The sequence below is a fragment of the Drosophila persimilis genome, unplaced genomic scaffold (assembly GCF_003286085.1).
Source record: "Drosophila persimilis strain 14011-0111.01,24,50 unplaced genomic scaffold, DperRS2 tig00000631-arrow-arrow-pilon, whole genome shotgun sequence".
Lineage (NCBI taxonomy): Eukaryota > Metazoa > Arthropoda > Insecta > Diptera > Drosophilidae > Drosophila > Drosophila persimilis.
In genome coordinates this window covers 1,120,102-1,408,459 of record NW_020825327.1, presented here as the reverse complement: position 1 = coordinate 1,408,459, position 288,358 = coordinate 1,120,102, and the positions used below count along the sequence as shown (strand labels likewise).

The 288,358-nt window shown below is 44.4% G+C and overlaps 3 protein-coding genes across 3 annotated transcripts; 2 read left to right on the top strand and 1 right to left on the bottom strand.

Moving 5' to 3' along the window:
* Positions 1 to 130,577: 130,577 nt before the first annotated feature.
* On the bottom strand, positions 130,578 to 164,898 carry LOC6603502 (clathrin heavy chain). Its single transcript, XM_002028445.2, has 6 exons — positions 164,798 to 164,898; positions 150,405 to 150,612; positions 146,041 to 150,342; positions 145,816 to 145,982; positions 131,016 to 131,102; positions 130,578 to 130,956 (listed from the first exon to the last, which is right to left on the bottom strand). Exons 1-6 carry the CDS (start codon positions 164,837 to 164,839, stop codon positions 130,720 to 130,722), a joined length of 5,043 nt encoding a protein of 1,680 aa, XP_002028481.1. The 5' UTR covers positions 164,840 to 164,898; the 3' UTR covers positions 130,578 to 130,719.
* Positions 164,899 to 166,463: 1,565 nt separating this feature from the next.
* Positions 166,464 to 258,496, top strand: LOC6604248 (protein tramtrack, beta isoform; the record flags this gene model as incomplete). Its single annotated transcript, XM_026990944.1, has 3 exons — positions 166,464 to 166,658; positions 186,587 to 187,486; positions 258,220 to 258,496. Coding segments are annotated over exons 2-3 (1,101 nt in total), but the record flags the coding sequence as incomplete, so codon positions are not given.
* Positions 258,491 to 259,462, top strand: LOC6604475. Its single transcript, XM_026990945.1, has 2 exons — positions 258,491 to 258,638; positions 258,699 to 259,462. Exons 1-2 carry the CDS (start codon positions 258,518 to 258,520, stop codon positions 258,878 to 258,880), a joined length of 303 nt encoding a protein of 100 aa, XP_026846746.1. The 5' UTR covers positions 258,491 to 258,517; the 3' UTR covers positions 258,881 to 259,462.
* Positions 259,463 to 288,358: the final 28,896 nt, after the last annotated feature.

Genomic DNA, 288,358 nt, shown 5'->3' with positions numbered 1-288,358 from the left:
GCGACCACGACAGGACAATGGTGGAGGTGAACCTCAGGAATGTCACTGATACTCCTGCAGATAAACCTCCACCATTGTAAGGCAGCATGCGCTGCTCTCCTGCTCCACCTAGCCAAGGGTGGAGCCGACATAGTCCTCATTCAGGAGCCCTGGATCCTCTGAAACAGGGTCTCTGGTCTGAGGACTCCTGACTATAAGCTATACGTAGCTGACTCCGCAGGTAAAACTCGCACCTGCACCCTTGCAAAAAGAGATTTGCACTTATTTTTGCTCCCAAATTTCAGCAATGAAGACCAAACAGCAGTGAGCCTCGAAGGCCAGGGGTGCTCACTGAGAATCTGCTCCACGTACATGGGTCACGACCAACCAGACCCCCCTCCACAGGCGCTCAGGGCGCTAATCACAGACTGCGAGGCCAAGGACACCGGCCTAATCGTAGGGTGGGACGCCAACGCACATCACTGCCAGTGGGGAAGCACTGACACCAACGAAAGGGGTGAGTACCTTTTCAACTATTTACTGACCACTCAGATGGTCCTTTTAAATAGGGGGAGTGATCCCACCTTCATTATTAAAAACCGCAAGGAGGTCCTGGACCTCACACTTGCCTCTCATGAGTTACACGGGAACATCGTATCCTGGAGGGTCCTGGAAGAGCACTCCTTCTCGGACCACAGGTACGTGGAAACCGTATTCTCTTTTTCACTACCGAGACCAGCTCAATTTCGGAACCTTAGGCGGACAAACTGGGCTCGGTACTCAGACCATCTCTGTCGTGTTCTCCCTAAGACTCCACCTGAGGAGGAGATCTCCAGGGAAGCCACGACTCATCTTGTTAAACTATTTACCGACGCCTGCAATGAGGCGCTCGATAAATCCTGCCCCTCTAGCAAGAGCAGAGGCCGGAAGAAACCTGAATGGTGGAATCCGAAACTGAGGGAACTCCGGAAAGCCTCCCGAAGACTCTTCAATAAAGCTAAGGCCGAAAACGCTGAGCAGAACTGGGCCGATTACAAGGCCAGTCTGTCAGTTTACAATAAAGAACTGAGGAAAGCCAAACGCGCCTCATGGCGTAAGTTCTGTAGCGACATTGAGAATAACTCGGAAGCCTCGCGCTTGCGCAAAGTTCTCTCGAAGACTACACCCACTCTGGGCTACCTGAAGAACGCCGACCAATCATGGACAACGTCCAGCAATGAGTCGCTAAATCTTCTCCTTAACACCCACTTTCCCGGCTGCGATGAAAACAGACCACACTACATCGCGGCTCCCTCCGTTGCCTCAAGTGATATCATGAACCTGCTAAGCCAGGAGAACATTTCCTGGGCAATAAAAAGCTTCAAACCATACAAATCCGCGGGACCAGATGGCATCATCCCTGCCCAACTGATTCACGCTGGACAAAAAGGCACTAATTGGCTCAAAAGGATATACGAGGGAATCTTCTCCCATGGATATATCCCGGAAACCTGGCTTCATACCAAAGTCGTCTTCATCCCCAAGGCAGGCAAGCCCTCGCACACTGCCCCCAAAGATTTCAGACCCATAAGTCTATCGTCCTTCCTTCTGAAGACGATGGAACGGCTTTTGGGGATGCATCTCACGGTAAATATTCCGCCTAGTCTATTCTCAGACTCCCAGCATGCCTATCGGAAAGGAAGATCCACCGAAACGGCCCTACACACGATCACATCGATCATAGAAGCGTCCCTCAACTCTAAGGAGTACACCCTGGTAGCCTTCCTCGACATAGAAGGAGCCTTTAAAAAAACATCCTCCCGACCGCCATCATGGGCGCACTGACGGACCAGGGGGTTGACTCCCGGACGGTGAGCCTGATCGATCAGATGCTACAATGCAGGACGGTTGAGGCATCAATGGGGACGTCAACGTCCACCAGATTTGTCAGTAGAGGCACCCCGCAGGGCGGAGTCCTCTCGCCCCTCCTATGGAACGTGGCAGTGAACGAACTGCTGCGGGAGATAGAGGGGGGTGGCTGCCGCGTGGTGGCGTATGCGGACGATGTGGCTATAGCATTCTCGGGTAAATTCCCGCAGACGCTGTGTGAGTGCCTGACAAGCACTCTCATGAAGATGTCAAAATGGGCAGACAAATGCGGGTTAGGCGTCAACCCGTCTAAAACGGAACTGGTGCTCTTCACTAGGAAGTACAAAGTCCCGGCACTGATTCCCCCAAGACTATGTGGGGAAGCGCTAATCTTCAGTAACAACGCCAAGTATCTTGGTCTAATCCTCGATAGAAAGCTCGATTGGAAATTAAGCATAGAGGATAGAGTAAAGAAGGCCACAGTAGCCCTTTATACTTGCAGGAAAGCCATCGGACTAAGATGGGGAATATATAGTTCGGTGGCTTTACACCACCATCATACGACCGATCATGCTCTATGGAGCGGTAGTATGGTGGCCAGCCTTAGACAAAAGGACATGCCTCAACAAACTCAGCAGAGTTCTGCTGGCACTCTGGCAGAGCTATGCATAACTGGCGGGCTACGCACTACTCCAGGGGAAGCCCTGGATACTGTGCTGGACCTCCTCCCCATAGATCTCATGGGAAAGAAAGTGACAACACTTTCCGCACTCAGAATGAGAGAAGCCAGACTGTGGAAAGCGTCCGCGGTTGGGCACTCGGGAATCCTGACGAGACACCCGCAATTACCAGAGAGGACAGATTATTGTGTCCCTAGTGATCACCTCTCGACGCCTTTCCAGGTATCAATCCCACTTAGGGAGGACTGGGAGATGGGCGAACCAGGCTCCCGGACCACTGCAGTGTGTTCCAAGCGGAGGTTGTAGCCATCAAGGAGGCCATTTCCATCGTCTCCAAACTACTTCTAGACACGCACTTAGTGTGCGTTTTCTCGGACAGCCAAGCAGCTATTAAAGCTCTAGGCTCAATATCGTCGAACTCAGCGACTGTAAATGACTGCCGCAGGTCTCTGCACGAGATCGCAGAGCAGTTAGATCTCTTCCTTATATGGGTCCCCGGCCACAGGGACATCGAGGGGAACGACGCCGCCGACGAGCTAGCCAGGCAGGGTACTACGATTCCTCTCCTATCGGAGAGGGAGCAAGTAGCGATGCCCTTGGCTACGTGCAGGCTCCTAACGCACGAATTGTTCGAGCAAAATGCCAATAGGAGATGGCAGCAAACCGTTTCCTGTAAAGTCTCAAGATTGATATGGCCATATCGATCGAAGAAGCGCTCAGCAGAGCTGTATAAACTCAGCAGAGCACAGTTCTCTGCAGTTACTAGAGCCATTACGGGACACTGGCAGATCGGCACTCATGCCTCTAGACTGTCAATCCCTCATAACGACTTCTGCAGGAGTTGTCGCGACGAGGAGGAGGAGGAATCGGTCCCCCACTTCTTCTGCCACTGCCCGGCCCTTGGAAATCGTCGTCTTCGTTTTCTCGGGGCTGCTTTCCTCACAGACATTTCGGACCTGTCCGAAATCAAACCGGGGACCTTGTCCAGATTCATCCAAGCCTCCGGATGGGACTGCCCTTAATTTGCAACAGCCTGTTTCTCCACGGTTTCTAGGCACTGGGAAGGGGCACACGCCCATGCGGCACCACAACGGACCTTCTACAGGTCCAAGTGAGCTTGGGAGGGTTTCATCACTCTCCCAGGCTACCGCCTGAACCTAACCTAACCTAATGCCTCGAAATGCAAAGTTATGACATTTTATCGTTCTAGCCCTTTGTTGGCTCCCTACACCCTATTTGGTGGTTCTCTTGAGAGAATTACCCTGGTGGATGATCTGGGTGTTATATTAGACCCCAAGTTAAAGTTTTCCGAACACATTTCTACCATGGTAAATAAGGCCATGGGTGTGCTTGGGTTTATAAAGAGGTGGTCAAAGGAATTTGACGACCCCTATATAACAAAGACTCTCTATACCTCGCTTGTTCGTCCGATCTTAGAATACGGCTCCTGTGTATGGTGCCCTCAGTACAAAGTACACCAAGACCGTATAGAATCAGTACTAGTATTAGTATTAGTATTAGTATTAGTAAAACTTCCATCCTTAGTTAAGCCTAGGAAAATGCTTGGTGTGATATTTATGCACAACTTGATCAGGGGTGACATAGACAGCCCTGATCTGTTGAGCCGCATAAACTTCACGATTCCTATTAGACTGACTAGAAATTTTATACCGTTCTTCCTTCCACTTTGTAGATCGAATTATTCCTTGCATGAACCGTTTAGGGTCTTATGCTCGGATTATAATTCCCTCTACCATATTATATCCTCCACTAATTCTCTTCCTCTTATTAAATTATTAATCCTTACACACCTTTCTATTAATTAGTAACTGTAGTGGTATTTGTATTTTGATTGCATGCTTAGTTTCTTAGTAAGTTTAGTGCTAATTTTCCTCGAATGTTAGTCTAATATCTATCTTTCTTGCATGTTCGCGTTTGGTTCGGCTACGCACCGCGCATCATGCGGCAGCGCCCCTCGGTCGGTTGGGCGGGAGGAGGGCTGCGTTTTGCCTGGGATCCGCGCGTAACAGCCTTCTGCTGGTTTCACACGGGCCACTTGACGGTGCAGTAACTGCATCGCCTCTTGAAAGATGCAGTCATTGCATGTCAACGTCCAAGATAAGCGTTTCGAGTCTGCACTCGAGCTCCGTCAATACCAGCGGAATATCCCCCGCTTCTAAACGGTCCGCTAATAAATGAATGCCTTTGATCCGGCAACTGCGCTTTTTCTTCAGCTCTTCAAGGACGATATTGTTGGCTTTTGAGGTCATATTGATTCTCAATACAAGCAGACATAACGAAAACGAGAAAGGGGGAAGGGGTGACAGCGATTGCAGTTAAATGAGTTACATATATGTGTTGCGTCCAAGATGGTTAGGTGTATGTATATGTATTAATATATGTATATGTATGCTCAACTCTAACTACAGCATCCAAATCTAGCTCTACTAAGTCATACGTATGTGCCAAGAATTGAAAGCGAGGTGCAATTGTTTCAGCACAAGACAATAATTGCGAGTTTTTTAATCTTTGCGTCCTCACTCGAGCTTTCAATTTTTTGCACAGATACCTCTTTATCAGATCGGAAAATCCAGATGCTGTACTCTCCTCTTCTGGTGCTGGATGCTCCCACTTGGCTCTCCTTTGGTATATGTATTTATGTAGCTGCAGACAGGGTATTGCACGACCGACGCGGTTATTTTCAGTTTGTTTGCTGTTTTCTTGCACACACGTCGCGGTCAATTTGGCAATTTAGATTTGGGCATAATTACATATGTACATATGTAGGTTGATAAATTGTATTTATTTTTCACTCGTGTCACTGTCACTTTTGCCTTCCACTTTTAATTAATACTTTTAATTTGCGAGTCCACCCGGGGGCGCCATGAAATTATAGAATAGTTTTTATAAATATGAAATACCGATAACTTTGGGTGGCTACGAATTAATGTATTTAACGACGAAAAACTAATAAGTGCGTGCGTTCGTTTTCAATATACTCTTTCGACCCCTATATTCAAACAATTTCTTTTAAGCCTATCGTACCTACGGTGGCAAAGCGGGGCGAATTCGCCAAGAGCGAGAGAGCGAGCTTTTATTGCGCTCCCGCTTTGCCCTAGCCTAACTTACACTAGACTTCATCAAATTCGATCCTAATCTTATTCTAATCTTATCACCGCGCGTCATGCGGCATCGCCCCTCGGTCGGTTGGGCGGGAGGAGGTCTGCGTTTTGCCTGGGATCCGCGCGTAACAGCCTTCTGCTGGTGTCACACGGTGCAGTAACTGCATCGCCTCTTGAAAGATGCAGTCATTGCATGTCAACGTCCAAATAATACAAATTATAAGCCAAATGGCGCTACAAGCCCTGAGCTTCGTGTTTGAATTCTTCCAACTCCACCTCCGTCCGCTACACCTTCCGTAGGAAAAAAATAGTTTCTCCCAGTACGGTAAAGATTTGATATATAGATCGGATCGTCCATCACCTGGTGGCGGTGTCCTGATTGCTGTCCACTCTGACATAACTTGTCAATTCTTTTCTTTGGAAGCGCACAACAATATTGAAATAATAGTAGATCAACTATGGCTCTGCTCGATAAATCTATATATATCGTGCTCTTACATCCCTCTTACATTACCCCCGGCTAATGCTGCTGTAGTGTATAATGTAGAGTGTTCTGCCTGGAGTGATTCTACGATTACTCTAGCCTGGATAAAGAATGGAGACAATAAAGACAAGTTCATCAGGCGTCGAACTGACGAAGTAAGAAACATTAAAGACATTAAAAGGGGACATGTTAAAACTGAAGACAATCCAGCAGATGTAGCATCAAGGGGCATTAGTGCAGATAAGCTAAATCCAAGGAACAGTGGCCAAAAGAGGAAATTTAAGAAAAATTAGTTGTTGGCACAACAATTGTAATAGCAAAAAAGAACATTTTTTTTAAATTACTACAAAAGTATTCGTGTAAATTAAATAACTGCGGTAGCGGATTGTGTTTTTAAAAAGTTTTTATTTTACTTCGAACTTTACTGATATAGATTTAAGTAGAGGGTCACAAAGGAATTCCGGGCAAAGGGATTGTGCGATCTTAATTTTTAGCTAGACTTTGCGGTGTCGCTGCTGGAGCAAGACTGACTTGAACTTTCTGATCTTTTTTCGTTGATCCCTTTCGGGAATAGTTTTTCTATAAACATTTCAATTGATTTCGCCATCCCGAGTATTGGATTTCGTCATCCAAAGAGAGAACTGTAAAAGGCCTAAAGTGCAGGATCTGCAGAAAGCCGGGAGTGAGATTGTTTATGAGAAGCCGGCTGTGGGCAAACATTGGTTTTCCATTTAGGCGAGTGTCAAAGATTGGGATTGCGGCGGGAGCCCTTGAGATTGTATATCTTAGAAATCAATTAGGCGGAGGCCCAAGATTGAAATTGTTTTCGTTTTGGAAAGCCAAAGATTGTTTACAACTCGTATAAGAGCTCAATAGAATTGGGTACGTTAACTTGTATACATAAACTAGAAAGTGTCATTACATTGTATGTAATCAAAACCAAAAAGAAAGAATTTCCCCCATATTTGACTGTGAAGGAGATTAAGAGCGTCAAAGTATTAATAGTAAAGCAACAAGCTATCCAATTCAGTTCCGAAATAGCTAGAATAATTAATAAAAAGGAAATATAAACAAAAAATAAAATTAAGTTTAAATCTGTTTTTAGATAAAGATGGATTGTTACGAGTTGGAGGTAGATTGCAAAGCTCCAACGCGGAATTTGAAGTTAAACATCCCTTGATAGATAAATGTCAATTGACGTCTTTACTTATCAAGAATGCACATACAGAAACACTGCACCGTTGTCTCTGAGATTTTTAGATGCCCCAGATTTTCGTCCTTTGCGGGGACGGAAGTGAGTGTAGCGAAATTTTGAAAGAAACTTGTCAAGGTCCGATATCACAGGAGTGTGGGTACCGAATTTGGTTGCACTAGCTTTTATAGTCTCTGAGATCTTGGAACTCACATTTTGCAATAGGCAAAGCCGACCAGAGACAGATCGAGAGACGTATTACTAAATGATAGCGAGGATGGGTGTGCGGACGTTCTACGCTTACTGTTTACGAAGCAGTAAAACTGTTTAGGGTCCTGAGAAAAACGTATCCTGCATCGATATAGGTAGTTTTTATAGCATTGTGCATTAATAACTGAAAAGTTTGACCGAGCTGTTACATAGCGAGAGTGAGAAGTAGGAGAGCCCACTTCTTGAAATTTTTTATAAAGTCTTGATTTCAAGTTTTTTAGGCTGGATAACTCTTTGGTAAACCAAGGGGGTTTTCCAGATCTAATCGGACAAGAAAGCGGGACACAAGAATCAAAAAATGTGCCAAGAGCATTTAAAAAAATGTTTGTGCCTTTTATGACATCAGTGCACAAGTACAAAGCGGACCAATCAAAATCCCTAATGAGTTTATTAAGCTTTAGCAAACTCGGCTTTACGAAAGCAATGGACACGTTCAGGTAGCCTACTCGACCGATCCAATACAGTTGGTCCTATATCTAGCGACACCTCGAAAGTAGGGTGGTAGGCGTCTTCAGGTATAGTGATCGGAAGGGCTCGGGTTAACAAGATCGACCCAAGGAATTTCTCACATGGTTGACTTGAGACTGGGACAGGTCAAGCAAGCCGTCAACAAAGTCATATCGTGACATGGGCACTAGGATACTAGACTCGTTTACCGAAGACCAAACAGTTCCTGGCAAGTTGAAGTCACCAAGAACTATCATACGATCTTTATCAGATAGCGAGGAAGAAACAGCGGTTAAAGCGGACAAGTGCTGCTCATAAATTGAAATATCCGAAGAAGGTGGGATATACGAGCAAGTAATGAATATAGCGAAAGCGGGAAGTATCAGTTTTACACACAGGAATTCCAGTTCCTGTTGAACTTGGACTGTGAAGTGTTCTGACGTGAAGTAAGAGTCCACTGCAATTAGAACCCCTCCTGCACGTCGAGACGAACGGTCCTTTCTAAAAGTTGTGTACCGACCTGCTAAAACCTCGGAACTAACAATGTCCGGCTGTAACCAGGTTTCAGTAAACACAATAACGTGGGAATCAAATGCAGCACTATCCCGGAAAAGAATGCTGAGCTTACTACGCTCACTAGGTTACTAAAAGAGAGGTTAGTTTTTTGGAAAGGTGGAAGCAAGAAGTTAAGGGAAGTTAAGGAAGAGGAAGTTGAGGTTGAGGATGGCACACTGGAAGGATTTGGAAGGGATATGGGGGGCCTATTCTTCTTCTTAGCCTTAAACTCCTTCACCACCAAATGCTCCGGCCAAAATTTGGCGGAGCAAATGGTGTCAAAGTGAGTTGAGGAGATGCTTATCTTAAACGAGGCTATCTCCCTGGCATAAGAGAAGTTAAATTTCTCCACCTTTAAGCCCACGGCTTTTATTTTGCTTTGAATAAAAGCAATTACATCATTAGATGTGATGTCAGGGGCCAGCCGTGAAACAAAAACTTGTCGTTTTGGTGGGACTCCCACCAGTGGTTTAGTCACCACAGGTCTAGTACCTGTGGTGGCAATATCCGGAGGTCCGGAACGTCTATTTACTGGTGGGATCGGGATAGACGGGACAACTAGCGAACTTGCGGACACCACGGACACGGACGCTGCAGACGTACTTGGCTGTACATTCTCCGAGGCGATGAATTCGGCTACCGAATCTGCATCGCCAGCAGCTGTCGTTGCCTTTGGAGTGGCAAACGAGATCAACTGCTGCACACTTGGAGTGGTCGGAGTCAGTTTTTCGGCGGCGCACGGCTGAGTGACGGTTGGCACTTGCAGATCCCGCGGAGTGACCTTTTTTGAAACCAACGGTCAGCTCCTTAAAGCCACTCCGCGTCTGCCTCATGAAAGATACCATGTCTTTCTCCACCGCACGGCATGCCTCGCAACTGTAATGCAAGCCATTACGTTTGGCTATAGCATCACTCACGAGGCCGGAAAATCCAGCGCATTTTGCGTGCACTTCGCTGTCGCAGAGCCAGCAGGGGACATTCGGCTGATCGTGGGTGATCTACTTCTTACATGTTTTTTTGGCACAGACCACAGCGTATTCCATTTTATTATTATTTATTTACAATTACTTGCAAAACAAACTGGTATCAGTCCAATGACACAATTACAATTTACAATTATTTGCAAAACAAATTGGTATCAGTCCAATGTGCCAGACAACGATCAAAGCGGAATTGGTAAAAAAAAAGAGAGCAGAGTGGAGAGCGGTTATAGCGAGAGCTACTAAACAGAGAGCGCTATTGCTCAGAAAGTTTAAAGAGCGAGAGAGAAAGAACAGTTATTGAAGTTGAGGTGATAGCGAGAGAGTGATAAAACAACAAAAGCTACCAGACGAGAGCGGACTGCAATGCAATGTAATGCGTACTCACTCACTGCAACAACACAAACACAAGCACAAGCCGACGCCGAAAAATAAAAAGTTAAATAATCTTTTAACACAAATGAAAAGGCATGCACTTGCGTAATAGAATAGGTTTCCAGATTGTTGTCTGGTTAGGAAGTATAATTAGAATTTAGTTAGGAAAACACCGGCTGTTTATTCAAAGCAAAAGGAAAAAATGCGGAGCGCAAAACAAAAACACGTCTGATCACTACGAAAGAGAACGAGGTTTTTTTTTTATGCGTAGCATTGACACGGCACGCGAACTTCAAGAGAAGATTGAAGATATAGCCACTGACGATGAATTTGGAGTCGAGTTGGAAGAACTCTCAATTGTCACAAAGGCAAAATTAATGTCTCTCATTTGCGACTTGAAGACAGCTGATGAGACAAAACCTGCAGTACCAGCTTATGGTGGCCCAACTCGTGCTCGCCCTCCGAAGTTAGCACTGCCGCAGTACAGCGGCAACTTTTCGGACTTTAAAAACTTCATAGGTTTATTTGAGACTCTGGTTCACAATGACGAAAGCATTCCAATTATCGAAAAGTTCAACCATTTGCTTTCGTGTCTCTCTGGTGAAGCGTTGGGAACAGTTAGGGCTTTCCAAGTAACCGAGACCAACTATGAGAAAGCAATGGCTAGCTTAAAACGGGTCTACGATAATGATTGTCTGATCTTAAAAATCACATTTATGCCCTATTTAGTCTTCCCAAAATGACCCAGCAATCAGCATCGTCCTTAAGGAACCTTATCGATACCGCCTCATCCATATATGGTTCATTGTTGTCGATAGGCGATGATAAAAGGATCTCGAATGCGATGATTATTCATCTCGTCTTAAGCAGAGTCGATCCGGTGACCAAAGAGAAATGGGAAGAACAGCTCGATTATGAGAAGCTGCCACTTTGGGCTCACTGTGAAAAGTTGCTTAATCGCAGACATCAGCATCTTTCCGCTGAAAATACGGACAAACCAAAGCAGGAGCAGAAAGCTGTGCCAAGCAAGATGCATAATCGGAGCTCATTCGCGTGTTCTACCGCGAATACCAAAAACAATGCAGCTACTGCAATGCGAAAGGCCATTTGTTGACAGATTGCAGTCCATTTGGTCGGCTAGCAGCAATGTAACTGTTCGAATTCGCAAAAACTGCATCCCTGTGCATCAATTGTCTGCAACAAGGCCACTCTGTAGTACGATGCAAAGCTAAGAACTGTCGAGTGTGTGGCTGCTCACACCATACCTTATTGCATAGGTACACAGTAGCGAATAAAAGTCTGGCGTTACCATCACCCCCAGCGAATTCTTCTCCTCCTCCCAATCAGAATCAACCTTCCACTTCGCATGGTCTCCATGTGACAGCTATGGATAGAGTTATTCTGGCTACGTCGATCGTAAGCGTCCGAACAAATAATGGTGAACATGTTTTGGCCCGAGCTCTGCTTGACTCGGGGTCTCAAACCAATTTTATAACTGAGGACTTATCACAGCGCTTACAGATCCGTAGGAAGGAGTCGTGTATCAACTTGCTTGGTATTGGTGAATCCAATTCACAAGTCAAGAAAAAGATACATACGGTCGTGAAGTCGCGAATTACTGGTAGTGAGTTTTCGGTCGATTTCTGGATGTTAAGGTCCATTTCGGGGTACACCCTGATCAAACACTTAACTTGAGTGACTAGAAAATCCCGAAGAACTTACCACTTGCAGACCCATATTTCTTCAAGCCACAGAAGATAGATATGTTGATAGGTGCAGAAACATTTTTCGAACTTTTATCTGTTGGTCAAATTAGACAAGGTTCTGACTATCCAACCCTGCAGAAAACGCTTCTCGGCTGGATTGTGTCGGGCAGCTACACTCCAAAGGGGACTGCCACCCAAGAAGAGAGGAATTGTTTGAGTTGTCGAGAAGAGTCAGTGATACACATCGACAACACATTACAAAAGTTTTGGTCACTGGAAGAATTGCCGTCTTCTATCGCTTTTATCGCTTGAAAAAGATTGTCTCGTGACCCCGAGTTAAAGAAAATGTACTTGGAGTTCATGGAAGAGTACCTCTCCTTGGGTCACATGTCTACCACAGACAACAAAATCCCTAAAACTCCACATTATTTAATTCCACATCAGTGTGTGTTGAGGCCCCAAAGCACGTCGACCAAGCTCCGTGTCGTTTTCGATGCGTCTTGTAAAACGTCCTCTCAGGTGGCCTTAAACGACATCTTGATGGTCGGTCCTACGATACAGGATGAGCTGTATCCGACTTTGCTCCGATTCAGACTAAACAGGTACGCCTTGACAGCTGATGTCAAGAAGACGTATCGCCAAGTCTGGGTCGCTGATGCGGATAGACAATTCCAGCTCATAGTGTGGAGAAGAGACCCGTCTGAGTCCTTGAGAATATACCAGCTCAACACCGTAACATATAGGACTGGACCAGCCCCATTTTTGGCTATTCGGTGTTTGAAGAGGTTGAGTGAGTCTGCAAAACTCTCATTCCCTAAAGCTGCTGAAGTTATTGACTCCGACTTCTATATCGATGACATGTTGACTGGTGCTGGTTGCGTGGAGGAGCTAAAGACAATTAAGTCTGATGTGGCTCAGGTTCTTCAAACTGCTGGGTTTGAATTGACTAAATGGTTTTCGAACTCACCTGAGGTCACCGCATCCGAGAGCACAGTTACCATACCTCGATTTGTTCATACTGATCCCATGTCACCGATTCAAGTTCATGCCTTTGCCGACGCATCCATGAGAGCTTATGGAGCCTGCGTCTATATCCGTAGAAAGACTGCACAAGGTTTCGAGGTCTCCTTGTTGACTGCAAAGTCGAAAGTAGCGCCGCTCAAGACGAAAACGCCTTGGGAGCGTGCCGCTTGAGTTATGTGCCGCTCACCTTCTTGCAGACCTTTGTCACCGAATAAAATCGGTATTCAAGGTTCCAATTGAAAAAATAATATACTGGCCAGATTCAGAAGCTACTCTTCATTGGATCCGATCCCACCCTTCGTCGTTGTCAACATTCGTTGCGAACCGAGTGAAGCTACGTGGCGGCATGTGCCAACAAAACAGAACCAAGCAGACATAGTTTTGAGAGTTTGTGACGTAGAGGAAATCGTGCAGTCAATCTGGTTTGGTGGACCAGCGTTCCTAAAGTTTGAAGAAGAGAGCTGGCCCAGAAATCCACACTTCGAGCTTTCCGAAGAAGAGCTACAAATGGAAAGTCGGAAGAAATCGGTCGAACTGACTGTCGCGGCCAAGCCAAATTATTTAGTGGATTTAATCGAGGGATACTCGTCACACCTCAAACTGCTAAGAGTGTTCGTTTTCGTGTTCCGCTTCATCCGAAAATGCAAAGACAAAAGTCTCAACTTTGAGAAAATTCCGTCATCCGTAGAATACGACGAGGCGTTTCTAAAAATAGTCGAAATAACGCAGAAAAATAAGTCTCAAGAAGATATTGAAAGGGTTCATAAAGGCACCAAGTTAGGCCCCAGTCTTCAGCGTTTGAATCCCTTCATCCATGAAGAGGCTGGGACTTGGTGCTCTTTTTCGTTGTTGCGAGTTGGGGGGCGACTAGTTAACGCTCCTATGTCATATAATGCCAAGTTTCCTTTGTTATTGACAAAACGCTCGTAGTTTGTGCAGATATACGTTCGCCATCTGCATCAAACGAATTTTCATACCAGCCCACGAGCACTCGTGAGTATCCTTAGACAGCGTATTTGGATAGTGAACGCTCAGGCGGGATGGGGAACTTACCCGCAGACCGGCTCCGTGCTCTCCGCCGATTTTCAGTATGTGGCGTTGATTTTTGTGGCCCAGTCTATACGACTCTGAAAATTCGTGGCCGCCTTATAAGTCCTACATAGCGTTATTTGTCTGTTTTGCGTCCAAGGCGGTTCATTTAGAAATTGTCTCCGAATTGATGACTAATTCCTTCTTGTTAGAATTCCAAAGGTTCGTCGGTCGTCGAGGATGACCGCAACACGTGAACAGCGACAACGCGACAAATTTCATCGGAGCAAGTCGCCAGTTCAGCGAGCTGCGGAGGAAGATAGAAGCGGAAGCGGACGCGATACGCGAATTTGCGTCAAGAAGCGGGTGCGAGTTTGCCTTATATAGTTTGGCATATAGCTTTATCCTTCTTTGCCTTTGTCGACTCTGTCAAAACTGTAAGATTTTTGAAATAAGACTCCATCGCTAAAAACTTATCCTTGAGCATTTTGAATCCTGAGTTGAAGGAAGCGACTTCATTATGAGTCAGTCTCATCAAATCCCGCATGTCGTTCCTAATAGCCCTGCAGTTTCAACAAGTCCAGTTGTTAAGACTTTTAAAGAAAAGTCTAGACATCGGCCAGTTGAGTTGTAAATTTAAACTAAATTTTATTCTTATTAAATTAACAATTATCTTTTAATTCCAGAGGGATTTATAATTATGGCATATAACCCTAAAAGGTTCATGTTCGGAATAATTAGACCTACATAAGGGTAAGCAGATTGGCCTAATAGTAGGCCAGATGGGTCTAGAAGGGACGGCCAAGTCGATCTGACCCAAGAGAGTTTGGGAGTCAACAATCCTGAGAAGGAGCTTGTGCACGAACATTACGCCACTGCATATTTTGCGATGGTGCAACGACCGCAGGTCAATTAAATTTAACTAAGACCGGTAGGGTGGCAAGATTCTACCCGAGTCCAAGTTTAAGTTACAATGGCTAAAAATTCAAAATTGCTTTTTTCACGGATTCAATAACAACCTGCTGTTATTTATACTGCGGTCTCCACACACAGGAACAATACTCTAATATCGGACGTACTAACGAGATATACAGTTGTTTCGTCACGTACGGGTCGTCAAACTCCTTGGACCAACGCTTGATGAACGCTAAAACACCCTTAGCTTTATTTACTGTTGCAGCTATATGGCTGTTAAAACACATCTTATGATCAAAAAGGACTGCGAGGTCATTTGAACTCGAAATTCGCTCGAGGACATGATTTCCTAGAACATATGAGACGAAATGTGGAGCGCGACAGTAAAATGTCATAAGTTTGCATTTAGAAAGGTCAGAAAAAGAAGATTAGTTGAACACCACAAATGTAGTTCACTAAGATCCAGTTGAAAATCCAGTTAAGATCCAGAAGACAGATTTAAACATCATCAGCATACATTAGTGTGTTTTTTTTTTTTATCTTGGACGTTGACATGCAATGACTGCATCTTGCAAGAGGCGATGCAATTACTGCACCGTCAAGTGGCCCGTCTGAAACCAGCAGAAGGCTGTTACGCGAGCATGCAGGAAAGATAGCCATTAGACTAATATTCGAAGAAAATTAGCACTAAAATTACTAAGAGAACTAGGCTAGGAAAGATAGCTATTACACTAATATTCAAAGAAAATTAGCACTAAAATTACTAAGAGAACTAGGCATTCAAAATACAAATACCACTACAATTACTAATTACTAGAAAGGTGTGTAAAGATTAGTAATTTAATAAGAGGAAGTTAGTGGTGGATATAATATGGAAGACGGAATTATAATCCAAGAATAAGACCCTAAACGGTTAATGCAAGAAATAATTTGATATACAAAGTGGAAGGAACAACGGTGTAAAATTTCTAGTAAGTCTAATAGGAATCGTGAAGATTGTGCGGCTCAACAGATCAGGGCTGTCTATGTCATCCCTGATCAAGTTGTGCATAAAAATCACACCAAGCATTTTCCTAGGCTTAACTAAGGATGGAAGCTTTACTAATAGCAGTCTACTAGAGTAAGATGGGAGTCTTACACCCGCATCCCAGTTAAGACCCCGCAGAGCAAAGAGTAAAAAGTTTTTCTGTACTGATTCTATACGGTCCTGGTGTACTTTGTACTGAGGGCACCATACACAGGAGCCGTATTCTAAGATCGGACGAACAAGCGAGGTATAGAGAGTCTTTGTTATATAGGGGCCGTCAAATTCCTTTGACCACCTCTTTATAAACCCAAGCACGCCCATAGCCTTATTAACCATGGTAGAAATGTGTTCGGAAAACTTTAACTTGGGGTCTAACATAACACCCAGATCATCCACTAGGGTAATTCTCTCAAGAGAACCACAAAATAGGGTGTAGGGAGCATTTCGAGGCATCAAGGTGTAACAAGTTTGCACAACTCCATGACAGAAAGTTATTGAGATCGGATTACAAGCGAGAATGAAATGAAATGTCCTTATACTGGACACAGAGTTTAACATCATCCACAAACATAAGTACTCCAGAGTATGTTAATACCAAAGGCAGGTCATTAATAAAGAGAGTGAAGAGTAAGGTGTTGAAGAATAACCATCTCTAGCAATGCACGCATGTATTGATAGACATATGAATATGTAGTCGTATGAGTGAGAGACGTAACGTTCTCTTATCTCCCTTTTCGTTTTCCCTTTTTTCGGTCTCTATCTGCCTGCGAGCCGAGCATTTTTTTTGTTGGTCACAAATAAACCTTACATATGAATGGTTGCGTTTTTACTTTTCGGTACAAGAACTTCCCTTGCAAGGGCAGCGAAATTCTGTCCAACAGGTTATGGGCCCAGGTTCGGATTTTGTAAATTAAAAAGTAAAGTGATTGTTTTAGTTATGAACTATTAACATCGGTGTGACTCAGAGACTAAACGATAATCAGCAATGAGCGGGATGTATCAAATAGACAAGTTAGAGGAGGGAAATTATGACTCCCGGTGTATTCAAATGCGGTCTGTGTTGGTGCAAGCTGAATTGTGGAGTGTGGCATCTGGTGACCTGCTACCAACGAATGTTCCCGAAGGTGTGAATTAGCAGGCCAAGGATGAAAAGGCGCTGGCCATGATCACATTGAGTGTGAAAACTTCACAGTTGGGATACATTAAAAATTGCAGTAAGTCGTCCGAAGCATGGAACAAATTAAAAAGTGTTCATCAACCAAGTGGACCTGTACGAAAGGTTCAACTGTACAAGAAATTGCTAAGCAAGCGCATGGACCAAAGGCAAAGCATTTCAAGCTACATTAATGAGTTCGTGGATATTCTTGGCCTAGGGTCAGTAGGAATCGAGCTAAATGATGAGCTGCGCTCAATTGTTTTGTTGTCAAGCCTTCCAGAACAATTCGAAAATTTCGTTTTCGCCATAGAGACGCGCGACAGTCTGCCGACTTTCGATGTTCTATGCGTAAAATTGAATGTTATATTTGTTATATTGACGACTTCGGAAGTAATTGACTATACGCATACTGACTATCTATTGCTCAAAGACGACAGAGACGTTTACACTTATGAAACATACGCTGAACTTTTCCATATTACTAATTTGAGTTTTTATAGAGAGATAATTGATAAAGAATCCAAATATGTCAACAAATCAATTAATTCAGACGATGAGTGGGAAATATCAATGGACTTAAGTCTATTAAAATTAATGATTTCAGAATTAGTTCCAAAACCGAATGAAAGGGGAATTAATGATTTAGGTACCATTTGGAAATGGATAGCAGGCAGCCCTGATCATGACGACTTTTTGAAAATACAAAATAAAGTAAATGAATTAACTGAAAATAATAATAAACAATTTGTAATAAATTCCAAATTTTTCAAAGAAATTGAATTGCTATCAAATTCATTAAAAAATGTCATCTTCAATGAAGAAACGATACTGAGAAAGCATCGTTTAAAATTAATAACTTTTGACCTACTAAATTTAGTTGATACCATAACCCTCTTAAAAGTAAACATTTTCAATACAAAAATTTTAAATAAAAACGAAATAGAGGACATTTATAAGCATGAAAAACATCCTGTTGAACTGTCTGATCTGCTGGACATTGCAACGGTTAAAATAATTCGAAATGCAGATTTAATAATCATTTACATAAAATATCCTCAAATTAAAGATATTTGCAAATTTTACCATGCAAGAGCCATCTCACAAAATGATGGAATGTTAGTTATAAGTGAAAAAGTTTGTGAATGTAAGGAGAAATACTATTTAATGAATAATTTTAAAAGTGAAACTTTTAACAATTACGCACAAATAAATTTAAAGAAGACCTGTTTCACCAATTTACTTAATGGCTTTAAAGCCAACTGCACTAAAAAAAGGGAAAAAAAACAAAGAAATAGACATCATTCAGGATGGTGCCATATTTGTTTCAGGCAAAAATATCGTAGACAATACTACTTTGTTAGGATCGTATCTCCTTATATTCAACAACACAATTGTAATAAATAATATAACCCACATAAATGATAAGGGTAAAATTCTAAGATATATATCGCATCATAGATATAGCGATTTTGAATTAGTTGATTATATACAATCGAATGATAAGCAATTTTCTTTTGATAATGTTAATATTTTAAATCCCCTTATAACATAATACGGCCTTACCATTAACAACATTATTTTTAATCATTTTGATATTGATAATGTTATTTTACTTCGGCTATAAATTAACCAAATTTGTACTTATTAAATCAATAAGGATACCGTCAGAAGAAATAGTGGAAAGCAACATTCAAATACTGTCAGAAGAAATTAGAGCTCTATCAGAACTTCAAAATGTATCGGGACGAAGCATTTAAGAATGGGGGGAGTTAACGTACCCAATTGTATTGAGCTCTTATACGAGTTGTAAACAATCTTTGGCTTTCCAAAACGAAAACAATTTCAATCTTGGGCCTCCGCCTAATTGATTTCTAAGATATACAATCTCAAGGGCTCCCGCCGCAATCCCAATCCTTGACACTCGCCTAAATGGAAAACCAATGTTTGCCCACAGCCGGCTTCTCATAAACAATCTCACTCCCGGCTTTCTGCAGATCCTGCACTTTAGGCCTTTTACAGTTCTCTCTTTGGATGACGAAATCCAATACTCGGGATGGCGAAATCAATTGAAATGTTTATAGAAAAACTATTCCCGAAAGGGATCAACGAAAAAAGATCAGAAAGTTCAAGTCAGTCTTGATCCAGCAGCGACACCGCAAAGTCTAGCTAAAAATTAAGATCGCGCAATCCCTTTGCCCGGAATTCCTTTGTGACCCTCTACTTAAATCTATATCAGTAAAGTTCGAAGTAAAATAAAAACTTTTTAAAAACACAATCCGCTACCGCAGTTATTTAATTTACACGAATACTTTTGTAGTAATTTAAAAAAAATGTTCTTTTTTGCTATTACAATTGTTGTGCCAACAACTAATTTTTCTTAAATTTCCTCTTTTGGCCACTGTTCCTTGGATTTAGCTTATCTGCACTAATGCCCCTTGATGCTACATCTGCTGGATTGTCTTCAGTTTTAACATGTCCCCTTTTAATGTCTTTAATGTTTCTTACTTCGTCAGTTCGACGCCTGATGAACTTGTCTTTATTGTCTCCATTCTTTATCCAGGCTAGAGTAATCGTAGAATCACTCCATGCAGAACACTCTACATTATACACTACAGCAGCATTAGCCGGGGGTAATGTAAGAGGGATGTAAGAGCACGATATATATAGATTTATCGAGCAGAGCCATAGTTGATCTACTATTATTTCAATATTGTTGTGCGCTTCCAAAGAAAAGAATTGACAAGTTATGTCAGAGTGGACAGCAATCAGGACACCGCCACCAGGTGATGGACGATCCGATCTATATATCAAATCTTTACCGTACTGGGAGAAACTATTTTTTTCCTACGGAAGGTGTAGCGGACGGAGGTGGAGTTGGAAGAATTCAAACACGAAGCTCAGGGCTTGTAGCGCCATTTGGCTTATAATTTGTATTATTTGGACGTTGACATGCAATGACTGCATCTTTCAAGAGGCGATGCAGTTACTGCACCGTGTGACACCAGCAGAAGGCTGTTACGCGCGGATCCCAGGCAAAACGCAGACCTCCTCCCGCCCAACCGACCGAGGGGCGATGCCGCATGACGCGCGGTGATAAGATTAGAATAAGATTAGGATCGAATTTGATGAAGTCTAGTGTAAGTTAGGCTAGGGCAAAGCGGGAGCGCAATAAAAGCTCGCTCTCTCGCTCTTGGCGAATTCGCCCCGCTTTGCCACCGTAGGTACGATAGGCTTAAAAGAAATTGTTTGAATATAGGGGTCGAAAGAGTATATTGAAAACGAACGCACGCACTTATTAGTTTTTCGTCGTTAAATACATTAATTCGTAGCCACCCAAAGTTATCGGTATTTCATATTTATAAAAACTATTCTATAATTTCATGGCGCCCCCGGGTGGACTCGCAAATTAAAAGTATTAATTAAAAGTGGAAGGCAAAAGTGACAGTGACACGAGTGAAAAATAAATACAATTTATCAACCTACATATGTACATATGTAATTATGCCCAAATCTAAATTGCCAAATTGACCGCGACGTGTGTGCAAGAAAACAGCAAACAAACTGAAAATAACCGCGTCGGTCGTGCAATACCCTGTCTGCAGCTACATAAATACATATACCAAAGGAGAGCCAAGTGGGAGCATCCAGCACCAGAAGAGGAGAGTACAGCATCTGGATTTTCCGATCTGATAAAGAGGTATCTGTGCAAAAAATTGAAAGCTCGAGTGAGGACGCAAAGATTAAAAAACTCGCAATTATTGTCTTGTGCTGAAACAATTGCACCTCGCTTTCAATTCTTGGCACATACGTATGACTTAGTAGAGCTAGATTTGGATGCTGTAGTTAGAGTTGAGCATACATATACATATATTAATACATATACATACACCTAACCATCTTGGACGCAACACATATATGTAACTCATTTAACTGCAATCGCTGTCACCCCTTCCCCCTTTCTCGTTTTCGTTATGTCTGCTTGTATTGAGAATCAATATGACCTCAAAAGCCAACAATATCGTCCTTGAAGAGCTGAAGAAAAAGCGCAGTTGCCGGATCAAAGGCATTCATTTATTAGCGGACCGTTTAGAAGCGGGGGATATTCCGCTGGTATTGACGGAGCTCGAGTGCAGACTCGAAACGCTTATCTTGGACGTTGACATGCAATGACTGCATCTTTCAAGAGGCGATGCAGTTACTGCACCGTCAAGTGGCCCGTGTGAAACCAGCAGAAGGCTGTTACGCGCGGATCCCAGGCAAAACGCAGCCCTCCTCCCGCCCAACCGACCGAGGGGCGCTGCCGCATGATGCGCGGTGCGTAGCCGAACCAAACGCGAACATGCAAGAAAGATAGATATTAGACTAACATTCGAGGAAAATTAGCACTAAACTTACTAAGAAACTAAGCATGCAATCAAAATACAAATACCACTACAGTTACTAATTAATAGAAAGGTGTGTAAGGATTAATAATTTAATAAGAGGAAGAGAATTAGTGGAGGATATAATATGGTAGAGGGAATTATAATCCGAGCATAAGACCCTAAACGGTTCATGCAAGGAATAATTCGATCTACAAAGTGGAAGGAAGAACGGTATAAAATTTCTAGTCAGTCTAATAGGAATCGTGAAGTTTATGCGGCTCAACAGATCAGGGCTGTCTATGTCACCCCTGATCAAGTTGTGCATAAATATCACACCAAGCATTTTCCTAGGCTTAACTAAGGATGGAAGTTTTACTAATACTAATACTAATACTAATACTAGTACTGATTCTATACGGTCTTGGTGTACTTTGTACTGAGGGCACCATACACAGGAGCCGTATTCTAAGATCGGACGAACAAGCGAGGTATAGAGAGTCTTTGTTATATAGGGGTCGTCAAATTCCTTTGACCACCTCTTTATAAACCCAAGCACACCCATGGCCTTATTTACCATGGTAGAAATGTGTTCGGAAAACTTTAACTTGGGGTCTAATATAACACCCAGATCATCCACCAGGGTAATTCTCTCAAGAGAACCACCAAATAGGGTGTAGGGAGCCAACAAAGGGCTAGAACGATAAAATGTCATAACTTTGCATTTCGAGGCATTAGGTTAGGTTAGGTTCAGGCGGTAGCCTGGGAGAGTGATGAAACCCTCCCAAGCTCACTTGGACCTGTAGAAGGTCCGTTGTGGTGCCGCATGGGCGTGTGCCCCTTCCCAGTGCCTAGAAACCGTGGAGAAACAGGCTGTTGCAAATTAAGGGCAGTCCCATCCGGAGGCTTGGATGAATCTGGACAAGGTCCCCGGTTTGATTTCGGACAGGTCCGAAATGTCTGTGAGGAAAGCAGCCCCGAGAAAACGAAGACGACGATTTCCAAGGGCCGGGCAGTGGCAGAAGAAGTGGGGGACCGATTCCTCCTCCTCCTCGTCGCGACAACTCCTGCAGAAGTCGTTATGAGGGATTGACAGTCTAGAGGCATGAGTGCCGATCTGCCAGTGTCCCGTAATGGCTCTAGTAACTGCAGAGAACTGTGCTCTGCTGAGTTTATACAGCTCTGCTGAGCGCTTCTTCGATCGATATGGCCATATCAATCTTGAGACTTTACAGGAAACGGTTTGCTGCCATCTCCTATTGGCATTTTGCTCGAACAATTCGTGCGTTAGGAGCCTGCACGTAGCCAAGGGCATCGCTACTTGCTCCCTCTCCGATAGGAGAGGAATCGTAGTACCCTGCCTGGCTAGCTCGTCGGCGGCGTCGTTCCCCTCGATGTCCCTGTGGCCGGGGACCCATATAAGGAAGAGATCTAACTGCTCTGCGATCTCGTGCAGAGACCTGCGGCAGTCATTTACAGTCGCTGAGTTCGACGATATTGAGCCTAGAGCTTTAATAGCTGCTTGGCTGTCCGAGAAAACGCACACTAAGTGCGTGTCTAGAAGTAGTTTGGAGACGATGGAAATGGCCTCCTTGATGGCTACAACCTCCGCTTGGAACACACTGCAGTGGTCCGGGAGCCTGGTTCGCCCATCTCCCAGTCCTCCCTAAGTGGGATTGATACCTGGAAAGGCGTCGAGAGGTGATCACTAGGGACACAATAATCTGTCCTCTCTGGTAATTGCGGGTGTCTCGTCAGGATTCCCGAGTGCCCAACCGCGGACGCTTTCCACAGTCTGGCTTCTCTCATTCTGAGTGCGGAAAGTGTTGTCACTTTCTTTCCCATGAGATCTATGGGGAGGAGGTCCAGCACAGTATCCAGGGCTTCCCCTGGAGTAGTGCGTAGCCCGCCAGTTATGCATAGCTCTGCCAGAGTGCCAGCAGAACTCTGCTGAGTTTGTTGAGGCATGTCCTTTTGTCTAAGGCTGGCCACCATACTACCGCTCCATAGAGCATGATCGGTCGTATGATGGTGGTGTAAAGCCACCGAACTATATATTCCCCATCTTAGTCCGATGGCTTTCCTGCAAGTATAAAGGGCTACTGTGGCCTTCTTTACTCTATCCTCTATGCTTAATTTCCAATCGAGCTTTCTATCGAGGATTAGACCAAGATACTTGGCGTTGTTACTGAAGATTAGCGCTTCCCCACATAGTCTTGGGGGAATCAGTGCCGGGACTTTGTACTTCCTAGTGAAGAGCACCAGTTCCGTTTTAGACGGGTTGACGCCTAACCCGCATTTGTCTGCCCATTTTGACATCTTCATGAGAGTGCTTGTCAGGCACTCACACAGCGTCTGCGGGAATTTACCCGAGAATGCTATAGCCACATCGTCCGCATACGCCACCACGCGGCAGCCACCCCCCTCTATCTCCCGCAGCAGTTCGTTCACTGCCACGTTCCATAGGAGGGGCGAGAGGACTCCGCCCTGCGGGGTGCCTCTACTGACAAATCTGGTGGACGTTGACGTCCCCATTGATGCCTCAACCGTCCTGCATTGTAGCATCTGATCGATCAGGCTCACCGTCCGGGAGTCAACCCCCTGGTCCGTCAGTGCGCCCATGATGGCGGTCGGGAGGATGTTTTTTTAAAGGCTCCTTCTATGTCGAGGAAGGCTACCAGGGTGTACTCCTTAGAGTTGAGGGACGCTTCTATGATCGATGTGATCGTGTGTAGGGCCGTTTCGGTGGATCTTCCTTTCCGATAGGCATGCTGGGAGTCTGAGAATAGACTAGGCGGAATATTTACCGTGAGATGCATCCCCAAAAGCCGTTCCATCGTCTTCAGAAGGAAGGACGATAGACTTATGGGTCTGAAATCTTTGGGGGCAGTGTGCGAGGGCTTGCCTGCCTTGGGGATGAAGACGACTTTGGTATGAAGCCAGGTTTCCGGGATATATCCATGGGAGAAGATTCCCTCGTATATCCTTTTGAGCCAATTAGTGCCTTTTTGTCCAGCGTGAATCAGTTGGGCAGGGATGATGCCATCTGGTCCCGCGGATTTGTATGGTTTGAAGCTTTTTATTGCCCAGGAAATGTTCTCCTGGCTTAGCAGGTTCATGATATCACTTGAGGCAACGGAGGGAGCCGCGATGTAGTGTGGTCTGTTTTCATCGCAGCCGGGAAAGTGGGTGTTAAGGAGAAGATTTAGCGACTCATTGCTGGACGTTGTCCATGATTGGTCGGCGTTCTTCAGGTAGCCCAGAGTGGGTGTAGTCTTCGAGAGAACTTTGCGCAAGCGCGAGGCTTCCGAGTTATTCTCAATGTCGCTACAGAACTTACGCCATGAGGCGCGTTTGGCTTTCCTCAGTTCTTTATTGTAAACTGACAGACTGGCCTTGTAATCGGCCCAGTTCTGCTCAGCGTTTTCGGCCTTAGCTTTATTGAAGAGTCTTCGGGAGGCTTTCCGGAGTTCCCTCAGTTTCGGATTCCACCATTCAGGTTTCTTCCGGCCTCTGCTCTTGCTAGAGGGGCAGGATTTATCGAGCGCCTCATTGCAGGCGTCGGTAAATAGTTTAACAAGATGAGTCGTGGCTTCCCTGGAGATCTCCTCCTCAGGTGGAGTCTTAGGGAGAACACGACAGAGATGGTCTGAGTACCGAGCCCAGTTTGTCCGCCTAAGGTTCCGAAATTGAGCTGGTCTCGGTAGTGAAAAAGAGAATACGGTTTCCACGTACCTGTGGTCCGAGAAGGAGTGCTCTTCCAGGACCCTCCAGGATACGATGTTCCCGTGTAACTCATGAGAGGCAAGTGTGAGGTCCAGGACCTCCTTGCGGTTTTTAATAATGAAGGTGGGATCACTCCCCCTATTTAAAAGGACCATCTGAGTGGTCAGTAAATAGTTGAAAAGGTACTCACCCCTTTCGTTGGTGTCAGTGCTTCCCCACTGGCAGTGATGTGCGTTGGCGTCCCACCCTACGATTAGGCCGGTGTCCTTGGCCTCGCAGTCTGTGATTAGCGCCCTGAGCGCCTGTGGAGGGGGGTCTGGTTGGTCGTGACCCATGTACGTGGAGCAGATTCTCAGTGAGCACCCCTGGCCTTCGAGGCTCACTGCTGTTTGGTCTTCATTGCTGAAATTTGGGAGCAAAAATAAGTGCAAATCTCTTTTTGCAAGGGTGCAGGTGCGAGTTTTACCTGCGGAGTCAGCTACGTATAGCTTATAGTCAGGAGTCCTCAGACCAGAGACCCTGTTTCAGAGGATCCAGGGCTCCTGAATGAGGACTATGTCGGCTCCACCCTTGGCTAGGTGGAGCAGGAGAGCAGCGCATGCTGCCTTACAATGGTGGAGGTTTATCTGCAGGAGTATCAGTGACATTCCTGAGGTTCACCTCCACCATTGTCCTGTCGTGGTCGCTCTCCGAAGAGTCCAACTCCTCCGCGACCCCGATGTGTTTGAGATCCCTAGTGAGATCGCTCACGTCTGACACGTAACCATCTAAGATGTCATCCGACACCACTGATGCCACGTCTGACACCGCAGGCTTGATCTCCATACTAGGGATCTCCGGGGGCTCCAGGTCTGGCTCGACCGTCGGCTGCATGCCTTTGGAGTCGGACTTGTACGGTACTACGACTACCTTCTTGTAGCCGTAGTCCACAGCGCCCTCCGTGTCGTGGAGAAGTCTGACCGACTCCTCGTTCAGGACGAGGATGATTTGGCGCCTCTGCCCGTTGCTCTCCTCTACTTTGGCCACCTTCCAATCGGCAGTGGGAAGGTGGGGGTTGCAGACCTGCAGAATCCGGAGAATCTTATCCGGCTCTGCAGGCTTCGCCGAGACCCACGCTCTGGCCCTCGGCTTGCTGGGGATGTCCTCCCACTTCACGACCTCCAGCTGGGCTTCTGGGTAGACCTCCTTGAGCGACGCTACCGCCTTCGCGTAGAGGGCCGCCGAGCGAGCATCTTGGCAGGCGATGGCTTTCACCCTGCCTTGGTGCCACCCGGCGTCCTCACACTTGGGCGGTGGTCCTCCATTCTCCTCCAACTCCTGGAGGAAACGGTCTTGGAGCTCGTTTTCCACGAGGTGCCACTTGTCCCTAGGGATCTGCCCGTCTTTAGAGCCCCTGTGTAGGACTCCAATCAGGGTTTTTCCCCTCGCCACCTCGGCAAACGAGCGGTTGCTCAGTGTCTTTGTCCTCTTGGCCTGTTGGACTTGTGTGGCGGTGTCCTCCGCCGAGCGTTGCCGCTTGCTTGGGGCCTTGGCTGTGGCCTTGCCAGCTTTGGCTGGCTGGTAGTCGGGCAGGACTGTCTTGGCCCATCGCCGCGATTCGATTCGCTGGGCAGACGCCAGGAACACCGGGTCGTCGTTGCCCAGGATGAAGGCCGCACGTCTTTTATCCTGAAACTTGGGCCTATCTTTCGAGGCAGAGGCGCCGCCTGCCGGGGTTGTCAAGGGGTTCCCGGTACCAAGGGGTCCGCCAGCCGCGATATCGCTCTGCATGGTCGCCCCCCCGGTAACCGGGTCGCCCTTGGGGCCCCCCGACGTGGATTGGCCCGATTGGCTTTTCGGTCCTCTCCTCACAGCGCCTGCTGCCTCGAGACGGTGGACCGACTTAGTCTCCTTCCCCGTCTTTTTGGGCACTGGTTTCCCAGATGCGTTTGTAGAGTGATGGTCTTTTCCCTCCGGCACTTTAGGAGGAGTGCCGTGCTCCTTTGCGGTGTTTTTTGTTTTAATATTTAAATTTGGCATATTTGATCCCACGAGTAGGCGGGAAGGGGTTAGTCGCCCGGGGCATAGCCCGCGTGCCCCGGGAAGCCTTATTAAAACTGGAGGTCGGCAGGTATCCAGAGTCCGCATATAAGCGACCGAGCACCCCCTCGGCCATGCATCCCTCGGCATATGACAGTGTCACCTTGGATTGGGGTTATTTCACTGAGAGTTTTCTTCTCTCCGCCCAACTACAATTAGCCAGCATCCTGGCAGAGACATGACCGTACCAGGACCTGTTTCCAGCCGCCCTCACGGGGAGAGTATAGTCGCACTTCCGCCGGTGTGTACAGTTACGGCGGGTGCCGGTTCGCTCGTGCCCACTTGTATCCTATGACAGCACAGTCGCCTTGGATCCAGGGCAAGCCATGAACCCGAGGCACCTGTGCCCCTTTCCGAGTCTACAGTTGTGACGAGCCGACCCGACATCCGTTTATCCCCCTATAGCACCCGACGGCTGACGGCCCGGCATTAATGTGTAACAAGTTTGCACAACACCATGACTGAAAGCTATTGAGATCGGATTGCAAGCGAGAATGAAATGTCCTTGTACTGGACACAGAGTTTAACATCATCCGCATACAGAAGTACTCCAGAGTATGCTAATACTGAAGGCAAGTCATTAATAAAGAGTGTGAAGAGTAAGGGGCCTAGATGGCTGCCCTGTGGTACTCCCGAAGAAACCTTTACTGGTAAACAGAGGGAGTTTTTGAAGAGGACTCTTTGAGACCTAGAACAAAGATAGCTAGAAATCCATCTCAGGAGGATGGGCGGAAACCCTAAAAGGTCAAGTTTATGTGCTAAAAGGGAATGGTTTACAGAGTCGAATGCTTTACTAAAGTCGGTGTAAATAACATCCGTCTGTAAGTTACCTTGAAAGCCTTTAATAATGAAAGAGGTAAACTCTAACAAGTTCGTGGTGGTTGATCGCCGCCTTATAAATCCATGCTGAGTTGGAGATATAAGTGACTTGCAGAGATGTTGCAAGTGCGGAGTTAAAACCTTCTCAAGCAATTTGGGAATAGCGGATAACTTTGCTATACCTCTATAATTTTTTGCATCAGACTTTCTACCTTTTTTATGGAGAGGAATTATAAACGATTCCTTCCAGATTGGGGGGAAGCAAGAGGAATCAATGGACAGGGTGAATAGTTTAAGCAATGGTCCACACAGAGCCTCGGCGCAGTACCTGAGTACACAACCTAGAACCCCGTCTGGACCCGGTGAAAACACCGGCTTAACTAGTCGAAGATCTTGAAGTAGGGAATATTCATTTAACAAGGGACTGAAAATGCCGTTCGACCCCGGTAATCCGTATGGGTACGGTTGACCAGAGTAGCGTTCCTCAGAATAGGTGGTTTGGAAAAACTGGGCAAAAAGATCGGCAATTGCCTGATCATTATTTGCCGACGTATTACAAAATGATAGCGAGGATGGGTGTGCGGACGTTCTACGCTTACTGTTTACGAAGCAGTAAAACTGTTTAGGGTCCTGAGAAAAACGTATCCTGCATCGATATAGGTAGTTCTTATAGCATTGAGCATTAAGAACTGAAAAGTTTGACCGAGCTATTACATAGCGAGAGTGAGAAGTAGGAGAACCCATTTCTTAAAAATTTTTATAAAGTCTTGATTTTAAGTTTTTTAGACTGGATAACTCTTTGGTAAACCAAGGGGGTTTTCCAGATCTAATCGGACAAGAAAGCGGGACACAAGAATCAAAAAATGTGCCAAGAGCATTGTAAAAAATGGTTGTGCCTTTTGTGACATCAGTGCACAAGTACAAAGCGGACCAATCAAAATCCCAAATGAAGTTATTAAGCTTCGCAAGCTCGGCTTTATGAAAGCAGCGGACACGTTCAGGTAGTCTACTCGACCGATCCCATACAGTTGGTCCTATATCTAGCGACACTTCGAAAGTAGGATGGTAGGCGTCTTCAGGTATAGAGAGCGGAAGGGCTCGGGTTAACAACACTAAGGTCGGATCCGATACAAAGCACAGATCAAGCAATCGACCCAAGGAATTTTTCACGTGGTTGACTTGAGACTGGGACAGGTCAAGCAAGCCGTCAACAAAGTCATGTCGTAACATGGGCACTAGGTTACTAGACTCGTTTACCGAAGACCAAACAGTTCCTGGCAAGTTGAAATCACCAAGAACTATCATATGATCTTTATCTGATAGCGAGGAAGAAACAGCAGTTAAAGGGGACAAATGCTGCTCATAAATAGAGATATCCGAAGAAGGTGGGATATACGAGCAAGTAATGAATATAGTGAAAGCGGGAAGAATCAGTTTTACACACAGGAATTCCAGTTCCGGTTGAACCTGGACTGTGAAGAGTTCCGACGTGAAGCTAGAGTCCACTGCAATCAGAACCCCTCCTGCACGTCGACACGAACGATCCTTTTTAAAAGTTGTGTACCTGCCAAAACCTCGGAACTAGGAATGTCCGGCTTTAACCAGGTTTCAGTAAACACAATAACGTGGGAAGCAAGTGCAACACTATCCCGGAAAAGAATGCTGAGCTTACTACGTAAGCCTCTAACATTCTGATAGTTTAATAAAAGCTTGCGGACACCACGGGCACGGACGCTACAGACGTACTTGGCTGCACGTTCTCCGAGGAGATGAATTCGGCTACCGAATCTGCATCGCCAGCAGCCGTCGTTGCCCTTGGAGTGGCAAAAAAAAAATCAGCTGCTGCACACTTTGAGTGGTCGGAGTCAGTTTTTCGGCGGCGCACGGCTGAGTGACGGTTGGCACTTTGTGATGGACCTATTTCAGGCTGAGGTAAGCTCAGTCCCGTCCAGGGGTCAATCCACAAGAAATTTGTAGAAATAGATGGAACTTCAAGAGAGACGTCGGGGGTGGCCTATCGTAGAGTAGATGGATCGGGGCTTGGGCGGGCGTCGCTAGCGTTGTGTATCGAATGGTGTATGTGGACGTGGAGTGGGGTAGAGTCGGTGCCTCGGCTGATTGGGGTGAACTTACGCAATCGGGCGTTTTTACTTTGCAAATTTGACACTTTATTGTATTTCTGCGTCTGTACTCCGGGCCGGGTCTCTGCGTAAGTTGCTTTCGGGTTTTCAGTCGGCGTCTATTTATACGCCAATGGGCGCTGTGTCAGCGGGTTCAGAAGTGCACTTCCGCGTCGGGGTGCACTTTGCCGTTCTGGCGATCGTGGGTTGGCCTGGTTCTGTCTCTTCGCGTTTTTGGCGAGCTGGCGGGTTTGCCGTTGGGTGCTTGTCGTGGGCTTCCGCGGTGTCATCGTTTTGTAGCCGATGAACCCGGAAGACTGCGCCTGGCCGGTTGCTTGGTCTGGAGTGGGGGAAGTCCGCGTGACCTGGTGTGTTTGGTCAGCGTTATGAAGACGGCGCGTGTCAATCGGTGGCTATGTGTGGAGGGGGGGTGTTCGTGTAGTAAATAATGCATGCGTTCAATTTACGTTGGGTGAGGTGCTGCAATTTAGTAGCAGGTTTTATGTTTTTTGGGCGTTGGGAGAGACGTTGTAGCGAACCCTTTTGGGTTCGTTACACCCTCCCCTTTCTTCCCCGACGAGAGTCACGAAGACCCGTGCGTGGGGCGTGCGGCGGTGGGTCCGATACCGTTGCTCGAACCACTAGCTGTCGAATAGGGTTCGACCTTGCGGCTCCAGTCGCCGCAGTACTTCTTGGACCAACGGTGTCGGTAGGGTCCGGTTGGCGGAGCAAGCTTTTCTTCTCTCTTCCGTGTTGCACCGGGGGTGCGTTTTGGGGTCGCCGCCGACTTGCGATCATCTCGTCCCTTGCCTCGTTAGCGGGTCTGTTTACTTCGTTGTCAAGGGGTTTGTTGTGCTCGCGTTGTTGTTGGCGTTGCGCCGCCGGTCGGTGTTTCGCTGACGTTGTCTCTCTTGGCCGGGTGCCCCGGGTTCTGCCGACTCTGCGGTGCCGCGGTCGGGTCGTCGGGTTGCTGTTTCAATGGTTTCTTCCGCGATGTCAGCATTCCAGTTTAGGCCCGTGGGCTCGTCGGGCTCGTGGTCGTGGAACTCTCTCAGGTCGTTGATATTCCCGGTCTTCTGTTTCCGGCTTTCGCAATGTTGTAATTTGGCGATGGAAAACTCTTGACTCGGTAGGGGCCGTCGAACTTCGGAGCTAACTTTGCCGCGAAGCCCTCGGCGGCGTTGGAGAGGTGGTGTTGGCGTAGTAGTACCAATGATCCGATGGCGGGGCGCCATAGTCGCCGGCGGAGGTTGTAATGTCTCCCCTGCTCTTGGCTGGCTCTCTGGATGTTGTTTCGGACGGTGGCGAATACTTCTTTTAGTCTCGTCGCTTTGCTGCTGGCCGCCTCTTGTGTACTCCCTGTCCCGGGCGTGACTTCGTCGTAAAGGGTGCCGGGCAGTCGGGGTTCTCTTCCTTGCAGGAGGAAAGCGGGGCTGAATCCGGTCGTCTCGGAGACGCTGGAGTTGATCGCCAATGTCATCTCGGGTAGGAGTTCGTCCCACGTGTTCTGGTGGTCGTCGACGAACTGTGCGATCATCGTTTTCACAGTCCGATTGGCTCTCTCCGTCGGGTTTTCTTGGGGGCAATACGGAGCTGTGTGTTGTAGGTCCACGCCTGCGGTTCGCAGGAATGTTTTAAACGATCGGCTGGTGAACTGGGTTCCGTTGTCGCACACGAATAGTTTCGGCACGCCGAAGCTGCTCAGTATTCGTTCTCTGAAGGCTCGCTCGAGGTTCGCTGTTGTCGCTTTCTTGAGGGGTACCAGTTCGACCCACTTGGAGAAAGTGTCGAAGAAGACCAATAAGATGGTGTTCCCATGCTTGGACCGTGGTAATGGTCCGACGAAATCGGCACACAGGGTGGCGAAGGGTTCTTCGGCTTTGCGTGTGAGCATCCTGCCCACGGTCTTGCGCTGTGTGAACTTGAACTTGAACTTCTGGCAGCTTACGCAGCCCTGCACGTACCGTCGTACGTCTCGGTGTAGTCCTGGCCAGTAATATCGTTGCGTTGTCCTCAGGATGGTTCTCCGGATGCCGAGGTGTCCTGCTGTTGGTTCGTCATGGCATTCGCGGAGTACTCTCGTTCGGCCGTTTTTAGGCACGCATAGTTTCCACGGTATGTGGTCGTCGTCGTCGGCTCCGTGTCCTAGATAGCGGTATAGCTGCCCGTTTTCGTGCGTGTAGTCCGGGTATTTCTGGGGCTCGTCTTGGACTTGCTGGATCCTTTGTTTAAGCCAGGTGCATGCTGTGTTGTCTTCCTCCTCGATGCGGGAGAGGGTCTCCATTGGTTGTCTTGACAGCGCGTCAGCGACTACGTTCTGGTTGCCGGCCCGATAGTGCACGTCGTATTGATATTGCTGCAGTTCGAGCGCCCATCTTGCTACTCTTCCGTAAGGGCTCTCGAGGGTATTCAGCCATTTTAGTGCGAGGTGATCGGTTATAACATCGAATCGGTAGCCTTCGAGATAGAATCGCAGTTTTCAGATTGCCCAGATGACGGCGAGGAACTCCTTGTCGGTGGCCGAGTAGTTTCCCTCTGCATTGTGGAGGCAAACACCTCTACAAATGGCCTTACCCATTAAACCAGCCAGGGCTGAGGAGATTGTTGAAGTCATCAAGTCCCTACCGAGGAAGAAGGCTCCTGGCATTGACAGAGTGTGCAATTCCACACTGAAAGCATTGCCTACTCGGGCGATACTCTACATAGTGCTCATTTTTAACGCCATGTTAAGGATGCAGTTTTTCCCTAAGCAGTGGAATATAGCAACAATCCTGATGATCCATAAGCCTGGAAAACCGGAGGACGACCCTGAGTCGTATCGGCCAATAAGTCTCTTGTCTTCCTTATCGAAGGTCTGGGAAAGGCTTCTTGCCAATCGTCTTGGTGGCATCATCAAGGAATGCGGTATCTTGCCGGATCACCAGTTTGGCTTTCGGGAGGGACACGGCACAGTGGAGCAAGTCCACAGATTGGCAGGACACATCCTACAGGCCTATGATGATCTAGAATACTGCAATGCAGTCTTTATTGATATGCAGCAAGCCTTCGATAGAGTTTGGCATATCGGCCTACTGAGCAAAATTAAAAAACTGTTCCCAGCACCATACTACGGTGTCCTACGATCATACTTGGAAGGACGTCAGTTTATGGTCAGGTTCAGGAACACACATTCAACACCTTGCCAAATGAGAGCTGGAGTTCCACAGGGCAGCGTCCTTGGCCCGCTGCTTTACTCTATCTATACTGCAGATCTACCCTCCCCAAGCGAGCAACATATGGAGGCCCCCCGTAAGGCTCTGCTTGCTACCTACGCGGACGATATAGCACTGCTCTACAGCTCCAAGTGCCGCCTTGAGGCAGCAGATGGTCTCCAAGAGTACCTCTACTCTTTGGCAGCTTGGTGCAAAAGATGGAATTTAAAAGTCAACCCACTGAAGACCACCAATCCATGCTTCACCTTGAAAGCGCTCATAGACCACACCCCACCCATAAAGCTTGAAGGCGTAACTTTGGACCAACCAGAGCAAGCAAAGTATCTCGGTATCACCCTTGATAAGCGTCTTACTTTTGGTCCACACTTGAAAGCTACGGCTCGTAAATGTGGGCAAAGAATGCAGCAATTGCGGTGGCTGATTAACAGAAGAAGCACCATGTCACTGAGAGCCAAAAGAGCAGTTTATGTACACTGTGTAGCCCCGATCTGGCTCTACGGTGTGCAGATTTGGGGTATAGCTGCCAAATCGAACTATAAACGAATACAGGTCTTGCAGAATCGCGCCATGAGGCAAATAACGAACTGCCCTTGGTACGTGCGCGGCTCCACCCTACATCGGGATTTGAATCTGCATACAGTAGAGGAGCAGATTGGAAGGCACACCAGCAGATACAGTGACAGGCTAATTAGACACCATAGTATGCTCGCCAGACGATTACTACCTGCCAGGCCTTTGAGGCGGTTGAAGAGATTGGGTTTTGCCAAAACTATTGGCCAACTCTAAGTTTCCCTCCCAATATTATAATATTACTTTTTTTTTATTATTACTATATACTATACTATATTATATCTCTATAAGTCCTCTTGCATAAAGCAATAGGTTTGGTCTCCTTAATACTATTTACCTGGGTTGTTAAGATACGATATATGCAATGTACGGATTCAACGCTTAATAAAAAAAATTAAAAAAAAAAAAAAAAAATTGTTGAGGCGTTGACTGACGTATGCGATAACCCGCTCTTTCCCTTCGATCTCTTGGGTGAGGACCGCGCCTACTCCAAGGTTGCTTGCGTCCGTCTGCAGGGAAAATTTGACGTTAAAGTCTGGGCAGGCGAGTACCGGTGCGGTTTTGAGCAGTTGTTCATTGGTTGCAACATTGATTGGACTACGGTGGCAAAGTTTGGGACAAATCTGCGGTACCAACCGGCCATGCCTACGCATTGTCGTAGCTCCTTCAGGTTGGACGGCGGCCTCAGATCCTTTACGGCTGCGATTTTGTCGGGGTCCGTGTGGATACCTTCTTCACTGATCATATGGCCCAAGTATTTTATCCGGCGTTGGAAGAAGTCGTGCGAAAACTTCTTTCACGTTGTTCAGGTGCTCCGTGAAGCTTTTCCCGACGATGACGATGTCGTCGAGATATGCGAACGCGAACGGTTCCATGTCCGCGCCGATAACGGCGTCGAGGGTCCGTTGAAACGTGGCTCCCGCGGAATGTAAACCGAAGGGCATTACTTTCCATTGGTATAGCCCTCTGCCGGGTATCGTGAATGCCGTGGCTTCCCGGCTGTCCCGGGCCATTGGTATCTGCCAGTACCCGTTTTTCAGGTCCAGGGTCGTGATGAAAGGGGCATTTCGGAGTCGCTCTAGTATGTAGTTGATCCTGGGTAGCGGGTACGCGTCCGGGATAGAACGCTCGTTGAGCTGCCGATAATCTACACACATGCGCCATCTCCCGTCCTCTTTGCGGACCAGGACGATTGGCGCACTGTGGGGGCTCCGGGATGGTTCGATTAGGTCCTCTGCTATCAGTTGGTCGACCTGTTCATCGATGATCCGCCGCATGGCTGGATTTTTCGGGTAGTACCGCTGTTTTATGGGTCGGTTGTCTCTCATGACGATGGTGTGTTCTGTTAGATCCGTCGTCCCTCGGAGGCCTGCGAGTGTCGGCAGTTCTTCGTCTAGAAATTCCTGTATTCTCGGCGCGATGTCGGGAGGCCATGGGTCGGAGATTCGTTCCGAATCGTCCTCCGGTGGTTCGTCGATTCCAGGGTCGCAAGTGTAGTCGGGGTTCTCGGGGAGGATCGTTGTGTCGAATGCGCTTGGTGGTTCGACTTCGCGAGTGTATTCGCTTATGCCGGCGACGACGGCGGGTGCGTCGCTCAGGTGTGGGGTGCTCGTGCGTGTCCTGGGGGGTGCTTGCGCGACGTTGTACTCAGCGTGATGTACGAACGCGCGGGTCTCGATGCTAGCGTTTGACCAACGGCTAGTTTGGGTGATGAAGGTTACCGACATGGCTCCAGGCGTGGTGCTGGGCCGCATGCCGGCGCCGTACGAGGTGTTGCCCGGGAGGCGTTCCATGATGTCGGTGACGATCGATGGTGTGTCGGCTCCAGGTGCGGCGGGGTTCCGATTGATGCCTCGTGCGGCGGTGATCGCCCCTCCCGGTTCCTGCCTGAGAGGACGCGGGAGTAGCGGGTCGGTCGGTGTCGTCGGGGTAGTTTTCGCGTCGAGGGCGGTGTCGGCGCGTTCGTGGGCCAGGGTGGCGGTCGGAGATAGTACCTCGAGCGCCTGGCTGCCGCGTGGCGGCTGCCGTTGCTGGGGCCGTGTTGTCTTCTGGAGGGGCGTCCTGGGTTCCTTTCCCATCGTTGGTGGAACCGCGTCGGTGCCCTCGGGAGACCGGCTCGCTTTCTTCGTGGCATTGCTTAGTTTTGGGTTTCTCGGAGTGAGCCTGGGGCTGGTTTTGGCCATGGGTTCTGTGTTCCTTGTTCCTTGTGCTCGTGTCTCGTGTCGTGGCGGGGGATTCGTTGGCGGCGGGGGTCTCAAGTCCGTGTCAGCTGGGGACGCAAGTCGTTTCCCGACGGGTCCTGGCGGCAACAGCCCACGGTGCGCGTTCCGCGCTTGCCGCATCCCCAACAGAAGAGGATCGACGGGTTGGTGCAGTCGCGAGATACATGTCCCGCTTCTCCGCAGAGTCGACAGGCTGCGTGCGGGTTGGCGATGGGGGGGGCGATCATTCGATGTGTCGCTTCCTGTGCCGAAGCGCCAGCTTGGTGCGGCTTCCTTGCGGGTTCCGAGGTGTTCCAGTGGGGCTTTCGGAATTGGGCCCGATTCGTCCCGCTTTCGTTGAGGATCGCTGGTACGTTTCGTTCCTGGATGCTCTCGAACTCTGTGGCCAACATCGTTAATTGCGTCAGACTTCTCAGTTCGTGTCTTCGCACGTACAGCTGGTACGACGGGAGGGTGTTGTCATAGATCCGGCTAAGTTCCTTGGCTTCGTCGTACCCGGCGTGGTGCATGAGCAACCGGAGCTCGATGACGAAGTCCTTGAACGGTTCGCCCACCGCTTGGTTGCGGTCCCTGATCTGGTCTTCCAATTGCTCGAAGTACCGGGGAGGCAGGAAAAAGGCTAGGAATTCCTGGCGGAAATCGGCCCATGAGGCGCTCTGGAGTCGGCTGGTGCGGAACCAACGGTTGGCTCGGTCGGTGAGGAGCTCTGCCATGGCTCGCGGCACGTAGTTCATGTCTACCCCGTACGAGAGGGCACGCTCTTCCAGTAGTTCGACGAACGACAGTGGGTCGTCCTGCCCGTCGAACTGGATTCCCCACTTTCGGATCCGTTCCGCCATCTGTGCGGCGTGACTGTAGTAGTGGCCGTCTGTGGGGCCATTTCCTCCTGCTGTCGGCAAGATCCTTCTCATGGGCGAAGGCCTTGGCTCCGGGGGCGGGGGATTCGGTAGATCTTCGGCGGTTATCGATGTCGGTGAGGTGCTGGCTTTGCCTTCCATGATTCCATGGAACTTGTAGGCTTAGTTTGGGGTCCGTCTTCCGCTTCTCTGTTGGTGCTGAGGTGTCGGGCTGGGGCGATCTAGCTCGTCCTGGCGATCTGGCGTACCGCCGCTCGAGCTCCGCCAACCTGACCCAGGCATCGTGTTCGAGGGGCCCGGCGACTAGTTCGGCGAAACTCCTCCGCAAATCTTCCACGTTCCCCTCGCGGCTGAATCCGAATTCTTCCGCGAAGGACTCCAGCTCCTCTCGGCGACGTTTGTGTATCCAGCCGGTACTCACCCCTGGGTTGGCGACGAATTCTCCAGGGTAATACCCGCTGGCCTGTTCCTCTGTGTGGGATTCCATCGCTCCGATCGTTACTTGAGTTGGCTGTTTCGCTGGGCTTGCGCTTTTCCTTCACTAGGGCACTGTGTCGAGCTTCGCGGCTGACGCTTCGAATTTCTTCTCGGGGTGACGGCACTGTTCGCGTTTCTCTGTCGCTGTGTCGCGCTTTCGTCTGCTCGTTGCGCAACTCTCGCCGTTGATATTGCGCGAGGTCGGGGTTTTCTTTGGGTTGTTCTCTTGTGATCTTGCTCTAGTGGCCGTGGGGTTTTATTCCACAAACTATTCAAAAACTCCGTTCTCTTTCGTAGTGATCAGACGTGTTTTTGTTTTGCGCTCCGCATTTTTTCCTTTTGTTTCGAATAAACAGCCGGTGTTTTCCTAACTAAATTCTAATTATACTCCCTAACCAGACAACAATCTGGAAACCAATTCTATTACGCGAGTGCATGCCTTTTGATTTGTGTTAAAATATTATTTAACTTTTTTATTTTTCGGCGTCGGCTTGTGTTGTGTTGTTGCAGTGAGTGAGTATTGCATTGCAGTCCGCTCTCGTCTGGTATCTTTTGTTGTTTTATCACTCTCTCGCTATCACCTCAACTTCAATAACTGTTCTTTCTCTCTCGCTCTTTAAACTTTCTGAGCAATAGCGCTCTCTGTTTAGTAGCTCTCGCTATAACCGCTCTCCACTCTGCTCTCTTTTTTTTTCTTACCAATTCCGCTTTGAGCGTTGTCTGGCACATTGGTCTGATACCAATTTGTTTTGGAAATTTTAATTTTTCTTCGTAAATTTTCTTAAGAAAATATTTAAATAATACAAATGGAATTCGCTGTGGTCTGCGCCAAAAAAACCTGCAAGAAGAAGATCACTCACGATCAGCCGAATGTCCCCTGCTGGCTCTGCGACAGCGTAGTCCACGCAAAATGCGCGGGATTTTCTGGCCTCGTGAGTGATGCTATAGCCAAACGTAATGGCTTGCATTACAGTTGCGAGGCATGCCGTGCGGTGGAGAAGGAAATGGTATCTTTCATGAGGCAGACGCGGAGTGGCTTTAAGGAGCTGACCGTTGGTTTCAAAAACCAATACGATCGGCTCCTAGCCATGGAGGCTCAGTTTAGCGGTTTAAAACTGCTGAATGAGTCTCCGAGGCGCAAAATGCTTGGTGTGATATTTATGCACAACTTGATCAGGGGTGACATAGACAGCCGTGATCTGTTGAGCCGCATAAACTTCACGATTCCTATTAGACTGACTAGAAACTTTATACCGTTGTTCCTTCCACTTTGTAGATCGAATTATTCCTTGCATGAACCGTTTAGGGTCTTATGCTCGGATTATAATTCCCTCTACCATATTATATCCTCCACTAATTCTCTTCCTCTTATTAAATTACTAATCCTTACACACCTTTCTAGTAATTAGTAATTGTAGTGGTATTTGTATTTTGTATTTTATTGCATGCTTAATTTCTTAGTAAGTTTAGTGCTAATTTTCCTCGAATGTTAGTCTAATATCTATCTTTCTTGCATGTTCGCGTTTGGTTCGGCTACGCACCGCGCGTCATGCGGCAGCGCCCCTCGGTCGGTTGGGCGGGAGGAGGGCTGCGTTTTGCCTGGGATCCGCGCGTAACAGCCTTCTGCTGGTGTCACACGGGCCACTTGACGGTGCAGTAATTGCATCGCCTCTTGAAAGATGCAGTCATTGCATGTCAACGTCCAATAAAAAAACCCTCGCTGACGTTCCCTTGGGTCCCTGCTCGGGCGCCACTTGTGATGGACCTATTTCAGGCTGAGGTAAGCTCAGTCCCGTCCAGGGGTCAATCCACAAGAAATTTGTAGAAATAGATGGAACTTCAAGGGAGACGTCGGGGGTGGCCTATCGTAGAGTAGATGGATCGGGGCTTGGGCGGGCGTCGCTAGCGTTGTGTATCGAATGGTGTATGTGGACGTGGAGTGGGGTAGAGTCGGTGCCTCGGCTGATTGGGGTGAACTTACGCAATCGGGCGTTTTTACTTTGCAAATTTGACACTTTATTGTATTTCTGCGTCTGTACTCCGGGCCGGGTCTCTGCGTAAGTTGCTTTCGGGTTTTCAGTCGGCGTCTATTTATACGCCAATGGGCGCTGTGTCAGCGGGTTCAGAAGTGCACTTCCGCGTCGGGGTGCACTTTGCCGTTCTGGCGATCGTGGGTTGGCCTGGTTCTGTCTCTTCGCGTTTTTGGCGAGCTGGCGGGTTTGCCGTTGGGTGCTTGTCGTGGGCTTCCGCGGTGTCATCGTTTTGTAGCCGATGAACCCGGAAGACTACGCCTGGCCGGTTGCTTGGTCTGGAGTGGGGGAAGTCCGCGTGACCTGGTGTGTTTGGTCAGCGTTATGAAGACGGCGCGTGTCAATCGGTGGCTATGTGTGGAGGGGGGGTGTTCGTGTAGTAAATAATGCATGCGTTCAATTTACGTTGGGCGAGGTGCTGCAATTTAGTAGCAGGTTTTATGTTTTATTGGGCGTTGGGAGAGGCGTTGTAGCGAACCCTTTTGGGTTCGTTACAACTTGTAGATCCCGCGGAGTGACCCTTTTACGCCTTGGAGACTTATTCAGCAGTTACAGACTGCCAAATTGAGACTCCATGGCTAGAAGCCGATCGAACTGCTTTTAAAAGCAGGTCTTTTGCTTTTCCGCGTCTATCTCATAAATATGACCATGTCAGTCTCAACCGCACGGCATGCCTGTAATTTTATTTCTGCGCCGAGTTTTATTTAATTCAAAATAATTAGTCGGCCGATTGGGGATATAAAACATTATCCACTGCTCTACAGCTCCAAGTGCCGCCTTGAGGCAGCAGATGGTCTCCAAGAGTACCTCTACTCTTTGGCAGCTTGGTGCAAAAGATGGAATTTAAAAGTCAACCCACTGAAGACCACCAATCCATGCTTCACCTTGAAAGCGCTCATAGACCACACCCCACCCATAAAGCTTGAAGGCGTAACTTTGGACCAACCAGAGCAAGCAAAGTATCTCGGTATCACCCTTGATAAGCGTCTTACTTTTGGTCCACACTTGAAAGCTACGGCTCGAACGATCGAACTATAAACGGATACAGGTCTTGCAGAATCGCGCCATGAGGCAAATAACGAACTGCCCTTGGTACGTGCGCGGCTCCACCCTACATCGGGATTTGAATCTGCATACAGTAGAGGAGCAGATTGGAAGGCACACCAGCAGATACAGTGACAGGCTAATTAGACACCATAGTATGCTCGCCAGACGATTACTACCTGCCAGGCCTTTGAGGCGGTTGAAGAGATTGGGTTTTGCCAAAACTATTGGCCAACTCTAAGTTTCCCTCCCAATATTATAATATTACTTTTTTTTTATTATTACTATATACTATACTATATTATATCTCTATAAGTCCTCTTGCATAAAGCAATAGGTTTGGTCTCCTTAATACTATTTACCTGGGTTGTTAAGATACGATATATGCAATGTACGGATTCAACGCTTAATAAAAAAAATTAAAAAAAAAAAAAAAAAAAAAAAAAAAATTGTTGAGGCGTTGACTGACGTATGCGATAACCCGCTCTTTCCCTTCGATCTCTTGGGTGAGGACCGCGCCTACTCCAAGGTTGCTTGCGTCCGTCTGCAGGGAAAATTTGACGTTAAAGTCTGGGCAGGCGAGTACCGGTGCGGTTTTGAGCAGTTGTTCATTGGTTGCAACATTGGTTGGACTACGGTGGCAAAGTTTGGGACAAATCTGCGGTACCAACCGGCCATGCCTACGCATTGTCGTAGCTCCTTCAGGTTGGACGGCGGCCTCAGATCCTTTACGGCTGCGATTTTGTCGGGGTCCGTGTGGATACCTTCTTCACTGATCATATGGCCCAAGTATTTTATCCGGCGTTGGAAGAAGTCGTGCGAAAACTTCTTTCACGTTGTTCAGGTGCTCCGTGAAGCTTTTCCCGACGATGACGATGTCGTCGAGATATGCGAACGCGAACGGTTCCATGTCCGCGCCGATAACGGCGTCGAGGGTCCGTTGAAACGTGGCTCCCGCGGAATGTAAACCGAAGGGCATTACTTTCCATTGGTATAGCCCTCTGCCGGGTATCGTGAATGCCGTGGCTTCCCGGCTGTCCCGGGCCATTGGTATCTGCCAGTACCCGTTTTTCAGGTCCAGGGTCGTGATGAAAGGGGCATTTCGGAGTCGCTCTAGTATGTAGTTGATCCTGGGTAGCGGGTACGCGTCCGGGATAGAACGCTCGTTGAGCTGCCGATAATCTACACACATGCGCCATCTCCCGTCCTCTTTGCGGACCAGGACGATTGGCGCACTGTGGGGGCTCCGGGATGGTTCGATTAGGTCCTCTGCTATCAGTTGGTCGACCTGTTCATCGATGATCCGCCGCATGGCTGGATTTTTCGGGTAGTACCGCTGTTTTATGGGTCGGTTGTCTCTCATGACGATGGTGTGTTCTGTTAGATCCGTCGTCCCTCGGAGGCCTGCGAGTGTCGGCAGTTCTTCGTCTAGAAATTCCTGTATTCTCGGCGCGATGTCGGGAGGCCATGGGTCGGAGATTCGTTCCGAATCGTCCTCCGGTGGTTCGTCGATTCCAGGGTCGCAAGTGTAGTCGGGGTTCTCGGGGAGGATCGTTGTGTCGAATGCGCTTGGTGGTTCGACTTCGCGAGTGTATTCGCTTATGCCGGCGACGACGGCGGGCGCGTCGCTCAGGTGTGGGGTGCTCGTGCGTGTCCTGGGGGGTGCTTGCGCGACGTTGTACTCAGCGTGATGTACGAACACGCGGGTCTCGATGCTAGCGTTTGACCAACGGCTAGTTTGGGTGATGAAGGTTACCGACATGGCTCCAGGCGTGGTGCTGGGCCGCATGCCGGCGCCGTACGAGGTGTTGCCCGGGAGGCGTTCCATGATGTCGGTGACGATCGATGGTGTGTCGGCTCCAGGTGCGGCGGGGTTCCGATTGATGCCTCGTGCGGCGGTGATCGCCCCTCCCGGTTCCTGCCTGAGAGGACGCGGGAGTAGCGGGTCGGTCGGTGTCGTCGGGGTAGTTTTCGCGTCGAGGGCGGTGTCGGCGCGTTCGTGGGCCAGGGTGGCGGTCGGAGATAGTACCTCGAGCGCCTGGCTGCCGCGTGGCGGCTGCCGTTGCTGGGGCCGTGTTGTCTTCTGGAGGGGCGTCCTGGGTTCCTTTCCCATCGTTGGTGGAACCGCGTCGGTGCCCTCGGGAGACCGGCTCGCTTTCTTCGTGGCATTGCTTAGTTTTGGGTTTCTCGGAGTGAGCCTGGGGCTGGTTGTGGCCATGGGTTCTGTGTTCCTTGTTCCTTGTGCTCGTGTCTCGTGTCGTGGCGGGGGATTCGTTGGCGGCGGGGGTCTCAAGTCCGTGTCAGCTGGGGACGCAAGTCGTTTCCCGACGGGTCCTGGCGGCAACAGCCCACGGTGCGCGTTCCGCGCTTGCCGCATCCCCAACAGAAGAGGATCGACGGGCTGGTGCAGTCGCGAGATACATGTCCCGCTTCTCCGCAGCGTCGACAGGCTGCGTGCGGGTTGGCGATGGGGGGGGCGATCATTCGATGTGTCGCTTCCTGTGCCGAAGCGCCGGCTTGGTGCGGCTTCCTTGCGGGTTCCGAGGTGTTCCAGTGGGGCTTTCGGAATTGGGCCCGATTCTTCCCGCTTTCGTTGAGGATCGCTGGTACGTTTCGTTCCTGGATGCTCTCGAACTCTGTGGCCAACATCGTTAATTGCGTCAGACTTCTCAGTTCGTGTCTTCGCACGTACAGCTGGTACGACGGGAGGGTGTTGTCATAGATCCGGCTAAGTTCCTTGGCTTCGTCGTACCCGGCGTGGTGCATGAGCAACCGGAGCTCGATGACGAAGTCCTTGAACGGTTCGCCCACCGCTTGGTTGCGGTCCCTGATCTGGTCTTCCAATTGCTCGAAGTACCGGGGAGGCAGGAAAAAGGCTAGGAATTCCTGGCGGAAATCGGCCCATGAGGCGCTCTGGAGTCGGCTGGTGCGGAACCAACGGTTGGCTCGGTCGGTGAGGAGCTCTGCCATGGCTCGCGGCACGTAGTTCATGTCTACCCCGTACGAGAGGGCACGCTCTTCCAGTAGTTCGACGAACGACAGTGGGTCGTCCTGCCCGTCGAACTGGATTCCCCACTTTCGGATCCGTTCCGCCATCTGTGCGGCGTGACTGTAGTAGTGGCCGTCTGTAGGGCCATTTCCTCCTGCTGTCGGCAAGATCCTTCTCATGGGCGAAGGCCTTGGCTCCGGGGGCGGGGGATTCGGTAGATCTTCGGCGGTTATCGATGTCGGTGAGGTGCTGGCTTTGCCTTCCATGATTCCATGGAACTTGTAGGCTTAGTTTGGGGTCCGTCTCCCGCTTCTCTGTTGGTGCTGAGGTGTCGGGCTGGGGCGATCTGGCTCGTCCTGGCGATCTGGCGTACCGCCGCTCGAGCTCCGCCAACCTGACCCAGGCATCGTGTTCGAGGGGCCCGGCGACTAGTTCGGCGAAACTCCTCCGCAAATCTTCCACGTTCCCCTCGCGGCTGAATCCGAATTCTTCCGCGAAGGACTCCAGCTCCTCTCGGCGACGTTTGTGTATCCAGCCGGTACTCACCCCTGGGTTGGCGACGAATTCTCCAGGGTAATACCCGCTGGCCTGTTCCTCTGTGTGGGATTCCATCGCTCCGATCGTTACTTGAGTTGGCTGTTTCGCTGGGCTTGCGCTTTTCCTTCACTAGGGCACTGTGTCGAGCTTCGCGGCTGACGCTTCGAATTTCTTCTCGGGGTGACGGCACTGTTCGCGTTTCTCTGTCGCTGTGTCGCGCTTTCGTCTGCTCGTTGCGCAACTCTCGCCGTTGATATTGCGCGAGGTCGGGGTTTTCTTTGGGTTGTTCTCTTGTGATCTTGCTCTAGTGGCCGTGGGGTTTTATTCCACAAACTATTCAAAAACTCCGTTCTCTTTCGTAGTGATCAGACGTGTTTTTGTTTTGCGCTCCGCATTTTTTCCTTTTGTTTCGAATAAACAGCCGGTGTTTTCCTAACTAATTTCTAATTATACTCCCTAACAAGACAACAATCTGGAAACCAATTCTATTACGCGAGTGCATGCCTTTTGATTTGTGTTAAAATATTATTTAACTTTTTTATTTTTCGGCGTCGGCTTGTGTTGTGTTGTTGCAGTGAGTGAGTATTGCATTGCAGTCCGCTCTCGTCTGGTATCTTTTGTTGTTTTATCACTCTCTCGCTATCACCTCAACTTCAATAACTGTTCTTTCTCTCTCGCTCTTTAAACTTTCTGAGCAATAGCGCTCTCTGTTTAGTAGCTCTCGCTATAACCGCTCTCCACTCTGCTCTCTTTTTTTTCTTACCAATTCCGCTTTGAGCGTTGTCTGGCACATTGGTCTGATACCAATTTGTTTTGGAAATTTTAATTTTTCTTCGTAAATTTTCTTAAGAAAATATTTAAATAATACAAATGGAATTCGCTGTGGTCTGCGCCAAAAAAACCTGCAAGAAGCAGATCACTCACGATCAGCCGAATGTCCCCTGCTGGCTCTGCGACAGCGTAGTCCACGCAAAATGCGCGGGATTTTCTGGCCTCGTGAGTGATGCTATAGCCAAACGTAATGGCTTGCATTACAGTTGCGAGGCATGCCGTGCGGTGGAGAAGGAAATGGTATCTTTCATGAGGCAGACGCGGAGTGACTTTAAGGAGCTGACCGTTGGTTTCAAAAACCAATACGATCGGCTCCTAGCCATGGAGGCTCAGTTTAGCGGTTTAAAACTGCTGAATGAGTCTCCGAGGCGCAAAATGCTTGGTGTGATATTTATGCACAACTTGATCAGGGGTGACATAGACAGCCGTGATCTGTTGAGCCGCATAAACTTCACGATTCCTATTAGACTGACTAGAAACTTTATACCGTTGTTCCTTCCACTTTGTAGATCGAATTATTCCTTGCATGAACCGTTTAGGGTCTTATGCTCGGATTATAATTCCCTCTACCATATTATATCCTCCACTAATTCTCTTCCTCTTATTAAATTACTAATCCTTACACACCTTTCTAGTAATTAGTAATTGTAGTGGTATTTGTATTTTGTATTTTATTGCATGCTTAATTTCTTAGTAAGTTTAGTGCTAATTTTCCTCGAATGTTAGTCTAATATCTATCTTTCTTGCATGTTCGCGTTTGGTTCGGCTACGCACCGCGCGCCCCTCGGTCGGTTGGGCGGGAGGAGGGCTGCGTTTTGCCTGGGATCCGCGCGTAACAGCCTTCTGCTGGTGTCACACGGGCCACTTGACGGTGCAGTAATTGCATCGCCTCTTGAAAGATGCAGTCATTGCATGTCAACGTCCAATAAAAAAACCCTCGCTGACGTTCCCTTGGGTCCCTGCTCGGGCGCCACTTGTGATGGACCTATTTCAGGCTGAGGTAAGCTCAGTCCCGTCCAGGGGTCAATCCACAAGAAATTTGTAGAAATAGATGGAACTTCAAGGGAGACGTCGGGGGTGGCCTATCGTAGAGTAGATGGATCGGGGCTTGGGCGGGCGTCGCTAGCGTTGTGTATCGAATGGTGTATGTGGACGTGGAGTGGGGTAGAGTCGGTGCCTCGGCTGATTGGGGTGAACTTACGCAATCGGGCGTTTTTACTTTGCAAATTTGACACTTTATTGTATTTCTGCGTCTGTACTCCGGGCCGGGTCTCTGCGTAAGTTGCTTTCGGGTTTTCAGTCGGCGTCTATTTATACGCCAATGGGCGCTGTGGCAGCGGGTTCAGAAGTGCACTTCCGCGTCGGGGTGCACTTTGCCGTTCTGGCGATCGTGGGTTGGCCTGGTTCTGTCTCTTCGCGTTTTTGGCGAGCTGGCGGGTTTGCCGTTGGGTGCTTGTCGTGGGCTTCCGCGGTGTCATCGTTTTGTAGCCGATGAACCCGGAAGACTACGCCTGGCCGGTTGCTTGGTCTGGAGTGGGGGAAGTCCGCGTGACCTGGTGTGTTTGGTCAGCGTTATGAAGACGGCGCGTGTCAATCGGTGGCTATGTGTGGAGGGGGGGTGTTCGTGTAGTAAATAATGCATGCGTTCAATTTACGTTGGGCGAGGTGCTGCAATTTAGTAGCAGGTTTTATGTTTTATTGGGCGTTGGGAGAGGCGTTGTAGCGAACCCTTTTGGGTTCGTTACAACTTGTAGATCCCGCGGAGTGACCCTTTTACGCCTTGGAGACTTATTCAGCAGTTACAGACTGCCAAATTGAGACTCCATGGCTAGAAGCCGATCGAACTGCTTTTAAAAGCAAAAGACCTTCCGCGTCTATCTCATAAATATGACCATGTCAGTCTCAACCGCACGGCATGCCTGTAATTTTATTTCTGCGCCGAGTTTTATTTAATTCAAAATAATTAGTCGGCCGATTGGGGATATAAAACATTATCCACTGCTCTACAGCTCCAAGTGCCGCCTTGAGGCAGCAGATGGTCTCCAAGAGTACCTCTACTCTTTGGCAGCTTGGTGCAAAAGATGGAATTTAAAAGTCAACCCACTGAAGACCACCAATCCATGCTTCACCTTGAAAGCGCTCATAGACCACACCCCACCCATAAAGCTTGAAGGCGTAACTTTGGACCAACCAGAGCAAGCAAAGTATCTCGGTATCACCCTTGATAAGCGTCTTACTTTTGGTCCACACTTGAAAGCTACGGCTCGTAAATGTGGGCAAAGAATGCAGCAATTGCGGTGGCTGATTAACAGAAGAAGCACCATGTCACTGAGAGCCAAAAGAGCAGTTTATGTACACTGTGTAGCCCCGATCTGGCTCTACGGTGTGCAGATTTGGGGTATAGCTGCCAAATCGAACTATAAACGGATACAGGTCTTGCAGAATCGCGCCATGAGGCAAATAACGAACTGCCCTTGGTACGTGCGCGGCTCCACCCTACATCGGGATTTGAATCTGCATACAGTAGAGGAGCAGATTGGAAGGCACACCAGCAGATACAGTGACAGGCTAATTAGACACCATAGTATGCTCGCCAGACGATTACTACCTGCCAGGCCTTTGAGGCGGTTGAAGAGATTGGGTTTTGCCAAAACTATTGGCCAACTCTAAGTTTCCCTCCCAATATTATAATATTACTTTTTTTTTATTATTACTATATACTATACTATATTATATCTCTATAAGTCCTCTTGCATAAAGCAATAGGTTTGGTCTCCTTAATACTATTTACCTGGGTTGTTAAGATACGATATATGCAATGTACGGATTCAACGCTTAATAAAAAAAATTAAAAAAAAAAAAAAAAAAATAAAAAAATTGTTGAGGCGTTGACTGACGTATGCGATAACCCGCTCTTTCCCTTCGATCTCTTGGGTGAGGACCGCGCCTACTCCAAGGTTGCTTGCGTCCGTCTGCAGGGAAAATTTGACGTTAAAGTCTGGGCAGGCGAGTACCGGTGCGGTTTTGAGCAGTTGTTCATTGGTTGCAACATTGGTTGGACTACGGTGGCAAAGTTTGGGACAAATCTGCGGTACCAACCGGCCATGCCTACGCATTGTCGTAGCTCCTTCAGGTTGGACGGCGGCCTCAGATCCTTTACGGCTGCGATTTTGTCGGGGTCCGTGTGGATACCTTCTTCACTGATCATATGGCCCAAGTATTTTATCCGGCGTTGGAAGAAGTCGTGCGAAAACTTCTTTCACGTTGTTCAGGTGCTCCGTGAAGCTTTTCCCGACGATGACGATGTCGTCGAGATATGCGAACGCGAACGGTTCCATGTCCGCGCCGATAACGGCGTCGAGGGTCCGTTGAAACGTGGCTCCCGCGGAATGTAAACCGAAGGGCATTACTTTCCATTGGTATAGCCCTCTGCCGGGTATCGTGAATGCCGTGGCTTCCCGGCTGTCCCGGGCCATTGGTATCTGCCAGTACCCGTTTTTCAGGTCCAGGGTCGTGATGAAAGGGGCATTTCGGAGTCGCTCTAGTATGTAGTTGATCCTGGGTAGCGGGTACGCGTCCGGGATAGAACGCTCGTTGAGCTGCCGATAATCTACACACATGCGCCATCTCCCGTCCTCTTTGCGGACCAGGACGATTGGCGCACTGTGGGGGCTCCGGGATGGTTCGATTAGGTCCTCTGCTATCAGTTGGTCGACCTGTTCATCGATGATCCGCCGCATGGCTGGATTTTTCGGGTAGTACCGCTGTTTTATGGGTCGGTTGTCTCTCATGACGATGATGTGTTCTGTTAGATCCGTCGTCCCTCGGAGGCCTGCGAGTGTCGGCAGTTCTTCGTCTAGAAATTCCTGTATTCTCGGCGCGATGTCGGGAGGCCATGGGTCGGAGATTCGTTCCGAATCGTCCTCCGGTGGTTCGTCGATTCCAGGGTCGCAAGTGTAGTCGGGGTTCTCGGGGAGGATCGTTGTGTCGAATGCGCTTGGTGGTTCGACTTCGCGAGTGTATTCGCTTATGCCGGCGACGACGGCGGGCGCGTCGCTCAGGTGTGGGGTGCTCGTGCGTGTCCTGGGGGGTGCTTGCGCGACGTTGTACTCAGCGTGATGTACGAACACGCGGGTCTCGATGCTAGCGTTTGACCAACGGCTAGTTTGGGTGATGAAGGTTACCGACATGGCTCCAGGCGTGGTGCTGGGCCGCATGCCGGCGCCGTACGAGGTGTTGCCCGGGAGGCGTTCCATGATGTCGGTGACGATCGATGGTGTGTCGGCTCCAGGTGCGGCGGGGTTCCGATTGATGCCTCGTGCGGCGGTGATCGCCCCTCCCGGTTCCTGCCTGAGAGGACGCGGGAGTAGCGGGTCGGTCGGTGTCGTCGGGGTAGTTTTCGCGTCGAGGGCGGTGTCGGCGCGTTCGTGGGCCAGGGTGGCGGTCGGAGATAGTACCTCGAGCGCCTGGCTGCCGCGTGGCGGCTGCCGTTGCTGGGGCCGGGTTGTCTTCTGGAGGGGCGTCCTGGGTTCCTTTCCCATCGTTGGTGGAACCGCGTCGGTGCCCTCGGGAGACCGGCTCGCTTTCTTCGTGGCATTGCTTAGTTTTGGGTTTCTCGGAGTGAGCCTGGGGCTGGTTGTGGCCATGGGTTCTGTGTTCCTTGTTCCTTGTGCTCGTGTCTCGTGTCGTGGCGGGGGATTCGTTGGCGGCGGGGGTCTCAAGTCCGTGTCAGCTGGGGACGCAAGTCGTTTCCCGACGGGTCCTGGCGGCAACAGCCCACGGTGCGCGTTCCGCGCTTGCCGCATCCCCAACAGAAGAGGATCGACGGGTTGGTGCAGTCGCGAGATACATGTCCCGCTTCTCCGCAGCGTCGACAGGCTGCGTGCGGGTTGGCGATGGGGGGGGCGATCATTCGATGTGTCGCTTCCTGTGCCGAAGCGCCGGCTTGGTGCGGCTTCCTTGCGGGTTCCGAGGTGTTCCAGTGGGGCTTTCGGAATTGGGCCCGATTCTTCCCGCTTTCGTTGAGGATCGCTGGTACGTTTCGTTCCTGGATGCTCTCGAACTCTGTGGCCAACATCGTTAATTGCGTCAGACTTCTCAGTTCGTGTCTTCGCACGTACAGCTGGTACGACGGGAGGGTGTTGTCATAGATCCGGCTAAGTTCCTTGGCTTCGTCGTACCCGGCGTGGTGCATGAGCAACCGGAGCTCGATGACGAAGTCCTTGAACGGTTCGCCCACCGCTTGGTTGCGGTCCCTGATCTGGTCTTCCAATTGCTCGAAGTACCGGGGAGGCAGGAAAAAGGCTAGGAATTCCTGGCGGAAATCGGCCCATGAGGCGCTCTGGAGTCGGCTGGTGCGGAACCAACGGTTGGCTCGGTCGGTGAGGAGCTCTGCCATGGCTCGCGGCACGTAGTTCATGTCTACCCCGTACGAGAGGGCACGCTCTTCCAGTAGTTCGACGAACGACAGTGGGTCGTCCTGCCCGTCGAACTGGATTCCCCACTTTCGGATCCGTTCCGCCATCTGTGCGGCGTGACTGTAGTAGTGGCCGTCTGTGGGGCCATTTCCTCCTGCTGTCGGCAAGATCCTTCTCATGGGCGAAGGCCTTGGCTCCGGGGGCGGGGGATTCGGTAGATCTTCGGCGGTTATCGATGTCGGTGAGGTGCTGGCTTTGCCTTCCATGATTCCATGGAACTTGTAGGCTTAGTTTGGGGTCCGTCTCCCGCTTCTCTGTTGGTGCTGAGGTGTCGGGCTGGGGCGATCTGGCTCGTCCTGGCGATCTGGCGTACCGCCGCTCGAGCTCCGCCAACCTGACCCAGGCATCGTGTTCGAGGGGCCCGGCGACTAGTTCGGCGAAACTCCTCCGCAAATCTTCCACGTTCCCCTCGCGGCTGAATCCGAATTCTTCCGCGAAGGACTCCAGCTCCTCTCGGCGACGTTTGTGTATCCAGCCGGTACTCACCCCTGGGTTGGCGACGAATTCTCCAGGGTAATACCCGCTGGCCTGTTCCTCTGTGTGGGATTCCATCGCTCCGATCGTTACTTGAGTTGGCTGTTTCGCTGGGCTTGCGCTTTTCCTTCACTAGGGCACTGTGTCGAGCTTCGCGGCTGACGCTTCGAATTTCTTCTCGGGGTGACGGCACTGTTCGCGTTTCTCTGTCGCTGTGTCGCGCTTTCGTCTGCTCGTTGCGCAACTCTCGCCGTTGATATTGCGCGAGGTCGGGGTTTTCTTTGGGTTGTTCTCTTGTGATCTTGCTCTAGTGGCCGTGGGGTTTTATTCCACAAACTATTCAAAAACTCCGTTCTCTTTCGTAGTGATCAGACGTGTTTTTGTTTTGCGCTCCGCATTTTTTCCTTTTGTTTCGAATAAACAGCCGGTGTTTTCCTAACTAAATTCTAATTATACTCCCTAACCAGACAACAATCTGGAAACCAATTCTATTACGCGAGTGCATGCCTTTTGATTTGTGTTAAAATATTATTTAACTTTTTTATTTTTCGGCGTCGGCTTGTGTTGTGTTGTTGCAGTGAGTGAGTATTGCATTGCAGTCCGCTCTCGTCTGGTATCTTTTGTTGTTTTATCACTCTCTCGCTATCACCTCAACTTCAATAACTGTTCTTTCTCTCTCGCTCTTTAAACTTTCTGAGCAATAGCGCTCTCTGTTTAGTAGCTCTCGCTATAACCGCTCTCCACTCTGCTCTCTTTTTTTTTCTTACCAATTCTGCTTTGAGCGTTGTCTGGCACATTGGTCTTATACCAATTTGTTTTGGAAATTTTAATTTTTCTTCGTAAATTTTCTTAAGAAAATATTTAAATAATACAAATGGAATTCGCTGTGGTCTGCGCCAAAAAAACCTGCAAGAAGCAGATCACTCACGATCAGCCGAATGTCCCCTGCTGGCTCTGCGACAGCGTAGTCCACGCAAAATGCGCGGGATTTTCTGGCCTCGTGAGTGATGCTATAGCCAAACGTAATGGCTTGCATTACAGTTGCGAGGCATGCCGTGCGGTGGAGAAGGAAATGGTATCTTTCATGAGGCAGACGCGGAGTGACTTTAAGGAGCTGACCGTTGGTTTCAAAAACCAATACGATCGGCTCCTAGCCATGGAGGCTCAGTTTAGCGGTTTAAAACTGCTGAATGAGTCTCCGAGGCGCAAAATGCGCCAGAATGCGCAAAATGCGTATGCTCGCCAGACGATTACTACCTGCCAGGCCTTTGAGGCGGTTGAAGAGATTGGGTTTTGCCAAAACTATTGGCCAACTCTAAGTTTCCCTCCCAATATTATAATATTACTTTTTTTTTATTATTACTATATACTATACTATATTATATCTCTATAAGTCCTCTTGCATAAAGCAATAGGTTTGGTCTCCTTAATACTATTTACCTGGGTTGTTAAGATACGATATATGCAATGTACGGATTCAACGCTTAATAAAAAAAAATTAAAAAAAAAAAAAAAAAAAAAAATTGTTGAGGCGTTGACTGACGTATGCGATAACCCGCTCTTTCCCTTCGATCTCTTGGGTGAGGACCGCGCCTACTCCAAGGTTGCTTGCGTCCGTCTGCAGGGAAAATTTGACGTTAAAGTCTGGGCAGGCGAGTACCGGTGCGGTTTTGAGCAGTTGTTCATTGGTTGCAACATTGGTTGGACTACGGTGGCAAAGTTTGGGACAAATCTGCGGTACCAACCGGCCATGCCTACGCATTGTCGTAGCTCCTTCAGGTTGGACGGCGGCCTCAGATCCTTTACGGCTGCGATTTTGTCGGGGTCCGTGTGGATACCTTCTTCACTGATCATATGGCCCAAGTATTTTATCCGGCGTTGGAAGAAGTCGTGCGAAAACTTCTTTCACGTTGTTCAGGTGCTCCGTGAAGCTTTTCCCGACGATGACGATGTCGTCGAGATATGCGAACGCGAACGGTTCCATGTCCGCGCCGATAACGGCGTCGAGGGTCCGTTGAAACGTGGCTCCCGCGGAATGTAAACCGAAGGGCATTACTTTCCATTGGTATAGCCCTCTGCCGGGTATCGTGAATGCCGTGGCTTCCCGGCTGTCCCGGGCCATTGGTATCTGCCAGTACCCGTTTTTCAGGTCCAGGGTCGTGATGAAAGGGGCATTTCGGAGTCGCTCTAGTATGTAGTTGATCCTGGGTAGCGGGTACGCGTCCGGGATAGAACGCTCGTTGAGCTGCCGATAATCTACACACATGCGCCATCTCCCGTCCTCTTTGCGGACCAGGACGATTGGCGCACTGTGGGGGCTCCGGGATGGTTCGATTAGGTCCTCTGCTATCAGTTGGTCGACCTGTTCATCGATGATCCGCCGCATGGCTGGATTTTTCGGGTAGTACCGCTGTTTTATGGGTCGGTTGTCTCTCATGACGATGGTGTGTTCTGTTAGATCCGTCGTCCCTCGGAGGCCTGCGAGTGTCGGCAGTTCTTCGTCTAGAAATTCCTGTATTCTCGGCGCGATGTCGGGAGGCCATGGGTCGGAGATTCGTTCCGAATCGTCCTCCGGTGGTTCGTCGATTCCAGGGTCGCAAGTGTAGTCGGGGTTCTCGGGGAGGATCGTTGTGTCGAATGCGCTTGGTGGTTCGACTTCGCGAGTGTATTCGCTTATGCCGGCGACGACGGCGGGCGCGTCGCTCAGGTGTGGGGTGCTCGTGCGTGTCCTGGGGGGTGCTTGCGCGACGTTGTACTCAGCGTGATGTACGAACACGCGGGTCTCGATGCTAGCGTTTGACCAACGGCTAGTTTGGGTGATGAAGGTTACCGACATGGCTCCAGGCGTGGTGCTGGGCCGCATGCCGGCGCCGTACGAGGTGTTGCCCGGGAGGCGTTCCATGATGTCGGTGACGATCGATGGTGTGTCGGCTCCAGGTGCGGCGGGGTTCCGATTGATGCCTCGTGCGGCGGTGATCGCCCCTCCCGGTTCCTGCCTGAGAGGACGCGGGAGTAGCGGGTCGGTCGGTGTCGTCGGGGTAGTTTTCGCGTCGAGGGCGGTGTCGGCGCGTTCGTGGGCCAGGGTGGCGGTCGGAGATAGTACCTCGAGCGCCTGGCTGCCGCGTGGCGGCTGCCGTTGCTGGGGCCGGGTTGTCTTCTGGAGGGGCGTCCTGGGTTCCTTTCCCATCGTTGGTGGAACCGCGTCGGTGCCCTCGGGAGACCGGCTCGCTTTCTTCGTGGCATTGCTTAGTTTTGGGTTTCTCGGAGTGAGCCTGGGGCTGGTTGTGGCCATGGGTTCTGTGTTCCTTGTTCCTTGTGCTCGTGTCTCGTGTCGTGGCGGGGGATTCGTTGGCGGCGGGGGTCTCAAGTCCGTGTCAGCTGGGGACGCAAGTCGTTTCCCGACGGGTCCTGGCGGCAACAGCCCACGGTGCGCGTTCCGCGCTTGCCGCATCCCCAACAGAAGAGGATCGACGGGTTGGTGCAGTCGCGAGATACATGTCCCGCTTCTCCGCAGCGTCGACAGGCTGCGTGCGGGTTGGCGATGGGGGGGGCGATCATTCGATGTGTCGCTTCCTGTGCCGAAGCGCCGGCTTGGTGCGGCTTCCTTGCGGGTTCCGAGGTGTTCCAGTGGGGCTTTCGGAATTGGGCCCGATTCTTCCCGCTTTCGTTGAGGATCGCTGGTACGTTTCGTTCCTGGATGCTCTCGAACTCTGTGGCCAACATCGTTAATTGCGTCAGACTTCTCAGTTCGTGTCTTCGCACGTACAGCTGGTACGACGGGAGGGTGTTGTCATAGATCCGGCTAAGTTCCTTGGCTTCGTCGTACCCGGCGTGGTGCATGAGCAACCGGAGCTCGATGACGAAGTCCTTGAACGGTTCGCCCACCGCTTGGTTGCGGTCCCTGATCTGGTCTTCCAATTGCTCGAAGTACCGGGGAGGCAGGAAAAAGGCTAGGAATTCCTGGCGGAAATCGGCCCATGAGGCGCTCTGGAGTCGGCTGGTGCGGAACCAACGGTTGGCTCGGTCGGTGAGGAGCTCTGCCATGGCTCGCGGCACGTAGTTCATGTCTACCCCGTACGAGAGGGCACGCTCTTCCAGTAGTTCGACGAACGACAGTGGGTCGTCCTGCCCGTCGAACTGGATTCCCCACTTTCGGATCCGTTCCGCCATCTGTGCGGCGTGACTGTAGTAGTGGCCGTCTGTGGGGCCATTTCCTCCTGCTGTCGGCAAGATCCTTCTCATGGGCGAAGGCCTTGGCTCCGGGGGCGGGGGATTCGGTAGATCTTCGGCGGTTATCGATGTCGGTGAGGTGCTGGCTTTGCCTTCCATGATTCCATGGAACTTGTAGGCTTAGTTTGGGGTCCGTCTCCCGCTTCTCTGTTGGTGCTGAGGTGTCGGGCTGGGGCGATCTGGCTCGTCCTGGCGATCTGGCGTACCGCCGCTCGAGCTCCGCCAACCTGACCCAGGCATCGTGTTCGAGGGGCCCGGCGACTAGTTCGGCGAAACTCCTCCGCAAATCTTCCACGTTCCCCTCGCGGCTGAATCCGAATTCTTCCGCGAAGGACTCCAGCTCCTCTCGGCGACGTTTGTGTATCCAGCCGGTACTCACCCCTGGGTTGGCGACGAATTCTCCAGGGTAATACCCGCTGGCCTGTTCCTCTGTGTGGGATTCCATCGCTCCGATCGTTACTTGAGTTGGCTGTTTCGCTGGGCTTGCGCTTTTCCTTCACTAGGGCACTGTGTCGAGCTTCGCGGCTGACGCTTCGAATTTCTTCTCGGGGTGACGGCACTGTTCGCGTTTCTCTGTCGCTGTGTCGCGCTTTCGTCTGCTCGTTGCGCAACTCTCGCCGTTGATATTGCGCGAGGTCGGGGTTTTCTTTGGGTTGTTCTCTTGTGATCTTGCTCTAGTGGCCGTGGGGTTTTATTCCACAAACTATTCAAAAACTCCCTTCTCTTTCGTAGTGATCAGACGTGTTTTTGTTTTGCGCTCCGCATTTTTTCCTTTTGTTTCGAATAAACAGCCGGTGTTTTCCTAACTAAATTCTAATTACACTCCCTAACCAGACAACAATCTGGAAACCAATTCTATTACGCGAGTGCATGCCTTTTGATTTGTGTTAAAATATTATTTAACTTTTTTATTTTTCGGCGTCGGCTTGTGTTGTGTTGTTGCAGTGAGTGAGTATTGCATTGCAGTCCGCTCTCGTCTGGTATCTTTTGTTGTTTTATCACTCTCTCGCTATCACCTCAACTTCAATAACTGTTCTTTCTCTCTCGCTCTTTAAACTTTCTGAGCAATAGCGCTCTCTGTTTAGTAGCTCTCGCTATAACCGCTCTCCACTCTGCTCTCTTTTTTTTTCTTACCAATTCTGCTTTGAGCGTTGTCTGGCACATTGGTCTGATACCAATTTGTTTTGGAAATTTTAATTTTTCTTCGTAAATTTTCTTAAGAAAATATTTAAATAATACAAATGGAATTCGCTGTGGTCTGCGCCAAAAAAACCTGCAAGAAGCAGATCACTCACGATCAGCCGAATGTCCCCTGCTGGCTCTGCGACAGCGTAGTCCACGCAAAATGCGCGGGATTTTCTGGCCTCGTGAGTGATGCTATAGCCAAACGTAATGGCTTGCATTACAGTTGCGAGGCATGCCGTGCGGTGGAGAAGGAAATGGTATCTTTCATGAGGCAGACGCGGAGTGACTTTAAGGAGCTGACCGTTGGTTTCAAAAACCAATACGATCGGCTCCTAGCCATGGAGGCTCAGTTTAGCGGTTTAAAACTGCTGAATGAGTCTCCGAGGCGCAAAATGCTTGGTGTGATATTTATGCACAACTTGATCAGGGGTGACATAGACAGCCGTGATCTGTTGAGCCGCATAAACTTCACGATTCCTATTAGACTGACTAGAAACTTTATACCGTTGTTCCTTCCACTTTGTAGATCGAATTATTCCTTGCATGAACCGTTTAGGGTCTTATGCTCGGATTATAATTCCCTCTACCATATTATATCCTCCACTAATTCTCTTCCTCTTATTAAATTACTAATCCTTACACACCTTTCTAGTAATTAGTAATTGTAGTGGTATTTGTATTTTGTATTTTATTGCATGCTTAATTTCTTAGTAAGTTTAGTGCTAATTTTCCTCGAATGTTAGTCTAATATCTATCTTTCTTGCATGTTCGCGTTTGGTTCGGCTACGCACCGCGCGTCATGCGGCAGCGCCCCTCGGTCGGTTGGGCGGGAGGGCTGCGTTTTGCCTGGGATCCGCGCGTAACAGCCTTCTGCTGGTGTCACACGGGCCACTTGACGGTGCAGTAATTGCATCGCCTTTTGAAAGATGCAGTCATTGCATGTCAACGTCCAATAAAAAAACCCTCGCTGACGTTCCCTTGGGTCCCTGCTCGGGCGCCACTTGTGATGGACCTATTTCAGGCTGAGGTAAGCTCAGTCCCGTCCAGGGGTCAATCCACAAGAAATTTGTAGAAATAGATGGAACTTCAAGGGAGACGTCGGGGGTGGCCTATCGTAGAGTAGATGGATCGAATGGTGTATGTGGACGTGGAGTGGGGTAGAGTCGGTGCCTCGGCTGATTGGGGTGAACTTACGCAATCGGGCGTTTTTACTTTGCAAATTTGACACTTTATTGTATTTCTGCGTCTGTACTCCGGGCCGGGTCTCTGCGTAAGTTGCTTTCGGATTTTCAGTCGGCGTCTATTTATACGCCAATGGGCGCTGTGTCAGCGGGTTCAGAAGTGCACTTCCGCGTCGGGGTGCACTTTGCCGTTCTGGCGATCGTGGGTTGGCCTGGTTCTGTCTCTTCGCGTTTTTGGCGAGCTGGCGGGTTTGCCGTTGGGTGCTTGTCGTGGGCTTCCGCGGTGTCATCGTTTTGTAGCCGATGAACCCGGAAGACTACGCCTGGCCGGTTGCTTGGTCTGGAGTGGGGGAAGTCCGCGTGACCTGGTGTGTTTGGTCAGCGTTATGAAGACGGCGCGTGTCAATCGGTGGCTATGTGTGGAGGGGGGGTGTTCGTGTAGTAAATAATGCATGCGTTCAATTTACGTTGGGCGAGGTGCTGCAATTTAGTAGCAGGTTTTATGTTTTATTGGGCGTTGGGAGAGGCGTTGTAGCGAACCCTTTTGGGTTCGTTACAACTTGTAGATCCCGCGGAGTGACCCTTTTACGCCTTGGAGACTTATTCAGCAGTTACAGACTGCCAAATTGAGACTCCATGGCTAGAAGCCGATCGAACTGCTTTTAAAAGCAAAAGACCTTCCGCGTCTATCTCATAAATATGACCATGTCAGTCTCAACCGCACGGCATGCCTGTAATTTTATTTCTGCGCCGAGTTTTATTTAATTCAAAATAATTAGTCGGCCGATTGGGGATATAAAACATTATCCACTGCTCTACAGCTCCAAGTGCCGCCTTGAGGCAGCAGATGGTCTCCAAGAGTACCTCTACTCTTTGGCAGCTTGGTGCAAAAGATGGAATTTAAAAGTCAACCCACTGAAGACCACCAATCCATGCTTCACCTTGAAAGCGCTCATAGACCACACCCCACCCAAAAAGCTTGAAGGCGTAACTTTGGACCAACCAGAGCAAGCAAAGTATCTCGGTATCACCCTTGATAAGCGTCTTACTTTTGGTCCACACTTGAAAGCTACGGCTCGTAAATGTGGGCAAAGAATGCAGCAATTGCGGTGGCTGATTAACAGAAGAAGCACCATGTCACTGAGAGCCAAAAGAGCAGTTTATGTACACTGTGTAGCCCCGATCTGGCTCTACGGTGTGCAGATTTGGGGTATAGCTGCCAAATCGAACTATAAACGGATACAGGTCTTGCAGAATCGCGCCATGGGGCAAATAACGAACTGCCCTTGGTACGTGCGCGGCTCCACCCTACATCGGGATTTGAATCTGCATACAGTAGAGGAGCAGATTGGAAGGCACACCAGCAGATACAGTGACAGGCTAATTAGACACCATAGTATGCTCGCCAGACGATTACTACCTGCCAGGCCTTTGAGGCGGTTGAAGAGATTGGGTTTTGCCAAAACTATTGGCCAACTCTAAGTTTCCCTCCCAATATTATAATATTACTTTTTTTTTATTATTACTATATACTATACTATATTATATCTCTATAAGTCCTCTTGCATAAAGCAATAGGTTTGGTCTCCTTAATACTATTTACCTGGGTTGTTAAGATACGATATATGCAATGTACGGATTCAACGCTTAATAAAAAAAATTAAAAAAAAAAAAAAAAAAAAAAAAAAATTGTTGAGGCGTTGACTGACGTATGCGATAACCCGCTCTTTCCCTTCGATCTCTTGGGTGAGGACCGCGCCTACTCCAAGGTTGCTTGCGTCCGTCTGCAGGGAAAATTTGACGTTAAAGTCTGGGCAGGCGAGTACCGGTGCGGTTTTGAGCAGTTGTTCATTGGTTGCAACATTGGTTGGACTACGGTGGCAAAGTTTGGGACAAATCTGCGGTACCAACCGGCCATGCCTACGCATTGTCGTAGCTCCTTCAGGTTGGACGGCGGCCTCAGATCCTTTACGGCTGCGATTTTGTCGGGGTCCGTGTGGATACCTTCTTCACTGATCATATGGCCCAAGTATTTTATCCGGCGTTGGAAGAAGTCGTGCGAAAACTTCTTTCACGTTGTTCAGGTGCTCCGTGAAGCTTTTCCCGACGATGACGATGTCGTCGAGATATGCGAACGCGAACGGTTCCATGTCCGCGCCGATAACGGCGTCGAGGGTCCGTTGAAACGTGGCTCCCGCGGAATGTAAACCGAAGGGCATTACTTTCCATTGGTATAGCCCTCTGCCGGGTATCGTGAATGCCGTGGCTTCCCGGCTGTCCCGGGCCATTGGTATCTGCCAGTACCCGTTTTTCAGGTCCAGGGTCGTGATGAAAGGGGCATTTCGGAGTCGCTCTAGTATGTAGTTGATCCTGGGTAGCGGGTACGCGTCCGGGATAGAACGCTCGTTGAGCTGCCGATAATCTACACACATGCGCCATCTCCCGTCCTCTTTGCGGACCAGGACGATTGGCGCACTGTGGGGGCTCCGGGATGGTTCGATTAGGTCCTCTGCTATCAGTTGGTCGACCTGTTCATCGATGATCCGCCGCATGGCTGGATTTTTCGGGTAGTACCGCTGTTTTATGGGTCGGTTGTCTCTCATGACGATGGTGTGTTCTGTTAGATCCGTCGTCCCTCGGAGGCCTGCGAGTGTCGGCAGTTCTTCGTCTAGAAATTCCTGTATTCTCGGCGCGATGTCGGGAGGCCATGGGTCGGAGATTCGTTCCGAATCGTCCTCCGGTGGTTCGTCGATTCCAGGGTCGCAAGTGTAGTCGGGGTTCTCGGGGAGGATCGTTGTGTCGAATGCGCTTGGTGGTTCGACTTCGCGAGTGTATTCGCTTATGCCGGCGACGACGGCGGGCGCGTCGCTCAGGTGTGGGGTGCTCGTGCGTGTCCTGGGGGGTGCTTGCGCGACGTTGTACTCAGCGTGATGTACGAACACGCGGGTCTCGATGCTAGCGTTTGACCAACGGCTAGTTTGGGTGATGAAGGTTACCGACATGGCTCCAGGCGTGGTGCTGGGCCGCATGCCGGCGCCGTACGAGGTGTTGCCCGGGAGGCGTTCCATGATGTCGGTGACGATCGATGGTGTGTCGGCTCCAGGTGCGGCGGGGTTCCGATTGATGCCTCGTGCGGCGGTGATCGCCCCTCCCGGTTCCTGCCTGAGAGGACGCGGGAGTAGCGGGTCGGTCGGTGTCGTCGGGGTAGTTTTCGCGTCGAGGGCGGTGTCGGCGCGTTCGTGGGCCAGGGTGGCGGTCGGAGATAGTACCTCGAGCGCCTGGCTGCCGCGTGGCGGCTGCCGTTGCTGGGGCCGGGTTGTCTTCTGGAGGGGCGTCCTGGGTTCCTTTCCCATCGTTGGTGGAACCGCGTCGGTGCCCTCGGGAGACCGGCTCGCTTTCTTCGTGGCATTGCTTAGTTTTGGGTTTCTCGGAGTGAGCCTGGGGCTGGTTGTGGCCATGGGTTCTGTGTTCCTTGTTCCTTGTGCTCGTGTCTCGTGTCGTGGCGGGGGATTCGTTGGCGGCGGGGGTCTCAAGTCCGTGTCAGCTGGGGACGCAAGTCGTTTCCCGACGGGTCCTGGCGGCAACAGCCCACGGTGCGCGTTCCGCGCTTGCCGCATCCCCAACAGAAGAGGATCGACGGGTTGGTGCAGTCGCGAGATACATGTCCCGCTTCTCCGCAGCGTCGACAGGCTGCGTGCGGGTTGGCGATGGGGGGGGCGATCATTCGATGTGTCGCTTCCTGTGCCGAAGCGCCGGCTTGGTGCGGCTTCCTTGCGGGTTCCGAGGTGTTCCAGTGGGGCTTTCGGAATTGGGCCCGATTCTTCCCGCTTTCGTTGAGGATCGCTGGTACGTTTCGTTCCTGGATGCTCTCGAACTCTGTGGCCAACATCGTTAATTGCGTCAGACTTCTCAGTTCGTGTCTTCGCACGTACAGCTGGTACGACGGGAGGGTGTTGTCATAGATCCGGCTAAGTTCCTTGGCTTCGTCGTACCCGGCGTGGTGCATGAGCAACCGGAGCTCGATGACGAAGTCCTTGAACGGTTCGCCCACCGCTTGGTTGCGGTCCCTGATCTGGTCTTCCAATTGCTCGAAGTACCGGGGAGGCAGGAAAAAGGCTAGGAATTCCTGGCGGAAATCGGCCCATGAGGCGCTCTGGAGTCGGCTGGTGCGGAACCAACGGTTGGCTCGGTCGGTGAGGAGCTCTGCCATGGCTCGCGGCACGTAGTTCATGTCTACCCCGTACGAGAGGGCACGCTCTTCCAGTAGTTCGACGAACGACAGTGGGTCGTCCTGCCCGTCGAACTGGATTCCCCACTTTCGGATCCGTTCCGCCATCTGTGCGGCGTGACTGTAGTAGTGGCCGTCTGTGGGGCCATTTCCTCCTGCTGTCGGCAAGATCCTTCTCATGGGCGAAGGCCTTGGCTCCGGGGGCGGGGGATTCGGTAGATCTTCGGCGGTTATCGATGTCGGTGAGGTGCTGGCTTTGCCTTCCATGATTCCATGGAACTTGTAGGCTTAGTTTGGGGTCCGTCTCCCGCTTCTCTGTTGGTGCTGAGGTGTCGGGCTGGGGCGATCTGGCTCGTCCTGGCGATCTGGCGTACCGCCGCTCGAGCTCCGCCAACCTGACCCAGGCATCGTGTTCGAGGGGCCCGGCGACTAGTTCGGCGAAACTCCTCCGCAAATCTTCCACGTTCCCCTCGCGGCTGAATCCGAATTCTTCCGCGAAGGACTCCAGCTCCTCTCGGCGACGTTTGTGTATCCAGCCGGTACTCACCCCTGGGTTGGCGACGAATTCTCCAGGGTAATACCCGCTGGCCTGTTCCTCTGTGTGGGATTCCATCGCTCCGATCGTTACTTGAGTTGGCTGTTTCGCTGGGCTTGCGCTTTTCCTTCACTAGGGCACTGTGTCGAGCTTCGCGGCTGACGCTTCGAATTTCTTCTCGGGGTGACGGCACTGTTCGCGTTTCTCTGTCGCTGTGTCGCGCTTTCGTCTGCTCGTTGCGCAACTCTCGCCGTTGATATTGCGCGAGGTCGGGGTTTTCTTTGGGTTGTTCTCTTGTGATCTTGCTCTAGTGGCCGTGGGGTTTTATTCCACAAACTATTCAAAAACTCCGTTCTCTTTCGTAGTGATCAGACGTGTTTTTGTTTTGCGCTCCGCATTTTTTCCTTTTGTTTCGAATAAACAGCCGGTGTTTTCCTAACTAAATTCTAATTATACTCCCTAACCAGACAACAATCTGGAAACCAATTCTATTACGCGAGTGCATGCCTTTTGATTTGTGTTAAAATATTATTTAACTTTTTTATTTTTCGGCGTCGGCTTGTGTTGTGTTGTTGCAGTGAGTGAGTATTGCATTGCAGTCCGCTCTCGTCTGGTATCTTTTGTTGTTTTATCACTCTCTCGCTATCACCTCAACTTCAATAACTGTTCTTTCTCTCTCGCTCTTTAAACTTTCTGAGCAATAGCGCTCTCTGTTTAGTAGCTCTCGCTATAACCGCTCTCCACTCTGCTCTCTTTTTTTTTCTTACCAATTCTGCTTTGAGCGTTGTCTGGCACATTGGTCTGATACCAATTTGTTTTGGAAATTTTAATTTTTCTTCGTAAATTTTCTTAAGAAAATATTTAAATAATACAAATGGAATTCGCTGTGGTCTGCGCCAAAAAAACCTGCAAGAAGCAGATCACTCACGATCAGCCGAATGTCCCCTGCTGGCTCTGCGACAGCGTAGTCCACGCAAAATGCGCGGGATTTTCTGGCCTCGTGAGTGATGCTATAGCCAAACGTAATGGCTTGCATTACAGTTGCGAGGCATGCCGTGCGGTGGAGAAGGAAATGGTATCTTTCATGAGGCAGACGCGGAGTGACTTTAAGGAGCTGACCGTTGGTTTCAAAAACCAATACGATCGGCTCCTAGCCATGGAGGCTCAGTTTAGCGGTTTAAAACTGCTGAATGAGTCTCCGAGGCGCAAAATGCTTGGTGTGATATTTATGCACAACTTGATCAGGGGTGACATAGACAGCCGTGATCTGTTGAGCCGCATAAACTTCACGATTCCTATTAGACTGACTAGAAACTTTATACCGTTGTTCCTTCCACTTTGTAGATCGAATTATTCCTTGCATGAACCGTTTAGGGTCTTATGCTCGGATTATAATTCCCTCTACCATATTATATCCTCCACTAATTCTCTTCCTCTTATTAAATTACTAATCCTTACACACCTTTCTAGTAATTAGTAATTGTAGTGGTATTTGTATTTTGTATTTTATTGCATGCTTAATTTCTTAGTAAGTTTAGTGCTAATTTTCCTCGAATGTTAGTCTAATATCTATCTTTCTTGCATGTTCGCGTTTGGTTCGGCTACGCACCGCGCGTCATGCGGCAGCGCCCCTCGGTCGGTTGGGCGGGAGGGCTGCGTTTTGCCTGGGATCCGCGCGTAACAGCCTTCTGCTGGTGTCACACGGGCCATAAACTTCACGATTCCTATTAGACTGACTAGAAACTTTATACCGTTGTTCCTTCCACTTTGTAGATCGAATTATTCCTTGCATGAACCGTTTAGGGTCTTATGCTCGGATTATAATTCCCTCTACCATATTATATCCTCCACTAATTCTCTTCCTCTTATTAAATTACTAATCCTTACACACCTTTCTAGTAATTAGTAATTGTAGTGGTATTTGTATTTTGTATTTTATTGCATGCTTAATTTCTTAGTAAGTTTAGTGCTAATTTTCCTCGAATGTTAGTCTAATATCTATCTTTCTTGCATGTTCGCGTTTGGTTCGGCTACGCACCGCGCGTCATGCGGCAGCGCCCCTCGGTCGGTTGGGCGGGAGGAGGGCTGCGTTTTGCCTGGGATCCGCGCGTAACAGCCTTCTGCTGGTGTCACACGGGCCACTTGACGGTGCAGTAATTGCATCGCCTCTTGAAAGATGCAGTCATTGCATGTCAACGTCCAATAAAAAAACCCTCGCTGACGTTCCCTTGGGTCCCTGCTCGGGCGCCACTTGTGATGGACCTATTTCAGGCTGAGGTAAGCTCAGTCCCGTCCAGGGGTCAATCCACAAGAAATTTGTAGAAATAGATGGAACTTCAAGGGAGACGTCGGGGGTGGCCTATCGTAGAGTAGATGGATCGGGGCTTGGGCGGGCGTCGCTAGCGTTGTGTATCGAATGGTGTATGTGGACGTGGAGTGGGGTAGAGTCGGTGCCTCGGCTGATTGGGGTGAACTTACGCAATCGGGCGTTTTTACTTTGCAAATTTGACACTTTATTGTATTTCTGCGTCTGTACTCCGGGCCGGGTCTCTGCGTAAGTTGCTTTCGGGTTTTCAGTCGGCGTCTATTTATACGCCAATGGGCGCTGTGTCAGCGGGTTCAGAAGTGCACTTCCGCGTCGGGGTGCACTTTGCCGTTCTGGCGATCGTGGGTTGGCCTGGTTCTGTCTCTTCGCGTTTTTGGCGAGCTGGCGGGTTTGCCGTTGGGTGCTTGTCGTGGGCTTCCGCGGTGTCATCGTTTTGTAGCCGATGAACCCGGAAGACTGCGCCTGGCCGGTTGCTTGGTCTGGAGTGGGGGAAGTCCGCGTGACCTGGTGTGTTTGGTCAGCGTTATGAAGACGGCGCGTGTCAATCGGTGGCTATGTGTGGAGGGGGGGTGTTCGTGTAGTAAATAATGCATGCGTTCAATTTACGTTGGGCGAGGTGCTGCAATTTAGTAGCAGGTTTTATGTTTTATTGGGCGTTGGGAGAGGCGTTGTAGCGAACCCTTTTGGGTTCGTTACAACTTGTAGATCCCGCGGAGTGACCCTTTTACGCCTTGGAGACTTATTCAGCAGTTACAGACTGCCAAATTGAGACTCCATGGCTAGAAGCCGATCGAACTGCTTTTAAAAGCAAAAGACCTTCCGCGTCTATCTCATAAATATGACCATGTCAGTCTCAACCGCACGGCATGCCTGTAATTTTATTTCTGCGCCGAGTTTTATTTAATTCAAAATAATTAGTCGGCCGATTGGGGATATAAAACATTATCCACTGCTCTACAGCTCCAAGTGCCGCCTTGAGGCAGCAGATGGTCTCCAAGAGTACCTCTACTCTTTGGCAGCTTGGTGCAAAAGATGGAATTTAAAAGTCAACCCACTGAAGACCACCAATCCATGCTTCACCTTGAAAGCGCTCATAGACCACACCCCACCCAAAAAGCTTGAAGGCGTAACTTTGGACCAACCAGAGAAAGCAAATAACGAACTGCCCTTGGTACGTGCGCGGCTCCACCCTACATCGGGATTTGAATCTGCATACAGTAGAGGAGCAGATTGGAAGGCACACCAGCAGATACAGTGACAGGCTAATTAGACACCATAGTATGCTCGCCAGACGATTACTACCTGCCAGGCCTTTGAGGCGGTTGAAGAGATTGGGTTTTGCCAAAACTATTGGCCAACTCTAAGTTTCCCTCCCAATATTATAATATTACTTTTTTTTTATTATTACTATATACTATACTATATTATATCTCTATAAGTCCTCTTGCATAAAGCAATAGGTTTGGTCTCCTTAATACTATTTACCTGGGTTGTTAAGATACGATATATGCAATGTACGGATTCAACGCTTAATAAAAAAAAAAAAAAAAAAAAAAAAAAAATTGTTGAGGCGTCGACTGACGTATGCGATAACCCGCTCTTTCCCTTCGATCTCTTGGGTGAGGACCGCGCCTACTCCAAGGTTGCTTGCGTCCGTCTGCAGGGAAAATTTGACGTTAAAGTCTGGGCAGGCGAGTACCGGTGCGGTTTTGAGCAGTTGTTCATTGGTTGCAACATTGGTTGGACTACGGTGGCAAAGTTTGGGACAAATCTGCGGTACCAACCGGCCATGCCTACGCATTGTCGTAGCTCCTTCAGGTTGGACGGCGGCCTCAGATCCTTTACGGCTGCGATTTTGTCGGGGTCCGTGTGGATACCTTCTTCACTGATCATATGGCCCAAGTATTTTATCCGGCGTTGGAAGAAGTCGTGCGAAAACTTCTTTCACGTTGTTCAGGTGCTCCGTGAAGCTTTTCCCGACGATGACGATGTCGTCGAGATATGCGAACGCGAACGGTTCCATGTCCGCGCCGATAACGGCGTCGAGGGTCCGTTGAAACGTGGCTCCCGCGGAATGTAAACCGAAGGGCATTACTTTCCATTGGTATAGCCCTCTGCCGGGTATCGTGAATGCCGTGGCTTCCCGGCTGTCCCGGGCCATTGGTATCTGCCAGTACCCGTTTTTCAGGTCCAGGGTCGTGATGAAAGGGGCATTTCGGAGTCGCTCTAGTATGTAGTTGATCCTGGGTAGCGGGTACGCGTCCGGGATAGAACGCTCGTTGAGCTGCCGATAATCTACACACATGCGCCATCTCCCGTCCTCTTTGCGGACCAGGACGATTGGCGCACTGTGGGGGCTCCGGGATGGTTCGATTAGGTCCTCTGCTATCAGTTGGTCGACCTGTTCATCGATGATCCGCCGCATGGCTGGATTTTTCGGGTAGTACCGCTGTTTTATGACGCTCTCTCATGACGATGGTGTGTTCTGTTAGATCCGTCGTCCCTCGGAGGCCTGCGAGTGTCGGCAGTTCTTCGTCTAGAAATTCCTGTATTCTCGGCGCGATGTCGGGAGGCCATGGGTCGGAGATTCGTTCCGAATCGTCCTCCGGTGGTTCGTCGATTCCAGGGTCGCAAGTGTAGTCGGGGTTCTCGGGGAGGATCGTTGTGTCGAATGCGCTTGGTGGTTCGACTTCGCGAGTGTATTCGCTTATGCCGGCGACGACGGCGGGTGCGTCGCTCAGGTGTGGGGTGCTCGTGCGTGTCCTGGGGGGTGCTTGCGCGACGTTGTACTCAGCGTGATGTACGAACGCGCGGGTCTCGATGCTAGCGTTTGACCAACGGCTAGTTTGGGTGATGAAGGTTACCGACATGGCTCCAGGCGTGGTGCTGGGCCGCATGCCGGCGCCGTACGAGGTGTTGCCCGGGAGGTGTTCCATGATGTCGGTGACGATCGATGGTGTGTCGGCTCCAGGTGCGGCGGGGTTCCGATTGATGCCTCGTGCGGCGGTGATCGCCCCTCCCGGTTCCTGCCTGAGAGGACGCGGGAGTAGCGGGTCGGTCGGTGTCGTCGGGGTAGTTTTCGCGTCGAGGGCGGTGTCGGCGCGTTCGTGGGCCAGGGTGGCAGTCGGAGATAGTACCTCGAGCGCCTGGCTGCCGCGTGGCGGCTGCCGTTGCTGGGGCCGGGTTGTCTTCTGGAGGGGCGTCCTGGGTTCCTTTCCCATCGTTGGTGGAACCGCGTCGGTGCCCTCGGGAGACCGGCTCGCTTTCTTCGTGGCATTGCTTAGTTTTGGGTTTCTCGGAGTGAGCCTGGGGCTGGTTGTGGCCATGGGTTCTGTGTTCCTTGTTCCTTGTGCTCGTGTCTCGTGTCGTGGCGGGGGATTCGTTGGCGGCGGGGGTCTCAAGTCCGTGTCAGCTGGGGACGCAAGTCGTTTCCCGACGGGTCCTGGCGGCAACAGCCCACGGTGCGCGTTCCGCGCTTGCCGCATCCCCAACAGAAGAGGATCGACGGGTTGGTGCAGTCGCGAGATACATGTCCCGCTTCTCCGCAGCGTCGACAGGCTGCGTGCGGGTTGGCGATGGGGGGGGCGATCATTCGATGTGTCGCTTCCTGTGCCGAAGCGCCGGCTTGGTGCGGCTTCCTTGCGGGTTCCGAGGTGTTCCAGTGGGGCTTTCGGAATTGGGCCCGATTCTTCCCGCTTTCGTTGAGGATCGCTGGTACGTTTCGTTCCTGGATGCTCTCGAACTCTGTGGCCAACATCGTTAATTGCGTCAGACTTCTCAGTTCGTGTCTTCGCACGTACAGCTGGTACGACGGGAGGGTGTTGTCATAGATCCGGCTAAGTTCCTTGGCTTCGTCGTACCCGGCGTGGTGCATGAGCAACCGGAGCTCGATGACGAAGTCCTTGAACGGTTCGCCCACCGCTTGGTTGCGGTCCCTGATCTGGTCTTCCAATTGCTCGAAGTACCGGGGAGGCAGGAAAAAGGCTAGGAATTCCTGGCGGAAATCGGCCCATGAGGCGCTCTGGAGTCGGCTGGTGCGGAACCAACGGTTGGCTCGGTCGGTGAGGAGCTCTGCCATGGCTCGCGGCACGTAGTTCATGTCTACCCCGTACGAGAGGGCACGCTCTTCCAGTAGTTCGACGAACGACAGTGGGTCGTCCTGCCCGTCGAACTGGATTCCCCACTTTCGGATCCGTTCCGCCATCTGTGCGGCGTGACTGTAGTAGTGGCCGTCTGTGGGGCCATTTCCTCCTGCTGTCGGCAAGATCCTTCTCATGGGCGAAGGCCTTGGCTCCGGGGGCGGGGGATTCGGTAGATCTTCGGCGGTTATCGATGTCGGTGAGGTGCTGGCATTGCCTTCCATGATTCCATGGAACTTGTAGGCTTAGTTTGGGGTCCGTCTTCCGCTTCTCTGTTGGTGCTGAGGTGTCGGGCTGGGGCGATCTGGCTCGTCCTGGCGATCTGGCGTACCGCCGCTCGAGCTCCGCCAACCTGACCCAGGCATCGTGTTCGAGGGGCCCGGCGACTAGTTCGGCGAAACTCCTCCGCAAATCTTCCACGTTCCCCTCGCGGCTGAATCCGAATTCTTCCGCGAAGGACTCCAGCTCCTCTCGGCGACGTTTGTGTATCCAGCCGGTACTCACCCCTGGGTTGGCGACGAATTCTCCAGGGTAATACCCGCTGGCCTGTTCCTCTGTGTGGGATTCCATCGCTCCGATCGTTACTTGAGTTGGCTGTTTCGCTGGGCTTGCGCTTTTCCTTCACTAGGGCACTGTGTCGAGCTTCGCGGCTGACGCTTCGAATTTCTTCTCGGGGTGACGGCACTGTTCGCGTTTCTCTGTCGCTGTGTCGCGCTTTCGTCTGCTCGTTGCGCAACTCTCGCCGTTGATATTGCGCGAGGTCGGGGTTTTCTTTGGGTTGTTCTCTTGTGATCTTGCTCTAGTGGCCGTGGGGTTTTATTCCACAAACTATTCAAAAACTCCGTTCTCTTTCGTAGTGATCAGACGTGTTTTTGTTTTGCGCTCCGCATTTTTTCCTTTTGTTTCGAATAAACAGCCGGTGTTTTCCTAACTAAATTCTAATTATACTCCCTAACCAGACAACAATCTGGAAACCAATTCTATTACGCGAGTGCATGCCTTTTGATTTGTGTTAAAATATTATTTAACTTTTTTATTTTTCGGCGTCGGCTTGTGTTGTGTTGTTGCAGTGAGTGAGTATTGCATTGCAGTCCGCTCTCGTCTGGTATCTTTTGTTGTTTTATCACTCTCTCGCTATCACCTCAACTTCAATAACTGTTCTTTCTCTCTCGCTCTTTAAACTTTCTGAGCAATAGCGCTCTCTGTTTAGTAGCTCTCGCTATAACCGCTCTCCACTCTGCTCTCTTTTTTTTTCTTACCAATTCTGCTTTGAGCGTTGTCTGGCACATTGGTCTGATACCAATTTGTTTTGGAAATTTTTATTTTTCTTCGTAAATTTTCTTAAGAAAATATTTAAATAATACAAATGGAATTCGCTGTGGTCTGCGCCAAAAAAACCTGCAAGAAGCAGATCACTCACGATCAGCCGAATGTCCCCTGCTGGCTCTGCGACAGCGTAGTCCACGCAAAATGCGCGGGATTTTCTGGCCTCGTGAGTGATGCTATAGCCAAACGTAATGGCTTGCATTACAGTTGCGAGGCATGCCGTGCGGTGGAGAAGGAAATGGTATCTTTCATGAGGCAGACGCGGAGTGGCTTTAAGGAGCTGACCGTTGGTTTCAAAAACCAATACGATCGGCTCCTAGCCATGGAGGCTCAGTTTAGCGGTTTAAAACTGCTGAATGAGTCTCCGAGGCGCAAAATGCTTGGTGTGATATTTATGCACAACTTGATCAGGGGTGACATAGACAGCCGTGATCTGTTGAGCCGCATAAACTTCACGATTCCTATTAGACTGACTAGAAACTTTATACCGTTGTTCCTTCCACTTTGTAGATCGAATTATTCCTTGCATGAACCGTTTAGGGTCTTATGCTCGGATTATAATTCCCTCTACCATATTATATCCTCCACTAATTCTCTTCCTCTTATTAAATTACTAATCCTTACACACCTTTCTAGTAATTAGTAATTGTAGTGGTATTTGTATTTTGTATTTTATTGCATGCTTAATTTCTTAGTAAGTTTAGTGCTAATTTTCCTCGAATGTTAGTCTAATATCTATCTTTCTTGCATGTTCGCGTTTGGTTCGGCTACGCACCGCGCGTCATGCGGCAGCGCCCCTCGGTCGGTTGGGCGGGAGGAGGGCTGCGTTTTGCCTGGGATCCGCGCGTAACAGCCTTCTGCTGGTGTCACACGGGCCACTTGACGGTGCAGTAATTGCATCGCCTCTTGAAAGATGCAGTCATTGCATGTCAACGTCCAATAAAAAAACCCTCGCTGACGTTCCCTTGGGTCCCTGCTCGGGCGCCACTTGTGATGGACCTATTTCAGGCTGAGGTAAGCTCAGTCCCGTCCAGGGGTCAATCCACAAGAAATTTGTAGAAATAGATGGAACTTCAAGGGAGACGTCGGGGGTGGCCTATCGTAGAGTAGATGGATCGGGGCTTGGGCGGGCGTCGCTAGCGTTGTGTATCGAATGGTGTATGTGGACGTGGAGTGGGGTAGAGTCGGTGCCTCGGCTGATTGGGGTGAACTTACGCAATCGGGCGTTTTTACTTTGCAAATTTGACACTTTATTGTATTTCTGCGTCTGTACTCCGGGCCGGGTCTCTGCGTAAGTTGCTTTCGGGTTTTCAGTCGGCGTCTATTTATACGCCAATGGGCGCTGTGTCAGCGGGTTCAGAAGTGCACTTCCGCGTCGGGGTGCACTTTGCCGTTCTGGCGATCGTGGGTTGGCCTGGTTCTGTCTCTTCGCGTTTTTGGCGAGCTGGCGGGTTTGCCGTTGGGTGCTTGTCGTGGGCTTCCGCGGTGTCATCGTTTTGTAGCCGATGACCCCGGAAGACTACGCCTGGCCGGTTGCTTGGTCTGGAGTGGGGGAAGTCCGCGTGACCTGGTGTGTTTGGTCAGCGTTATGAAGACGGCGCGTGTCAATCGGTGGCTATGTGTGGAGGGGGGGTGTTCGTGTAGTAAATAATGCATGCGTTCAATTTACGTTGGGCGAGGTGCTGCAATTTAGTAGCAGGTTTTATGTTTTATTGGGCGTTGGGAGAGGCGTTGTAGCGAACCCTTTTGGGTTCGTTACAACTTGTAGATCCCGCGGAGTGACCCTTTTACGCCTTGGAGACTTATTCAGCAGTTACAGACTGCCAAATTGAGACTCCATGGCTAGAAGCCGATCGAACTGCTTTTAAAAGCAAAAGACCTTCCGCGTCTATCTCATAAATATGACCATGTCAGTCTCAACCGCACGGCATGCCTGTAATTTTATTTCTGCGCCGAGTTTTATTTAATTCAAAATAATTAGTCGGCCGATTGGGGATATAAGACATTATCCACTGCTCTACAGCTCCAAGTGCCGCCTTGAGGCAGCAGATGGTCTCCAAGAGTACCTCTACTCTTTGGCAGCTTGGTGCAAAAGATGGAATTTAAAAGTCAACCCACTGAAGACCACCAATCCATGCTTCACCTTGAAAGCGCTCATAGACCACACCCCACCCAAAAAGCTTGAAGGCGTAACTTTGGACCAACCAGAGCAAGCAAAGTATCTCGGTATCACCCTTGATAAGCGTCTTACTTTTGGTCCACACTTGAAAGCTACGGCTCGTAAATGTGGGCAAAGAATGCAGCAATTGCGGTGGCTGATTAACAGAAGAAGCACCATGTCACTGAGAGCCAAAAGAGCAGTTTATGTACACTGTGTAGCCCCGATCTGGCTCTACGGTGTGCAGATTTGGGGTATAGCTGCCAAATCGAACTATAAACGGATACAGGTCTTGCAGAATCGCGCCATGGGGCAAATAACGAACTGCCCTTGGTACGTGCGCGGCTCCACCCTACATCGGGATTTGAATCTGCATACAGTAGAGGAGCAGATTGGAAGGCACACCAGCAGATACAGTGACAGGCTAATTAGACACCATAGTATGCTCGCCAGACGATTACTACCTGCCAGGCCTTTGAGGCGGTTGAAGAGATTGGGTTTTGCCAAAACTATTGGCCAACTCTAAGTTTCCCTCCCAATATTATAATATTACTTTTTTTTTATTATTACTATATACTATACTATATTATATCTCTATAAGTCCTCTTGCATAAAGCAATAGGTTTGGTCTCCTTAATACTATTTACCTGGGTTGTTAAGATACGATATATGCAATGTACGGATTCAACGCTTAATAAAAAAAATTAAAAAAAAAAAAAAAAAAAAAAAAAAAAATTGTTGAGGCGTCGACTGACGTATGCGATAACCCGCTCTTTCCCTTCGATCTCTTGGGTGAGGACCGCGCCTACTCCAAGGTTGCTTGCGTCCGTCTGCAGGGAAAATTTGACGTTAAAGTCTGGGCAGGCGAGTACCGGTGCGGTTTTGAGCAGTTGTTCATTGGTTGCAACATTGGTTGGACTACGGTGGCAAAGTTTGGGACAAATCTGCGGTACCAACCGGCCATGCCTACGCATTGTCGTAGCTCCTTCAGGTTGGACGGCGGCCTCAGATCCTTTACGGCTGCGATTTTGTCGGGGTCCGTGTGGATACCTTCTTCACTGATCATATGGCCCAAGTATTTTATCCGGCGTTGGAAGAAGTCGTGCGAAAACTTCTTTCACGTTGTTCAGGTGCTCCGTGAAGCTTTTCCCGACGATGACGATGTCGTCGAGATATGCGAACGCGAACGGTTCCATGTCCGCGCCGATAACGGCGTCGAGGGTCCGTTGAAACGTGGCTCCCGCGGAATGTAAACCGAAGGGCATTACTTTCCATTGGTATAGCCCTCTGCCGGGTATCGTGAATGCCGTGGCTTCCCGGCTGTCCCGGGCCATTGGTATCTGCCAGTACCCGTTTTTCAGGTCCAGGGTCGTGATGAAAGGGGCATTTCGGAGTCGCTCTAGTATGTAGTTGATCCTGGGTAGCGGGTACGCGTCCGGGATAGAACGCTCGTTGAGCTGCCGATAATCTACACACATGCGCCATCTCCCGTCCTCTTTGCGGACCAGGACGATTGGCGCACTGTGGGGGCTCCGGGATGGTTCGATTAGGTCCTCTGCTATCAGTTGGTCGACCTGTTCATCGATGATCCGCCGCATGGCTGGATTTTTCGGGTAGTACAGCTGTTTTATGACGCTCTCTCATGACGATGGTGTGTTCTGTTAGATCCGTCGTCCCTCGGAGGCCTGCGAGTGTCGGCAGTTCTTAGTCTAGAAATTCCTGTATTCTCGGCGCGATGTCGGGAGGCATGGGTCGGAGATTCGTTCCGAATCGTCCTCCGGTGGTTCGTCGATTCCAGGGTCGCAAGTGTAGTCGGGGTTCTCGGGGAGGATCGTTGTGTCGAATGCGCTTGGTGGTTCGACTTCGCGAGTGTATTCGCTTATGCCGGCGACGACGGCGGGTGCGTCGCTCAGGTGTGGGGTGCTCGTGCGTGTCCTGGGGGGTGCTTGCGCGACGTTGTACTCAGCGTGATGTACGAACGCGCGGGTCTCGATGCTAGCGTTTGACCAACGGCTAGTTTGGGTGATGAAGGTTACCGACATGGCTCCAGGCGTGGTGCTGGGCCGCATGCCGGCGCCGTACGAGGTGTTGCCCGGGAGGTGTTCCATGATGTCGGTGACGATCGATGGTGTGTCGGCTCCAGGTGCGGCGGGGTTCCGATTGATGCCTCGTGCGGCGGTGATCGCCCCTCCCGGTGCCTGCCTGAGAGGACGCGGGAGTAGCGGGTCGGTCGGTGTCGTCGGGGTAGTTTTCGCGTCGAGGGCGGTGTCGGCGCGTTCGTGGGCCAGGGTGGCGGTCGGAGATAGTACCTCGAGCGCCTGGCTGCCGCGTGGCGGCTGCCGTTGCTGGGGCCGGGTTGTCTTCTGGAGGGGCGTCCTGGGTTCCTTTCCCATCGTTGGTGGAACCGCGTCGGTGCCCTCGGGAGACCGGCTCGCTTTCTTCGTGGCATTGCTTAGTTTTGGGTTTCTCGGAGTGAGCCTGGGGCTGGTTGTGGCCATGGGTTCTGTGTTCCTTGTTCCTTGTGCTCGTGTCTCGTGTCGTGGCGGGGGATTCGTTGGCGGCGGGGGTCTCAAGTCCGTGTCAGCTGGGGACGCAAGTCGTTTCCCGACGGGTCCTGGCGGCAACAGCCCACGGTGCGCGTTCCGCGCTTGCCGCATCCCCAACAGAAGAGGATCGACGGGTTGGTGCAGTCGCGAGATACATGTCCCGCTTCTCCGCAGCGTCGACAGGCTGCGTGCGGGTTGGCGATGGGGGGGGCGATCATTCGATGTGTCGCTTCCTGTGCCGAAGCGCCGGCTTGGTGCGGCTTCCTTGCGGGTTCCGAGGTGTTCCAGTGGGGCTTTCGGAATTGGGCCCGATTCTTCCCGCTTTCGTTGAGGATCGCTGGTACGTTTCGTTCCTGGATGCTCTCGAACTCTGTGGCCAACATCGTTAATTGCGTCAGACTTCTCAGTTCGTGTCTTCGCACGTACAGCTGGTACGACGGGAGGGTGTTGTCATAGATCCGGCTAAGTTCCTTGGCTTCGTCGTACCCGGCGTGGTGCATGAGCAACCGGAGCTCGATGACGAAGTCCTTGAACGGTTCGCCCACCGCTTGGTTGCGGTCCCTGATCTGGTCTTCCAATTGCTCGAAGTACCGGGGAGGCAGGAAAAAGGCTAGGAATTCCTGGCGGAAATCGGCCCATGAGGCGCTCTGGAGTCGGCTGGTGCGGAACCAACGGTTGGCTCGGTCGGTGAGGAGCTCTGCCATGGCTCGCGGCACGTAGTTCATGTCTACCCCGTACGAGAGGGCACGCTCTTCCAGTAGTTCGACGAACGACAGTGGGTCGTCCTGCCCGTCGAACTGGATTCCCCACTTTCGGATCCGTTCCACCATCTGTGCGGCGTGACTGTAGTAGTGGCCGTCTGTGGGGCCATTTCCTCCTGCTGTCGGCAAGATCCTTCTCATGGGCGAAGGCCTTGGCTCCGGGGGCGGGGGATTCGGTAGATCTTCGGCGGTTATCGATGTCGGTGAGGTGCTGGCTTTGCCTTCCATGATTCCATGGAACTTGTAGGCTTAGTTTGGGGTCCGTCTTCCGCTTCTCTGTTGGTGCTGAGGTGTCGGGCTGGGGCGATCTGGCTCGTCCTGGCGATCTGGCGTACCGCCGCTCGAGCTCCGCCAACCTGACCCAGGCATCGTGTTCGAGGGGCCCGGCGACTAGTTCGGCGAAACTCCTCCGCAAATCTTCCACGTTCCCCTCGCGGCTGAATCCGAATTCTTCCGCGAAGGACTCCAGCTCCTCTCGGCGACGTTTGTGTATCCAGCCGGTACTCACCCCTGGGTTGGCGACGAATTCTCCAGGGTAATACCCGCTGGCCTGTTCCTCTGTGTGGGATTCCATCGCTCCGATCGTTACTTGAGTTGGCTGTTTCGCTGGGCTTGCGCTTTTCCTTCACTAGGGCACTGTGTCGAGCTTCGCGGCTGACGCTTCGAATTTCTTCTCGGGGTGACGGCACTGTTCGCGTTTCTCTGTCGCTGTGTCGCGCTTTCGTCTGCTCGTTGCGCAACTCTCGCCGTTGATATTGCGCGAGGTCGGGGTTTTCTTTGGGTTGTTCTCTTGTGATCTTGCTCTAGTGGCCGTGGGGTTTTATTCCACAAACTATTCAAAAACTCCGTTCTCTTTCGTAGTGATCAGACGTGTTTTTGTTTTGCGCTCCGCATTTTTTCCTTTTGTTTCGAATAAACAGCCGGTGTTTTCCTAACTAAATTCTAATTATACTCCCTAACCAGACAACAATCTGGAAACCAATTCTATTACGCGAGTGCATGCCTTTCGATTTGTGTTAAAATATTATTTAACTTTTTTATTTTTCGGCGTCGGCTTGTGTTGTGTTGTTGCAGTGAGTGAGTATTGCATTGCAGTCCGCTCTCGTCTGGTATCTTTTGTTGTTTTATCACTCTCTCGCTATCACCTCAACTTCAATAACTGTTCTTTCTCTCTCGCTCTTTAAACTTTCTGAGCAATAGCGCTCTCTGTTTAGTAGCTCTCGCTATAACCGCTCTCCACTCTGCTCTCTTTTTTTTTCTTACCAATTCCGCTTTGAGCGTTGTCTGGCACATTGGTCTGATACCAATTTGTTTTGGAAATTTTAATTTTTCTTCGTAAATTTTCTTAAGAAAATATTTAAATAATACAAATGGAATTCGCTGTGGTCTGCGCCAAAAAAACCTGCAAGAAGCAGATCACTCACGATCAGCCGAATGTCCCCTGCTGGCTCTGCGACAGCGTAGTCCACGCAAAATGCGCGGGATTTTCTGGCCTCGTGAGTGATGCTATAGCCAAACGTAATGGCTTGCATTACAGTTGCGAGGCATGCCGTGCGGTGGAGAAGGAAATGGTATCTTTCATGAGGCAGACGCGGAGTGACTTTAAGGAGCTGACCGTTGGTTTCAAAAACCAATACGATCGGCTCCTAGCCATGGAGGCTCAGTTTAGCGGTTTAAAACTGCTGAATGAGTCTCCGAGGCGCAAAATGCTTGGTGTGATATTTATGCACAACTTGATCAGGGGTGACATAGACAGCCGTGATCTGTTGAGCCGCATAAACTTCACGATTCCTATTAGACTGACTAGAAACTTTATACCGTTGTTCCTTCCACTTTGTAGATCGAATTATTCCTTGCATGAACCGTTTAGGGTCTTATGCTCGGATTATAATTCCCTCTACCATATTATATCCTCCACTAATTCTCTTCCTCTTATTAAATTACTAATCCTTACACACCTTTCTAGTAATTAGTAATTGTAGTGGTATTTGTATTTTGTATTTTATTGCATGCTTAATTTCTTAGTAAGTTTAGTGCTAATTTTCCTCGAATGTTAGTCTAATATCTATCTTTCTTGCATGTTCGCGTTTGGTTCGGCTACGCACCGCGCGTCATGCGGCAGCGCCCCTCGGTCGGTTGGGCGGGAGGGCTGCGTTTTGCCTGGGATCCGCGCGTAACAGCCTTCTGCTGGTGTCACACGGGCCACTTGACGGTGCAGTAATTGCATCGCCTTTTGAAAGATGCAGTCATTGCATGTCAACGTCCAATAAAAAAACCCTCGCTGACGTTCCCTTGGGTCCCTGCTCGGGCGCCACTTGTGATGGACCTATTTCAGGCTGAGGTAAGCTCAGTCCCGTCCAGGGGTCAATCCACAAGAAATTTGTAGAAATAGATGGAACTTCAAGGGAGACGTCGGGGGTGGCCTATCGTAGAGTAGATGGATCGGGGCTTGGGCGGGCGTCGCTAGCGTTGTGTATCGAATGGTGTATGTGGACGTGGAGTGGGGTAGAGTCGGTGCCTCGGCTGATTGGGGTGAACTTACGCAATCGGGCGTTTTTACTTTGCAAATTCGACACTTTATTGTATTTCTGCGTCTGTACTCCGGGCCGGGTCTCTGCGTAAGTTGCTTTCGGGTTTTCAGTCGGCGTCTATTTATACGCCAATGGGCGCTGTGTCAGCGGGTTCAGAAGTGCACTTCCGCGTCGGGGTGCACTTTGCCGTTCTGGCGATCGTGGGTTGGCCTGGTTCTGTCTCTTCGCGTTTTTGGCGAGCTGGCGGGTTTGCCGTTGGGTGCTTGTCGTGGGCTTCCGCGGTGTCATCGTTTTGTAGCCGATGAACCCGGAAGACTACGCCTGGCCGGTTGCTTGGTCTGGAGTGGGCGAAGTCCGCGTGACCTGGTGTGTTTGGTCAGCGTTATGAAGACGGCGCGTGTCAATCGGTGGCTATGTGTGGAGGGGGGGTGTTCGTGTAGTAAATAATGCATGCGTTCAATTTACGTTGGGCGAGGTGCTGCAATTTAGTAGCAGGTTTTATGTTTTATTGGGCGTTGGGAGAGGCGTTGTAGCGAACCCTTTTGGGTTCGTTACAACTTGTAGATCCCGCGGAGTGACCCTTTTACGCCTTGGAGACTTATTCAGCAGTTACAGACTGCCAAATTGAGACTCCATGGCTAGAAGCCGATCGAACTGCTTTTAAAAGCAAAAGACCTTCCGCGTCTATCTCATAAATATGACCATGTCAGTCTCAACCGCACGGCATGCCTGTAATTTTATTTCTGCGCCGAGTTTTATTTAATTCAAAATAATTAGTCGGCCGATTGGGGATATAAAACATTATCTCCACATAAAATTTGGTGACCCCGACGTGATCTCTGAGTTGTAGTGTCAATTAATAATCATTCGCGATCGACATTCGTTAGCCTTAACAAATTTTCGGCGGTTAAGCACAATTCGGTGCTAAAACATACTTACATACACCTACATACACGCATTGCTGGCTATTAATTTCTCTGTCGGGACAATTTGGTCAGTGCAGTGCAGCGAACTCACTAATACACACAAGCGGAGTACAAAGCGGAATCGGACAGCTCGCACAGCCGCACAGCTAAAGGCATTAGCTGGAATCCCTTTGCTTTCGGTTCCCACGTTTATACGTATACAGGGTGTCTTTTACGGTCGTGCTGAGTGACTCTTTTAAAACCTCAACATGGCAGCACCTGAGCCTACCAATGTCGCGAACGCAGCAATGCCGAGTGATGTAGATTTCTACAAGCACAAGGCCGAGTCCATCGCGCGCCAACTAAAGGCCATGGACCGCTTTCTCACCAAGGAAGAGCTTGCCGAGTTAGATGAGGCAGAACTTCAAGCTCGCTTGGAGCAAATCGAGCGAATGAATGCGGATTTCGATGCCGCTCAAACGAGCCTTAAAAGGCTGGATTTCCTGCAGTTAGCCCATGATGCCCGACTGGACTTTTCGAATGTTTATGTCAAGGTTAGGTCCAGGTTGTCGCGGGAGTTGATGGCTGCTCACACGGTAAATGTTGCCAATTCAACGGCTCGGCATACTCTCGAGGGGAATTCGTCGTTGTTCGCCTATAATAGTATAGGCCGTTCTCGAATGCCCGAGTTGCAGCTTCAGCGATTCGGTGGGAACTACATGGATTGGCCAGAATTCCACTCGATGTTCTCGACAATGGTGCACAAAGACCATCGTATACCAATCATCGAAAAATTCCAATATCTTCGTGGATGTCTAGATGGTGCTGCGCTGGATACGATTCGTTCCTTGGAACTTTCTGAGCAGAATTACGACAAGGCGTTGAATTTACTAATGTTGCGATTCGATAATAAACTGTTACATTTTCAGGCACACGTCAAGGCTATTTTTGGGCTGCAAGGGGAGGAGAAGGGCTCGGCTATCGGCTTGCGCGCGCTCAGCGATAAAATCAATTCGCACTTGCGTGCACTTCAGATTGGCGACCCCGCAGGAGATTTCCGATGGGTTGTTGATCTTCATCATAGGCACGAAATTGGACCACAAGACCATAGAGAAATGGGAAGAGAACTTGCCGACGTCAGGATTGCCTCGGTGGTCAAGCGTGGCCTCATTCTTGGAAGCAAGATGTCGGATGCTGGAAAATTTGGGATCGGCTATGGTAACAATTCCTAGCCAGCAGGTGAGAGAAAGTAAACCTAGCACCCTAATCACCTCCATTAACGATCATAATAGCTCAACATGCAAGTATTGCAAATCCTCCGATCACTACATATCCCGATGCCAGGCATTTCTAGATCTCCCTGTTTTTTCTCAATACAAGGAGGTGAAGAAGCGCCATTTGTGTCTAAACTGCCTCAACAAAGGCCATTCATTGCAACGCTGCAAGTCAGGGGCATGTAGAAATTGCCAAGCCAAGCATCACACACTGCTCCACATGCAGTCGGGCGCTGACGCTGAGTTGCCGTCGCCGAGCACGGAACCGACCCAGCATGATCCTGCAAGTGCCCTAGTATCAAGCAAATATACCAGCCCTCCCCCCTCGAGTCAGAAATCTCTGCCTAGCCAAAACGTGCTGCTAGCTACCGCAATCGTATATGTCAGGGGCCGTTTTGGATCGCTTATTCCATGTCGTGCCATTTTAGATTCCGCTTCTCAGGTTAACTTTATAACATCGAGTCTCGCCTTCAAATCGCCGGTATTGGAGAGTCAATCAGAGTCTACCATCCAGCAAGGCTGTAGACATCGTCCTGCAATCTCAAGACGAAAGCTATCACGGTTTCCTCTCTGAAATTATCACTGCCTCAATCACAGGAATGCAGCCTAACTTCGGCCTAGACGCAAAGGATTGGCCAATGCCAAATAATCTAAAACTGGCTGATCCTAATTTCGCCAAGCCCCAGCGTGTCGATCTGTTTATAGGTGCTGGTTTGTTCTTCGAATTAATGTGCGTTGGACAGATTCGACTGTCAGACCAATTGCCAACATTGCAGAAGACGAAACTTGGCTGGATAGTGTCAGGAAGTATTAAAAACTCTGAGAAAGCCCGTGCGGCGCTAGCAGCCGTTGAAGATCCCCCTCTTTTCTCCGCTTGCGAGACTAATTTGTGCAATATTGTAAGGCGGTTTTGGGAAGTCGATGGAGATTATTCGCCCTCATCAATTTCGGAGGAAGATGTTCATTGCGAACAGCATTTCGTCACAAACTGCATTCGCCTAGATTCCGGAGCTTACTCCGTGCGTTTGCCAACCAAATTCAATCTAGAGGAATTAGGAGAATCGTATCAGAAGGCGCTACGTAGATTTCTCAATTTGGAGAGGAAGCTAGCAAAAAATGCACAGCTTAAGGCAAAATATATGGAGTTTCTCCAGGAGTATCGTGATTTAGGACACATGTCGCCAGCTTCGCGGCAGTCAGACCTCCCGCAGTACTTCTTGCCTCACCATTGCGTCCACAAGCAGGATAGTACAACCACCAAATTACGCGTAGTGTTCGATGGATCTGCCAAAACAGCGTCTGGAGTATCACTGAATGATGCGCTAATGGCTGGACCCACCATCCAACCTAAAATTCTGATAACTCTGCTTCGTTTCCGCTTTTTTAAAGTCGCCTTGTGTGGCGATATCTGCAAAATGTACCGCTGTGTACGCGTTTCCCATCCCGATACGCACGTGCAGTGCATCCTATGGCGCAATGACCCGAAGGAGGAGATTCAGGTGTTTAAGTTGGCGACTGTTACTTACGGAACCAAACCTGCCGCTTTCTTAGCAATTCGTGCTATGCATCAATTGGCAAATGATGAAGAGTTGCGTTTTCCGCTTGGCGCTGATGTTGTTCGAAGAGATTTCTATGTCGATGATCTCATATCTGGAGGGGACAGCATTGATTCTGTCATCAAGATTCGTCAGCAGGTAAAGAAGCTACTTTCGAAAGGATGTTTTCCCATACGTTAATGGTGTTCCAATGAACCCGCTGCTTTGGAAGGCGTATCGGAGGCGGATCGCAAAAAGTTCCTTACCTTTCATGACGGGACTGAAGTAACCAAGGCGCTTGATCTAGTTTGGGATCCCACCACGGACCATCTTCTGTTCAGCTTCGCTCACGTCGGAATCGCTGCAGGCCCAATATCGAAGCGTTCGGTCCTGTCTACACTAGCTAGGTTCTACGATCCTCTAGGGCTCATCTCTCCCATCATCACAAAAGCTAAAATATTGATGCAGTCGCTATGAAACGAAAGCCTACAGTTGAATTGGGACGAAAGCCTGCCCCAGGATCTACATACGACTTGGATTGAGCTGACTTCGCAGTTGTCGATGGTTGAAAACTTTAAGTTTCCACGTTACGTGCTTCGGCAGCAAGCCAGATTAGAAATGCACGCGTTTTGTGATGCGAGCCAAGCAGCATATGGCGCCTGTGTATACATGCGTTCGGAAGCTCTTGGCATTGTGCAAAGTCATCTCTTATGCTCTAAATCCAGAGTCGCGCCCTTGAAAAGTATGACTATCCCCAAGCTTCAGCAATCCGCTGCCCTCGAATTAGCTGAACTAGTGTCCACCATAGTTAAGGGATTATCAGCTCCATGCCAAATACATTGCTGGTCGGATTCGTCCATAGGCCTTGCCTGGATTCGAGAATCACCATTGAATTTTAATATATTTGTTTCTAATCGAGTTCAGCGGATTCAGGAGCTCACCGCTGGAATGACGTGGCATCACGTGCTCACAAAGTTGAATCCTGCCGACATCATATCACGTGGATCCACGCCCGCTGAACTAATGGATAGCAGCCTTTGGATCTCTGGACCACCATTCTTGCGTCTTGAGAGCTCAGAGTGGCCTGCAGGCTTGCAATTGCCGACCGATGTACCAGAACGTCGTCATGCAACATTGGTTGTTTCAAACGAAAGGGATGTATCGTACGATTGCAAATTTCAAAACTCATTCGGATCCATGCAGCGCGTCTTTGCTTACATATATCGATTCTACATTCTCAAGGACAAAGGCATAGCGCGGTCGAAGGGTCAACTTACCGTAATCGACATCAAAAATGGTACGCATTTGCTCATAAGGGCAATACAGCAGCAACAATTTTCGGAAGAGATAAGGGTCCTCGCCAGCAAACAGGCCCTACCGCCAAAAAGCACGATGGCCTCACTGAATCCATTTCTGGATAGCTTTGGATTGCTGCGGGTTGGAGGCCGCCTTCAAAATGCCCAATTGGACTACGACGCGAAAAACCCGATCCTGCTTCCTAAGGGACATCCTGTCACTGTCTCTATTATTATCTTCTTTCACGAAAGGTTTCTCCACGCAGGAGCTCAAGGATTGCTCGGACTGCTTCCGCAAAAATTCTGGCCTATTGGTGGACGCAAATATGTTGCGGGAATCATTCGCAAATGTGTTAGATGTTTTCGTTTGAAGCCAGTGCTGAGGGAACATATCATGGGAAACTTGCCTGCGGATCGCGTAAGGACTAATCCAGCATTCCACACAACGGGCGTTGATTTTTGCGGACCCTTTTATCACAAGTCGGAAATCAGAAGCAGGCCTCCTATCAAATGTTACATCGCTGTCTTCGTATGCTTTAGCACCAAAGCAACTCATTTAGAAGTCGTTCGGGATCTATCTACAGAATCCTTTCTGGCAACATTAAGGCGTTTTACAAGTCTACGTCCCAAACCTCGAATCATCTGGTCAGACAACGCTACAAATGAGCTACAAAAATGAGCTTTTGGAGCTTTGGCAAATGTTCCTCAGCGATCCTCATACGTCGGCTGTGTCACATCTCTGCGTTTTTAGTGGAATCGATTGGAAATTCATCCCCCCTCGCTCACCTCATTTTGGGGGTTTGTGGGAGGCGGCTGTTAAAGCAGCTAAATATCATTTTCATCGCATCGTCGGGACCTACATTTTTACTTTTGATGAAATTCAGAACTTGGCTTGTGAAATCTCTGCTTTGTTAAATTCCCGTCCGCTTTATGCAATTACAGAAAGTCCCGATAATCTAGATGTGCTTACGCCAAACCACTTTCTCAATGGAGCTCCGAAAGCTGCATTCGACGAGCCAGATGTGACGCATCTCCGGGTCAACCTACTTAGTCGATGGCAGCGGCTGTGTCAAATGAAGCAGGCGTTTTGAAGAAAATGGAGCACGGCGTATCTTTCGATTCTTCAGGAGCGAAGCAAGTGGCGGTCATCGTCTCCAAACATCAAGCTAGGAGCGCTCGTCATGATCAAGGAGGAAACGCTGCCACCATTAAGGTGGCCGCTTGGCCGCATTGAGAGCGTCATCCCAGGAAAAGATGGAACCATCAGAGTAGCCGTCATCCGCACTCAAAGAGGCCTTTTCAAGAGGGCCGTTGGAAAAATAGCGGTTCTGCCCCTTCAGGATGGATCTGTTGAAAGCCTTTGCCTTCCAACGGGGGATGAATGTTCGGAGCAGAACCCAGCCGATTAGTTGCTTGCCAAATAGCACCTAATTCTTGGCCCTCAGCCGCTTATTTTGTTTGTTACTTATGTCTATGTCACTCATTTGCTTGTTAAAGCTTTACGCGTGCTTGCCCTGCTAAACGCACTCTGCCAGCTCGCTCTTCGCTATCTCCGCTTTGCGTCTGCCTACCGCGATCGGAGCGATCGGAGCGGCAATGTAAAGGGCAGGCAAGCCACTCTTGCAATTTGGATGTAACGCATTAAATAACATATCGTAATTTTATTTCTGCGCCGAGATTTATTTAATTCGAAATAATTAGTCGGCCAATTGGGGATAAAAAACATTATCTCCACAGGGATAATACAACAAAAGCTACAAGACGAGAGCGGACTGTAATGCAATGCGTACTCACTGCAACAAGACAACACGACAAGCCGACGCCGAAAAATAAAAAGTTAAATAATGTTTCTACACAAAACAAAAGGCAAAAGGTTTCCAGATTGTAGGCTGGTTAGAAAGTTAATCAAAGTTTATTTACGAAAACATCTGCTGTTTATTCAAAGCAAAAGGAACAAAATGCGGAGCGCAAAACAAAAACGCGTCTGATCACTACGAAAGAGAACGAACTTAATGCCTCGAAATGCAAAGTTCTCTTGTTCTCTTGAGAGAATTACCCTGGTGGATGATCTGGGTGTTATGTTAGACCCCAAGTTAAAGTTTTCCGAACACATTTCTACCATGGTTAATAAGGCCATGGGCGTGCTTGGGTTTATAAAGAGGTGGTCAAAGGAATTTGACGACCCCCATATAACAAAGACTCTCTATACCTCGCTTGCTCGTCCTATCTTAGAATACGGCTGCTGTGTATGGTGCCCTTAGTCCAAAGTACACCAGGACCGTATAGAATCAATCCAGAAAAACTTTTTACTCTTTGCTCTGCGGGGCGTTATTATACTCTAGTATACTGTTATTAGTAAACCTCCCATGCTTATTTAACCGTAAAAAAATACTTGGTGTGATTTTTACGCACAACTTGATCAGGGCTGGCATAGACAGATCAGACGCATATTTTCCTCGCATATTAGTCTAACAGCTATCTTTCCTGCATGCTCGCGTTCGGTTCGGCAACGCGCCGCACGTCATACGAGAGCACCCCACGGTCGGTTATGCAGGAGGGCTACGTTTTGTTGGTAATCCGCGCGTAACAGCCTTCTAACACACGGGCCGTTTGATGGTACAGTAAATTCAACGCCACTTAAAAGATGCAGTCATTGCACATCAACGTCCAGAAATCAAAAAGGGTCTTAATCAGATATTTCAAAACTACCGTTGTATATCTAATTTATCTGCCTTTTCTAATCTCTACGAACAAACTATTACTTTTCAGTTCCAACACTTTTGTAGCTCCCTGTTTTCAGAATCCCAGCACAGATTTGTAAAACGTCGCTCAATTTCGTCTAGCCTCCTCGAATTTTCCACATATGTAACTGCCGGATTTTAAAAAAAGTGTCAAACTGATGTAGTTTAGATTTTAGTAAAGCTTTCGACTCACTTAATCACAATATTCTTATCCACAAAATTTCTTCTTGCTTACTTAGATTTCCGACTCAACTTATTCTCTGGACTAATGCGTACCTTTGCAATCGTTCTCAGCGCGTTTGCAACCAATCTTCTCTTTCTAAACCAGTTTTTGTCTCTTCGGATGTACCTCAAGGTAGCCATCTTGGGCCCTTATTATTTAACCTGTTTATCAATGATCTTCCCCAAGTTTTAACTCATTCCCGAGTCCTAATATATGCTGATAATGTCAAGCTATGTTTTTCTGTTTCAATATCTTTGTACCTAACATATCTTTTATTTCTCATATATCCGCTATTTCGAATAAAGCCAAAGGAGTTGGCTTAATCAAAAGATGGTTTATGGAATTTTCTGACCCTTATACTACTAAAGGCCGTCAGCCATCGGGTGCTACAGGGGGATAAACGGATGGCGGGTCGGCTCGTTCAACTGTAAGCTCGAAGCAACTCCGGTTAGGAATACCCGGTGCGGGTTGCGTCCCACAACCCTAGGACACAGAGGGTTGCGAGCGAACCGTCATCCACCGTAACTATACACTTCGGTGGAAGTGCGACTATACTCTCCCCGTGAGGGCGGCTGGAAACAGGTCCTAGTACGGTCATGTCTCTGCTAGGATGCTGGCGAATGGTAGTCGGGCGGAAAGAAGAAAACTCTCAGTGAAATTACCCCAATCCAAGATGACACTGTCATATGCCGAGGGATGCATGGCCGGGGGGGTGCCCGGTCGCTAATATGCGGACTCTGGATAGCTGCCGACCTCCAGATTAAATCAGGTGCAAGCGGGCTTGGCCTCGGGTGACCAACCCCTTCCCGCCTACTCGTGGGAACAAAATGTTAACTACCAAAAATATCAAAGCAAAAAACACCGCAAAGGAGCTCGGTACTGCTTTTAAAGTACCGGAGGGACAAGACCATCCCTCTACATCAACGCCTAGGAAACCAGGTCCAACGAATATGGGGAAAGAGACTCAGTTGGTCCACCGACCACCGATTGGCCGAAAAGCCAATCGGGTCCTTCCAAGTCGGGTGGCTCCAAGGGCGATTCGGACACCAGGGTGGCTACTAAGCAGAGCGTAATTGCAGCTGGTAAACGCACCGGGATCGAAGAACCTAGGGGAGACCCGGCGGGCAGCGTCTCTGCACCACGGGGAGGAAAGCCGTCGTACTAGGACAGGAGATGAGCGGCTTTCATCCTGTCCAACGAGGACCCGAACTACAGGTCGTCGGCCGAAGGAAAGGAGCAGAGGCTGTGGGCCTCCTCAATCCTACATTTTTCTTTCTATACCAATAAATAATACTGCAACACAGAAATTAAAACGTTATAAAACATACTTTATGAATTCCCTGAAATCTATAGAAGGAGAAAATTTAAATTTAACACTCTTTATCCAGTTGAATGTTTATTTTCAATATTTATTTATATAATATAAATTACATCAAATAATAAGACGAATAAGAAATACATTAATTCATGGAATATACGTATGTTTTATAGTTATACATATTCTTATAGAAATGGAAAACTGAAACAACTAAAAAAAAATTAAAGGAAGTGGAATATTTGTTTATTTTGTTAATGAAATGGTCGTATTTAACATTCTAATGTACATTTTCTTTTCAACAGCTAAAAACTTGAGTGAGATACACCTTGAAAAATACAATGAATTTGTATATAACACAAACAAATTCATCAACTAAAAAAACTTTTTTCGTTGTAAACGAATTACACTTTTTCATAATATGATGATTTATATTAAAATTTGGTTAAGTAAAGGAGAAATTTTTCAAACATGATATAAGAGTGGGCTGTGAAACGTAGTGATAATATATATAGTTATTTAGTATTTATGTATGTCAAATGGCTTATAAGATAACATATAAATTGCAATATTTCTTTCACTTCAGCCAAAGAATCAAAAAAGGTGTGTAATATTTACTCGTAATTTAAAACATACCTTCCCTGAATTTTATTTCATCTTAAATATTACTTTTTTTACATCTTAGTAAGCTTAATAAATTTTATTAATTGGTTACTCGCTCTTGTGTCTGTGTCTTGAATGATTTTAAAAGATAGTTGCTAAAATAATGTTATAGCGAATGAACTATATTTGATATATAATACTTAAACAGCATATTTTGCGGCTCCGATCCTTATTGTTTGAATATAAATGTTGTTTTAAAAATTTAGAGACGCGTTAGACATTTTGTTGTCATAAATAACTTCTGATGTAGGAAGGTAACTAATGAAACAAAGAAAAAGATATGAAATATGTGAAAATATTAAATATTATATTTAAATTTACTGAATAAGCATTATTTGAGAGTAAATTTCAATATTAAACGAGTATGTATGCTCAATATATACTTTATATAAATGTGCTTTAATATAAAGATTCTTAAAGGGATATTAAAATGAAAACAGACATCGTTGGATGTGCTGCCACTTTAGTATTAAACTTTATATATAAGAGAAAGTCTCTCCGTCCGTCTTAATTAGCGCCTCTATCTCAGAGACTATACACAAATTTTGTATGGAGACCCTTATGATATCACACTGCAACAAGTGTATTTCCCCATTTTTTTTACGTCGCCAAAGGGCGAATTTTTAAGATACGAGAAATCCGACAGCGCAGAATTAAAAAAAAAGAATGACCATATCTATCAGATTGCTGATCAAATCAGATTATTATACCATAAACAAAATCATTTGTTACCGTTTCCATGTACTTTCTCTCTCTTACACGTGCTTACTCCTGGCAGCGGGGAGCGATACGTATAAAATATGCACCTAGCCCTCGGTTAACACAAACTGTTTTAGCCCGAACTCGGTCTAACACGATTACAAATTTGTTAAATTCCCCCTTTTAATACAGTGGAAACCTCCTTCTTACACGATTGCAAAGCATCGATATTTTTTTGTCGATTGAGAACTGCTTGAGATTATTTGTATTTGTATCATACGATGTGGTGCGTGTAAAAAAAGGGGAATCCCACATTTGAGCTGTCAGATGTAAAATAGGAAGTGTTCTAGAAGGTCAACAAATCAGGATCTTTGCAGACGCATAAATAAAAAATTAAAGATTTTGTGGTAAGTGAAAAGGTGGAACAACTTGACGAGATCATAAAGTAAATATATAAATTTCAGCTTTTACAGAGGCTGAAAAAAAGAAAAAATCACCTTTAAAACGAAAAGGTTTTTCTATAGAAATAAATATACAAATTCTAAACCGCTTTAAATTGCCCATTATTACGAAAATTGCAAGAAGCCTTGACTTCGAATTTAAAATAAAAAGAAACTGAAATATGTACGTGCAGCAGTATTGGGTCGTGTACATCTACAAAATTTACCAGTAGGGCACGTGCACCTATTTTAGAGAAATTGGAAAGAGCACTAAGCATTTGGGTAGATGATAGCTACAAAAAAAGTCACTTTAAACAAGCGGAGAGCTGCTCAAGCAAAATGGAGAGCCCTCTTCCAGCATAGATTTCGTTGCTAGTAATGGATAGGTCGAGAAATTCAAAAAACAGTTCTCCATTCACAGCATCAAATTAAAAGGCGAAGCGGCATCGGCCTTGAAGAAAGATTCGCTCTGATCCAGATTCAGCAATCTGATAGATATGGTCATTCTCTATAATTGTGTGTTTTTAATTTCTCGTATTTCGTATCTTCAATGTTGTGGATGCCACAGATTTTCGTTCTTTGTGGGGGCGGAAGGAAGTGGGGCGAAATTTGTTATAGTGAGATCTAACAGGATTGGGTAAACCAAATTTGGTTACTCTAGCTTTTATAGTCTCTGAGATCTAGGAACTCACTTTTTGCAATAGGCGAAGCCGACCATGAAACCTGTGTGTTAGAGAGAGACAGAACGAGAGAGAATGAAATTTTTTTCTTGATTCTGGCTATAAAAATAATACGATCAGATTCTGCAGACTAGAAAATATGGTCATTCTCTACGATTGTTCATTTTTGGTTCTCTCGTATCTTTAATATTGAATATGCCACAGATTTTCGTCCTTTGTGGGGGCGGAAGTGGGAGGGACGGAGTTTTGAAGTATACTTGTAAGAGTGACATATCACAAAAGTCTGGATAGAAAATATCGTTTCTCTAGCTTTTATAGTCTTTGACCACTAGGCGCTCATTGGGACGGACAGACGGGCAAACAGTCAGGGCTCTATTGACTCGGCTATTGATGCTGATCACGAATATACATATATACTTTATGGGGTCGGAAACGCTAAATTCTGGACGTGACACTCATCCACTTTCACCACAAATCTAATATACCTCTATACTCATTTTGAATATCGGGTATAAACATGTTGAAAACAGCTTAATAATAAAAGCCACCAAATGAATTTCGAATTTGATATCAATACATACATACATATGTACATTATAACCCCTCTTACTTGGTGACGATTTTGCGTTTTCAACAACTTGAACCTGGTGTTCATAAATAAGAAATATGAAGTAACTTTTTGAATTTTGAAAATATGAATGTTTAATATTTAAGACATATTGTATGTAGTAACCTTTTGGCTAATTTTTTAATGTGTTTGTGAAACTTGAATAAAAACACGAAATATGAAAAATAAAAAAAATTTTATGTTGCCTATTTCGAATTCTAAGAACGTAACCCCCCCCCCGACGTACATGGGGCTTTGAAGAAAAACCCCGGATAGGCCTACTGGCCGAAAAGGTGATCAGTAGGATTTGATCATTTGCTTCATCGAGCCGTCCGAAGCAAATGTGAAAGTTAATCAATGTTTTGATACCGACATAAGAGATGGCGCACACTGCATATTAAAAAATTGTCCCACTAAACTTAGAAAACATTTTTTTTTTATTTTTGTAGCCAAATCTTTTAATATAATTTTAAGCAACGTACATACATATATAAATATGTACATATATATTCAGCTACATTTTCTGCAATTTTTATTCAAATTCATCTTGCCGTTTATACTCAACATGGCCTAGCGGCTTTCCTTTTTGGATTCTAACAATCTTACCTAAGACTATTATATCCCAAAGATTTAAGGAAATCGAAAGACCACTTGGCAATCGCTTTTCGTTTGAAGGAGTCTTGCCCATATTTTGAATAAAAAATAACTATTCTCATTTGTGAAAAAAAGTAGCTCACAAAAAATGGCAGAGAAAACAGTTATTACTGTTGTTAGGTGTTACAGATGCAATAGAAGATTGTAGAGGTAGTGAGAAGATGAGAAGCCAGCGGTTTTTATAATGAAACACTTGAAAAGTTAGAGGAACTAAAAAAGCAATTTGAACCTGCAAATCTGAAGCGAATTGGAGAAATCGAATACGATTACTTTCATTTAAAACAATTTGAACAGATAATGCAAGTGATAGAAAAAATTAAAGTAAAAATCTGTCAAGACATAGCGTCACAAGCAAAATACAATTCAAACAAACAGACCTAGCAGTCCAAAACAAACGAAAACGAGGGGGAACGTTGTGAGTTGCTGCGGACACCGCAACTCTACAGTTATACCCGATACTAAGTTAGTATGGCTCTCCTCCGGCAGACGCCGCTAATATTAAACGACACGACAAAGAGTGCGTGCGAGAGAGACAGAAAATCAGTCTGAGCGTGACGTCGGGCGCTGCGTAGCCACTGAAAATTGATTTGTTCCTTTTGGCTATAAAAATGATCCGATCTGATCCAAATTCAGCAACCGGATAGATATGGTCATTCTCTATGATTCTGCGTTTTTAGTTTTCTCGAATCTGCAATATTGTGGATGCAATGTGTTAGAAAGAGACAGAGCGAGAAAGAGTGAAATTGTTTTCTTGATTCTGGCTATAATAATTATACGATCTAGTTCAGATTTTGCACTCTAGAAGATATAGTCATCTTCTGCGATTCTGCGTTTAGTTTTCTCGTATCGTCGAAATTGTGGATGCCACAGATTTTCGCCCTTTGTGGGGGTGGAAGTGGGCGGGGTTTGAAATAGTTTTGAAATATTTTCTTAGCAGTGACATATCACAGAAGTCTGGATCCAAAACATCATTGCTCTAGCTCTTATAGTCTTTGAGCATTAGGCGCTGAAAGGGACGGACAGACGGACGGACGGACAGACAGACAGGGCTCAATCGACTCGGCTATTGATGCTGATCAAGAATATATATACTTTATGGGGTCGGAAACGATTCCTTCTGGACGTTACACACATCCACTTTTACCACAAATCTAATATACCCCAATACCCATTTTGAGTATCGGGTATAAAAAACATACAACAACAAAACATACAAGTGAAGAAATTATTTTGCGTTCTAACGGAAGCGAAGGGAGATTTATCAAAAGAAAATAGATTGGTTTTCAAGTTAATGGAAGATGAGATACCTTAGTAAAATGGCTACATTTGCACTGCTTTAAATGACTTTTTTTCAACACCTATTTTCTTGATTTATTTTATATTTTCTTATACCCGATACTCACTTCTGTTAGATCTCACTATAAAACGTATATCTCAAAATTTCGCCCCACCCCCTTCCGCCCACACAAAGGACGAAAATCTGTTGCATCCACAATATTGCAGATTCGAGAAAACTAAAAACGCAGAATCATAGAGAATGACCATATCTATCCGGTTGCTGAATTTGGATCAGATCAGATTATTTTTATAGTCAAAGGGAAAAAATCAATTTGCACTGGCTACGCAGCGCCCGACGTCACGCTCAGACTGATTTTCTGTCTCTCTCGCACGCACCCTGTGTCGTTTCGTTTAATATTAGCGCCGTCTGCCGGAGGAGAGCCATACTGACTTAGTATCGGGTATAACTGTAGAGTTGCGGTGTCCGCAGCAACTCACAACGTTCCCCCTCGTTTTATTTGGTTAGCTGTAAATAAGCTCAAAACAAAACGGATGAAAAAATGCAATATACATTTTTTAAATAACAAAAACAAATAGTTTTATATTTTTTACATAGAAAATGGCTATTTCAGCCATATATATTTTTATAGAAAAACACTTCTAAGGAATAAGTTTAAAGGAAAATTAACTCTATTAATAATTATTTGAGTTGCCTTTATACTCCTGAAGCTTTTGCCTACGCAGCATTGAACCCGCCAAGTTTTGTGGAGTTAATAACTCAATATTGTTAAATTCTGCAACGATCGCTTGTTTTAAGTCCTTCAAGTTATCGGTCTGTAATTTACTATTGTAAAGGCATAAACTTTTGCTGCAAGGAAGACCCACTGATACTCAATTGAATTTAACTCTAGACTCATTGCTGCCCACTTTATCAACGATTTATTGTGGGTCTCAAAATAACCTATTGAAGCCCGGAAAACATGAATTGGCGCATTATCCTGCTGAAATGTCCATTGATCACCATGGAAATGCTCAGCAAATTAAAAAAGTTCTTTATCTACCAATTCTATATATGCTTGAGCATTGATCCTGTCGGATATAATACATATTGGAGGCAAAAATGCAAAAGATGTAGGGCATATGATAAGTACAAAGGAATAGGGGAAATGGAGATTGGAATTATTGGAATCACCGCCTTTAATAGGAAATGGCTATCGCCACCGGGACATTAAAGGCAATTGTAGAGCAGACGAGCTCGCTAGATCTGGCACTACAATCCCCCTTCACCAAGATATGGAGAATATTCGTATGCCTATGGCCACCTATAGGCTTATCATAAAAGAGCAATATAAGCGACTAACAGACAATTCGTGGAAATTAGTTTCCCGAAGTCGAATAACTCGGCAAACATGGACGAACATAAATAGACATTGGCTAATAGGCCAATAGACCTAGAATAATAGGCGAATAGAACTAGAATAAGAGACCCACTCACGCTGGGAGCCTCATATAATGACGGCCGTAACTGTAGGGACGAGGAAGAGGAGGAGGCGGTAAAAGTCCTGTTCTGTTCCTGTCCAGCTCTCAGAAGAAGAAGGCTACAACAGTTGTGCTCGCCCTGTATATCTGAAATTTCAGAAATGTCGACAAAATGTCCCAGAAAGATAGAAAACTTTGTAAGAGCATCCGGGTTGGATATCTGCCAGTTCCTACGACGTAAAAAAAGGAAGATCCCACGCGGCCTACATATGTGTGCCGTACTCCAGCAAGGCTGGCAGCTGCCTCTACCTAACCTAACATCACGAGTATAAGAAGCGTCATGATTTCACTACCGAAAATGTATATCAAATAATAAAGAAGCCATTAAATCAATAGAAGCGAATAAAGTAATAAATAAAATAAAAAAGAATTAATAAAAACATTGGGAGTGCAATCAGATTTTAAATGAACGAAGAAAAAGCAGGACAAGTTTTATCAACACAAGCGAAAATGTATGACAATTTCGGATGGCTGTCACTGGTCATAAGAGTAGGGAAATGGGCGATACACAAGCGAAGAAAAGGCAAAATTATAGAAAATATATAGCTAAGCGAGATGAAATGAATACCCCGATTCCCAAGAACAAAAATAAACGGTCACACGGCTTTTCCTTTCATAGTGTCCAGATGTGTTTTTGTTTTACGCCTCGCTTCTTTTCCTCTTAAGTTGCATAAACAGCCGGTTTTTTCAAAACAAAACCTTTAGTAAACTCCTTATTTAATCTATAATCATAAAAGGTGGAGGAGATGTTGGCTACCAAAAGGCAACGCTCGATCGAGAGTGCTGCCAAGGACACTCCGGCGAGCAGGGGCAACGCAGGCCCAAGGTGGCCCCTCAGGCCCCCCAGCCGAAGGCGAGGAAGCCTAGACAGAAGGCCATGAGCGAGGTGTCCAAGAGACATCTCATTGTGGACTTTATCGACCGCAGTGACGAGAATGGGAAGATGACGGCGGCGCAGTCCACGCGCAGCTGGTCGAGTAGCTCTACTCACGAATGGAGTAAGACCCCAGCGCTCCCATGCCCACGTTTGATGGAGGGGGATGGCTGAACGGGGTCAAGATCCTCAAATGTAACGCCGACCCACCGCGACAGTGGCTGGTGCAGAAGGTGCCCCAACTGGAAGCTCTGTGGGAGGGGGCCAAGCTGGAGATGGTAGACAGGGAGTTGATCCCGTCTATACCAAAGGCGAAGGTGCTCTTCCCCATTGCTGTCCAAGGAGAGCGAGACAGAATCCGGATTTGCCAAGGGCAGGCTGGAGAGTTCTAAATGCTGGTAACCAATTACACAACGAGGGGGGTCTGCATGTGATCTTCCAGATCAGCAAGGAGGCGGAGGACCTCCTGTACCTCAAGCTCGGGATGATGGCGTGGGGCGTAGGTAGCGTCTACCTACGGATGAAAAAACGCCACCCCGAGGATAGGTCGAGAAAGAGGTCTGGAGAACATAGTGGAGGCCGTCTATAGTCGCGCTGGACGACTCGGAGGAAGAGGAGGACGGTGACCTGACAATTGTAGTCAACCCGTCGTGTGAGGTTGAGTTAGCCACCCATGACACTAAGTGTGCTGCATCTCAACCTTCATACAATCAAGATAGCGCCGGCGGAGCTCCACATTGCCATGGAGCAAGGGCACGCTGACATTGCTTTAGTCCAGAAGCCGTGGATTGCGTCAGGCAATTCTGTGGCCGGACTAAAGTCCTCAAAATACAACCTTCTCTACTCAACATCGGTAAGCAGGAACAGAACCGCCGTACTCGTACGGAAGGGAATCCATGCTCATCTTATGTCTCATAACAGCACGGTTGACCTGACGGTGATGCTGGAGAGGGAGGAAAAGCCGCTGATGGCAGCTTCCTACTACATGGCACATGACAGGCCCGCAACACCGGAAGAGCTTAGGAGTCTGGTGACAGAAGTCGGCCAAATATCTACCACTTCTTAATGGTGCAGACTTTATGTTATCCACTAACTTAGAAGTAGCAAACGTGGGGGAGGAACACACCTTCGTAGGTCCCACCTCGTCAAACGTGCTAGATCAAAATCTCGTCACGGGTAAGAGTACTTTGGTATCTTTGGTATTCACAGACCATAAGTTCATTCAGTTCAAGTGCGAAATCAAACACTCCTAACAGTCTATAGAATCCCCGGCACACAAACTGGGTAAAGTTTAAAAAGACAGTTACTTCGAAGCTCGCGGAGGATGTAAAGAAATCCTTAGAGATCCTATTCAAGGATTTACTGGATGCCTACCACGTATCGTGCAACCCCTCAAAAACAAAGAAGAGGTCCAAGCCACTCTAGTGGAACCGAGATCTTTCTCTCCAAAAGAACAACCTCAAGCGAGCGAAGAGATCGTCAATGAGGAATACAAAATACTACTTAGGAGCTACAAGAAGGAAATACGCAAGACACAATGAAACTCGTGGAGGAACTTCTGCTCCGACATTGAGAAAGTTCCTGAAACCGCTAGGCTCCGGAAGCTGCTTTCAAAGCAGCCCACATAGTCCACATAGCACATAGTAAATTAAAACTAAATAACGGACAGTGGACAGAGGGCAGTAAAGAAGCCCTAAAAGCACTAATGGAGACGCATTTCCCTGGATGCACCGAGGTCACCGACGCCAAAGAGCATCAGGACCTAGCAACCAAGGAACAACACCCCCAACAGATCTTCGCGGGCATAAAAACACCAAGACTGGACGGGATATTCCCAGTCATAACGCAATTGACCAAAGAGGTTATCGCCCTATGGCTCTCAGCAATATACTCAGATGTCTAAGTACGGGCTATATCCCTATCCAATGGAGAACCTCGAGAGTTGTCTTCCTCCCAAAAGGCAGGAAAGTGCAGCCACGTGAGTCCCTACGATTACAGACCGATAAGCATTACCTCCTTTCTGCTAAAAACACTCGAAAAGCTGTTGGATTTACACATCAGGAATGAGGAAGGGGGACTGATGTCAACAAAACAACAAGCCTACACCAAAAAGAAATCGGCGGGGACGGCACTATACTCGTTAGTAGCCACAATCGAGAACGCAAGGATCAACCTTTGGATCAAGAACATCCTAAGTTGTAGACACACGGCACAGGAACTGCTGGCCTATGCTTAAAACACCTCGATTCTCGGGGACTTTAAAACCACATAAACACTGCCGCGATGGTTCATACCCCGCTGAATTCGCCCCGCTGTGGCACCGTAGGTTGGCTAGACTAAGAGATGAAGTTGTAAGAAAAATAGAACATTCGTTGTAATTGGATAAGATCAAGCGCACCCAGTATTCCTTTTGTCTCGCCCCATAAATAGAAAATTACAGCCAGCCAAAAGATTAAAGATTAAGAGATTTAAAGTTTGAAAAAATCTTCAAAATTTTCATGGCACACCGGGTGGGCTGTAAATTTGTGGTTATAAGAAAAAAAAAAAAAAAAAAAAAGAGACAGTGACACAGAAAAGTGCAGAACAGAGGATACTGTAACATATATATTACATATACGTATCATATATATATTATTTTATATAAGAGAATAAGGTGTATGATCGTTGCCCGCGTCGTGGTTTTTACGTGTACAAAACAGCAATCGAATTTGTTCCATTCATCGCGTCGGTCGCACCAACATTCAGGTTTTTCCTTAATTTCTGCTACCGCCGAGGGCTGCCCTACCATCACAATAGGAAACTTTATATAACTTTACATATGTGAACCGCTATTTGGATGCAACGTTTATACATATATCGTTTACTGCAATCACTGTCCGCATCGTCCTTAAAGAACCTCATCGACATCGTTGATTTAAGGGTCGTTACTGTCGATTGGAGACGATTCAAAAATTTCGAATGCAATGCTCATTCATCTCGTTTTGAACAAAGTCGATCCAGCGACTAAACAAAAGTGTGAAGAACAGCTTACTTATGAGAAGATGCCGCTTTTGTCCGACTTTGAGACAGTCTTGAATCGCCGATACTAGGAAATGTCAGCTGAAGAATCGACAAGGCCAGGAGACCAGGCCATGTCGTGTCATATTTCACTCCATTTTCGTGTCTCTCGGTTATGCAACGGTTCGAGTTTGCAAAATCAGCATCTTTATGCATTAATTGTCTGCGAAAAGGCCACGCAGTTTTAAAATGCAAAGCCAATAAATGTCAGGTGTGTGGCTGCTCACATCATACATTATAGCATAGAAACACAGTGATTTCTAATAGTCTCGCGTTGCTCCCACCCCAAGATAGTGCTACTCCTCCGTCGAATCATCGACATCGTTGGAAGCTACGAAGATCGTAAGTGTCCGACCTAAGAGCGGTGAACACATTTTGGCCAGAGCTCTGCTTGACTCAGGATCTAAAACCAATTTTATTACCGAAGACCTTGCTCACCGCTTACAGATCCGTAGACAGGAGTCGTGTATAAACTTGCTTGAAATTGGTGAATCTAATTCTCAAAGGGTAATTTACACACAGTGACGAAGTCGCGAATAAATGGTAGTGCGTTCTCCTTTGATTTTTTGATCTTGAAATCAATTTCAGGTTTTCACCCTGACCAGTCAGTGAATGTGACTGACTGACGAGTCCCAGAAAACCTACCACCGACAGATCCCTATTTCTACAAGCCACAAAGAATAGATATGCTGATAGGAGCAGAATCGTATTTTGAATTATTAGCTATTGGTCAAATTAAGCAAGGTTCTGCCTTTCCAACTCTTTAAAAATGTTCTAAGGCTCCCGTTTAAATCAGTTCCAAGTTGCTTAGGCAACTGTTTTGAATATACTAAGGAGCGGTTTTTGTCGCTTGAAAGAAGATTGTATCGTCACCCTGAGCTGAAGAAAATGTACTTGGAATTCATGGAAGAATACCTCTCCTTAGGTCATATGTTACCTACTGACAATACTATTCCTTCAACTCCACCCTACGTTATTCCACATCAGTGTTTCCTGAAGCCCCCAAGCTCCGTGTCGTGTTCGATGGCATTGTTCTCACAGATGGCATTGAATAATATTCTGATGATCGGACCTTGCTCCACTTCCGTCTGCACAGGTTTGTCCTGACTGAAGATTTTAAAAGATGTATCGCCAACTGATGGTGAATGAAGATACGCAGTTTCAGCTCATAACGTGGAGAAGAGACCCTTTTGAATCCTTGAGATCGTACAAGCTTAACACAGACACTAAGCAGTGTTTTTAAAGGTTTATGGAGTCTGCAAAGCTCGCTTTTCCTAAAGCTGCTGATGTTATTGTGTCCGGCTTTTACGTCGATGATATGTTTGACTGGTGCTGCATGCATAAAGAAGCTAAGGACAATTAAGTCCGAAGTGTCTCAGGTTCTCCAGACCACAGGGTTTGAGTTGACTAAGTGGTTTTCAAACTCACCCGAGATCACCGCATCTGAGAGTACAGCCAAACCCATAGCAATCTCGGATTCAGAGTCGACAAAGACTTGAGGAATCTCATGGTTACCTACTGAGGTTGCCATTAAAATTGACAATTTAGTTATGGGTCTCCGAGGGACAAAACGGAACATACGGTGACATCTAAGTAGTTTGCTAATTCCTATCGTCATAAAAGGAAAGACCCTATTGCAGGAACTTTGGATTATCAATTTAGATTGGGATGAGTTGTTGACTTCCAAATCCAAAGTGGTGGCGCTCGAGACCAAAACGCTCCCAAGGCTTGAGTTATGTGCCGCTCACCTTCTCGAAGATCTCTGACACAGAATCAAGCCACTATTAAACGTGCCCATTGAACGAGTCGTTTATTGGTCGGATTCAGAGGTAACTCTTCATTGGATCCGGTCTCCACCATCGTCGTTGTCGACTTTCGTTTCGAATAGAGTTGAGATTCAAAAGTAGTCAGATGATGCTACGTGGCGGCATGTATCCACCCACAGAACCCAGCAGATATTGCCTCATGAGGTTGTGACGTTTCAGTCAATTTGGTTCGAAGGACCATCATTTCTGAAAGAGGAAGAAGAAAACTGGCCCAAGAACGCTCACTTCGAACCTTTCGAAGATCTTCAGCTGGAAAAGAGGAAATCTGCGGTCGGACTGACCGCTGCTGTGCGAAGCAGAGCTGGTAGACGTCATCGAGTGATTTTCGTCACACCTTAAACTGCTTAGAGAGTTTTTGTATATGCTCCGCTTTATACAAAATCTAAAGACCCAAGTCTAATCTTCAAAAAAACTGTCTCACCGACCAAATATAATGAAGCCATTTACAAAATTATCGAAATTGTCCAGCATTACGAGTATCAAGGAGAAAACGGAGAGGTTAGGAGAGGATCTACAATTGATCCTAGTCTTCAGCGGTTGAACCCATTCATCCATGAAGACACAGGGACTTGGTATAACTTTTCGTTGTTGCGAGTGGGGGGGCGACTAGCCAAAGCTCCTATATCATACGATGCCAAGTTTCCTCTACTTTTGACTAAGCTCTCGCAATTCGTGCGAAGCTATGTTCGTTATCTGCACCATTTGAATTTTCATGTCGGCCCACGAACACTTGCGAGCATCCTTCAAAGGAGCTTTTGGATACTGAACGCTCAGGAGGTCTGCCGTCAGACAGTTTGATCGTGTATGCGCTGTTTTAAATATCCTCTCCGCCGATTTACAATGTGCAGCGTTGATTTTTGTCGAATAGGCTATAGCCTGACAATGTCGACATTGAAAATTCGAAGAAGGCCCCCATAAAAGTCATACATAGCGCTTTTTGTTTGTTTTGCGTCCAAAGCGGCTCACACAGAAATTGTTTCAGATTTACCCACTCACTGTTTTTTATTGGCTTTTCAAAGGTTCGTCGAGCGCCAAAGATATCCCCAAGTCGTTCATTACGACAATGCGACAAACTTCGTCGGAGCAAGCCGTCACCACAGCACTCTGCGGATGAGGCTCGAGCAGCAGGGGGACGCAATTCGCGTCAAAAAGCGGATGCGAATTTGCGTTCATACCACCGCGAAATCCTCACATGGGAGTTCTATTTAAGGCAGGTGTCAAAACTGCCAAGAGTCTACTCCTACGGGCGGTAGGCAGCGCGCTCCTAAGGAGGAGCTAACTACCATCTTAAAAAGGTGATAGGAGACAGTAATTTAATATTTGAAAAGATGGAAACATTACTATATCAGATAGAAGAATAATGTATTGACGATCATTGTACACATCAGACGAAGATAGAGACGATAATGATGTACCAGCTCCAGGACATTTTTTGATTGGGAGGCCGATGATTTAGACATCTTTAGACCCAATGTCTGCAGTAGAAATAGCAAGCTTCATCATTTGACCTAGTAAAATACTATGACATGAAGTCATACTTTAAGATGCTAAACCAAGAAAGTAAATTGATACACAAAATGAGGTAGCTTTGTAAAAAGATTTCAAGAACAATGCGATATAGTCCTAAAAATACACAAATGCACGAATGCATGGAATCTATTCCATTTAACACGGTTTAAAATAACAGAGCACAATTAGATAAAACAGTCACAACAGCTAGAAACCAAATGAAAACAAAAAAGAGCATTTGTAGATAGCAAGAATTTAGGGGAATTACCTTTTTGTGGAAATTTAAGGAGTTGAAATTTTTGCAATAGAAATGTATTTTTATATACTCAAATTAGTTTTTCCGTTTCCTAATTTTTTGTCCCCTAATTTTAATAGGTTTTAGAGACAAGGAACCAATCACCTATTTTTGCATACGACCAATATCTTTTTTTACACGGTCTCCACTAGATTTCATGGGGTTATTATACCACATTTTAATTGGATTTATGGATGCGAATGAGAGAAAATGGAAAACAATATAAAAAGACTGCTGGGAAATCAACATCATTTGAATGCATTATTTGAAAGAAAAGCGTCGTCCTAAAAAGAACAAACTAAGACATACAGGCAGGCTCCGGTTTTGCGGATTACATTTTCAGCCAGCACGTTTCGTTTCTATGTTTAATTTCTCATCTGATCTATCCTGGTTGCTTCGAAATATACAGCGTGATAAAAATGCCTTTTTTTCAATTGCTTGTTTTGAAGCAAAAAAAAACGACAGCAAGTGTGCAAGCTTAGAAGATCAAGACATCTTAGATGCAACACGTCTGTATTTAACATGACTGATGAGCTGTGAGTAAGAGCATGTAACAGAAAATTAAGTTGCTAGTCAATAAAATAAATTGGTTGCATTTACATTTCCGAAGAAGGAAGCCCCTCAGCCAAAAAGGCAGCGCTCGCAAGAGACTCCTGGGCCAACACCGAAGCGCTCGAGAGTACTGCCTAAGACATCGTGTGCGCAGATTGCCAGAGAAAGGACGCTGATTGGCGTCCTGGGCAAAGGCAGCGCGGACTCCCTAAGAACCAGTGGAAGTGGGTGGAAGCGGCACTGGCCGACCGCTGCTTCGAGCTGCTGGAAAAGCAGCCATGTCGTCCTACATGGCCCATGAGGAAAAAGATCCTCCCAACGACCTTGTTCTCTGACCACAGATACATCGAGACCACACTATCCCTCGAGTGTCCGAAACCTAAGGACTATATTAATCCCAGGAAAGCCAACTGGGAAAAATATAGATCAGCCCTGGAGGACTTACTCCCCTCCAAAGCGTCATCATGCCCGGACACAAAAGACGACCTAGATCGCCTAGTGAACAGGTTCACAGAAGCATGCAACAAAGCCTTCGCGGCAGCATGCCCCTCTAGCAAACCTAGGGGGAAAAAGAAACCCCCCTGGTGGTCACAACAAATAGACATCCTACGTAAAAACTGCAGGACCCTCTTCAACAGGGCCAAAAGCGCGAACGAGGAGAGCCACTGGGCAGACTACAAAATTAGTCTGCCACTATATAAAAAGGAAACAAGGAAAGCAAAAAGGGCCTCTTGGCAAAAATTTTGCTCGGAAATTGAGGAAACGTCAGAGGCCGCAAGGCTTCGCTCTCTCAAAAACTAACCCCTCGGTAGGGTATCTTAAAAAGAATGACGGCACGTGGACCAACTCCAGTGAGGAGTCCCTGCACATTCTACTAGACACGCATTTCCCAGGGTGCACAACCATCGAGACGGTACATCTCCCAGGAGAGGGACCGGTAACCTCGATGGATCACATGCTCACAAAACGTAACATAAGCTGGGCAATAAACAGCTTCAACCCGTTCAAATCGCCAGGCCCAGACCTGGTAATCCCGGCCCAACTTCAGAAGGCCGGGGATACCGCCATCAACTGGCCACAAGGTATCTTCAGGAAGATACTGGCTGTGGGTACAATCCCGCGAACATGGCTTAAGGCAAAGACAGTCTTCATTCCCAAAGCAGGAAAAGCCTCGCACTCAGCTGCAAAAGACTTTAGACCAATCAGCCTATCGTCCTTCCTCCTCAAAACCTTTGAGGTTGTGAAGGCATAAGCCTCCACAACACAGACACCATCCCCTGAAGGGACCGCCCCGACGGCTTGTTATCTAATTTCATTATTATCTTAGTTTATTATCACGATTACCCGATTTTATTACTTCTATTATTATTAGTATTACCAAGACAAACAACAATGAATCCTTATTTTCACCCATTAAAGTAAGAAATAGACTAAGAAACCCCAAAACAGTAGGCCTTTTTACTTATTAGAACTAAGAGAACCAACACGTAAGAGAGACTTCGGCCACGCAGCGAAGAGAGACGCACACCACGGCTATACGAAGGCGAAGAGAACCAACACGAAAGAGATACGCTCTTACGCCCACGCAGCCAACGCAGGGAAGAGAACGGCTATACGTAGACGAAAAGAGACAACATGAAAGAGAGAGAAGCGGCAGAGAAGCCGCCGATTGGTATTACGCCCACGCAGCCGAGGAAAAGAGCCGACGGCAGCCATACACCCACGCAGCCGAGGCCGGCAGCCGAAGGCGGCGCATCAGCGAAGTGGCAGAGAAGCTGCGAAAAAGGAAAAACCCAGGCCCGGCACGGTCCAGCGCGAGCCAACCTCGGGAGTGATCTCCGAGGGCTGAGCCAGACCGGTTGTGCGGCGGAAGCCAAAATAGATGTGAAAAACTAGCAGTGACCGCGCCGTGTACGCAATAAGCCGCACGTGGTGAATAAAACCAGCTGTGACCGCGGTGTGCAAAGGAAGCCACCGAAGTGACGAGGACCCGCCGTGGGAGAACAGGACCCAAAGAAGGGACACAAGGGTGAGCCACCTCACGTATGTGAGCTCTGGGGGGGATAGATCGGTGCAGTAGGCAGGGTGTACTCACAGAACCAGAAGTTTCCCAAAATGGTTGTAAAATTTTGTCGTTTATTCCCCCCACAATATAGACACCCACCTCAACCCACCGGTTTCAGAACTTTCGCCCGTAGAAGTCCCTCAGCCCCTCCCCCTCTCTTCACTATTCCCTGGGGGCCCGGCGAAGTGGATGTGAGTCGTGGATCATGTGGCATCCACCAAGCTGGGCTTCCCTTTCCCATACCTGTCTCCCCTGGGGACCCGGCGATGCTGGATGTGAGTCGTGGATTCACGCGGCATCCGCAAAGCTGGGTTCCCTCTCCTACACCCTCGCCCTGGGGACCCGGCGACGCAGATGTGAGTCGTGGATCATGCGGCATCTGCTAGGCTGGGCTCCCCTCTCCCACACCTTTCCGATCCCTGACCCAAACCCCGTCTCCCGCCACACATGACCCCCAACGCACGTCTCTGCAGCTCCCAAGCACGGCTTCACCCACGCCTCGTGGCCGGGCCAGGCCCGACCGTCCCACGATCCACCCCACGGGCGCGCTTTCGCCACGAGCGGCTCTCCCCTTAGGTCCTCACACAACAAATATTGCTGTGGGGAAGGACCGGGCCCTGGACAGACTGAGAAGCTGTACCTCGGCCTGAGAGCTTCCTTACAAGGTATACACCCTCAGTTGCTGTCAGGCGCACAGCATGCTTACCGGAAAGGAAAATACACGGAAACGGCTCTTCATGAAGTGATCTCAGCGGTAGAGAAATCTCTGCATCACAAAGAGTACTCACTCATAGCCTTTCTCGATGTTGAGGGAGCTTTCAACAACGTTGTACCGGGCGCCATTACAGAAGCCCTGACTGACCTGGGGGTGGAGCGTCACTTGGTGATGCTCATTGATCAATTGCTCATCGTCCTTGATCGTCCGCCCAGTCAAGGTATGTCAACAGAGGCGCCCCGCAAGGTGGTGTACTGTCTCCTCTTCTGTGAAACATAGCAGTCAACAAGATTCTATGTGACCTAGAAGGGGGGGGCTGCAAAGTCGTGGCCTATGCGGACGACGTTGCGATTATCTTCGCGGGGAAATACCCCCAAACACTGTGCGACTTAATGACCACAAAGCTAGCGCAACTGTCGGATTGGACAGAATCGCGCGGTCTGGGAGTAAATCCCTCAAAAACGGAACTCGTATTATTCACAAATAAATACAAGGTCCCGCCCCTCAACCCTCCAATACTACAAGGATGCAGGCTCTCCTTTAGCGACAGTACCAGTTACTTAGGGTTGGTAATTGACAAGAAGCTTAACTGGAACCTGAATGTCAAAGACAGAGTGAAGAAGGCAATGACTGCACTCTACACATGCAAAAAAGCTATTGGGCTAAGACGGGGTATGATCCCAAGCATAGTCCAATGGATATATAAAGCTATAGTTAGACCAATACTACTCTACGGAGTTACGGTGTGGTGGCCGGCCCTATCAAAAAGGGCGATCACCAAGCAACTGGGCAAAGTCCAGCGGACTGCCGCCCTATGTATCAGCGGAGCTCTTCGCACCACCCCAAATGATGCGCTAAATGCCATCCTATGCCTACAGAGCCTTGACCTCGCAGGAAAGGAACGGGCAGAAGCAGCAGCAATACGTCTAAGAGACTCAGATCAATGGGTGACACAGTGCATAGGTCACTCAGCCATATTAAAAAAGAGCAGTACTGTCCCCTCAAAAACAGACTACCAAATTCCAAGAGAGTACACAGTCACTCCCTTCGACACAATCATCCCTCACAGAGACGAATGGCTCGAGGGACTCCCAGGCCCAGATGGGGCCATAAACATCTTCACAGATAGATCAAAGCTGGACGACAGAGTCGGAGGGGGAATCTACTCTGAACAGCTAAACATAAGGAATTCCTTCAGGCTCCCAGATCATTGCAGTGTCTTTCAAGCGGAAGTCATAGCAATCAGGGGGCTCCAGACTGCCTACAAGCGGCTGCCGTTACGTCAACCAAGCTAAACATTTATAGCGACAGCCAGGCTGCGATCAAATCGCTAAGTGCGATTTCCTCGAACTCGGCCACCGTGGCAGACTGCCGCAAATCTCTGCACGAGATGGCTCAGCAATTTGCTATTAGCCTGATTTGGGTCCCGGGCCACCGGGACATCGAGGGCAACTGTATAGCGGACGAGCTGGCCAGATCTGGCACTACAATCCCCCTTCTCCAAGACAAGGAGGATATCTGTATGCCAATGGCCACCTGTAAGCTCATTATAAGGGAGCAATACAAGCGACTAACAAACGATATGTGGCAAACAGTGCCACGATGTCGCACAACTCGGCAAACATGGCCGACCATGGACATGAAGCGCACCTCCGAGCTCCTCAAGTTAAGCAGGAAAAGGTGCAGCGTAGTCATACGTTCCCTCACGGGACACTGGCTAATAGGCAGGCTGGAACAGGCTGGGGGGCCCACATAACGATTTTTGTCGCAGCTGTAGAGACGAGGAAGAGGAGGAGACAGTGGAACATCTGTTCTGCTCCTGCCCAGCTCTCAGCAGAAGAAGGCTACAGTAGCTGGGCTCAGCCTTTCTACACGACATCTCAGAGATGTCCAAACTATGTCCCAGGAGGATAGCGAACTTTGTGAGAGCATCTGGGTGGGATAATTGCTGACAGGAAGTCTCACAACGCAGGAAGGAATGATCCTATGCGGTATCACAACGGGCCGAAACCGGCCTAAGTATGACGGTTCCGAGCGAGCCCGGCAGCCGCCTCAACCTAACCTAACCTACATTTACGAAAACTAAATTTTTCTCCTATAGGTTATTTTGTTTTCTATTAACTAATTATAAACCATATTATTGAATAATTTTTTTTTCAAATTATGAATTAGTTAATATTTGGCTTGGCTTTTATTACAAATTTGACGCTATTGGGCATCCAATCGTATAAAACCTTCAGATATTCATCTGTTATATCCTTAAACCAAAATTCTTCTATAAATTCCCCTAACTCAAGCATAGTTTTGGCTTCCGCTTTCTTATTTTGGCGGTCATAAGGGCCTGGACATTCTCTATGGGATTGAGGTAGGTGCTGTTAGATGGCCAATCTAGGGACTTATGTATTGTCCACTTCCGGCTACAAAATGTTTATCTGTCGTTGAAAAATAGTCAAAACTAGTTGAATGCATTTTAAATATAACAAAGCGTCAAATAATCACTTACAGAGCGCGATCGATGACAAGGTTCAGGATCGTCCTGAAAGATGGTACTTTCTCTCTCAGTAAAAGATTACATACTGGACACAACTCCACTGCGAATAATTTCTTTATACTTTTTTGTATTCAGCTTATTTATTCAGTATACCCTTAAACATACCCTTAATTCAGTTTTATATTTAGATATGTATCCCCATATCATAATATAAGACGAATGCTTTACGGTGGCAATGCAGAAATTTTCGGAAAAGCGTTCTCCTCTTCTGCGGCGAACTGTGCGCGAACCATCGGGTAAAATAAGATTAAATTTGGACTCATCAGAGAGTATGATTCGTGACCACTCAGATTAACTCCAATCTGAATTTTCTTTGGACCAATTTAAGCGAGCTTTCTTCATTCAATTACGCAGAAGTGGCTTTTTTCCAGGTGTCCTTGTTATTAAAGACACCTCCTTTGGCCGACGTTGAATAGTTCGAGCCGAAATATCATTTGCAAAACGTTGATACAGTTCTGATGCTATCTTAACATAATATCTAAACCGTTTAAAGCTCTTTTAATAATAACACAATTTTTTTCCTTAAGATTGCCGCCAAAAAATATTAATTAATTACTAATTTAAGAAAAAGCGTTTGAATTATATTGAATTGGTGATTAGTTCACAGAAACAAATTAACTTATAGGAAAAAATTTAGTTTTGGTTGTACAAAGTTGCTTTTCTATTTTAATTTAATTTTGGCTTCCGTTGGGTACAAATTAACGAAAAAGCGTTGCAAACGTGTACTTTGAAATATAATTTGTTTCCAAGTATATGACTATGATGTAAAAACAAATTAGTATACACTTTTGTTTGACATGTATATCGGCTATAAGGTGGATATCCTTGTTTCAGTAAAAAAAAGCGGTACAAGGGTTCGTTCTCCGGTAGGCCAAAAGAAGCCGGTGTAACCCAAAATCCTAGTGCTGATTACCCAAAAGGTTCGAGGAAAAAACCCAATTATGCCTACTAGTCGAAAAGGTGATCAGTAGGACCGCTGTGTTTTTTTGAAAAATGCGCATTTCAAGGTCGCTTTAGTACTATTAGTAAGTTCGTTAAGAACTTTTCCGTATACGAACTTTTCTTTCTCTTTCCAGTGAAACGGCGGTGGCGTTTGCATTATCTTGCGGTTCTTTTTGACTGGTTTCTGTGTACCCAACGAGTGCGTGTCTTTTCTGTTTTAAGTGTGTCTCAAACACAACGTATTTGTACGTGTTTTTTCTGATTATGTACGTACCGCGCACGGACACGGCGACGCTGCGGCGCGACTTTAAATTTAAAAATTTTCCAACCGAATTAAACAACAGATTCTTTTATTGAACTCCGTGTGTACTGTTATGCTCACATAATTTGGATTGTTCAACTTAATGTTTATAGCCACCAACAACAACGTTATGTAGCTAAAAACAACAACTTTTCAATAATCCTCTTCTTGCATCAGCTTCTTCTTTCTTTTTTATTTTTTCACATACTTTGAGCTGTGTATTGGACGTGGAAGTGCCTTCAAATACAAGATTTATAATAAAGTATCGTTTATTAATAGTTTTTAAATCAAAAAAGGGTACAAAGTGTATGGTTCCAGGGCACACTGGGCCAGCGACCCCATTTTTCGACGCTAATTCGAAAAAATGCATGCAACTTATTTTTACTATAACATTTAATTAGTATGTACATTAATTTTAAATAAAATAAAAATCTTTTTTGTTTTAATGCATCCCTGGCTTTTTGGAACGTTTTAAATTCAGCAGTTTGAAAAGCTGCAAGCGATAGTAAAAAACGCGGGAAACCGTTTGTTTACTTTGAGAGCTCACCAAATTGAAACTGAGTAAAAAAACTGAAATCAAAGTAATGGAAAAGAAAAGCCAGGTTATGTAGAGTGATTATATTAAACAAATTTGTGCTCATGTTTTTGAATATGTTTTTGTGTTTATTAATTTGTGTTGTCCAAAAGTAGAGAATACTTAACCAATGTGCCCGTCTCTTATGGTCAATAACTAATTTTGTGCGCAATTTTGCGAGAAAGTAATTATGTATTATTTTAGTGCAAACTGTGCATAAAATAATCCTAAAACCCGTTTTTGCACCATATTACGCCGATGTGTGCATTTTAATTTATTTGTAGGTGAGGTGGAGTTCACTTATGAAAAGCCGCTCAGTATTTACATTGAAAATAATCGAAGCTCCACAGCCCTTTCGAGTTGGATTTTTGAGGAACTGAAAAAAGGATGAAATTAATAATAAAGTAAGGAGCTTTTATCTACACATCCAAAAGAATTTGGCGAAATGCGCGAGAAGCATTTCTAAATTTAAGAAAAATCATAACTCATGACTTTTGTCTAAGATGGTTATCAAAGTTGAAAGAACGTTGTCATCGAATTTCATGACTTCAACAACAAGATCAGTTGAGTTTGTTCTTAAAATTGCTTATAGAACTTGACTGGCAGTTAGAGATGAAAATAGAAAAAAAAGAAATGGCGAAAAAGAAAAAGCTCATACAGGAGAAGATGTGGAGGAATATGGCTCTACATGTAGACGAGCCTAAACAAAAAGGAAGTGGAAACACCAACGACGGCAACACAGCAAGAAAAGCCTTTTCAAAACCTAAGCTACTGGCTTAAATCTTAGGTCTTGATGAGTCTCTCATCACACATTTTCATAATATTTTAATTGCAATTTCCTGCCAGCTGTCAATTGATGCAAAACTATTTAAAAAATATTGTTAAGAAATAGTTACACTAGTACATATGTCCATGTACTCATTGTCCGATGTCTGCAACAGTTCATAAAGTTTTAATTCACGGTTTCCAAATAATATAAGCATCAGTACTGCCAGTGGGTGTTCTTGGAGAAAACGCCTCGGAAGAACGCAATAAATACTATAAGAGTGACAGACGATTACATACTCGAAAGGATTCACGATGCAACAATATAACAGATGTTTTCCAAAGAGCAATGGATTTCTCTAGTCCTCTTGTATCGAGCATCTATCTGACAAAAAGATTGGGTGGAAATAAAAACGACCCATTGCCGAAAGCTGTTATTGAACTTTTATAAACACCATGTTTTGAACAGTTTTTATAACAATTATGCTTCCCTAGAAACTGATACTTATTCTGGTATTTGTGAAAATGACGAATCGGATTCCGAAAAAAAAAATAATTTTCAATAGAAATAGACGTAAAAGATTAATTCGTTGTAGCTTGAAAAACTTAAATATTCATCCCCCTCTAAGTATTAAGTTTCAATGTAAAAATATTAATTTGTAAGAATTTTAATACCATATCCTAGCATAATGGACTACGTGCTAAAAATCAATATAAGTGAATCTTTTATTTGGCGTTTGGTGTGGGCTTGGTCGGATCGGTTTAAAATTAAGAAATATATATATTTACACGTCGATAATATTTTGTGTACAAAATTTTAAGTCTCTAGCTTTATTATTTTAATTTACGTAAAAAATGGGATCGCTGGCCAACCCTTGCAAGGTTATAATTAATGAGTTTGTTCAACTTGTTAAATATCGGTTAAGTCTGGTTATATCGATGTTATCTTAAGTTTAAATGTTAATTTAGGTGGGATAGTGTTTGCTACTTGATACCCTGTCCTCTTAGGGTAACAATAGGTAACCACCACGCACAGCCGCTTTCGGAGCAGAAAAAAGACGATCATGATAAGAACTAGGCTGGAACTGAACTTTATTTCTCTCTTAAGCGCTGTCTAAGCATACAAATATTCTGGTTTGATGGTGCTAGAATTTGTGTGTACGAATAAATTCACTGATGCAATATGTTTCTAGCATATAGAAGTTTCTCTCTTTTATATAGAAAAGTTTTCCACAGTCGATGGAAAAAAACCCATAAAATAATCAGTAATGGACAGTATTTTCATTAAGTAGAGATTTTATTATTTATCATAAATTCTGTTTCTTACTGCTACTTTTGACTACCTTTTTTGTCCTTTCTTGTTTTTTTTTCCTTTCTTTTTTGTAGTCAGTCAAATTCAAATATGTAGCAAAGTGGCTCCAATTTGTCATGAGAGATGTGAAAAATACAGAGAAAAAGAGACGAACCACGACCGCAAGTTATGTTTTCATGTTAATTTACGTCGTTTAACCTCTTTCTTCCGAACTTTTTATTTTTTTATTCGCTTCCATACCGCTTAGTCCGCTCCATCTGTCTCTCTTCTTACACCAGCACCGCCGATTATTTCTCGCTCCCTCCGCATCCTGTGACGTGGATGCGCGTAGAACAGTGCTTGATCGTGCTATAATTCCACCAAAAACTACGCTCACCGAATTTTTTGAATTGTGCAATCTCTTGCGGATGCTTTTGGTGCCTTCGCACAGACGCTGCTCTATTCTGAAGTTCTACGTTATTTTACATGGGCTCAATCGAAAAAATGGATGCCTCTCAAGCAAGGGACACCAGTTAATGCGTGCCCCGGTTTTTTCAAATCAAATAGTTTAGGTGCAATAATACAAGGTCTCGTCGGCAAAAGTTGGTGCCTTAACGCCTACAGCTACGATGCGCACGCTTATTAATGGCACCAAATTCAGAGGCAGAAAATTATGACCAATTTAAAACCAACCTTCTGAAAACATTCGATAAGGCATATTCGACAACCGAATTAGTGATGGAATTTCAGAAAACTTTCTACATTCCGGCAAAAACATCCGTTATGGGGTGCAAGAGTTGGCTGTGGGTGCAAGTGCATGTGATATTGAAGCAGTCCACTTTATCATCGATAGTTTCCTTAACACGTCGCCAGGATTGTTGTATTGCGCGAAAACTATCAAGGAGCTTAAGGAATTATTGAATCGATATGCGGACTTACGAGCTTCAGCTTCAACACAATCTTCATTAACATCGAATGGAGATGCTATGCTAAAATTTTTCGTTGTTTGGACACTACACTTCAGATTGCAAGGCACCCAAACGTGCGAAGGAGTTCTGCTTCCGTTGCGGCTCTCTTAGCCACACTATAAAGACGTGTCTGGAGGTACCGCAAAAGTACACCAAATCAGCAATGGAACCAAAAACTCCCAGAGATGAAGACAGCGACGAATTCCCCTTTTCCGATATTTGACCAGGTAGGAGTATATTTTTACACTGATCCATAACGCAAAACTTATAAAAATATTCTTTCCGACACAGGCAGCGCCGTTAATATTGTGAGAGCTTCAACATTACCATTCCAAAACATTAAAAAAACATAATCTTTTACCATCGAAACTCCGTATTGTCAGCGGCTCACTTCTCACTTATGGAAAAATTTACTTATACATAACCTATCATGACATTGAATATATGATTTTGTTTTATATTATGCCAGATGAATACATTTCCGAAGACTTGCTATTGGGTAGAGCTTTCTTGAAGAACTATAAGTTAAAATTATCATTTATGATCATCATAAACCTAAGACAAATAAAATTTAAATTTTAAGTTTCAAATGAAGTGATAAAAAGCATTTTGCCTAGCATGAATGTTTCCTGCGCTAGATCAACTAAGATGGGTATCTGGTTGGTACTGCTAATGGTTATATTAGCTTTAAAACCTTTAAAATATCCAAAACATCAATTGATAATTCGGAAACATTAGGTCATATATTAGACAAACTAGGGAATGAGACAACATCAGGTAGCAATATTGATTACAAACTTAGTGAAAACTTGCGTAGTGAAATCCGAACATTAATTGAATTAAATTTGTTGCGTGACCTTCCATCCATGGCCACAATTATTAGTTATTGATCTGAATTATGAAGTCTAGTGTAAGTTAGGCTAGGGCAAAGCGGGAGCGCAATAAAAGCTCGCTCTCTCGCTCTTGGCGAATTCGCCCCGCTTTGCCACCGTAGGTTAGCTAGAGTAAGAGATTTGAATTGTGAAGAAAATACAGTTGTTCGCCAACCTTGAATTATATCGAGCGTATCAAGTTTTTCGCCTCGCCAAATAAATAATTTAAATTACAGCCACCCAAAGTTTTCGGTAATTGATTAGAAAAACTCTTCTAATTTTTCATGGCGCCCCCGGGTGGACTGTAAATTGAATTATAGGCAACAACAAGTGACAGTGACACAAGAAATTGCAGTATACATATGCAAACATATTCGTTGCCCGCGTCGTGTGTGTGTGCAATCGGCAATCAATTTGTAAAATATATCATCGCGTCGGTCGCGCCAACAATAATTTCTGTGCAAATTTCTGCTACCGCCGAGGGATGCCCTGCGATAAAGACAGGAAAGTAGCAGTTGGATTCAAAGATCCAAAAGAGGAATCAGAGGTATTTGTGCAGAAAATTGAAGGCTGAGCAAAAGACATTCAGATCTCTCTTTGAGGTGTCTTGTGCTAAAAACATTGTACATCGCCTTCAATTCTAGGCACAGACGTATGATATACATATAGTAGAGCTTGATTGCATGCATTTTATTAGTAATTGCATAAATATAACTAAAAACACATAAATACATACATATCGACACATACAGACATATGTTTCTGTGTCTGTCCCCCCCTTTTTATTTTGTTCTAACTTTCTCGTCGTTAGAACCTCACAAAGTTTGTTCGTTCGTTCACCCAAGGGACGGCGTATAGAAAATATCCACACATACATACAAGCAGCAGCACCGGTGCATTATTTCGTTTTCGCTTCTCCACTGCTGCTTGCGTTGTATTTTTTGGGAGAATTTTCGTTGCCGCTCTTGAGCTTAACGGTGCGCCAAGTGACGCGCTACCCTGTATCTAACGGTTATATTGTTTTCGGCTGTTACTTGCCAAGTGACGCGCTACCCTGTATCTAACGGGTATATTGTTTTCGGCTGTTACTTGCCAAGTGACGCGCTACCCTGTATCTAACGGGTATATTGTTTTCGGCTGTTGCTTGCAACAACTCTTTCCCTTGATACCTCGTGCCTCGACATTCAATTAAAATTCGTTTTCGATTATCGTTCTCGTTCAAACATTAAAAAAAAATAATAATAAATAAATAAATAGAAACACAACCATTATGGCAGAAAAAAGTAAACCCACTCTTGAAGACTTAAAGATTAAGCTCAAAAGTAGAGTAAAAAGCATTCGCCGCTTAGAGGATCGATTAGATCAAGGGTCGATTCCTTTGCAATTACCGGAATTACAATGTAGATTAGATTGTTTGAATGCTTCAATTGAAAAGGCTAACCATTTGCAGGAACAAATAGAGGACATAACAGGTGATGATGCATATGCAGCCGAGTTGGAAGAGCTGATAATTGTCACCAAAGGAAAGATAATGTCGCTTATCGCCGCCTTTGATGCAGCAAGCGAGACGAAGCCAGTGTCTTCTTCAGCCCCAACTCATGCTAGACTTCCGAAATTGGCATTACCCAAATTTAGTGGTAAACACTCGGAATTCAAAAATTTCATTAGCCTTTTTGAAAGACTAGTCCATAGCGACAACAGCATACCGGTGATCGAAAAATTTAATCATTTGATTTCGTGCCTCTCTGATGAAGCATTAGGAACAATAAAGGCGTTCCAAGTCACCGAGGCAAATTATAAAAAGGCCATGGCTGGCCTAAAACGAGTATATGACAACGATTATTTGATTTTCACGAATAATATTTCCACATTGTTCAATCTGCCGAGAATGTCGCATCAATCTGCATCATCTCTAAGAACTCTAATCGATACTGTTTCGTCGATTTACGGATCGTTACTGTCGATCGGAGATGATACAAAAATTTCGAATGCAATGCTCATTCATCTCGTTTTAAACAGAGTCGACCCAGTGACGAAACGAAAGTGGGATGAACAGCTTACTTATGAGAAGTTGCCGCTTTGGTCCGACTTTGAGAAAGTCTTGAATCGTCGATACCAGCATCTGTCTGCTGAAGAATCGACCAAGCCAAGGCAAGACAAAGTCATGCCAAGCAAGCAACATAATCGCAGTTCATTTGCTTGTTCTTCCACTTCCACCAACAGTAGAACTCAGCAAACTTGTAGCTACTGCAATTCAGGAGACCCTTCATTTTCGCGTCTCTCGGTGATGCAAAGGTTTGAGTTAGCTAAGTCGGCATCCCTATGCATTAATTGTCTGCGAAAAGGCCACGCTGTTGTAAAATGCAAAGCCAATAAATGTCGAGTGTGCAGCCGCTCACATCATACATTATTGCATAGATACACAGTGTCGGCTAATAGTCTCGCGTTGCCACCACCCCAAGAGAGTCCTTCTCCTCCATCAAATCAGAATCAACCTTCCACGTCACATGTTTTGCATGCGACAGCGTTGGACAGGGTAATTCTGGCTACGTCGATCGTAAGCGTCCGAACTAAGAGCGGTGAACACATTCTGGCCAGAGCTCTGCTCGACTCTGGATCACAAACAAATTTCATTACCGAGGACCTCGCTAATCGCTTACAGATCCGTAGAGAGGAGTCCTGTATTAACTTGCTTGGAATTGGTGAATCTAATTCTCAAGTAAAGGATAAAATACACACAGTGGTGAAGTCGCGAATAAATGGTAGTGAGTTCTCCTTTGATTTTTGGATCCTGAAATCAATTTCAGGTTATCACCCTGACCAGTCAGTGAATGTGACTGACTGGCGAATCCCAGAGAACCTACCACTGGCAGACCCCTATTTCTACAAGCCACAAAGAATAGATATGTTAATTGGAGCAGAATCGTTCTTTGAATTATTAGCTGTTGGTCAAATTAAACAAGGTCCTGACTTTCCAACTCTTCAGAAAACCCTTCTTGGTTGGGTTGTGTCGGTAAAATATGTTTCCAGGAGTTCTGCTCCTCAAATTACAAACAGTTTGAGTTGCAGTGAAGAGTTGCTAGTATCCATCGATAGGACCTTGAAAAAGTTTTGGTCACTGGAAGAAATGCCATCTACCAAGAAAATTGGCACACCTGAGCACAAGCTATGTGAAGAACACTATCGTAAGACGACTCAGGTGCTATCATCAGGTCGGTTCGAAGTAAGGCTCCCGTTTAAATCAGATCCAAATTGTTTAGGCAACTATTTTGAGGTTGCGAAACGGCGGGTTTTGTCGCTTGAAAGACGATTGCATCGTGACCCTGAGTTGAAGAAAATGTACTTGGAATTCATGGAAGAGTACCTCTCCTTAGGTCATATGTCTCCTACTGACAATACGATTCCTTCTACTCCACACTACGTAATCCCTCATCAGTGTGTTCTGAGGCCCCAAAGTACGTCTACCAAGCTCCGAGTCGTGTTCGATGCTTCGTCCAAGACGTCCTCACAGGTGGCCTTAAATGACATTCTGATGGTGGGACCTACCATTCAAGAGGAATTATACTCGACACTGCTCCGTTTCCGTCTGCACAGGTTTGCCCTGACTGCTGATGTTAAAAAGATGTATCGCCAAGTGATGGTGAACGAAGCGGATCGGCAGTTTCAGCTCATAGTGTGGAGAAGAGACCCTTCTGAATCCTTGAGATTATACAAGCTCAACACTGTAACCTATGGGACTGGACCAGCCCCATTCTTAGCTATCCGGTGTTTGAAAAGGTTGAGTGAGTCTGCGAAGCTCTCATTCCCTAGAGCTGCTAACGTTATTGGGTCCGACTTTTACGTCGATGACTTGTTGACTGGTGCTGCATGCGTAGAGGAGCTAAGGGCAATTAAGTCCGAAGTGTCTCAGGTTGTTCAGACCGCAGGGATTGAGTTGACTAAGTGGTTTTCAAACTCACCCGAGATCACCGCATCTGAGAGCACAGCCAAACCCATAACAATCTCGGATTCAGAGTCGACAAAGGCGTTAGGAATCTCATGGTTACCTACTGACGATGCCTTTAAGTTCAAAATTGACAATTCAGTTATGGGTCTCCGAGCGACAAAACGGAACATACTATCGGTGACATCAAAGTTGTTTGACCCCCTTGGTTTATTAAGTCCTATCGTTATAAAATGCAAGATCCTATTGCTGGAGCTTTGGCTTAACAAACTAGATTGGGATAAGTCGATCCCGCTGCATTTGGAAACAGCGTGGAATAAGTTGAAAAATACACTATCTCATTTGGAAGACTCCCAAGCTCCCAAGGCTTGAGTTATGTGCCGCTCACCTTCTCGCAGATCTCTGTCACAGAATCAAGCCCCTATTAAACGTGCCCATTGAACGAGTCGTTTATTGGTCGGATTCAGAGGTAACTCTCCATTGGATCCGGTCTCATCCATCGTCGTTGTCGACTTTCGTTTCAAATAGAGTGGCTGAGATTCAAGAGTGGTCAGATGATGCTACGTGGCGGCATGTACCCACGAAACAGAACCCAGCAGATATTGTCTCAAGAGGTTGTGACGTCGACGAAATCGTTCAGTCAATTTGGTTCGAAGGACCATCATTTCTGAAAGAGGAAGAAGAAAACTGGCCCAAGAACGCTCATTTCGAACACTCCGATGATCTTCAGCTGGAAAAGAGGAAGACTGCGGTCGGGCTGGCCGCGGCTGTGCGAGGTTCGGAGCTGTTAGATGTCATCGAGGGATTCTCGTCACACCTCAAACTGCTTAGAGTGTTCGTGTATGTGTTCCGCTTTATAAGAAAATGTAAAGACCCAAGCCTAAAATTCGAAAAAACTATCTCACCGACCGAATACAATGAAGCCTTTTATAAAATTGTCGAAATCGTCCAGCATCACGAGTATCAAGGAGAAATCGAAAAGGTTAGGAAAGGATCTACAATTGGTCCTAGTCTTCAGCGGTTGAACCCATTCATCCATGAAGACACAGGGACTTGGTGTAACTTTTCGTTGTTGCGAGTGGGGGGGCGACTAGCTAAAGCTCCTATATCATACGATGCCAAGTTTCCTCTGCTTTTGACTAAGCGCTCGCAATTCGTGCGAAGCTATATTCGTCATGTGCACCATTCGAATTTTCATGTCGGCCCACGAGCACTTGTGAGCATCCTTCGACAGAGCGTGTGGATAGTGAACGCTCAGGAGGTCTGCCGTCAGACAGTTCGATCATGTATGCGCTGTTTTAAATGCAAGCCTCGATTGCTGACGCAACTCATGGGGAACTTACCCGCAGATCGACTCCGTGCTCTCCGCCCATTTTCAATTTGCGGCGTTGATTTTTGTGGACCAGTGCACACGACATTGAAAATTCGCGGAAGGCCCCCATACAAGTCATACATTGCGCTTTTTGTTTGTTTTGCGTCCAAGGCGGTTCACCTAGAAATAGTTTCCGATCTAATGAACTCGAGGCCGCTGGGAGCCATCAGCCAAGATCCAAGCGACGGCGAGGCCCTAACACCCGGGCACCTGCTGACAGGCGGGTCGCTCATCGCCACTCCGGACCAGGAGAGTCTCAGTTGCTTGCGGCGATGGCGACTTGTCTCGTCAGTCAGGCAAGCGTTTTGGCAGCGATGGTCCCGCGAATATGTCCTGGGGCTGCAAATTCGAGGCAAATGGCACCAGCAGCAACCGAACCTCGAGGAAGGAGACCTCGTCATCGTGGCCGAGGACAATCTGCCGCCTCAGGAGTGGCTCGTGGGGAGGCCACGGCCACAATTATTAGTTATTGATCTGAATTATGAAGTCTAGTGTAAGTTAGGCTAGGGCAAAGCGGGAGCGCAATAAAAGCTCGCTCTCTCGCTCTTGGCGAATTCGCCCCGCTTTGCCACCGTAGGTTAGCTAGAGTAAGAGATTTGAATTGTGAAGAAAATATAGTTGTTCGCCAACCTTGAATTAGATCAAGCGTATCAAGTTTTTCGCCCCGCCAAATAAATAATTTAAATTACAGCCACCCAAAGTTTACGGTAATTGATTAGAAAAACTCTTCTAATTTTTCAAAATTACTTAGATTTGCCCAACATACCAGCCCTTGAACATAAATATGAAATTAAGATAATAATTTTTTCACAATCCGCAACACATTATATTATATAGAAAGCCCTCATATTCTTTGACGTTGACATGCAATGACTGCATCTTTCAAGAGGCGATGCAATTACTGCACTAACAAGTGGCCCGTATGACACCAGCAGAAGGCTGTTACGCGCGGCAAAACACAGCCCTCTTTCCCCCCAACCGACCGGCTTCGCAAACGCGGCTTTACGAATGCAGCGAAAAAAGATTAGTTGGCAAACTTATTGAAGACTTGCTGGCTGAAGGCCATATCAGGCCGAGTGATTCCCATTATACCTCCGCAACTGTACTTTAAAAAAGAATCAGGTTAGTAAATGCTGTGCGTTGATTATCGACAATTAAATAATATAAAAGTAAGGGATGAGTACCCATTGCCAATTATAAATGAAAGCGCAGAGAGAATGGAAGGTAATAAGTAATTCTCTCTTCTGGATCTGAAAAGTAGTTGCCACCAAGTGAAAGTGGCAGAGAATTCCATTCAATTCAATACGAATATCTTAGCATGCCATTCGGTTTGCGAAACGCATCGCTTGTCTGTCAGCGATTTGTAAACAATATATTTGGCCAATTAAGAAAACAGAGAAACGTAGTTGTATACATGGATGACATTGCAATCGGAACCAAAACTATAGGAGAACACTTTGTTGTCTTAACTAAAGTATTACATTTCTTCTAGGAGATTAGAAATCAAGTTAAGCAAGTGTCTGTTTTGTTACAGAGAAGATTCATTCCAGGTTACTCGAAAGTTGCTAAACCACTGCAAGCTCTTACAAAAACTGTAGGGAAATTTGAGCTGGGTGACAAATGTGTGACAAATTTCATCCAATCTCATATTTTTCTCAAGCAACAACGCCAGCAGAAAGCAGGTATCATAGTTATGAATTATAAACTCTAGCCATAATCTACTCATTGAATAAATTTAAGATTTGCCTTGAAAGAATACCGTTCCGAATAATAACCGATTGTAAAGCCGTTACTCTAAACTTATGTAAGAAAACTGTAAATTCAAAAATTGGTAGATGGGCCCTTGAACTTGAAAATTATGACTACACAGTGAATCATCGAAGCGGTAAATACATGCCCATGTCGATGACTTAAGTGGATACCCCACAACAAGTCCAGAGTTCAGTTACGAACCAAAAGTTTCAGTTCAGGAAAACAAAACTAAGGATCGAATATTTTTAGTTATTGATATAGATGACATCAATTTTCAGCTTCAGGTTACGCAAAATAGAGATAACACTGTAATTCAGTTCAAGGATAAGTTAGAAAGACAACCAGTGAAAAATTTTGTATTAGAAGATGGTATTGTTTATAGAAAAGATGCTGATTTTGAATTGCTTTATGTTCCGTCTGAAATGGAAAATAATTTAATAAGAACTGTTCACGAGTTTAAAAATGTTTAACCGAGATTAAGCAACATTATTGGTTTCCGAATATGACCGCAAAAGTAGATCATTTTATACAAAATGTAGCCTTCCGTCCGAAAAGACCAATTCCATAAGACAAATTGCATATTGACCATTTCGGACACCTCCCCGCAGTCATTAATAAAAACAAACATATATTGGTAGTTATTGAAGGTTTTACAACTAGTACTAAGGAAGATTGCGCATGTTTAACAAATAATAAATAGATATTTTGAAAATTATAGCAGACCTAGGAAAATTGTCAGTGATAGAGGCTCATGTTTCACATCGTTGGCATTCAGTGAGTTCATGCTATGTAACAACATTAAACATGTTAAAGCAGCAACTGCCTCACCACAGGCAAATGGGACCGTGGAGAGAGTAAATAGATCTATAAAAAGTATGCTAGCAAAGAGAACTGCACTAGTGCCACATTCAAATTGGTGTAAACTACTTACAACAGCGGAATATGCAATACAAAATTAAAAAAATTCGGCTACTAGGAAAATACCATCAGTAATACTCTTCGGTGTTCAGCAAACACGATATGATATTGACGCTTTAACGGCATTTTTAGAAGACAAAACTAATTCAAAACCAACCAGCCAATAGCATTTCGGAAAGGAGTATTAAGTAAGTATTAAGAGTATTAGATAAAATAACTGAAAACCAAACTAAGATAAAACACTATTATGATACAAATATTAAGAAACATATAGAATTTAATGAAGGAGATTTTGTCCTCGTACGAAACGTTGACACTACGATAAGAAATTTATTACAAAATTTAGGACCATACATTATGAAAAAAATTTACCAAATGATCGGTATGCTATAACTGACATTGCAAATTGTCAAGTATCTCAAAATCCGTAATAGAAGACTGCCGACTTCGGAAATATGTAAATTGGCGTGATCAGTGTAGAACTATCTCCTACTAATCTGTATTTTATAATTTCAGAATGGCCGAGCTGTAAAGTAACACTGAGTACCCTAACCAATAAGCATAATACCCTTACCGATAGCCCGATATTAAACCTGACCGATCCCGATTCTCTAGTGCGATAAGTTTTGTGGGATATTACACTGCGATAAGTCTGATGGGATATTCCTTCTTCGATCGACAAGAAGAAGGAACAGACGTAAAATTAAGAAATTAATAAAACTAAAACCAAGAACTGCGACACACCATATACATATGGTGGTAGGAAAACAAGTTGTCAGAAACACTTATTTTTATTTTAATAACACTGCAACAACTAATAAAACTTTTCATATTTTGGAAAAAAATTTGCTAAATTTTGATACAAATGTGTCCACCGCATATCGCAGATTACTTTCCAGCAAAACGTTAACTCGAAGCACACGGCCAAAATCGTGAAAATTTGTCTTCACCTAATGCAGTGGACTGCTCAATGCCCAGATCTAGATCTCATTGAAAATCGATGAGCTCTGCTTAAAAAATATTGGCAAGTATGGTAAGTCTACACTAAAGCGATTGGATGAGTGTCGCATGATACCTGGCGATCACATACTATATTTAGTCGAGCGTATACCCAAAAGTATTTAGAGTGTGATAAAAGCAAAATATTAAAAAATATCATTCATTTAATAATTCCAAACGTGCAAAAGTGAATACTTCGACTTTTTTTGAAAATTATAAAACCTGGTAAAGAAACCGATGTCTTTTAATTGTAATTATTGTTTCATTTCATGTTGATGTAATTAAATATATATTATTAAATATATATGTACATATATATATATGTATTAAATATATTAATTAAATATATAATTTTTGTTTCACTTCATTTTTTTATTTTATATAAAAATAGTTTTTGAAGATTTTACAGGCATGTCAACTGAAAACAAAAACAGCTCGTTAGAGACCTAACAAAATTGTACAAAACATTAAAATAAAAGTACGCGTATTAACATTGGCCAATCTTAAGGGAAAATGATTGATCGGATAATATTAATTGTATTTGAAAAATCACGATGGAAATGCTCTTAGCAATAAAATGGGTGAGAATTTCATATTCATATTTATTTCTGGACGTTGATTTGGAATGACTGCATCTTACAAGTGGCGATGCAATTACTGCACCATCAAGTGTCCCGTGTGACACCAGCAGAAGCGCGGATCTCATGAAAAACGCATTCCAACTCCCGCCCAACCAGCCGAAGGGCGCTGACACATGACGCGCAGCGCGTTGCCGAACCGAACGCGAGCATGCAGCTAAGATACAGTGGCCAGCACGTGTGGATACATGTTTATCACTTTTCACTTTAAACGCCTGTAAAATCTTTAAAAATCAATCAATCCTTGTGATTTTTTTTTAAAGATTCATTCATTTATTGAGAATAAAAAAAGACAACAATTTCAATTCAAAGAGATCCTTTTCCTTAAGAGATTTTAATTTGTTCAAAAAATGAGCATGTATCCACTTTTGCACGTTTCAAATTTTTTTACTTTAATAATTTTTTAAAAATATTTGTTCCAAAGGACCGAATAAGTATTGGCATACTCTCGACTAAATTTAGTAGGTGCTGGAAAGGTATCATGCCCCACTCCGACCTCACGCGCTCTCAAAGACTCACCCAATCCCTTTGGTGCAGACTCGTACTTTTCCAATGTTTTTTAAACAGAGCCCATCGATTTTCAATAGGATTTAGATCTGCACTATTCAGCAGGCCACTGGATTAAGTGAAAACTCGAATTATTGGGACGATTTTTCACGAATTTAGCTGTGTAAGTCGGACTACCGTCTGGCTGGAAAGTGGTCTCGGGTATGGGGAAGTCACATTTCTCCATAAAATTTGACAAAATGGGTTCCTAAATACTAAGATAATATTCTTTCTTCATTACTCCATCGATTTAAACCAATTGGAGAGCGTCCCATGAGTGGACGCTCTGCGTACGTTCGGCCTGACCGGCAGATAGCCAGAAAAAACCTACCCTCTCTCACAAAAAGTGGCTGCGCATCTTATATTTACCGAGGAGCATAAGAACTGGACCAGGGAAAATTTTAAGAAGGTAATTGGGTCAGATATACCAAAATAAACCGTTTTAAGTCTGATCGAAGTGAAAACTACTTCCAGCCAGACGGTAGTCCGACGTACACAGCTAAATTCGTGAAAAATCGTCCCAATAATTCGAGTTTTCACTTAATCCAGTGGCCTGCTAAATAGTGCAGATCTAAATCCCATTGAAAATCGATGGGCTCTGTTTAAAAAACATTGGAAAAGTACGAGTCTGCACCAAAGGGATTGGGTGAGTCTTTGAGAGCGCGTGAGGTCGGAGTGGGGTATGATACCTTTCCAGCACCTACTCAATTTAGTCGAGAGTATGCCAATACTTATTCGGAATATGATAATAGCTAAGGTCCTTTGGAACAAATATTTTTAAAAAATTATTAAAGTAAAAAAATTTGAAACGTGCAAAAGTGGATACATGCTCATTTTTTGAACAAATTAAAATCTCATAAGGAAAAGGATCTCTTTGAATTGAAATTTTTGTCTTTTTTTATTCTCAATAAATGAATGAATCTTTAAAAAAAAATCACAAGGATTGATTGATTTTTAACGATTTTACAGGCGTTTAAAGTGAAAAGTGATAAAAATGTATCCACACGTGCTCGCCACTGTAGCTGTTAGACTAATAAGCGAGGAAAATTATTACTAAATTTACTGGGAGAACTCAACATGCATTAAAAATACCACTAAAATTACTAATTACGAGAAAGGTATGTGAGTATTAGTAATTTATTAAGAGGAAGGGAATTAGTAGTGGATATAATATGGTAGAGGGAATTATAATCCGAGCATAAGACCCTAAACGGTTCATGCAAGGAATAATTTGATCTACAAAGTCAACGGTTTGTAGTTTCTAGTGAATGTAATAAAAATCGTGAAAATTATTCTGCTCAACAAATCAGGTCTATCTACATCAAGCATTTTTATACGGTTAACTAAGAATGGGAGATTTTCTAATAGCTAGAAAGCCTTTAATAATGAAAGGCTGAAATCAAACATTTTAGGAATAGCGGATAACTTTGCCATACCGCTATACTTTTTTTCGTTAGACTTTTGTATGGTTATGAATTATAAACGATTCCTTCCAGATCAGGGGGAAGCAAGAAGATTCAATGGACAGGGTGAATAGTTTAAGCAAGGGTCCACACAGAGCTTCGGTGCACCTGAGTACCTGAGTACACAGCCTGGAACCCCGTCTGGACCGGGTGAAAACACCGGCTTGACTAGTCGAAGATCATGAATTAGAGAACATTCGTTTAACAAGGGACAGAAAATGCCATTCGACCTCGGTAAACCGTATGAGTACGGATGACCAGAGTAGCTCTCCTCAGAATAGGTGGTTTGGAAAAATTGGGCAAAAAGATCGGCAATTGCGTGATCATTATTTGCCGATGTATAACGAAATGATAGGGAGGATGGGTGTGCGGACGTTCTACGTTTACTGTTTACGAAGCTGTCCTGAGAAAAACGTATCCTGCATCGGAATAGATAGTTTTTATATCATTGAGCATTAAGAACTGAAAAGTTTGACCGAGCTATTACACAACGAGAGAGAGAGATGTGGGAGAACCAACTTCTTGAAATTGTGTATAAAATCTTTCTTTAAAGTTTTTTTGACTAGATAATTCTTTGGTAAACCAAGGGTGTTTTCCAGATCTAATCGGACAAGAAAGCGGCACAAAAGAATCAAAAAATTGTGCCAAGTGCATTGTAAAAAATGTTAGTGCCTTTTATAACATCGGTGCACAAGTACAAGGCGGACCAATCAAAATCCCTAATGAAGTTTTTCTGCTTCGCAAACTCGGCTTTACGAAAGCAGCGGAAACATCCAGATGGCCTACTAGACCGATCCAATACAGATTGTCCTATATCTAGCAAATTTTAATTCACTAAAAAGGCCGTCAGCCATCGGTGCTACAGAGGGATAAACGGATGGCGGGTCGGCTTGTACAACTGCAAATTCGGAATGTGACGCAGCCACTCCGGGTTAGGGCTTCCCCTGTACCTGGGGCGGTCTGTGTCCCACACCCCTAGAACACAGAGGGCCACCCACCGTAACTGTACACACCGGTGGAAGTGCGACTATACTCTCTCCGTGAGGGCGTCTGGAAACAGGTCCTGGTACGGTCATGTCTCTGCCAGGATGCTGGCGAATGGTAGTCGGGCGGAGAGAAGAAAACTCTCAGTGAAATTACCCCAATCCAAGGTGTTATATACCGAGTGATGCATGGCCGATAATATGCGAACTCTGGATACCTGTCGATCTCCAGTTTAAACCAGGCTTCCCGGGGCAAGCGGGCTGTGCCTCGGGTGACCAACCCCTTTCCCGTCTACTCGTGGGAGCTATTATTTCAACTACTCAAAATACAAAAAACAACAAAACCGCAAAGGAGCTCGGTACTCCATCTAAAGTACCCGAGGGACAAGACCATCCCTCTTCATCAACGCCTGGGAAACCATGTCCAAGGAAGACGGGGAAAGACACTCAGTCGGTCCACCGTCTTCAAGCAGCAGCCGCTGCGAGGGGGGCCCGAAAAGTCAATCGGGTCCTTCCAAGTCGCATGACTCCAAGGGCGAACCGGGTACCGGGGTGTGTACTAAGCAGAGCGTAATCGCGGCTGGTAAGCGCTCCGGGACCGAAGAACCCATGGGATCCCCGTTGGGCAGCGTCTATGCACCACGGGGAGGAAAGCCGTCGTACCAGGACAGGAGACGAGCGGCTTTCATCCTGGCAATCCTTTCGTCATCCGGAGGAATTGAGCATTCCCAGCTAAAGCCGGAAAGGGCGCAGCCAAGGCCCCCAACAAGCGGCAATGCTCAGCGGAGGATCCCGCTAGTCAGCCAGGCCGAGCCCAGCAAGCCAAGCGGGTGAAAACCCACTTCACGAACCGATCGTTCGCTGAGTTGCGAGGGGCAAGACCCTAATCGGCGTCCTGGACAGGGGCGCCAAGGACGGCCATGTCCCTCGGGACAAGTGGCATCTGGTGGAGAATGAGCTCCAGGAAAGGTTTCTACAGGAACTGGAGGAGAAGGGCGGAACTCCGCCAAAGCGTGAGGACGCAGGGTGGCATCAAGGCAAGGGGAAAGCCATCGCATGCCAACACGATCGCTCTGCGGCCCTCTGAAGGCGGTGGCTGCCCTCAAAAAGGTCTAACCAAGTGCGAAACTAGAGGCTGTGAAGTGGGAAGATGTCTCCAGCCGACCGAGAGCCAGAGCATGGTCTCGGCTAAGCCTGCAGAACATGAGAAGATCCTTAGGTTACTGCAGGTCTGCAACCCCCACCTTCCTACAGCCGTTTGGAAGGTGGCCAAGGCGGAGGATATCCAAGGACAAAGGCGCCAGATCATCCTCGTCCTTAATGAGGAGTCCCTAGAGCTCGTTGCAAAGACTGACGGTGTAGTGGATTATGGCTACAAGAAAATTACCATATCTACCTACAAGTCCGATCGCAAGGGCAGGCAAGTGGAGGTCGAGACAGACCCGGAGCTGCCGGAGATCCCAAAAGAAGAGGCCTCGTGTGAGGTGGCCAACCCGGCGTCGGATGCGGCGTCCATGGTGTCGGACGACATCCTGGATGACTACGGGTCCGACGAGAGCGACGAGCCAGAGGTCTCAGCCAGACCATTGTCGGGGGGAGCCGGAGTCCCCCGACAGCGACCTAGAAACAACAATGGTGGAGGTGAACCCCAGGAATATCACTGACGCTCCTGCAGATAATCCTCCACCATTTTAAGGCAGCATGCGCTGCGCTACTGCTCCATCTGGCCTAGGGTGGAGCCGACATAGTCCTCGGCAACACGGTCTCCGGTCTGAGGACTTTAGACTCTAAGCTATACGTAGCGGAAACCACATCACTTCCAGTGGGGAAGCACTGTCACAAACAAAAGGGGTGAGTACCTCTTCAGTTACTTACTGACCACTGATATGGTCTTATTAAATCGAGGGAGTGACTCCTGCTTCATAATTAAAAACCGCAAGGAGGTCTTGCACCTCTCGCTTGCCTCTCATGAGATACAGGGGAACATTGTATTCTGGACGGTCCTGAAAGATCACTTCTTCTCGGACCACAGGTACGTAGAAACTCTATTCTCCCTTCATTACCCTTCCATTCCGGAAGCTCCGGCGGACAAACTGGACTCGGTACTCTGATTACCTTTGTCATGTTCTCCCTGAGTCCCCACCTGAGGAGGAGTTTCCCAGGGAGGCCACGACTTGTCTTGTTAAAATCTTCACCGACGCTTAATAAATCCTGCCCCTCTGGCAAGAACAGAGGCCGGAAGAAAACTGAATGGTGGAATCCGAAACTGGGGGAACTCCGGAAAGCCTCCCGGAGACTCTTTAACAAAGCTCAGGCTGAAAACGTTGAGCAAAACTGGGCTGATTACAAGGACACTCTGTCAACCTATAACAAAGAACTTAGGAAAGCCAAACGCGCCTCTTGGCGCAAGTTCTGTAGCGATATCGAGAACAACTCGCACCCGCGCAGAGTTCTCTCGAAGACAACACCCACTCTGGGCTACGTGAAGAACGCCGTCCAGTCTTGGACTACGTCCAGCGATGAGTCGCTAAATCATCTCCTTAATACTCACTTCCCTGGCTGAGATGAAAACACACCCAACTACTTCGCGCCTCCTTCTGTCGTGCACGGGTGCCCACGGGTGCATCCCTGACACCTGGCTTCAGACCTAAGTCGTTTTTATTCCCAAGGCAGGAAGCCCTCGCACACTTCCCCAAAAGATTTCATAACCCTTAGTCTATCGTCTTTCCTTCTGAAAGCGATAGAACGGATCCTAGGGCTACATCTCACAGCGTGTATTCCGCCCAGTATGGTCTCAGACTCCCAGCATGCCTATGGGAAGGGAAGATCCTCCGAAACGGCCGTACACTCGATCACATCGATATTCGAAGCGTTCCTTAACTTTAAGGAGTACACTTTTGTAGCCTTCCTCGACATAGAAGGCGCCTTTAACAACCTCCTTCCGACCGCCATCACGGGCGCACTGACGGACCTGGGGGTTGACTCCCGGACAGTGAGCCTAATCGATTAGATGTTACAATGCAGGACGGTTGAGGACGTCAACGTCCACCAGATTTGTCAGCAGTGGCACACCGCAAGGCGGAGTTCGCTCGCCTCTTCTGTGGAACGTGACAGTGAACGTACTGCTGCACAGGTACAGGGGGTGGTTGCCGCGTGGTCGTATGCAGACTATAGCATTCTCCGGTAAATTTTGCAGGCGTTGTGTGAGTGCATGACAAGTACTCTCACGAAGATATCGAGATGGGCAGACGAATGCGGGCTAGGAGTTAAGCCGTGTAAAACGCAACTTGTGCTTTTCACTAGGTACAAAGTTCCAGCAGTGACACCCCCAAAACTCTGTGGGGAGGTGCTAGTCTTCAGCAACAATGCCAAGTATCTTGGCCTAATCCACGACAGAAAGCTCGATTGGAAACTGAGCATAGAGGATAGAGTAAGGAAGGCCACAGTGGCCCTCTATGCATGCAGGAAAGCAATCGGACTAAAATTGGGAAGGACCCCGTATATAGCTCGGTGGCTATACACCGCCATCATACGACCAATCATGCTCTATGGAGTGGTAGTATGGTGGTCAGCCCTAGACAAAACTAATTGTCTTAACAGACTCAGTAGAGTTCAACGCACGGCAGAGCTATGCATAACTGGCGGGCTACGCACTACTCCAAGGGAAGCCCTGGATACCGTGCTGAACCTCCTCGCTGTAGATCTCATGGGAAAGAATGTTGCAACACTTTCCGCCCTCAGAATGAGAGGAGCCAAACAGTGGAAAGCGTCCGCGGTTGGGCACTCGGGAATCCTGACGAGACTCCCTAACCTAATTCACTAAAAAATGTAGGAGCTAGTCGCAGGATTGTGTAATGCACTGTAGCTCGGTTTCAGGAAACGGGAAGAATTAAAATATTCCACATAGGTGGCAAAAAGTGCACCGTTACAAATTACGGCATGGTAAAGACCTCAGGAACCAAGTAAGGAGAAACTGTGCATTTATGGGAAGATCAAATATCAAAAATACTAAGTGTGAGCCGTACGTTCATTCAAAACAAGCGGAAATGTAGTGAGCCGCCTAGCTGATTATTAACTTATGATTTCTGTAACTTATACAATCAGGCAGGCTCCGTTTTTCATTTACTTTTGCGGATTGGATCAATGGAGTACCATATTAACTTTTTTTCACAAATTATCTTTATTTTTGGAATTATTGGACTAAATGCCATTTTATCAGGAACCATTTCTTAGTCAGAATTTAGGAGTGATTCGGGTCATTATCCTGCTGTAACTCCCACTTTAATTGCATTTCCTGTTCAGTATTATACTGTCGGAGTATTTTTACATAGTGGGAGGCACTTTTTTTCTGCAACGTTTTAATAGAGTACCTTGTGTCGTGGACAGTTTCCCATCAAATCCAAACAATTTGACCATAGTTTTATCTGACTAAAACACATTTTTCCAATTTAAACGAGAAAAATGCAACTTGTTTTGTAGATCAAAAAAAATATAAAATAATTTTTGGTATTTTTTTTTTAATCTTATTGTTTTGTTATATTTTGATACGTTACTGTATACACTGTAAAAAAAAGTATGAAACTTAAAATAAACATTTTTCACAAATTTTGGAAAATACAAAGAAAGAAAAAACAAAAAATATGCCGTCTATATTATCTTTCCATGACTGTATATGCGAATTTACGGAAGCGCCGGAAATGATTTCGGAGTCAATGACTGTCGCCTGCTCTATCCCTGTCTTCTGGTATTTATGTTTGCAAAAGGGACCAATTGATTTGTTGGCTAATGTCGTGAGGGAGGATTTTAGTAGGGCAGCCAACGCAGAAAGCGAATCCTCCCAATTTAACTCGCACTTGACATGAAAGATGGAAAAAACATAGAGACTATAATAATTATGCAATCTGATCCGAATCGGCTTTTGATGCCGATCTTTACAACGCTTCCTGCTGGTATATTGGGTATAAAAATGTGGATATATGTATATAATGTAATTGAAAATTGATTCTGAGGACGAATAGATACTTTCCTTTTAATAGGTATCATGACAGCTCTTCATTAAACTACACTATTAAATATTTTGTTAATAAAGAAAATAATGACACTAACCCATATTTTTGTGGTATTATCCAACTTTTCCGATTCAAAATAACACTCAAAAAGTTTGACTGCGTCTGATTATAGTTCATACTGTTTTTGAGCTGTAGTGTAGGTGTTGATGTATTTTGGTGCAAAATAAACTATTAACTTGTTACTCTTTTTGTATTGGTAATGTTTTTGATGATGGTACATTTCTTGTTCACATTACTTCTATTATTTTATTTATTTGCTTTCTGGTCGTTGCCTACAAATATGGATAGCCCATATTGCGCCCTGTTGTCGTCGCAGCAGCAACTGTAGCAGCGCCAGGCGGATAATTCTGTGCATATTGAGCCGGAATGCCCATTGCTGGCCCAGCAGTTATCATAAGTTGCGGCTCCATTTGTATAATATTTTTATGTTCAGTGGTGTCTTCTTCCTTTTCGCGCTGAGCCTCGTTCAACTCCAATTTATCAACTTTATTAGTGTATTCACGCAAGACCTGTCAAATGGACCACTAGTGTAAATTTAACTACATTTTGATTTTAGATGGGCCTTTACCTGTATTAAGTAGGGCATGGCAAAATCCATAATCTTATGTTTCCATGCCAGTTCCAAAATTACATCAGGGCGCAACAAATCGTAGCACTAAAAATATGATTGGTAATGTAAGTGAAAATATATATTAGAGTTCCGATACCTGTGTAACCGGTAGTCAGTAAGTTAGTATATATTAATATTAATATATATATATAATGTTAATATACATTAGGGTTGCGCTTGGTTTTATTGGCGAAACAATCAATAAAATATGAAGTTATAGCTCAATTCAACAACGTAGAATATTTGGATGATTTGGAATATTAAAAGATAAGTTCGCAGCGAAAATCTCAGCTCGATGGACTATTATTTATGCCAATAATAAATATTGTTGGCGACGTTCAGCAACTTTTTTCTAATTTTTTTCAGTACTTGATTATAGACTTTTATAAGTCTAACGGCTCGTTTGGCTGAATAATTAAATTTCGTTTAAATTCATTTTTTTTTTTAAATTAAAAAGTAAATTCAAATTGTGTAATTATTTTTATATTTTGACCTTCATTATAATACTATAATACTAAACTATAATAATACTATAATACTATAAATATTAGCAGAATTAGCTGTTTCAAAATCCAATAATCTCTTTGTACCAAATGTAGGCAAATCTTTTTCTTTTCATATTAAGCGTTTTGTAGAAGCTTTGAAACCCCCATCATTATTTCACTTAAGGAACGCGAACAAATTCTGGATGCGCCAAAATTAATTTCATCTACTGAAGTAAAATTATCAAACCCAACTTTCAGTTGTCGGAACTTAAGAGCGCTGCATTTCTCCTAGGGAAAATTATTAGACCGAAACTTTGTATACTTCCCGTGCAGACATCACAGAAGTGTCGTATATTTTTGAGGGAAGCATTTGCATAAGGTACAAATGTTCCGCTCTTTGTCAGATTTAAGATTCCTAGAACACAATTGAAACACACTAAGTTTAAGTTTGGCGTAACTAATGAGTACGTTGCAACGCATTTAAGTAACAGAAGAAATGCCATAATTATTTTCTGCCAAGCTGAATTGACAAAACATTGTGCGCGTACTGTTTACGTTAACTCTAATCAAAGACTATACAATACCAAGATGTTGCATGAGCGACCAAAAAGCTGTTCTATGGCGGGTCCTAACATTAGAACCCAAAAGGCACGAGGGAGCGCGCGGGGTTTCAATTCCCTTTTCGCCTGTACTCCATCTCTACCGCGACCCCGCTGCCCATCGGTTTCGTCTGTTCGGCAATTCTGGACGCTCGAGCCTCAGCACCGTCGAAGCGGTGGTCGCGGATCGGCGATGTCTTTGGAGCGGCACAGTGGGAAAATTCGATTGGAAAATTCTCTATTAGATGCGTACATTAGATTTATCTAAAGCACTCATACAATTTTTTTACTATTTCGGCTGAGTCCCCACTGTGCCGCGCCAAAGACATCAGCGACCACGCTGCCCTACGGTTTCGGCACGCAGACGATTCATATTTGTATTTGTATTCTTTCTCTCGAGACACACCGACTCGAAGCCGAGTAGCATTTCGGAGGCGAAGGTAGCGTAAAAGAGAATTGAAGTAATAGCCCCGCGCGCCCGTACCATGAAGCGTCAAACGAAAATTGAAAAAGAATTTGTTCCTCATGCAACATCTTGGTATTGTATAGTCTTTGCTCTAATTTATTCGCGAAAAGACGTTCAGGGCATGGTTACTTTTGCTCGTGTTTCCCCATCAAAATCTTGTTATATCAAGTCTTGATGTACATACTAATTAAAACGATAATTGCAATTGAAGAAATAAATACATTAGATTAAGATTGGCCTATTTGGCGTTAGACTCCAATAAAGATTCGATTTGATCTGTTTCCATATTTATTTAATTTTTTGTACATTTATCTCTTTTTTCTATTCTTACAATAATCTTAATTTATAATTTATCTGGCTTCCTTTCACCAAATCACGCACACTGCACGAAGTAGAGTAGGAGAGAGAGAGAATGGGGAAGTTCCGTTGCAGTAGGCTCGGTAATCTGTTAGATATGGTCATTCTCTATCATTCTGGGTTTTAGTTTTCATGCCACAGAATTTCGTCCTTTGTGGGGGCGGAAGGGGTCGGGCGAAATATTGAAATTACATTTGCTTACAAGTACAGTGTGGATCACTATCTGGATCTGGAAGATCTGACGAACCACACCAAAAAGCAATACGAGGTGACAGAGATGCAGGGCCGAGCTGGACAGATAAGTGCTGGGTTAGCTGTTCCAGCAGTACGCCCAGGGTAAAGGACGTGGACCAGACCAGATACGGAAGCGAGTGAAAGTACCAAACGTAGAACTGATAGTGCAGCGAGCGGAAGCAAGCCACGCCGATGAAGTTGCACAGGAAGAAGGGCAGCAGGGCCAGTTGCGTGCACCGAACAAAGTGGATGCCATAGCGGGAGCTGTAGGAGCCGCTGCCTTGCCGCCCGATGACTTTTGTGGTGTCTTTTCGAAGGCGTTCAGAAAGGATTGCTGTTCGGCGCTTAGCTTCTCCGTGCCCTTTTCTTTTTCGCTTCCTTCTTGATCTTGCTTTGGCCTTGGACTTCGCTATTCTTCTTGGCAATTTGTGACTGCAGTTGGTCCTGGACGCTGCGCAGGCGAACATAGCTCTGGAAGAAGGTCCACGTGGGCTTGGCAAACACCAGTAGGAGCACCAAATGCAGACCCAACAGCGATAGGTGCAATACACTCGTAACAGTGTGATATTACAGGAGTCTGGATACAATATTTGGTTGCCCCATCTTTTGTAGTCTCTGCGATCTAGGCGCACATCGGAACGGACATACAGACATGGTTATATCGACTCAGAATGGCTTTTCAATGAAGATCAAAATTTCGAAATGATTTACAAATATTTCAAAATTTAATACTATTTAATGATACAGCTGAGCGATCTGTTAACCTTATAAAAGACTACAATCAAATACTGACAAAAAAAGATGAGTTTCAGAATTTTCTAAACGTTAGAAAAGAATATTCAAGTCAATGTTGAATATTAACCTATCGAGCTGAATATCAAATTTTTTGTAATATTCTAAATCATAAAAAAATCCGATCAGAGCGATAAAAGTACATATATGTAGCTGCCATAGGAACAATCGGCCAAATATAGTACATTTCAAAATTATTCTGAAGTCTCAACCTTAAATTTTATTGATTTAAGCTAAAAGAACATTTTAGATCCTGAGACCTTTATAAATTACACTTTTATATATGTACACTTCCCGACACTTGAATACGACACACTAAAAAGTACACTTTAGGCACCAATATTTCCGGCACAAACCAAAGAAAACGGTGAATTTGAATTTTCCTCAAATTTCGATTCAATTAAGCATAACTTAAAAAAATAATAATAGCAAATGAGTGTCAGTCTATACTCCGTCAAGTAAAGACGCGCCAAATCTAAGCAGCAGCGAGCGCACCAAAATCCAACACACAAAACCTAGCACAAAAACATTCAAGTGCACAAAGCAAACTCCCAAAAAACCAAAAACAAACACACCTAACGAACAGTTACAAAATTAAGTGCAGCGGGCGTCAGTCCTAGCCTACCTGAAATGTCGCGACCACCAGACCCAACCAACCAGAACCAGACGGTTCACTTCTCATTAAAACAAAAGGAACAACCCAGGCAACAAAGCTCCTGAAAATCGTAAAATTCCACGACTTTCCTGTGAAAGCATCAGACCACAAAACACTTAACTCCTCCAAAGGTGTCATCTACTCAAAACACAAAAGGTCATTGACGCAACTAAAATTCACAAACACAAAGAAGGCTTACTCCAAGAAACCGGACTGATTATCGTCACATTCGATACACCAACACTACCACAGCATATTATGATAGGCTACGAACGAGTAAACGTACGCCCCCAAACGCCTCGCCCCCTCAAATGCAATAACTGCCAGAAATTCGGTCACCCAACCAAATACTGCACAACCACCAAAATCTGCAAAAACTGCTCCGAAGTACACCCCGCCGACGACGATCTATGCTCCAAGCTCAAATTCTGCAGCAACTGCAAACATAACACCAACATCCAAAACAACCACAGCCCACTAGACCCCAAATGTCCGGAATTTCTCAAGCAAAAAGAGATTGCAATTATCAAATCTTCCGAGAAAGTAGACTTCTTAACCGCAAAAAAAATATATTTTCAACGCAACACACACCAATCCACACCATACGCCGAGATAGTTGCAAAAACACAAACAGTAACATCGACCCCCAACCACCCTTCATCATCATACAACACTCAGACCACACACTACCAAAGGCCAATTACTAACTACGCAGACATCTCAGACTCAAACACACACCCATCCAAACCAATCCAGCAACCCACCCAAGAAGAAATGGACATGGACAGAGACCTCGAGGCAACAACTAAAACCAAAAACACCAAAACCATCCCAGATACCGACCGCAAACTCCGAAGCTGGACTAAAGAAAAGGACAAACTCAACCTAGTCACCAAGCCACTCAAGGCAAAAGATAAATCTGAAAAAACAAAAACTACAAACCTAGCGTCACTATCCAACAACACCCTTTCTAGCCAAATCTACAACGAAGAAGAACTCTAAATGATAACAATAGTATTAACATTCATTTTAAGCCCCTTAGTAGAAAATGCCAACACTAGTATGCAACTTAAAATTATGCAACGGAACATACACGGCTACAAAAAAAAACTACATTGAATTACAAAGTCTCATGAAATCATATAACCCCCTAATTGTTGCCCTACAAGAAACCCACATATCCAACCCCAACTATCTCCCTATCCCAACCAACTATTCAATATACTGCAGCTATAACCAGCTTAATGCTTTTGGAGGCACAGCCATCCTCATACACAACTCCATATCCCACACCCAAATCCCTCCCAACTCCGACTTTGACGCAGTAGGTGTCAACATCAAATCCAAATACAAAGTCAACATCATATCCTCATACATCTCCCCAAACAAACCCTTCAACGCCCGCAATCTACATAACGTCCTAACCCTAACCACAAACGACCCCACTCTAGTCCTAGGAGACTTTAACAGCTGGCACCCCTACTGGGGCTCACCTAAGGCCAACCCAAGAGGGAAAACCTTATCCTCCTTCCTAGACCATTCTAACTTCATCCTTCTAAACGACAAATCCCCCCCCTCCCCCCCCCACTTCTCAACACACAAGACATTCACCCACATTGACCTCTCCCTAGCATCAGCAACTATTGCTCCAGAACTCCTCTGGGAAGTAATAGACGACCTCCACGGTAGCGACCACTTCCCCATACTAATCTCTCTCTTCAACAACCCATCCCTCCCAAAATTTACCTCTAAACCGTCCTTCAAACTGAAAAGAGCCGACTGGGACCTCTACCAAAAACACATCCATAAACTCAACTTCACTACCCAAACAACGTCAACAGGGAAAACGATCTAATTAAAAAAATAATAATCCAAAGCGCCCACCTTTCCATCCCCCAAAACACCACTTTCTCCCTCCCCCGTACCGTTCTCTGGTGGAACAAAGAACTAGCAATCTTTAAAAGTTTATAAATCACTAAATGGAAAAAGCTCAAATGAGACATAAACAACATAAACAACATAAACAACAGACATAGAATATAAAAAAGCAAATGCCAAATTCAACAGAGCAATCAGGAAAGCTAAACATAAATCGATTCTTGACTTCACAGCCCAAATACACCCTAAATCAGACACATCCTCAACATGGTCTAACATCACACGACTATGCAGACTTTACCCTGTCAAAAACATTCACAATATATTTAACCCCCACACCCAAACAGACACAACCAACCAAACCGAAATAGCCAACTCCTTCGCCCACACGTGGTCAGAAGAAGCTCACGATCGTAATTTCTCCCCAACATTCCGTTCGAAAAAATCCCAAACAGACTCTCTTATTAACTATACCCCAACTCCATCAGCACTAGAAATCGAAAAGGACATTACACTAATAGAATTCTCATCAGCTCTGTACTCCCTGAAAGGCAACGCCCCCGGCCTCGACCGAACGTCATACTCCATGATAAAAAACGCACCCCCCACCATCAAAATCAGAATAATCAGGCAGGCTCCGTTTTTCATTTACTTTTGCGGATTACGTTTTTAGCCAAAACGTTTCGTTTTAAGGTGCTCCAGTTTTCACATATATTTTTTATCGATATGTTTCTTTTTTCATCGCTTCTGGCAAACAAAAACAACTGAGCTGCTGCTGCTGCTTTGTAAAAATACATCGTGATTAAAATGCTTTTTATTTTTTCAATTGCTTGTTTTGAAGCAAAACGATTGCAGAAAATTCCGAATTAAATTGGGCGGGAAACAGCTGTGCTCACCCAGATGTTCTGTTAAGCGCATGTTCCAAGCACAGTCTGAGCTGTTACATGCACATTTGTGCTGTTATACGCAAAAATGTATTACTTGCCAACGTTCCGATAACCAAATCGGAATGCGTCAGCTGCTTACACCAAAACGAAATTTGTTGTTGCTGTGGTCAATTTTGTCCGAACTAAATTTGAGGTTGGGTTAAAATAAAATTATTTATAAAGAAAGCACAAGTTATATTACCCTGATATAGGTATCAAGTTTATGTTAATGCATCAATAAGTCATATATTTTTTTCCTTTTGCAATTAAGGTTCGTTTTGTTGTATAAAAAGCCGTTTACTTTTCATTTCGTCAACGAAAATGTTTTCGTTTTGAAAACGAAGAAATCTTGCGGAATGGGAAAAAGAGAGCCCCAATTTATGTGATTTCAAAAGTAAATCGGAAAACTTTTGTGAAAGTGAAGAACGGGGCCTGGCTGATTTAACAACTTTAACAAAATACTCGACTCATACATCCCACAATCGCTCAAACTCAGCCTAGTCCTCCCGATTCTAAAACCACAAAAACCACTAAAAGACATAAAATCCTACAGACCCATATCACTTAATTCATGCCTAGCCAAAACGCTCGATAAGATAGTGGCAAATAAAAGAGGCAAATAGATAGGTAATAGATAGTCTACTCTACGTAGACCACCTAGCTACCAGAGCCATTGCCCTAAAAAAACATCTCACCTTAATATCCATTGACTTCACCAAAGCTTTCGACAAAATAGGAATCCACTCCATCATTCAACAACTAAAAAAATGGAAAGTAGGTCCACGAATGTTACAATACGTCATAAACTTCATGTCAAAAAGGAATATCCTGGTGAAAAGTGGCTCGAACCTCTCGAACACCGTCCCACTCCCCAATGGCATACCCCAAGGCTCCCCCATCTCAGTTATCCTTTTTCTTATAGCGTACAAGCCACTCTCCGAAATCTTATCCTTTCACAAGCAGATCAAATTCAGTGCATGCGCCGACGACTTCCTCCTTATCATTTAACACAACAACAACACACAAAGCCAACTTCTACACATATGTCCCAAACATAACTGCAAACCAAAATTCCTTACTGTCAACACATCCATCAACCAAAACAACTCACTCAGACTACTAGGCCTCACACTCAACTCTAGATACAACTGGAACTCACATATCAATAAACTCAAAATAGACTTTGCCAAGCCACTGGGCATTATCAAACACCTCTCGTCCTCAAAATACAACTGCCACACCTCATTACTTGTACAAATTATGAAATCTCTAATCATATCCAAAGTCGACTTCTGCCTCCCCATATACGGTTACGCACAAAAAAGCCAGCTTAACCGCCTGAAAACTACGATTAACGCAGCAACAAGAGCCGCCCTAGGTGCATTCCGCACCACACCCACTAACAACCTTCTATCCGAAGCCAACTTACACACCTTGGAAAACAAGCGAGATTTTGTAACTGGCAAAATATTTAAAAACCTCATCCACGTTAAAGACACCCCCCTAAACTCACTCCCAAAAAACCTAAAAAAAAAAAAAAAAAGAGTGCTAATTGACACGCGATTGCACGATTGACAGAGCCAAACAAATATCCCAGAATAACCTCATACCGTTCTCCCCGATTAAAACCTCCAACACCAATATCACCCTATCCAAACACGATAAAAACACCACCCCCCCAATAGTCTTCCACCAACTCTTCCACTCCATCAAATTCAACCTCCACCAACACACCTTCCTATACACAGACGGGTCCAAAGCAGCAGGCATTACCATCTATAGCATCTGTAGTGGGACATCAACCATAAAATCCGGACTACTTCCACAGTACTCCTCAGTCCTTTCCAGCAAAATTATTGCTATCCACGAAGCCAGTTTATTAAGCCGCAACAAACGCGGAAGATACGCTATCTGCACAGATTCACTCTCCTCTATTACCGCAATTACCAATCCCAACAATTCCTCGTACTACCCCACCACAATCCGAAACTAATCCGTAATTCTAACGACATCTCACTATTCTTTAAGAAAATCCTCCTATCGAAACAAATAGACCTCCTCACTAAGACTTCCCCCTGGTACCAACAAGTTATCAATCTATCTTCCACTCATCCTCCCCCCAAAAACCTAAACAACCTTAACAGAAGACACCAAGTCATCCTAAATAGATTGAGACTAGGGAACACAAGTTTCACCAATGCCCACTACATGGATAAAACATCGTCCAACGCATGCCCATTGTGCCACAACCTAACCATAGACATAAGACACATACTATACACATGCCCCGCCCTCTCTATTCAAAGATCCTCAATATTCCATAACACCGACCCCATGCAATATATCTCAAACCCTAACAACAAAAACGCAAATATAATCCTCAACTATCTATACCAATCTAAAATCATTCACTACATATAACCTCATAAACAATCATCCCTGTACATATACATATACCCAATTAGTATATTAGATAATAATTCCCTCACAACATATAATAACGTATAGAACCAACCCTGTACATATGTATATAAGTACATACATTCTCAAACGTATGTATAATAATACTATAGTGAGCTTAAGGCCTCAGCATCTATAGCCCCATACCTTGTTAATACCTAGTTTTAACTATTTATTAGCTTTATATAATAATAATAATATTAAAAATAGCAATATTCATCAAAGTAGATTGAGGAAACAAATTTAATTGACATAACTTAAATTTCCGTTCTCAAAAAATGCGACACTTGAATACGACATTCACACTGAAATATTTTTTATTTTGGATGTGGTCGCGACCGGACATCGAATAAATTCTCAAAATAAATAACAATAAAAGCCTCGAAGGAAGTATGTCAATTAATAATGAAAATAAGTCATAAAATTGGTAAAACTATGTGTGTTCTGAGTGATTTCATAAAGAACGGGTCAAATTATGGCAAAAACATAAAAAACCGAACCAAAATTACTACTTCCGAGACCTCTATGAGATATCATCTGCCTGCCGCATCTAAAAAACACGACTAAAACTCGATTTAAAAATCGAAAACTGTACTGTAAGCTAGTGCTAAAATAATAAAAGAAGTTTTTTCGAAGACTCCACACCATAAGGGACTGTAATTAATAAAAAAAACAAAACGAGGGGGAACGTTGTGAGTTGCTGCGGAGACCGCAACTCTACATTTATACCCGATACTAAGTCAGTATGGCTCTCTTCCGGCAGACGCCGCTAATATATATAGACACGACAAAGAGTGCGTGCGAGAGAGACCGAAAATCAGCCTGAGCGTTACGTCGGGCGCTGCGTAGCCACTGCAAATTGATTTGTTGATCTAGGCTACAAAAATAATCCGAACTAAATCAGATTCAGCAATCTGATAGATATGGTCATTATCTATGATTCTGCGTTTTTAGTTTTCTCCAATGTGCAGTATTGTGGATGCAACAGATTTTCGTCCTTTGTGTGGCCGAAAGGGGGTGGGGCGAAATTCTGAGATATACGTTTTATAGTGAGATCTAACAGAAGTGCGGATACCAAATTTGGTTACTCTAGCCTTAATAGTCTCTGAGATGTGTGGATGCCCCAGATTTTCGTCCTTTGCGGGGGCGGAAGGGGGTGTGGCGAAATTTGGACACGAAACGGTCAAAGTCCGATATCACAGGAGTGTGGATACCAAATTTGGTTGCTCTGGCTCTTATAGGTTCTGAGATCCTTGAACTCATATTTTGCAATTGGCAAAACCGACCATGAAACCTGTGTGTGAAAGAGAGACAGAGCGAGAAAGAATGAAATTGTTTTCTTGATTCTGGCTATAATAATTATACGATCTGGTTGAGATTTTACACTCTAGAAGATATGATCATCCTCTACGATTCTTCTTTAAACATGTGGATGCCACAGATTTTCGTCCTTTGTGGGGGCGGAAGTGAGCGGGGCGAAGTTTTGAAATATTTTTGTAGCAGTGACATATCACAGAAGTCTGAATCCAAAACATCGTTGCTCTAGCTCTTATAGTCTTTGAGCACTAGGCGCTGAAGGGGACGGACAGACGGACGGTCGAACGGACGGACGGACGAAAGGACAGACAGACAGACAGACAGACAGGATCAAGAATATATATACTTTAAGGGGTCGGAAACGATTCCTTCTGGACGTTACACACATCCACCTTTACCACAAATCTAATATACCCCAAATACTCATTTTGAGTATCGGGTATAAAAACACCTTTTTTGCATACTTGAGAAACTCGACTTAATGAAAAATCAACTGGTCCACACCGTTTTAGGATCTTGCTCACCACAGAATAATTGCGCTCACACTGCTGTGAAAACTATCCAATTGTAATTCTTCTTTACTCCTCACTTCCTTTACTTCCTTGAGTCCTTATAAATATAAAAAAGAAACCCTTCAAATTTAAATTTTTTTCCTTTGAAAATGCTATATAGCGACAGTCTCTACTCAACGCCATATGAATATGCAAAAGTACGGGAGTATTTTAAGTTTTCGTCCGTTGGCTGAGGTTTTTTATTTTTCGTCCTTTGAAAAGGATTTACCACAACCCAAATTTTTTGTTCGCAATAAGGACACTCTAATTGATTTTTGAGAATTTATTTGATGTCCGGTCGCGACCACATCCAAAATAACAAATTTTTCAATATGAATGTCGTATTCAAGTGTCGCATTTTTTGAGAACGAAATTTGAATTATGTCAATAAAATTTGTTTCCTCAATCTACTTTGATGAATATTGCTATTGAGATTTGAGGAAAATTCAGGCTTGTGCCGGAAATATTGGTGACTAAAGTGTACATTTTAGTGTGTCGTATTCAAGTGCCGGGGAGTGTATTAGTACTAACAAAATATATGTACATATGTAATATCTATGTACATATAAATATTTAATGTATTCCTGCGTTCTCCGTCTATCTTCTTTCCACCCAATAATAAATATTTAAGTTATCCAATCCCATTTGATTTGGGAATCTGGAATTATCATCTCTCTGATTCTTCGCTTTCGGTTCAAAATTGTGTACGCCACAGATTTTTGCCATTTGAGGGATGCCCATTTTGTGGCATTAACTACACCTGTTTTAGTGTTATAACACAGAAGTCTGTATATAAAATTTGTTGCTCAAATATGACAGACAGATTAACTTACGGACATACGGGCATATATACATAGCTATATCGACTCGGCTATCGATGCTGATCGAGAATATATCGAGTTTATTGAATCGGAACCGCTCCTTCTGTATGTTACAGATGTATGTAACACATACAATTCTTAAATAATTAAATAATTTTTAAAGAAAGATGCAAGGGATATATTAGAGCTAACTTCATGCAACAAAATTTATAGTTGTTTTCAGATTTTTTTTACTAGAAAAAGTATACCCCAATTTATTTTCTTCTTGTTTTACGATGTGTTTCTGCTATAAAAGCTAAATATTTATGTATGCATAAAGTTCCGGTTTTGAAATTTTCTTGTCTTAAGTAAAAACGAGGGGGAACGTTGTGAGTTGCTGCGGACACCGCAACTCTACAGTTATACCCGATACTAAGTCAGTATGGCTCTCCTCCGGCAGACGCCGCTAATATTAAACGACACGACAAAGAGTGCGAGAGAGACAGAAAATCAGTCTGAGCGTGACGTCGGGCGCTGCGTAGCCACTGCAAATTGATTTCTTGCTTTTGGCTACAAAAATGATCCGATCTGATCCAGATTCAGCAACCGGATAGATATGGTCATTCTCTATGATTCTGCGTTTTTAGTTTTCTCGAATCTGCAATATTGTGGATGCAACAGATTTTTGTCCTTTGTGTGGGAGGAAGGGGGTGGGGCGAAATTTTGAGATATACGTTTTATAGTGAGATCTAACAGAAGTGCGGATACCAAATTTGGTTACTCTAGCCTTAATAGTCTCTGAGATTTATGAATATCCCTAGATTTTCATTCTTTGCGGGGGCGGAAGGGGGTGTGGCGAAATTTTGAAACAAACTCGTCTCGGTCCGATATATTAGGATTGTGGATACCAAATTTGGTTGCTCTAGCTTTTATAGTCTCTGAGATCTAGGCGCTAATGTTTTACTCTAAGCAAAGCCGCCTATGCTACGTGTGTGTTAGAGAGAGACAGGGCGAGAAAAAATGAAATTGTTTTCTTGATGCTGGCTATAATAATAATACGATCCAATTCAGATTCTGCAGTCTAAAAGATATGGTCATTCTCTACGATTCTGCGTTTTGGTTTTCTCGTATCTTTAAAATTGTGGATGCCACAGATTTTCGCCCTTTGTGGGGGCGGAAGTAGGCGGGGCAAAGTTTTGAAATATTTTTGTAGCAGTGACATATCACAGAAGTCTGGATCCAAAACATCGTTGCTCTAGCTCTTATAGTCTTTGAGCACTAGGCGCTGAAGGGGACGGACAGACGGACGGACAGACAGACAGACAGGGCTCAATCGACTCGGCTATTGATGCCGATCAAGAATATATATACTTTATGGGGTCGGAAACGATTCCTTCTGGACGTTACACACATCCACTTTTACCATAAATCTAATATACCCCAATACTCATTTTGAGTATCGGGTATAAAAATCAAGCAGCCCGTCCCACATACAGAAAGAAATAGAATGGACGACGACATACTCAAAACTTTATTCCACAAACGGCCACAAAGTCTAATTGATCGATTTTCTTATGATATCCCTTTCTGGCAGACTAGTAAATTGGACTTGAAGTCGGTTGGAATAGGACCATAAGAGATTTGGGCCTAATGATGAATTCAGCATAAAATAAATGAGGCTGATTTGGAAGACTGCGATAAAAAATTAATTGTAGCAACAAGGTTATGTTCAAAAATTGAATTAAAATCGGTTTTATCTTGATCACGTCATCCGTTGTAAGGGATCTGGACTATTCGCAACGTGTCAACCGCTAGATAAATTTCGTATATAAAATGTGGAAGCTATCAGATGTCGACGGAGTTCCAAAGCCGTATAAAAACTCATCAGTCGGCTACAAATCGTGACAAAATTTTTAAATGAATTCTAGTCAAAATCGTCAGAAATTGAATTTTTTTGAAAAAAAAATCCGGCTTATAACTTTTTATTGTACGGTCGCTTTTATATTTTTTATATTTTTCATCTCAGAAAAACCGGAAATAAACACATGAAAATTAAATTTTATTAAAATTTATATTTCAGACTAGTGCAATAGCACAGCCTTGCTCAAGCAGCTCAAGAGCGACAACTAATTAAACGTATTTCCGACAACAAAACCAAAAATAACAAAAAAATTAAATGTATTTTCAAAAAGAAAATTTTTGCACAGTGTGTAGCTTTGTGGTCCTTTGACAAGGATATGCAATAATATTGGCGAACATTCTAACACAGAAGCCGTAAATTCCTGTTGAGTTTTATTTTAAGCGAACAAAATAAAAATCACTGATAATCATTATTTTTGAGTTTTATTTTTTTTTATCAAGAATAATGATTAATTCTAAGTTTTATCAAATTACTCAAAAATAAAGATTATCTGTGAAGAAAATCGTAAAAAATCAAAAGTTTACAAATTATGGCGGCAATGCAGAGATTGTACAAAAATAAAGATTTTGGTGTAAATAGTGTTTTTCTAGGTCCATTAAAAGTAAGAGATTTTTTTATTCAAAAAAAAAATAATGATTATTTACGGTCCCTGGAAATTTTCCTTGTCATGATTTTCTATTATTTTTTATGTTGATTTTTAAGAAAAGAATGCTTAGATCAGCATAGTTCAACTTTTGGCGATAAAGCACTATGCATTGCTACTGCGAAAAAAAAGGCTCTTGTCAATTGATGCGAACAAAATGTGATACAATACAGCCACGTTTTTGACATCGCAACAGGCGACGAATTATGGACATGATATGAACATGAGCCCGAAAAAACATCAGAATGGGTGTTTTTAAGCGAGTCAAATGTCACAAAAGCTGTCATAAGAAACATTTTAAAACCAAATGGTCGCCTTGAGTAAAACCAACCTCCAAAACGGATTTTTCTTTGCTACGACAATCCCGAACTTTCAAACATTGCCCCACTCAACAGATTTTTTGAGCACCCAAATCATCGAATCAAGTTTTTTCCTGCAGAAATATCCACACCTAATACTATTTTTTCTTGCCGGAGACTGGTAGTGATACTACCTTCTAAGTGCCAAAAGTGCTGCGAAAATAGGTTAAAACGTTTCAACATGGGTAATCTTCCAGGAGAATATTTAAAAAAAGACCCTTTTAAACGTTATTTTGTTTTTCGGTCACTATTATGCTACGAATATAAAAGGCCTTCATGTTAGGGTTTTATGGACTGCAATGTTGTTTCTCCCACCTGATAAAGACATGCCGCAAAGCAATCGTGTGCATTCCGCTCAAGGAACCATCCCAACAACTCTTCAGCAATCTCTTGCTTTCCAGACTCAGCGGCATACTCCATGGCATCCTTGTAAAGTTTATCCTTTTTACACAGCTCAACGCTTTGTTTCCAACGGTTATTTCCTGAAATATGAGCGCCAATGGACGTAAAAATCAATTGCAGTAGTTCATCACGACTCACCTTTATACAAGTATGCAGCAATTCTACGAAACTCTGTGAGCTCATGCTTCTCAAGCTTCTGAGCCAGCGCAATGTTGTCAAAGTTGTCGAAACCATCGATCGAATTGCGTAGACCTTGGTAGTCCTCCTCGTCGATTAAGAGACCATTAAGAGCTTCATTGATAGCTTTATTATTAAGGGATTGTACGGAGCGCAAATAGGGCTTGACCAACGGCAAGTAGCCGGTCTTGGAAAAGTAGCTAACAGCTCGAGTATGATCCATTCGGGGAGCCAGCACTAAAATCATATCGTTCAGCAGCAACGGCTTAAAGTCTAAATAAAATTCGATGGCCTTGTAGTACAACTCAATATTTGCCACCTTTGTTACGATGTCCTTAAAGTGTCCCTCGCGCCATGCCTCAGTCGGGTGAGCAATCATGGCCAGCACAGCGTTGTCATATTCCTCATACTTATCGTAAAGGAACACTAGCTCCGACCAGAGATGAGCCGACTCGGCAGCTCGCAGAACTTTTGGTATGTTAACGCGGGACCAGAATAGTTCTAGGTGTTCTCGCATTTTTGATGGTTTAAATTTTGAGTAGAGTATGGCCAACTCAGTAAACATTCCCATATGCGCACGTTCTAGGCCCAGAGCAGACTCAAGTAGTGCTATCAGCTCATCGAAATATCCCCGATTCTGGTAATAATTAATCAAATCCTCTAGCTCATCAGCATGAACAACAATATGTAGGCCACACATCTGCGCTAGCCGAAATTCTTCCGCATCTACGCAAGCAAAACAAACTTCCTTCCATGTGCGCGTCGAGTTAGCCTTTCGCGCCGAGTCAACAGCACCCTGAAACTCCTTAAGATATACCAGTGTAATAGCCAAACGGGCAAAGTTGCTGACATTATTATATAGGAGCTTTGCAGCATCGTACATTCCGTCACTGAAACAGCGATCTCCAATTTTCTGTATGTCTGCGTGGTTGGGACCCGATATGAACTCTTCGAGATCGGCCAAACGAGCAGTGCGAGCAAAAGCGTAAATTAATTCACTCTCAATATAGGACTCACGCGCTTTTTTACGTGCCATTTGAAGATACCGAACAAGGTCGTCCCACGATTCCACCTTACTAGCCACGTCAACCACGTCCACGTAAGCACTCGGATCATCGGCCTTTATATATGAATCAATAGCCTCCTTCACTAAACCCTGCTGTAGTTGAGCCTTGGCTAACTGTGACCATACGGCTGGCTCGTTACAGCGCTCGGCGAACTCGTTGGCTCTCTCCAAATTGTTGACCTGATCAATGAGCACCTGAATGGCTGACGTATTAACATCGAACTTCTTGAATATGGCAAATGCCTCCTCATACAATTGATTACTAATCGCAATGTTGGCTATATCCGGTGCATCGTAATTGTCCAGTCGGTTTATATAATCCATAACGCGTGTACGATCAGCTTTAATAGCAGTGAGTATGAGCAGATTCTGAAGATTGCGATGGTCGCTGAACACCGAAGAGTCCAATATGATCTTTTCCAGCAGCTCAATCAGCTCATTCGGCAAGTCAGCAGTCATAAATGCCTTTACTGTTACCGAAATATCGTCGGGATCCTGTGTTTCAGACAGTGCCGTCTGAACGACTTGATCAATCAACTGGCGCTTGTATGGATTAGCTTCGGACAGGACCTCCGCCCAGAGTTCGGCATCACGTCGAGCCACTAGATAACGAGCTTCACTTTTAAATAGTGAGTTTTCGTTACAGACAGCGATCAATTCGCGATCGCACTGGCCCCGTTCGTAGGCAACACAGGCCAGATGAGGATCACGCTTTTCACAGTAGCGACCGACCACGCGGCTGTCGTAGTACTGATTTTCTTTGAGGAAACGTTCTGGGTTGTTATTTGAATCAATGTAAATCTTGGCCAAGGCATTGTGTGTGGCGGGCTCAACGCAGCCTTCGTGGACCCGAGACTCAAGCCAGGGAAGTAGGAGCTTTAAGCGATTACGCTTTTCAACCTCCTCCACCAGCTCATCCGTAGAGAACTGACCCTTGACCACTAGTATGAGATTTTTGATAATATCCTCACTGCAGTCGACGTCAAGCAAACCACCCACAACAACCGGCAAGCGAGAAGGGTTTACCTTCTGCACATAGATCTCTATATACTTTTGGAGATTGTTGCGGTATAAGTACAGCACCAGATCATGGACAAAGTCAAAACGATCACAAACAATAATCAGCGGCAGTTGATCAGTCAGTTTAGCTTCCTTCAAGAAATTCTTCACGCGCTCCGGGTTATAACAATTAGATTCGCGACAAATTCGTTCCACCTCTTTTATCTGGTTTGTCTTACAGGCGGCTTGAATGTATTTAAAGTGAACCTCTGGATCCTGTGAGAAGTTCACAATACTGCTTAGGAAATAGAACAGTCCGTCGTAGCTCTTAAAGCTCTCAAATAGGTCAATTAGCGCCTTGGTGGTCAACTGCTCGTGGTACTTGGTGGCAATTTGTACACAGATTTGTAAATTCTGCCGCAGATTTGCTGTTAACATAGCCTTCAGACATTCCAGAGAGTCCTCCACCGATAAAGTCCCAAAGAAGCTAACCAGCCACTCAGCATTCAGCATATGCGTGTGTACGACAGCCCGCTTTATATCGTACAGATCTGTGTAGTGCTCCAGAGCACGCTGCAACAAACCTGCTTTTTCACACAGCTGGGCGATGTGTGCCCTATCGTAGTGGGTGAACATAGCATTACCAAGTATAGCGTCGGCCACCTGTGGGGCAGACATGAGATTCATTTCAAGCAAACGCGTCTGCAGCGAACCCTCGGCCGGGCGATTGTGCTTAAGGGCATCTAACAAAAAAGCCGTGCACTGTTGTACCATAGAGTGTTCCATGAAGATATCGACAGTCTGGTTAATGTCCGCCAGAGGCTCTTCCTCTGCTACAAGCATAGATGCAAAACCAGCACCTTGCTCGGGATTGCTACGCATCACCGAACGCAGCAGAAAAATGTAGTCTGGTGTATAGTTAACCTTCTTGGCATAAAGCACAATTTTTTGAAACTGTCCAGTTTCTGCAAAACACTGAATCACTTTATTGGGAACATTGGCACGCAAGTAAATGGAGAGCGCTAGCGTGAGGTCTGAGGCTTTAACGAGATCACCTAGTTCTTCGCTGCACTCAAGTTTCTCCTCCTTTAGCCATTTTTCGCAAAGTTGCTTCTTTCCTTGCAGCAGAACTGGACGACACAGCTCCAGGGACTCAAACTTGTTTAACTTGCCCTGGTCGAGCAGAATACCAAAGTACTGCAGTAGAGGTGGCGTCGTCGAGCCTGCTGGTGTTTGCACTTGTTGAAATCGTTGAATGGTCTGAGGAGTGCGAAGAATGGCCTTGGGAGCCAGAGCAGCAACTTTGGCCGCTTCGGCGAACTGACCGGCAGTAAACAGCTTGTTGAACTTGCGGACAAAAAGATCCTCCGCTCCTGCTAAATTGTTTCGTACAGCCATTCGCAGGGCCAAGTCAGGGTTTTGCAAAACAGTGTTTATATAAGGAATGATCTGCTCTTCGTCAACAGTTACAGATAGCACCTGACCCTTGCGGTTGACGCCAATAATTCCACCGCTGGCCTCGTGCGGAGCGGTCACGAAAATTGTATCGGCCGATATGCGATTCATGTATATGCATGTGGCGGTCTCCATATCGTACAGATGAATATATCCATATTTGGTTATCAAATAGATGGTATCGTACTTCGCTGAGACCTGCATGGCCACTGGAAAGTCGTTCTGGGCTTCCGGTGGAAAGAAGACGTCAACAGCCTTTTTTGGAAAAGCCTGGTTGCCATTAGGCGGTGTTCCGACTTCAATGATGTGAAGCTTGCCGCCTGTGGCGGTGCGAACTGCAAAGCAAAAAAGCGTAGTCGGTTCCTTGTTTCCGTCTATTTTAAAAGTCGCAAAACTGGCTGCGTGACCTTCGATGGCCTGCGATACTTTACGCTCCACGGAATACAACTGCATGGCGCCGGCAACGCGGCTGGGAAGTGCCGATATGCCTACCAGAAGCAGCCATTGTTGTGTAGCATTGCAGCGATAATTGATTATCTGACAGCCATTGAGTGAGGAATGTCTATCAAACATTTTTTGTGGCATCGAGTCACCTTCCATAGACCAATGAAAAACGCTCGTCTCGGTCACCAATGCTAAAGTGTTCAAAGATATCCATTTCCAGAACACAACATCTTCATTCATCGTGTGAGCCTTCATTTTTGATTTCATTTCAATATTGAATATCTGCAACGTCTTTTGCGCTACGAAAATATGGAAAAATGTATAATTTTTTCAGGAATTTTAAAGGTATATATTTTCTTACCTTTGAGAGCAATAACTTTGCTTGCTGGATTCATAATGGCCGAGTCAGCTGATATGGGACGTCGTGTGGGATTGGTCGAATCGTTCATATCAATGATGACTACTTGGGCGGTATCATTAACTTTCTCGCGCACACAAATAAACTTGTCCGACTCCATCGTGAGCGTGCTGAATGAGAACGAGTTTGCGTTGATCCCAACGTTTGTGAGCTATGCAAAAAAGTTCGTATTACTATTAAATTTCTTGATAAATGTATTTAAGAAATACAATGATATAGTCCATTTATGAAAAAGTTTACCTTAACAACAACACTCAAACCCTCTCTTTTTTTAAATTTACATTTAGTTTTCTGGCAACATGTTTCTCACTGATGTCAAATTTGAAATCCCTATTTGACTTTTATTTAACGTTACGTTTATACAGTGCGTTTTTTCCAGGTTGAGAATATAAAAGTAGAGACTTCTTTTACTATACAGAGAGACTTTATTGAACTGGGGAATTTACGTGTTCCAAACAATGCCGACTGGATAACCAATAGGCAGCCTTCTTAATCTCCATTCGTTACAGTACATACAATAGTAAAAAGTGACAGCCTTGGATAAATGCTGTAAAGGACTGTAAAGGAATGTAAAATTCGTCCATCTACAATACAGGCAATTGGTTATAATTTTCATGAGCTTAGTATTAATAAGTCTACCATTCAACGAATGCGAGCAGAAAGTCGGAAGAAATTTCAACAATATGCCAGAAATTTTCAATCTTCATTGAGATGGAAAGCTTTTCCCAGTTCTAGATGGTTGAAGCTGTAAGGAGAAACGTCTTCCAATTGTAATCACATTTGAAAATACAGAACAACTCATTGTTTTGCCACAACTGAAAAATTCGACAAGAAATGAACAAGAACGGGCTGTTTGGAATTTAATTCGAAAATGGAATCTTGAAGATTGTGTAAAAATTCTTTGTTTTGATACAGTAGTATCAGGTCAGTTTAACGTCACGTTTTTATTTTTAGGTCAAAAACATATCGACATTACATCTATGAGCTTGTACTGAAAAGTTATGCGCATAGTCCAGATATTCCTCTTTTTGCAGATTTCCTCTGATTGCAGTTTTCAAGCGAAACTGGAAATAATTATGCAAGAGGCAACTTTCGGGAGGGATAATTGAACTCTCCATAGCGTTCCTAGGTGGCGATATTTGACGAGAACGAAAAATAGGCATACTGGGGCGATGCATAAAGCTCGTTGGATGACAGCAGCAATTTCCACCTTAAAAATTGCAATTAAAAACTCTCAGCTCAAGTTTACTAAACAAAAAAAAAAAAACCAAAAAAAAAACGCATCTGTCTACGACCTGTAATTTTTTCACAATATCTGCCTAAGTAAATCCTAAGCTTCAGAGTTCCTCGGCTGTGAAAGCACCGTATTTATGCTTTTTAAAATATTGATGATATGTTATTTAAAGCAGCTCTAAAGAAATTTTTGTCATAATTTGTCTTAATGATGAAAGAACATGTAAAAGAAAGAATGGTGATGCATTTGACAGAAAACAATAGATCCAGTTTAGAACAACGATATGTACCATCGATGGAAGATCTTAACGTTGCAAATTTTAATAAGTAATATTAAAGCCTTTTAGTATTAACTCAAATATTTCTGTATTCTTCGTAAGGAGCAATCATGGAACAATACCCTATATTATTTAAAAAAGCAAGAACACTCTTTCATTACTTACGGCAGTTGATTATTTAGCAGAAAGAACTGTGCAAGATTTGTACGGTCTTCTAACAGTGGATGAGGAATTATTGAATTCGCGAAAAAAATGTTTCATCTATATACGGGACACTCTAATATATATGTATGTATGTATCTTAATTTACACTCCCCGACACTTGAATACGACAAACTAAAATGTACACTTCAGGCACTAATATTTCCGGCACAAGCCAAAGAAAACGGTGAATTTGAATTTTCCTCAAATCTCTATTCAATTTAGTATAAATTAAAAAGAAAATACTAGCTATATTCATTAAAGTAGATTAAGGCAAACAATTTCATTGAAATAACTAAAATTTCCGTGTGAGAGTTTTGCAAAATCCACCGAAACATGCGTACGGCACATAGGCTATCTAGAGATTTCATTCATACATGCATACATAATTTTGTCAAATGTTAATCTTCGATTATTTTAATTTTTTTCATTAGCGATCTAAGAAAGATATGTCATCTTTGTATAAGGTTAGACAAAAAACATTAAATTGTATTAAAATAATATAAAATTTAATCTTTTGTCACTCCCCTTTTAATTTATAAACAACTAAATATGAATTTCATAGTTTTCGCTATAATTTTAGATAATTTTAAATGGATCCTATTATCATCTATTTCAACCATCCTTAAGATGGTAACTGCGCTACGTTATTTAGGCGTTGGCTGCTTTTTGCATATGAGAAATAAATTAAATCTTAAAAAGAAATTATTTTCATTTACAATTAAATACTGCACAATTACCATTTGTTAGATTGATCATTTTAATTTTGATCTTCCCCATCTTAGTATCATAACGTTTCCGAAAAACGAGGTTGCGTATTCTTGCAATGGAACACAATGTCACACGGGCAATGTCACAATGCTAATATTATGCGAGGGGGAACGTTGCAAGTTGCCGCGGAGACCACAACAATTTATACCCGATACTTAGTCTGTATGGCTCTCCGCCGGCAGACGCCGCTACTATTAAACGACACGACAAACGCACTGTGCGAGAGGGATACTTTTATGGGAAATGGGTTTATATAGCATTCAATTATTTTTCTCGGTTGACATTTCCACGGAAATGCCCATATTTAAGAACGGGTTTGTTGATAGTGAGTTTTTATACCCGATACTCAAAATGAGTATTGGGGTATATTAGATTTGTGGTGAAAATGGATGTGTGTAACGTCCAGAAGGAATCGTTCCCGACCCCATAAAGTATATATATTCTTGATCAGCATCAATAGCCGAGTCGATTGAGCCATGTCTGTCTGTCCGTCCGTCCGTCTGACCGTCCCCTTCAGCGCCTAGTGCTCAAAGACTATAAGAGCTAGTGCAACGATGTTTTGGATCCAGACTTCTGTGATATGTCACTGCTAAAAAAATATTTCAAAACTTCGCCCCGCCCACTTCCGCCCCCACAATGGACGAAAATCTGTGGCATCCACATTTTTAAAGATACGATAAAACCAAAACGCAGAATTGTAGAGAATGACCATATCTTTTAGACTGCAGAATCTGAATTAGATCGTATTATTATTATAGCCAGCATCAAGAAAACAATTTCATTTTTTCTCGCCCTGTCTCTCTCTAACACACACGTAGCATAGGCGGCTTTGCTTAGAGTAAAACATTAGCGCCTAGATCTCAGAGACTATAAAAGCTAGAGCAACCTAATTTGGTATCCACACTCCTAATATATCGGACCGAGACGAGTTTGTTTCAAAATTTCGCCACACCCCCTTCCGCCCCCACAAAGGATGCAAATTTGGGGATATTCACAAATCTCAGAGACTATTATGGCTAGAGTAAAAATTTAGTATCCGCACTCCTGTTAGATCTCACTATAAAACGTATATCTCAAATTTTCGCCCCACCCCCTTCCGCCCACACAAAGGACGAAGAACTGTTGCATCCACAATATTGCAGATTCGAGAAAACTAAAAACGCAGAATCATAGATAATGATCATATCTATCAGATTGCTGAATCTGGATCAGATCAGATCATTTTTATAGCCAAAAGGAACAAATCAATTTACAGTGGCTACGCAGAGCCCGACGTCACGCTCAGACTGATTTTCTGTCTCCCTCGCTCGCCTCTTTGTCGTGTCGTTTAATATTAGCGGCGTCTGCCGGAGGAGAGCCATACTGACTAAGTATCGGGTATAACTGTAGAGTTGCGGTGTCCGCAGCAACTCACAACGTTCCCCCTGGTTACTTAGACTTAGCCGCAGTGTACTGCTTCTCCGTTTCCGAAGCAGAATTTGTAAAAATCTTCGACCTATTAGGTGACCGCTTTATAGCAGCTGGTGACTGAAATGCCAGGCACACCCATTGGGGATGTTGACTCAGCAACCCGAAAGGAAGACAACTATAATCACACAACGAAACAAACTTGACTTTATTTCTCCCGGCAGGCAAGAATTTGTAAAATTCTTCGACCTATTAGGTGACTGCTTTATAGCAGCTGGGGACTACAATGCCAGGCACACCCATTGGGGATGTTGACTCAGCAACCCGAAAGGAAGACAACTATAATCACACAACGAAACAAACTTGACTATATTTCTTTATTTCAATTGGCCAACAGATCCAAAGAAGTTACCAGACTTGATTGAATTTGCTGTTACAGAATAGTGCAGCAGGCTCACACTTTCTCCCTTCTAGCAAAACAGATTGGCTCAAATACAGGAAGTATAGGAGATCCCATATTGATGGCTGCCAAAATATTTATTGCAAAGATGACATGGACAGCTCAGTTGAAGAATTAGTGTATGTAATGTTAATGGCCTCAAAACACTCTGCTCCAATAATAACAGCTAATAAACTTCACAACATCAGTCGTGTTCCCAGGCATATTGAAGAGATGTTACGCGATAAGAAAAAGCTTTGGTTAGAGGGCAAGTCTATAGATCACTTGCCTCGAAGGAGTGGTTAAAAATAGCTTAGTAAAATGGCTATATGTGCACTGCTTTGAATGACGTTTTTTTCAACACGTGTTTTCTTGATTTATTTTATATTTTTATTTTATATTATTATTTATTTAATAAGTACAAAACAAAAAGGCATAAAGAAATTCGATATCAATTTTTTTAATAACAAAAAAAATATAATTGTACTTTTTTCACATAGAAAGTGGGTATAACAGCAAAAAATATTTTGTATGAAAAAAATTTCCAAGGAACAAGTTTATGGGAATATGTACTGTAATGTAATTAATGGAGTTAAACCAAAGACTATACAATACCAAGATGTTGCATGAGGAACAAATTCTTTTTCAATTTTCGTTTGACGCTTAATGGTACGGGCGCGCGGGGCTATTACTTCAATTCTCTTTTACGCTAGCTTCGCCTCCGAAATGCTACTCGGCTTCGTCAATGCCTCGGTCAGCGTCGAGTCGGTGTGTCTCGAGAGAAAGAATACAAAAACAAAATATGAATCGTCTGCTTGCCGAAACCGTAGGGCAGCGTGGTCGCTGATGTCTTTGGCGCGGCACAGTGGCGCGGAAATAGTACAAAAAAAATTGTATGAGTGCTTTAGATAAATTTAATGTACGCATCTAATAGCGAATTTTCCAATCGAATTTTCAAGATAGTTTTAGTTTAGAAGATATAAGCACTGAAAGTTTAACATTTTTTCAGTGTGCAAATATTTATTGAACTCATATTCACTAACAAATTTAGCAAGCTGAGACGGCCAAAGGTCCCGCTGTGCCGCTCCAAAGACATCGGCGATCCGCGACCACCGCTTCGACGGTGCTGAGGCTCGAGAGTCCAGAATTGCCGAACAGACGAAACCGATGGGCAGCGGGGTCGCGGTAGAGACGAAGTACAGGCGAAAAGGGAATTGAAACCCCGCGCGCTCCCTCGTGCCTTTTGGGTTCTAATGTTAGGACCCGCCATAGAACAGCTTTTTGGTCGCTCATGCAACATCTTGGTATTTTATAGTCTTTGGTTAAACTTATGCTCCTAAAGCTTTTGCAGCCTACTGGGCATTGAATTTGCAAAGTTTTGTAGTGTTGTTATTTCTATCCTGTTCCATTCTGCAACTATCGCTTGTTTTAATTGCTTCAATGTATCGTTCTACCTTGTACAGGCATAGACTTTTGCTGCAAGGATTCCCCACAGATCCTCAATTGGATTTAAGTCCGGACTCATTGAAGCCCACTTAATCAACGGTTTATTGTGGGTCTCAAAATAGTCCATTCATGCCCGGGAAACATGAATTGGCGCATTATGCTGCTGAAATGTCTATTGATCACCATGGAAATGCTCAGCAAATGAAAAAGGTTCACTATCTATCAATTATATCTATGCTTGCGCATTCATCCGACCGGATATTAAACATGTTGGAGACCTCCCTTTAGCACTTAAGGCAGCCCATATCATTAGCGATCCATCACCATGGTTTGGCTTGTAGCAAGTTGCCCGTGGATGACGCGGGTCTCTCCAATATTTATGATGGACATCTGAACCGTGTAAACTATTTTTTTTTTTCATCACTAAAAATTAAATTTTCTAATTCGGGGTCCCAGAAATTGTGGTTTTCAAAACTGACATGCGCGGATCATTATGACGTTTAGTTTAGAGGAGTTTGCCCACTTTCTTTTGATATGTCAGGTTAAAATTTTCGTCCAAAATTTGGCTCACACGTTGCCTGGGAATTGTTAACCCGAGTTCTGCCTTAATTTTTTTTGCAGCTCATTAAGTCTTCAGTTGCAAACTGCCCCAAGTGCCGTTTTGTCAATTCTATTATGGTGGATACTGGGCCAAGTCGACGATTTATGCGGTAACCGTCTGGATCTATGAAAATTTTTGAAATTCGACTCTCAAAACACGAATAAACATGATTGCACATATATCTATTTTCTATGTAGAGCGCGAGCATGATCTGTTATCCAAGCTAATAGTACCATAAATGGAGTTCACAGAAGACGAAAATTTGTCATAGCTGAGCACAAGAATAAGAGATAAGAACTGCATAGTCAAACCAAACAAGCATCTATTACTTTTTAAGAAAAATTGAAAATAATTTTTGCACATATAGCCATTTTAGTAAGGTAGTCAATAATCTACTACGCAAAGCCCTAAAAGATGAGAGGAATCAAGCTCAAATATACTATATGTATAAAGTCTCCAAAAACAGCAAAGGGATTCCGCTGTGGAAAGCTACATTAGGCGAATGTCCACCAAACGAGAGTGAATCACCATTACATACACAAACCGGAGAGTGGACTCGCAGCAAAAAAGGAAAATACATGTTCCGTACATTTAGATAACGTCTTCAAGCCACATCCAGCAACAAATAGCTTTGTGCCTCCACTAACCAATAACCTTGAAGCTACCACGCTTATCATATTCCAAGCAGGAGAAGTTACATAAGTCATATTTTCTCACCATAAAACCGACCGCGTTTGGCTTGGTGGCTTAATTCACAAAATCGGAATGTTACTTCCACAGCACACCTATAATATTGGAGTCATACCCACAGCAAATAAGTGTCGCAATAAGATACAAAGATTTCGTCTCTTAATATCATCCAATTGAAGCTGTTGTACTCCAGGGTAGCGTGCTTGGACCGTCACTGTATATCATCCATATCATCATACAACAACTTCGACATTTGTTGATGATGCTGCCATCTTAAGTCGCTCTAAGTGCACAAAAATAGCAACCGAACAATTATCATCTCATCTCGTGGCAAACACCATAAACAGACAAACTTGCCCACCAGTAACATACCGAAGTAACATACCCAGGTGTCCATTTGGATAGACGGTTACTAAAGCTAGTAATCTACCTTGGCTTATTAACGTCCGTTCGCCAATAAAACTGGAGTACAAAGTACTTTTATACAATGCAGTTCTCAAACCGTGGTTAAATGGTTAAAATCGATGGAATAATGAAGAAAGAATATTATCTTCATATTTTGTAATCTATTTGGTCAAATTTTATTCCCCATATCCGAGATCACTTTCTAGCAAGCCGGTAACGACGCACACGGCTAAATTCGTGAAAAATGGTCTCAATAATTCGAGTTTTCACTCAATCCAGTGGCCTGCTCAATGGCCTCGATCTAAGTCCCATTAAAAATCGATAGGCTCTGCTTAAAAAACATTAGAAAATTACGAGTCTGCATCAAAGGGATTGGATGAGTCTTTGGGTGCGCGTGATAAATGAATGTGATAAAAGCTAAGGCCTTTGGAACAAATATTTAAAAAAAACTATTAAAGTAAATTAATTTAAAACGTGCAAAAGTGGATACATGGACTTTTTTGGAAAAAATTAAAATCTCTTAAGAAAAGGGGATCCCTTTTGAATCCCCTTTGAATTGGAATTATTGTTCTCTTTTCTTTTTCACTAAATTAAAGAGTCTATGAAAAAAAAAAAATCACAAGGATTGATGTATTTTTAAAGATTTTACAGGCGTTTAAACTGAAATGTGCTCGCCACTGTACGTCGTCCAAGGTTTGATCATCTAATAGCAGGCATTAGTCAAATAAATAACTCAATTGATTGCTTCGTCGATGGAGAATAATATCTCAAGTTTGGAACTGATCTCCGACTATGATAATTGCCTATTTGCCTAATATTGTAGGGATGAGATTTCTTTCCCTAAGAAAAAAAAACAAAAACGAGGAGGAACGTTGTGTGTTGCTGCTGCGACCGCAACTCTACATTTACACCCGATACATAGTCAGTATGACTACATTGAGCGACAAAGAATGCGTGCGGGAGAGACATAAAACGTGTCTGAACGTGTTGTCGGGCGCTGCGTAGCCACTGCGAACTTATATGTTCCTTTTGGCTAAAAAAAATCATCCGATCTGATCCAGATTCGGCAATCTGGTAGATCTGGTCATTTTCTATGATTGTGCGTTTTCAATTTTCTCGTATCTTCAATATTGTGGATGCTACAGATTTGGGGGCGAATTTTTGAAATACACTTTTTTTCTCATATCTTTGAAATTGTGTGTGACACAGATTTTCCACCTTTGTGGGGGCGGAAGTGGGCGGGGCAAAATTTTGAAATATACTTGTAACAGTGGCATATCACAGAAGTCTGAATACAAAATGTGGTTGCTCTAGCTCTTATAGTCTCTGTGAACTAGGCGTCAAACAAAACAGCCGGACGGACACTCTTACTCTGAAATAAACTTATATAAATAGAATAAGAATATGTAGTTATTTTTTTCCTCTGAGATTTCCGACACAGAATTTTTACTAATTTCAATTGTTATTTTTTAAGAATTGTGGTCAGGACGTAACAGGAGTTTCTCTTCTTAGCCTTGGCTACTTTAATGAAAGGCTTTGTCAAAAAAATGGATGAGAAATGGGACAACTCTGATAAGAAACATCAGGAAAACTCTGAAGCAATTCAGCGTTTGGATGATGAGATCAAACAAAATCCCACACGTTTAAACGTGGGGGTTAAAGCAATGGCAACACCTTAATCGAAATTTTGAGTAATTAGGCGGAAGCTGACCGCGCGGCACCTTTGCTCCTTTCCTTGAAGGGGCTTGCTGCTGAGTTACTGTAATTCATTCCCGACGCGGATAAATTTACAAGGGTGTTCAATAAGTTTTGCGGCTCGAAAAGAGAGTCGATATGACTAGCCAAATTTTTTTTATATTGGTACATCCGTCATATAAACGTATGTGAAGTTTAATTGAAATCTTTTTTTTTAATAAAATAGTATCTACGTGCCATAGAACTTTTTTACAATGTAAAGTATCAAGTATCGTGCAGTGATAAATTTTTTTTTTTTTTACCAAAATAAATTTATGAACGAACATTGAAAGTTTATAAGTTCTCTGAGCCTAATTTAATTTAATTACTTTTAACATAATTACTTTACAAGACCTGAAAGACGATCCACGTGAAGGACGTACAAAATCAGGAACACTAAAAATCGTTGAAGAAAAACAGGATAAAGTATTGGAAAATCGTCGAGTGACTGAAAGAGATTTAGTAGAAGCCCTAGGCGTCTCAGTGGGCAGTATATGGATTATTTTGACTGAAGTTTGAGTTTCAGGGAGCTGTGTGCAAAATGTGTGCAACATTCGCTAAAAATGGAAAAAAAAACTTCCTCAGCAACATTTACACTAAGACGAGTTAGTGTCCAGAAATCGGTCAAGAATTTGTTAGCATCAGTTTTTTCAAATACAAAAATAATTTTGTTTGCAAACTGGTAAAATAAAAAATTCGTAATATGGCTGTATCCTTTGAGACCAGCTGAAGGAAAAAATTCGTGAGAAAAGAACCGGTTTTCAGAAGAAAAAATTCTTCTTCATCAATCTACCGTATCACGAAAGCATTTTGACAATGGCTAAAATCTCTGAATTAAAGTTTGAATTGTTGGAGCATTCACCGTATTTGCCAGACTAGACCATAACGACTTCCATTTTTTCCAAACCTAAAAAATACATGCCTGGAAAGCGTTTTTCATCAAATGGTGATTTCATAACTGCTGTGGAAGCGTATTTTGAGGCTTTTCCAGGTTCTTTCTTTCAGGGATGGAATTCACAAAATGGAATCTCGTTGTAACAAGTGGAATAACAAAGTGTATTTCAGACCATAAAATTGTGTTTTCTTATAGAACCGCAAAACTTATTAAACAACCTTGTAATTATGAGGATGTTAAGCGTGCCCTGGAGCGTCGATATGGAACTGCCCACAGAAGTTCATGGTCTGCAGCTGAAGGATAGGGTACAACGTTACTGAGAGTCTCTTCAACAGTTCGCGGTTTAGCTCATCGTTAATCCAAGAAACGCAATAATTGCCATAGCTCTACGTGACATAGCTCATCGTTAACACAAGAAACGTAATAATTGCCATAACTCTACGCGCAAGAATAGTGAAGCGGGCGGACGCTAGCGCATTAGGCATAAACTCCTTGCGTCGTGTCGAAATAAAGTTCCTCAGAGCTCCGGATCGAGATAGAGGCCCTAGTGAAACAGAGCGGCGATCAGAGTCGGTGGATCGCCAGCTATTTCTATTGCCACCGAAAAGTATTATATTAGATTGGGTATTGAATACAAATTGATACATCATTTTGGTTGGATTGTTTTTAAAAAAGAAGAAAAATGCATTTGTGAAAAATACGATTGGCTTAAGCTAGTTGTTAGAGCCTACACAATAAATACCATCAAACCGGTTTTTCTCACAGGTCACCCCAACGCAAAAAGTTGACTCTGCGGGACTTGTTAGATTAGAAACTTTTCTCGTTTTCTATTCTAGCGGCAAAGAACGCTGATGATACTGCATATTCGGATGCCGAGTGTGTGACTTTGTTGTTCAGACATTACCACCAGAAAAATTCTATCTTGTCAGTTTCCGTTTGCTGGATCTGTCTTAGCATTAAGTCCCACACTACCAATAAATAGGCGTTCCGGGAATTTTTACCTTGCAGTACAGGACAGTACTTGACGTATAGGTCTCATACCTATAAGTTGAAAAATGTTCGGATTCAGTTTCACGTCGGAAAATATGTCCCTCCCTGTTCAAAAAGAACTCAAATTTCTTTGTGTTAAATTGATTCTTCCTGGCTTCATCACTTCTTTGTATATTCCACAGTCTTCTGGTATCACGATATACGAACAGAACTTGTCTGCCATAAAAACCATTTCTTCATTTCTGTCAGATAAAAATGTGTGATAGTTCGTACTGATTTTAACTCACTAGGTGCTGTTGGGTTTTCGGTAATCGAAAGTAATAACTTAGTACCCATGTCACGACATGACTTATTGACGGCTTGCCTGTCCTTGTCCTTGTCTACAGTCAACTTTCTGCGCTCTATATCTGTGTTTTATATCGGATCCGACCATTGTATTATTAACCCGAGCTCTTTCTCTCACTATACCTGAACGACTACTTTCCTACCTTCAAAGTGTCGGGCGATATTAAAACAGCTGGGTCAGGCAGGGAAGCTCATACTCTCCTACAGAGAATTATATGTGCATCATATTTGTTTTTTATTAGAAAAGTAAAAATACTGAAATATAAAAATATTGAAATGTTTAGTGTTACGCATATTAACATATTAACTGACACACAAGTAATAATAATTTCTACCTTTTCTAAAATAATTTCTACAAAAATGTAGAAAAAGAAATTTTACTATCAAGACTCTCTAAATATACATATATTGTTAGTCCGATTTTAAACGACGGGAAACATTGTGAGCACCTCCCAAAACTGACACCTTGGAAAAGAAGTTAAGCAATATTGCGAACTTGCCCGAAATTCTGGTAAGGTGACGGGGGTGACTTGCCCAAGCTAATAAAGAAAAGGCTGGAATTCGGTCATAAGCTCAGACACCATTAAGATATACAAGCGGAAGGCGCATCCTGTCGATAACCCAGTCGAGCAGGAGCCAGCCCCAGAAGGTGTCTCGTCGGACACAGAGCTGATGCTCGATGGCGACTAAACGGCGACAAGCCTAAAGCTGCAAGGGTCACATCTAAGGCTGTTGTCGTCCTACATGGCCCAAGCTATGTAGCCAGCTACAGCGAGGGGTCGGACACTCCCCTACTAATAGGTTGTGATGCCAACGCTCACTACACCCCATGGGGGAGCTCGGACACAAATGTAAGAAGTGACTCACTTTTCAGCTTCATCCTAAACTTAAATTTTTGTATTTGTAATCAGGGCAACGACCTCACTTTTATAATTAAAAATCGACAGCAGATTATTGACCTCACTTTAGTGAGACATAGTCAAGAGTTATAAAGTCCTGGAGGACCATTCCCTTTCTGACGGCAGGCCCGAACACAATGGACGACCTAGATCGTCTAGTGAACAGGTTCACGGAAGCATGCAACAAAGCCTTCACGGCAGCATGCCCCACAAATAAACCTAGGGGAAAAATGGAACCCCCTTGGTGATCAAAACAAATAGATATAGTACGTAAAAGCTGCAGGACTCTCTTCAACAGAGCCTAAAGCACTAACGAAGAGAAGCACTGGGAAGAATATAAAATCAGTCTGGCACTGTACAAAAAAGAATCTACGGAAGCAAAAAGGGACTCTTTTGGTCTGAAATCAAGGAAACGTGAAAGGCCGCAAGGCTACGCAAGATCCTTTCGACAACTACTCCCTCGGTGGGGTACTTTAAAAAGAATGATGGCACGTAGAGTAACTCCAGTGAGGAATCCATACACATTTTAATCGATACTCATTTCCTCGGAGGTACAACCATCGAGCCGCCACACCTCTCTTGGTAACTTTGATTACTAAACACCTCAACCCGTGCTAATCGCCAGGTCAAGCCGGGGAAAAGGCCGGGGACATAGCCATCAACTGGCTACAATGTATCTTCAGGAGGATACTGGCAGTGGGTACAATACCACAAGCGTGGCTTAAGACAAAGATAGTCTTTATCCCCAAAGAAGGGAAAGCCTCAATCCTAAACGACTTTTAGACGTTTAGACTTTAGTTTATCGTTCAAACGGCACTCCATGAAATAAGCTCAGTGGTATAGATATCTCAGCATTTCAAGAAATTTATAATAACTTTAACTAATAATAACTCATTAATAACTTTTCTCGTTATCGAGGGGAGCCTTTAACAACGTCGTACAGGGTGCCATTACCCAAGCCCTGACTGACCTGGGGGAGGGAACAGGAACAGAGGCACCTCGCAAGGTAGTTGCTACGTGGACGATGTTGCACTTATCTTCTGGATGAAATACCCCCAAAACTTGCGCGAAATCGTGTTCTTCCCAAATAAATACAAAGTCTCAACCTTTCAACCCCCCATTTTAAATGGATGTAGGCTCTCCTGCAGTTCAGCGAACTGCCGCCCTATGCATCTGTGGAGCTCTTCGCACCACTCCAAATGATGCCCTAAATGCCATCTTATGCCTCCAGAGTCTTGGCCCTGCAGGTTAAAGTCAAGGTTTTCTATTTACAATTAATTTTTTCTGCAGTCTATCCAAAGTTAACTAAAAATCGTTACAGACGTGTTGTCTTAAAAATAATTTGTTTCCTAATATGACTATGATATTAAAACGAATTTATTTGACGGCAGCAAGAAAATAAAAATTAGACGCAGAAGCTCAAATTTGCAAAAAGCACCGACTAGAGATGTGAGAAATACATGCAATTTCAGAGAGCGGCTTTTTTTGTCGCTTGGTGTAACTTATGTACGTATGTACATATGTATGTATACATACGCATGTATACAGAGAGAAATAGAAGCAGAAAAATGCCTGGACAGACAGAATTAGTTATGCATTTACTTATATACATAAATTATATTATACTATATTCTATATAGCCGCCATTTCACTTTTTATGAAACTTTTCCTAGCTTGTCCAAAAAAAGAAAGAACGCCCACAATTAAATCTGGAACAAACTGGAACAAACGGACATATGTACATACATTTAACTACCAATTTATTCACAAAATTTTATATACAATAAAGTTTTGGTTTATAAAAGATCAACAAGTGGTTTTCCATTCAGCCTGACCCATGGTTAATTAAATATGTATGTATGTACATTCGTCACATAATTGGAATAAGAGATATGTTCACACATATGTGCATATGTGTATACCAATTGTATGCACTATACTGGCATTGCTCGTGGACTAACGGCGCAAGAAACGTCAAGCAGTACAATCGTTTCACACTCACCTGTAAATGCTCCTGAAAGCGGATGGGTAGCGGTTGCGTCATCTTTGAAAGATAGTTTTCGATTTTAGTAATAAGGATTACTTAAGGATTCCACTTCAAGTACAATAATATAAATATGTTTTTTATTGATTATGAACAATTTTCTGTAAAAGAAGATTATAGACACCCAGCGGCGTTTTTGCAGTTATTTAAATAATTTTTAATGCATATACATAGTTAAATAAATATACATATGTACCTATGTTTTTTGAAAAATCTTCCCTTTTTTCTTAGTTGCAGTGATCTTTGATTTTCTTGTTAGTATTGCTTTTTCCGTTTTTGATGTTATTTTATTTCAAAATGCTACAATTTTGCGAAATGAATACAATAGAATAATAAATACAATAGTCAATAAAATGAAAATTTTAATGACAATTTAATTTTTAATATAAAATTTATGCAACCATTTATAGGTTTTATTTTCCATTTAATAGACTGTGAAGCGTAACCGCCACAGCACACTCAGTTGTATTTACTAGGCGTATGGCTCTTAATAAATATCTATTCCTTACACATTGAAGATAAAATAATATAAATTTAAAACAAAAACCCCTACTGATAAACACTGTACGCGCGAGCAAGCACCAATGCTTGAAAAGAAAAGAGGCAGCACTACCGACAGATTACTCGTTGCTCACCACAGTAAAGTCAGCCATGTTGAGTTGCGCTTTTAACAATTAGTCATTCACTAACACATTTACACATATTTTCACATAGGTTCAAGTGAGAAAAATATTTCCAGTTTATAAACCAATTTATAATTTATCTTTGCTTCACAACATAACAAGATATACAAAAAAATATAGATTATAACATTTTTTTTTTTGCAAATATGGACTTGGCCTTTTCACAAGTAAACTGAACTGCCATATGCCACATAAACAAAATAAAATTTCTATGCTTACATACAAAAAATGTACTACCCTATGCCTAATAACGTTAAACCTTAACACCAAATTTTATGATTTGTAAGAGCAAATATATGCATTGAATTTAATATATTCGAAGAGTTTATCTTAGTTGTAATTTAAATAAGCGTACATTTATTTTGTTGTGTTTTCGCTTGCCCAGAAACACTAAACACGGGAGAGATGACAAATCAATTCAAATTTGGCTTTAGCACATTTTATTAGTTGATAGGCCAAAAGGTAAAGAGAATACATCGGGTGCGTAGCGCAGCAGAACCGATAAATTTTTGATCGACTCCCTTGATTAGTTATATCGAATAGCATCGTCTAGTTTTTGAACGAAATTGTGAGAAATATTGCACTTACTTTATTTCTTAACGCCTTTTTCAAATTACACTGGTAATAAACAAGGTTGGCATCACGCTTGTTAAAATCTAATATCAATTTATTAATTTAAATTTGAAAAGAACATCAAACGGCTAAATATTTTCTCATCTTATTTAGATAAGACCGACCCCGATCATATAAATAATTTAGAAACAATAGTTTGTGAATGTTAGTTTTAAAATATTAAAAAAGTCAGTTTAAGCGGGTGAAAAAAAACGCGCGTTGGAAATGTTTCAATAACTTCAAAACATTCAAAAAATTGTATTTATGTGACGTGCTGGTTTAGTTATTGTGAAAAATCAATACATCATTGTTCTTTTCTGTATGTGAGTACTTAAGACTGTGTAGGAAGTTTGTTAAACAAAAGTACTTTGTTAACGCTAGCTCACGCGCACAGGATACTACAATTGGCAGGGGAGGTCTGCATCACCTAACACAAAGCGTCTGTTTTTTACCGTTCTACAAACTAAACGCAGGCAATTTTGCATTATTAACTGAAGGCAAAAGCTATAACTCCTTCCAAACAGGTATGAATTTGTTTATTTTTAGTGCATACATATTTAAATTCCTTATACATAGCTATTTTTTTTGCTACATCCTTGATATAAGTTAAAACGATAGAAACGAATAAATAAATCCATACATATGTATGGATTAATATATAAATATAATTCATAAATATATATTTTATTTTTTAGTGTTCACCCACGACTACAACTGTAAACATTGGACGTATCCTCAAACTTTATACGGTCTTTTATTTTACCTGTATTGTGCTTGGAATTACTTGTGATTTATATACATATGTATGAAAATATCCCGGAACATTTATATGTATATTTTTTTTGCACGTTGAAGTATTCATATGTACCTATGCTCACACTTGTGCACATATGTAATGTTGATGTTGCTCATTCAAAACAAATTTAATGCAAAAAAAAAATCAAAATGCTCGCTCCCAAGACAACAATTCTCTCCCTGATCCAAAATCATTGATATTTGAACACACATATGTATATCGTATTCTGTTATGTGTATGAATGCAATCATATATTGTCATACACATGTACATAGTTGAATTTTGGACGAATCTTAATCACTTTCGTTTTCATTAACCTTACCATACACTCCGCTACACATAAATAAGACTGCCCGTATATCTGTACCGTAAATGTGATGGGCTCCTAGCCAGCGTGACAAACGCGTCTACCTAACTTAACCTGCCCTGTAAGCGATATTTTAACGAAGCCTAAAAACGAGAAAAGAAGGGACCGAAGAAGACGGATAGGCAAAAAAAAAGGATTAATTCGACTTACACGTAGATCTTTTCTATCGATATGCTTACAAAGTGTCTGTAATATATACCACAGATGTCATGGTCGTATGACAACATACTTCAAGTCTTATTTAGACTGACGGACAGAGATATAAACAGACATAGCGATAAATATAGTGTGAAAGTGTTGGTAGCCGTCACAGCTATCAATCAGTGCTGTTCCGGAAAAATTGTACTTTTCGTGTCGTTTTTAGATTTGATGTCGATAGGTTTAATTTTTTCATCGATTCTGACAAATAAAAACAGCTGATCTGGTTGCTTCAATAATATACAGCGTGATAAAATGCCTAATTACTTGTTTTGAAGCAAAACCACGTCAGAAAGTGCGCGATTTAAGAAAATCGAGACATCTTAAATACAACACCTGTATATTTAACATGTCTGCTACTCTGCGAGTAAGAGCTTGCATATTGAAAATTAAATTACTAATGGTTAACAAATTTAATTGTTGTACCAAAATTTTGAATTAAATGGGCGGGAAAAGGCTTACCCTGCTGTTCTGTTGTGCGCATGTTATGAGAACAGTCTGTGCTGGGATGTGCAAATATTTATTTCATTTCCGATAAACAAATCGAAATGCGTCAGCTGTTTGCACGAAAACGAAAATTCTTGTTGCCCCAACCAATTATTTTCAAGCCAAGTTTGAGGTTGGGTTAAGAAAAAACCCTTTATAAGGAAGGTACAAGCCTTGCAATTAAGATACGTTTTGTTACATAAAAAACCGTTTACTTTTCGTCGAGGAAAATGTTTCGTTTTTAAAACGTAGAAATCTTGCGGGTTGTAAAAACGGAAACACAAATTTATGTGATTTCGGAAAACTTTTGTGAAAGTGAAAACCGGAGCCTGTCTGTATATAAAGGTTTTTATTGCTCAACACTTGCCTTCTTTTCCCGTAACGTTTTATACCCGATACTCATAATGAGTGTAGGGGTATATTAAATTTGTGGGGAAAATGGATGGAAGCGTTTCCGACCTCATAAAGTATATATATATGTACATATATATATTCGTGATCAGCATCAATAGCCGAGTTGATTGAGCCATGTCTGTCTGTAGGTCCGTCCGTCTAGTTTGACGTCTAGTTCTCAGAGACTGTAAAAGCTAAAGCAACGAAATTTTGTATCCAGACTGCTTCGTTTTACACTGAATCAAGTTTTTTTAAAAATTTTGCCACGCCCCTTTCCGCCGCCACAAAGGACGAAACCCAAAAACGCTCAATCATAGAAAATTACCATATCTTCTAGACTGTCGAATCTGGATCAGATTGGATTATAATTATAGCAAGAAGGAAGAAATCAATTTGCAGTTGCTACGCAAACCCAGCCACGCGCTTACTCATTCTCCCTCTCTCTATCTTACTCTCTAACACATTCTTCGTAGTTCAATGTGTGCGCCCTCTGGCGGAGAGGAGCCATACTGACTGAGTATCGGGTACAAATGCAGCGTAGCAGCGACTCACAACGTTTCCCCCTCGTTTTATCTGGTCTCACCGTTAGTTGGACTTAAGTCTGGTGGAATACGTTCATACGAAGAAAATATTGTGCCGCCGACTTGACAATACAATATAAAGAACGATGTCTAACGAAAAAATTGTAGAAGCTGTGCGCAAGAATGACCCAAGAATACAATTTTTGGCAAAAGAGGACTAAGAAATAAAAAAACATAAATTGTTTTTAAAATGTTTTTAAGCATCTCAAAATAAAAAAGAGGCAGGTGCCACCTCTAGTCATGCCGCTACTTAACATTTTTCACAGGCTTCCTTTGTCCCCTTACCTTACAATCGCAAAATCATGGGAAAACCACAATTTCAAAGCTTTCGGAATAAATCTACACGCGGGATAATGCTTTTATCTACTAGGTTAACAAAAATCGATGCGATCGTATTTACATTTTTGGAACGGAAATGACGAAAATAGTTTCTCAGGCGTTTTTAAGTCTCTCTACCAGTGTGGCTTAGAATTAAAAGCGTGCGGGTTCATGACCAACATGAACTCGAAAGGCGTACCATCCTCTTTTCCCCCTCAAAACGCGCTTATTCTCAGTAAGCATTCCAGTTATCTAGTACGGTAACGATAGGGAATGATGTAATACGTGTTGTCTTTTTTCACTTTTAGTTTAATCATATGTACATATATGCACAAGATAAATACAATATGCATTACATGCATTATGTGTCTACTCATCAAATAGGTATATACAAACTGAGACTGCCGTGTAGTTATACTTGATACTCGAAGAGTGGTATATTAGATTTGTGGTGGAAGTGGATGTGTGTAACACCCAGAAGGAAGCGTTTACGACCCTATCAAGTACACCTAATTTTGTTTTTACACGGTCTTTTTTTACACGTTTTTCAAATAACGGTTTGATAATCAAACATTTTTAATTTTTGTACACGTATTTTCTCCATTTAGTACGGTTCAAAATAACAACACAAATAGATAAAAAAAAACATACACAAACAGCTAGAAATCAAACGAAAACAAGAAAGAGCTTAAAGAGAATAAGTACATACACCGATTAATCAATTTCTAACAATACAAACATACATACATACTAAATTTTTGGATGTCATATTCATAAATTAAAAAAAAAATTTTTTTCTAAATAAAACTTTTTTCAACGGTCATTTTGTAATTTGATCAAACAAAGAAAACAAAAATTCTAAAATTCTAAAAACGATTTCTTCAACAAAAACTAAATTTTTTCCAATAGGTTGCATAATACGAATTTTATCTCCGCACTTGCAACATCTCTGCAAGTCACTTAGATATATCTCCAACTCAGCATGGATTTATAAGGTGGCGATCAACCACCACGAACTTTTTAGAGTTTACCTTTTTCATTATTAAAGGCTTTCAAGGTATCTTACAGACGGATGTTATTTACACCGACTTTAGTAAAGCATTCGAATCTGTAAACCATTCCCTTCTAGCACATAAACTTGACCTTTTACCGTTTACGCCCAACCTCCTGAGATGAATTTCTAGCTATCTTTGTTCCAGGTCTCAAAGAGACATCTTCACAAACTACCTCTCTTCACCAGTCAAGGTTTCTTCGGGAGTACCACAGGGCAGCCATCTATGCCCCTTACTCTTCACACTCTTTATTAATGACTTGCCTTCGGTATTAACATACTCTCGAGTAAAAATGTATGCGGATGATGATAACTCTCTGTCTAGTATAAGGACATTTCATTAAATTCTCGCCTGCAATCCGATCTCAATAATTTTCAGTCATGGTGCTGTGCAAACTTGTTACACCGTAATGTCTCGAAATGCAAAGTTAGGACATTTCATCGTTTTAGCCCCTGGTTGGCTCCATATACCCTATGTGGAGAGAGAATTGAGAGAATTACCCTGGTGGATGATCTTGGTGTTATATTAGATGCCAAGCTAAAGTTTTCTGAACACATTTCTACCACGGTAAATAAGACCATGGGCGTGCTTGAGTTCATAAAGAGGTGGTCAAAGCAATTTGACGAACAATTTTAAACCAACCAAGAGAGAGTTTCGTTACGACATTTCGAGCTCGATTGGAAGAGGTTTCTGGGGTACCCCTGAAATTTATTTTCTTCATTCTGGCTATTTTTTTATACCCGATACTCAAAATGAGCATTGGGGTATATTAGATTTGTGGATGTGTGTAACGTCCAGAAGGAATCGTTTCCGACCCCATAAAGTATATATATTCTTGATCAGCATCAATAGCCGAGTCGATTGAGCCATCTGTCTGTCCGTCTGTCCGTCCGTCCGTCTGTCCGTCTGTCTGTCTGTCCGTCCCCTTCAGCGCCTAATGCTCAAAGACTATAAGAGCTAGAGCAACGATGTTTTGGATCCAGACTTCTGTGATATGTCAATGCTACAAAAATATTTCAAAACTTTGCCCCGCCCACTTCCGCCCCCACAAAGGGCGAAAATCTGTGGCATCCACAATTTCGACGATACGAGAAAACTAAAAACGCAGAATCGTAGAAGATGACTATATCTTCTAGAGTGCAAAATCTGAACCAGATCGTATAATTATTATAGCCAGAATCAAGAAAACAATTTCACTCTTTCTCGCTCTGTCTCTCTCTAACACACAGGTTTCATGGTCGGTTTTGCCAATTGCAAAATATGAGTTCAAGGATCTCAGAACCCATAAGAGCTAGAGCAACCAAATTTGGTATCCACACTCCTGTGATATCGGACCTTGACCGTTTTGTGTCAAAATTTCGACACACCCCCTTCCGACCCCGCAAAGGACGAAAATCTGGGGCAACCACAAATCTCAGAGACTATTAAGGCTAGAGTAATCAAATTTGGTATCCGCACTTTTGTTAGATCTCACCCCATCCGCCCCCACAAAGGACGAAAATCTGTTGCATCCACAATACTGCACATTGGAGAAAACTAAAAACGCAGAATCATAGATAACGACCATATCTATTAGATTGCTGAATCTGGATCAGATCAGATCATTTTTATAGCCAAAAGGAACAAATCAATTTGCAGTGGCTACGCAGCGCCCGACGTCACGCTCAGACTGATTTTCTGTCTCTCTCGCACGCACTCTTTGTCGTGTCGTTTAATATTAGCGGCGTCTGCCGGAGGAGAGCCATACTGACTTAGTATCGGGTATAACTGTAGAGTTGCGGTGTCCGCAGCAACTCACAACGTTCCCCCTCGTTTTTTTAGACGTTGACGTTGACATGCAATGACTGCATCTTTCAAGAGGCGATGCAGTTACTGCACCGTCAAGTGGCCCGTGTGAAACCAGCAGAAGGCTGTTACGCGCGGATCCCAGGCATAACGCAGCCCTCCTCCCGCCCAACCGACCGAGGGGCGCTGTCGCATGACGCACGGTGCGTAGCCGAACCGAACGCGAACATGCAAGAAAGATAGCTATGAGACTAACATTCGAGGAAAATTAGCACTAAACTTACTAAGAAACTAAGCATGCAATCGAAATACAAATACCATTACAATTACTAATTACTAGAAAGGTGTGTAAGGATTAGTAATTTAATAAGAGGAAGAGAATTAGTGGTGGATATAATATGGTAGAGGGAATTATAATCCGAGCATAAGACCCTAAACGGTTCATGCAAGGAATAGTTCGATCTACAAAGTGGAAGGAGCAACGGTATACAATTTCTAGTCAGTCTAATAGGAATCGTGAAGTTTATGCGGCTCAACAGATCAGGGCTGTCTATGTCACCCCTGATCAAATTGTGCATTAATATCACACCAAGCATTTTTCTACGGTTAACTAAGGATGGGATGTTTACTAATAGTAGTCTACTAGAGTAAGCTAAGGCCCCGCAGAGCAAAGAGTAAAAAGTTTTTCTGTACTGATTCTATACGGTCCTGGTGTACTTTGTACTGAGGGCACCATACACAGGAGCCGTATTCTAAGATCGGACGAACAAGCGAGGTATAGAGAGTCTTTGTTATATAGGGGTCGTCAAATTCCTTTGACCACCTCTTTATAAACCCAAGCACGCCCATGGCCTTATTTACCATGGTAGAAATGTGTTCGGAAAACTTTAACTTGGGGTCTAACATAACACCCAGATCATCCACCAGGGTAATTCTCTCAAGAGAACCACCAAATGGGGTATAGGGAGCCAAACTTTGCATTTCGAGGCATTAAGGTGTAACAAGTTTGCACAACACCATGACTGAAAGTTATTGAGATCGGATTGCAAGCGAGAATGAAATGAAATGTCCTTGTACTGGACACAGAGTTTAACATCATCCGCATACAGAAGTACTCGAGAGTATGTTAATACTGAATGCAAGTCATTAATAAAGAGTGTGAAGTGTAAATAAATTTTGAAATACACTTGTAACTGTGGCATATCACAGATGTTTGAATACAAAATGTTGTTGCTCTAACTCTTATAGTCTCTGAGCACTAGGGACGGTGACGCTGATAGGGACGGACAGACGAACGGACGGACAGATAGATATGGCTCAGTCGACTCGGCTATTGATGCTGATCAAGAATATACTTAATGGGGTGGGAAACGCTTCCTTTTGGACGTTACACACATTTACTTTCACCACATATTTTCTCCAATATGACGGGTACTTGGATAGTGAAATACTGGCATATATTGACGTATTCAACTTTCTTTGTAATAAATAAAGTCGGAATGTTTTTTTTTGCGACATAAACGTTAGTCTGTTGAACAATGTGCGTTATGGTTTCGCCATTTTGAAGATATTCAAAATATTTATATGGTGTGTCGAGACTTTCAAATTCTTCCAGAGCGGTATGACAAAATGAGACAGCCGATTTATCTAACACCGAATTTTGTTGACGCCTCAATATTTTTTTGAATGCCTCTGATTTCAGATTTATATCCAGAACGCATCATACAAACGCGCCAGCATCATTTATGGTGTTATTTGTTTAATCATTGTCAAATGCATGACATCCACTGGAACGACTTTCAAATTTAACTTTATATCATTGTTGTATCTTCAGGGTGAATGATAGCAAGCGGACAGTGTTTTCGTTTCGGTGTCGGAGATGTAATTGAAGTGATCGAAGTTGATGATGACAATATAAAAGCCGTACTGTCATATAAGAAAAAATCTGACTAAAGTGCTGATTCCGACATATCTACAGCCTCGTTTATCGCCTCGTCAAACCCGTCACACTCACAAGCGTCTTCATCTAAATTGTCTTAAATTTCTTCTTCATTATCAATGTCGCCATCAAAATCTAACATCTAAAGCAGATCTGCCCATTGTGATGCTCCTACTTGTCATGTGATGGTGTCCTCTAATTAGGGAGATTTGTTAAACCACCCCGAGGTCTCAATAAAGAGTGCCAATTTCCCTAGCGGCATGGTCACCAGGCTGTCCAGGCTCTCGAAGAAGACGTCTCAGCCTAGCACTTAAGGTAGATTGTTGGGGTGTCACCCCAACGCATTCTAAGAGTCTTTTCAACATGCCCAACTACTTCGTGCAGTGCGGTCTTAACTGATATGCCCTTTAGTTAGATGTTAGTTAGCTAGTCACCGAAAACGTCCGAGCAACCAGGGAATTGGACTTTCATGAGAAGTATCAGGGATTCTCGGCTACTTTTTGCGAACGTACCGACCTGGTTGCGCAGCCGGCCAGGTGTAGTAAGCGCTTTTGACAGTACTCTTAAAAGCCTTGAGACCTCTGTGGGGCTGTCCATGGATTCGCAAAAGGCCGCCCATGATTCTCTTTTCGACTTCCTACAGGTTTTCTTGTAGGCATTAAATATGTGATGATATGGATACCAGCCTTTTTGTGTGTTCATCACTTTGGCTTTGCTGCAGAGTTTCCTCTATTCCGTCCTGATTTTGCTAAGCTCCCGTATCCACCACGAGTTGCGATTGGACTTTGGGGGTCGGCTGATCGGGCAGAATTTGAGAAATGATTTCTGTAGAGCCTTGGTAACGTTCAGTGGCGCTTCTGTACTAGACGTACTAGTCTCCCGTGCGAAGGATTTTAAGACTTTTGGTTTTTGAGAATCGGATCCAGTCTGTCGTTTAGAATTATGGGAGGCCTTGATCTTCTCCCTTTCCCATTTGATATTGTAATGTATCGTGTAGTACTCCTAAAAGGAGCACTATCCTGATACATGGCAATCCTTGTTGGCTATGGAGCCGCTGTTCGAGGCCAGGGTTATGTCTATAGCCTCTGCACGGTTCCTGTTGCGGAAAGTGGCGTGGTCACCCAGTTGCACACAAAAAGGTTTGTGGACAGGATGTACTCGAACAGCGACTTTCCCCAGGAATTTTTCGTCACCCAGGACAATGTCGTTTCCCTGCTTCGGCGCTTGACGGACAAGTGCCGTGATATCCTCCGAGGGTGGGTCCTCTGCTTTATATGTTGATTATGCAGAGGCCAGATATATGTAGGTTATTCCCGTCCTTCCTCTCGCATAGTGCATTCGTCAGGATCGTTGCTTTCCACGATAATGGTTACCTGGCTTACCTGCTGATTGTGGTGTGAGAAAGACGGTATCCGCGACCACTCAAACCCCGAACTCTTTCACATACGATCCAGGGCTCTTGGATGAGGGCCACGCTTTGAGTTTTGATTAGGACAATTGTGTCATTGTCTTCCTTGATCGGAGGAGGGATGCAGCCCTTCATATTCGATTTCGTTTGGTTAAAGTTCACCAAAGCCTTAAACTCTGGTTTTGAGAAACTCAAGAGTTTCCACGTTACCACATACGCATACAAACCAGTTGTCTGTGTGAACAACGACGTCATTTATAGACTCACTCAGAATTTCTGATTCAGCCATCCGTCAGTTGACTTCCGAGATCATCCCCTCCGGATGACCACGGTCGATAATGGCTACCTGCAGCTCAGGCTCAAGCTCGGAAGCTTTCGTAGAGTCATCCGTCTTTTCCGCTTCTGTCTAGAAGGTGTTGGTGGTGCCTTGGCTCTCGGCGCGTTCCGCGTCTGATGTGTGGACTTCCCCTTCACCATGTCGGTGTTATTTTTCGCCCTTTGTGCTTTTGCAGACGACACAGAGGGTTTGCTCACCTGCGCGGTCGTGCCAGATTCTTCTGGCGATGATGTCGAAGATCAATCCTTCTCTGCCGCAATGATAGATGCGCTGTGTGAGGTTTTGTCTAGCACGTTGTTTTTGTACTACTTCTTACTTCGACATTAAGGGACGAAGTGACAGTGAAGAGGATGCTTCGGCCTCACTGTTTAGTTTAAAACCGAGAAACACAAAATCGCAGAATCGTGCAGAATGACTATATCTTCTAGACTGCAGAATCTGAGCCAGATTGTATTATTATAGCCAGAATGAAGAAAACAATTTCATATTCTTTCGATCTGCCTCTCCCTAAAACACTCGTTTCATGGTTGGCTTTGCCTATCGCAAACAGTGAGCGCCTAGATCTCAGAGACTATAAGAGCTAGAGCAGCCATACCAAATTTGGTATCCACACTCCTGTGATATCCAACCTGCACTGATCGGATTATTATTATAGACAAAAGGAACAAATCAATTTTCGGTCGCTACGCAGTCCCCGACGACACGTTCAGAATGATTTTCTGTATCTCTCGCACACACTTTTTGTCGCTCAATGTCTACCGGGGGAGAGTCAAACTGACTAAGTATAAATGACGGGTATAAATGTAGAGTTGGGTCTCCGCAGCAACTCACAACGTTCCCCCTCGTTTGGTTAGTATTTGGTTATAGTCTTGCATAAGTTTAACAGAACGTTCGGCATTTTGAAAATCTTCATGTCTATGCCATTCTGAAGGGTCGTCAGTTAAAAAAGTTTGGCAATATTAAAGCGATGGAAAAATGTAGCAGAAATAGTTCTCACAAACTCAGATAGTCTCTTTTTAGGCAAAGAGTCTTGAACGTAGGCAAATCTTTTTCTTTCAAAATTAGGCGTTTTGCAGAAGTTTCGAAGACAACACAAAGTGCCAAGAGTTGCGTCGAATAATCGCTGGATTCGCACTCACTTCCAGAATATGTTAAACGTCCTCAGATATTGATGGTTTACGTAAATAATATTATTGCCGGCAGTAAATGCAACGATCTCAGTAGCAATTCGCGCAATTTCTTTTCGCTTTTGTACTTGATCCTTTAGTTGATCCCTCACATTTTCGTTGATTTTTTTTTTACCGAGATGGTGTCTAGACCAGCTTAATGCCCAATGCCCTGGTCTTTGGGTCTGCCGCTGCAGTTCAAGAAATGTCTTGTCCTCTTCAATTTGCATAATGGACATGGCATCTGGGTGTGCAATATCGAAAAAAATACATTGCTCGTATAATTTGCACATTAGTATGAAAAGTTGAATGTTAACTATTTATTGTTGGCTTAAATGATAACAAATCGGGCTGAAATTTTGGGGGCTGGATTATATTTTAATGTTCTAAGTCAATCCGATCGGAGCAATATATAGTATAGCTGCCATAGGAACCATTGACCTCAAGTCACCACTTCTAAACGTTGTCGAATTAGGCTGAAACTTTATATTTTATTGTTTTATAACAAAAGGAACATTTTTAGACCCTGAGACCTTTGAAAATAAAACTTTTATAAATAAGCGTAACCCTAACGTACATTGGTTTTAGAAGATAGTACTGCTACATTATTTTGATATATTTGTCAAAAAAAGGGGTGGCCGGCCACAACCGAACCAAATTGATTAATTTTTAAAAATGGGAAGTTACATACACATTGTGGTTGGAGTCGGTATTGAATCAAAAATATAATAAATTTACTGTCTAAATATGCATAGCACTTACCTTTTCTATTGATTCACTTCGTTTTATAGCACTTTTAAAAATGTTTTAGAAAACTTTCACGTCAATGTACTTATTTAATTTTTTTTACACATGAAAAAATTAATTTTTTTCTCAGAAACAACCAGAGACGTCTGACGTCTTTTGTATTTGCATAAAAACAATGTGTAGTGATAATACGTATTTGACAATTGACAATTTGATATATCTCCTTTATGTGAAAATTTAAGTAGGAGTGGCCACGCGCGAACCTTCTACGCTATTCTTTAATTATATAAAAATGAAACAAAACAATCAGCCAGGCTCCGTTTTTCACATTCTCAAAATTTTTCCGATTTACTTTTGAGATTTAAATTCCGCAAGATTTATTCGTTTTCAAAACGAAAACATTTTCGTTGACGAAATGAAAAGTAAACGGTAAAAGCAACAACAATTTTCGTTTTGGTGCAAACATAAAAAATATGTGAAAACTGGAGAACCTTAAAACTAAACCGAAACGTTTTGGCTGAAAAGGTAATCCGCAAAAGTAAATGAAAAACGGAGCCTGCCTGAATAATTACACCAGGCAAGAATATTAATCTTTTTGTTTCCCGCTATGAACCAAGATCTGCTATTTTGTACTGTTTTTTCATAAGTATTTTGACAAACTCTACGCAACGTTTAGCACTGAATTTTGACGAATTGCTACGTATTATAGCTCTCTTATCTGATTTACCGCTAAGTACATGAATGCATAAAGTATATTGCAAATTATCTTCGTCGTTGCATTTTGCGTTTTCTTAATATGCTTCTTATTCTCATTCGTAATCTGATCTTGGCTGGACAAAAGTATTTTGTCAGAACTTCAATTAATTTGCATTGATCTGCTGTTGATAGAAAGCGAAACCATTATTACGGATTATCTCAGTTTAGAGATTGTAAATGCTGATAAAAATTGTTTTCGTTCAATAATTTGTGAAATATGAGTAACCGAATGGAATTCAGTGAATCTCTTAAAAATGAAATAATAGTGAAGTTCAACGGAATAATAGTCAGCGAACGGACAATACGTAGACGTCTTAAGGAAACTGATTTTGGAACATATATTACCGGAGCTATACTGCAAATAACACAGCGCAATAAGTTAAAGCGCCTTGAGTTTGCCAAAAAACTGATCGGCGAACAATTTTAATTTTGGAACAATTTTTTGTGGAGCGATGCAAGTGCTTTTCACTTTCACGTCGCAAAAAAGTGGCACCTATGTATATGTATGTGTAAGAGCGATCCATAGAGGTGGAACCATTATGTTGTAAGGATGCGTCGCCTACAATGGCTTCCGAAATTTAGTTCCTGTTGATGGTAGCATGAATAAAGACAAATATTTGGAAGTGCGTATTTACCTTCCAGCAGGACAACGCCCGTGTCATAAAGCTAAAGTAGTTACCCAATTCTTGAAGGACATTGGGGTTAATACTTTGAACTAGCCGCACCAGAGCCCAGACCTAAACATTTTCGAGAATCTCTGGTCTTATATAAAAACCAGACTCCAAATTTGACAAGGAACCGTGAGAATAACATCTGAGAATAGAAATCACTCTGGAGAGAAATTCTGCAGGCTTATATTCACAGCTTAGTGGAGTCAGTTCCGAGACGTCTGCAAAAGGTGATAAAGGCAAAGGGAGGATATATATTTTGCTGATTCACCATAAAAAGTTAGTTCGTTCCATTCGTTTTTTTTTTTTTACATTTTATAAAATGTCAAAATACTTATGCCACCGTCTGTTTGGGAATAATTAATTTTCATTTCACAATAAACCCACTTATCATACTTTTTTTACATATTGTTAATAGCTTAAAAATAAGAAGTTACAACCGAATATGTTGTCCATAATTTTTGTCAAAATACTTATGCCGATGTGTGTATATTACGCCAGCAACGTACGGTATACGTACGTACAACGGTATTTTAACGGTAAAATGTGGTTTTAGGACGATTGGTAAAACGGTTTCACCGTAGCCTTTTATTCAGAGATACAAACGATTTTATAAACGACGCCCAATGCGCATAAAAAAAAATATGTATGCACAGGAATTACATTTTTTTCCACTTTTCCTGAATTATGAAAAAGATCCGCAAAAAACAAGTAGCTACAAAAACAAAATACTAGATTTAAAAAATTAAAAGAAAAAACTAAACCTTGAGAAACAAATTTTAATAAAATGTAATGCCTATTTAAAAAAATCGGTTTGGCTCAAAGCGGAAATGTGGTGTTGCATAGTGTTATAATTAAAACAGATCTGTTTCTTTAAGAGTTGAAGAAATGGTATTATCTTCATATTTTGGAAACCAATTTGCCAAATTTTATAGACGATTTGTCTACCCCATATCGGAGATCAATTTTTATCAAGAAAAATCGTTTCAATAATCAGAGGTTTGACTTAATGCAGTGGCCTGATCCAAGCCCAGATCTTAATCCCTTTAAAAATCGATTTGCTCTGCTTAGAAAAGATGGGCAAAGAATGTACGAGCCTGCACCAAAGAGATTGGATGAGCTTTGGCAGCGTGTGCAGACGGAGTGGCACATGATACCTCTCGAGCACATTCCAAATTTATTCGAGAGTATGCCCAAACACATTCAGAGTGTAATGAACACTAAGAACCGTTGGAAAAAATAGCAAAAAAAAAAAAATATATTAATGTAAAAAAATTCAAACGTTCAAAAGTGGATACTTGCGGCTCAACAAAGCAGGGCTATCTACAGTGGCGAGCACATGTGTATACAAGTTTATCACTTTTCACTTTAAGCGCCTGTAAAATCTTTAAAAATGAATCAATCCTTGTGATTTTTTTTTTTAAGATTCTTTAATTTACTGAGAATGAAAAAAGACAACAATTTCAATTCAAAGAGATCCTTTTCCTTAAGAGATTTTAATTTGTTCAAAACATGAACATGTATCCACTTTTGCACGTTTCAAATTTTGTTACTTTAATAATTTTTTAAAAATATTTGTTCCAAAGGGCCTTAGCTTTTATCATATTCCGAATAAGTATTGGCATACTCTCGACTAAATTTAGTAGGTGCTGACCAGGTATCATGCGACACTCCGACTTCACGCGCTCCCAAAGACTGACCCAATCCCTTTGGTGCAGATTCGTACTTTTCCAATGTTTTTTAAACAGGGCCCATCGATTTTCAATGGGATTTAGATCTGGGCTATTGAGCAGGCTACTGGATTAAGTGAAAACTTGAGTTATTGGGACAATTTTTCACGAATTTAGCCGTGTGCGTCGGGCTACCGTCTGGCTGGAAAGTGATCTCGGATATGGGGAAGACACATTTGTCTATAAAATTTGACAAAATGGGTTCCTAAATATGAAGATAATACTCTTTCTTCACTATTCCATCGATTTTAACCAATTGGAGAACGTTCCACCAGAACGTTTCCACAAGAGCCGTATTCTAAAACCGGACGAACTAGCGAGGTATTCAAATTCCGAATACTACCGAATACTAATACTAATTTTAATTTATTATTTTTATTTACTTATTAATTTTATTTGTATTTTATTTATTTTATTTGTATTTTATTTGTATTTTATTTATTTTTTTTGTTTGTTTAAGAGTTTATCAAGTATTTTTCTAATTTATCCCTAAATTGCTTTGTTCTACTAATATGTTTAATATAGAAAGGTAACTCGTTCCATAACCGAATAGAATTTGTTAAAAATTGTTTTCCCGAATTGGCAAGTTTGTACCTTATGGTTACCAGATCCAACGTTCTATTGGATGAAGCAAAGTAGCTCAAGTATTTATCATACAAGTAGCTCGTCTGTCTAATATAGATTATTCGATGTAGAAAAATAATTGTTCCGTAATCAATTCATGTCTTCTAATCCATTTTGAATATTTGTTTTGCTAAGATTAAGATATGATGGGTTCGTCTCTTATTATATATGTAGCGGGCAATGTTGTTAAATGTTACTTTTAGTTTTTTTTTAGATTTAGCGTCATAATTTCCAAATATTTTAATACCATAGAATAAGGTGGGTGTCAAATATATCTTAGCTATCATTAGTTTGAGTATATCTGGTAAGAATTTTTGTGTTGGTGTGAGTTGTCTTAGTAGACTATATGTTATACCAGTAGGTTTCACTACCTGGTTACTCCAAGAAAGCGTATTGTTAAATGTTAATCCTAAGTTTTCCACATGATCTATGTAATCAATTTGTTTTCCTTCGATTTCAAGTTTTGGATAGGCCATCGTATTTAGTTGCTTCTTGTATATTATTACTCATTTACATTTATCTGGATTAAGTGCCAGACCATTACGCTTCGCCCAGAAACCCACATTGAACAAATCACTGTTACACACACTTATACACTCATCTTTTACTCAATGGACGACTAACATACATTTGGACATCATCCGCATACATATGACTTCTACAATATAACAGGACGTCTGGGAGACGTCTTACAGACGTCTATATTTGAGGCATATGACCCTAAAAGGCTCATGTTGGGCATAATTAGACCTACATATGGGTAAGCGGACTGGCCTAAAAGTACGGGTAGGTCTATATGGAACGGCAATCTGACCGAAGAGAGTTTGGGAGTCAACAATGCCGAGAAGGAGCTTGTGCACGAACACTTCCCCATTAAATATTCTGCGATGATGCAACGACTGCAGGTCAATTAAATTTAGTCTAGACCGGTAGGGTGGCAAGATTCTACCCGAGTCCAAGTTTAAGTTACGAAGGGTAAAAATTAAAAATTGCTTTTTCACGGATTCAATAACAACCTGCTGTTATTTATGTGTGGTACCTGTGGTATCCACACACAGGAACAATACTAAGGGTCGTCAAACTCCTTGGACCAACGTTTGATGAACGCTAAAACACACGTAGCTTTATATACTGTTGCGGCTATATGGCTGTTAAAACACATCTTATGATCAAATTTTACTCCGAGGTCATTTGAACTCGAAATTCGAACATATGAGACGTATGGAGCGCGACGGTAAAATGTCATAAGTTTGCATTTAGAAAAGTTCAGAAAAAAAAGATTAGTTGAACAGCACAATTAGATCCAGTTGAAGGCGTGTGTGCAAGTACCAATCAGAGTAAGGCAGATAGATTTTAATATCATTAGTGTAGTAGGGTATGTTATAGCTTGAGGAAGGTCATTCACAAATAAAATAAACGGAAGCGGGCCCAGATGATTTCCCTGTGGCACTCCTGAAATAACATTGACTGTATTTGACAACACATTAGAAAATAAAACACGTTCAGTAAGGTTAGAGAGACAGGACAAAATCCAATCTAGAAGATTCGTTTGGAACCCTAATAAAGAGAGCTTGTGAATAAGCAGATCATGGTTCACAGAATCGAATGCATTGCTAAAGTCCGTAAGGAGTGAGCGAGCGGAGGAGTATAGAGCTAAGGCCTACGTGAAGCCCGACTTCTGGTTCTTTTTGTAGAGCCTGGATTTATTATTTTTTAATTATGACAAATACTTGGAGAACCAGGGAGGCTTGGACGATACAGGTACAGGAGCTATAGAACGAGCTAACCAGCCAAGCTCCGTTTTTCACATGTACAAAAGTTTTCTGATTTACTTTTGAATACACATAAATTGGAGCTCCTGTTTTCACATTCCTCAAGATTTAATCGTTTTCAAAACGAAAACATGTTCGTTGACGAAATGAAAAGTAAACGGCACTTTATACAACGAAACGAGCCTTAATTGCAAAATGAAAAAATAGATGACTTATTGATGCATTAACATAAACTTGACACCTATATCAGGGTAATTTAACTTTTGCTTTCTTTATGAATAATTTTATTTTAACACAACCTCAAATTTGGCTCGGAAAAAATTGGCCAGGGCAACAAAAATTTTAGTTTTGGTGCAAACATCAAAATTATGTAAAAACTGGAGAGCCTCAAAACGAAAACGAAACGTTTTAGCTGAAAACGTAAATGAAAAATGTAGCCTGCGTGAATCTATGTTCGATAATGAATAAAGAAACGACCAATCAACAAGCGAGAGATGTAGATCTAAATCGTTTAAGTTTATTTTGCGAAAACACTTTATGTGGCAAGCAGCCATGGAACTGTCAGCACAACCAGATCGGGTACACTCAAGGGGTATCGACAAAGTTGGATGGTAAGGATCTTCAGGTAATGATATTGGGCTATCGTTGGGGATATCGTTAACAAACATGAGGTCACGAAGTCTGTCCCTAATGTTTTTAACGGCATTAATTTGGACAAGGGAAATATCCGTTAGCCCATTGATAAAGTCATTGTGGCAATTGGGAAACAACAGGTTAGCGTTATCAGAAGGCAGCCAAGAAAGAAATGGGAGGTTAAAGTCCCCCATGACAATAGTTTGATCATTGCAACCTAATGCAGATACGACAGTATTAATTGCTGAGAGGTGGTTTAAGTAAACCTCATCATCAGACCTGGGAGGAATGTAGGAGCAGGTTAAATAGAAAAATGCCGAACCAACACGAACTTTGATTGCAACAAATTCAATTAACATGTATGTTATTGAATGGGAATAACTCAGATGAGAAATAAGATTTGACTGCAATCAGAACCCCACCTGCAAAAGATGGGCGGTCCATTCTATAAATAGTGTAAGTGTCAATGAAAATTTAAAGATCATTGATAGAAGAGTTAAGCCAGGTTTCTGTAAAAGCGATGGCATCGAAATCAAATGACGCAATTTGCCCAACAAACTGCAAACGTTCTGATAGTGAACAGAAAAATGGTACAGCAGTGTTTTGGAGCAGCAGGCTCGGTAATTCTGGGACTCGGGTTCGGATCTTTGTGAAGGAACTCATGCATAATTGTATGCTCAGGCCATATTGACGGTTCCAGAGATTAAGATAGTAAAGAATCAAGAATTTTAAAGAATGATATGTTGCGCTTATGTTTAAATGTAAATTTAGTCACAACTGTATCATCAGGCGAAGCGTTAAGTTTAGAGGAAAGGTGTTGTTTACCATGCTCCGCTTAACCCTCAAGAATAAGACCGGAAACAAATAATGCTTTCCGAGGGACTACTGCTCTAGGTTGAAGTCCCGAGCGAGAGCGTGACGTTGTCCAAGACTGGTGGGCTTTCTTCAGGTAGCCCAGGGTGGGTGTTGTTTTCGAGAAAACTGCGCAAGCGCGAAGCTCCTCAGGCTTCTCCGAGACCAATGCTCTAGCTCTAGGTTTACTGAGGAAGTCTTCCCAATTAACGTCCACCAGCTTGACTCTTTGGTATACTTCTTTGAGCAATGCGTTCGTTTATTGAGCTCGTTTTCCAAGAGGTTCCACTTGTCCCGAGGAATCTGACCGTCCTTGGATTTCCTGTCTAGGACGCCAACGAGGATTTTCCTCTCGCCACCTCGGCAAACGATCAGTTGCTTTACTGGGTTTTCGTTCTTTTGGTCTGGCCAAGCGTTGCCGCTTGGCTGCCAAGGCCCTTGCCATCTTTTGTTGGCTGGTAGTCTAGCAGAACTGTTTTGGCCCATCGCCTGAATTGGATATCCCGAGCGATGCCACGAACAACGGATCATCATTACCCATGATGAAGGCCGCAAGTCTCTTGTCTTGAAGCCTCGGCTTCTCTTTCGAGCGGAAGGTGGCGCTTCCGGGGTTGTTAAGGGTTACCCGGTCCCAAGGCACTTACCAGCTGCGACATCGCTCTGCTTGGCAGCCACGCCGGTAATCGGTACGCCCCTAGGGCCCCTCAACGTGGATTGGCCCAATTGGCTTTTCGGACATCTTAGCGCTCGAACACCGCTCGGCCATGCATCCTTATTCATATTAAACTGAGATTTTTCTTCTTTCCAACCAACTACCATTAGCCAGCATCTATGGCAGAGACATGACTGTACCAGGACCTGTTTCCAGCCGCCCTCTCCGGGAGAGTATAGTGGCACTTCCACCGGTGTGTATAGTTACGGTTGGTGGCGGTTCGCTCGTGACCCTCTGTATTCTTGGATATTCTAGGAATATTTTATTTTCATTTTTTTTATTTTTATACCCGATACTTAAAAAGAGTGTATATGCATTTCCGTGGAAATGTCATCCGAGGCCAAAAAGTTAAAACCAATAAAAACCCATTTCTATATACGCTTGCTCATATTTTTTTCTAAATTGATTGAAACTCAGCTAATTTAACCAAAAACTAAAAACCTACTAAAATAACCACTTTTTCCGTATTTGTATAGTCATGTCTTCCTTTACTACATCCTACATATATCCCATCCTATAAGAAAGACAATTCATAATAAAAGTTGTTCCTCAAAGTCTCTCTTAAAAGACAACTATGTTGTTTGTAAAGGAAATATGAATTATTTATTGGAGAATGTAAGGTAATAAAGATAAAAAAAACCACATGAAAAAATCGTACGCACGCGACCCGTACGTATGCGACCCTTACATTCGCGACCAGTACTTAATTAATTATAAAAAACACCAATAGAGATCATTTTTTAAGTAAACACTCCATAGAAAGCTACATTTTTGTTAAGTGAGTTGTGGGTGCTTTTAATAACTCCAGTTGTATTCACTTTAACAGAGTTATTGTCACGACATACAGTTATTACATCTTATCGGCGAAGCGATATATGGGTCAACTGATGTTTCTTCATTTCCAATCATAATTTGCATCATTAAATCCATCAAAGAATGTCGTCAATCCGGGAATTTGTTATGTAGGTCCAGGTGTTTCAACTTATTTTTTATTTTTGTTTTACAATAATGTATTTGGTTAATTAATTTTATTAGTGGTATCCACTATGTAGGTATCAGGTGGATTCCCCATTCTGTCACGGGTTATGCTAAACGCTGGATTCAAATTTATTCCATATTCATTTTGTTACAGGCGAAAAAAGGAATTAATTTGCGTACATAGCACAAATTACACAACTGCAAAGCTTGCCGAGTTGAGGTTAAACAAAATGAGCGCAATCACTCAGGAATTTTGCGTACGCTGGAACAGCCATCTTGGTAGTATTGGCGCTGCTTTTCCACAGCTACTAGCCGGTCAGAGATTTGTGGATGTAACACTGGCCTGTGAAGGTCACCAGTTGCATTGTCACCGTCTAGTGCTGGCCGCATGCTCTACATACTTTGAAGCCATATTGGCGGAAAATCCCTGTAAGCATCCCGTTATAATTTTACCAGGAGAGATCAAGCTCTGGGAGATTCAGGCGCTTGTAGATTTTATGTATAAGGGAGAGGTGAATGTCACGCAGGCCGGTCTGGGCCAGTTGCTTCGATGTGCCGAACAGCTTCGAATACGCGGTCTATACGGGTCAGAGGCGGCAATAAACTACAATCAACTTCAACAGATGAGAAACGAAGCTGTCAAGGATGTAGCCCCAGTCATCAGGAGACTTAACAATATAGACGTGATTGAAAAGGAAGATGTAGCTACAAACTTAACCGCCTCAATATCTACTACGACCACGCCAGCACAGACTCCCCTAGAGCACCATCAACAACAAAAACTAGTACTGCAGCAAATGGAACAGCATCAGCGTCAGCAGGAAAATGGTAGTAATATCCTGCACCTACAGAGACCACATCAGAAGCAACCACAACAGCTTTTAAACACCGCCTCCTCAGCAACCGCTTCCAACAACTCAAATGTACCGACTGAAGACGAATCCGCGGATGATGCCTCTAATAACTGGAACTCATATAATGATCATTGCGATGACTTTAGAGTATCCGCAACAGCTGAAAAAAATAAAACACAGATGTTGCTCCTCCAGACAAGGTTTGTCATTAATTCCGTTATAATTATAATATTGTAAGAAGGCTTTTATATTTTTAGACTAATAGTGAAAGAAACGCCACATTTTACTAAAATTGGCTTTAGTGCTTTTAAAAATATTCTCTATAAAGATGAATATTCATTTTTAAAGCTAAATTGAGAAGGTAGAATTTCGAAATAATCCGCCTCTTTCGAAAGCCGTTGATATGTAATGTAAGGTCATGGATACAAGTCAATAAAAACATTTCCATATTTTCCTGTCCACATATCATTGTCTAAATTGATTGAATTTTAACTAAGTTTACCAATTGGCGAAGGGCATTTCCATTCTGGGTTCGGTTACATTCGTACGATAAAATGTAAATAAATATAAATGAAAAAGTCAAATTAAAAAAAATTAAATATTCTTGTTGAAAAGTATTGGGGTAGTAATTGTCACCAAACAAATTAAAATAGTCGAACGTATGGTTCTAAAGAAATAAACTAGAGTATGACTTGACGCTACATTACAAAAAGCAGAAGTGGTTTTTGAGGTTGGAGTATCTGTATACAAATTTTTGTGCCTTAGCACAAAATACTGCAAAAGTGAATTTTGACTAATTTTAATAGGTTTTCACATCAAAGTTAATGGGATTATATATCAATGGGTAAATTAGTTAACTATAAATACACTTAGAAAATATTATCTGCGTAAACGTATATGGAAATCTTTTATTATTGAATTTTAATTTTTTTTTTGGCATGTGGAACTTTTTGTGTAATTGGCCATACCTGTAGTTACATTAACTTATATTTCGTGGACGTTGACATGCAATGACTGCATCTTTCAAGAGGCGATGCAATTACTGCACCGTCAAGTGGCCCGTGTGACACCAGCAGAAGGCTGTTACGCGAGCATGCTGTTTATTAGTCTAACAGGAAGTCGAGGAAGATTAGCGCTAAAGTTTCTAAGAGAACTAGGCATGCATTCAAAATACAAAATACAAATACCACTACAATTACTAATTACTAGAAAGGTGTGTAAGGATTAGTAATTTAATAAGAGGAAGAGAATTAGTGGTGGATATGATATGGTAGAGGGAACTATAATCCGAGCATAAGACCCTAAACGGTTCATGCAAGGAATAATTCGATCTACAAAGTGGAAGGAACAACGGTATAAAATTTCTAGTCAGTCTAATACGAATCGTGAAGTTTATGCGGCTCAACAGATCAGGGCTGTCTATGTCACCCCTGATCAAGTTGTGCATAAAAATCACACCAACCATTTTTCTACGGTTAACTAAGGATGGGAGGTTTACTAATAGTAGTCTACTAGAGTAAGATGGGAGTCGCACACCCGCATCCCAGTTAAGGCCCCGCAGAGCAAGGAGTAAAAAGTTGTTCTGTACTGATTCTATACAGTCCTGGTGTACTTTGTACTGAGGGCACCATACACAGGAGCCGTATTCTAAGATCGGACGAACAAGCGAAGTGTAGAGAGTCTTTGTTGAGATGGACACAGAGTTTAACATCATCCGCATACATAAGTACTCGAGAGTATGTTAATACCGAAGGCAAGTCATTAATAAAGAGTGAAGAGTAAGGGGCAAAGATGGCTGCCCTGTGGTACTCCCGAAGAAACCTTGACTGGTGAAGAGAGGGAGTTTGTGAAGATGTCTCTTTGAGACCTGGAACAAAGATAGCTAGAAATTCATCGCAGGAGGTTGGGCGGAAATCCTAAAAGGTCAAGTTTATGTACTAAAAGAGAATGGTTTACAGAGTCGAATGCTTTACTAAAGTCGGTGTAAATGATAAGGCAGGAGAACATTTCCTGGGCGATCAGAAGCTTTAAACCCTACATGTCCGCGGGGCCAGACGGCATTTTCCCTGCAACTGATTCACGCGGGACATAAAGCCATTAACTGGCTCAAAATAATTTACGAGGGAATCTTCTCCCACGGGTGCATTCCTGACACCTGGCTTCAGACCAAAGTCGTATTCATACCCAAGGCAGGCAAGCCCTCGCACACCGCCCCAAAAGATTTCAGACCCATAAGTCTATCGTCTTTTCTTCTAAAGGCGATGGAGCGGCTCCTGGGGCTGCATCTAACGGCGTGCATTCCGTCCAGTCTGATCTCAGACTCCCAGCATGCCTATCGGAAGGGAAGATCCACTGAAACGGCCCTACACTCGATCACATCGATCATCGAAGCGTCCCTTAACTTTAAGGAGTACACCCTAGTAGCCTTCCTCGACATAGAAGGCGCCTTTAACAACATCCTTCCGACCGCCATCACGGGCGCACTGACGGATCTGGGCGTTGACTCCAGGACGGTGAGCCTGATCGATCAGATGCTACAATGCAGGACGGTTGAGGCATCACTGGGGACGTCAACGGGTACCAGATTTGTCAGTAGAGGCACACCGCAGGACGGAGTCCTCTCGCCCTCCTATGGAACATGGCAGTGAACACACTGTTGCGGGAGATAGAGGGGGATGGCTGCCGTGTGGTGGCGTACGCGGACGATGTTGCCATAGCATTCTCCGGAAAATTTCCGCAGACGTTGTGTGAGTGCATGACAAGTACTCCCACGAAAATGTCGAAATGGGCAGACAAATGCGGGTTAGGCGTCAACCCGTCTAAAACGGAACTGGTGCTTTTCACTAGGAAGTACAAAGTTCCGGTACTGATTCCCCCAAGACTATGTGGGGAAACGCTAGTCTTCAGCAACAACGCCAAGTATCTTGGCCTAATCCTCGATAGAAAGATCGATTGGAAATTGAGCATAGAGGATAAAGTAAAGAAGGCCACAGTGGCCCTCTATACTTGCAGGAAAGCCATCGGACTGAAATGGGGAATGACCCCCTATATAGTTCGGTGGCTCTACACCGCCATCATACGACCAATCATGCTCTATGGAGTGGTGGTATGGTGGCCAGCCTTGGACAGAAGGACATGCCTCAATAAACTCAGCAGAGTTCAACGCATGGCAGAGCTATGCATAACTGGCGGGCTACGCACTACTCCAGGGGAAGCCCTGGATACTGTGCTGGACCTCCTCCCTGTGGATCTCATGGGAAAGAAGGTGGCAACACTTTCCGCCCTCAGAATGAGAGAAGCCAGACTGTGGAAAGCATCCGCGATTGGGCACTCGGGAATCCTGATGAGACTCCCGCAATTACCAGAGAGGGCAGATTACTGTATCCCTAGTGATCACCTCTCGACGCCCTCCCAGGTATCAATCCCATCTAGGGAGGACTGGGAGAACCAGGGGGCGAACCAGGACCTGCAAATGCGGTCCACTTCTACACTGATGGCTCAAAGCTAGACGGCCGCGTGGGAGGCGGAGTCTACTGCAGCGAGCTGAACATCAGTCATTGCTTCAGGCTCCCGGATCACTGTAGTGTGTTCCAAGCGGAGGTTGAAGCCATCAAGGAAGCCATTTCGATCGTCTCCAAACTACTTCTACATACGCACTTAGTGTGCGTCTTCTCGGACAGCCAAGTCTCGTCGAACTCAGCGACTGTAAATGACTGCCGCAGGTCTCTGCACGAGATCGCAGAGCAGTTAGATCTCTTCCTTATATGGGTCCCCGGCCACAGGGACATCGAGGGGAATGACGCCGCCGACGAGCTAGCCAGGCAGGGTACTACGATTCCTCTCCTATCGGAGAGGGAGCAAGTAGCGATGCCCTTGGCTACGTGCAGGCTCCTAACGCACGAATTGTTCGAGCAAAATGCCAATAGGAGATGGCAGCAAACCGTTTCCTGTAAAGTCTCAAGATTGATATGGCCATATCGATCGAAGAAGCGCTCAGCAGAGCTGTATAAACTCAGCAGAGCACAGTGCTCTGCAGTTACTAGAGCCATTACGGGACACTGGCAGATCGGCACTCACGCCTCTAGACTGTCAATCCCTCATAATGACTTCTACAGGAGTTGTCGCGACGAGGAGGAGGAGGAATCGGTCCCCCACTTCTTCTACCACTGCCCAGCCCTTGGAAATCGTCGTCTTCGTATTCTCGGGGCCGCTTTCCTCACGGACATTTCGTATCTGTCCGAAATCAAACCAGGGACCTTGTCCAAATACATCCAAGCCACCGGATGGGACTGCCCTTAACCTGCAGTAGTATGCTCTCACGGTTCGGGCAACGCAAAGGGGCACATGCCCATGCGGCAACACAACGGACCTTTTATAGGTCCAAGTGAGCTTGGGAGGCGGGAGGCCAAAATTTGGCGGAGCAAATGGTGTCAAATTGAGTTGGGGAGATGCTTATCTTAAACGAGGCGATCTCCCTGGCATAAGAGAAGTTGAATTCCTCCACCCACGGCTTTTATTTTGCTTTGAATAAAAGAAATTACATCATTAGATGTGATGTCAGGGGCCAGCCGTGAAACAAAAACTTTACGTTTTGGTGGGACTCCCACCAGTGGTTTAGTCACCACAGGCCTAGTACCTGTGGTGGCAATATCTATTCACTGGTGGGATCGGGATAGACGGGACAGCTAGCGAACTTGCGGACACCACGGACACGGACGCTGTAGACGTACTTGGCTGCATCGCCAGCAGCTGTCGTTGCCCTTGGAGTGGCAAACAAGATCAACTGCTGCACACTTGGAGTGGGCGGAGTCAGTTTTTCGGCGGCGCACGGCTGAGTGACGGTTGCCACTTGCAGATCCCGCGCAGTGACCTTTGTACGCCTCGGAGGCTCATTCAGCAGTTGCAGACTGCCAAATTGAGACTCCATGGCTAGGAGCCGATCGTATTGCTTTTTAAAGCCAATGGTCAGCTCCTTAAAGCCCTTCCGCGTCTGCCTCATGAAAGCCACCATGTCACTCTCCACCGCACGGCATGGCTCGCAACTGTAATGCAACCCATTACGTTTATCTATAGCATCACTCACGAGGCCAACAAATCCAGCGCATTTTGCGTGGACTACGCTGTCGTAAAGCCAGCAGGGGACATTCGGCTGATCTTGAGTGATCTGCTTCTTACAGGTTTTTTTGGCGCAGACCACAGCGTATTCCATTTTATTTATTTATCTATTTTCTCAAGAAAATTTACGAAAAAAAAAAGAAAATTTCCAAAACAAATTGGTATCAGACCAAGTTGAAGTTGAGGTGATTGCGAGAGAGTGATAAAACAACAAAAGCTACAAGACGAGAGACGAGAGCTGTAATGAAATGTAATTTACTCACGTCAACAACACAATCAGAACAACCCGACGACGAACAATTTTAAGTTCAATAAATAATAATTAAACACAAATCAAAGGCATGCACTCGCGGAATAGAATAGATTTCCAGATAGCAGATTGGATTAGGAAGGTATTTAATGTTTATTTATGAAAACACTGGTTGTTTATGTAAAACAAAGGGAAAATATGCGGAGCGCAAAACAAAAACGCGTCTGATCTTTACGGAAGAACGAACGAATTTTGAAAGTATCGTATTTTTAAAACCATGTTTTCTTAATTAGTATCTCCTAAAGGAAATATAGTCCGTGATACAATAAAAATTCTCCTAAAAATATCTATCTACCTGCAAAAATTCCAGAGTTCAACAATCTCAGTTTATGGTATATTTGGTTTATCTAATCTCTTTTGTCTTCTTTGAGTCAAACCGACGTTTGGCGCAGACCACAGCGTATTCCATTTTATTTATTTATCTATTTTCTCAAGAAAATTTACGCAAAAAAAAAGAAAATTTCCAAAACAAATTGGTATCAGACCAAGTTGAAGTTGAGGTGATTGCGAGAGAGTGATAAAACAACAAAAGCTACAAGACGAGAGACGAGAGCTGTAATGAAATGTAATTTACTCACGTCAACAACACAATCAGAACAACCCGACGACGAACAATTTTAAGTTCAATAAATAATAATTAAACACAAATCAAAGGCATGCACTCGCGGAATAGAATAGATTTCCAGATAGCAGATTGGATTAGGAAGGTATTTAATGTTTATTTATGAAAACACTGGTTGTTTATGTAAAACAAAGGGAAAATATGCGGAGCGCAAAACAAAAACGCGTCTGATCTTTACGGAAGAACGAACGAATTTTGAAAGTATCGTATTTTTAAAACCATGTTTTCTTAATTAGTATCTCCTAAAGGAAATATAGTCCGTGATACAATACAAATTCTCCTAAAAATATCTATCTACCTGCAAAAATTCCAGAGTTCAACAATCTCAGTTTATGGTATATTTGGTTTATCTAATCTCTTTTGTCTTCTTTGAGTCAAACCGACGTTTTTAAAATAATTTTAACTTTAATTTTATTTTATTTTGATATATTGATATATATATATTTTAACAATTTTGTTTGTTTAGGTTTGGTTATGCTAAAGTTATTTCATTTGATAATGCAACAAAAAAAGGGGCCAGACGGGGTTCCAGGTTGTGTACTCAGGTACTGCGCCGAGGCTCTGTGTGGACCGTTGATTAAACTATTCACCGTGTCCGATTCTTCTTGCTTGGAAGCAATTGTTTATAATTCCTCTCCATAAAAAAGGTAGCAGGTCTGACGCAAAAAATTATAGAGGTTTTAACTCCGCACTTGCAACATCTCTGCAAGTCACTTATATCTCCTACTCAGCATGGATTTATAAATAGGCGATCAACCACCACGAATTTGTTAGAGTTTACCTCTTTCATTATTAAAGGCGTTCAAGGTAACTTACAGACGGATGTCATTTACACCGACTTTAGTAAATCATTCGACTTTGTAAACCATTCGCTTTTAGCGCCTAAACTTGACCTTTTATGGTTTTCGCCCAGCCCGCTGAGATGGATTTCTAGCTGCCTTTGTTCCAGGTCTCAAAGAGTCCTCTTCAAAAACTCCCTCTCTTTACCAGTCAAGGTTTCTTCGGGAGTACCACAGGGCAACCATCTAAGCCCCTTACTCTTCACACTCTTTATTAATGACATGCCTTCGGTTTTAACATACCGTCGAGTACTTATGTATGCGGATGATGTTAAACTCTGTGTTCAGTATAAGGACATTTAATTTCATTCTCGCTTGCAATCCGATCTCAATAATTTTCAGTCATGGTGTTGTGCAAACTTGTTACACCTTAATGCCTCGAAATGCAAAGTTAGGACATTTCATCGTTCTAGGTCTTTGTTGGCTGCCTATACCCTATTTGGGGTATAACAAAGACTCTATATCTCGTTTGTTCGTCCGATCTTAGAATACGGCTCCTGTGTATGGGGCCCTCAGTACAAAGCACACCAGGACCGTATAGAATCAGTACAGAAAAACTTTTTACTCCTTGCTCTGCGGGGCCTTAACTGGGATGCGGGTGTGCGACTCCCATCTTACTCTAGTAGACTACTATTAGTAAACCTCCCATCCTTAGTTAACCGTAGAAAAATGCTTGGTGTGATTTTTATGCACAACTTGATCAGGGGTGACATAGACAGCCCTGATCTGTTGAGCCGCATAAACTTCACGATTCCTATTAGACTTACCAGAAATTTTACACCGTTGTTCCTTCCACTTTGTAGATCGAACTATTTCTTGCATGAACCGTTTAGGGTATTATGCTCGGATTATAGTTCCCTCTACCATTTCATATCCACCACTAATTCTCTTCCTCTTATTAAATTACTAATCCTTACACACCTTTCTAGTAATTAGTAATTGTAGTGGTATTTGTATTTTGTATTTTGAATGCATGCCTAGTTCTCTCAGTAACTTTAATGCTAATTTTTCTCGAATATTAGTCTAACAGCTATCATTCCTGCATGCTCGCGTAACAGCCTTCTGCTGGTTTCAGACGGGCCACTTGACGGTGCAGTAATTGCATCGCCTCTTGCAAGATGCAGTTATTGCATGTCAACAGTCAGAAAAAAAAGATCAGTATACAGAATTATACATATGTGTTTTTGACTAATGTACGAAAGAAAGAAGAAATTTCTATATGCAGCAGGGCACATGCGCAGTGTTGTAAGGGATCGATAACTAATTATCGTGGCGGTCACTTTGAACACTCCTCCTCAACACAACGCATGTTTACAAACTTTAAACATACTTAACTAATATTCAATAACATGTCAAGCAACTTATAAATTATCTCTTAAACCGAATGCGAATACAAATTTATGGTGCTTAACTTTGACTAAGTTCCTTGTGAGGACATCTGCTATCATCTCATCGGTTGGTAAATACCCAATGTCGACTTCACTTCTCTTGAGAAGCTCTCGAATATGATGTACCTTGACGTCGATGTGTTTTGTACGTGCATGAAACATGGGGTTTCTAGCAAGCTGCTGTGCTCCAATGTTGTAGCCGTACATCTGAATAGCTGACTCCTGGGACATCAGCTTCACGTCAATGCGTAGGCTGCGAAAGTATATCGCCTCTTTTGCTGCAGATGATAAAGCTATGTACTCTATCTCCGTGGAACTGAGCGCAACCATCGATTACTTTCTTGACTCCCAAGAAACTGCTCCTTCTGCCAACATGCATACATGCCAGTGAATGACTTCCGGTTTGTCATATCACTTGCCCGATCTGCATCAACAAAACACTCAATTGCCATTCCTTGCTTTGCCTAGCATATGTCCCAATCGATAGTTTTTGCCAAATATCGAAGGATGTGCTTGGCTGCCGCTTCATGCTCGGAATGGGAGTCCTTGTTACGTTGAGCTAATTTATTCAACGAATGCGCAAAGTCCGGACGAGTCATAACTGCAAGATAAGATAACTCTCCAATTAGCTTCTGAAACGATGTAAGGTCGACCTTGCGGCAGTCCTCTTTGTTGCATGCCACCTGGTAACCAGCTTCCAGCGGCGTGGACGTCTGTCGACAATCTTTCGTACTGTACTGTTCGAGTACCAGTACTGCCTTCACGTTTCACCTCAATACCTAAAAAGTATTGCATAGGCCCGATGTCAACCACATCAAACTCTGCTGCGATCCTTGTCTTGATATCAGATATATCAGCTAGGTCTTTACACGCCAAAATGATGTCATCTATGTAGACAGCTATTAGACACATATTTTTACCTGGCTTACAATATAGACAGGGTTCGTTGACAGACGGTACAAAACCAATGCGCCTCAGCGTTGCATCCAACATAGAGTTCCACACTCTTCCTGATTGTTTTAGCCCATATATGCTTTTGTGAAGCCTCAAAACGTGATTTGAGCGAACTTCGCTGATGAAGCCCTCGGGTTGTCTCATAAAAACCTCATCTTCCAATTCGCCGTTGAGATACGCCGTGACAACATCCATTTGATGTAGGTGGAGACCATGTTCGACTGCAAGTGCAATTATCAACCTGATAGTTGCATGGCGTACAACTGGTGCAAATGATTCTTTGTAGTCGATCCGGTAGCGTTGGCTACAACCTTTCGCCACCAGTCGGGATTTGAGCTTGTTCACGCTTCCATTCGGATTGGACTTAACTGCGTAAACCCATCTGCATCCAATAGACTTTTTTCCGCTAGGCAATTTAGTAGGCGTCCATGTGTTGTTCTTCACGAGAGAACACGTTCAGCTTGTGCATAGTTTTTGCATATGATACTGCTACCTCGGTCGTCCTGGTTTGCCCGTTTGTACGATGATTGGGCGTCCTGGTCCTCTTCTTGGTTCTGGAATTACAAGAATGTCAGTACTGGACCTAATCTCTTCCTGATTTTCTGGCTCATTTTCTGGATCTAAAAATTGCTCGCTATCTATTTCGGGTTCAGAGTTCTGGTTTTGTTGAACCTCAATTGATGCCATGTCATTAGAATCTGATGTATCTAGTTTACCCCCTTCAGGTTCTACAAAAATGACATCCCTACTCTCTACGAGTTTTTTTATTTTTCTGACCAAACGATATGCTTTGGCTGTATCGGAGTAGCCCACCATTATATATTCGAAGTCTTTCTGTGCGAACTTTGATTTCTTTGTTTTATCTAGAGCAATCGCTACTGAGCCAAAAACTTGTAAATGCGATACCACTGGCTTTCTTCCTGTCCGTATTTCAAATGGTGTCCTCCCACTCAAGGAGCTGTTTGCTACTCTAGTTCGCAAATACGCGGCAGTTCGAATCGCTTCTGCCCAATAGCTTCCACTCAACCCAGCATGCAATAGCATACTTCTTGCCATTTCTACCAATGCATTGCAATGTTCTGTTGGCCCTTTCTGCAATTCCGTTTTGTTAAGGTGTATATGGCACTGTTAAGTTTCGCTTTATTCCATTTTGGTTGAGGTAATTGTCAAAAACGTTGGATATGTATTCCCGGCCATTGTCGCTTCGTAAAACCTTGACTTTTCGCACAGTTTGGCACTCAACTTGACTTTTAAATTCTTTAAAAGCCTCGAAAACCTGATCTTTGGTTTTTAGGAAACTTACTGATACATATCTTGAACAATCATCAATAAATGTGGCGAAATATCGATTGCCTCCCATTGACTGCTTTTGCATTGGACCGTATACATCAGTATGTATTAAGTCTAGAGCGCCCTTTGACCTGTTTGTGCTCGATTGAAATGGTTGCACGCAAATTTTACTTTTTGCGCATGTTGCACACACTTGTTTTGGCTTGTATATGCCCCTGAGACCTATTACCATCTCCTTGTTAACCATTTCCTTTAATGCGTCAAAATGTACATGTCCGAACCTATTGTGCCATTTGAATGCATCTGCCTCAACATTTACAATGTTACAATTACATACACTTTTCCTGATTGTCCTGAACCATAAAAAATCCATTTTCCAGATGTGCCTTTATAACTATTTTTCCGTTTTCAAAAATCATCGCTTGATTTTTCTCAAACACAACTTTTTTTCCATGTTTTAATAGTTTTGTGACCGATATAAAATTGTACTGCAAATCTGGTACCAAGATAACATTTTCCATCGTAAGGGATCTGTCATAACTGACGTGTAGTTCCGCGCTACTTGTAATTTCCTTGCTAATGCTATCTTCCTGCCTATTCGCTTCTTCAGAAATTTTTATTTTTAGCATGCTCAAGCTCGGCAAATCATCTCGCGTCTCAATCGCAACAACAAAACTTTCATACGATTTAGGCAAACCATTTAGCAACACAACTGATAAGATCTTTTCATCAACCTTTATGTTGACCTCTGCTAAAGCCTCGTGTACCACCTGGAATTTCCGCAAATATTCCAGTGCACTTATACCATCCGACATTTTTAATGTCAACAACACATTTAATTAAAAGCACTACCCTTGCTGGTCCGCTTGGCCTGTGAATTTTAGTTCAAAAGCTGCACGTTGCTCACTTGTGGCACTTTCACTAAGCTCAATTTTACCACTGACGATTGGCCACAAATCATTTTGTATGAGAACACTTCTCATCAAAACTTCCCATGTGCTATAATTGTTTTCGTCCAGTTTCTCAATATTGAAATTCATATTTCCACTCATTTTTTATACTTATTGTCCCACAGTGCAAAATTTGTAACTGTCGATCGTCTCATGCACAAAGCAACTACGACGACAATACTGTTGTCTGTGTCTTTCTTTTGTTTTTTTCGTTTTCTTTCAAGTATCCCTCCGAGTTGCTATTTACACACACACACTCACGATTTTCTAAGACTTGGTATACACACTTTGGGGTATACACACTCGCGATTTTGTACGGCTTGGCATACGCACTTTTTGGTATACACACTTGAGTCTCTGTTCGCTTTTGTGTTTCTTGATCAATTGGGACTTCTTTACTTTGGACTTTAAGCCCTGCAACAGTCCGATTCGCTGCAAAATTCTAATCAAAAAACACAATGCGAAGCTCTTTTGAATTTGTCAAACTTGTTCTTTTACTTTTCTGTGTACACACACACACACACACCAATGAGTCTATGCCTTTTTTTTTAGCACTGCTTTTCACTAGGCACCAAACAATGTTTATTGTTTCTCACTGTTTCTGTTTTATACTGTCTGGGTGCCTGGGTATATAACCTGTTAAAGTTATTTTATTTGATAATGCAACAGAAGATCAGTATACAGAATTGTACATATGTATGTGTTTTTTTGAGTAATGTACGCAAGAGACTGAGCCGAAAGAAGAAACTTCGATATGCAGCAGGGCACATGCGCAGTGTTGTAAGGGATCGATAACTAATTATCGTGGCGGTCACTTTGAACAGGTTACTTTTTTTTTAAATCTCTTAAAGCTGTTTTTATACCCGATACTCAAAATGAGTATTGGGGTATATTCGATTTGTCCGTCTGTCCGTCCGTCCGTCTGTCCGTCTGTCCGTCCCTATTAGCGCCTAGTGCTCAAAGACTATAAGAGCTAGAGCAACGATGTTTTGGATCCAGACTTCTGTGATATGTCACTGCTACAAGAATATTTCAAGACTAAAAACGCAGAATCATATATAGCGACCATATCTATCAGATTGCTGAATCTGGATCAGATCAGATAATTTTTATAGGTAAAACCAACAAATCAATTTGCAGTGGCTACGCAGCGCCCGACGTCACGCTCAGACTGGTTTTCTGTCTCTCTCGCACTCCTGTCGTTTAATATTAGCGACGTCTGCCGGAGGAGAGCCATACTGACTTAGTATCGGGTATAAATGTAGAGTTTTGGTGTCCGCTGCAACTTACAACGTTCCCCCTAGTTTTTACTGTTTTTTCTGAGGTTTTGCTTCTTTTTCTCACATAACCTAATTAAATTACGGTAGATTGTATTTTCAAAGAAAAATTTTTGAAAAAATATTTCGCAAAAATTATTAATTTTTAATTGAAAAGCTTAATATTTTCCAGACGGTGCGCTTAAACTGCAACATTTTTGTGTTCAATTTACAGTTGCATATATCATCCTTTCAGAAAATGCTTAAGATAATTAATTTATGTGAAAAAGAAGAAGCACACATTCTGTAAAAACAGTAAACAAAAATATCTTTAAGGAATACAAAAAAAAAAACAAACCTAAACAAACAAAATTAAAAAGTTCAAAAAAAACTAAACCTTGACAAATATAAAAAAAATCATTAAATATTTGTAAGCCCCAAATCTATCAGGAAAAGTAGGCTTGGTTCATAACGGAAATTTGTTGGTACATAGTGAAGTCGATCAATTCGTAGATTTCCAATTTTATAACCAAACCACAGGCCAAATCGATGTAGCTGTGTCCGTCCATCCGTACGTCCGTCCCGATGAGCGGCTAGATCTCAGAGACTTTACAAGCTTTAGCAACTAAACTTTTGTATCCAGACTTCTGTGATATCCCCCCTTCCGCCCCCACAAAGGACGCAAATCTGTGGCGTCCACAATTTTAAAGATACGAGAAAACCGAAAACAGAATAATAGAAAATTCCCATACCTCAAGATTATCTCAATCAGATCGAATCAGTATTATAGCCAGAAGGAACTAATGAAATTGCAGTGGCTGTGCTTCCCCGTCTGGTGGGGAAAAACGAGAAAGATCGAACGAGTATCGTGTATAAATGTAGAGTCGCGGTCTTTGACGCGGATCACAACGTTCCCACTCGTTCCCCCTAGTTCTAGTTTTATATAAGGGAAATCCTGCCGTGAAGGCGTTTTTGGATGCTTTCCCGAACCTGCCCCTCTTATGGACGGGCACTTTGGTGCCTTGGTTCGCCCCAGCGTAGAGCTCGCCGATGGTACTCTACCGATGGTTTAAATCAGGGACCGTAATTATTATAAGTTATACAATAAAAATTACTTGGTAATGAATATATATCACTTTTTACGATTTTCTTCACAGATAATCATTATTTTTGAGTTATTTCATAAAACTTAGAATTAATCATTATTCTGGATCAAAACGAGGGGAACGTTGTGCTATTGCACTAGTCTGAAATATTAATTTTTAATATGTTATGTTATATGTATATAAATGATATAAATACTAACGGGTTCTTTCAAATTAAATAGCTGCAAGAAAAGCTGGTTTAACTGAGCTCTGGCGAGCATCAGGCTTATTGGGTTCTGCATCAATACTTGTCTTATCCGTGGATCCAAACGATTGCATCGCGCCCCAAAAGGCTCTCCTCCCTGTCACGGATGCACTGGCTCAAAGCTTGGCTTTCACTGGTACTTGCTGCTGCCACAGTGAGCTTGAGCTCCAGCCATAGCTTGTAGAAGTCACCCATGAATAATTGAGTGCTTTGTAATTTTACTGTTGCAAGGCATGCTGGTTCCAGGGTATTAACAAGCCTTTTCAAGTCACTCCACTCAGCTGCAGTTAATTTTAATGAGCTTTTTAGGCGCCTTTCGCAAAATTCTTCAAATTGTTGCAGCTTGCTCAGCATATTGTATGTTGAACTTCAACGAGTCGCAACATCTAGCACTGGTTGGGGCAATGACTCTTCAGTTATTAAATACCTACATTACAAAGAAAAACGACATTGTATAAAAACATTTTTTGGCTTTTTTTCTGAGCTTGCGACCCATCTTGAAACGCGACTAAGAATAATCACCAAAAACTAAGTATCAATGCATTAACACTCGTGGCTTAAGATAAGCAGTTCTAAAAATAGATAAATAAATTGAATGAGCGTAGTCCAGCGCAAGTAAGTTTTCGTAAGTCTTCTTTCCCCTTCAGGTACGACTATGAGCAACCAGCTTTCCTTATCTTTCATTTGTTATTGATACATAAAATCAGTAGTAACGTGGTTTCAATAAATACAAATATATATATTTACATAAATAACACAAATAAATTCTGAGATTTATTTTGAGCGAAATATAATATATAAAATTGAATATAATATATTAATTTATTATTTTTTAAATGTATTTTCAAAAAGAAAATTTTAGCGCAGGGCTATTTTAGCTTTGTGGTCCTTTGACAAGGATATGCAATAATATTGGCGAACATTCTAACACAGAAGCCGTAAATTCCTGTTGAGTTTTATTTTAAGCGAACAAAATAAAAATCACTGATAATCATTATTTTTGAGTTTTATTTTTTTTTTATCAAGAATAATGATTAATTCTAAGTTTTATCAAATTACTCAAAAATAAAGATTATCTGTGAAGAAAATCGTAAAAAATCAAAAGATTACAAATCAGGGCGCCAATGCAGAGATTGTAAAAAAATAAAGATTTTGGTGTAAAAAGTGTTTTTCTAGGTCCATTAAAAATAAGAGATTTTTTTATTAAAAAAAAAATAATGATTATTTACGGTCCCTGGTTTAAATAGCTAAACAGAGCGCTCATCTGCGCAGGTTATATATGTTGCCTTCAAGCCACCCCATGTCACCCCATATTATCAAACTCCCTTTCAACGAAACCTTTGTTAAATAAATGTTGGGAAATAACCTTGAAGCCCACCTTCAAGGTAGTTATCACGTATAGTATTACTCCAATACTTTATGAGGCACAAAATGTTTTGTTTTTTGTGTCTTGTGCATAAACAAATAGTGCCGATGGTTTGCCTACGCGAGAACACGTAACATATAGTTGGGGATGCGAAAAATATAGTATGCGGGGACTCAAAACATTTTCGCTTTTCAATTTACTTTTGAAAATAGTTTCTTCGATTAAATTTGGCCATCGCAAAGTCGTGGTTGGATAATGTTACGAAGCACACTAGTCACAAAGCATTCCTACTTTCAATTGTAAATTATGTTGTGGGAATCCGGGCAAATCGAATGAATGCAAAAATTCACCACATCATTTACATCCGTAATTGTATCAACTGAGTTATATGAAACCAATTCGTCTAGAATTTTTAAATTGAATGGATGAATTCGTTGACATCTTAATATTTTGGTGCCAATGTTCAATGCTCTTTCACTCAACCAATCAAGATTTTTGCAGTTTTGTGCTTTGTTTGGAAACAAATTATTAATCAGTTCTTCATAAGTATTGGTTAATCGGCAAAAATCCTTCGGAAGTGTGATAAATGCAGTATTATCATCAACTGGTACTGCATAATTTCCAAATAGGTGTGTAGTGCTTCCCTACTAGCCATGGCTTGGTACATTATTTGCCCGGTATTCAGATTTTCGTATCATGTCTCAGCCAATAGAGCTGTGCCCGTACCCTTTTCCCCTGGTGCAATTAGGCGTTGTGCTGCCTTTCCTGCAGTCAGACGAGCGTGAATGTCCAGGCAGTTAATTGTGAGTATGGTTGACAGCAGGTGACAGGCCTCTTAAGCATTTGGGCCTTCATGACAGTTTGCTGTCCAGTACTGTGCCAAAGTATTCGGGATTTTTTTGTTTTTGAGTAAGCCTAGTTTTGGTCATTTTTGGAGGGATGCACTTATGAATGCATCGTGTTCCTCTTGGTAAGGAGGTGTACCTCTTGTTAAAGAGGATGAGCTCCGTCTTGTCCGCGTTAATACTGTGTAGGACTTCCTCTCACATATCTCCCTGAGTGTACGTTCCATTATGTAGCTGAGGATCGATGGACATGCTCACATATGCTTATGTCATCCGCATAAGCTGGTTTTTTTTTTTTTGGGTATTCTCTCAAATCTCTTGATGAGTTCGTCGACCACCAGAGGAGTGGCTTGGTCCTTTTTTTCGTTCTCGAGTGTAGGTACGATGTGAGATAGGCCTCTAGTAATTCCTTGGGTAAGGTCGCTAAGAACGCCTCTATATCTTCCGCGGATTTCATTGAGCGCGGAGTCGCTAGTTTCGACCAAACAGTCTTCTTAAACTTGACATAGTTTGTATTCCGGGGGTTTCAATAGAGCCTTACCAATGAGAAGTTGCTGGCCTTTTCCGTAATATCCAGCATCATTACTGATGTGAGTAGAATATGTTGTAGTTTGAGGACTTTAGTTCGGCCAAGGCATTGCCTGACGAAATCAAGGGCTACTGGACCAAAGCTATAACGACGGTCCCTTGATACATGCTATGAGGAGCTCCATCGACGCTAGCTCTTATGCAAGTGGATCTGCAGCACCCTCAATGTCATAGGTAGCTGCCTTAACTTCAGACCAGGTCCTCCGCATCCTTGCTGATTTGGAGGCTTACAGCCCCTATTGTTCACCTTACCCAGGATTGTATCGTAGGCCCTTCTTTGCTGATAAGTCAACTTTATAATATTTGTTTGTTAAAATTAACATAATTCGTTACGACCAAATAGGTGTTTACACCGCTATACTTGATTAAATACATCAGGTGATGTCATACTTGAGCTAATCATAATCAATGCTTTATTATAAATTTTTGTTGGAAATACTATTTCGGAATTAGTATTAATACGACGCATTCGATGCAAAATATCTTCCGCCATGTGATCTCGGTACTTTGTCCATAATTCAATCGAATTCGATGGAAAACATGTTGCAATAATGATTGAAAAAAAATATCCTTATTTGATGTGGAGCTAAAACCGATACATCAAAAAGAGTAACATCCAAATGCGTATCAGCCTCCAACAAATGCAATCGTTGACTTTCTTGGCGATGTTCCTTAACTGTTTTCAATTGCTGACATGATGTTGGACTACGAATATTTACCAACAACAAACGCAAGTAAACGCACTCATCATGGTTGGGATGAGCAGTGTATTTTTATTATTATTATATAAAGCTTCTAAATAGTTAAAACTAGGTATTAACAAGGTATGGGGCTATTGCTACTGAGGCCTTAAGCTCACTATGGTATTATTATACATTTGAGTGTGTATGTATACATATATACATGTGTACAGGGTTGGTTTTATACGTTATTATATGTTGTGAAGGAATTATTATCTAGTATACTAATTGTGTATATGTATATGGATAATTATGAGGTTATATGTAGTGAATGATTTTGGATTGGATTATTTTTGCGTTATTGTTGTTAGAGTTGGAGATGTATTGCATGGGGTCGGTGTTATGGAATATTGAGGATCTTTGAAGAGAGAGGGCGGGGCATATGTATAGTGTGTGTCTTATGTCTATGGTTGGGTTGTGGCAGAGTGGGCATGCGTTGGAGGATGTTTTATCCATGTAGTGGGCATTGGTGAATCTTGTGTGCCCTAGTCTCAGTCTGTTTAGGATGACTTGTTGTCTTCTGTTAAGGTTGTTTAGGTTTTTGGGGGGGAGGATGAGTGGAAGATATATTGATAACTTGTTGGTACCAGGGGGAAGTCTTAGTGAGGAGGTCTGTTTGTTTCGATAGGAGGATTTTCTTAAGGAATAGTGAGATGTCGTTAGAATTACGGATTAGTTTCGGATTGTGGTGGGGTAGTACGAGGAATTGTTGGGATTGGTAATTACGGTAATAGAGGAGAGTGAATCTGTGCAGATAGCGTATCTTCCGCGTTTGTTGCTGCTTAATAAACTGGCTTCGTGGATAGCTATAATTTCGCTGGAAAGGACTTAGGAGTACTGTGGAAGTAGTCTGGATTTTATGGTTGATGTCTCACTGCAGATGCTTTAGATGGTAATGCCTGCTGCTTTGGACCCGTCTGTGTATAGGAAGGTGTGTTGGTGGTGGTTGAATTTGATGGAGTGGAAGAGTTGGTGGAAGACTATTGGGGGGGTGGTGTTTTTATCGTGTTTGGATAGGGTGATATTGGTGTTGGAGGTTTTAATTGGGGAGAACGGTATGAGGTTATTCTGGGATATTTGTTTGGCTCTGTCAATCGTGCAATCGCGTGTCAATTAGCACTCTTTTTTTTTTTTTAGGTTTTTTGGGAGTAAGTTTAGGGGGGTGTCTTTAGCGTGGATGAGGTTTTTAAATATTTTGCCCGTTAGAAAATCTCGCTTGTTTTCCAAGGTGTGTACGTTGGCTTCGGATAGAAGGTTGTTAGTGGGTGTTGTGCGGAATGCACCCAGGGTGGCTCTTGTTGCTGCATTAATCGTAGTTTTTAGGCGGTTAAACTGGCTTTTTGGTACGTATCCGTATATGGGGAGGCAGAAGTCTACTTTGGCTATGATTAGAGATTTCATAATTTGTACAAGTGTTGAGTAGTCGCAGACGGTTTTGTGGTAAAGAGCCCTAGTAGGGGTGCCAGCTGTTGAAGTCTCCTAGGCGAATGGTGTGGTCGTTTGTCAGGGTGAGGACGTTTTTGAGGTTACGGGTGTTGAAGGATTTGTTAGGGGGGATGTAGGCGGATATGATATTGATATTTGATTTGGACTTTATGGTGAGGCCTACTGCGTCAAAGTCTGCGTTGAGTTGAATTTGGGTATGGGAGATGGAGTTGTGAATGAGGAGAGCCGTGCCACCGAACTTATTTTTGGGGTTATTGTTGCAGTATAGGCTAAAGTTAATAGGGATTTGGAGTGAGATGGGGTTATTTATGTGGGTTTCCTGTAGGGCTATAATTTGAGGGTTGTGGGCTTTCATGAGTGTTTGTAATTCTATATAGTTATTTTTGTATCCGTGGATATTCCATTGTATTATTTTGAGCATTATATGTTAGTGGGAGTAGTGTTTTGTTTTTTGTTATAGATCGTCTTCGCTGTAAGTTTGGCTTGCTAATGCATTATTAGATAAAAGGGTTAGGTTTGCGTTTGGGGTCATATTTTTTTTTTGTTTTTAGGCTTAGGCTTCAGGCTTTGAGGTGTTTGGTTACCAGGTTAAATTTGTCTTTTTCCTTAGTCTGGCTTCTGAGTCTACGGTCAGATTCTTGGATAGTTTTCGAGTTTTTGTTGTTTTTGGCGGTTTTCGTAGTATCGGTGTCCATATCCATTTCTTGTTATTGACTGGTAGGGGGTTGTTGGGATGAAGTTGGCTTAGGTTTGATTGGATGTGTCTTTGATTGGTCTTATTTGGTGTGATAGGTTAGAGGTGTGTGATGATGTGTTAGATATTTCGGTGTTATGAGGTTATGATGATATGTTATGATATGGTTTTTGATGGCTGGCTCCTTCAGCATGTGGTGTGGATTGATGAGGGTTCCGTTTGTGGTAAATTTTCTTTGCGGTGGAGTTTTTCTATTGTTTTGATTATTGTGATTTCCTTTTGTTTGAGGACCTCAGGGCAGTTTTTGTTTGTGAGGCTGTGGTTGTTCTGGATGTCGGTGTTGAATTTGCAGTTACTGCAAAACTTTGGCTTAGAGCATAGTTCATCGTCAGCAGGATGAATTTCCGAGCAGTTTATAGAGATCTTTGGGGATCTGCAGTATTTGGAAGTTTGGCCGTATTTTTGGCTGTTGTGGCATTTGAGGGGGCGAGGTGTTTGTGGACGTACGTTTACTCGTTCGTAACCGATCATTAAATGTTGGGGTAGAGTTAGTGTGTTGAATGTAACGATGATGAGTCCCGTTTCATTGAGTATGTTGTCTTTCTGTTTAAGTATTTTGGTTGCGTCAATCACTTTTTGAGGTTTGAGTTCTTTTTTGATTTCGTCAATATCAATGTTCCGCAAGTCGTTGGAGTAGATGACCCCTTTGGTGAAGTTTAGTGTTTTGTGTTCGGTTGCTATTACTTCGAAGTCGTAAAATTTGGTTATTTTCAGAAGTCTAGTCGCCTGGGAACAGCCCAGGCGCTAGAGCTGATCCGTCTCTGATTTTTTTAACCGAGTCTACTGGTACAACACTAGTAATCTATAACTTTTTTTTATTATAAAAGGGGAGATGTTGTCAAAAGATTTCTGATCTGTTCTGTTTATTGATATGTATTTTGATTCTAAGAACGTTGTTTTGTCCCACTGTGTGAGCAATTTTGGGTCTGGTGGTCGCGACATTGCGCTCAAGCTAGGGCTGCTGCCCGCTGCACTTGGATTTTTAACTGTTCACTTGGTGTGTTTGATATTGCCTTTTTTTGAGTTTGATTTCTGCACTTGAATGTTTTTATGTGTGGTTTTTGTTGTTAGATTTTCGTTTGCTGTTAGCTGCTGGCGCGTCTTGACGAAGTCTAGACTGGCACTGATGAACAGTGTAAATACATTCCAATGCATCCGTTTATATGAGCCTTAAAGATGTTTGATAATGTTGGTGAATATAGTGCAATCCATCTATTAACAACGACAAAGTTTTCATTTCCTACTGTTATCATTACGAAAGCTCGTGGATATCGTACACTTGTCATCGACCATGCACGTAGATGAACCGTCACACAGATGATCTTTGATTTTCACCCATTGCAGGTTACACATAAATGTAATGAATTGATCGGGCCGGCCATAATCTGGAACGTACGTCATCGCGTCTTGCGCGTATTCGTGCATATGACGCGGACTGCCGGTGTGGAACAATATTCTGAAAAGTCCGACATCATTCACATTGCCTTCTTATTAATGGCGTCCCTCAAATAAATTTACCAACACGTAATTCTCTCAGATGAATTCAATCGGATGTAATTTAAACGTTTGCTTTCGATTTTGATTGAAATAATTAGAAATAAATAAAAATTAAATACATTTTTCTCATTTATAATTAAGTATTGTATTAAAACTTCTTTTGTTGGGTCGATCATTTAAATGCTAAATGATATCCATCTTCGCCACAGCATAACAAAATGGAATACTATAATGCATTGTATTAACAATGCGTTTTCAAAACAAGTTTAAGCTCCGAATTCCGAAGTGTTTTCTAACAATTAGAATGGTAACCTCATAGATTGTAAGTGCATTAAATGTAGATACAATTTTAAAATTTGAAATAGAAAAGTATTATCTTTTCAGTACCAAAAAAAAAAACGTATTCAGACGTTGTTTTTTCTATTTAATACACACCCAAAAACTTATACACGAAAAATCGGAAGTGTGTTAAAGAAGCAATGCTTCAAATTAATGAAAAAAAACCTTAGTTGAACTCGAAGTGATCATTTTTTTTTCTTAAGTATAAAGTGCAACTATATCGTGCACTACTTAGAAAGTGTTCTTCGAATAATTAAACAAAATGAGTGTATCTGAAAATGTAAAAATGGGTTGAAGTCAATTACTATGTGTGGCCTATTTCTATGCGTGTCGTATTGATCAGTTGTTTGTGGTAAAACGCGTTTGACCGCTTCTCGACTACTACTACATACATATGTAAACTTAAAAAATAGAATCCCGTGACTCTACAGGGAGCTAACTCCGAAAAAAAAACGGCGCAATCATACATAGGTCGTTCCCGAAAGTACTAGGGGCTTTCCTCTGTCCTTTCCAAAGAGATCGCCAGCGTGAGGTCTTGGATGATAGTCGAACCACCCGATTCTTTACCCACCCTTCCATGATTTCCAGTTGTGAGAAGGTTCTGGAAATCCCTATAAAACTCACCCTACCCCATTACGTCACAATGTCACTAGGAAATTATAAGTCTATTCCATATTCATTGCTAACGTAACTGTAATCGAAGGGTATTTTAATAATCTTTTCGTTGGAGCGTCCGCTCCGTTTTAATTCTCCTTTGTGACTGCATAGTCGCTTGGATGCAAATATGAACTTAAGTGTAATACATAATGTTCTTATTTCTATATACTGTATGTATGCAGAAGGCATGGACATACAATATACACTCAGCGTAACCACTGGCGAGCTGCTCAGCGGTTCCCACGCGCCGCTATCGGTCTGCAAATAAGTGGCTGATTGAGTTTCACGTGCGCTGGAATGTTTGGATATTTAAGTGTGGTCGCTTTATGTATTTGCATTGTGAAAAAGTAAAACAAAATATTTAATGTGAAAAATTAGAAGAGTTTTTCTAATCAATTACCGAAAACTTTGGGTGGCTGTAATTTAAATTATTTATTTGGCGGGGCGAAAAACTTGATACGCTCGATCTAATTCAAAGTTGGCGAACAACTATATTTTCTTCACAATTCAAATCTCTTACTCTAGCTATCCTACGGTGGCAAAGCGGGGCGAATTCGCCAAGAGCGAGAGAGCGAGCTTTTATTGCGCTCCCGCTTTGCCCTAGCCTAACTTACACTAGACTTCATAATTCAGATCAATAACTAATAATTGTGGCCATGGATGGAAGGTTACGCAACACCGGCCCCGTTGAACGCCTGCATCGGCTTCAACACATTGGGAGCGGCGCTAATTTGTGTATGGGCCGCCGAAAAACCGCTCCAGTGCTAGTCCTTATTTCGACGACCCTGACCATGCCGTCCTCTCCTGCGTGCGTGGCGATGACCCTCCCCACGAGCCACTCCTGAGGCGGCAGATTGTCCTCGGCCACGATGACGAGGTCTCCTTCCTCGAGGTTCGGTTGCTGCTGGTGCCATTTGCCTCGAATTTGCAGCCCCAGGACATATTCGCGGGACCATCGCTGCCAAAACGCTTGCCTGACTGACGAGACAAGTCGCCATCGCCGCAAGCAACTGAGACTCTCCTGGTCCGGAGTGGCGATGAGCGACCCGCCTGTCAGCAGGTGCCCGGGTGTTAGGGCCTCGCCGTCGCTTGGATCTTGGCTGATGGCTCCCAGCGGCCTCGAGTTCATTAGATCGGAAACTATTTCTAGGTGAACCGCCTTGGACGCAAAACAAACAAAAAGCGCAATGTATGACTTGTATGGGGGCCTTCCGCGAATTTTCAATGTCGTGTGCACTGGTCCACAAAAATCAACGCCGCAAATTGAAAATGGGCGGAGAGCACGGAGTCGATCTGCGGGTAAGTTCCCCATGAGTTGCGTCAGCAATCGAGGCTTGCATTTAAAACAGCGCATACATGATCGAACTGTCTGACGGCAGACCTCCTGAGCGTTCACTATCCACACGCTCTGTCGAAGGATGCTCACAAGTGCTCGTGGGCCGACATGAAAATTCGAATGGTGCACATGACGAATATAGCTTCGCACGAATTGCGAGCGCTTAGTCAAAAGCAGAGGAAACTTGGCATCGTATGATATAGGAGCTTTGGCTAGTCGCCCCCCCACTCGCAACAACGAAAAGTTACACCAAGTCCCTGTGTCTTCATGGATGAATGGGTTCAACCGCTGAAGACTAGGACCAATTGTAGATCCTTTCCTAACCTTTTCGATTTCTCCTTGATACTCGTGATGCTGGACGATTTCGACAATTTTATAAAAGGCTTCATTGTATTCGGTCGGTGAGATAGTTTTTTTGAATTTTAGGCTTGGGTCTTTACATTTTCTTATAAAGCGGAACACATACACGAACACTCTAAGCAGTTTGAGGTGTGACGAGAATCCCTCGATGACATCTAACAGCTCCGAACTTCGCACAGCCGCGGTCAGCCCGACCGCAGTCTTCCTCTTTTCCAGCTGAAGATCATCGGAGTGTTCGAAATGAGCGTTCTTGGGCCAGTTTTCTTCTTCCTCTTTCAGAAATGATGGTCCTTCGAACCAAATTGACTGAACGATTCCGTCGACGTCACAACCTCTTGAGACAATATCTGCTGGGTTCTGTTTCGTGGGTACATGCCGCCACGTAGCATCATCTGACCACTCTTGAATCTCAGCCACTCTATTTGAAACGAAAGTCGACAACGACGATGGATGAGACCGGATCCAATGGAGAGTTACCTCTGAATCCGACCAATAAACGACTCGTTCAATGGGCACGTTTAATAGGGGCTTGATTCTGTGACAGAGATCTGCGAGAAGGTGAGCGGCACATAACTCAAGCCTTGGGAGCTTGGGAGTCTTCCAAATGAGATAGTGTATTTTTCAACTTATTCCACGCTGTTTCCAAATGCAGCGGGATCGACTCATCCCAATCTAGTTTGTTAAGCCAAAGCTCCTGCAATAGGATCTTGCCTTTTATAACGATAGGACTTAATAAACCAAGGGGGTCAAACAACTTTGATGTCACCGATAGTATGTTCCGTTTTGTCGCTCGGAGACCCATAACTGAATTGTCAATTTTGAACTTAAAGGCATCGTCAGTAGGTAACCATGAGATTCCTAACGCCTTTGTCGACTCTGAATCCGAGATTGTTATGGGTTTGGCTGTGCTCTCAGATGCGGTGATCTCGGGTGAGTTTGAAAACCACTTAGTCAACTCAATCCCTGCGGTCTGAACAACCTGAGACACTTCGGACTTAATTGCCCTTAGCTCCTCTACGCATGCAGCACCAGTCAACAAGTCATCGACGGACCCAATAACGTTAGCAGCTCTAGGGAATGAGAGCTTCGCAGACTCACTCAACCTTTTCAAACACCGGATAGCTAAGAATGGGGCTGGTCCAGTCCCATAGGTTACAGTGTTGAGCTTGTATAATCTCAAGGATTCAGAAGGGTCTCTTCTCCACACTATGATCTGAAACTGCCGATCCGCTTCGTTCACCATCACTTGGCGATACATCTTTTTAACATCAGCAGTCAGGGCAAACCTGTGCAGACGGAAACGGAGCAGTGTCGAGTATAATTCCTCTTGAATGGTAGGTCCCACCATCAGAATGTCATTTAAGGCCACCTGTGAGGACGTCTTGGACGAAGCATCGAACACGACTCGGAGCTTGGTAGACGTACTTTGGGGCCTCAGAACACACTGATGAGGGATTACGTAGTGTGGAGTAGAAGGAATCGTATTGTCAGTAGGAGACATATGACCTAAGGAGAGGTACTCTTCCATGAATTCCAAGTACATTTTCTTCAACTCAGGGTCACGATGCAATCGTCTTTCAAGCGACAAAACCCGCCGTTTCGCAACCTCAAAATAGTTGCCTAAACAATTTGGATCTGATTTAAACGGGAGCCTTACTTCGAACCGACCTGATGATAGCACCTGAGTCGTCTTACGATAGTGTTCTTCACATAGCTTGTGCTCAGGTGTGGCAATTTTCTTGGTAGATGGCATTTCTTCCAGCGACCAAAACTTTTTCAAGGTCCTATCGATGGATACTAGCAACTCTTCACTGCAACTCAAACTGTTTGTAATTTGAGGAGCAGAACTCCTGGAAACATATTTTACCGACACAACCCAACCAAGAAGGGTTTTCTGAAGAGTTGGAAAGTCAGGACCTTGTTTAATTTGACCAACAGCTAATAATTCAAAGAACGATTCTGCTCCAATTAACATATCTATTCTTTGTGGCTTGTAGAAATAAGGGTCTGCCAGTGGTAGGTTCTCTGGGATTCGCCAGTCAGTCACATTCACTGACTGGTCAGGGTGATAACCTGAAATTGATTTCAGGATCCAAAAATCAAAGGAGAACTCACTACCATTTATTCGCGACTTCACCACTGTGTGTATTTTATCCTTTACTTGAGAATTAGATTCACCAATTCCAAGCAAGTTAATACAGGACTCCTCTCTACGGATCTGTAAGCGATTAGCGAGGTCCTCGGTAATGAAATTTGTTTGTGATCCAGAGTCGAGCAGAGCTCTGGCCAGAATGTGTTCACCGCTCTTAGTTCGGACGCTTACGATCGACGTAGCCAGAATTACCCTGTCCAACGCTGTCGCATGCAAAACATGTGACGTGGAAGGTTGATTCTGATTTGATGGAGGAGAAGGACTCTCTTGGGGTGGTGGCAACGCGAGACTATTAGCCGACACTGTGTATCTATGCAATAATGTATGATGTGAGCGGCTGCACACTCGACATTTATTGGCTTTGCATTTTACAACAGCGTGGCCTTTTCGCAGACAATTAATGCATAGGGATGCCGACTTAGCTAACTCAAACCTTTGCATCACCGAGAGACGCGAAAATGAAGGGTCTCCTGAATTGCAGTAGCTACAAGTTTGCTGAGTTCTACTGTTGGTGGAAGTGGAAGAACAAGCAAATGAACTGCGATTATGTTGCTTGCTTGGCATGACTTTGTCTTGCCTTGGCTTGGTCGATTCTTCAGCAGACAGATGCTGGTATCGACGATTCAAGACTTTCTCAAAGTCGGACCAAAGCGGCAACTTCTCATAAGTAAGCTGTTCATCCCACTTTTGTTTCGTCACTGGGTCGACTCTGTTTAAAACGAGATGAATGAGCATTGCATTCGAAATTTTTGTATCATCTCCGATCGACAGTAACGATCCGTGAATCGACGAAACAGTATCGATTAGAGTTCTTAGAGATGATGCAGATTGATGCGACATTCTCAGCAGATTGAACAATGTGGAAATATTATTCGTGAAAATCAAATAATCGTTGTCATATACTCGTTTTAGGCCAGCCATGGCCTTTTCATAATTTGCCTCGGTGACTTGGAACGCCTTTATTGTTCCTAATGCTTCATCAGAGAGGCACGAAATCAAATGATTAAATTTTTCGATCACCGGTATGCTGTTGTCGCTATGGACTAGTCTTTCAAAAAGGCTAATGAAATTTTTGAATTCCGAGTGTTTACCACTAAATTTGGGTAATGCCAATTTCGGAAGTCTAGCATGAGTTGGGGCTGAAGAAGACACTGGCTTCGTCTCGCTTGCTGCATCAAAGGCGGCGATAAGCGACATTATCTTTCCTTTGGTGACAATTATCAGCTCTTCCAACTCGGCTGCATATGCATCATCACCTGTTATGTCCTCTATTTGTTCCTGCAAATGGTTAGCCTTTTCAATTGAAGCATTCAAACAATCTAATCTACATTGTAATTCCGGTAATTGCAAAGGAATCGACCCTTGATCTAATCGATCCTCTAAGCGGCGAATGCTTTTTACTCTACTTTTGAGCTTAATCTTTAAGTCTTCAAGAGTGGGCTTACTTTTTTCTGCCATAATGGTTGTGTTTCTATTTATTTATTTATTATTATTTTTTTTTAATGTTTGAACGAGAACGATAATCGAAAACGAATTTTAATTGAATGTCGAGGCACGAGTTATCAAGGGAAAGAGTTGTTGCAAGCAACAGCCGAAAACAATATACCCGTTAGATACAGGGTAGCGCGTCACTTGGCAAGTAACAGCCGAAAACAATATACCCGTTAGATACAGGGTAGCGCGTCACTTGGCAAGTAACAGCCGAAAACAATATACCCGTTAGATACAGGGTAGCGCGTCACTTGGCGCACCGTTAAGCTCAAGAGCGGCAACGAAAATTCTCCCAACAAATACAACGCAAGCAGCAGTGGAGAAGCGAAAGCGAAAACGAAATAATGCACCGGTGCTGCTGCTTATATGTATGTGTGGATATTTTTGTATACGCCGTGGCTTGGGTGAACGAACGAACAAACTTTGTGAGGTTCTAACGACGGGAAAGGTAGAACAAAATAAAATGGGGTGGGGGCGCGACAGTGATTGCAGTAAACGAAAGATGTATGTATGTACATATAACTGTTGCGTCCAAATAGCGGTTCACATATGTCTGTTTGTGTCGATATGTATGTATTTATGTTTTTAGTTATATTTATGCAATTACTAATAAAATGCATGCAATCAAGCTCTACTATATGTACATATATCATACGGGTGTGCCTAGAATTGAAGGCGATGTGCAATGTTTTCAGCACAAGACACCTCAAAGAGAGATCTGAATGTCTTTTGCTCAGCCTTCAATTTTCTGCACAAATACCTCTGATTCCTCTTTTGGATCTTTGAATCCAACTGCTACTTTCCTGTCTTTATCGCAGGGCATCCCTCGGCGGTAGCAGAATTTGCACAAAAATTATTGTTGGCGCGACCGACGCGATGATATTTTACAAAAAAATTGATTGCCGATTGCACACACACACGACGCGGGCAACGAATATGTTTGCATATGTATACTGCAATTTCTTGTGTCACTGTCACTTGTTTTTTGTTGCCTATAATTCACTTTACAGTCCACCCGGGGGCGCCATGAAAAATTAGAAGAGTTTTTCTAATCAGTTACCGAAAACTTTGGGTGGCTGTAATTTAAATTATTTATTTGGCGGGGCGAAAAACTTGATACGCTCGATCTAATTCAAGGTTGGCGAACAACTATATTTTCTTCACAATTCAAATCTCTTACTCTAGCTATCCTACGGTGGCAAAGCGGGGCGAATTCGCCAAGAGCGAGAGAGCGAGCTTTTATTGCGCTCCCGCTTTGCCCTAGCCTAACTTACACTAGACTTCATAATTCAGATCAATAACTAATAATTGTGGCCATGGATGGAAGGTCACGCAACATAATGTATGGATAAACTTTAATATACTGGGAAGGCATATTACACCACCACATTACCAGAAAACAACTAGCAAACACAAGTTCTTCCTACCAAACATTTTAAAAGTATTTAATTTCGACCAGTAGGCAAATCAATGAGAGGAAACAAAATTAATGAAAAAAAATGTTGCTTAATCAATAAAGGACAGAGAGAAAAATTAGAGATACATATCTATATTTAAACGATAGGGTATATGAATAGGATATGAGAAATAATAAAATTAATGTATAGAAAGAAAATTTATAAAAAAAAAATAAATTATCAACGTCATCTGACGTCAGACCAGCGATCCACAATGAAGATCTATAAATTTTTCCATCGAGTTCCCAACGGAAAAAAACTCGGCCGCACATCAAGATTGGCACATGAAGAGTACCCCCGTCAATGGTGCTGTGGGCGCAGAACTTTGGAGGAGCTGGGTGGGCTCCCGATCGTAGCCAGGGCCCTATGGGTGAAACAGATACAAAATCACGACGGCTAAGAAAAAAAAAACGAATTTTTCCCTACAGTGCACTTGAACATACCGTTTTTCCGACTTTTCCAAAGAGATACGTGTGTTGTTCTCTTCTGGCAGAGATGTGGGACGCACTGTTTTGCAAAAATAATTGGTGGCGAGTCGTGGCAAATAGGCACTTTAAGCCCGGGTAGTTCCCTTGCTAGTTTTCTCGGCGCACGGCTATTAATTTCCCCCGATTTTCGAGAAGCACACAAAGCACTGGATTTTTGAAGTATTTTTTTTAAATTTTGTTGGTTTCTTGTTTCTTCCACGAGGTTGCTTTAAAATATATATTTGTTACCGAGGCGGAGACAATCGATTTAAGCCGATTTGAATTTTATAAAAAGAACACACTTGTGCTTTTGGATTGCTTAAATAAGTGCTGTGATGGACGTATTTCAGGCTGAGGTAAGCTCAGTCACGTCCAGGGGTCAATCCACAAGAAATTTGTAGAAAAGGATGGACCTTCGAGGGGGACGTCAGGGTTGGCCTATCTTAGAGAGGGTGGATCCTGGCTTGGTCGAGCGTCGCTAGTGGTGTGCGCCGGATGGTGTGTGTGGGCGTGGGGCGGGGTGGCGTCGGTGTCTCGGTTTAGCACTTTTAAATTCTTAGATTAGTACAACGTGTCTACTCGGGGCCGGGGCGGGGTCGAAATGCAATTCGCTGTTTTGGCGATCGTGGGTTTACCTGGTTTCTGTTTCCTCGTGTTTTGGCGACCTGGGTTTGTCGTTGGGTGTTTGTCATAAGTTTCCGCGGCGTCATCTTTTTGCAGTCGATGAACCCGGAAGACTGCCTGGTCGGTTGCTTGGTCTGGAGTGAGGGAAGTTTACGTGACCTGGTGTGTTTGGTCAGCGTTCGTGGAGTCGACGCGTGTCTAGTATAGTCTAGTATATTGTGCGTTGGGGGAGAGATTGTATCGAACCCTTTTTTATTCGTTATACGTTGGAGCTCTCACGTCTCTTCCGCTCCGTCTGCGGATTTGTGGGGCGCGTGGTCGTGGCGCCCGGTGAGCGTTGCGTTACTTCTCTTGCCAACGTCAGCGCTCTTTGGTAGGTCAGTGGCCTTGCGTTGTGAGGTCTTGAACTTTCGACAGCTGACGCAGCCCTGAACGTATCGTCGTACGTCCCGGTGCAGTCCTTGCCACGCATAGTTTCCACGGTAGACGGCTAGGCATTCTTTGTCGGTGGCGGAATAGTTCTTTGTTGAGGCATCGACTGACGTATGCGATGACCCGCTCTTTCCCTTCGATCTCTTGGGTGAGGACTGCGCCCACTCCAAGGTTGCTTGCGTCTGTCTGCAGGGAGAATTTGACATTGAAGTTTGCGGCAGGCGAGTACTGGTGTTGTCAAGTGGCCCAGGCATTTTATCCGGCGCTGGAAAAAGGTACACTTGTCCGTGTTTGCCTTGCGTAGTCGTGCGAAAACTACTTTCACGTTGTTCAGGTGTTCCGTGAAGTTTTTCCCGACGATGACGACGTCGTCGAGATATGCGAACGCGAACGTTCGTTGAGCTGTCGATAGTTTGGCACATTGGCCAATGTACGTTTGAGTTCTTATTATGGATCTTTATTAATTATTACTTAAACTACATTTATTGTGCTTAGCGTCGAAGTAAGAGATCAAGATGCCAGACCGCTTGGCAGAGTCGCCGGTGTTGCCACACCAGCGAAAGACTCTAAGATCAGTGTTGCTAAGGGGCTGCGATCCGGGCTGTCACAATAGTCTACGCACATACGCCATCTCTCGTCCTTTTTACGGACCAGGACAATTAGGCGCTGTGGGGACTCCGAGATGGTTCGATTAGGTCAATGATCCGCCACATGGCTGGGTTTTTCGGGTAGTACCGCTGTTCTATGCGTCGGTTGTCCGTCATGACGATGGTATGTTCCGTAAGATCTGTCGTCCCTCGGAGGCCTGTTAACAGTTCCTCATCCCGAAATTCCTGTATTTTCGGCGCGATGTCGGGGGGCCACGGGTCGGAGATTCGTTCCGAATCGTCCTCGGATGGTTCTTCGATTCCTGGGTCGCAAGTGTGGTCGGGTTCTCGGGGAGAATCGTTGTGTCGAATGCGCTTGTTGGCTCGACCTCGCGAGTGTATGCTTATGTGTATGTGGGCGCTTATGTGGGTGGCTACCGCAGGGGGGGGGGGGGGGGGTTCCTGCCTGAGAAGACGCGGTTGTAGCTAGTCGGTCTCTGTCGTAGAGGTCGTAATTGTGTCGATGGCGCTGTCGTTGCAGTCCTGGGCCGCGGTGTCGGTCGGAGGTGGTACCTCGAGCGTCTGGCTGCTGCGTAACCATCGTTGCCGTTGGCACCGTGCTGTCTTCTGGAGGGGCGTCCTGGGTTCCTTTCCCTTCGTTGGTGGAACCGCGTCGGTGCCCTCGGAGGACCGGCTCGCTTTCTTCGTTGCTTTGTTTGGTTTAGGGTTTCTCGGCGTGGGCTTGGGGCTAGTGTACCTCGTTGCGGCCGTGGGTTTTGTGTTCCTTGTTTCTTGTGCTCGTGTCTCGTGTCGTGTCGGGGGATTCGTTGGCGGCGGGGGTCTCGAGTTCGTGGGTCCTGGGGTGTGTACTTGGCTGGTCGTTGGTGACCTTGAAGATGGAGGTGCGTGGTGCCACACTGGATTGTGGTTTTGATGGCACACAGAAAGTCCATCCCAACGATAACTTGCGCTAGCTTGTTGGGCAGTAACAGGAGCGGTATTTGTATTTCTTGCTCGTCCAGCTTGACGCGCGCTTGCAAAACCTTGGCTAAACGGATTTCGATGCACACCTCTCGCAGGTCGTTGTCGTAGTTGAGTTGGCGGGCGAGGTCAGCGTTTATGAAGCTTCGGGACGCGCCGGTGTCGATCGTGGCTTCCGTGTGGGGGGCTTCCGGGGCCGACATACTGGATGTCACGTAAAAACAAAAGGGTCGATCGTGAGCTCGCAGTACAGGCAGGAGAATTTCGGCGTCAGTCGGATAGAAAAAGAGACCGCAAAAAACCGAACGAGAATCGCGAATTCCGAGGCAAATTATACAAATATAAAGAAACCGGGCACCGCGCATCTGTGTGCAAAAGCAACAAAACAAATACGAATGAGTTCGTAAAGGAATACAAAAATCAAACTGTTAAATTCTTGGTATATTTACAACATCGGAATCCAAACTATGGAAAGCATCCGCGGTTGGGCACTCGGACATTCCACTTAGGCAGGGCTGGGAGATTGGCGAACCAGGACCTGCAAATGCGGTCCACGTCTACACTGATGGCTCAAACTAGACGGCCGCGTGTATGGTGGAGTTCACTGTAGTGTGTTCCGCCGCCGACGAGCTAGCCAGGCAGGGTACTACGATTCCTCTCTTATCAAAGAGGGAGCAAGTAGCGATGCTTTTGGCTACGTGCAGGCTACCTGCAGGCACAAGAAGTCGACTTTGACTTAAACTAGTAAAATGTAAAAAGCCGCGAAACGCAACGGAATATTCTTGTTCGGAGCCGAACCCAGTCGATTAGCTGCTTGCCAAATAGCACCTAAAGGCCCTCAGCCGCTGCGCTCAGCGATCGGAGCTGCAATGCAAAGGGTAGGCAAGCTTCCCTAGCAATTTGGATGTCACGCATTAAAGTACATATCGTAGTTTTATTTTTGCGCCGAGTTGTATTTAAAAAAATTATTTAATATTTATTTATAAAAAACATTATCTCCGCAATTCTAGAGCGATAAATTTATTTTAAAATTGGATTAATGCAGGTTTCTAACAGAAACTTTCTGTCTTGTATTTACACAATAAATTATCTTAATTGGTTTGTTTAAAATTGAATAATATACCCGATCGCAAACGTACGAGTTTTCCATATTTTTTTTTTTACTTTATCACATTATATTTTCCAAAAAATCAATTGCTTCATATTTCCTTGACAAACCAATTAGTATGCTTTTTTTAGAGAGACTTTGAGGATAAACTTTTATCATGTCATCTTTCTAATAGGAGAAAATAGTAAAAAATCAAAAAAGCCAAATTTAGCTTATTAAAACTATTAAAGGTTTTCAGATCAAAGTTAATGAAATTATATGTTAATTAGATAAATTAGGTCAGTTTCATTCTATTTAGAAAACAGAATCGGGACAAAAGTAAACGGAAATCGGTGTATATTAGCTTTTAATTTGTTGGTCTCGGTGGCTTTTTTCCCGGAAATGCCCATATGTGTTGTACAAAAAAATAGCTTGAAACCTTTACTAAGAAAAGCGCAGCTATAATGTCGACTGTAGAAAAGTTCTCAGGTGTTGGCTGTGAAGTTTGAATCAAATAAAGCAAATATCGAATTGCATATTTTATGTACCGGACCTCCAAATTAATTATTTGTCGGTAAGCAAAGCAGCCGAGCTCGGAAATGTCACGACATTCCGAAATTTAAATCGAAATAACAATCAAAGCTTTGTGTAGCGATAATGGTACTGGGTAAATGGAAACTGAACATGCTAATTTTAAATAAGAAGCAGTAAAAACTACAGTCCAATTGCGAAATAGATGTCCGACAATAGCGTTCAAACGATGAGCCTGTGCAGGTAAAAAATTGTGTTGAGCCCGTAGAACAACATTGACAACAGAGTTGAGGAAGAGAAGGAGCTCTTCGTTGGTGCAAGCGATCCAGAACAGAGCCGCAGCTCAGATAATCATTCGCCCTTTTCAACTTTGGAACACATAACGTATAATAACTTTAAAAAATTATTAAAGTACAACAAATTTAAAACTTTCAAAAGTGGATACATGGACTTTTTTTTTAAAAAGGAATTTAAATACGAAGAGTAATCAATCGTTTACGCTGGACGATTTCTGATTGCCATCCGAGTCGTTTCACGGGGTGCATCTCTTTGCACTTGCGTTTGAGAAGCACGAACTGGAACTACTATCGCGATGCGCATCTCAATATAAAAGCACAACGTTTAAAAAAAATTTGTCAAATACAGTTTCTAAAAATTATAGAAAAACTAAACCTTAAAAAAAAAATCTATAAACATTTGTAAGCCCCAAATATATCAGAAAAAGTTTGGGTCACAGCGGAAATTGGGTGTTGCATAGTGTAGTCGATCAACTCGTAACTTTCCAACTTTATAACCAAACCTCAGGTCAAGTCGATTTAGCCCTGTTTCTCAGTCCGTCTGCCCGTCCGTCCTTCCGTCCGTCCCGATGAGCACGTAGATCTCAGAGACTTTAAAAGCTAGAGCAACTAAGCTTTTGTTTATTGTTTGGAGTTTATAATTCAACTATGATCAGTTAATCTCTGTAGAAAAAATAATGTAAAAATCATAAATCATAAAATTATCGTCTACTGGCAAGTTCGCGAACACAATTCAAGACAGAAGAAAGTTAACTAAAATTATTCATTAATGAAGATTTGACTTTGGAAGCAAAGTATCAAAGGAAAAAATTAAGTTGAACAGTTTCTGTTCTGTTGAAGTTTAACAGAGAGAAGTTATACAGTTAGAGAGGTAATGTGATCAAAAGATGTAAACCCTATCGCTCTCTAGTTCTAATAAATTAAATCTAGTATAATACTAAACTTAATAATAGTTTAATAGGAATAGGAATCTAAAATTTGGGATATTTTAATCTTAAGATCAGCAGGAATAAGGGCGGAGAGACCGCCTGCTGCTTCGATGGCTGCACTCAGCCTCGCACCGATCACCCTTTCGAAAACCTTTCCTATAGCGTCCAGAAGGCAGATGGGCCTGTAGGAAGAGGCCACCCCTAGCGGCTTGCCCAGCTTGTTAAGCAGTAGCAGCCGTTGCCTTTTCCACCTCTCGGGGAACGTCCCCTCCTGGAGGCATTTGTTGAAAAGGCCCGCAACTTCCCTCGGGAGCAGAAGAAGTGCCAGCTTCAACGCGTTGTTGGGGATCGCATCCGGACCCGGAGTCTTCCTGGGTATCAGGTTTCTGCCTGCCTGCAACACCTCGGCTTCCGTAACCTCGCAGATGTCGCTCGGGGTATGCTCGAACCGTAGGGAGCTAGGGATCTGCCGTCCTCGAGGAAACAGTACGCTGACTATTCCCTCCAATGCCTCTGGATCTGTTGGGGCTTTGCTGCCCGCGTTTAACCTCTTGACTGCCATCTTGTACGCGCCTCCCCAGGGGTCATCTTCGGCGGCATCACAAGGCTTCAGGGAGCATTCCCTCTTACCGTCCCTTATGGCGGTCTTCAGACCCTTCCTCGCCGCTTTGTAGGTCTCGCTGCATCGGGCTACGCGCGGTGTGCCTCTGGCTCGCTGGAGCAGCCTTCTGGCCCGGTGGCAGGTTCTGCGGAGATCCGCAATCGCTTCGCTCCACCAGAAAACTGGATCCTTGTGCTTCCGGAACGTCCCTCTCGGTAGCATGCTCTGATCGCAGGCGCCTTCCAGTGCGATCGCCAAATTGGTCGCCATATCGTTGGCTCCGTCTGCATCGATGGCAGAGTAGCTCTCGAGGGCGCTTGCGAATGTTTGGGCCCTCAGCGTGTCCTGGCGGTACGCCTTCCCGTGCCGGAGCGAGGTACCTCTCGTTCGGGCAAGAGTGCCCAGGGTGCACAGTATGGCCTCGTGGTCGCTGGCGGTGTAAACGTCGCTGATCCTCCATAGGGCGTGTCGGGCCAGCGTGCTGCTGGCATAGGTGAGGTCGATGTTCGACCCTACGCCTGCCCTGTTGAAGGTTAGTTGGGACCCTTCGTTCAGAAGGACGACGTCCAGAGAGGCAAAAGCCTCCAGCACCGTGCAGCCTCTGGCGTTGGTACGGGAAGACCCCCATTCCAGGGCCCAGGCGTTGAAGTCGTCCCCGACTACGACGTTGTTCCGTCCTCGCAGATCGCAGCTTAGCTCGTCCATGATGCGGCTGAAGGTCTCGAGTAAGAGGCTGGGTACCAGGTAGCAGCTGTAGAACCATATGCCGCCTACATTCCCTCGAACGCACCCGTCTGCCGACTTGGTGTCGCGCAATTGTAGCGCGTCAGCGCCACAAAGCCACAGGGCCGCTTTGCCCGTGAGGTCCATGGCCCAATCGCTGCTGCTGCCCACCTTATGCGGTTCGCTGATGAGCAGTTTGGGTTTATCTGTGTGTATCTGTGCTTGAAGAATCCCCATGCAGCCTTTCTTTTCATTAAGATGAAGCTGGATTTGATTTTTTATATTTTGGCGTTGATGGGTGTAAAAAGAAAGGATACCGCGGACCTCATGTCCGGTCTTGTCGGCTGCTCCGTTGCCGGGGATCCCTTGGTGGTTGGGGGCCCAGATAATTGTGATTTTTTTGGTGAGTGGTGTAGAGGTTTCTTATTTCTCGGATAGTGGGATTGCTATGATCCCAGCTTTTTAAAACAGATTTTATCTAGAGACTATCGGAGCATATTACATATAGTTCTTTGTTTCTGGCAGCATGGCGGCAGGCGTCTGTCTCTCTAACAATTTTGTTTGACGCCTAGCTCTAGAGCAACGAAATTTTGTACCCAGACTCGTGTGATATCATACTGAATCAAGTTTCTTTCAACGCAAAGGATGAAAATCCGTAGCATCCACAATTTGAAAGATACGACAAAACCAAAAACGGAGAACCGTAGAGAACGACCATATTCAGCAGACTGTATCAGATCAGATTATTGTTATAGTGTGGCTACGCAATGCCGTCCCTTATTTTCTGTCTCTCTCTCACACACTCTTCATCGTGAATGTGTGAACCTTCGCAGCTACGGCCGCGACTCACAACGTTTCTTCTTGTTTAAAATGTACACACTTGACATATTTTTTAATTCGTGTTTCCCGCCTTTTTGTCCGATTGCATCTGGGAAACCCCTTTGGTTCACCAAAGAGTTATCCAGTTTAAAAACTTAAATGTCCATTGATTCTTCTTTCTTCCTGAATCGTTTATAATTCCTCTCCATAACGAAGGTCTCAAGTCTGACGCAAGGTAGAGGTATATCTAAGTTATCCGCTATTAGAAAGTTTTTACTCGGCACCTGCAAAATCTCAGCAAATCACTTATATCTCCAGCTCAAAATTATAAAAGTTTACCTCTTTAATCGTTAAAGGCTTACAAGGAAAATTACAGACTGATTTATTTACACCGACTTCAGTAAAGCACTCGACTCTGTACACCTTCCCTTCTATCACATAATCTTGACCCTTTAGCGTTTCTGCCCAACCTCCTGAGATGGATTTCTAGCTATCTTTGTTCCAGGTCTCCAAGAGTCCTTTCAAAAACTTCCTTTTTTCACCAGCCAAGGTTTCTTCGGGAGTACCACATGGCAGCCATCTAGGCCCCTTACTCTTAACACTTTTTATTAATGACTTACCTTGAGTATTAACATGCTACCGAATTCTCATGTATGCGGATGATGTTAAACTCTGTGTCCAGTATAAGGACATTTCATTTCATTTTCGCTTGCAATGCGATCTCAATAGCTTTCAGTCATGGTTCTGTGCAAACTTGTTACACCTTAATGCCTCGAAAAGCAAAGTAATGAAATTTCATCGTTCTAGATCCTTTTTGGCACCCAGACCCTTTGCGGTGTTTCTCTTGAGAGAATTACCTTGGTGGATGATCTTGGTGTTATATTAGACGCCAAGCGATAGTTTTCTGAACACATTTCAACCATGGTAAATAAGGCCATGGACGTACTTGGTTTTATAAAGAGGTGGTCAAAAAAAATTTGACATCACAAATTGATGAATGGTTACTTAGTTAGTTCCATTAGTTAGGCGCTTCCATTTTGTAGATCGAATTATTCTTTGCACGAACCATTTAGCACTTTATGTTTGGATTATAATTCCCTCTTCTATAAAACTATATTATATATTATCCAAAACTAGTCCCCTTCCACTTATTAAATTACTAATACTCACATACCTCTCTCGTAATTAGTAATTGTAGTGGTATTTGTATTTTGAATGCATGCTTAGTTCTTTTAGAAAGTTTAGCTATAATTTTCCTTGAATTCATGTTCCCGATTGGTTCAGTTAACGCGTCGCGCGTCATGATGCCCCTCGGTCGGTTGGTCGGGAGGAGAGCTACGTTCTTGCCTGGGATCGGAGCATAACAGCCTTCTGCTGGAGCCATTCTGTCAAAAAACGCGATGCCAAACAACATATAAATATATTGCATAAATTATATAAAATAAGCTCACGTATATATTGACTGAGTACACCGGATATAAAGTAGAGCCGCGGCCCTTACCGCCGCTCACAACGTCCCCCTCGTTAATTTAAAGAATACGAGGGCTTTTCAATAAGTCTGTGAATTTAAGAATTTTAAAAATATTTGTACAGATATTTTATTTATTTATTGCATTACCACGTTTAAATAAGGGAGTAAAAACAAGTAACGAAGTCTTGCTGTAATTTATTTGTACGATTAGTTAGTTAATTGTATTATAAGAAGAAATCGTTTCGCTGCAGTTGGCTGTGGCTGCGAACTTGGAATAGCGATCTTGCAAGTTGTTTTGCTATTTGTCCTAGTATCTCATCTTTTACGTCTTTCATGTTCAAGTCTTTGTGTATATTCTCCTTCCGTAGGTACCATGGTGCCCGAGTAATGGTTGACGAGAAGCGGTTGACCGGCTAATTGTTCCGTTCTTTTCACGATTCTTTTAGGATTTCGCTTGACCGAAATTCGATGGATTCTAAGGGGACCTTAGACCAAAGACTCTTCTGATAAAGATAGGAGCACGAATGAATTAGTGGCAGGGTTAGTCTGGAATACATTTTGTAAGTGGGCTGCAAACTTACTAGCTCTTTCTTTGTCACTGCGGGACCAATTGCCATTGGGACTTCGTAATGGCACGTCTGTTTCTATTGGAGCGCTTAGGTCTCGATGGTGCCTCCACTGTGGGTTATTTGTGCTAGTAGGTGACAGTTTCTTTATGTAAGGGAGACGGGCGTTTTCTTTTTCTTTTTTAAGAGTCTTGGGGAGATTTGAAGATGGCGATCTGCACGACTTCAATTCAATTCAATTGTTAGTTTCTAGATTAGTTCTGGTTACACAGCCATCCATTGTTATTTTCATACTATTGCTGCTGTAACGAGTACAGATCCCATTGAATCAGCAAAACAATCGATATCTTCATCAAGGTTTATCTGCCGGGTTTGTTCAATGTGGCAACTTATATTTTTTTTTGTATTTACGCCATTTTTTTTTGTGCCTCTTGAGCCTGAAAGGACTCTCTACGAACATCGGGCATTGGAGAAGAACAGACGAGGGATCGGATGATAGATCCGAAACTGTTTCGGCACTTATTAGATTGCGTGGGATGTTCTTCGTCACTGCGAAGGCTATAAAATCTGTTATCTTTCTAGGGTATGTTGGTGTAATGTGTTCAGGCTGAGATGCGTTCCATAAACTAGTCAACTTTTCTAGAGATCATGGTTAGCATTGGGGGTATCTATCGACTAGGGCCGATAATGTAATGGTAATGGAAATAAAAACGAACCTGATTGGGGAAGAAGAACTAGAGCTTCGTCATTTAATCTAGATAGAGATGCACCCACCTTCGTACCCAACGAATATAGAAATAATAACAATCTACCGGAAAGAAATATTAATTGTAATCTAAGTCACGATATTGGAAAAGTAGCTAATTTGATTAGTAGCTGGAAAGTGCAGTATAATGGCTCGCGCAATGGCATACCAGTAGGGAACTTCATAGACATGATCAAACCTTTAACAAATGATAGATTACGAGGAAACATCCATCCATTTTCAGTGTCACAGCAAGTGATGGTTCTGGAGGCACAGACGCACAGAGTAAACTGGTGCGATCTTTGCAAGTCGCTGAATTCGAATTTTCTTAAACCGCTATCAAACGACGACGTGAGAGAGTTAATAAGAGATCGCAAGCAGCAAATCAATGTAAGCTTTGATAAATTTCGTAACAGAGGTATGCATTTAGTATATTGTTTACAACACCCCATTAGCTAGAGTCAATTGGCGTCATTTCTGAAACGCAATCTGAGACCGTTGATGAGAAAGGACTTGTTCTATTTAGAAATAAACTCGGTTAGCTAGATGAGAAAATTAGTTCTTACACATGAAGCTTTTAGTGAGGAGTATAACATCGCTAACCTGAAATCAAACACACGAAAGAAAATTAATTAATTGTATTATGACCAGGAATATTCAGATAACTGTTTAGGAGGTCAAGATATTTGTGAGCTAAAAAGAACTAGAGCCTTAGAAGAGATTCTATGTTGGAATTGTCGCAGGTTTGGCCATAAACACGCAGATTGCCAATCTGACAAGGTTATATTTTGCTTATGTTGTGGAGCTGAAAATAAAGTGCCGCTCAACTGAATACGTTCAACAATATTCAAGAGTATACCCTCTATATCTTTTCAACCAACTCACTGAATTCGATGAAATCATTTTTATACCCGATACTCAAAATGAGTATTGGGGTATATTAGATTTGTGGTAAAAGTGGATGTGTGTAACGTCCAGAAGGAATCGTTTCCCACCCCATAAAGTATATATATTCTTGATCAGCATCAATAGCCGAGTCGATTGAGCCATGTCTGTCTGTCCGTCTGTCCGTCCCCTTCAGCGCCTAATGCTCAAAGACTATAAGAGCTAGAGCAACGATGTTTTGGATCCAGACTTCTGTAATATGTCACTGCTACAAGAATATTTCACAACTTCGCCCCGCCAACTTCCGCCCCCACAAAGGGCGAAAATCTGTGGCATCCACAATTTCGACGATACGAGAAAATTAAAATCGCAGAATCGCAGAGAATGACTATATCTTCTAGAGTGCAAAATCTGAACCAGATCGTATAATTATTATAGCCAGAATCAAGAAAACAATTTCACTCTTTCTCGCTCTGTCTCTCTCTAACACACAGGTTTCATGGTCGGTTTTGCCAATTGCAAAATATGAGTTCAAGGATCTCAGAACCCATAAGAGCTAGAGCAACCAAATTTGGTATCCACACTCCTGTGATATCGGACCTTGACCGTTTTGTGTCAAAATTTCGCCACACCCCCTTCCGCCCCCGCAAAGAATGAAAATCTAGGGATATTCATAAATCTCAGAGACTATTAAGGCTAGAGTAACCAAATTTGGTATCCGCACTTCTGTTAGATCTCACTATAAAACGTATATCTCAAAATTTCGCCCCACCCCCTTCCTCCCACACAAAGGACAAAAATCTGTTGCATCCACAATATTGCAGATTCGAGAAAACTAAAAACGCAGAATCATAGAGAATGACCATATCTATCCGGTTGCTGAATCTGGATCAGATCGGATCATTTTTGTAGCCAAAAGCAAGAAATCAATTTGCAGTGGCTACGCAGCGCCCGACGTCACGCTCGACTAATTTTCTGTCTCTCTCGCACGCATTCTTTATCGTGTCGTTCATTATTAGCGGCGTCTGCCGGAGGAGAGACATACTGTCTAAGTATCGGGTATAAATGTAGAGCTGCGGTCTCCGGAGCAACTCACAACGCTCCCCCTCGTTTATTTTATAGATTTATTGATTGTTATGTTAGGTTAGGTTCAGGCGGTAGCCTGGGGGAGTGATGAAGCCCCCCAAGCTCACTTGGACCTGTAAAAAAATCCGTTGTGGTGCCGCATGAGCGTGTGCCGCTTCTCAATGCCTAGAAACCGTGGCGAACAATCTGTTGCAAATTAAGGGCAGTCCCATCCGGAGGCTTGGATGAATTTTGACAAGGTTCCTGGTTTGATTTCGGACAGGTCCGAAATGTCCGTGAGGAAAGCGGCCCCGAGAATACTAAGACGACGATTTCCAAGGGCCGGTCAGTGGCAGAAGAAGTGGTGGACCGATTCCTCCTCCTCCTCGTCGCGACAACTCCTGCAAAAGTCGTTATGAGGGATTGACAGTCTAGAGTCATGAGTGCCGATCTGCCAGTGTCCCGTAATGGCTCGAGTAACTGCAGAGCACTGTGCTCTGCTCAGCTTGGCTGAGCGCTTCTTCGATCGATACGGCCATATCAATCTTGAGACGTTACAGGAAACGGTTTGCTGCCATCTCCTATTGGCATTTTGCTCGAACAATTCGTGCGCGAGGAGCCGCACGTAGCCAGAGGCATCGCTACCTGCTTCCTCTCCGATAGAGGAATCGTAGTACCCTGCCTGGCTAGCTCGTCGGCGGCGTCGTTCCCCTCGATGTCCCTGTGGCCGGGGACCCATATAAGGAAGAGATCTAACTGCTCTACGATCTCGTGCAGAGACCTGCGGCAGTCATTTACAGTCGCTGAGTTCGCAGATATGGAGCCTAAAGCTTTAATAGCTGCTTGGTTGTCAGAGAAAACGCACACTAAGTGCGTGTCTATAAGTAGTTTGGAGACGATAGAAATGGCCTCCTTGATGGCTACAACCTCCGCTTGGAACACACTGCAGTGGTCCGGGAGCCTGAAGCAATGACTGATGCAGTAGACTCGCTGCAGTAGACTCCGCCTCCCACGCGGCCGTCTAACTTTGAGCCATCAGTGTAGAAGTGAACCGCATTTGCACCACACCACGAACTATATAGGGGGTCATTCCCCATTTTAGTCCGATGGCTTTCCTGCAAGTATAGACGGCCAGTGTATCCTTCTTTACTCTATCCTCTATGCTCAATTTCCAGTCGAGCTTTCTATCGAGGATTAGGCCAAGACACTCTGCGTTGGTGCTGAAGACCAGCGCTTCCCCACATAGTTTTGGGGGAATCAGTGCCGGATCTTTGTACTTCCTAGTGAAAAGCACCAGTTCCGTTTTAGACGGGTTGACGCCTAGACCGCATTTGTCTGCCCATTTTGACATCTTCATGAGTGTGCTTGTCAGGCACTCGCACAGCGTCTGCGAAAATTGACCGGAGAATGCTATAACAAAAAATCTGACAAATCTGGTGGATGTTAACGTCCCCAGTGATGCCTCAACCGTCCTGCATTGTAGCATGTGATCGATCAGGCTCACAGTCCGGGAGTCAACCCCCGGGTCCGTCAGTGCGCCCATGATGGCGGTCGGGAGGATGTTTTTTTAAAGGCTCCTTCTATGTCGAGGAAGGCTACTAGTGTGTACTCCTTACAGTTGAGGGGCGCATCTATGATCGATGTGATCGTGTGTAGGGCCGTTTCGGTGGATCTTCCCTTCCGATAGTCATGCTGGGAGTCTGAGATTAGACTAGGCGGAATATTCACCGTGAGATGCATCCCCAAAAGCCGTTCCATCGTCTTCAAAAGGCAGGGATGATGCCATCTGGCCTTGCAGACTTGTATGGTTTGAAGCTTTTGATTGCCCAGGAAATGTTCTCCTGGCTTAGCAGGTTCATGATATCACTTGAGGCAACGGAAGGAGCCGCGATGTTGTGTGGTCTGTTTTCATCGCAGCCGGGAAAGTGGGTGTTAAGGAGAGATTTACCGACTCATTGCTGGACGTTGTCCACGATTGGTCGACATTCTTCAGGTATTATAAGTTGACAGACTGCCCTTGTATTCGACCCAGTTCCGCTCAACGTTCTCAGCCTTGGCTGTGTTAAAGAGTTTCCAGGAGGCTTTCCGGAGTTCTCCCAGTTTAGGGGTCCACCATTCAGGTTTCTTCCGGCCTCTGATCTTTCCAGAGGGGCAGGATTTATCGAGCGGTCTGAGTACCGAGTCCAGTTTATCCGCCTGAGGTTCCGGAATTGAGCTGGTCTCGGTAGTGAAAAAGAGAATACGGTTTCCACGTACCTGTGGTCCGAAGAGGAGTGCTCTTCCAGGACCCTCCAGGATACAATGTTCCCATGTGTCTCATGGGAGGCAAGTGTGAGGTCCAGGACCTCCTTGCGGTTTTTGTATAATGAAGGTGGGATCACTCCCCTATTTAATAGAACCATATGAGTGGTCAGTAAATAGTTCAAAAGGTACTCACCCCTTTCGTTAGTGTCAGTGCTTCCTGGCAGTGGTGCATTGGCGTCGCACCCTACGATTAGGCCGGTGTCCTCAATCGTTAGTGTCAGTGCTTCCCCTCGGGCAGTGGTGTGCATTGCCGTCGCACCCTACGATTAGGCCGGTGTCCTTGTCCTCGCAGTCTGTGATAAGCGCCCTGAGCGCTTGTGGAGGTTAGTCTGGTTGGTCATGACCCATGCTCTCCGTGCCGTTGAGAAGTCTAACCGACTCCTCGTTCAGGACGAGGATGATTTGGCGCCTCTGTCCGTTGCTCTCCTCTACCTTGGCCACATTCCAATTGCGATGCAGCTATTGCACCGTCAAGTGGCCCGTGTGACACCAGCAGAAGGCTGTTACGCGAGCATGCTGTTTATTAGTCTAACAGGAAGTCGAGGAAGATTAGCACTAAAGTTTCTAAGAGAACTAGACATGCATTCAAAATAAAAATACCACTACAATTACTAATTACTAGAAAGGTGTGTAAGGATTAGTAAGTCTAATAGAATTCGTGAAGTTTATGCGGCTCAACAGATCAGGGCTGTGGTGATTCTATACGGTCCTGGTGCACTTTGTACTGAGGGCACCATACACAGGAGCCGTATTCTAAGATCGGACGAACAAGCGAAGTGTAGAGAGTCTTTGTTGAGATGGACACAGAGTTTAACATCATCCGCATACATAAGTACTCGAGAGTATGTTAATACCGAAGGCAAGTCATTAATAAAGAGTGTGAAGAGTAAGGGGCATAGATGGCTGCCCTGTGGTACTCCCGAAGAAACCTTGACTGGTGAAGAGAGGGAGTTTGTGAAGATGTATCTTTGAGACCTGGAACAAAGTTAACTAGAAATCCATCTCAGCGGGCTGGGCGGAAACCATAAAAGGTCAAGTTTATGCGCTAAAAGCGAATGGTTTACAAAGTCGAATGATTTACTAAAGTCGGTGTAAATAACATCCGTCTGTAAGTTACCTTGAAAGCCTTTAATAATGAAAGAGGTAAACTCTAACAAGTTCGTGGTGGTTAATCGCCGCCTTATAAATCCATGCTGAGTTGGAGATATAAGTGACTTGCAGAGATGTTGCAAGTGCGGAGTTAAAACCTTCTCAAACAATTTGGGAATAGCGGATAACTTTGCTATACCTCTATAATTTTTTGCATCAGACTTGCTACCTTTTTTATGGAGAGGAATTATAAACGATTCCTTCCAGATTGGGGGGAAGCAAGAGGAATCAATGGACAGGGTGAATAGTTTAAGCAATGGTCCACACAGAGCCTCGGCGCAGTACCTGAGTACACAACCTAGAACCCCGTCTGGACCCGGTGAAAACACCGGCTTAACTAGTCGAAGATCTTGAAGTAGGGAATATTCATTTAACAAGGGACTGAAAATGCCGTTCGACCTCGGTAAACCGTATGGGTACGGATGACCAGAGTAGCTTTCCTCAGAATAGGTGGTTTGGAAAAATTGGGCAAAAATATCGGCAATTGCCTGATCACTATTTGCCGACGTATTGCAAAATGAACGCGAGGATGGGTGTGCGGACATTCTACGCTTACTGTTTACGAAGCAGTAAAACTGTTTAGAGTCCTGAGAAAAACATATCCTGCATCGAGATAGGTAGTTCTTATAGCATTGTGAATTAAAAACTGAAAAGTTTGACCGAGCTATTACATAGCGAGAGTGAGAAGTAGGAGAACCAACTTCCTGAAATTTTTTATAAAATCTTGATTTTAAGTTTTTAAGGCTAGATAACTCTTTGGTAAACTAAGGGGGTTTTCCCCAAGAATAAAAAAATGTGCCAAGATCATTGTAAAAAATGTTTGTGCCTTTTATGACATCAGTGCACAAGTACAAAGCGGACCAATCAAAATCGCTAATAAGGTTATTAAGCTTCGTAAACTCGGCTTTACGAAAACAGCGGACACGTTCAAGTGGCCTACTCGACTGATCCAATACACTTGGTCCTATATCTAGCGACACTTCGAAAGTAGGATGGTAGGCGCCTTCAGGTATAGTGAGCGGAAGGGCTCGGGTTAACAACACTATGGTCGGATCCGATACAAAGCACAGATCAAGCAATCGACCCAATGAATTTTTCACATGATTGACTTGAGACAGGGACAGGTCAAGCAAGCCGTCAACAAAGTCATGTCGTGACATGGGCACTAGGTTACTAGACTCGTTTACCGAAGACCAAACAGTTCCTGGAAAGTTGAAGTTGCCAAGAACTATTATATGACCTTTATCTGATAGCGGGAAAGAAACAGCGGTTAAAGCGGAAAAGTGTTGCTCATAAATTGAAATTTTCGAAGAAGGTGGGATATACGAGCAAGTAATGAATATAGCGAAAGCGGGAAGAATCAGTTTTACACACAGGAATTCCAGTTCCTGTTGAACTTGGACTGTGAAGTGTTCTGACGTGAAGTAAGAGTCCACTGCAATTAGAACGCCCCCTGCACGTCGAGACGAACGGTCCTTTCTTAAAGTTTTGTACCGACCTGCCAAAACCTCGGAACTAAGAATGTCCGGCTTTAACCAGGTTTCAGTAAACACAATAACGTGGGAAGCAAATGCAACACTATACCGGAAAAGAAGGCTTTGCTTACTACGCAAGCCTCTTACATTCTGATAGGTTACTAAAAGAGAAGTTAGTTTTTTGGAAAGGTGCAAGCAAGACGGGAAGTTGAGAAAGAGGAAGTTGGGGTTGAGGGTGGCACACTGGAAAGATTTGTAACGGATATGGGGGCCTATTCTTCTTCTTAGCCTTAAACTCCTTCACCACCAAATGCTCCGGCCAAAATTTGGCGATCTCCCTGGCATAAGAGAAGTTGAATTCCTCCACCCACGGCTTTTATTTTGCTTTGAATAAAAGAAATTACATCATTAGATGTGATGTCAGGGGCCAGCCGTGAAACAAAAACTTGTCGTTTTGGTGGGACTCCCACCAGTGGTTTAGTCACCGGCCTAGTACCTGTGGTGGCAATATCCGGAGGTCCGGAACGTCTATTCACTGGTGGGATCGGGATAGACGGGACAACTAGGACACTTACGCTGCAGACGTACTTGGCTGCACATTCTCCGAGGCGATGAATTCGGCTACCGAATCTGCATCGCCAGCAGCTGTCGTTGCCCTTGGAGTGGCAAACGAGATCAGCTGCTGCACACTTGGAGTGGTCGGAGTTTTGCTGACGGCTGACTGACGGTTGGCACTTGCAGATCACGCGGAGTGACCTTTTTACGCCTCGGAGACTCATTCAGCAGTTGCAGACTGCCAAATTGAGACTCCATAGCTAGAAGCCGATCGTACTGCTTTTTAAAGTCAACGGTCAGCTCCTTAACGCCCTTGCGCGTCTGCCTCATAAATATGACCATGTCAGGCTCAAACGCACGGCAAGCCTCACAAAAATAGTGCAAGCCATTACGTTTTGATATGGCATCGCCCACGAGGCCCATAAACCCAGCGCATTTTGCGTGCACTACGCTATCGCAGAGCCAGCAGGGGATACTCGGCTGATCATGGGTGATCTCTTTCCGACAGGATTTTTTGGCACAAACCACAGAAAACTCCATTATAAAAAATTTGAACACAATTACAATCAGATATTATGCCAAAACAAATGGCTATCAAACCAGTGTGCCAGACAACGCTAATAGAAGGAGAGGAGAACAGTTGAAGCAGCAGCTAATGAGAAAGAGAAAGCTACTGAGCAGAAAGTTGAGAGTGAGAGAGAACGAACAGTTATTGAAGTTGAGGTGATAACAAGAGAGTGATAACTCAACCTCAACTTCCTCTTCCTCAACTTCCCGTCTTGCTCCAACCTTTCCAAAAAACTAACTTCTCTTTTAGTAACCTATCAGAATGTAAGAGGCTTGCGTAGTAAGCTCAGCATTCTTTTCCGGTATAGTGTTGCATTTGCTTCCCACGTTATTGTGTTTACTGAAACCTGGTTAAAGCCGGAAATTCTTAGTTCCGAGGTTTTGGCAGGTCGGTACAAAACTTTAAGAAAGGACCGTTCGTCTCGACGTGCAGGGGGCGTTCTAATTGCAGTGGACTCTTACTTCACGTCAGAACACTTCACAGTCCAAGTTCAACAGGAACTGGAATTCCTGTGTGTAAAACTGATTCTTCCCGCTTTCGCTATATTCATTACTTGCTCGTATATCCCACCTTCTTCGGATATTTCAATTTATGAGCAGCACTTGTCCGCTTTAACCGCTGTTGCTTCCTCGCTATCTGATAAAGATCGTATGATAGTTCTTGGTGACTTCAACTTGCCAGGAACTGTTTGGTCTTCGGTAAACGAGTCTAGTATCCTAGTGCCCATGTCACGACATGACTTTGTTGACGGCTTGCTTGACCTGCCCCTGTCTCAGGTCAATCATGTGAAAAATTCCTTGGGTCGATTGCTTGATCTATGCTTTGTATCGGATCCGACCATAGTGTTGTTAACCCGAGCCCTTCCGCTCACTATACCTAAAGACACCTACCACCCTACTTTCGAGGTGTCGCTAGACATGGGACCAACTGTATTGGATCGGTCGAGTAGACTACCTGAACGTGTCCGCTGCTTTCGTAAAGCCGAGTTTGCGAAGCTTAATAACCTAATTAGGGATTTTGATTGGTCCGCTTAGTACTTGTGCACTGATGTCACAAAAGGCACAACCATTTTTTACAATGCTCTTGGCACATTTTTTGATTCTTGTGTCCCGCTTTCTTGTCCGATTAGATCTGGAAAACCCCCTTGGTTTACCAAAGAGTTATCCAGTCTAAAAAACTTAAAATCAAGACTTTATAAAAAATTTTAAGAAGTGGGTTCTCCTACTTCTCACTCTCGTTATGTAATAGCTCGGTCAAACTTTTCAGTTCTTAATGCTCAATGCTATAAGAACTACCTATCTCGTTGCAGGATACGTTTTTCTCAGGACCCTAAACAGTTTTACTGCTTCGTAAACAGTAAGCGTAGAACGTCCGCACACCCATCCTCGCTATCATTTTGTAATACGTCGGCAAATAATGATCAGGCAATTGCCGATCTTTTTGACCAGTTTTTCCAAACCACCTATTCTGAGGAACGCTACTCTGGTCAACCGTACCCATACGGATTACCGAGGTCGAACGGCATTTTCAGTCCCTTGTTAAATGAATATTCCCTACTTCAAGATCTTCGACTAGTTAAGCCGGTGTTTTCACCGGGTCCAGACGGGGTTCTAGGTTGTGTACTCAGGTACTGCGCCGAGGCTCTGTGTGGACCATTGCTTAAACTATTCACCCTGTCCATTGATTCCTCTTGCTTCCCCCCAATCTGGAAGGAATCGTTTATAATTCCTCTCCATAAAAAAGGTAGCAAGTCTGATGCAAAAAATTATAGAGGTATAGCAAAGTTATCCGCTATTCCCAAATTGTTTGAGAAGGTTTTAACTCCGCACTTGCAACATCTCTGCAAGTCACTTATATCTCCAACTCAGCATGGATTTATAAGGCGGCGATCAACCACCACGAACTTGTTAGAGTTTACCTCTTTCATTATTAAAGGCTTTCAAGGTAACTTACAGACGGATGTTATTTACACCGACTTTAGTAAAGCATTCGACTCTGTAAACCATTCCCTTTTAGCACATAAACTTGACCTTTTAGGGTTTCCGCCCAACCTCCTGAGATGGATTTCTAGCTATCTTTGTTCTAGGTCTCAAAGAGTCCTCTTCAAAAACTCCCTCTCTATACCAGTAAAGGTTTCTTCGGGAGTACCACAGGGCAGCCATCTAGGCCCCTTACTCTTCACACTCTTTATTAATGACTTGCCTTCAGTATTAACATACTCTCGAGTACTTATGTATGCGGATGATGTTAAACTCTGTGTCCAGTACAAGGACATTTCATTTCATTCTCGATTGCAATCCGATCTCAATAGCTTTCAGTCATGGTGTTGTGCGAACTTGTTACACCTCAATGCCTCGAAATGCAAAGTTATGACATTTCATCGTTCTAGCCCTTTGTTGGCTCCCTACACCCTATTTGGGGGTTCTCTTGAGAGAATTACCCTGGTGGATGATCTGGGTGTTATGTTAGACCCCAAGTTAAAGTTTTCCGAACACATTTCTACCATGGTAAATAAGGCCATGGGCGTGCTTGGGTTTATAAAGAGGTGGTCAAAGGAATTTGACGACCCCTATATAACAAAGACTCTCTATACCTCGCTTGTTCGTCCGATCTTAGAATACGGCTCCTGTGTATGGTGCCCTCAGTACAAAGTACACCAGGACCGTATAGAATCAGTACAGAAAAACTTTTTACTCTTTGCTCTGCGGGGCCTTAACTGGGATGCGGGTGTAAGACTCCCATCTTACTCTAGTAGACTATTATTAGTAAACCTCCCATCCTTAGTTAACCGTAGAAAAATGCTTGGTGTGATATTTATGCACAACTTGATCAGGGGTGACATAGACAGCCCTGATCTGTTGAGCCGCATAAACTTCACGATTCCTATTAGACTGACTAGAAACTTTATACCGTTGTTCCTTCCACTTTGTAGATCGAATTATTCCTTGCATGAACCGTTTAGGGTCTTATGCTCGGATTATAATTCCCTCTACCATATTATATCCTCCACTAATTCTCTTCCTCTTATTAAATTACTAATCCTTACACACCTTTCTAGTAATTAGTAATTGTAGTGGTATTTGTATTTTGTATTTTATTGCATGCTTAATTTCTTAATAAGTTTAGTGCTAATTTTCCTCGAATGTTAGTCTAATATCTATCTTTCTTGCATGCTCGCGTTTGGTTCGGCTACGCACCGCGCGTCATGCGGCAGCGCCCCACGGTCGGTGGAGCGGGAGGAGGGCTGAGATTTACCTGGGATCCGCGCGTAACAGCCTTCTGTTGGTGTCACACGGGCCACTTGACGGTGCAGTAATTGCATCGCCTCTTGATAGATGCAGTCATTGCATGTCAACGTCCATATATGATAAAAAAAAAAAAAAAAAAAAAACAAAAAAAAAATAAAACAACAAAAGCTACAAGACGAGAGCTGTAATGCAATACAAGGCGTACTCACGGCAACAACACAAACACGACAAGCCGAAAAATTAGAAGTTAAATAAATAATAATAAATAGATTTCCAGATTGTAGGCTGGTGAGGAAGTTAATTAAAGTCTTTTAATGAAAACACCGGTTGTATTCGCAAAACAAAAGGAAAATATGCGGAGCGCAAAACAAAAACGCGTCAGATCACTACGAAAGAGAACGAACGAAGGAGAACGTCTTGAAGCTCGTTGTCTACGAGGTGCCATTTGTCCCGAGGAACCTGCCCGTCTTTAGAGCCCCTGTCTAAGACTACAATTAGGGTTTTTCCTCTCGCCACCTCGGCAAACGAGCGGTTGCTCAGTGTTTTCGTTCTCTTGGCCTGTTGCACTTGCGTGGTGGTGTCCTCCGCCGAGCGTTGCCGATGGCTTGGGGCCTTGGCTGCGGCCTTGCCAGCTTTGGCTGGCTGGTAGTCCGGCAGGACCGTCTTGGCCCATCGCCGCGATTCGATTCTCTGGGCAGACGCCAGGAACACCAGGTCGTCGTTGCCCCGAATGAAGGTCGCACGTCTCTTCTCTTGAAAATTGGGCCTATCTTTCGAGGCAGAGGCTACGCCTGCCGGGGTTGTCAAGGGGTCCCCGGTCCCAAGGGGTCTGCCAGCCGCGATATCGCTCTCCATGGCCGCCATCCCGGTAACCGGGTCGCCCTTGGGGCCCCCGACGTGGATTGGCCCGATTGGCTTTTCGGTCCTCTCCTCGCAGCGCCTGCTGCCTCGAAACGGTGGACCGACTTAGTCTCCTTCCCCGTCGTTTTGGGCACTGATTTCCCAGATGCGTTAGTATAGGGATGGTCTTTTCGCTCCTTTGCGGTGTTTTTGATATTTATCTTTAAATTTGGCATAGTTGGTCCCACGAGTAGGCGAGAAGGGGTTGGTCGCCCGGGGCATAGCCCGCCTGCCCCGGGAAGCCTTATTAAAACTGGAGGTCGGCAGGTATCCAGAGTCCGCATATAAACGACCGAGCACCCCCTCGGCCATGGATCCCTAAGCATATGACAGTGTCACCTTGGATTGGGGTTATTTCACGGAAAGTTTTCTTCTCTCCGCCCGACTACAATTAACCAGCATCCTGTCAGAGACCGTACCAGGACCTGTTTCCAGCCGCCCTCACGGGGAGAGTATAGTCGCACTTCCGCCGATGTGTACAGTTACGGCGGGTGCCGGTTCGCTCGTGCCCACCTGTATCCATGGCGAGAAGCACAGTCGCCTTGGATCCAGGGGAAGCCATGAACCCGAGACGCCTGTGCCCCGTTCCGAGTCTACAGTTGTGACGAGCCGACCCGACATCCGTTTATCCCCCTGTAGCACCCGATGGATGACGGCCTTGTACGCTATAAGGAATATAATATCGGAGATGGGGAGCCTTTAGGCCATTGCTAAGTGGAAAGGTCTTTAATAGGTTTATACCAGCTTTCTCTTTCAAACTTGAGATGAAACGCACGGCGGCACAAAGATAAACAGCTAACAACATCAAAGCAACGAAACTGAGCGGCCAAGGCGTCGGAAAATGAAACCTCCTGTGATGGTATGTCACCTCTTGAAAAAAACCTGTTGAGTCAAAATACCTTGAGTTCGCTGTGGAACCCCCCAATAATGTACTCAGAAAGGTATGAACTGGTAGTATGAACCGGGAGTATGAACCTAGGCTGGAGTGCCTTTGAAGTATAAAAGTCCTCGAGGATCGAGGTAATTTTAGCAAAGGCAAATAGTTCCCTTGGCTTTCTCTTAGAGGCATCTTTCAGCCCGTAATAGAGCCGGGCAGTTGCAGATGATATGTTGCAGGGTTTCGACCTGCATTAGAGTAGGGTGCACGCTTCTTTGGGTCTCCATGACAGCTTGCTGTCGAGTACTGTGCCGAGATATTGGACTTGGAATTGAAACTATTGGAACACCCCATACTGAGTGCATGCATTAAATTTCAATTTAAGAGATACCAGCAATATACATATGTACTTTACCTTTTCGAAAAAAGCTTTCAATGATAGTGAGAGGTATATAATGTAATACTTGGGATTCAAATGGCTGCACTTTCTTGCATTTGGGAGAAAGACAACTCTCGATGTTCTCTATTCGATAGGGATATAGGCCGTACTTAGACATGCTGAGATTATTGCGGAAAGCCATGGGGTAATCACCTCTTTAATCACCTGTTGAGAATATTCCGTCCCGTCCAGGTGCTTTTATGCCAGCGAAGGAGTGTATGTGGAGGGTAATATATCTGTTGGGTGTGTTGTTATTCGCTTGCTGATGTTTTTTGGCATCAGTGACGTCGGTACATTCAGGAAAATGGGCCTCTGTTACTGCTGCTACTTCACTGCCCTCTGTCCACTGTCTGTCGTCTAGATTGAGTTTACTCTGTATGGTGGGCTTCTTTGAAAGAAGCTTCCGGAGTTATGCCGTTTCAGGTACTTTCTCGATGTTGTAGCAGAAGTTTCTCCACGCGTGCCTTACGTATTTCCATCTTGTAACTCCTAAGTCGGATTCCACATTTCGACATTTGGACGTTGACGCATGCAATGTAATGACTCCATCTGACAAGAGGCGATGCAATTACTGCACCGTCAAGTGGCTCGTGTGACACCAGCAGAAGGCTGTTACGCGCGGATCCCAGGTAAATCTCAGCCCTCCTCCCGCTCCACCGACCGTGGGGCGCTGCCGCATGACGCGCGACGCGTTAACTGAACCGAACGCAGGAAAGATAGCCGTTAGACTAATATTCGATGAAAATTAGCACTACACTTACTAAGAAACTAAGCATGCATTCAGACTACAAATACGAATACCACTACGATTACTAATTACTAGAAAGGTGTGTGAGGATTAGTAATTTAATAAGAGGAAGAGAATTAGTGGTTGATATAATATTGGTTATGCCACTAACCATACAGTATATAGATGTGCCAGTTCATACAACGAAAGCGTCACACACTGGCTAGCGCGTTGCGTACCCAAGAGTGACGTCATCATGAGAGAGAGAGCGCAGAGAGAACATCTTTGCATGTGTTAGTACACCCGCAATATGTTTCGACAAAAATATGTGATTGTATGCTTTTTCAGATTTTTTGAACTCTCTCAGGTCTGGTTCTGTTTTGCCTCCAGCATGTTTTAGTGTATGGGTGCAAATGCATTCTCACGTACTTTGCGTGTGTGTGTTTAGTATTGCTGGCCGCTAGAACTGAAATTTGAGTTTGGTTCTTGTTTTGGGTTTTTGATGAACTGACCTACCGCAACAAAATAAATGAAGAATGGGCAGGGGGTGGGGGTATGGTACACTAGGGGGCGGGAAATGAAATAAAAGCTGTTATTTGTTTGATTTATACCACAAAATATAAAATATTACAATAATATAATTACACATTTATTTCCTTATTTTAAACAGGTTGATTATATATTAAAAAAATTTGCAAACGCCGTCTGGCACATCTATATACTGTATGGTTAGTGGTTATACTTAATATATTTGATGATTATATAATATCGGTAGTAAGTTATGTGAGAATAGCGGAGGTTGATTTCCGGCGGTACATCGATATGCGGGCGTTTGATTATGCTTCTATTTTCCTACTAACTTCCACTAACTTCCACACATGATGCGACGGTCCAATGCAAAACTGTAAACATCGATGTATGCGTGTGCATCTGCGGGCTTTAGCTATACGTGTGAGAACATTACAGTGATGTTTTGGACACAAGCAATAACAACACAGCTATGCGCGTAAAAATAGTTACTTAAGCGGTGCAATACAATCATGAGCATATGAATAGGACAGTTGTAATATACATAAACATTGAACTAAAACTACGCGGCTAATTTCTTAACATACCGGCCCCCCTGAAGGACTGTTCAGAACAAGGGAAGCCAAGAAAGTTTGGTAATAGGTCTCTTATAAACTCCTCTCGTCTTGGCAGGGATGAACTTCGCCCAAGCATCCACTTGCTAGGCGGTTGATTCAGCTCCTTCAGTACCACATGAGTGTCCACGGTTATGTTGTTGGACTCCTGCTGCCATTTCGTGCGAGGTTGCAAGGAAACAAGGTATTCTAGACTCCAACGTTTCCAGAACTTCCAACGCTGCACTCTGTTAATGTTGACGTCTAACAAGGACTGCTCCGGCACGGACATGTGAAGTTCACCTGTAATAAAATGAGCGGGGGTAAGGGGATCCAAGCTGTGATCACTGGGCACGCACAGTGGGCGAGAGTTGAGTAAGCCTTCAATCTGGGTTCAAATTGTTGAATATTCCTCGAAAGTCATCGCACTGCTACCAATTACTCGGCGCAGGTGGAGCTTGATAGATCGTACGCCGGTCTCCCAAATACCTCCAAAATGCGGGGCAGACGGCGGAATAAAGTGCCAGTTGATTTCCTGACTCGCCAGAAAACCGAGAAAATCTCGAGACCAAAACCGTTTGAAAGCGGCGATAAATGCAGGAGTCGTCAAATCACTGACGAGCTCTATATGAATTGCTTTGCTGGACAGACAAACAAAGATGGCAAACCAAGCTTTGCCAAACTTCGGTGTCCGACCTGCTGATGTCTTGATGGTAACTGGGCCAGCGTAATTCAATCCAGAATGAAGAAAGCAGCGGGTGTGCTGAACGCGAAAGGCGGGACGGTCAGCCATGAATTGTGTGCTCGAACCTTTGCGCTGGAGGAAACAAATCTTGCAATTCAATACAATTATGCGGACTATGTTACGTGTTCCAAGGATCCAATATTTCTGTCCTAACGTGTGTAACATAAATTCGACTCCAGCGTGTAGCGATGTGACATGCTGGTGTCTAGCTAGCAAAACAGCGACTGGTGATTCCTTTGGAAGAATTATGGGATGTTTTGTATAATAGGCTGCCATCGAATTGCCACTGCGTCCTCCTACGCGCAGAATTCCTTGTTCGTCAACAAATGGAGTGTTGCGCATCAGCTTGGATTTTTGAGAAAGAGCTTGTCCAGTACTCAGCTGTTTGTACTCCACTTGGAAGAACTCCATCTGGACTTGTTTAATTACCCTAGAGCGGGCATATTGAAGCTCCCATGACGATAAAAACGATGACAGGCGGTCCTTGCAATGAAGTCGATGTACAAAGCGAAAGCAACAGCTTATTGTCCGCAAGAGATGTGACCAGGAGGAAGCTTTGTTGATCATACAATCAAGATCATTTCCTTCATCGGAAACGTGTAGATTAACTTGGGGCTTGACCTTTACTTCCATCCGCGCAGCGTCCTCAGTCGACAGTGCGAACTTTGCCTTAGCAGGAGGCCAAGTGCGATGTGATTGGGAAAGCCACGGTGGTCCATTCCCTGGTTTAAATACTGCGTGGTGGGCTAAATAATTGTGATTGGCAGGATCGTCTTCTACGGTAGTAGAAGGAATCACCTCCATGTGTCCTCGTGGTAGATAATCCTCCATAAAGTCGACATACTATTGTTTCTGCGGGTGTGCGAATGAACGAAGTGTTGCTCAGCGGGATCACTAGGTCGTTCCAGTCCATGAACTATCAAATCAAAGTGTCCAGATCCTCGTGAGCGTGATGGCCAAAATCGTTGGCAATATGGCCTGACTCTTGGTCACGAATTTCCTCTCCAATGTATGATGGTTTACCACGGCAGGATCAGCATCAGCAGAGAAACTTGATGAGCGGACGGTTGAGTCAGCGGATGTATTGACAGCAGCGGAAACCGTGACAGAGCGTATATCTTCTAGATGAACAAGAGTGTGGTGCCTCAACTTACAGAGACGTCACGTGTTTGTGGAATTACACTCCATTACTTGATGATATCGGCTTAGACAATTGAAGCACAAATTACCATCCATTGCGAACTTGCCGAACAAGCCGAACATTTATGGTCACATTTTCTTTGCACGATTTACTGGAGGTTGCCCAAGCTTCCTTGCATTCAGGGTCTAGCTTTGAGACCAAGATATGAATCAGCCACACATCGCGGCTGTCGTAGCTCAGCGCATGTAGGCCACGTATACTTTCGTCGTCGGTGTTGACTATTTTACGCAACTCAGCGATGTTTGAGCCCTTTGCGGTTGGCAAAGTTTTGAATGAACGAGCGAGAAATCAGTGATTTTTTGTTATAAAGATTTTCGAGCCTCTCCCATGCATCCTGGTAATTGGCATCCGAAATGGGAATACATTTTGTCAGAGACAACGCTTCACCATCCAGATAGGATTTCAAATAATGAATGGCACTTGGAAAGACTCATGTAGTCGACTCAGCCAAAGAACAAGTCACTCAACTGACACCAATCCTCGTATCTGCCCGAAAACGTCGGAATGCGTACTCGAAATGCAGCTCTGTGGTTTCCGATAAGTCCCGAATCTTCTCCAGAAGTTGAGTTTGTCTTTCAAATAATCGTTCCACAGTGTTTGACAGCAGTAGATTTGAGTTGTCATGCTCATTACGTGCTACGGTCACGTATGGCTTCACAGAAAATACTATGCGCACTAAAAAACTTTCTCTAATATTCGGGGATATCCCTATCCGGATCCACATATTCATCTTCATCATTATATATGACCAGCTCTTCAGAGAGCTCCATAAAGCGGTTGAAAGTTGAAACCAGTCGGTCTAACTTGTGCTCTAATGTTTTCATGAAGTAAATGACCGTACAAACTTCTAAGCCTCCGTAGCCACGTGAGTTATCTGGGATTTGTAGGCACCACGTTGCTGAATTAGACGATGCAGTAGGCCCTTCATGGCGAACAGCGGTCAACGAAATCACTCAATATATAAAATAAATCATACGCGTATGATCCGGCTCGAAGGACCAAATTTTCGTATGGTTATGAATGAGTTCACTACTGTATAAATTTGACTAGGTCTTATTTAATATTTTGTTGTGATACACATAAACATTAAACTAAAACTACGCGGCTAATTTCACAACAAATATGGTAGAGGGAATTATAATCCGAGCATAAGACCCTAAACGGTTCATGCAAGGAATAATTCGATCTACAAAGTGGAAGGAACAACGGTATAAATTTTCTAGTGAGTCTAATAGAAATCGTGAAGTTTTTGCGGCCCAACAGATCAGGGCTGTCTATGTCACCTCTGATCAAGTTGTGCACAAAAATCACACCAAGCATTTTTCTACGGTTAACTAAGGATGGGAGGTTTACTAATAGCAGTCTACTAGAGTAAGATGAGAGTCTCACAGCCGCATCCCAGTTAAGGCCCCGCAGAGCAAAGAGTAAACATTTTTTCTCTGCTGATTCTATACGGTCCTGGTGTACTTTGCACTGAGAGCACCATACACAGGAGCCGTATTCTAAGATCGTACGAACAAGCGAGGTATATAAAGTCTTTGTTATCTTTCTAAGCCCAAGCACGCCCATAGCCTTATTTACCATGGGGTCTAACATAACACCCAGATCATCCACCAGGGTAATTCTCTCAAGAGAACCATTAAATAAGGTAAAGGGAGCCAACAAAGGTGTAATAAAAGAGGTTAACTCTAACAAGTTCGTGCTGGTTGATCGCCGCCTTATAAATCCATGCTGAGTTTGAGAGATATCAGTGACTTGCCGAGATGTTGCAAGTGCGGAGTTAAAACCTTTTCAAATATTTTAAGAATAGCGGATAACTTTGCTATACCGCTATAATTTTTTTCGTTAGACTTGCTACCTTTTTTATGGAGATGAATTCTAAACGATTCCTTCCAGATCGGGGTGAAGCAAGAAGAATCAATGGACAGGGTGAATAGTTTAAGCAAGGGTCCACACAGAGCCTTGGTGTACCTGAGTACCTGGGTACACAGCCTGGAACACCGTCTGGACCGGGTGAAATTGAGATTGAGCTCGATGAGGAGACTGCTCCCCTTGCCCGCAGTGACTTCAGTCCTCCCATAGCTGAGTACGCTGGACTAGTCGTAGCAATACCTGGGTTCCATGTTCAATGTCTGAGACAGTGAGTCCAGGGAGCCGAATTCGGTTGCAAAACTTGTAAATGTATCCGAAAACGCGTTGCAAAGAAGCAAATGAATTCGCATACTTGGAATCAGCAATAATGTCCATGTAGGGCGATTTGACCAGAAGAGCCTTCCGACGAAGTTCAAGGGCTGGCTTATCAGGTAGCACAGTGGGTGGCCAGTCATCTGAGGAGCCGCAAAGAAATAGAGGACCATGAGCCCAAAGAGGTGACTCATTCAGCTCAGTCGGATGAGCCCCTCGAGACAGAATGTCGGCTGGGTTTAAGGCTGTGGGAACATAGTGCCATTCCATTTTTTGGTCATTTCCTGAATCGTTGACACTCTATTTGCAACAAAAATATTAAATCTTGACGGCTCGTCCCGAATCCAAGAGAGCGCAACGGCAGAATCACACCAACAGTAACACCTTCCCTTGAATACATTCATTCCAGCTATCTCAGATATGAGCCTAGATATGAGATATGAGCTCCCGAAGCATGACCACTGACCCAGGTTCCACAGCCTGAAGTGCCAAGATCTCATTGATGTGTGCCTGAAAAACCAATCGCCGATTATTGAATCTGTTTTCCAACAAATCTAATGCCACAGCATAATTGCCATCTGAGATTTCCAGCGACCGAACAGTCTCCAATGCCGAATCCCGCAGACAGGAACGCAAATGCTGGAGCTTTTCTATGTTTGTTAAGTCCGGATGGCTGTCGATTATGGTGGCAAACATTGAATAAAAGTCCGTCCAGTTCGCATACCCGCCGCTAAACGTCGGCAATTGTATAGGAGGCAGGGATGGTACTTGTCTACGGTGAGGTAGAAATTGCGAGCCGGCAAAATCAACCGTAGTTTTTCCTCCAGCCAAGGTAGAATGAAACTGCATGCGGCCTACTCTTAGCCATTTCCCTCATAATCGCCGCCTTCAGCGAGCTTGCAAGTGACTCAAAAATGTCACACAAACCACTGTAAATTTCGCTTCGATCCAATTCCTCAAGCTCGCCGTGAAACGTCTCAAATTTGCCGATCAACTTCTCGACTTGCTCTTGCTTTACTACGAGCATGTAGTAGTCACAGTCCAACGACTCATTCTGCCAAGCGGTAGCTAACCTTTTCATTTTCTCGCATAATTCCGTTGACTTAAGCTTCAAAAAAGACACCCTGTTTTGCTCACTGGTCATTGGAATTTCGTTAGCAGTATTAATTTCCATGGTAGCGGCAGCGTTAGCAGAAAGACCAACGTCTCTAGCGGGAAGATGATCGCAAAGAGTAACATGAGCAATAGACGACAAGAAACCACCGGTGTAAGAAACGTTTCTTGCGGGAAGATGACCGAAAAGAGAAGCCCAAGCCAACAGCTACGTGCAGTACCGAATATGCAAGGGAGGCCGGTGTATATATGTATGGATAACTTATGTGGTCGATGACACTGGTTGAGATGGCAGTTAGTTTAGATCTTTGAATGCTATATTAGTTTGTGATTGCACTGATGGATTATTTATTGCACAATCACGTCGGGGTCACCAAATGTTAAGCTATTAAGCGTTTTTAATAACTGTTGCAATTTGAAGTTAATGAAAGTCGAGAGGCTGTTTATAATTCACAATTTATTTGCATATGTAAACCAACCTATCGCGTATGTACATATGGCAATGATTGGGCGAACGATTGATGCGAGGGTGTTAATCTAATAGCTGCGACGATTAGCTCAAGACTGCCCATGCAAGGGCTGACGGGCCAAATTGCCGGGCCCTATGAACCAAGCTTAGACGCGAGCGAGAGCGTATGATAGCCCGAGAGCGTTAGAGCTGCTCGGGGACGCTATTAAGCCGAGTCCGAGAGATTGCGACATATGGAGACGAAAGAATTCCGCTGCATGCGCATATGCGGTAGCAAATGATCTTTGCAGTGGGGGCATTGGAAACGACAACACCAAAATGCATTTCCTTTGGGCCGCACCACTGGCAATAATTTAAAATATTTAAGCTGCTTGACCCGACAGGGGCTTTCCTGATCTAATCGAACAGGAAAGCGGGACACAAGAATAAAAAAAAAATAATAAAAAAATTTTGCATGTCCAAAAAGAGCATTGTAGAAAAATGTTTGTGCCTTTTATGACATCAGTGCACAAGTACAAAGCGGACCAATTAAAATCTGTAATGAGATTATTAAGCTTCGCAAACTCGGCTTTACGAAAGTAGCGGACACGTTCAGGTAGCCTACTCGACCGATCCAATACATTTGGTCCTATATATACCGAAACTTAAAGTTTAGAATGGTAGGCGTCTTTAGGTATAGTGAGCGGAAGGGCTCGGGTTAACAACACTATGGTCGGATCTGATTAATTTTTCACATGATTGACTTGTTACAGGGACAGGTCAAGCAAGCCGTCAACAAAGTCATGTCGTGACATGGGCACTGGGTTACTAGACTCGTTTACCGAAGACCAAACAGTTCCTGGAAAGTTGAAGTCGCCAAGAACTATTATATGACCTTTATCTGATAGCGGGGAAGAAACAACGGTTAAAGCGGAAAAGTGTTGCTCATAAATTGAAATATTCGAAGAAGGTGGAATATACGAGCAAGTAATGAATATAGCAAAAGCGGGAAGAATCAGTTTTACACACAGGAATTCCAGGTCCTGTTGAACTTGGACTGTGAAGTGTTCCGACGTGAAGTTAGAGTCCACTGCAATCAGAACCCCTCCTGCACGTCGATAATCGTTGTTAATCTCTTATTTCGCTTGTTTGGCGAGAGAGAAAGATCATAGTTCGACCAGAGTGGCTTGGACCTCTTCTTTGTTCTCGGGGATATGCACGATGCGTGGTAGGTATACAGTTACTCCTTGGATAGGGTCTCTATGGACTATTTACTATATCCTCCGCAGATTACACTGAGCCCGAGTTCTCGAGTTTCGAGGTAACCGTCTTTTTAAATTTATCCCAGTTGTGTTCCGGTGGTTTTTGATAGACTGCTTTCTTCGGAGCGTGTTTAAAATCGCACTTAAACTGAGTGAACTTGTGATCTGAGAAGGATGGGTTTTCAGAGACTCTCCAGCCAGATACCAAAGTACTCTTTCCCGTTACAAGTGTTAGATATAGCACGCTTGACGAGGTGAAACCTACAGCGGCACCAGCGTGGCTTATCTTGAAACGAGGATCAAGATATCACCCTATCTTATCATTATTGCGGCCGTAGTATTACAGCTGAAGTGGCCTGCTCCCGCCATGTCCGAGGTGTGACTGCTGGCGACACCCAGAGAGGATTGTTACGCTTTTCACCAACGTTGGGGTTGACGCTTCAAACTGGGCTTGAACGTCTGTCCGCACCATATTTTTCCCGAAGGTACATACATGGCTGATGTTTTTTGGGGGGACCACCCCCTAGCATTATATACCTGCCGGCCAGGTATCACAAGCCATGGTCCTGGTTCAGTTCACCTAACTTCAGATTGGAAAGACGCTGGACCATTGACAGTCCAAGCGACAGTGCATTACCCTTGTCCGGGATAATCCAACGTCCATTGACCAACACCCTCGTGGAGGGTTTGCCAGCCAGGCAATAATACACCGGAGATTTTTTTCCGACAGTGATCCGTTCGTTACGTTGACGGAGGCTAGCCCGACGTCTGTTTCGTATTGCTTTGTTTAGACTGTTGTCCAAACGGCCACCAGGTCTTTCGTTGTCAGCTGCAAAAGAGGTAAAAAATATAGTGGCTTGTTAACAGATAAATTGAAAAATTAGAAGAGTTTTTCTAATCAGTTACCGAAAACTTTGGGTGGCTGTAATTTAAATTATTTATTTGGCGGGGCGAAAAACTTGATACGCTCGATCTATTTCAAGGTTGGCGAACAACTATATTTTCTTCACAATTCAAATCTCTTATTCTAGCTATCCTACGGTGGCAAAGCGGGGCGAATTCGCCAAGAGCGAGAGAGCGAGCTTTTATTGCGCTCCCGCTTTGCCCTAGCCTAACTTACACTAGACTTCATAATTCATAATTCATAATTCCATCTATAACTAATAATTGTGGCCATGGATGGAAGGTCACGCAACACCGGCCCCGTTTAACGCCTGCATCGGCTTCAACACATTGGGAGCGGCGCTAATTTGTGTATGGGCCGCCGAAAAACCGCTCCAGTGCTAGTCCTTATTTCGACGACCCTGACCATGCCGTCCTCTCCTGCGTGCGTGGCTATGACCCACCCTACGAGCCACTCCTGAGGCGGCAGATTGTGTTCGGCCACGATGACGAGGTCTCCTTCCTCGAGGTTCGGTTGCTGCTGGTGCCATTTGCCCCGAATTTGCAGCCCCAGGACATATTCGCGGGACCATCGCTGCCAAAACGCTTGCCTGACTTACGAGACAAGTCGCCATCGCCGCAAGCAACTGAGACTCTCCTGGTCCGGAGTCCGCAGTGCTGGGGGGGCGATGAGCAACCCGCCTGTCAGCAGGTGCCCGGGTGTTAGGGCCTCGCCGTCGCTTGGATCTTGGCTGATGGCTCCCAGCGGCCTCGAGTTCATTATGGCCTCGATGCCGACGAGGACTGTGGCGAGCTCTTCGGCGGTTAGGAGCGCGCTGCCTACCGCCCGTAGGAGTAGGCTCTTGGCAGTTTTTACACCTGCCTCCCATAGCCCTCCCATGTGAGGAGCTCGCGGCGGTATGAACGCAAATTCGCATCCGTTTTTTGACGCAAAGTCGCGAATTGCGTCTCCCTGCTCCTTGAGTCTGATCCGCAGAGCGCTGAGATGGCGGCTCGCTCCGACGAAGTTCGTCCCGTTGTCGCAATGAACGACTTGGGGATATCCTCGGCGCCCGACGAACCTTTGAAAAGCCAACAAAAAACAATCAGTGGTTAGATCGGAAACTATTTCTAGGTGAACCGCCTTGGACGCAAAACAAACAAAAAGCGCAATGTATGACTTGTATGGGGGCCTTCCGCGAATTTTCAATGTCGTGTGCACTGGTCCACAAAAATCAACGCCGCAAATTGAAAATGGGCGGAGAGCACGGAGTCGATCTGCGGGTAAATTCCCCATGAGTTGCGTCAGCAATCGAGGCTTGCATTTAAAACAGCGCATACATGATCGAACTGTCTGACGGCAGACCTCCTGAGCGTTCACTATCCACACGCTCTGTCGAAGGATGCTCACAAGTGCTCGTGGGCCGACATGAAAATTCGAATGGTGCAGATGACGAATATAGCTTCGCACGAATTGCGAGCGCTTAGTCAAAAGCAGAGGAAACTTGGCATCGTATGATATAGGAGCTTTAGCTAGTCGCCCCCCCACTCGCAACAACGAAAAGTTACACCAAGTCCCTGTGTCTTCATGGATGAATGGGTTCAACCGCTGAAGACTAGGACCAATTGTAGATCCTTTCCTAACCTTTTCGATTTCTCCTTGATACTCGTGATGCTGGACGATTTCGACAATTTTATAAAAGGCTTCATTGTATTCGGTCGGTGAGATAGTTTTTTTGAATTTTAGGCTTGGGTCTTTACATTTTCTTATAAAGCGGAACACATACACGAACACTCTAAGCAGTTTGAGGTGTGACGAGAATCCCTCGATGACATCTAACAGCTCCGAACTTCGCACAGCCGCGGTCAGCCCGACCGCAGTCTTCCTCTTTTCCAGCTGAAGATCATCGGAGTGTTCGAAATGAGCGTTGTTGGGCCAGTTTTCTTCTTCCTCTTTCAGAAATGATGGTCCTTCGAACCAAATTGACTGAACGATTTCGTCGACGTCACAACCTCTTGAGACAATATCTGCTGGGTTCTGTTTCGTGGGTACATGCCGCCACGTAGCATCATCTGACCACTCTTGAATCTCAGCCACTCTATTTGAAACGAAAGTCGACAACGACGATGGATGAGACCGGATCCAATGGAGAGTTACCTCTGAATCCGACCAATAAACGACTCGTTCAATGGGCACGTTTAATAGGGGCTTGATTCTGTGACAGAGATCTGCGAGAAGGTGAGCGGCACATAACTCAAGCCTTGGGAGCGTTTTGGTCTTGAGCGGCGCTACTTTGGATTTCGAAGTCAACAATGATACTTTTAAACCTTCTGCAGTTCTGCTACGTATATAGACGCACGCTCCATACGCTCTCATGGAGGCGTCAGCAAAGGCATGTATTTGAACCGGTGACATCGGATCGGAATACACAAACCGAGATATGGATATGTCTTCCAATTGAGATAGTGTATTTTTCAACTTATTCCACGCTGTTTCCAAATGCAGCGGGATCGACTCATCCCAATCTAGTTTGTTAAGCCAAAGCTCCTGCAATAGGATCTTGCCTTTTATAACGATAGGACTTAATAAACCAAGGGGGTCAAACAACTTTGATGTCACCGATAGTATGTTCCGTTTTGTCGCTCGGAGACCCATAACTGAATTGTCAATTTTGAACTTAAAGGCATCGTCAGTAGGTAACCATGAGATTCCTAACGCCTTTGTCGACTCTGAATCCGAGATTGTTATGGGTTTGGCTGTGCTCTCAGATGCGGTGATCTCGGGTGAGTTTGAAAACCACTTAGTCAACTCAAACCCTGCGGTCTGAAGAACCTGAGACACTTCGGACTTAATTGCCCTTAGCTCCTCTACGCATGCAGCACCAGTCAACAAGTCATCGACGTAAAAGTCGGACCCAATAACGTTAGCAGCTCTAGGGAATGAGAGCTTCGCAGACTCACTCAACCTTTTCAAACACCGGATAGCTAAGAATGGGGCTGGTCCAGTCCCATAGGTTACAGTGTTGAGCTTGTATAATCTCAAGGATTCAGAAGGGTCTCTTCTCCACACTATGAGCTGAAACTGCCGATCCGCTTCGTTCACCATCACTTGGCGATACATCTTTTTAACATCAGCAGTCAGGGCAAACCTGTGCAGACGGAAACGGAGCAGTGTCGAGTATAATTCCTCTTGAATGGTAGGTCCCACCATCAGAATGTCATTTAAGGCCACCTGTGAGGACGTCTTGGACGAAGCATCGAACACGACTCGGAGCTTGGTAGACGTACTTTGGGGCCTCAGAACACACTGATGAGGGATTACGTAGTGTGGATTAGACGGAATCGTATTGTCAGTAGGAGACATATGACCTAGGGAGAGGTACTCTTCCATGAATTCCAAGTACATTTTCTTCAACTCAGGGTCACGATGCAATCGTCTTTCAAGCGACAAAAACCGCCGTTTCGCAACCTCAAAAGAGTTGCCTAAACAATTTGGATCTGATTTAAACGGGAGCCTTACTTCGAACCGACCTGATGATAGTACCTGAGTCGTCTTACGATAGTGTTCTTCACATAGCTTGTGCTCAGGTGTGGCAATTTTCTTGGTAGATGGCATTTCTTCCAGTGACCAAAACTTTTTCAAGGTCCTATCGATGGATACTAGCAACTCTTCACTGCAACTCAAACTGCTTGTAATTTGAGGAGCAGAACTCCTGGAAACATATTTTCCCGACACAACCCAACCAAGAAGGGTTTTCTGAAGAGTTGGAAAGTCAGGACCTTGTTTAATTTGACCAACAGCTAATAATTCAAAGAACGATTCTGCTCCAATTAACATATCTATTCTTTGTGGCTTGTAGAAATAAGGGTCTGCCAGTGGTAGGTTCTCTGGGATTCGCCAGTCAGTCACATTTACTGACTGGTCAAGGTGATAACCTGAAATTGATTTCAGGATCCAAAAATCAAAGGAGAACTCACTACCATTTATTCGCGACTTCACCACTGTGTGTATTTTATCCTTTACTTGAGAATTAGATTCACCAATTCCAAGCAAGTTAATACAGGACTCCTCTCTACGGATCTGTAAGCGATTAGCGAGGTCCTCGGTAATGAAATTTGTTTGTGATCCAGAGTCGAGCAGAGCTCTGGCCAGAATGTGTTCACCGCTCTTAGTTCGGACGCTTACGATCGACGTAGCCAGAATTACCCTGTCCAACGCTGTCGCATGCAAAACATGTGACGTGGAAGGTTGATTCTGATTTGATGGAGGAGAAGGACTCTCTTGGGGTGGTGGCAACGCGAGACTATTAGCCGACACTGTGTATCGATGCAATAATGTATGATGTGAGCGGCTGCACACTCGACATTTATTGGCTTTGCATTTTACAACAGCGTGGCCTTTTCGCAGACAATTAATGCATAGGGATGCCGACTTAGCAAACTCAAACCTTTGCATCACCGAGAGACGCGAAAATGAAGGGCAATTTGACACTACATGGTCTCCTGAATTGCAGTAGCTACAAGTTTGCTGAGTTCTACTGTTGGTGGAAGTGGAAGAACAAGCAAATGAACTGCGATTATGTTGCTTGCTTGGCATGACTTTGTCTTGCCTTGGCTTGGTCGATTCTTCAGCAGACAGATGCTGGTATCGACGATTCAAGACTTTCTCAAAGTCGGACCAAAGCGGCAACTTCTCATAAGTAAGCTGTTCATCCCACTTTTGTTTCGTCACTGGGTCGACTCTGTTTAAAACGAGATGAATGAGCATTGCATTCGAAATTGTTGTATCATCTCCGATCGACAGTAACGATCCGTAAATCGACGAAACAGTATCGATTAGAGTTCTTAGAGATGATGCAGATTGATGCGACATTCTCGGCAGATTGAACAATGTGGAAATATTATTCGTGAAAATCAAATAATCGTTGTCATACACTCGTTTTAGGCCAGCCATGGCCTTTTCATAATTTGCCTCGGTGACTTGGAACGCCTTTATTGTTCCTAATGCTTCATCAGAGAGGCACGAAATCAAATGATTAAATTTTTCGATCACCGGTATGCTGTTGTCGCTATGGACTAGTCTTTCAAAAAGGCTAATGAAATTTTTCAATTCCGAGTGTTTACCACTAAATTTGGGTAATGCCAATTTCGGAAGTCTAGCATGAGTTGGGGCTGAAGAAGACACTGGCTTCGTCTCGCTTGCTGCATCAAAGGCGGCGATAAGCGACATTATCTTTCCTTTGGTGACAATTATCAGCTCTTCCAACTCGGCTGCATATGCATCATCACCTGTTATATCCTCGATTTGCTCCTGCAAATGGTTAGCCTTTTCAATTGAAGCATTCAAACAATCTAATCTACATTGTAATTCCGGTAATTGCAAAGGAATCGACCCTTGATCTAATCGATCCTCTAAGCGGCGAATGCTTTTTACTCTACTTTTGAGCTTAATCTTTAAGTCTTCAAGAGTGGGTTTACTTTTTTCTGCCATAATGGTTGTGTTTTTATTTATTTATTTATTATTATTATTTTTATTTATTTTTTTTTTTTTTTTAAATTTTAAATTTTTGAACGAGAACGATAATCGAAAACGAATTTTAATTGAATGTCGAGGCACGAGGTATCAAGGGAAAGAGTTGTTGCAAGTAACAGCCGAAAACAATATACCCGTTAGATACAGGGTAGCGCGTCACTTGGCAAGTAACAGCCGAAAACAATATACCCGTTGGATGCAGGGTAGCGCGTCACTTGGCAAGTAACAGCCGAAAACAATATACCCGTTGGATGTAGGGTAGCGTGTCACTTGGCGCACCGTTAAGCTCAAGAGCGGCAACGAAAATTCTCCCAACAAATACAACGCAAGCAGCAGTGGAGAAGCGAAAGCGAAAACGAAATAATGCACCGGTGCTGCTGCTTGTATGTATGTGTGGATATTTTCTATACGCCGTGGCTTGGGTGAACGAACGAACAAACTTTGAGAGGTTCTAACGACGAGAAATGTAGAACAAAATAAAATGGTGGGGGGGGGGGGGGGGGGGAGGGGGGGGAGGGGCGACAGTGATTGCAGTAAACGAAAGATGTATGTATGTATGTACATATAACTGTTGCGTCCAAATAGCGGTTCACATATGTATGTCTGTTTGTGTCGATATGTATGTATGTATTTATGTTTTTAGTTATATTTATGCAATTACTAACAAAATGCATGCAATCAAGCTCTACTATATATGTATCATACGTCTGTGCCTAGAATTGAAGGCGATGTGCAATGTTTTCAGCACAAGACACCTCAAAGAGAGATCTGAATGTCTTTTGCTCAGCCTTCTATTTTCTGCACAAATACCTCTGATTCCTCTTTTGGATTTTTGAATCCAACTGCTACTTTCCTGTCTTTTTCGCAGGGCATCCCTCGGCGGTAGCAGAATTGCACAAAAATTATTGTTGGCGCGACCGACGCGATGATATTTTACAAAAATTGATTGCCGATTGCACACACACACGACGCGGGCAACGAATATGTTTGCATATGTATACTGCAATTTCTTGTGTCACTGTCACTTGTTTTTTGTTGCCTATAATTCACTTTACAGTCCACCCGGGGGCGCCATGAAAAATTAGAAGAGTTTTTCTAATCAGTTACCGAAAACTTTGGGTGGCTGTAATTTAAATTATTTATTTGGCGGGGCGAAAAACTTGATACGCTCGATCTATTTCAAGGTTGGCGAACAACTATATTTTCTTCACAATTCAAATCTCTTATTCTAGCTATCCTACGGTGGCAAAGCGGGGCGAATTCGCCAAGAGCGAGAGAGCGAGCTTTTATTGCGCTCCCGCTTTGCCCTAGCCTAACTTACACTAGACTTCATAATTCATAATTCCATCTATAACTAATAATTGTGGCCATGGATGGAAGGTCACGCAACATAAATAGATTTGATTACCGTTTTATGGAGCCATTCCCGGGACTTTTTCGCCATTTCCAGTGGCGATGTAGCAAGCCTCACGCTATACTCCTTTTGCTTGATGTACGATTGCTTTGAGGCATTATAATTGTCATCAGGTTGGCGTCTGGAGAGGAGATATTTGTTGGACCATTACGCATCCCCTTTGCCGGTTCGTGTCGCCACCTTCTTGTCCCGGATGCTGCCGACAGATATCGCATCTTTGGAAGATCCCTTATATGTGGGATGTGTATCCATAGTGTCGACGCACGTAGTTCATAAATAAAGAATTCGTGTGATCGGATTAATTTATTTATGTACATATATGTATAAATTATTAAATTACACCAGAACACAACGAGTATGCTGTTATTAGGTATTTTTATTGATTATGTTAAGTTAACAATTCCTCAGAAGCGTTAGCTAGCTGAGTGGTATCAAACATTGGAGTTATGATAGTTATTGAACTCGGTAGCGGTAGCTGACCGAATATTATGAATGAGAATTAATTGATCAAGGCGAGCGATACTTAAGACTAATTATTAATGAAATTAAAAGCTATGATTGCAGCCGGCTTCGCGGACAGTGCTGCCGCGGCGCTGCCGTCACTGCAGAGCGGTCGCCGCCCTTCCAAGAACTTCAACGTCGCTGGCAGCTGTTCGGCACCCGTGGGAACCGCTGACTTTCGCCTTGTGGGTGGTGTTGAATTACTGCAGCTGCATCCGCCAAACCTGTGACTCTGGTCGTGGACCTCGCTGATATGCTAGGTCAGCACACGCCCAGTGTCGGTGGTTAACTTATATATGTACAATAGACATTACACCTAAATACAATTTTTTTATGAAAACAAATTTCATTCAAATTTACATATTTTATTTTATAGGTCCCAGCAGCACCGAAAGCATCAGCCACATAATTTGGACTCCACCATCGAAGACGATCACAACTATGTAGCTGCTCACGATGATGACAATGAAAGCAGCGTAGCCCGTATTGCAAGCAGTGGGAGTGGCCTTCCCCAAATTTTCGACGCAGATACTCCTGGCAACATATCGGTAGGCCTCATGCATAGCTCAATCGATAGTTACACCTCATATAAGCGTGTTCGACGTTCGGAGGCCTCTTTAGCACAAGCGGCTAAATGCGTTTCAAAGGGCGAGACATTCCAAACAGTCAGCAATATGTTCAATATACCTGTCTCAACCATTCGTTTCTATATGGCACGAAAAGGCATTCTTCCGAAGCGAAAACGCGGACGTGGAGCCTCTCATGCGGGAAATTTATTTACAACAGCGAATGCAGGTACGCTTTTGACTCCAAATTCTGGCACAGCTCATCACCTGTCTCAAAATACACCTTTAGATACCGTACTAAAGAGCGGCAATAAAAACGCAAGTGGAAGCAATAGTCCAGCGGCGGTAACGGCAACTTCTAATTTACCGTCCCTAGAAATTGGCACAACAGCGGCTGGTGTGCCTTTCCATATCCTTAGCGATGCGTCGACTTTCGCACTGAGCGAGCAGCACCAATTACATATGATCTAACCATGCTGCTTACCTTTGTTTAGCCTGACATTAATGCATATTTGAATTGAGAATGAGGTTTTGTAAACGCTTTGTTTTGTGCTATATGTCAGGTTGATGGTATGGAAAACATAAGATTTGTATGACTGCTGATAAAGAAAACGAATGCCTATGAGTTTTTTTTTGGCTTCTTATATTCCTCATACAACAAAACGCACGCCATGTTAAAGATAGCCATGTGGTAAACACAGCAAAATTTCAACCAAGAACATCAATTTAAATACAATATAAATTATTGTATGTGTTTAAAAAACAACATACGCTAATCGCATTATACATTGCTATCAAGGCTTTCCAGCTGCTTCCTGAATTTAAATGTTTTTAGTGTTAGCATTCAGTTTCGCTTTGGTTAATATTTAAAAATCTCGTTATGCATAATTGAAGTGAATAATAATAAAGACTTATTTTTTAGTTAGTGCATTTACAATGACGACTACTTCTTGAATTTTCATATTATATGCAATCATCTTCTATTGTCTACTGTTATTCATTTTATGTCTGTCTTCGTTTCATAACTTGATTATACCACACTCATGAGTTAACTGATGATATGTATGTAAATGGTTATACTCATAATTCTTACCATTTCATGAATAAATTATAAATTATCAAGCTCATGAGAAAAACAGCGAGCAAACTAAATACTTTAATGGTATTTACAAGAGTATTTACAAACACAAAAAACTTCATTTATATAAGTTATTTTGTTAATCTTAAATTCGGAAAATTAAATTAGTTGCAAATTAATCTAAAATGTAATTATGTAAATGTGTTATGTATAACTTTATAAAACACTTAATCTAGTTGAGCGCTCATCAGGTATAGTTTTTGGTTTTTAAAAAAGGTGAAATAAATAAATTCGGGTTTTTGTAAAATACAAAGATGGTATTTCTTATATTTATCTACAGAACCTTAATGTCAGAATGCTTGCCATGTTAAATTTTTTTGCAATTAAATACAATTTTGTTTGGAAAAAATGTAAAAAATGTTGAAGTACAAACAGCATTAGAAAGCTAACAAAAACGTTTTTTTTATAAAAAAAAAAACAAATAGTAAAGAACAAATTTATGCGCGAAGTTTATTTTTAATATAAGATAAATACTTTGAATACCTTAAATGACAAAATTGGTAAACAATGAAACACGGAAACTTTTGTAAATTCACAGGAAAACAATTAAAGGGTATTACGCTTATTTTGCATACAAACCACCACCTAGTTAAAAAAATATGAAAACAGTGGTTCTTTAAAACAAATCGATAACTTATTAAAATAGTTTAATAATTGTTCCTCACTTTTATTGGTTTCCGAGACTCGACTTCCGACCTTCTGTTATCGGACTCTCGGAGACTATAAAGGCTAAAATAACCAAATATGGTGATAATATTCTTTGACATTGAAATTTTTGAAAACTCTGTGGTATCAACTTCAAAGATATGAAACTTTTACTGCTCACAATAACATACATATGTACATACATTGATGCAATCTACCAGTCTTTCAAAATATTTGAGGTCGGATAATTATTAAAAAACGAAATAACCAAGATCCAACCAATAAAATTTCTCTGATATCCTTGATATCTCTTGTCTTGTCGTTGCCAGAAAGTGGTTAGAAAAGCGGTAATCCTTTAATTTGCAGTGGTTAACTTTAAATTAATTAACTGAATCGTGGGCAAGAAATAATCTTCGTTGTTATACGTTTATATTATTATCTTACACGACAAAATAAAAGAGATGCGATCCTTTAAAGTAGATATTTTCTTTATTTATATCCATATCTTGGTTTTTTAATATTTCTAAAAATAATCCAACCAATTAAAAACTGCTACTTTATATGTTCCATAAAAAGTTTGCCACATCAGATCACGATTGAATTAAAATATCATAAGCATGAAAATCATGCTAAAATATATTTTATTTGTACTATTTTTGAAAGATAATAAATCAACATTGCATAAACTTAATGTTTCTTCATAGCTCAGTCATTCTAGCTGGACTACTTTGCCATATATGTATGTAGTTACTTTGTTAGAATGATTGATATTGTTTTCATATAAATTAAAAATATATTTTTAACCTAATTAAAAATTTTGTGATTGCTTTTAACCTCACCTATACAATAGTCATTGTTTAAGTCATACAAAAAGTGTGTATTAATAGAACATCTTTTGTATACATATGTATAAAAGAAAAGTTTTTTGTATAAGCAACACAAACAAAAACAAACAAGTTAAACTTATGTATAATATAAAAATACAAAATACAAAGAACAATAGAAATAAAATTGTAATACAAATTAAATCCTGAATTTTCATCTTTATTTTTCACGCAATTCAGTTTTATTACATTTTATTACTTGTTCAGAAGAAGCACTGAAAAGACAATTTACGATAAAAGGACAGGGTGCGCCATCTTGTAGTACGGTATGGAAACATCGAATAACATTTAAAAAAAAAAAACCGATTTTCATAAGTGAGGTATTTTTATTTGGTTTGGTTCTTTACAATATATTTAGACTAATTTTTGGTAAACAATATCAATTAAGTGGCCGCCTTTTGAAAATCGGTTGTCTTTTTTTTAAAGTTATTCGATGTTTCCATACCGTACTAAAAGATGGCGCACCCTTTATGTACATATGTATGTATGTATTTTTATTCTTGAGCAGGATGAACAAAAAAATGTTTACATATGTTTACAAAAACGCGCCAAGCATTCTAGCGCCGCATAGTGGGTACTTTGGCGATTTCAGCTTGCTGAATGAACAACATCGGAACGAAATAGACTTGGGTGTAAGATATCTTCATGAAATAAGCCCAATTTGAAATCTGGCACAAGTACATGGTGCTACGATGTCTAGAAGCTTTAAAATTATGAGCTAAAGTTAAACTTTGTTCCGGTGCATATTTGTCGGTATAAATAAAATTTGTTTATGTTTTTGGATCGATAAAAAACGTTTAATTGTCATTTTCGATCTACATACAAATTTTATATTTAAATTTAAATCGAACATAATTTTTAAATTTAAAAAAAAACTATTTTTCTTATAAAACTTTGTCTAAATTTTTTATTTTTAGAAGTAATATCTAACAATTTTAATGTTTTTAAAGAATAACTACATATTTGCCGATTGATATTTTGGTGTATTAGTATATCTCAGTGCTGGGTTATTTTAAAACTTTGACTTGACATTAAAAAAAAATATTCTTGAAATTCATTGAGATTTTTTCATACCCGGTAATCGAAGACTCTAGCGATATACATATTAGTTTTGTGTTTGTTTGGGGTGGGGGGGATTGGTACGAAATTTTGAAATAAACCTGTAACAGTGAGATGCAACAGGAGTGTGGATACCAACTTTGGTTGCTCTAGTTTTTATTGTCTCTGAGATCTGTGGATGCCACAGATTTTCGTCCTTTGTGGGGGCGGAAGAGGGTGGGGCGAACTTTTGAAATGCACTTGTTCGATATGCAGGTTCGATATCTCAGGAGTGTGGATAGAAAGAGCGAAAATGAAATTTTTTTCTTCATTCTGGTTATCATTATTATAACCAGAATGAAGAAAAAAATTTCATACGATCTGGTTCAGATTCTGCAGTCTAAAAAAAATTGGCATTCTCATTCGATTCGCTTCTAGCTCTTGCTTAAGCCGGTTGTTTTTTTTTGCTCCTACATTCTCCGCCCTTTGCTGAAATATCTTACAACATTGTTGTCACTTTGGGATCTAGCCTGCTTCTCTAGATCGCTTTGCAGCGTTCTAAGGGAGACAGGCACGTTCTCGGTTCTCCTATTCTCCAGCCCGACGCCTTCCTTAGCTAGTACGTCCGCCGCCTCGTTTCCTTCGATGCCTTGGTGGCTGGGAACCCAATAGATCCGCACTGACTTTGTCGTGCTTAGGGTATCTAGTGCCTCCCTGCTCGCCAAGACACTTCTGGAACTGACCACGGACCGCCGCTTGACCGTCGACGAATAGATTGACCGCGTCTTGTGCTCGCTCTATAAGATGAGCGACCTCTGCTGCTTTCCGGATGGCGAAAACTTCCGCCTGAAATATGCTGCATTGGTCCGGTAGCTTATACGACAGGGTCTCTCAGTATCTCAGGGTCTCAGGCAGAATAAGCCCGCTCCTATTCCTCCGTCCATCTTGGAGCCTACCGTATATATGTTGAGGTGCTTATCTTGGTCCCTTCCCTTTTTCCAGTCTTCGGGTCCCAGAGATGAGATAGTTTTGATGTCGGGGAAAGTTTGGGGGGTCATGTAATTAGTGGCCATATCGGTACCTTGTACATCTTGGTAAAGAGGGTGAGGTCCGTCTTGTCCGCGTTGATACTGAGTCCTACATCTTCCGGCCACTCATGTATCTCCCTGAGTGTACGTTCCATTAAGGAGCTGAGGGTCGATGGACATACACCCGTAATAAGAATGCTTATGTCATCTGCATAGGCTGTTATCTTTGGGGCCTTCCTCTCAAATCTCGTCGACCACCATTTTCCACAGTAGTGGCGACAGGACTCCACCCTGAGGTGTGCCTCTGTGTGCCGTCTTAACCCTGGAAGCGGTGCCCCACTCCGATTGCACCCGTCTACAACATAGGAGGTTTTTGATCCAAACGTTGATTGCTGGATGTTTGCTGGATGTTATTCGCTTCTAGGCGACTTGTTATTGCGGTTGTGGCCACGTTGTTGAATGCTCCGGAGGTGTCAACTACTGCCCCCAGTGCATACTTTTTATTGTGAAGGGCGCTCTCGATGGTGGAGTAGGCGTGTTGGTTTGTTGACATCAGTCCCCATACCTCATTCCTGATGTGTAAATCCAACAACCTTTCTAGTGTTTTTAGTATAAAGGAGGTAAGGCTTATCGGTCTGTAATCCTTGGGACTCACATGGCTGCACTTTCCTGCCTTTCGGAGGAAGACAACTCTCGAGGTTCTCCATTGTACAGTGATATAGCCCGTACTTAGGCATGCTGAGTATTTTGCGAAGAGTAATGGGTCGATCACCTCCTTGGTCAACTGCATCATGGCTGGGAATATCCCGTCCAGTTCTGGTGCTTTTATGGCCGCGAAGGAGTCTATGGCCCAGTGGATTCTTTTAGTGGTTAACAGACCTGTTGGGGGGTGCTGTTTCTCGGTTGCCAGGTCCTGATGCTCCTTGGCGTCAGTGACCTCGTTGCATCCAGGGAAGTGCGCCTCCATTAGTGCTGTTAGGGGTTCTTTACTGCCTTCTGTCCACTGTCCGTTTTCTAGTTTTAGTTGGCTCTATACTGTGGGCTGTTTTGAAAGCAGCTTCCGGAGCCTAGCGGTTTCGGGCACTTTCTCGATATTGGAGCAGAAGTTCCTCCACGAGTTTCATTGTGTCTTGCGTATTTCTTTCATGTAGCTCTTAAGTAGTATTTTGTATTCCTTATTGACGATCTCTTCGCTGGCTTGAGGTTGTTCCTTTGGAGAGAAAGATCTCGGATCCACCAGCGTGGCTTGGACCTCTTCTTTGTTCTTGAGGGTTTGCACGATACGTGGTAGGCATCCAGTAAATCCTTGAATAGGGTCTCTAGGGACTTCTTTATATCCTCCGCGAGCTTCGAAATAACTGTCTTTTTAAACTTTATCCAGTTTGTGTTCCGGGGGTTTCTATAGACTGTTATCTTCGAACAGTGTTCGAATTCGCACTTGAACTAAATGTACTGATGGTCTGAGAAGGATGGTCTTTCGAGGACTATCCAGTCAGATACCAAAGTACTCTTTCCGTGACGAGAGTTAGGTCTAGCACTTTTGACGAGGTGGGACCTACGAAGGTGTGTTCCTCCCCCACGTTTGCTAGGTCTAAGTTAGTGGATAAGATAAAGTCTAGGAGTGACTCACATCTATCGTTGATGACGGGGCTTCCCCACACATTGGAGTTGGAGATTTCTGGAGCCGGCTTCCGTCACCAGACGGAAAGATCTTCCGGTGGAGCGGGCCTGTCGTGTGCCATGTAGCAGGAAGCTGCCATAAGGCGCTTTTCCTCGCTCTCCAGCATCACTACCGTCAGGTCGTCCGTACTGTAATGAGACATAAGTTGAGCATGGATTCCCTTCCGTATGAGTACGGTGGTTCTGTTCCTGCTTACCGATGTTGAGTAGAGAAGTTTGTAATTTGAGGACCTTAGCCCGGCCACGGAGTTGCCTGACGCAATCCACGCCTGGACTAAAGCTATGTCGGCGGGCCCGTGCTCCATGGCAATGAGGAGCTCCGCCGACGCTCTTCTGGCTAACTCAACCTCACGACGGGTTGACTATGATCGTCAGGTCACCGTCCTCCTCTTCCTCCGAGTCGACCAGCGCAAGACCCTGGGCGGCCACCAGTATGGTCTCCAGACCTAGGGCCTTTTCAACCTCGCCTGCCTGGAGGGTGTGCGCATCTTTGTGCTCGGGATGGCACTTTTTCAATCGTAGGTATACGCTACCTACGCCCTACGCCATCTTCCCGAACTTGGGATACAAGATATCCTCTGCCTCCTTCCTGATTTGGAGGATAACATGCTGGCCCCCCTCGTTGGGTAGTGGGCTACTCGCATACAGCACCTTCCAGTCAGCCTTTGGCACGTCCGGATTTTGCATTTGCAGCAGTTTCAGTGCTCGCTCCCCCTGGACAGCAATGGGGAAGAGCACCTTCTCCTTTGGTATGGACGGGATCAGCTCCCTGTCTACCACCTCCAGCTTGGCCCCCTCCCACAGAGCTTCCAGTAGGGGCACCTTCTGCACCAGCCACTGCCGCGTTGGGTCGTCGTTACATTTGAGGATCTTGACCCCGTTCAGCCATCCCGCTCCATTGAACGTGGGTATGGGAGCGCTGGGGTCCTCCTCCATTCGTGTGAACAGTGATTCAACGAGCTGCGCTTGGACTAACTTCCACTGCGCCGCCGTCATCCTCCCGTTCTCGTCGTTGCGGTCGATCAAGGCCACAATGAGATGTCTCTTGGACACTTCGCTCATGGCCTTCTGTCTCGGCTTCCTTGCCTTCGGCTAGCGGGTGGCCGCCTTGGGCCCGCTTTGCCGCTTGCTCGCCGGAGTGTCTGTATCTCCTGTGCCCGTTGCTCAGCCCAGGCTAGCTTAGACTTCTCTTCGTGGGAGATATTCGCCTTGACATGCCCGAGGTGTGACCGCTGGCGACACGCAGAGAGGATTGCTCCTCCCCGTGCCCGCCGGTGGTAACAGTCACGCTTTCCACCGGCGTTTGGGTTGACATCCCAACCCGTGTTCGCTCCTTTTCAGCCTCCTTGTTTGGCCCGAAGGTCCATAGGTTAATATTTTTCGGGGGGACCATCCCCTAGCGTTTTATGCCTGGCCGCCAGGCACCTCTAGCCATGGCCCTGGTTCAGTTCCCCCGACTTTAGATCGGGAAGATGATGGACCATTGCCCGGGCATTACTCCGGGCAGGGCAAGCGACAGTGCATTACCAATTGCATTATCAATTTTCATTGATAATTACACTATTTATAGAATGGACCGCCCATCTTTAGCAGGTGGGGTTTTGACTGCAGTCAAATCTTATTTCTCATCTGAGTTATTCCCATTCAATAACATTCATGTTAATTGAATTTGTTGCAATCAAAGTTCGTGTTGGTTCGGCATTTTTCCATTTAACCTGCTCCTACATTCTTCCCAGGTCTGATGCTGAGGTTTACTTAAACCACCTCTCAGCAATTAATACTGTCGTATCTGCATTAGGTTGCAATGATCAAATTATTTTCATGGGGGACTTTAAACTCCCATTTCTTTCTTGGCTGCCTTGTGATGACGCTAACTTGTTGTTTCCCAATTGCCACAATGACTTTATCAATGGGCTAACGGATATTTCCCTTGTCCAAATTAATGCCGTTAAAAACATTAGGGACAGACTTCGTGACCCCATGTTTGTTAACGATTCTTCTCTTTCTACGGTATCTAGAGCAAGCCCAATATCGTTACCTGAAGATCCTTACCATCCAACTTTGTCGATAGTGTACCCGATCTGGTTGTGCTGACAGTTCCATGGCGCTTTGCCACATAAAGTGTTTTCGCAAAATAAACTTTATCGATTTAGATCTACATCTCTCGCGTGTTGATTGGTCGTTTCTTTATTCATTACCGAACATAGATGTAAGATGTTATTTAGAGTATTGTTTATTCGTATTATTATCGCGGTGGCCTGGTATGTGTGCTTACAAAAGTTCTTAATGTTACGGCTTATTTCTGCTGATTTTCTGCTGCTGCTTGAGTCGCGTCCGTATGCTGCTGTTCTCTCCTTTTCACTGCTTCGTTCGGTTCCTCTTCTTCTCTGTCCGCTGTGATCTGCTGCTGTTACTACTGCTGTTGCTGCCGCTGTTACTACTGCTGTTGCTGCTCATCAGCTGTTCCTCTGCTGCTGTTATTACTGCTGTTGCTTATCCCCGCTGCCCCCTCAATAGGCCAGCTGGCCCACTCCTTCTTACACTCGGTCATCCTGATTAGTCATCAGTCCCTGATGACCATGCGTCCTCGTTTTCTACATAAAAGCTCCATAGTTTCATGTTATCATTGCTTGTGGTCGTATTGCTTGGTCCTTCGACGTCTGCTGCCTTCCGAACATTATAGCGTCCGCCTCGTTTCACGTTGGTTATTTCGTATGGCCCTAGGAATTCGCTGGCCATCTTTCTTCCGGTTACAAATTGTGTTCTACGTATGGCTACGAGATCTCCGACCTTGTATCCGTATTCGCATTTCCGCTTTTTATCGAATCGTTCCTTGTATCTGTCCTGGGCCTGCTGAATATTTTCTTTTGCCTCTTGTCGCATCTTTTGCCTCTCGTCTTCAAAATTATCAACCATCTCTATTTCTATTAGCTGAAGTATGTCGCTATCCGGTCCACAACGCATTTTTACCCCGATCATCAGCTCAAATGGACAACGCTTTGTAGACACGTGAACAGTGCTGTTAATAGCCCTCTGAACTCACGGTACGAACTTATACCATCTTCCAGGTTCCTCCGACGACAATTTGGAAATGATGCTCAGAATAGATCGGTTTACGCGTTCAATTTGTCCGTTTCCTCTTGGTACCCCTGTGGTGCTCCATATGTGTTCGATGTTCTTTTCCTTGACAAACTCCTCAAAGCTTGAAGATGTAAATGCTGCTCCACGATCGCTTACTATGCGTGCCGGATTACCAAATACATCAGACCACTCCCTTAACTTCTTGAGAACTTCGTCTGCTCCTGTTGTTTTTGTGGGATACATCCATACGAACTTACTAAAGCTATCAACCATTGCGAAGATGTACTTGTACTGCTTTGAAGTGGCATCCATAGGCCCAAGGTGATCCACGTGTATAGTATACAGCGGCTGTGATCCTTTGTCAATTTGATGCAGAAATCCCTCTTTTTTGCCAAGCTTTTTGTTGTAGATTATACATTTCATACAGTTTCCTATGATCTGCATTACTTTTCCTTCCAGATGTGGAATCCAATAGCTCTGCTGTACGGTATGCATTGTTTTTTGAGCGGCAAAGTGTCCTGCGTTGTGAGCGTCGGTTATTATTTCTTTTTCTAATGACTTCGGTATTGCCAGCAAGTCCGTGCCTTGCACCACTTTGTATACGAGACCAGCTTTCAACTTAAAGTTGTCATATGGTTTACTTTTCAAAATTTCGGAAACTGCTTTGATCATCGTATCCTCCTGCTGGGCTTTCTTAATTCTAGCTGTGACTTCCGAAGATACCATCATGACATCAATTGGGTACCTACTCAGGCAATCCACATGCTTCAGCCGTTCTCCTGGTCTGTGTTCCACTTCAAAGTCGTAGTCCTGCAAGTACAGGACCCATTGGGCTACCTCCCGCGGAACGTCCTTCTTGCTTAACGTTTGCTTGAAAGCAGCGCAATCCGTTACGAGCTTAAAGTTGGTTCCAAGTATGTACTGACGAAATTTTTTGCATGCTAGGAAAATTGCTTTGGCTTCCTGTATATAGCTATGCTGTCGTGCTTCAGACTCCGAGGTTTTCTTACTCCAGAATAAGATCGGATGCAATTGTCCTTCGTGCCATTGTAACAACGCCGCTGCAAACCCATCCTTTGACGCATCAGTGTGTATCTCAGTTTTTGCATTCCTGCGATAAAGTTTCAAGACCGGCTCTTTCACCAATGCTTCCTTTAATGTAGCGAACGCCTGCTGCTCCTCCAGACTCATTTTAAATGAGACATCTTTTCGCAGCTGATTGGTCAGTGGTTTGGCGATTAGCGAATAGTTTCTTATGAATTTACGGAAAAACCCAGTTAATCCTAAAAACGACTGCACAGCCTTTATGTTTTTCGGCATCGGGAACTTGCTGACGGCTTTGGTTTTCTCCAATCCAGGCTTGATTTCACCTCCTCCAACTTGGTGGCCCAAAAATGTAATGGTCGACTGCAGAAATCGGCACTTCTTCCACTTCATCTTCAGCCCGTATTCAGCTGCAGCATCAAAAACCTTCTTCAGCTTTCCCAGGCATTCGTCGGCGGTTTCAGCGTGTATAACGATATCGTCCATGTACAGGTCAAGAATGTTTTCATTTATAAGGTTTTGAAATACAAAACTTATAAAACGGATGAAAACTGCTGGCGAATTGCAAAAACCGAAAGGCGCACGGTTGAACTCAAAGAGGCCTTCCTTCGTTATGAACGCCGTATATTTTTTGCTGCTTTCTTCCACAGGAACGTGGAAAAACACATTTTCTAAGTCCATGATGGTGAACACCTTAGCATTTTCCAGTTTTTCCAGCACCTCTTCAACGATTGGAACGGGAAAGCCATCTTTCAAGACCATCTTGTTCAACTGACGATAGTCCACGCAGACCCGGCTGCTCCCATCCTTTTTCTTGACAATTACAGTCCGACTGGCGAAATTTGATGATGAGCGTCGTATTATCCCAGCGTTGGCCCATTCATCGATCTGCTGCTTGACAACGTCGGCTTCGCTGATGGCCACTCGACTTGGCGAATGTCGAAACGGCGCTATTTTCTTGTCCGGTACGATCTTCAGCATGATCGGGCACACTGCAGTCTGCTTCTTTTCAGTAAAGTCCTGAATCATTGATTGGACGGCATCTCTGAACTGCGATGGAATATTTATGTCAGTATTTTCTTCGACCACGTTGTAAATACTTATCTGTTTGGTGTCCTCAGTTTCCTCCCCCGGCAGGGTAGAAAACTTATATCCTCCTTGCGTTGATGTCATTGTGAACTTGGATAAAAAGTCGTGTCCAAGCAACAATTCGCATCCGACGGCATGATCGGCCACCACAAGGAATTTGTGTGCCAGTCGCATTCCGTCGATCTCCACTTCTGCCGTAAACTGCCCAGCGGAGCGTGTGATGTTGTTTCCAAGTCCCCTCAAAGTTGACGAACTGGCTTGCAGATGGATACCACTCATTTTGCCGAACACTGACATCTTTAATAGGGAAACATCTGCACCGGTGTCTATGAGCCCCTTGACTTGCACGTCGTTAATTTTAAGAGACTTCAGGCGTTTTTCCTCGTATGCAACGTTTACGGCAGCAGCACTCGGGCAATCCTTAGACATGTGTCCAGTCTGATTGCAGCGGAAACACTTTAATGCAGCTCGGCAATCCTTGCGTAGATGTTCCAGGGATCCACAATTGTAGCAGTGTTGCTTCCTTTCATATTTGGTGAAATTGGACTTCTTTCCGAACGGCTGTGAGTCTTTTTGTTTCGGGGCAAAACCCCCATCAACCGCGAGCGTTCTTTCGTAGATTTCGTACTTCTCTCGCAGCTGCTTGTATGAGCTGCATCCATACAAGGTGTACTTATAATCCGTTTTTAAATTCAGTCCGTCGACAATGTATCGAATCACCGACTCCGTGTCTGTTGTCCCACGTGCAGCAATGCGTTTCATCTGTAGTATATATTCGTGAAAACTTTCGCCGGCAATCTTCACTCGCATAGACAATTGATTGTGAATTTGCGCACTGCATAAACGCTCACACTCAAACTCCTGTAAAAGTTGGTGACGCAATTGGCCGTACTCATACACTGCTGTGGACTTGAGAAAAAGAGCGGCTGTACCTGCCATTTTTGCTCGGGCTTGCACGTATTTTTGTTTGTCATTTAGTCCGTATGCTTCAGCGTTTAGCTCGAAGTTAATAAACCACTGCTGTACCGACATATTTTCTCCGTTGAATTCTGGAATAATTTTGGCAACATTTTCCACTACCAGCTTTGCATCATTTTTCTTGTCTATTTCATCAGCATTTATTTTCATCGACAGCAGTTGAACCAGCTGTTGGAGCGTCTGTGTGTTTTCTTCTAGGAGTGTTGACCTCATCGCTTTCTCGTTCGCGTTTTGCTGGCGATTGATCCTGTTTTCTTCTGATCCACTTGGGCCTTCGTTTTGCTGCATATTCCCGGCTGGTGGTCCACTTGTATTTTCCATTATAATTCTACTGCGCAATACTCTTGTGGGCAGCCGGCTTGAAACAACCCTTTTTTCTCGGTTCTTCTTTTCACCCACTCGCTGTCTCGCTTCCTCTGCTTGCGGCTTCCGAGAGTCAAATGCGCAGTTTTTTTGCACCGAATTTTTGCTTTTCCGTCTCGCTTCGTCGCTTCATCAGCTGTTCCTCTGCTGCTGTTATTACTGCTGTTGCTTATCCCCGCTGCCCCCTCAATAGGCCAGCTGGCCCACTCCTTCTTACGTAGATGCAACTGTTAATTCGTTTTATAGCTCTATTTACTCCGCCTTTAATACATTTGTTCCAGATATCACTGTACCCGTATTGTCCAAGCCTCCCTGGTTCTCCAAGTATTTTTCACACTGAAAAAACAATAAATCCAGGCTCTATAAAAAGTACCAGAAGTCGGGCTTCACGTCGGCCTTAGCTTAGGCAGTGTTATAATCATTACCTTTCACAATGTAGTAGTAACATTCGAAGTGATCCTAAAAAATTTTTTTCGTTCGTTAACTTTAAGCGTAAGTCAAACGCTTTTCCTCCATCCCTTCATTACCAGAACAAAGCAGAAGCTTTTGTTGCTGGTATTGCAAATTTATTCGCTACCTTTTTCCAAACAACTTACTCGTCTCATATTTGCAATGCATCCCCTCCGTATCCGTACATGCTAACAGCATTTTTCTGTCCAATTTCGAGGAAAGCGTTATTCTGAAGGTTTGTCATTTATGGACATATCGTCCAGATAAGGTACCAAGTTGCATTTTAAAACACTGTGCCTAGTCCCTTTGCAAACCCTTGACCTTTCTCTTCAACCTCTCTTTGGAACAGTCTTGCCTCCCAGTTATTTGGAATGAGTCCTAAATCATTCCGCTTCACAAAAAAGGTCTTTGATCTTGAATCAAATATTGAAAACTATCGTGGTATCGCAAAGCTTTCCGCCATCCCGAAGCTTCTTGAGTTCCTGGTCGCCCGAAAACTGCAACATCTTTGTTGCATCTTGATATCTCCGTCGCAACACGGTTTTTTCAGACATCATTCAACATCATTCAAACCTAATCCACCGTAGTTTTCAAATTGGTTTACAGATGGATGTAGTTTTTACGGACTTCAGCAAGGTATTCCATTCTGCTCTGCTTATTCACAAGCTCTCTTTAGTAGGGTTCCCAATGAATCTTCTAGATTGGATTTTGTCCTATCTCTCTAACCGTACTCAACGTGTTTTGTTTTCTATCGTGTTATCAAATACTGTTAATGTTACTTCAGGTGTGCCACAGGGAAGTCATCTGGGCCCGCTTCTGTTTATTTTATTTGTGAATGACCTTCCTCAAGTTATAACATACTCTACTACACTAATGTATGCTGATGATTTTTTTGTATTCTATTACTTTTATTATGCTTTAATACTAGTTCTTATATAAGGTTAGCAACTAGTTGTGAGGGTCTGGGACTGTGGTTTGTTGGTGGGGTAATGGGGCGTAGCTATGCGGTACGGCCGCAAAGCATTGCTTCGCACAGCCGTTCCTCCTTACTCCTCCGACACTTTCCTTTCCCTCTCCGCTCTCCGTAGTTCCCGCATTATAGTGGCGGCGAACCTAGTGGTGGCATCCCACGCCTTGGGATTCGCTACCATGAGCGGCACGATCCCTCCGACGCTAATGCTGGTGGCTAGCTCATCCTCTAGCTGGCGCCTCTCGTACTCGAAACGGTGGCATTCAAAGAAGACGTGGTGAGCGTCCTCCACGATACCTCGACCACATGATGAACACCAGTCCTCCGTTTCGTGTCCAAACCGCTTCAGGTACGATCTGAAGCATCCGTGGCCGCTCAGCATCTGAGTGAGGTGGAAGTCCACCTGTCCGTGCTTCCTCTCCAACCACAGCTTGATATCCGGAATCAGCTGGTGGGTCTAGCGTCCTTTAGTCTAGGAATCCCACTTCATCTGCCACCTCCTGACGGTCTCGCGCCTGGGTGATTCTCTCTCGACTCCGGTGGGAGGATTGTGGGTGTCGGCCCTTTCCCTCGCTTGCTCTGCTATTGGGACTAGTCCCGCGATGACCAGTGCTGCGTCGTCAGATATGGTTCTAAACGCGCAGGCGATCCTGATGGCACATAAGCGGTGCGTTGCTTCGACTCCTCGCATATAGCTCGGCACCTTTGTCGCTTTGGACCACACTGCGGCAGCATACAGGAGCTGAGAGGTGACGACGCTGGTGATCAGCTTCCTCCTTGCTTGCTTTGGCCCCCTGGTGTTGAGCAGGATTCGCGAGAGTGCTGGCGTACTAAATAAAAGCCTAGTGTCCAGCATAACTCCTAGGTATTTAAGCGCCCTTTGCGATGTAATGTCGTGTCCGCCGACCGACACTCGGGCCGTCTCCACCTTCTTCCTGCTGCTAATCAGAACAGCCTCGGTCTTGTGGGCCGCCAGTCCACGGCACGGATTGCCCCGTTTGCAGCTGCTTCAACTGCTGCAAGGTCCTTGGCTACCACTACGATGGCGACGTCATCGGCAAACCCGACGACCGTCGTGCCCACGGGAAGGTTCAGTCGCAGAACTCCATCATACATCGTATTCCACAGGAGCGGCCCCAGCACCGACCCCTGCGGGACTCCAGCAGTCACTCTATATGATCTTATCCCTTCGCTCGTCTCGTACAGCAGTACCCTCTCACTGAGGTAGCTGTCCACTATTCTCAGGAGGTATTCCGGGATCCGTAGCCTCCGTAGGGCTTCCATCGTTTTACCCCAGTCCGCAGAGTTGAAAGCGTTTTTTATATCCAGGGTAACCAGCAAGCAGTACTGCTTTTGGCCCGCTCTCCAGCGGGTCCCCCTTATTGCATTCTCCGCTATGTTTGTGACTATGCCAATGGCATCCAGGGTTGATCTGCCTTTCCGGAAGCCATACTGGTTGGGCGACAAGCCGCCGGCACCTTCAATGGCACGGCTGAGCCTACGTGCAATGAGCTTTTCGCATACCTTCCCCGCGTTGTCCAGGAGACAAATTGGTCTGTACGAGGAAGGCTCGCCTGGTGGTTTCCCTGGCTTGTTGAGGAGCAGTAGCTTTTGAATCTTCCACCTATAGGGGAAGGTACCTTCTAGCAGACACTTATTGAAGACCTCGGCGAAGGCGGATGGCTGTAGTGCCAATGCCAGTTTTAAAACCCTATTTGGGATTGCATCCGGGCCTGGGGCTTTTTTGCTGGGCAGGCTCCTACCGGCTTCCAGGATCTCCGCTTCCGTGATCATTTCGATGCCCGTGATCGGTGCGTCGCTTTCTAAGGGGCCTGGACGCCTCTGTTGCTCGCTGGGGAACAGGGTGTGTACTATGTCCTCGAGGGTGCTGGGGTCCGTTGGCACCTTGCTCCCGGCACTTAGCCGCTTCATAACGATGTTGTAAGCCCTGCCCCAGGGGTCTTGTTCCGCTGTGTCGCAGAGGTGGAGAAAGCATTCCCGCTTGCTGCTCCGAATTGCATGCTTCAGTGCCTTCCTGGCGGTCCTATACTCCTCATGCGATGTGACGAACCGAGTCGTGCGTCGCGCTCTCTGCATAGCTCATCTGGCCCTTAGACACGTTGTCCGGAGCCTGTCGATGTCGACGTTCCACCACACGATTGGCTCGTGGTGCCGCATGAATGGCTTCCGCTGTCTCATGCTCCTGTCACAGGACTCCTCCATTCGCAAGGCGAGCTGGTTGGCCGATTCGTTGGCATTTGTGTCCCCGAGGGCCTCCCACGTCTCGAGGCTTCTAGCCAGAGCGCTGGTGTTGATCGTGTCCATGTCGATGTAGGCTTTGCTCCTCGCGCTTGATCTGCTGGGTCTGGGGTGTTCGCCAATGGTGCATACTATGGCTTCGTGGTCGCTTCCGGTGTAAACGTCTCCTATTCGCCACCTTGCATTGCGCAGCTGCGAAGGGCTCGCGAACGTTAGGTCAATGATTGACCCAGCGCTACCCCTGCAGAAGGTTTGCTGGGAGCCCTCGTTCAGCAGCGCTAGGTCTAGCGATGCTAAAGTTTCTAGCAGGATTCGGCCTCTTGCGTTGGTGACTTGACAGCCCCACTCGTGTGCCCACGCGTTGAAGTCCCCGGCGATTAGGACCCGCGGTTTCGTGCGTCTTCAGCTAGATCCTCAATGATTCGGGCGAAGGATTCGAGGGGTAGACTGGGCGCTAGGTAGCAGCTGTATACCCATAGGTTGCCAGCTCTCGCGCGCCCAAATCCGTCTCCTGCCAGCACATTGCTGAGTTTGCAGGGATCGCATCCACATGCCCACAGGGATGCCTTCCCTGTTCTGTCGGTCGCCCAGGATTCGTTGTCACCTGATTTGTACGGCTCGCTGAGTATGGCCAGGTCCGATTTGAGTTCTCTCACCGTCTGCAGGAGCAGGTCCTGTGCGGCCCTACAGTGATTCAGATTGAGCTGGATCACTTCCATCCTTTTGTTCCGGCTACCTCTCCTAGCTTCGAGAAGGGACACTGCCGGCTTCCCGATTGATGACCTCTGCCCTCTCGGCCTCTCGGCCTCTCCCGGCGCAGACGAAGCAGGTTGCCTTGCTTGGACAGTCTACTATCTTGTGCCCATTGACGCCGCAGCGAATGCAGCACCCAGTTCGGTCCACCGCACTATGGCAGTTTGGCGCAATGTGCCCAATCTCCAAGCCCTTGTAGCACCTAGGCTGCGAGTCCTTCTCCTTGATCTTACATACCGTCCATCCCACCTTTACCTTGCCCTTGTCGAGGACCACTTGAGCATCCTTGCTCGGCAGTCCAATTACGGCAGTCTGGGTGTCCCGGTAAGAGTCCCGGCTTCTCACATTCACCGAGTCGGCTTTGATGGCAAATTGTTCCGCTAAGGCCTTGACAAGGTCCTCCGTGGTTACTAGCGGGTCCAGGTCGCTGATCGCTAGCACCCTCGTCCTCGTGTCTTCGGAAAGGGCTCGTACCTCCGCTACTCCATCCAGTACCGATTCGAGGTTCTCCTTAATCCTTGTTGCGCTTTCTTTATCGCCTCTGTTCAGCTCAAGGAGCAGGTTACCATTTGCGGTACGGCGGACCTTGTTGACGCTCGTACTCAGGTCCTGAAGCTGACCGTCTTCTCTCCAGGTAACCAGGGCCAGCACCTCGCTGTAGGTTTTTCCTTTCGCCTCGACGACCACGGCGTCCGGGCGGTGAGGTTTCCTAGCCGGCTTCTTGGCTGCCCTCGTCTTCTTGGCCACCTCCCTCCATCCGCTGACCGGAATCTCGGGGCTCTTAGTCTGGCTCATAACGCTGGGCGTCGCCACGTCTTCTTGTGGCGGCAACGGGGCTTTCTTCTGCGGCCTCCTGTTTGCGTTGGCGCCTTTTGGCTGCCTTGGGCGCGTGGGGGGAGGGGGGTGACCCGGATCCACCAGTGGCTGGCTTAGCCTACGCCACGGCTCCGTTTGCGCCGCGGCATTCTTCTTCCAGACTGTCGTTGTCTGCTGCTCTTTGTCCATGCTCATGCTCTTGGTGCTCTGTGAGCATTTTGAGCACAGGACTGCGGCGTCGAGGCCTTCCTGCCTGGCGCTTCTGCCCGCTGCTGATGCTTGACTTGCTTCATTGATGCTCGTGTGAAGCTCCTTCATTCGCACGAACATGTTTCTCGTCGCCATGTTGATGTGGCGCTTATTCTTATCCATCATTCTGCTATGGACTTCATCCAAGATATTTCCCAGCTCTTGGAGGTTTTCGAGGCAGGTTGCCTCCTGGCAGGCCTTACTTCTCTTAGGCGGCGTTTTTCTTTGCAAACTCTCTGGGCTGGCTGGGTCCCGTACCCTCTTAGGGGTCTCCCGGGCGTCCGGGTCCATGCTCTGTAACTCAGCTCCTGGAGCTGACGCAGCTGCTGGCGATCGGGCGAGCTTGCTGCCCTTCATGAAAGCCAGGTTTTCGTCCTCTTCCATTCCTTTGCTCGATGTTCCAGTTAATTCTGGGTCGATTTTAATTTAAAATTTCAAATTTCGTTTGGCGCGTAACTCTGCTCCGGCACTCCGGCAGCCCTGTTCCGTACGAGGCTGTCCGGCAACACCGTCCGAGCTGCCACCCTGCGCGATCACCTGACTGGCAGCTCAGTGATCAGCTGCTGAGTGGGAGGCTCCCGGCGAGAACCGTAAACAGAAAAAGAAAGAAAAATTTGAGTGAGAAAATTGTTTTGCTTCAACTCCACCAACAATGTGTATAGCGGAAGGCGCCAAACAAGAGTTCACCCCTCTCCCCCTCCTGCACGGAGCGCACTGGATATGCCCCTGCAACAGAACGGGTGGTCGGCGAGGGCCAATTTCATACGCACTACGTACCGGTGCTTCAGTGACCTGCTCTTAACAGCTTTCCTTTCAGTTGCCAGGCGTGGCGCGGATTTTTTTTGCCGGAAAACTTGGAGCTCGTGATAAACACAACCGCACCTGGAAAAAAACATGTATGCTGATGATGTTAAAATCTGTCTGTCTTACTCTGATTGGTATTTGCACACACGCCTTCAACTGGATCTAAGTGAACTACTATTGTGGTGTTCAACTAATCTTCTTTTTCTGAACCTTTCTAAATGAAAACGTATGACATTTTACCGTCGCGCTCCAAATTTTGTCTTATATGTGAATTTCGAGTTCAAATGACCTGGACGGTTTTCTAAGGGTTAAACTACAAAGAGAGTGAGAGCGCTCTAACTGCGATTGCCCACTCGGAGAACGGCGTCGTTTCATGCTAGGGCGGCGTAACCTCGTCTCCGATCACCAAGAAGAGTCTTCGTTTGCGTATCGACGAAATCACAACGACAATTAGCAGTTGCAGCCGGCCGCGCTTAAACCCGTATTACCCATTACATTGTACTCTATACGCGATTACGATTAAAGTTTAAGTTGATTGAAGTATAAATTAATAAATCTCGAATTGTCTATATCGTGTAGTACATTATTAAACGCAAAGATTCCCCAGAGCATTTCTGCTCAACATTGAAAGCTCGTATCGAGGATTTCACAACATTTTTGGTGGCCCATGAGGGGAACCGCGTTTAATTCGTACTCTCCGCATATGATTCTACCTCGTTCCGCGTTCAGTTAAATGTACAAACAAAATCATATTTTACCGGCTGCAACGGTAAACGGCAAACACAACGCAAACCAACGGTTTATCCAACAGCCGCTATCTCTCGAACGAAGCAGGGACAAAGAAGACCAGACGATAGCTCTACGCCTGGACAGTGGCCTCACTGCAGCACACAAAAGGCAACTCAAGCCGACGGTTAGACAGCAGCCTCTCTCTCGTGCAAAGCAGAAACCAAGAGACCAACGAGCGTTCTGTTGCTGCACATCATCTCTAGACACAAGGCCTCAACTCAACGCTCACAGTAGCACAGTTTCTGCTCTCCGCTCGCACAACACCAACAAGAACGACTCGCAAGTTCTCTTAAGCTACGCTTTAAGCAAAGAGAAGCACTCCCGAGTACCAGAGTAAGTGTTTCGTTGTGGGTATTTTGTACAAGGTCAAAGAGAGTGCAACTAAGGGTGAGAAAGGTACATACACATATAACAGCAACATGTCAACAGCCGAGTCCCACGATCTCGAAGCCGATCGTCAGGTGGAGATCGACAATCTCAGTGATATTCAGACAAATCTCATTGCGAGGGTTAATCAAACGGTGCGTAATTTCAGAAAGGATGGCGCAGATCGGAAAACAAAAGCTTATTTTCAAACGCGCTTACAAACTTTGCAACGGTTCTTAGGTGAATTTGAGCAAAATCATCAACGTTTACTAATACTTCGATGTCCAAGTACGCATAGTTATGTGTCCAGCGAAGTGGCCTTTCGCTTTGATGAAGACTATACAACGGCATTCAGCATCATATCAGAGGCCTACGAAAATGTATGTCCAAGAGCACCACCGGTACAGCAGAATCCAGAGCCAGCAAATCTATCGGTATCATCAGTGCAATTGCCCAAGCTACCTGTACCGACATTTACAGGCAAGTTTGTGGACTGGCCGGCATTTCACGATGCATTTGTTCAACTCATCCATAACAACCAGAAACTGTCCGACGTCCAAAGGTTTCATTTCCTGAAGCAAGCTCTTCCCTCGGATCGCGACGAGGATATTCAGCAGATGGCGCTTGCGGGAAATAACTATGCAACAGCTTGGAGTCTCGTCCTCAAGCGATACGACAACAAACGGCTGCAGTTTATGTACCATATGTACGGTTTGTATGACTTGCCACAGTTGACAAAGGAGGAGTCTGCTGATATAAAACATATGCTTAATGTTGCGACGGTTTGTCTCAATGCTTTTAAGAATCTAGATGTTCAGCATTGGATGGCTCATCATCTCACTTCCAGACTGCCAAGCCCGACCCTGCAAGCTTGGGAGCTTCATCGCGGTAGCTCTGCCGAACTTGCCACATTTTCTCAGCTACAATAATTTCTCAACGACCGTCTCGTCAGCATTGATGTGTTCGAAAATCGAGGCCACTCCACGACGCGGACACCTGTGCCGCAGCCTGTCATTCAAAGGCACCCGAAGAAGTCAGTTGGCAACGTAACATACAAGGGCAACAGTTTCCACGCCAAGACTGCGGTTGCCGAACACACTCGCTGCCCTCACTGTAGCGACAGTCACAATCTTCGGCATTGCCCGGACCTTTTGTCCAAGGACTGCTTTGCAAGGAAAGCCATCGTCGATCATGCAATGGCATGCCTCAACTGTCTGAGCCGTTCCCATGCACTTTCAAAATGTACCAGTAAAAGGAACTGCACGCAGTGTGGTCAAAGACACCATACACTGCTGCACTTCCCAACTCCTGCTCAGGTGGCAACACAGCCTCACGCAGCCTCCCATAGTGCTCGTTCCGGTCACTCCTGGCAGTATACAACGAGCGACTCATCTGGCAGGGCTACACCTACGCAACTCTACGCTAGGACCCTACTTCCTACTCAGAGCACTGCACAGCCTCTCCCAGTTGTTCCCAACACTAGTTCCGGTGGTCATCCACAGTCTGCAGCGACCGACTAGTCTGTGAGAACACACTCTGCGCAACTAGTCTCCGCTACGGCAACGCATCACGGACCCAGCACTGTCCTTCTGGCCACTGCCCTGGTCACAATCCACAACCCCCACACTGGCCAATCAGCTGTGGTACGTGCGTTAGTGGATTCAGGCTCGGAAGGAGCCCTCATTACAGAGCACACAGTGCAGGCTCTCAACCTCAAGCGGCATCCAATTTCGGCAGAAATTGCTGGAGTTGGGACCACCTCCAAGAACAGGTGTACCTACACTACAGAATTGTCATTAAGTTCTTGTACTTCGCAGTTTTGTACTACCATTGATACTGCGTTTATACTTAAAACGCTTACATCGCAATTACCTTCAAAATCCATCAAATTGCAGCAATGTCCTCATTTGAACGGAATAGAACTCGCCGATCCCAGGTTCTACAAATCACAACGGATTGATCTTCTGCTGGGAGCGGACGTAATCCCACAGATCCTGCTTTCAGATATCCGCAGAGGAAAGGAGAACCAACCAATTGCACAGCACACCCAGCTTGGCTGGATAGTCTTTGGTCGAGCCACTTCCACACGCTCACACGCTGTCACCATTAGATGTCACCACAACAGGCTAGAGAATCTCGTCCAGAAATTCTTCGAAATGGAGCATCTCGGTTCTGCAAAACAGCTCACACCAGAAGAGCGATGGTGCGAGGAGCATTTTAAACGAACTCACGTCCGTCAACGAAACGGCAAGTACTTGGTACGGTTACCACTTAAGCGTTTGTTTGACCCTTCGCAGGTGCTAGGCAAATCACGTCAAATCGCGATTAATCGATTCCAAATGCTTCAACGAAGATTCCAAAGGCAGCCGGAGCTGCAAGCCAAATATTCGGAAGTCATGAATGAGTACTTTCAACTAGGCCAGGTGACCAAAGTAACAACCAAGAAGCAGCAGAATTGCATCATTAGCAAGGAGAATGGAATCGAGTCCACATGTTGCACCTTGCCTCATCACGCAGTATTCAAAGAGGAAAGTGTCACTACGAAGGTTAGAGTAGTATATGACGCCTCCTGTAAAACGTCAAACGGAAAATCGCTCAATGGCGTCCTATGCACCGGACCAGCGCTCCAAAACGATCTAGCCGGCGTGGTCCTGAATTGGCGTTTCCATCGTTTTGTTTTTGCTGCCGACATTCAGAAGATGTATAGATGCATTGACATGAATGCAGAGGATTCGCAATATCAACGCATCTTTTGGCATGACGAACACAACCAAGTAGCTGAGTATTATCTCAACACAGTTACGTTTGGAACCACTTCAGCTCCTTACACAGCCATTCGCGTCATACATCAACTGGCGCAGGATGAACGCGACCGATACCCACTCGCGGAAAGGGTCCTTCGACATGAAATATACGTTGATGACGTACAAAGCGGAGCTTCCACTCGCGAAGGAGCATTAGAAATTCAAAATCAATTGATCGGAGCCTTACGATCAGCAGGAATGGATCTTCGAAAGTGGTCTGCGAATGACGCTTCTCTGCTACAAGACATACCTCCAGACCATTTATCTCATAAGACATTATTAGAGTTTGAGTACCAAGATCCCGTTAAAACCTTAGGCCTCTATTGGCATCCACATCAAGACTATTTTGGGTTCAAGATAAATTTTGAAATCAGTCACGCACATACTAAACGTTCTGTACTTTCCACAGTCGCACGACTGTACGACCCATTAGGTTTCATCACGCCCTGTGTCATGACCGCGAAGGCGATATTCAAGGACTCATGGATGGCCCGCATCAAACGCAACGATGGCAGCCTAGCACAACTGGACTGGGATGAACCGCTGCCAACCGAACTGCTTGATAGATGGCAGGGATTCATACAAAACTTGCCATATGTCGAGCAAATTCAAGTACCACGATGGCTGCGCTTCAACATCCACGAGCTTGCGTCATTACAGCTACATGTTTTCTGCGATGGATCATCCCTGGCGTATGCAGCATGTGCATATATTCGTGCAGAGCTACCAAACGGAATGATTCAAACTCATTTGCTAGCTGCACGCAGTCGAGTCACACCCACGAAACCGATCACAATTCCACGAGTCGAACTTTCGGGTGCGCTGCTGGCAGTTAAACTGGCAAAATGGATCCGGGACCAACTTCGCACTGCAGGACCACCTATGTCAACCTTCAATTGGTCAGATGCTACTATCGTTTTGTTTTGGATAAATGGAGATCCCCACCGATGGCAAACCTTTGTGTCAAATCGCGTTGGACAGATTTTGGAACATAGTACATCAACTCAGTGGAGACATGTACCTACTGCGGTAAACCCAGCGGACTGCGCAACTCGTGGCTTAACACCACAAGAGTTAGCAGTATTAGCAAAATGCTGTGCATGTCTCGGAGGCTCCAGAAGCCTTCATCCAAAACTCGTCCTCATACGACAGGTTAATATCAGTCATGGCATATGTTCTACGGTTTATACATAACATTCAAGCCAAAGGGGACAAACTGTCTGGACCACTGAGTGTGCAGGAGCTCGACAACGCTTTAATTCATCTCGTTCGCAGCATTCAACAGGAGGTCTACGAGACAGAAATATTGAGGTTGAAGGGAAGCAAGGCACTATCGGGCACACACAAGCTGTGTCAATTATCCCCATTTCTAGATGACCAACAAATTCTACGAGTCAGAGGTCGACTGCGAAATGCAATGCACCTTCCAATAAGCCAGCGACAACCAATGATCATTCCCAATCATCATCATTTTACCGATCTCGTCGTGCGTAATGCCCACCGTCTCGCACTCCACGGCGGCACCGAATTAACGCTGGCCACTATTCGACACAAATTCTGGATAGTCAACGGAAAACAAACTGTCAAACGCATTCTTCGACAATGCGTCCGATGTTTTCGTCACCGACCGAAACCAGCAGCACAATTGATGGCCGATCTTCCCCTACATAGAGTCAATTCGCCAACTCGTGCATTCATCGCCACCGGAGTGGACTATACAGGCGCGTTCGAAATTCAAGCATCCAGATTCCGTGGACACACAAACTACAAGGCGTATATCGCAGTTTTCATCTGTTTGGCTACAAAGGCAATTCATCTTGAAGCGGTCACGGGCTTAACCACCGAACACTTTCTCATGGCCCTACAACGTTTCATCGCGCGTCGGGGTTACTGTCAACACATGTATAGCGACTGCGGCACGAACTTCATTGGTGCCCACCGGGCTCTTCAAACCTGGCAAATACATTTGAAACGAGAGCTACCCACAACTGTAATACCTGCTTTAGCGGCCCGAAACGTCCAATGGCATTTTAATCCACCGTATAGTCCTAATTTCGGAGGCCTTTGGGAGGCAAATGTAAAGTCTGTCAAAACACATCTCTATCGAGCTTTTTCAGGATATAAAATGACCTACGAACAACTTGCTACCGTGCTAACACAAATTGAAGCCTGTTTAAATTCCAGACCTTTATGTCCACTAAGCGCGGAGCCGGAGGACCTAGCTGTCCTCACCCCGGCACATTTTCTTATTGGAGATTCATTATTAGCTCCGCCGGATGTAACGACAAGGGATGTTCCACTCACAGTCCAATTTCTGGAAGGACAGAAAATGATCCGGCAATTTTGGAAGCGTTGGAGTTCGGATTGGCTATCACATCTTCAAGCCCGTCCAAAGTGGCGACATGAAGCCGACAATCTACAAGTCAGCGATCTAGTAATTGTCAAGGATGACCGACTGCCACCCAACGAGTGGAAACTGGGAAGGATAATAGAAGTTCACCCTGGAGCTGACAGTTTAGTCAGAGTCGCAACTGTTAAAACAGCATCAGGCGTATACAAACGATCGGTCTCTAAACTATGTCGGCTACCGTTGCCACATACCTCAGAATAATCCTACCACCGTTGCTAGCGCCATTCGACCATACATGTACCATAACGAACACTTTATTTATTCACAGAGCATTCACATGTGACATCCTTTGGTTTCTAATACTGGTCCCAGTATTGGGGGCGGCATGGACGGTTTTCTAAGGGTTAAACTACAAAGAGAGTGAGAGCGCTTTAACTGCGATTGCCCACTCGGAGAACGGCGTCGTTTCATGCTAGGGCGGCGTAACCTCGTCTCCGATCACCAAGAAGAGTCTTCGTTTGCGTGTCGACGAAATCACAACGACAATTAGCAGTTGCAGCCGGCCGCGCTTAAACCCGTATTACCCATTACATTGTGCTCTATACGCGATTACGATTAAAGTTTAAGTTGATTGAAGTATAAATGAATAAATCTCGAATTGTCTATATCGTGTAGTACATTATTAAACGCAAAGATTCCCCAGAGCATTTCTGCTCAACATTGAAAGCTCGTATCGAGGATTTCACAACATGACCTCGGAGTCCTTTTTGATCATAATATGTGTTTTAACAGCCATATAGCTGCAACTGTAAATAGATCTACGGGTGTTTAAGCGTTCATCAAGCGTTGGTCCAAGGAGTTTGACGACCGGTACGTTACGAAACAACTGTATATCTTGTTAGTACGTCCTATATTGGAGTATTGTTCTTGTGTGTGGTGCCCGCAGTATAAAGAGCAGCAGGTTGTTATTGAATCCGTGCAAAAGCAATTTTCTAATTGCAAACTTATGACATTTTACCGTCGCGCTCCATACGTCTCATACGTTCGGATTTCGAGTTCAAATGACCTCGGAGTAAAATTTGATCATAAGATGTGTTTAACAGCCATATAGCCGCAACAGTAAATAAAGCTACGTGTGTTTTAGCGTTCATCAAACGTTGCTCCAAGGAGTTTGACGACCCGTAGTATTGTTCCTATGTGTGGATACCACAGTATAAATAACAGCAGGTTGTTATTGAATCCGTGAAAAAGCAATTTTTAATTTTTACCCTTCGTAACTTAAACTTGGACTCGGGTAGAATCTAGCCACCCTACCCGTCTAGGTTAAATCTTATTGAGCTGCCGTCGTTGCACCATCGCAGAATATGCAATGGCGTAATGTTCGTGCACAAGCTCCTTCTCGGGATTGTTGACTCCCAAACTCTCTTGGGTCAGATTGACTTGGGCGTCCCATCTAGGACTACCCGTACTTTTAGGCCTATCCGTTTACCCATATGTAGGTTTAATTATGCCGAACATGAATCTTTTAGGGTTTTAGGCCATAACTCCCTCTGTCATACCCTATCCCCTGAACTGTCTCTTAAACTAATTGCATGCAATATTTATAATCACTTAAATTTAGCTAAGTTTTAACTGCTCTTTTTTCCGCCTTTTGTAAATAAGTACCATTATTAACAGATAATTTGTTAATTTAATAAATCAATTAAAATAAAATTCTGCGTTTTTTGTTATCTTGTATATTTAAAATTGTGGATGACACAGATTTTAGTCTTTTGTGGAGGCGAAAAGGGGCGAGCCGAAATTTTGAAATACACTTGTAATAGTGACATAGGAGTATCACAGAATTCTGGATACACAATGTCGTTGCTATAGCTCTTATAGTCTCTGAGCACTGGGCGCTCATAGAACGGACAGACGGACGGGCGGTCAGACCGACAATCGGACAGACAGACGGCTCAATCGACTCGGCTATTGATGCTGATCAAGAATATAATGAATTCTCTTCGTCTGCGCGCGTTTTCCGGTGCTCCGCTGAGAACTTGTGTCAGTGCGAACGTTACTTTTCCATGCCGCCGTTTCATCTATTCTGCCCTATTGGGGACTAGTCGGTGGGTCCAACGGCCAGTTACAGCATTATTCTATCTGAGTTGCCAGCTCTCCAGACATTCAACCCTCGTCCTGGTCCTAGCCGTTCTGGCGGCTGCCTGTGTGGTGGCGGCCCTTCTTCCCTTGTGGTTTTCGCTGTCTTCTTTCGCTGCAAGTTCGACGGTTGGTATGGCCTTTGTGGAGACTGTACGGAACGCTGAACTTACCCGCAGTGCACCGAGTCGGAAATTCCCCAATGCCCTTAGTGTAAATTTTGGTGCTCGTAGCCTGAGCCCATATCGGCGCTACATATAGGATAGATGACTTAACCACGTTGAATAGCTGTCTCTTGGTCTTGGCCTCTGTGACTCAGCATCATTTTTGAAACCGTGACTACGCAGGGTGCCTTCCAGTGTGTCTGCTGCAGTTGCTTTCTAAATGACAGCCGGATGTCCAGCTAACACCTAGCCCAGTCCAGCCTCCTCCTCATACGGTTTTTCTCGCCGTTTCCACCTGTTTTCTGCTACTGATGGGGATAAACGGATAACGGGTCGTTTCGCGAACACTGTGTCGCTGAGGTGGCGAAAGGCAAGACCCTAATTGCTGTCCCGAACAGAGGAGTTGAGGACGGTCATGTCCCTCGGAAAAATTGGCACCTGATGAAAAATGAGCTACGATTCCATCCCCGTTTCAAACGGCCGACATACAAGACGAATCGTCAAATATACGACATATATAAATATTGGAACCCAACTGCGTTTCTTAATACGACGAGTTGGAGTTATTCTATAATACCGTCCTCTTCGTTAGATTATTGCGTCTCGATCCGCCCCCCTATAAACATTGGTCCTTCGAGATGGATCTTCGCCAAATTAAAAGGAGAAGTCTGGACATATGTTTATGTATGTATATAGATTCCAATTTTTTCTTTCACCGTTCTTTCTGACGACGCCATATTATCTGCAATTCCGGGCGTTCTCTGTTTCTTCGAGTGCTCCTAAGAACTCACATCCACACACCGAGTAAAACGGTCTTGCTCCGAGTTCCGTGGTCTGTGCACCCGCAGCGAGCCCAATTCTATCCGCCGACTAATACGCCAGCCCCCGTATACATATACATATTTATGTATTTATCGCTCTAGCTCTAAATTACACCATACTTCGTTCTGCCAACGGTTGTAGCCTTCTACTTTTGCAAAGGTTTAGGTTTGATCCGAGTTAGATACTGCTTTCCACCTCCGATCCAGTGACCACATTCTTATATCGCTTTATTTAACAGCTACTTCAAATTATAGTGCCAATAAATATAACATAATATATACATACGTACATATACATATATACAACCATCCACATCTACAAAGTCATCTACGTTCGTCCAACTCCATATAATTCAGCATATATCGCAACTCTACATTATACCCGATACATACATAGTCCGTATGGCTACATTGAGCGAAAAAAAGTGTGTGCGAGAGAGCCAGAAAACGTGCCTGAACATGTCGTCGGCCGCTGCATAGCCACTGCAAATTGATTTGTTCCTTTTGGCTATACAAATGATCCGATCTGATTCAAATTTGGCAATCTGGTAGATATGATTGTGCGTTTTTAATTTTCCTGTATCTTCAATATGGTGGATGCCACAGATTTTCATCCTTTGTGGGGGCGGAAGAGGGAGAGGCGAAATTTTGAAATACACTTGTAACGGTGAGATCTAACAGGAGTATGGATTCAAAATTTGGTTGCTCTAGCTCTAATAGTCTGCGATTTGTGGATGCCAAAGATTTTCGTCCGGTGCGGGGGCGGAAAGGGGTGGGGCGAAATTTTGAAATATACTTGTGCAGGTTCTATAACACAGGAGTGTGGATACCATTGGATTTGGATGCTCTAGCTCTTATAGTCTCTGAGATCTAGGTGCTCACTGTTTGCGATAGGCAAAGCCGACCATGACACGTGTGGTTTGACAGAGACAGAGCGAGAAAGAAAGAAATTTTTGTCATTATTCTGGCTATAATAATAATACGATCTGGAAGTCTAGAAGATATAGTCATTCTCTACTGTAAAGAAGCGATCCTGGATGGGCTACAATTCACCTGGGTCGAAATTACAGCAATATTTATAATTTTCTGGGACTCCGAGTTTTGGGCCGACAATGGTGGACTGCGCCCCAGTCCTGCAGATGTGATCGACCGAGGTGAAGGAGTACCGTACGCGGCGTGTCAGAAAGTTTCGTCGAGTACGCTTAGACAATCGCCGGACGGCTCCCTCGCGGATCCGCTGGCCTGCC

Coding starts and splice junctions, on each gene's coding strand:
- LOC6603502 (XM_002028445.2), bottom strand. CDS start 164,839: ATGACGCAACCGCTACCCATCCGCTTTCAGGAGCATTTACAG. Junction 150,613..164,797: donor GCTTTCAGGAGCATTTACAG/GTGAGTGTGAAA, acceptor TTTTTTGCATAG/CTCACAAACGTTGGGATCAA. Junction 131,103..145,815: donor TTGCGGCATGTCTTTATCAG/GTGGGAGAAACA, acceptor TCATATTTTTAG/TGCTACGATTTGTTGCGCCC.
- LOC6604475 (XM_026990945.1), top strand. CDS start 258,518: ATGTTCAATATACCTGTCTCAACCATTCGTTTCTATATGGCACGAAAA. Junction 258,639..258,698: donor ATTTACAACAGCGAATGCAG/GTACGCTTTTGA, acceptor ATACACCTTTAG/ATACCGTACTAAAGAGCGGC.